At 28.9% G+C, this 242,412-nt stretch overlaps 5 protein-coding genes, 2 long non-coding RNA genes and 2 other non-coding genes across 14 annotated transcripts in view; 4 read left to right on the plus strand and 5 right to left on the minus strand.

The window, feature by feature from the left end:
* Positions 1–13,149, plus strand: part of LOC107440128 (elongation factor 1-beta) — a 28,678-nt gene extending 15,529 nt beyond the window's left edge. The window contains exons 6-7 of the mRNA XM_071179407.1: positions 11,574–11,641; positions 13,035–13,149. Of these exons, the coding sequence (XP_071035508.1) occupies positions 11,574–11,641; positions 13,035–13,121 (155 nt within the window). The 3' untranslated portion in view covers positions 13,122–13,149. The remainder of the gene's footprint in view (positions 1–11,573; positions 11,642–13,034) is intronic.
* Positions 13,150–16,091: 2,942 nt separating this feature from the next.
* Positions 16,092–16,164, minus strand: TRNAA-AGC (transfer RNA alanine (anticodon AGC)). Its single transcript has one exon. It is a non-coding gene; the product is annotated as a tRNA-Ala (tRNA).
* Positions 16,165–20,475: 4,311 nt separating this feature from the next.
* On the minus strand, positions 20,476–28,535 carry LOC107440133 (twist-related protein 2-like; the record flags this gene model as incomplete). The annotated part of the gene is given in 3 exon segments (NM_001323807.1): positions 20,476–21,093; positions 24,825–25,162; positions 28,084–28,535. Coding segments are annotated over 2 exon segments (666 nt in total). The 3' UTR covers positions 20,476–21,093; positions 24,825–24,828.
* Positions 28,536–32,676: 4,141 nt separating this feature from the next.
* Positions 32,677–35,494, minus strand: LOC139426956 (uncharacterized). The gene is made up of 3 exons (XR_011638092.1): positions 35,393–35,494; positions 33,065–33,169; positions 32,677–32,984 (listed from the first exon to the last, which is right to left on the minus strand). It is a non-coding gene; the product is annotated as an uncharacterized lncRNA (long non-coding RNA).
* A 20,675-nt stretch (positions 35,495–56,169) lies between these two features.
* On the minus strand, positions 56,170–62,800 carry LOC107440134 (uncharacterized). Its single transcript, XR_001583602.3, has 3 exons — positions 62,663–62,800; positions 57,620–57,923; positions 56,170–56,520 (listed from the first exon to the last, which is right to left on the minus strand). It is a non-coding gene; the product is annotated as an uncharacterized lncRNA (long non-coding RNA).
* Positions 62,801–67,635: 4,835 nt separating this feature from the next.
* LOC107449331 (probable inactive tRNA-specific adenosine deaminase-like protein 3) lies at positions 67,636–90,464 on the minus strand. 3 transcript variants are annotated; one of them, XM_043040477.1, is made up of 9 exons: positions 90,351–90,464; positions 80,437–80,520; positions 79,868–79,922; positions 79,712–79,782; positions 75,189–75,408; positions 74,666–74,765; positions 71,166–71,322; positions 68,820–68,970; positions 67,636–67,870 (listed from the first exon to the last, which is right to left on the minus strand). In XM_043040477.1, exons 3-9 carry the CDS (start codon positions 79,915–79,917, stop codon positions 67,702–67,704), a joined length of 918 nt encoding a protein of 305 aa, XP_042896411.1. In that variant the 5' UTR covers positions 79,918–79,922; positions 80,437–80,520; positions 90,351–90,464; the 3' UTR covers positions 67,636–67,701. The 3 variants fall into 3 exon arrangements, with proteins under 3 accessions (XP_042896411.1, XP_042896409.1, XP_042896412.1); XM_043040475.2 differs by lacking the exon at positions 90,351–90,464 and adding an exon at positions 83,225–83,479; XM_043040478.2 differs by lacking the exons at positions 67,636–67,870; positions 90,351–90,464 and adding an exon at positions 83,225–83,485 and having other exon boundaries at positions 68,851–68,990.
* An 11,591-nt stretch (positions 90,465–102,055) lies between these two features.
* LOC107453771 (SPARC-related modular calcium-binding protein 1) lies at positions 102,056–224,052 on the plus strand. 4 transcript variants are annotated; one of them, XM_043040473.2, is made up of 13 exons: positions 102,056–102,646; positions 166,185–166,353; positions 177,520–177,726; positions 189,812–189,862; positions 191,256–191,348; positions 193,630–193,878; positions 197,981–198,061; positions 200,669–200,797; positions 202,195–202,437; positions 213,308–213,401; positions 215,008–215,077; positions 217,865–218,042; positions 220,506–224,052. In XM_043040473.2, the coding sequence occupies exons 1-13, from the start codon at positions 102,566–102,568 to the stop codon at positions 220,580–220,582; spliced, it is 1,722 nt and encodes a 573-aa protein (XP_042896407.1). In that variant the 5' UTR covers positions 102,056–102,565; the 3' UTR covers positions 220,583–224,052. The 4 variants fall into 4 exon arrangements, with proteins under 4 accessions (XP_042896407.1, XP_042896408.1, XP_071035529.1 ...); XM_043040474.2 differs by having other exon boundaries at positions 198,014–198,061; XM_071179428.1 differs by lacking the exon at positions 189,812–189,862 and having other exon boundaries at positions 102,171–102,646.
* Positions 224,053–230,953: 6,901 nt separating this feature from the next.
* TRNAM-CAU (transfer RNA methionine (anticodon CAU)) lies at positions 230,954–231,025 on the plus strand. The gene has a single exon. It is a non-coding gene; the product is annotated as a tRNA-Met (tRNA).
* A 770-nt stretch (positions 231,026–231,795) lies between these two features.
* Positions 231,796–236,003, plus strand: LOC107442428 (ubiquitin-protein ligase E3C). Its single transcript, XM_016070726.3, has one exon. It carries the CDS (start codon positions 232,174–232,176, stop codon positions 235,381–235,383), a length of 3,210 nt encoding a protein of 1,069 aa, XP_015926212.1. The 5' UTR covers positions 231,796–232,173; the 3' UTR covers positions 235,384–236,003.
* The last annotated feature ends 6,409 nt before the right edge of the window (positions 236,004–242,412 follow it).

Raw genomic sequence — 242,412 nt, forward strand, 5'->3', positions numbered from 1 at the left:
CCCCCTTTTTTTCTTTCTTTCTTTCTTTTTTTCTGCTCATACGTAATTAACATCTAAAATGAAGTTTGTTCTTGAACTAGGTCACTTATATGCTTATATTTTATTATCGTAAATATTCTTCATATATAAATTTTTAAACATTTAAAAGTGTAATTTCTACAAATAGATATATGTTTGAATGCTTTTATAGTTTTAAAAACATTTCGTAGATAACAGAATATATCGACTTTAACAATCGAATTTTAATATTTTTCCTCAATAAATAACGTGTGTCCTCAATAAATAACATCCATGACTATACCGACCGTTTTTTCTAAAAAACTTTTTTTAGTTTTCCAAATGATAAACTCAAGCATATTGATAATTGATACAGCCAGCCGTGGTGCGACTCAAGGGATAAAGCGTTCGCCTCCCAATGTGGTGAAGTAGGTTCGAATCCTAGCAGTGGCTGTTTGATATGAAGTCTGCTCTCGGCATACCTCGCCTCACACCAGTGCTGACGTAAAGTTTTCTTAGTGATAGACGGATCATTGCTTAGAATCGCCTTACCTTCGGGTTAACCGTGGCATGTTTTCATGGTTTTCCTCTTCGTTTAACATAAATGCGGGTAAATTCTGTCAAAAAGTCCCCCACAAAGGCTATTTTGTCCCTATGCTTGATCCAAAAGTTCCTTTGTCTTCTGGGCTAGATTCAAATTACAAGGCTACGGATTTAAGCATTATACTTGTAGATTCAGAATTAATTCAGCTGTTTACCACCAGTTATAAAGTACAAAATAAAATTGATATAGCTAATGAACAAACGATTGAATGGAATGAGAGAACAAGACAGGAAGCGAGTCAATTTATTAGCCAATATATGAATGGTTGAGTAAGAGAGTTAGTGCATTAAAAAATATTTGTAAATGGTTGTATCGAAAACTCGTCTAATCAATTAAAGTGCGAAGCAGCTTGTAAGAAAATAAGTTTTTAATCAAATAATTTGTAGTACAACAGAAGACAAAAAATTTTTAAAATAATAATAATTCTCAAAAAATATTATATTTTTAATTTTTAGAACAATTTTGAACAATTTATTTCGGTTAACGAAAGAACATAATATTTCATTTCTATAATACTTATTTCTATAATACTTAATTCTATATAATTCAGAAACTAAACACTCAATTTTTTGATATTATACACACAAAATTGTTATATCTGCCAACTTACTGTTAAATATGATGTTTAAGCTTTTTATTGAATTGTTATCATTGAAGCATAAAACAAAATCCTAAGTTTACTTCGATAGAAAAACACAGCAACTCCCATAAGAAGCGGAGCATGCATTTTGCCTCCTCGTGTAAATCCTCCTTATGTAAAGAGTAAGAGGGAGAAGCAATCGATATCATTCCGTCACCAAAAAAACTTTTTAGTTATCATTCGATTACTAAAAAATTTTGTGATCAATGCGGGCAGCGATGTGGTGTGCGGAAAGGAAGACCACAGGGTTTACAGACCCAAGCATTAGAACTCAAAGCGACACTAAAACTCTAACCGCATTACAACTATTTTCATTGTAAATAAAAACTTCTTAGCAGAAAAATGTTGGACTCATGGAAAATATTTCATGATAACATGATTTTCAAATAAATTTAACAATGGAGTTTTAGGGAATTAGAACACAAAGTGAAAATACCGCAATATAATATAAAACATTTTTATGTTCCATTCATTGAAAAATAAAATAAAATCTAAGAAATTTTGATGGGAAAAATTTTCTTTGCTATTTTATACTTTCCTTAATTTACATAAAAAAAATTAGTATAAACAATAGGTTACCACTTAATTACTTGAGTCATCAAGTCGAGGAATTAACCGCTAACATCCATGCACCTCTGCGCGCTACTGCTATAATATATCAAACATAAAATTCCCAAACCAATAAGCACATAAATCAGTTAACTCATGAAAAAATTAATTTGTTACTTACATTTGTCCAAAGAACAATTAGACATGTTGCCATCCATGCTAGATAACAATGAGCCATTTTCCTTCACTCGAAGTCAATTGAACCGTTTGTGAAACAAGAAACTTATAACTCGCAGATTTGATACCAAAACATTTGAACACTTTATAGATAACTTCTATATATACAGATAAACTTTTTAAAGTTTCACTATGAAATTTCCAGTTAAATCCAATAAGCGAGATGAAAAGAGGAACTAAACTGTTTCATACTTTCAAATAATTAAAGCTAATTTACAAAAATTTTAAACAAAGCAAATAACTCTGCCTGAAGTTAGAGTAAGCATATTTTGACCATTAGATTCAACGAACTTATCACACAGACCAACTTCTTCTTTCTAATTCTTTACAAAACTGTTCACCAAGGATATTGCAAACGATTCTTGCTTTTTTAGCAAGGCATATATGCCCATCCATGCATTCATGTGCTACTGAAAGATGCTTTTGTTAATTTTTGAAAAGATCTTGTGGACGATGGGTAGTTGATTTTGTTTTGAGTGGATAAATTTTTATTACATCTCTCGTGGTTCTTTTTTTTTCTCTCATTGGACAGAAACTTTGCCGAAATGGCGCGTAGCAACATTTGGTGAAAACAAGCTCCTTAATGTACTTCTTAATTGTCACTTTGTGATACAATTAGAGTAATTGAGCTGTGAAATTGGATTTCACTTTTACAAGATAAATTAATTTATTTGTATAGAATTCTTGAATTAAAGAGTTAAAAGCAAAAGTTATGGCAAGAATGGATATTGAATTTCCTGGGGTTGAAAGTTGATAGTTCATCGGAAATTTTGAGCTAAAATTGATAATTCATATCGATTTTTCTTAAAATCTTTTCTAAAAAGAAAAGAAAATATTTTAATTAATTAATTAAAAAAAATATGGAAATGCTAATTTTTTCCTAAATTTCTTCGAATGCTAATTTTGTCATATAATTTGTTTGGTAAGCACTCGACGAGTGAGAATTTGATTGTAGCACTGCATCTATGCACGTAGAGTGAGCCTTAATTTTAATTTAATAGAAATACATTGTAACTATTTTTTTTCTGTACAAAAGTTGACTCTGATTTACATATGTCAATGATTTGATTGATCTTTTTGAGTAAAATTTAGACTACTGTAACAGTTTAATGAATTAGCAAGGCACAAACTTAAATAGAGTGTGAAATTAAAATCTTTCAAATAAAAGGTGTTAGGCCCCATAAAATTTGGAGCTCCATCTACCCATGCAATAATCAGGCCCTGGCATTCGCACCTAATGCGGTTGCCATATTAAAAAGAAACATATGAAATTATTCCGAAACTATTCAAGTTTTACTTACATACATTACAGGTGTTCTATGTGTGAACCCTTGGTCACACGGCATACATCAATGCGATAGTCCAGTTCCTGCCCGGAGGGAATTATTTTACGAGAGTGCTTCACACTCTTTTATCCTAAAATTCATATAGTACTCCAAGTTTTTTTTATATTGATATTTTTGCAGTTTCTTTTAATTAAATTGAAGGCTGCGCCCTCTGTTTTTTTAGCAATCCTCGGAGCTTTACAATTTAATCACTCCAAATAAATTAGAAATTTAAGCAAAGTTAGACGCATTGTTCATCATCAGATGTTATAACTATAAATACTTATTATAATAAGAATAATACTCCTGCTAATAGTTTTCCTTTAATGGAATGGCGTACAAAAAAAAAAACTTTTGCTTTGACATAAAATAACTCAAAAAGTAATGACCACACCAATAACATCTTCATATCTGATTAATTTTTTTATAATTTCTCCTCCACTGCGCAGAAGCTCAAGTTGTTTCCTGCCTCATTTTTTGTTTATATTATTTATATATATTGTTTATTTATATTACTTAATTACGATAGTGAGAATCTAGTGATAATTTTCTAAAATAAAAGTAAAAGTGGCACTAGGTTTTTTTTCAAATATACAGAGATAATCAGAAGTACTTCCATAAGTTTAGCATTCTTCTTTATATTATTTACGCAGTGTTTCATTCGTAGAAAATTTTTATGCATTTGAAAATTAAAGTAAGTTTCTTCAGTATAAGAAGAAGATAAAAGAATTGCAAAATTGGTTGCTTGAAACAATACTTATGCATTCTTTTTTCGTTTTTATCAACAACAACAACAAAAAGTAAATAACACTAAAATTCATTCGTGTTGAAGTAAAATGAGAGAAAATGAATTTTCATAAAAATGCCGAATGGCCAAGTAAAATTTGCAAAATAGCTAAAATCTTTAGGCTGTCATAGTTACTTCCCGCGACCCTGTGCTAATTATATAGAGGATAAGAACAAAATTTAAAAAAAACTGAAATTATTTTTAAAAAAATATCATTAAAGTGTCCACCAAATGACGCCCTCAAATGCAGCTATTAATAATAATTAGAAAACGAAGGGAAGAAATGATTATTCTCGAAATAGAAAATCGTATACATTATATCTAGGTTACGCAGAATTTTCTAACCCGCCTCATACTCGCATCTTTATCAATTTTAGCGACACCTATATATAATTACAAGGACAAAATAAATAAAAAATTTGAAAATAATTTTATAAATATTTCTTAGCATATGTATATGTTTTTAGAAATTTTGACTCTTAACCTTTGATTTATAATTTATATTAATATCAAAGCTCTCCTTTGAACCAAAAAGTTATAAAAAAATAATTACAATTTTGCAACCGTCTTTGAACAGTCGGCCCAATTTTGGGTTTACTCAACTCCGTAGCCTTGAAATTTTGAACAGAATGCAGAAGACAAGGGAACTCTTGGTATTGGGGGGAAATTTGCCTTCGTGGAAGACTTTTTGATGGAACTAACCCGAATTTGCGCTTCATGGAGAGGAAAACCTCCCATGGTTAACCTGACGGCAAGGGGACTCTAGCACATTTACCACTGTTCATATTTTTAAGTCAGCACTGTGGTTGGTGCGAGCTGGGTGCGGAATTCGTATCGACCAGCCATCGATGGGATTCGAATCCGTTTCACCTCATTTGAAGGCGAGTGGTCTATTCCCTTAAACACTACGGCTCAGTTGTTAATAATAATTAGAAAACAAAGGAAAGCAATGCTTATAACCGAAGTAGAAAATAGTATTCATTAAATGTAGGATATACAGAATTTTGTTACCCGCATCATATCATAATTTATATCATTGATGATAGTTACGCCTGTGCAAACTATATAGACTAAAAAAAAATAAAAAATTTTGAAAATATTTTATAAATATTCTTTCAGCATAAGTATATGTTTTTAGAAATTTTGACACCTATCCTTTGACTTGATATTAATAACAAAGTTCTTTTTTGAACCGAAAAATTATAAAAAAAATCATTGAAATGTCCGCCAAATGACCCCCTGAAAAGCAGCTATTAATAATAATTAGAAAACAGAGAGAATTCTAAGAGACCGCCTGTAACCAAAATAGACAATAGTATACTTCAAATCTAAGCTACACAGAATTTTCTTTAACACACCTCATATCATATTTGCATCGTTATGAATTTTAGCGACATCTGTGTTCCCTATATAGAGGTCAATGACAAAGTAAAATTTTTTTTAAAAATGTTATATAAATATTTTTTTTGCATGTGCATATGTTTTTAGAAATTTTGGCACCTATCTTTTGACTTGATATTAATATCAAAGCCCTATTTTGAAATTGCTGCAATATCTCGAAATAATGAAATAAGTTGAGTTAAATCTACTTATTTTTTCTGATTTGAAATTGATCTTGTAATAAAAAGTAGCTAAGTAAATGGTAACATCTCATAACACTTATAACAACAGTAAATGTATTTCAATACTTTTATATGATTTGAAAGATTCCTTTTGAATCCAAGAAAGTTTTCATTTTGATTCCAAGAAAGTTTTCATTGTCTATAATTTTTTTTATAAAAATTTGTTTTCACATATCAGTTCTTAAGAGATGAAATGCACCTCTCAGTGAAAAATTTAAGACAAACATTTTTGTTTCAGAGAATTTGAATTTGAATAAGAACAAAATGCGTTAATAAATTTTTTGGTATACCTTAGTTTAAACGAAGTTTAGAACTGTTTCGACAGTAAAAATATGAGAAATATTTTTTGCAACAGAACAAACTAGTTTCTTGTCATATATTTCGTTGATAACAATTAAATTATGGTCTAACAAAACTGGTTTTTCTAAATTTTTTACAATAAAGTCTGAAATTGTGTCGACTAAACAGTAAGTGCTTTAAAATTAAATTTAAAATATTTAGCTCATTAAAGAATGTTTAAAATTTCTTTTAAATTTTGCAAATCAAGTTGCTAAGGGAACTTTATTATCATTTCCAAAAAATTAAGGATATTTCATTCTTTCGAGAGGCCCCGAATTCAAGCGCCCTCCTGGGTCCCCCATCTGTCAGTCCGACCCTACCGTGACCTCCAACCCTGGCAAACGCATTCGGTGTGTGAATTCTCTTTTAAACATCTTTATGAATAAACACCAACTCCATCGATGTGCATTCACTTAACCGTGACTTTGAGACAGCGCTTTGTTAGCATGTTTATAGAAAGCTTTTAGCTATGACTTCAGTTACATTTTTAGTTGTCGTTTACTTTCAAATTTATTTTTGCATCACTTTTAATACTTATTCCTACCTTGCCATTAGAAATAAAATCAATAAATAAACGTCTCAAACTTACGACATCTCTGTGCTATTGCTTATACAGATTTCAGCAATAATCAAACTTTAAGGTAAGTTATTTCATGGTCTAATGGTGATTACCGTAAAATAATGCACTTGAAGTAAAGAAAATTATTCTTGAAAAAATGTCTCAAAATTAAGACTTGAAAATAAATGGGTAAAATAATTGTGTCAGCGCAGACACCTTTTTAGTGAAATGAACATGTCAGCGAAGTGATCGTGCCGAAGATGTGATATTGTAAGATTTATTGAAGTAGTGATCGTATCGAAATGAGCTGTCAGCGAAGTGACCATCGGCATGTATTTCATACCAGACGCTAATAATAAGCATGTGCCAATGTCTTTGACTTATGAATCGATAACCGTATGAAGCTAAGTACAGGGAGCGATAAGGGTTAAAATTCATTGTAAGAATTTCGGGCTACTACATCCGATTTATTTTTACGCATGAGCTTGAAAAAGAGCACGATAAAATTTTGTTACGCTAATGGTGTTTACAATTGGCGATCCTAATGGGCTACAGGTGGTGTAGAAAGTTGTTGTTGTAGTTCATTTACGTCGCACTAGAGCTGCACAATGGGCTATTGGCGACGGTCTGGGAAACATCACTGAGGATGATCCGAAGACATGCCATCACAATTTTGATCCTCTGCAGAGGGGATGGCACCCCCGCTTCGGTGGCCCGACGACCTGCAAGCGAAGTCGAGCACTTTACGGTAGAACAGTTTAACGAGGACCAATACCGCACACCCTCGGTCCCTACGCTGACTGATCCAAGTGGTCAACCACCCGCAGACTGACCGCAGCCAGTGATGCTTGACTTCGGTGATCTGCTGGGAACCGTGTCTTGACGATCAGTCCACTGCGGGACACGGGTGGTGTAGAGCAGAACTCTCTATCCATGGCAACATTTCGCATTCTTTCACTATTAGCGTGGAGAGAGTCATCGGTGAAGTAAGTACGTTAGTTTCTGTCTTGATATTCAAATAGATTAAAAACTTTTAAGTTAGGAAACTATATGGAACTGAAAACTACATTGAACATAGTACTAAAAGAAAACGTAGTGGAAATTTAAAAAAAATCTATTTTTGACAGTTGAATACCAAAAATATGAAGAAAGGGGAAAATATCGTGGTACATTAGAAACTGAGAAGAGGAGCAGAGGGAAGGGGGTCAAGACATGGAACCTGTCTTCTCCCCAGATAGCGTATTCGAGGGTTGAAATCTCGATTATAACGCGTTTTTTCAATTTAACTTTCAACTCCGCACGCATAATACAATACTACATGCCAAGAATATTACAATGTAGCACAAAATTCTCCACTGGGTGTCTACTCGCCGTCAATCTTAACATCCACCATGATCCACGTCGTTGCGATATCGACATACATTTGACGACCATACAAAATCCAGGGAAGTTATACTGGAAATCCACCATACGTCTGATAGATGACTACCAAATTATCTAATCGTAGATATCTAATAGACAAAGAGGCGCATGCACATTTTGAAACATCTGTGATCTACCACATTAGACTTAGCGAATGAATATCCTGATTAGAATATCCTAGAATAAGCAGCATCCTAGAATATCAAGCTTACTATGGTATCCTTGAATATCATGCGTGTTCACACATCACCTCCTAAACAACATAAGCAGCGGGGTACACCAGAAGTTTTCTACATTTCTTTCGGTTTCTGGAAGCTTGTTATTGTTCACATTCAGCTACCCATACATTAGGAGTTTAGCTAAAGTACAATATCTTTTTCCTAAATTCACTTTACGGACGAATTCTGCGTTCATCAATGGTTATGAAATATAATTTATTGGCAATCAAAATGGGCTACAGGTGGCATAGAGAAGAACTCTCTCCCTATCGCAGCACTTCGCATACTTTCACCATTAGCATGTGGAGAGTCATAGAAGAAGGAAGTACGTTAGTTTCTGTCTTGATTTTTAAATAGATAAAAATCTTATAAGTCAGAAAACTATATGGAACTGAAAACCACATTAAGCATAGTTCTAAAAGAAAGCGTCATAGAAATTTTGAAACGTATTTTTTAAGAATTAAATACGAAAAATGTTAAGAAAAGGAAAAATATCGAAGCACATTCCTATACAACTGAAAAGAGGAGGAGAGGGAAGGAAGAAGCGTCAAAGACATGGAACTGATCTTCTTCCCAGATGAGGAATTTGAGCTTAAATTAAATGCATATAAATAGTTCCTAAATAAAAATCCAGAATATCATCAGTGTTATTTTCCCTTCGACGTCCTTTGAGGGCTCGTTTCCTCCCCGTCCTTTCAGGGTCATTCCCACAGCATATGGTCCCGCAGTGGACTGACCGTAAAGACAGGGCTCCCAGTAGAACACCGAAGAGAAGCATCACTGGCTGCGGTCAGTAAGCGGGTGGGTGACCACTTTGATCAGTCTTCGTAGGGACGGAGGGTGAGTCGTATCGGCCCTCGTTAAACTGTTCTACTGTAAAGTGATCGACTTAGTGAAGGTTGTCGAGATACCAAAGCAGGGAAGCCATCCCCTCTGCAGAGGATCATCCTCAAGGATGTTTCCCAGACCGTAGCCAATAGACCATTGAGCAACTCTTGTGAGACGTAAATAAAGTATCTACCTACCCACAACATATGAAGAGAAAAAAATCGTGCATGCGATTGCAGAGATGCGTGCAAGAGCTTGTTTGGTGATTTCGCGGGTAAATATATTTCACCACTCTGGTTCTCATTCACCCTTTTACTTTAAAGTTCATGTCGATAACTTCTCATGTTGACTTTACTGTGAAACAGTTTAACGAGGATTAATGCTACACACCCTTGATCCCATTGCAGTTTGATCAAAGTGGTTGACACCGACGATCACCCGCTTGCAATTTTTCTCATGCGGAAGAATTGCGTTCAGCGAGAATGACTCTTAAAATATTCCAATGGAATTTTAATGAAATTTAATGACAAAAATATGGCATCACAATATTTTCTTTGGTTCTGCTTTGAAAAATACTTGGCAAACAATGATATAAGACGGCATTCCCAAAAGAGCAGAAAATCAGGGTCATGAATCGTGGTTGCCGGGAGAAAAGTGTTGCACCAAGCAGACTCCTCAATTCTGCTTTTAACATGTAAAGTCTATGGCGGGCNCAGCTCAATATAATTAGCAGTTCTAGCTCCGATTATTAAAACTAAGTTACTTTAATTAATTCCATTAATTCCACACACATTAATAAAAATTTATATTCTTCTTGGTGTTTTAATTTGAAACGAATTAATTGTAAGATATAAGTAATCCCCATTATCTTGTAAACACCTATTTACATACAAATAAATAGTTAGAATGTCTATTCTGGATATTTCACAACGAAACTAAGAATGGGTTTAAAAATAAAAGACCGCGTACCCAGAATCACTTTTCGAAACTAATGCTTATATTGTTCAGTTTTGCTAAGGAAGGATGGGATAGTTTAACTGACCCTCTATCATATATCACTGTCACTGTACCAATTCACTCCTCCCTCAAAGCGACGCCCCCAAAGGGTGACTATTACAACTCTGATTTTGCCAATTCCGGTTTTTTATCTGGGTATCGCGTCCTCTTAAATGTGCTACTAAATTAGTGCAAGCATTATTTTAAGTTATGAAATAAATTTAAAAAAATCTTTTCTCTGAATAAACTGCCTTTTCCCCCCTTCGGATTTCTGACCAACAAAATATAAGGAACAACATTTTCCTGGCATTCAAGAATAATTTATAAGAATTCTACAGCTTTTTCTACCTCTGCTTTCACTTTTGGTTCATCAATATGATCTTCAGCTTCTTCCTCTTCATCTAATATTCCTTTGACATTATCTATGATTTTCGCATCTGCCAGTGTTCCGCATGTTGCCAGGCAGTTGTCCACTTGTAAAAAATCTTCAAAAATAATGTTATTATTATATCCAGATTTTATTGCATTCCCTTTTGGCAAGTCTGGCACTGCATTTTAAGTGTCAAAGGTTTCTTCTTTATTGGTGCATTCAACCTCTTGTTCATCATATTCACAGCTATTCTTAAAATCTACTTTTTAAAACCATTTTGGATAGTTTTTAGAGACAAATTTCTCCAGCCAAAACAGTAATTCTGATAGCATCTATTATGCATTTGGAAGCTTTTTTTATCTATGGCATCTACAAGTCAACTCCTCACTTGCCAGAATCATTGTATTCCTTTCTAGTTAAGAAAGTGCGGGGATGATGATTGAAATTACAAGAAACACCCCCCAACCTATTCGTCCCTACTTCCTGTGGGAACCTACTTCCCGAAATTCGTCCCCTACGTCCTACTTCCCGAAATTCATATGTCTACTAGTTCTACTGATAAAGTTGTGACATATTCGAAATTAGCCTTATTTGAAATCGTTAAATTAATTTTATGATTTTCATTAAAACTATTTTTTAAAATTAAATTGTAATAATGGTAGGTAGCCAAACAATATTTTGGGGGGATTTGCTCCTTCCTATTGTTAACATTTAATTTGTAAGAATTTGTAATCTTTGAACTTATAGATTAAAATAATTCTAATCTTGCTATATGGTTGGAAAAATTTGGTTCGTTTTTAATACACACTACCTCAAGATATAAAAGTATAATGAAATTGTTATTTTTTTAATCTTCATGTATATTTAGGGATAAGATGGGTTCCGATTTCCAGTTTAAAAAACTCTTCCTTTGTATTTCAAGGTGGTTTTTTGTTTAAACTGTAAGATTGAGTGGGGACTTGATTTTTATGTACGTTGCATTTCCTCAGGCTCACAAATTCATCCAAGTGTTTTTTTAGAATTTATTCTAACTTTTTCTTTATTTTCATATTGTATTACAGCTCTAATTATTTTTTGCAGCTAAACTTGTACCCCTTGCTTATGGTATCAAGAAATTGCAAATTGTCTGTGTTGTAGAGGATGATAAGGTTAGTAATTTTTCATTTTTATTATTTGGATTATTTCTTCATAAATAATAAAATAAGATAAAAAATTACAACCATATATAGGCAAACCTAAAAAAAAATATTTTCAAATTATATCATTGATTTTTTTAAAAAGAAAATAAAATGATCAAAATCAAGCTGAACCAGAACTGTACGGCATAGTGTGCTGAATATCAGTTTCCATCAAAGTTGCCTTATATTTAGAGGCGTTAATTTTTATGTAAATCGGTTATGCTGTGTTTTAAAACTGGAAGTAAGGTAAAGCACAGAATTTTGCTAGTTCGCTGACTTCCACAAATTAAAATTTATATTCCAATAATACTTTTGAAGAGTTCTGCAAATTTAAAATTTTATATTTAAAACTTCCACAAAATTCTGTTAATGAGAAGTATTTTTCTCCCCTTTACCATTATCCTTTTTTTTCTCCTAAGTTCTCATTTAAGCCCTTGAGTTTTTTTTTTTTTTTTGTATGGATTAGTAAGAAATTGTAAAAAAGGAACAAAAACAAATGTGTATAATTGATACAATTGAAAGTCTTCTATGTGGAATCGTCGAAGTTTCGACGAGTCAGGAAAATATATTTTGTCAGATAATTTTTTCTTTTTGCCTTAAGGAGTCTGTAACAGAGTTAAGCATATACATTAAAAAATAAGCCTCGAAAATTTATAAGATTTTTTAATAAAAATATCTAATTTAATGCACTTGGAAATCAAAAGTTATCAAAGCACAAATGATGTACTTGGAAATCAAAAGTTTTTAAAGCACAAATTATGTACTTGGAAATCAAAAGTTATCAAAGCACAAATTATGTACTTGGAAATCAAAAGTTATCAAAGCAGAAAAGTTATAAAGTCTGAAAAATTATCAAAGCACTTGGAAGGAAAAAAGGGGGTTGTAAAATGATGACAAGTAGAAGGCAGCATCAAGTGCAAAATCATTCATTTCTGTGATAAAATAAATAGTCAAAGTTAAGTATTACTTTTTCCCCAAAGTAAGTACTTATAGTCATTGTTATGCTCACTAATGTTAAAAACTGTTTAGAATGAAAATTTGATAATGTTGGTGTTTGGTTTTCAAATTACTAATATGTCTAGGCAATGTAAAGTGACAAGAAGGTAGTGGTATGATGGTTGGGGGAAGGCTGGTCAAAAATATTTGGGGGGAAGCAGCATATTTTAAGTAAACGTACTATTCTTGACTTCTCGTAAAATGTACATATTGTTTAAAAATGAAAAAAAAAAAAAAAAATAATCTTTCTCGCGTATGCTGTTATCTAGTTGACATCAAATTTCAATTTTGAAGCTTTTCTCACTATGTAATTTCCAAAGTGCATTGAAATATGGAAACTCTTTTCATTATTTTTTTTCTTTTACAGGTCAGCATAGATTGGCTTCAAGAGGAAATTCAAAACTTTGAAGATTTTGTTCAATCTGTTGATGTTGCAGCTTTCCAAAAGATTTAGGATAACAATAAATTTTTCTAGTGCATTATTTGTTGTTGTTATTTTGAAGATGCATGCTCTATTAATAATCTTACTGTTTTATTCAAGGGGGTGTCTTTGTACCTTGAATGCCAGAAGGGATATTTAATATTTTAATTTGCTTATCAGACTATTTTTAAATATCTTGTATGATAAAACAGTTAACCCATTTACAACTAACAAAATGTAATGTTCTGCTTAGTACAGTGTTATAATGGTATTCTATTGTACTCCTTTAGCTTATGCATTTTCACTTTTTACACATGGGAATAAAAATACAACACACATTGTAAATTAAAAATTGAGGGTGTTTGAGTACAAAATTATCGTATCGAATAATGTGAGAAATCTTGTTCTGAATTGCTACATATTTTTAACATATTATATATTTTAATCAGAATTTTATCATTTCTTAGAGTATAAAAATACAGATACTGGTGAGCATAAGTAAAATATTGTGGAGGATAATGCACAGTGCCATACAGTGAAGAGAATCTTCCAGTTTTTAAAGTTTTTAAGAACTTTAGAAATGAATTTTAGAACTTTAAATGTCTTAGGTCATGTGAATTTTCATACTAAAAATTTTAAAGCTTTGAGAGGTTTAAGGGACTGTCAGTAAATTATGAATAAGAGTATTTTGCTACACTGTAGGAAAATATCGTTGTAAATTCTAAAAAAATCTGATTTGAATTTCTTAAAAAATAAGAAGTTGCTAGCAATTTTCTGAGTAATTGATCTTTGTAAATTTTGAAAGAGCTCTGAATGGTAAGGGGATTTCCACAACTTTTATTTTGTACCATAAGGCAAAATTTAATAAATGAGGAAAGAAAACTTACTTTTACAAAAGTACAAAAACTTCTTAGAAAATTGTTTGAAACTTATTAAATTTTCAAGGTATACAAATCTTTTTTCCTTAGTTATTGAACATTCACTACAAAATTAATATAGTTTTTTTTTACAAAAGTGCTCATATCTCCATAAGTTAAGTCAGGTTTGTGGAATTATGTGCTGCTATTCCGTGTGACAACCAAAGGACTAGGCTAATTGACTACATTCAATGATAAAAGGCTGGTAAATTCTGAAGAAAATTTTATATTTAATTGGGATACGGAGAACAGGTGGTGGATTGATAGTTAAATTAGACTCTGTACAATTGAAGAAAAATTATCATTCTATTATCTAGTTTAGATTTCACTTTACAGAGATAAACTGGAGATTCACTAATATCACTTTTCATTCAGTTTTATAGGAGTTGAATCTTGTATTAGAAACCCTTCATGTCAAATCCTCTCATCTAAGTAAGGAATTGTGAAGTTTCTAATGCTGGAAAAAAATTTTGAAACGTTGATATTAATGGTTGGCCTGCTTAAGATAAAGCAGTGGGGAAGTTATATTGTGCAAATAAAGTGTTTCATTTGAAAATTCGTGGTTTTTTAATTGTGCACGGATTAGTATAATTTAGCAGCAAATTAAAATATAGTGCAATCCAGCTAAGACTCTTCAATCACCGATGAATTATAGCTTAGATGAAATGTGATTATTTCAATAATAGTATCTATCCTATCAGTCTTACAAGAAAAAAAAAACTTTTGGACCCATCCAAATTTTAGGACCTGTATTTGTAACTTCAAGAACAACTTAAATTTAAACAATCTCATCTATTATATGCAGAGGATTTAGTTATTTGGTCATCAGGTATTCATAAGAGAAATAACGTCTTTATTAAGAGATTAAATAAAGCTCTAAAGAAACTTTCAGTATGGTGTGATGGAAATTAACATAGAAAAAACATGTCAGACATTTACATTGAATCATCAAGACTCTTGGAGCGCCTGCACACTCCAGCGAATGATATACGTATCGTGCTGCTGCCTGCTTAAAATTAAAACATATATATTTACATGCCTACATTTTGAACCTATATTCTATTGCATGATGCCTACCTAGTGTACTCCCATTAATTTAGGTCTAGAACCAGTAATTTATTAAATGAGTGAAAATGACGTATAATTGAACCTTTTCCATGAAAGAACTGAAAAAATACGTATTTCTAGAGATAAATGAAATTTTATAAAATGAATTAAAATAGTTATAAACTAATTAGACTTTGAATTCGTGCTACAATATTCAAATCATTTAGGTGAAAAAATCTGTTGGTCACGTAAGAAAATACGATTTAATAAAACGGTTTAACCATCGCTCCTGATTAAAAAATTTGAGTTCCTCGAAAAGGGATTATTTTAGTGCATATTTCAATATATCTGAAAAGTTCGTTTCCAAGTGTTTCAAATTGCTCTGATTTATTGCAGGACGAAATTTTCGTTAGTTAAGACCGTGTGCTGTGAAATAACTTAATGGTTTACTAGATGGCAGCACTAGAGATTTTATGGTTCATGTTATAATAAGTACTAAAAGTTTATTTTCGACAAAGAAATAAATATAGACTTTTAAACTTGAAACAATTAAAAAAGTATTCCCATTATTTAAATCATTGGGATATTTTGGGGTGCTTTTATCGAAAAGAATAATTTCGCATGTAGGAATCAAGTCTAAAGACAAAACCATACCTTTAAAATTTACTACAGCTTTAAACGATACAAAAATAACTCAATTTTTTCGAATTAATCAAGATGATTAGAAAATATTGAATTTATATTCTATTTTATTGCAAAATAATTTTCCGATTATTAATAATATATTAATAAAAATAATTATATTCTAAGTAACGTAAATATTTATATATAGAAAATCTTTTTCTTTCATTTACAACAAGCGATTTAGTAAATTTACAAGTTTTTACTTATAAATTATATAAAATTTACATCAATCAGGTAACCTATAAATATTAAGAAAAAGTTTGTTACAAGTATATAGTTATATATTAGTTATAAGTATATTTTAGAGATGTTAGTTCACTCTAATTTTGGGATAAGCAGCAGTTTATAAAAAATATGGAGGCGCCGGGTATCGATCCCGGTACCTCTCGCATGCTAAGCGAGCGCTCTACCATCTGAGCTACGCCCCCTTCGAACACAGATGATTATTATAAAATCATATACAAACATCATAGTAATAAGTGTATCGATATTTTGGCCTAATTATGGTGGTTAAGATTTTGGACTATTCTTAAAAAGTCAACATACTTTCACAGTCTCCTTCCAAAGCACTCTGTCACTTTTGAAAGAAAGAAAGTGTTATGTATTTAAGCAACAGTATTCAAAAAACTTTTTTTCTCAATGTTTAAATTTTTTTACAAATATTAAAAGAAAAAACAAATATTTGTATTTTTTTACTATTAAATTCTAAAAGGAATGCTTTGTAATTTCCATTCTTCCCATTTCGGGAAAGAGTGAGAATATAAGTGACTTAAATAAATCCCCCCTTCTAACAAACCCGCTTTCAAAATCACAAAATGAAAAAAATAAAGAAATAAATAGAAGAGTAACAACATGATTAATTTGTCCCAGTAATTTAAAATACTAATTTAACTAAATTTAATTTTATTTTACTACCCCGAAAAAAACCTGTAAATTTGATAAAAGTAGTGTAAATCCATTTTTTTTTCTAATCACACACCTTTACTAGTTTTAATTTTAAGTTAAAACAAGTCGTTAGTTTTTTTTTTTTTTTTTTTTTTTTTTTTTTTTTTTTTTTTTTTTTTTTTTTTTTTTTNTTTAAATGATGTTATTTTATTTTTGCTAACTAAATAGGAGTTTCTCAAAAGTAATATTTAGTAAGAAATTAAATTGTTTTTATAACCAAAATTCTTAACAGCATAAAATTAAAAAAAAAAAAAACGATTTCAAAAAATTAAAAAAAAATTTCAGTGATAAGAAAAGTTAAAACAAATAAATAAATTTTTAAATAAAAAAAATCATCAATTCCTATTAAAAAAATACTAAACATTTTTTAATTTAAAAAATTGAAGATTTCGCACAAAAATAAATGATTTCTTAATGTTTGTATATTTAAAATAAATAAATAAGAAAGAGTGCATTTTTCAGTATTAAGATATGTGAATTAAATCGTCATCCGCTTTGATCGATGTTTTAATCATTCGGCCATGCATTCAAATTCTTCATATGCATTCAAATTCTTCAATTCTTCTTCTATTTTAATTTTAATAATAAATTAACTAAGACTCTAAGGGGCCTTCTTGACTTAGGGGCCGCAGTTACGGCAACCCTGTTTACCCTATATTTTAGATCAGTGGTCCCCATGCTTTTTCGGCTATGTAACCCTATGGCTAAGTTGAAATTTTATTAATTATGTTGAAAATATTTAATAAATTAATAAAAAATGAACTTTTTTCATTGTATCGTCTTATCAATACTATAATGCCAGACAGTTAAAAAAATTATTAAAATGAAAGAACCAAAGAGCCGTGCTGGCTTAGGGGATAGAGAGCTTGTCCCCTAATGAGATGAGCCCGGTTCGAATCTCAGCGATGGCTGAGCGATTCGAATTCCGCACCCGGCTCGCACCGACCATGGCGCTATCGTTAAATATCCTCAGTGCAGTGGCCACCACCCCAAGCTCTTGGGCGCATTCTTGGGCAAATTCTAAATCCCCCCCCCAAACTATTCGTTTTATTTAGTGTAAAAATTTCCCCCCCCCCAAGCTTTAAGTGGGCGCATCGTACGCCCACCTTCCCCCCTGGTGGGGGCCCCTGCCTCAGTGGTAGACGGATCATGGGTAAGCTAACCGTAGAAGGTTTTCGTGGTTTTTCCTCGCCATGCACCGCAAATGCGTGTTAGTTCCATCAAAAAGTCCTCCACTGAGACAAATTTTCTCCCAATACTTGTTCCGGGAGTTTCCTTGTCTTCTGGATTAGGTTTAAAATTATAAGGCTATGGAGTTGAACATTGGTAATCGCAAGCCCAAATTTGGGTCGGCTGTTCAATGACGGTTATAAAATAAATGAACAAAAAATTAAATCTGTTTTATTTATATTTTTATGTCAAAATATTTTATAGGTCTGGAGCGGCATATAGTTTTCTCATTTGATTTTAGTGTATGTATGAACTAAATGTACATTATCCAAAACGTGGTTTTCATTGAAATAAAGACGAAAAGGAACAAAAATGAACGTAGAGAAGGGCTATAAGAGAGACACTTTTCTTCATAGTCAAATTTGGCTATTTTCATTCAATGCAAACTACTGATGCAATTTTTCATAAATGTGTTCTTTTCATTATTCATTCAATATATTGATATTAGAAATTTTTAATTTTGTTTTTCTTTCTTCACAAACATTTTATTTAAATAATTTCCTAAAAAATAACGAAAATATTAAATAAATAATGAGTAATTAATCGGATATAAATTTAATTACAGGCTTCGAAAATTGGTAAAAAAAAAAGAAGTCTTAGTTTCCTCTCAATACGAATTTTGCAGACGCGATGTATCTTTGTTATTTGTTTTTCTTTAAATACATATATACTTGCCGAATTTCACAAATACTGTTAAATTTTTTTTTCTGAAACAATAAACCTACGTTTTAATACAAAACAAATGAATAAAATTAAAAAGAATAAAAATCAACAAACTTCTCACTGAGTTTTTATTATTTCGAAAATACAAATTTTTTTTCAGAAACATATCACAATTCAATTGCACTCTAGATCTTTGATAATGACTTAGTATATCATTTTGGCACTTTAAACACTGTAATCTTAACAAGGTAATCATTCTGATTGTATAAAATAATTTAAACGTTTACTAATTTCAAGACAAAGTACACAATGTTGAAGGAGTTCACTCTTTGAACATACAATATGTTCTGTAATCACTTTACCTTTAATACATATTTTTTAAATAATTGTTGAAAAAAAAAATGGTGCACATTTCTGGTCGCAAATTAATATTCAATCGTTGAAGGAAAATTTTTTTATCGGAGTCTATCGAATCACTGTGATGATGAACATCAACACCAGTTTGGTTGCTAGGTGAAAAACCACGGCTTTTTCCTAATTCAGATGTTTTTAATCCTGATTTCCTCTATAATTTTTCGTTAGATTTCGATTACGCTTTTGCTTGATTAAACATTAATTTGCGACCTCCAATTCGATTTGTATATTATTTTTTTTTAAATTAATATTTTACAAAGATTATTAAAATATTAAAGGCAATATTTGCGGGATACTCAGTTTTTATTTGTAGAAATTAAATTATACAATTATGCGTAGAAGCATTTTCAACATACAAGTAATGAAAAGCAAAAATAAATACATGCTAGTCTACAATAAATAATGATCCATGTTTCTAAATGATTAAATAAATTTCATCAATTAATAAAAAAAAAATTCTTTTGCTGGCTTTTTAGTTTCTACTGTACTACGCTGGGTGAATTGAGTTGATTGAGAAATATTGATATTTTTTTTAACCATTATGGTAACGATATTTTAAAATAAACTCTCACGATATTTTATATTTACCATGTCTTTTGATAAATATCGAATATACGAAAACAATCAACAGCAATAAATTTCGAATATGATTATATATTGAGAATAATCGATATCGATAATTAAATACGTAATTCGCTTATTGCCAAGTTCATTAATTATCATATACGATAATATAACGAGCAACCTTATTTACTATAATTATCAAATACGATATTATTTAAGTTTTGATAAATTTTATTTGTGTAACGAGAATCTTGACCTAGTTAAAAAAAGTACAAATTATTTAAATTGAAAAATACCGCGATATATATCGGGAAATATCGGTTTTAAAATTGCGATATCGTCGAGCGCTGAAAGAAGTACAATATTCAAAGAATTTTTCACAATCACAAAATGAATCGAAGAATTTATTACAAATGCACGCTATTCTAGTAACTATTATAAGGATCAAGCTCATAGCGTGTTTAAATTACTATATACAAATAATTATGTTTTCTTTAGTTCAAAATGAAAATCAAGTTCTTTTACTAATTTATAAACTATCAAGTGTTCTTTCTACAACATTTCCAGGTTAGTACAAAGTGCACATTCCTGCGAAATTCATAATAATAAGATTAAATAGATTTGGCATTTATTACATTATTAAGTACATAAGGCACAAGGAGAATTAAAAAAAAAAAAAAAAGAAAAATATCTATATACGAACGAAAATTAATCAATCAATTAATATTGAGAAAAAAGAATAATTTCTCTTTGTCATATTGTTTTTTTATAAAAGAAATTTATAGGATAATCATAATTAAGTATACATTCAATAATCATATAAAAATGTAAATCATAATTAATTATATATTGCTTAAACCATGACTAATATGAACTTGTCAAGTTTGAAGTCTATTTATTTTTTAAAATACATTTTTGAATTCAGCCTTTTTTAAAAACATATTTTTCAAATGCCTAAAAATTTTTGCAAATGTAATTAGTTTTGTTTATATATTTTCTGCAGATATTTTTTTCTCCAAATACTTATTAAAATATACTTGAATATATCTTGTTAAATTTTACCATAAATAGTCTACAATGTGATGAAGGTAATCTAAAAATTAAATATGAAAATGTATAAGTTTAACTATATGATTTTTCAGTTTAGATATAAACACTATTTATTATAAATATTTGAGAAGAAAAAAAATTAAACAGTTTTTTAAAGATAATAAGTTTAACATTAAATTGAAGTTAACCATAAGCTAAACATAATAATTTTACATTGTCATAAAAAATCCATACAAATAATAATTTAATATTCAATAATGTCATATGATTAATAATACAATTTTAAAAAATGTCAATATGCAATTATTTTAATTATTTCATCTGGATTAAATAAAAGTACAATTTCATAAAATTCTGAGTTCATCTAAAATGGCAAAGAGAAGCTTTTTCAACGCCTAGAACAAAATATCTCTTTCAAGTTGTCATTAAAACGATGTCTGTACAAAATAATGGAATTTTACAAGGCAGGATTTTTAGAATTCTATGTTTACCTGAAAGAAAAAAAATTAGTTCATTAAACAAAAATTGATCAGTACACAATAAATTTTTACAATAATACAAATAAGAGTAACTCTAAGTTGTCATAAGTATACAATAATACAAATAAAAAATATTAACCATTTAATAAGTTTCAAAAGTGATATTAAATTATATGTCTGTACAAAAAAATGGAATTTTACAAGGTAAATTTTTTTTTTAAATCTATGCTTTCTGAATTTTCTTTGTTAATTAAACAGAATTTGATAAATAAAAAACAAAAGGTTTTATATTATGCAAAAAAGAAATGTTAACCACATGATAAGCAATATGTATAAATGTTAAACACAGTGTATCAAGTTTGGCAAAAATTATTCTATTTAATAAACGCTCTTTGAACAGCCGACCCAATTTTGAGCGTACGATTACTAATGTTCAACTGCGTAAACTTGTAATTTTGAGCCCAATACAGAAGACAAGGGAACTCCTGGATCAAGTATTGGGAGGCATTCGCTTTCGTGGAGAACTTTTAACGGAACTAACCCGCATTTGCATGACATAGAAAGGAAAACCACGAAAACACTTCATTGTTAGCCTGGCGGCCAGGAAATCAATCCATAATCTGTCTACTACTGAAAATATTTTACGTCAGCACTGTGGTCGGTGCGAGCTGGCTGGGAATTCGTATCAATCAGCTATCGCTGGGATTCGAACCTGGTTCCCCTCATTTGAAGACTAACTCTCTATTCTCTGAACTCCCAATGGCTCGGTAACACTCATTCAAAAAAAAAAGTATTATAAACCACTAAAAATGCAAGACTATAATATAAATATAAACGTCCATAGTTTTTCATTTGCTAATTTAATAAAATACAATTTAAATAAAAACTACTCTTTCTAAAAATCATTACAATTTTATTTCAACATTTTTTAAGATTTTACTGTACAACTTCGACGGAGAAATTACGCATACACTTATAATGTGAGACACGTAAGACGAAACGTTGAAGCACTTCACTGAATAAGCTTTATGAGAATGAAGCGTTTCACTGAATAGGAAGACATTTACAAAAATAACATTTTTTGAAAGCTGCTACCGTGGCCGTAATGAGTTTAGAGAGCACTTCATTCATTATCTCTCTCTCACCCTGGGAGAGAACGATCTTCTCAAGCCATGGGGGGTGGTGGCGAGTGGATGATGATCGTCCTTGACTGATATAGGAAACCAGGGCAAAGAGTTCAATGTCATCAAGGGATGCACGTAATAAATGGAGAGTTGTTGATCTATCGTTCGTTGATTAGCTTTACTTTAGTACGGTCCACTAGCATCGTTAAATTTTAATGATCAGCTCATTAGCTGTCGCCTTGAATAAATATCTGAGATACAATTAACTATTAATTTTAATATCGTTTAAATCTATTAAATTCAATGATTGGTTATTAGCTGTCGCTTCGTGCAAATTATTCCATACAATTTTAATTTTTTATTGCTTGTAATATCGTATAAATCTATTAAATTCAATGATTGGTTATTAGCTGTCGCTTCGTGCAAATTATTCAATACAATTCTTTATTGCTTGTAATATCGTATAAATCTATTAAATTCAATGATTGGTTATTAGCTGTCGCTTCATACAAATTATTCAATACGATTCTTTATTGTTTGCAATATCGAATAAATCTATTGCATTCAATGATTGGTTATTAACTGTCGCTTCGTAAAAATTATTCAATACAATTCTTTATTGCTTCAAATATCGAATAAATCTATTAAATTCAATGATTGGTTATTAGCTGTCACTTCGTACAAATTATTCAATACAATTCTTTATTGCTTGCAATATCGAATAAATCTATTACATTCAATAATTGGTCATTAGATTAGCTGTCGCTTCGTGCAAATTATTCAATACAATTCTTTATTGCTTGAAATATCGAATAAATCTATTAAATTCAATGATTGGTTATTAGCTGTCGCTTCGTACAAATTATTCAATACAATTCTTTATTGCTTGAAATATCGTATAAATCTATTAAATTCAATGATTGGTTATTAGCTGTCGCTTCGTTCAAATTATTCAATACAATTCTTTATGGCTTGCAATATCGAATAAATCTATTACATTCAATGATTGGTTATTAGCTGTCGCTTCGTGCAAATTATTCAGTACAATTCTTTATTGCTTTTAATACTGAATAAATCTATCAAATTCAATGATTAGTTTTGCATAAATCTATTAAATTCAATGATTGATTACTAGTTGTAATCTTGTATAAATCTATTAAATTCAATGATTAGCTGTTACTTCGCATAAATTATTAGATACGATAAATTATTGCTTGTAATGTCGTATAAATCTATTAAATTCAGTGATTAGTTATTAGCTGTAATCTTGTATAATTCTATTAAATTCAATGATTAGCTGTCATTTCGAATAAATTATTAGATACGATTAATTATTACTTGTAATGCCGTATAAATCTATTAAATTCAGTGATTAGTTATTAGCCGTAATCTCGTATAAACATTCAATGATTAGTTATTAGCTGTAATCTTGCATAAATCTATCTAATTCAGTGATAAACTATTGGCTGTAATATCTTATAACTATAATTCCCCACAATCTCTCGTTATTACCCATAATCTCTCATAAATCGATTGGATTCATTGATTGATTATTACCGTAATCTATAGCACTTAGCTATAATCTCCTATTAGTTTATTAGATTCAATGATTAGATCTTAGCTGCAATATCTTATAAATCCAAGGAAATTAAAATTTGCACGTAATGAATTACCATGTTATCACTGTTCTTTTTTGAGAGATAGTAAATCAAGCTATTGGATCCTAGATAAAATTCATGAACATCCGTAACAAAATTACTCAATATAGACTTTCTCATTTCATTATGATTAAGTGTTATAACGAATACCACATATATATATATTACAAATATATGCATTGCATCTAGAAAACTTTCATTACACATATAATTTGGAGAAGTTAAGTCATTAAATCAAATTTATAGGAAATATAAGTTTATCATGAAATCAAATAAATATTATAAACGTAATTTTAAATAATACCCATGCTCAATATAAATCGTATTAGTTACATTTTTTGCTTAAAGTAAATTAGAAAAATTAAAGGATTTAGTGTGCTTTGAGATCAGGAAGATTTTCTTTTGAGTTGACATAGCATTTAAAGTTCTCGAAAGCTTATTTCAGTTATACTCGAGTTAATGCAAAATGATATCTTTTTTAATTTTAAATAAGCAGGAGTCTCAATATTTTTGTAAAAATTTAACTTTTTTTCCTAAAAAAACTGAATAATGTAGGGTGAAAAATTTTTTTTAACGTGAATTTGTCCAGATAATTTTTAAAATCTACCTCATTCGATAAAATTAATTATCTAAAATGATTAAATTATTTTTATTTAATTTCGAAAAAGCGGAAAAAACTATTACGCTACTTTTACTTCCATACTATCCTGGCTGCAAAAACCTTATAACTTTCTAGACTCCTTTATACATGTGTCAATTTATACTTTTTTTGCAACGTGTGATCATTATGATTTATTATTATTACTAAGAGAAAAAAAAACTAAATACATATCGATTTATGTTAAATTTGCATTGAATATTTTAAGTGCATCAAACGCATGATTTTAAGGATTTCTACTAATAGAAGTCACTTAACATAAGACATAAGGCAGAAATAAATTGTTACAAAAAAGTAACTTACTTTTTTAGGAGGGGTGTCTTTGAGATGCCCATGCATTTTGCATCCTTCTGAAAAGGAATTCTCGGGACAGGAGTTCATGGGTCAGGTAGGTAGATGAAGTCCATGACTCAGGCACATCTCCGCTCATCAGTTCCAAACCATGGCTGAGGACATGATTGAGAAACTGAATATAGTCCATGGCAAACCTCAGAGTCTGAATCTTTGAAAGTTTGTCTGAAGGCAATGAAGGAACTTTACGGCGGAGATCAGAAAAAAAGGAATTCAACTGCTGCGTCCTCTGCCTCTCTCTGTTATTAGCCTGGGCTCTCTGAACCTGTGGATCTCCTGATGAGCTGCTGCTGTAATAAAACAAATTTTAAAGTATATATTCGTGTAAAAAATTAAAACAAATTTTGAAGTATATATTTGTGTAAAAAATTACGTATGTTACTGACAATACAGTTGGGTATTGAATCAATAAATCGAATTCTAATTATCAAAATGATTCGAACAATTCTTTTGACACTGATTTGAATCAGTAAGTTTGTTATGACTAGTTCATTGATTCGAATAAACTACGTAGATTCGTTTTTGCATTGGTTGAATCAGTGATTAAGAAACGTTCGACTAAATAAAATTCGTTGGCGAATTTTACACTGAACTGGCTACTGAACTATGAATCAGCAGATCTCCAGATGAGCTGCTGCTGTAATAAAACGATAACAAACAAATTTTAAGATATATATTCATATAAAAATGCATTGCGATACTGGTAATAGAGTTGGGTATTGAATCAATGAATCGAATTCTAATTATCAAAACGATTCGCTGATTCGAACGATTCTTACAACACTGATTTGAATCAGTAGGTTTAAACTAGTGGCTGAGTTGATTCGAATCAGTTCTCAAGTTTATTATTATTAGTTTGTTGATTCCAAATTAACTATGTAGATTCGTTTTTGCATTGGTTGAATCAGTGATTAATAACAAACGCTAATCTACATAAAATTCGTTGGCGAATTTTGACTGTGATCTGGATTACAAATACGTCAATTTAGTACCTACATCTGCTGGTTTGAATAAATTCATTGGAAAAATCATAAGAATCAGCTAAACGAATCAGTTACTATTGATTTAAATTACTTGAATTATTCGAATTCAATAAACAAATTTTTAGTTTGTAAATAAATAATTTCAGAATTAATTCTGAAACAGATCTATTAAAAATAATTACAGGACTTCTGCTAATCGCCGATAAATAATTTCAGGATTATACAACAATAGATAGATAATTTCAGATTCATTTAAATAATTTCAGATTCATATAAATAATTTCTGGATTTACGCATGATTGTATACTACTATATTATCTTAATTGTTTACATTTAAAACTAATCAAAAGTTACTCTCGCACTGTTTATCCTACATCATAACTGGAATAAACTAAACAATCTTTAATTTAAAACACATTATTTTGATTACGATAGATACAGGTAAATTGAATTAAACTACACTTTACTAGATTTATCTAAAAGTGAGTCAAACCCCCACAAGGAGCAATGGTTTTTTTCCCTCTAAGGTTTTGGTTGGCGGCTGGTTGGTAGCAACGACAATCATAAAATATCTAATAAACTTCACTGGTGAACAATTTTCTTGTCGCATTTATACAAGTATTTAATCTTACTTACAGTTTTGTTCGAAACGCTACAGATATTTTTTCAAAATGAAATTTTTAGTTTAGTTTTTGTCTGAATGCGCAGGTAAAAATAACGTATAAGTTTATATACATATATTTGTACTTATCTGATCCTTTACAAATAACACTTAAGAAAAAATCGCATGTCCTCAACGTATCGCATCATAAAGTAAAATATATTATCACCGTCTTCTTACCGCTCCCTACGTAGCAGAGAAGTGGGGATAATTAGTATTCACTCGTGTAAATTTAAAAAAAAATCCTGGTTAGGAATATATTATTGAATTGCATAACAAACTGTAACTTGCAGAGAGAAAAAGAATGAAAAGAATCTTTGTTTTGTAAGAAATTATCTAAATCTCTAAAACTGGTTTATTTGTTTATTTTTGAAATCAAAAGATACGGTAACATTTTACGATACTGTCAATATCCATACCCATTATCTAAATAGTACAGTCATTATTTTATTTGTTTGGATTAAGCAGTAAATTCATTAGTTTAGTAATATTTACTTTTATGTAAACCGTCTTCGAATTAAACAAAAACTAAATTAAATTAAAAAAATCAGAAAAATGTTTTAAATTTAAATATTTGCTTAGCTTCCATAAAACTTAAAATGTATCATGTTAATCTTAAAAACAATCAAACGGTAACTGAATTTAATCTGGATATAAATTAATATATTTGCTAATTCGAGCCGCTTTTGTTTCCTTTCTCCTATATTTCTCTCTTACTTTTTCAAGTATAGAATGTTAATAATCGAATGCTTTCATAGATTGTTAATAAAAAGATGCATTAATATCCAATAAATATTTGGAAATTATGCAAAATAATTGTGCAGTTAAACTAACGTACCAAACTCACGGAGATAAGCAATGATAATAACTATGAATACGACAACTAAAGCACAATACCTTGTTATTAATTAACCATTTTCCAAAACAAACAAACACATGGGATATGTCAGGAGGGAAATATGTAAAAATAAGTTACCATCTCCATGTAAATAAATGTCAATTGGTTATGTTACTAATTATAATGTAATTTATTCTAATTAGTAAATAATCCTAATGCAATAGTTGGAATAAAATGATATAAATTTATAGTCTAGTGTTTTTTACGATAAAGCTATTTCTCTTAACGATATTGTAAACTCATTAAAATAAAAGAGTAAATAAAGCACACAATTAGTTAAGCTTTAAAAATAACACAGATAGCTCACATGAAAAATGGATTGATTTCACAAAACTGATTACAATAATAAAAATCTACACACTTAATGGTTTATTCTCAAGCATCGATTGCTTATAAATTAAAATTTTTTAATCAAAATATTTATAAAATTTCACATAAGTCGTTTAACATTTTATAGCAAGTTTGAGTAATTTGTTCTAATTTCCTTACAAAATTTATCACACTGATTAAAGTCATCATGAAATATTATTCAGATTATTAAAAATTAATTTTAAAATAAAGAGAGAGAAAAAAATTTTTTTTGCGATGAGAAGAACAACAAGAGAGAGAAAAAAATCGTTTTGATAATAAACGAATTAATATCAAACGAGAAAGAAAAAAAAAAGTTACCTTGAATCAGGAGATATTTTTTTCCTGAATCGATCATACGGATGAGGCCTTCTACTTCTAGTTTGATTAATCGCGATGTGAAAAGGATTCGATCTGGGAAATTGATTCAAAAAATCGTTTGGCACTGACATATGATAACCAACAGTCTTACGGTTCTGAAGTGTAAGATCTGAACACGTTTTTTGCACAGTCTGATTCATAACGCGAATACTAAGATCTTGAGGTTGATGCACAAACATGCTGGAATCGAGATTGGGCAATCGATGATGGTGAATGAAGGAATCGCGATTTTCCGGTGATTGCAAATCCTCACCACATGGAAGTATGCCCATGTCACTTTCAAAAGAATCAGAGGATAGCGCGAAATCGTCTCTCGAATCCAGCTCTTTGGAAAGATTATCCAGCTTGACGGGGATAGAGATTTGTGGGAAGAGGAACTGACACTGTTCGCGGTTGTAAATGGACTACAGTATACAGTGGATGGGTAGGATAAGATATCTATGAATGAACGTTGGTTCATACTACGATGGGACGAGGGGGCTTTTGATTGGACGTTGAAGACGAAATCGTGAAAGGAGAGGAGGTTACTACTTCTTTCTTAAAAACAAGTCTGAAGCAAAGCTTACGCATTTAAAATTAACATTAAAAAAAATCAGTAATACGAATGATTAAATGTGTGATATGTTGAACTAAATTTAATCCTTCAGCATTTTTTACCAACATCGCTGAATTATTCTTTTTTAATAACTATCTAACAATCAAATAAAAGACAACTTACTAGCAAACGATCTTGTTATGATAACCTCGTTCAAACGTCGTTTGAATTAAAATAAATTTAAAATTCGATTTTTACAGTGGGTTTTCAGTCTTTTGGAAAATAAAATGTTATACGCAAACACAGTTTTGCTTATTAGTTCATAAGGGTTAGGTGGTTAGTAACAAAATACAAGTAGTTAATGGTTCCTATTTTCATAAAAATTTTATTACGAGTGTGATGAATCAAGCTACATTAAAGAAATAGTTCTTTTTTATAAAAAACATTTATTTGACAAGCACACATAAACTAAACTAAATTTAATTAAAGTACTCGTAATGGGTTAGTAATAGTTTGGCAAAATAAATGGAAGAACCCGTAACGGGCTAGTATGAAACTTAAATTCAAAACAAAACCTATTCTCACCAAAAATCAACAACTCTCCGTTGTTCCATAAATTGTCTCCTAATTTTATTTTTAATTAATCTCGTTATATGCTTTTTTTAATTCATGCTTTTGTTAGCCAGATGTTTACTTTTTTAGATATTATTAAACTTTATACGAGTATGCACAAAAAATTCAGAGATCAAAATATTAGTTTATTAACTACTTATTTAAATTTTCTATTTTCAAGAATTTTAAATTAAAAAAAAAATTGAAGAAAAAAAAATTCTTAAGATTTGTTATATGAAGTATACTTGTAATTGAATTGTGATAAATTTTTTAAAATTTTTAATTATAACTAGCAGTTTCAAATGAAAGAAGAACTTATTTCTTTTATAAGAAATAAATCAATATAGTATGTAGTGTATAAGATATTCTATCAGACGATTAAGAGTGGAATATTAATTATTTCAATATTTAGTTTTGTCAATTTCTTGTAATAGGCAATTAAAATTTAGATACATATAATTGTTTCACTATTTTTGTTAATTTCTGAAAATATACTATGCAGATAATACTAGACAATTAAAATTCAGATACATTTAGATGTTTCAATGCAATTATTTTTTCCACTAAAAGAAAATATACTATGAAGGAAACACTAGAAAAATATTAAAAGTTTCAACATTTAGCTTTGTCGATTCAGAAAATATATTATTGGGATAGTACTAGGCAGTACTAACATTCAGAGTCTCTGGAGTCATGGACTTGGTTTAGCTCCGCTAACCGTGTGGGCCAGCAACAACAGTACTAACATTTATGCATATTTAATTGTTCTGATATTTAGTTTTCTCTACTTCAGAAAATAGACTATGGAAATAATTCTGACAGTTAAAATCTAAAAGTACTGAGTTGTTTCAATATTTAACTTTATACATTTCTAAAAATATACTATGAGAATTATAGTAGGCAATTACAATTCAAAAAAAATCAAAATAAATGCTTCTTATTCATTACTAAAATTTACTTTTTAAATTAAGTATCTGAAAATAATTTGAAAGAATTTTTTTCTTTAAAATGCTGAAAGGTTCAAAACTGTATTACAGATTTCTTAAAGTTCAAGAAGGAAAAAAAAATTAAAAACAAAATAATCAGTTACCTGTTAAAGCATTTTAAATTAAAAGAAAATTTCTTACCTGCTGGACTCGGAACGCTTCCTTTTTCTCGGTCGGATATATTTTTTCTCTCCGGTCTCTTTGAACTTTTCCTGGGATTCTGGATTCGTCTTAACGTAATTATCAGTTTCAGACTCTCTGGGTAGAATCAATGGATTCGTCTTAGCATAATTAACCGTCTCAGACACTCTGGGAAGATTAAATGGATTCGTTTTAAGGTAGTTATCCGTCTCAGACTCTCTGGGAAGATTCAGTGGATTCGTCCTAACGTAATTATCCATCTCAGATGCTCTGGGAAGATTAAATTGATTCGTTTTAACGTAATTATCCGTCTCAAACGCTCTGGGAAGATTAAATTGATTCGTCTTAACGTAATTCTCCGTCTTAGAAGAGCTGGGGAGATTAAATACTAAGTTCCAGTCAATTTCCGAAGTCATTGCTTGATAAATAAAATAACAACAGAAGATAACAAGTACGTTTACTAGTACGTTACTGTTGTACTTTGCTACAAGTATAACTTTTGCAACTACAAATGAAAAGTAGCTAAGTTTTCTTTACTATTCATATTTCTTTCAAGTCTATTCAAAAAAGTATGGACCAATAAGAAGTCAATTCTTGGTTACCTGGACCACCTTTGAATAAAAGATTGCATACCCTTTAACCCCACCCCCAAAATAGAGTATCTACCCCTTGGTTCCTAGTTCCGGTTTCTTATCAGTAACGTATGAACTTTTTTAGGTCTGAGTTTAAAACATTAAATTTTGTTTTTTTCTAAATAAAAGTTTATTTTTAAAAAAATTATAATAAATATAAATTTTTAAAAAGTTTAAAATAAATTGGTGATAATATTTTAATTGCATTATAATCAGATAATTGGGAGAAACTTGGATTAAGAGACAAGACAATAAAAACTAAAGAAACATTGAAGAATAAATTTTTAAAAGCAGTATTGATAGTAAAAAAAAGCTTTTCTGAAAAAGTAANAAATCTAGAACCAATATTCTTGTTCCTCAACAGATAACCATTTTTTTCCTTATTCAAGACCATTTTTTTTTTTTTTTTTTGAAGAAGAAGAAGAAAATATGAGATACGATTAAAATATTAATTTTTTCCATTGTCAGACTATTAACCTTGTTTTTTAATAAAAAAATTAGTAATTAAATCTCATGTTTAAATTTATTAATGTCTTAGAATTATCTTATTTAATTTTGACCTTAAAATTTCAAATGAAAAATAATTCGAACTCAGACTAAGTGTTAAAGTAAACTTTACAAAAAAACAATGGATAATGAGAATATTTGACCGTGTTTAAACTAATTACTGTTCAGTGTTTACTCCTAATTGTTTGGAATCTAATATATAATGTCAATAAACAATTATAATATTTAAAACCGTAATAGTATCTAGAAGTTAAGTTTTGTTATATAAATTACAAAAATTCCAAACAATGCTATTTACAATTAAGTTGTTTATTTCCTTTTCTTTTATTTCCTGATCAAACCAAACATTTAGCGTTTATTTTTGCTATCATAAAGTAAAAGAAAAAAGGCTATTGATTATAATCTTCAAAACAAGTAAAATCGTAGCAAAAACGGAAAACTCAATTTTTTTCCTATCTATCATTTTCCATACTTTTTTTACAGCTTTTTTTTAAATTTTAGTATTTTCTTTGTTTTCCTTTACAGCTTTAGTAATTTCTAATGCAGATCAGAAAACAAACTTCAAAATCTAGCACAAATTCCAGCTTCAAAACCTAGCAGGATCAAGTAAATCCGTGTAACACTGTCCATCGAGAAACTGCTAACATTGTTTCAAATACTGTCCAGAAAGAGCTGGAAGGATTGAGATTCGAACCTAAAAGATTGCATGCAAAAAATCAGCGCAGAAAAATCAGCGATTCCATTATCAGCGCCGAAAACCCAAATCTCTTATCAACATCATAATGTTTTATGCTCAATAATACTAGTTGCAAAATGCAGCGTTTTAAATTTTGTGGAAAAATTTCTGCAAGAACTAAAGTGCTGTTCGAAATTCACAATAAACAATGATTTCAATTTTTTGTTCTTATTTATTCATTTATTTATTTATTTATTATTATTATTACAATTATTTTTTTTTATGAAAGCTATCAAACATGCTATTGAAGACTTGCAACTAATTGAAAATGAATGAAGATAATGCATATGTAGCGTAAATCTAAGGATAAAACTAAAACATATACTTTAACATTAAAATTTTTTATCATTATTTAAAAAAATTTTTTAAAATTTTATTTAGCTATTAAAGAATGTACATTTTACTGCCTATGCTTGTAACTTTGCCGAGATTGACCATTTTTTACCTTATCAGTTAGGTACGCAGGAAATTGTTCAGAAGTAAAAACAAAAACATATGGTTTTGATCAAGAAAATGCAACAATCCTGACTCTTCTGCAAATTTCTATGGAAAGGTAAGACCATGCTTGAAAAGCATCACATATACCGATTATCAATGGATGCATCGACATGACAATCCATCACTGTTAATTGAATCCGGTTTCATTCACATTCGGTTTGCAATAGGGGTTGATAAATTGGCTCTTCCCGGATCTGAAATCACAAAGAGTAAAAAGTGAGACACAATAAGCCTGTTAGAAAGTTAGTATAGTTAATCTGGGAGTCAGTTATACCTGTTCAACAGTTGTCCATTAAATCGAGGGATGAGTTGCATCGAAATCCTAATCTTGTTTGAGCATTAAATAATAATGGAAATATTATAAAACATTAAAATAATCCTAGAAAAAGATAGGAAAAAAATAAAGCAAAAATTTAAAAATATGACAGCATTTGAAGATATGAATTTTTGAAAATTATTTCCTATTATAGTTTCAAGAAATAGAGCAAACAGATTGATGAAAAATTAACATAAATATCATTTTCAGTGGTTTAAGAAAATAAGGAAACAAGAACCCACTAATAAATGGTACTTTAAGACGAAGGACATACATCATATCAGGAAGAAGAAAAAAAAACGCTAATCTTTTAAACTTGCGAAGAGTTGTAAGTTCTTCCTTGCCACTTCTGAAGTTTGAAGGTAAATATCAAGCAAATTTAAGACGTACTTATTTTCTAACACCATCTTTTTTAAATAGCTATTTAAAAGCCCAAGGGACCTTACTTTTAATATATATACATAATTTTTAATTGCGTAAATATAATCTGACACTAAATATTAGCACTTTAAAATTATCTTAAAACAAATCAAGGAAATTAAAATGTAAAAAACATTAAACCAACCTTTTAATAGAACAATACCAATCATTTAGGTTTGTATTATTATCATTGGCTTTAGAACTCAAATTATTATTTTGCATAAATATAACAGTAGAGAATCACATTTAAAAATAAATCAGTTTGCATTTTCACTTTTGAGAATGGACAATTGTTTAAATCATTGATAAAATGATTAGTTTTTAAATTCTTTAAAAAAATAGATTGCATATAACATTAGTATTCAAAACTACAATTTATAGTTAAAAATTTATAAAGAGATTTCAAAAAATGATCATAGAATCATTCTTGAAAAGCAAAAAAAATATTTTATAGACTCTAAATATTTATTTTTAAATGAAAGGCATATCTTAAACTACATTGGTTTATAAATTATTCCATAACAACAGATTTTAAAATACGCAAATTTTGTAAGTTGATTTTAACGGAATTCGTTAAAAATATGAGAATTTTAAATTTAATATCACATTTCTATTATGAATAAACAACCTTAGTGACAATAACCATAAAAATTATGAAATATCTCAATTTTCAATTGATTAGATTTAATATGCAATTTTTTTACGAGTTAAAATAAATAGATAAAAATAGTAAAATAAGTATACAGATTATTATTTTTGAACCGTTTTTAATCCTTTTTTTGTTTTGTAATAAGACAAAATAAACGGATTAAAAACGATAAAATCTGTCACTTTCCAACATATTCATTGACTTTTTTCTAATCCTGCGAACACCAAATTATAAATAAATAAAGAAAAATTGACAAAAACTAAACAATATGTTGTTAGTTGCGTAATTTATGAAAATTTTAATTAGCAATCGTAACTTTAATTCCTATAAAAAAAATTTACGGAAATCGACTGTTTTTTTCTAAAGAAAATTAGTATCTAATTGAATTAGTTAGTCTCAATCCTTTAGCTCATTCTTGAGACTTTAACAACTTCTGTCAAAGACTAGATATCGTTGGAAAAAAAATTTAAATAAATAAATTTAAACAAAATCGTTTTCAGTATGAAATTTATTAAGGAAAACATATTGTTTTCCTTTATAAATTTCATACTGAAAGAATTTCACAGCTAAAGAAGGGGAAATTTTTAAATAGTATGCGTAATTTCAATTCTTAAATAAAATTTTACGGAAATCGACTGTTTTTTTCTAAAGAAAATTAGTATCTAATTGAATAAGTTAGTCTCAATCCTTTAGTTAATTTTTGATACTTTAACAACTTCCGTCAAGGACTAGATATCGTTGGAAAAAAATTAAATAAATAAATTTTAAAACAAAATCATTTTCAGTATGAAATTTATTAAAGAAAACATATTGTTTTCCTTTATAAATTTCATACTGAAAGAATTTCATACTAAAGAAGGGGAAAATTTTAAATAGTAAGCGTAACTTCAATTCTTATAAAATTTTTACGGAAATCGACTGTTTTTTTCTAAGGAAAATTAGTATCTAATTGAATAATTTTTTCTCAATCCTTTAGTTAATTTTTGATACTTTAACAACTTCTGTCAAAGACTAGATATCGTTGGAACAAAAATAATAAATAAATAAAATTTAAAAAAATCATTTTCAGTATGAAATTTGTAAAAGAAAAAATTAACTTTTTTTCTATTTACTATTTAAGTTCTGTCGAGTTATTGTTTCCCTGAACATCGAAGGAGCCATCATACTACTGCGCACATCACCTCTGCGCATCCGATTTCAAACACATGTTAACTTACCTCCCTTATGATTCTTGTGTCACTCTCGCTCCCTTTCTGAGCGGCTCACTTATAACTCAGCATGAAACTGCTCACCAGAACTTTTGAAGTTGCCTCCACGTATGATAAGGTAACCACGCATTCAACACCTAGATCCGGCTCTGTTGTTCGCATGATTGACACTTATTGGATAATTATAGCAACAGAGGGATAAGGGATAGATAAATTGACTTCGAACCCCTTCTTTAGGATAGAATCTAAAAAGGGGTTTCATTTGATATTTGGTATCAAAAACAGATGTGGACAGGTTGTTGTGACATGCTGTCTATAGATAAAGCAAGAATGAAACTGTTTTTTCCCGAAATTGGCCCATCCAAAATAATATTAGTGAAATAAAACAAATAAATAAAATTAATAATTTAAAATAAAACCAACGATTATAAGAAATTAAATGTATTAAATTAATGATAATAATAATTATTACCAATATTTAAATTTTTCATAGACTTCGCTTAGCACTTGAGGTTTTAATTTTTTTTTCCTTTTACTTGTGAAGCAAAATTTGTTTGAATTAATAATTAATTAATTTTGATTTAATTAATTAATTAATAAATTAAATAAATAATTAATTTTTAAGTTATTGTGTGCAGTTATTCAGCGTTTCATTAAGTTGAGTTAATTTTTTTTAACTACGGAATCCTATTTGATTGAATTTCTTCTGACGGAACACTTTTAAAGTTGTTTTTCGAAAGCTCCGTCGTAATATGAAATGATGCTTTTTTTTGCGAATAATATTGCAAATGTTATTTATGCTGTTTTTACAACTGCTGTGAATTTTCAACTGTTACTCTTGACTGTTAGGTTACATTCAGCCTATCTAGCGCTGTAGGCGCTTATTTTGAAAATGGCGCAAAACGTCAATATGGAGAAAAGCCACAGTTTTGTGAAAATGAAAAACTTTTGTGGTCTAATTTTTAAATATTTAAAAACTTACTCCAATGCTGCATTGCCTGGGCTCTTAAAAATTTGCAAAAATTGAGAATAAAGCACTGATTTAGATAATTTTCATTCAGATGGAGAAATGTCGCCAAATTGGCGATTTTTAAAAAAGTTTAACAATTTTTAAAATATTTAAGTTATTTGTCTGTTCTAATGCCCAGATAATTCTTCACGGCAAGATTATCTATATAGTTTAAAATCATTGCATTGCTTCAAGTGTCAGGCATTTAAACTATGGATTTTTTATTTTCCTTGGTGACAGAGATTCGAAAAACAGCGTTAAATAAAATTCATTAGCAGGTGTAAGTAAGCTAACCAAGAGAAAAAAAACTGCAAACTAATTTTAAAACTTTTAATGTAAAAAATGAAAATTTTTCATTGTTTCATTAATTTCAGTCTTAAAATTACTTTTTATGTTAGGTAGTTGAAATAGCAAGCCTGAAGCTGTTTTTAGTCCAATCAATTTTTTTTTCGTTGGGCTACGGATAAATTAAATTGTATAAACTAAATTGAATTATGGTTTTAGAAAAAGAACTATAAAAACTGTGTGAATAGTTATCTGAGATAAATAATTCTTTATTCCGGAATTCGGTTATTTTATTTTGAATTTAAAAGTTCGATGAGAAATACTGATGCAATCATTTGTAAATGTTATCCTTTTAGAGATATATTCAGTATATTTTTATTAAAAGAAAAAAAAAATTTTTTTTGCTATTTCTTTTTTTGTTGGCATTTTACTTGAATAATCTCAAAGAAATAATTATATTGAATAAATAATCGGTTATTGCTTGGAATCTAATTTATTTCTAGTTTCAAAAATCATTACTGAATAAAGAAGGAAAATCCTAATCACAAGGCCTTCCACGGAACCCTAGGGTTCCAGGGAACACCTTTTGGGAACCACTGCTGTAATTAAATCTAAATTATCAACAAAAAAAAACTGTTCATAATTTTAAATTTAATTGCTTTAAAGAAGGGGAAAGTAAAGTTTTATTTTCCATCTTCTCTTTCTTTCGTATAATTCTTCCTTTCTTTTCTTTTCTTTACTTTTCCCCACTTACTTTTGGGAAATCCTAAAGAAAAAAGGAGGTAGAGATATTGTAGATAAAATTTCTGACTCGTTTAATACGTAATTATATATATTATAAGCGTTTAAACACAAAAATATGTTAGTCGCAATCATCTTTTTATTTTTTTTACTAATATTAAATAAAATTCTTTACGCATTTAGAAAAACAAATCAATAAAAAAACTAATTTCAATATTTTTATAAGAGGATTAAAGTTATTTTAAAACATTTTGAGAGGAATAGTTAGTTTCTTCTTCAAAATGTAAATTTTTTTTTCATGCAAGCAAGGAAATTTTCCTGAGATCAATAGTAAGATTCGTGATAAAGGATATATAGCAGGAAAAAAAATGTATCTTTTCCATTAACATAACTGTAAGTTGGACAACAGAAATTTATAATGTAAAAATAAAGTTACGTTCAAATTAATATAAGGAGAAAGTATGCTATGGTTACACCAAAAATTAAAATAACACTTCTTCGAAAATCGTCAGATTTAATTTTTTTCTTAATTGCAGTAATTTCGTTGAATTTATCGAAATTTTTCAAAAAATATACTATTAAGTGAAAAAAAAATTAAAGGTGACATAATGATCACTGCTGTTTTCTATAAATAATTAAAATGTTTTTATATTGATGAACTGTTATTGCAAAGACCAATATATATCTATCAAAATTGTAAGTAAGATAAATATTTTAAAAACTAAATATCAACTGAAATTTTGTTTCCCTTTTCCTTATACTAAAATTCTTCATATACTAAATATTTGCCAGAAAATAATTCTCAAAATAATTTTTGTTCAGAATCACCTATTAATGTATATACGTATATTTGTTTCCAGGAAAGATCAAAAGATGCCGCTTTCGAAGAAGATCCATTTTAAGAATTACAACTTCCGGCTTGTGAACGGAATACCTTGTAATAATTCATCTGTTGAATAAGCTACAAAGACAAATTATAATCAAACCCCGACTTAGTATCTGTATACACTTAGAATCTTATAAGTAGAATTACTACCATGGATATTTATCAATAATATTATTTATTTATCAAAGTATTTTCATTCTCAATTAGCTGGGTCAGTGAACTTTTTTTAGACCCCTTGGCCTCTGGTCAAGATGCTAGGAAAAAAAAAAGCAAATTTAGGAAGTACCTTTAATAAAAAAGCAGTTTTTATGAAAAGTAGAATTTTTTTTCTCATTGCATTATCATTAACTTTCTATCAAAGAGGCTAATATTTTTTTTAATGCTAGAAGAGCATGCTTACCATATATAAATATACTTCTTACGATTTATATATTTTTTTTATCATATCTCTAGTGTTGTCTTATAAATGACTGTGTAAGGGCGTATTCCAGCTCAAATATCCAATTAAATTTAATCAACTAATATTAAAACTATGATCTTTAAAACATTCATAACAGCAATCATTGGTAGTCTTTTCCATCTCTTTGACAATTTCACACGTTTAAACTGTCATTTAAGATGTCAAAGTGCTCGACTCGACTAAGTCAAAAAGTCAGGAAATACGATATGTGCTTCTTTTACCCCGCCTTTTTACGTCATCAGCTGATAGAATTCAGACGATTTCGACAACCTTAAATTTAATATTTTAATTCTTTGTCGTCGTTTTGTCGTATTTGTTTTGTCGATATGAAATGGTATTAAAGAAAGAATATTTTTCATAATTGTGAGCTTATACTCATTTCACCTACCATATTATGCAAATTTATTGGGATAAATAGAAAAATTCGATCTGCTTCAACCATGACTTTATATACACGATGGAATAAATACATTTTGTCTCATATTAGTAGCAATGAACTCTCGAAGACGTTTCTGCATCCATAGATTAGTGCATATAGATTTGGGCAAAACGAATCACTCCATAGATTAGTGTACATAGATTTGGGAAAAGCGAATCCCCAAAGTGACTCCACAGATTTTAATTCCATAGATTAGTGTATATAGATTTGGGCAAAACGAATCACCACAGAGATTCCATAGATTTTAACTCCATAGATTAGTGTACATAGATTTGGGCAAAACGAATTACCAAAGTGACTCCATAGATTTTAATTCCATAGATTAGTGTACATAAGTAGATTTAGGCAAAACGAATAATTAAAGTGGTTAGCAGAATCAGTTCACTTTCATAATTCGAACCAATTACTGATTTGCATCATTTATTGATACAAATCACTCTTAATGATTCGAATCCGAGCATAAGTATTATAATTATTCCTTTCTGCTGAGGGCTCGATTCAAGACTATTTTAATTTTGACCTGAATATTTTCTTCGAATGAATTCGATATTTATGTATTGCGGCTATTACATTCTTTAACTTTATACTAACTACACTTTATTTAAAAAATTATTATTCGAGAATTTTGCTTATCTCCAGCTTAGTTTTTATTTACTAAAAAAATTTGGATACATTTTACTTGATTAATTTCTGCTTTTTCCCTTTTTCTTAATAATTTAAGGGTCAAGCTATAATTAACTACGGATATTTAATTATTAACTTATAAAATATAATTATCAAATTTAATTCCGAAACATCTTTCATTTCGTATTAGCTGCGCTAAAAAGCATAAACTATAGACCCTAGTTCGATCTGATAGTATTTGCTAATAACATAACTTAAGACACATTTTTTATCATACAGAAGATAAATAATAATTAGTTTAGCATTTAATTTAAACAGAAAAGTGAGAAGTTGAATTTATTTTCATTCAAACACTCAACTATTTTACATATGAGTTAATTTCTTCAAAACTAGTATTAAAAAAAATCTTTTCTATGTGAAAACATTAAAAATATATTTTAATAACAATTTAATACTTAAATATATTTTAATAACTTAAAGGAACAATTATATAAGTGTATCATATCAAATATATTAAGGGACTTAAAATGGGTGGGGGGGAACTATTATTACTGATTTTTTTTCTTCTTTTTTTGTGAGGTGGTATTGAAACTATTATTAATTACAAAGTGGGCGTTGATTGGGGTGGGAGCCTATGTGTTAGACATTTGAATGGGAGTGATAGTTTCTTATTGTTCCTCTGAGATTTTACAACTCAATATAGCGATGAGTGGATTTAGAAGTTTGTTTGATGTAAAGTTGTCAACATATAAATACGATTGGTCCCTTATAGGCCACTGTAAACACTCAGTTTTTATTTCCGTCACCTAAGGTGATGACGATGACAGATACAGTCGTAAAAAGGGTCGTAAATTCGGGGTTTGTATATGGTGTAGGGGTTTGTCTCCGAAAATTCCCACAGTTGGGAAATTTTTTAAGGGAAGTAAAATGGGGATTTAATGATAATGGTAGTGAGCATAATACTAAACACTCCAATGGACACTGTATAACATTCACCTATTTGTGCATGAAGAATGTCATTAATGTTCATAACCAATGTTCTGATTTTGTTGGTTGTTTCGAATAATATATCAAACATAGTTGAATAGTGCAGAGAGCTTGAAGTGGCTTTTATAGACAAATAGGCTTAATTTCTGCATGGAATTTAGCTTTAAAAAGAAATAATTATTTTTGACATTTTAAAATTTTGGATTGGATATTGATGAAGGGGGATATGGTTAAATTATGAGGGAGATAATGTGGTCACATGGAAGACTTCTGTAACTTATCAAAATTGTGTTTCCCTTTCATATGTAGATGCATAACAGCTCATAATATGTTAAAAAGACAAGATTTTTATCATGGAAAAGTAATTTTTAATTTACCATTTTACACTATTTTTACTCATCGTTTTTAGAGGTAAAAAAGATAAAAAATTTTAGTAAAATTATCGTTCTAGGTAGTATTGGCATTCCTAGCAAAATAATCATAATTCTAGTAATGAAAACCAAAATATACGTTATTTCAAGCATTCATTTTGTGATTTTTCCATTCATATGATACAGTTCACCAGAAATTCTGGATTTCAAAATTATAGATCTTAATACCACACACTTAGTAAAAAATATAAAATTGAGAAGAAAAATTTAACCGAATAAATGATTTTTACACCAGGCTCTGAGGTATCATGATAAAATTACCGAATTTCATCACACATTATAAAATCATATTTTATCGTTAATTTTACCAAAATCTTTATCATAGTGTTTCTGTACCGAGCTTTTTGTTGTTCCCATAGAACCAGAAATACGATAGATTTTACCATATTCCAATATTTTTGTCCATACTTTTTTTTTCAGTGTACGATATAATATGTTACGAATATATTTGTTCTTTACATATTTTTAAAATCACTTTTGATTGGCCTTTTTAAATGCACCAATTACGAGATTAATTGAACAAATGGCTCCATTTGGGCTGTTTCTGACAAGCCAATATTTTCAGAGTTTCCATGGGTATAATAGTGGTAGTAAATTTATGTAAGTAGCAACTTCTTTTTGTAAGGTACCACTTTAAAGTTTAGAGTAGGGCTCAGCTCTTATACAGACACATTTTCTTTGCAAAATAACAAATAGTTTTGATCAATAATGTATTAAATGATCGATGTTTGACTCATTTTCATTACTACTATTTACCTTTTCCGAAACAGCTAATTCACATGGAAAATTTTGCTCATATATATATTAGCAAGTTTGATCTTAGACAGTACATTCTAAAAGAAGCTACATACTTTAGCTCTTAGTTGCTTAAAAAGTAGTGGTTGTCAACTTTTAAAAACATTTAGTGTCCCGCAGTGGACTGATCGTTAAGACACTGGTTCCTAGCAGATCACCGAAGTCAAGCATCACTAGCTGCAGTCAGTGTGCGGGTGGATGACCACTTGGATTAGTCTGCGTAGGCACCGAGAGTGTGAGGTATTGGTCCTCGTTAAACTATTCTACCGTAAAGTGCTCGACTTCGCATGCAGGTCGTCGGGATACCGAAGCGGGGGTGCCATGTACTGCATAGGATCAGAATTGTGATGGCATATCTTTGGATCATTCTCAGGGGGATGTTTCCCAGACCCTCGCCAATAGCCCATTGTGCACCTCTAGCGCGGTGCGACGTAAATGAACTACTACAACAACAAAAACATTTAGTTTTGCATTTCTATTGGTTTGCAACAATTGTTGAATTAGTATTGCCAGACACTGCGGCGACAGGGGTCAAAAGCTTCTAATAACAGTGTGAACTTTGATAAACACTTAGTGATTGATGCGGAAGCTGTAGGTTTTTACAATATTTAAAATGTTGTGCAATAACAATCAAGACGAGCAGTCAAGTTTGTTCGATTTTGCCATCGCTTGAAAACTCCGCCGCACAACTGAGATCTTACAAGTTTGTTTAAATCCCTTATTATGTCGTGGCGGTCAAAATCATTCTAAAGAAAATTTATAAAATAAAAATGTGCAGCGCAATTTTTGCCACTAATCAAGGAAAATCTCTTGCTGAAATGGGAGAAGTAGGAATTTTGTTGGCAAATTTATTTCACCAATGTGTTCTCAGATCTATAATGGTTAATCTATTATGGTTAATCGTCAGAAGCATTCAAGACATGCTCGATCTTGGTCAGGTCTGGAGATCTGGCTGGTTACTCATTCTTCTCTATATCCTTGGCTTCAAGCCTTGAAGTTCAAGGTATTCTAAAATAAACCTAGTCGTTTCTGGAAGCATGTTGTCATTCATACAAATGAACTGGGAACTATCATTATTTCATAACTATCTTACAGGGGACCTAAAGACTGCAGCCCTATTTGAATTATTTGAAAGAAAAAAAAAAAAGCTTCTTTCTAAATTTTCGACTTGAGTTTAAGATATATTTCCTCAAAATTAATTAGTATTTAATTTAAATATTATTTAATTTTAATTTTAATTGTTTGAGATCATCACTACACGTATAGGAATTAATCAAAACAGGTTATATAGATATCGATTAATACTAAACGCAATTAAATTATGATGTTTAAGTTTTCAGACTTAATTTCTTTCTGAACTAAAAATTAAATTGTATTCGCAGAATTTTTTTCTGAGCTCCAAAAGTGAAGACGTACTGTTTAGAGACATAATTATTTGTTTATTAATAAATCATTTTTAAACACTTCAAGCTAAAGTTCGAGTGAACCACTTTGCATTGCGAGAAAAAATAGAAATGAATTAATTGCAATTTATTCAGATAACCCAATGACGCCAAAAATAAAAACTTTTCGGAATATTACGAAAAGGCATCTAAAGTTTTGTTTTCAGTTTGTTTTTCAAAGACCAGCTCCAATTCATTTATTTTATTTTATTCTTTCTCCTTTTTACGGCTGCTTTCGTTTCCTTTAGAAGACCACCAAAGCTGAAAATTTAGGATTGCTTTTGTATATAGAAGGAAAGGAGAGAGCAAGCCAAAGTGCAGATCCATAAATTATGCCGAAACAAAAACATTCACAAATCCTGTCTTTTTCCCAATTTCTTAGGATTTTGGCCGACTTCTGGATCCCAGTACGTCATCACAACATTTTCAGTTCACCTCCCTTGGCTTTTTTATTGGCATATTATGCTCTCTTAACATATACACAGACAGAATAATAAAAATGGCGAGTTCTTTCTGGGGGTCAAAGAGAAATATTTTGAGAGCCAATAGGGATGTAATATTCTCAATGTTTTGTATTCTTTTTCTTCTGGAGTCATAGCCAAACCTGGTCCTATATTGAATATAAATTGATAATAGCCGTATGGTCAATTTAAATCGATAAGATGACCTTAAAATGTTCATATTTTAGGTTTGTTCGATTGAGCGATTCATTTATATCATAAACATATACGATATAAAATTTAACTGATTGGGAAATGTTTTGATTTGCGCTGGGTGACATAGATTGTGAAAAATCAATATTTGATAACAAACGATATTTCAACATGTAATTTCACGATATATCGTGAATGTAATGATTTACTATTAATATCGAATATATAATATTTATTGATAATGATAATATCGCAATTATTATTAAAAAACGATACACATGTCACATCTCTAATAATGTTAAGAGCTATATCTATAACGATAGCTATTGAATACGAAAATATAGCAATCGTTATCCACAAACAATAAGTATCGAATAAATATTTTACATATAATAATCGAATAAATATTTTACATATAATAATCGAACAAATATTTTACATATACATAATATTTTACAATAATTTTTACATATTTACTGTTTGTAGAATATAAAAAGTAAATGGCTTTATCTATTAAAATTGACTGCTAATAATAAGCATTTAATACTTCTAGTAGTAATAAATTTTAATTTACTCGCATAACAAAAAAGACGCGATGCATTTTAAAGTTGCGATTTTAATTTTAAATAAAATTGACTGTCGGAAATTCAACGAATTTAAAATTTCTCTATAAAATAATATTGTGAAATTATAATGTTTCTTAAATTTGTTTACTTTTCAATTGATTATTTTTCTGTGGAATTGAAATTAAGTTTTTGGCTGAATCTTTTATGTATGTATGTTCGTATTTATCCGTATTTCCGAGCTGTTTATCTGTTTTTTTCTTGATACTTAAAATAATAAAAATACAGAAGGGGAGAGATAAACTTTCACATAATTGTTAATAAATATATTTTGAGCTATTGTACCTTTTCTTAAATTCTTTCTTCCACATTATTGTTAATAAATATATTTTGAGCGGTTGTACCTTTTCTTTTAAGTTCCAAAATTGCTTTACAATTCATATTAAAATTGCTTTGCAATTTTATACCTAGATACCACTTTTCTTACTATCTTAAACTTTGCCAGCATTCTTCGCCAGCAGTCGAATTCCACTGTGGCTGTTAGAAAAAGGGGACAGCTTAACCCCCTGGTCAGTACATCCGGTCACTTAAACGAAGATAAATGTTTCAGGGGTAAGTTAATCAGGAAGTACTGTGATAGGGGTGGTTAACAAGGTAAAAACTCTCTTAAAAAGTGGATTAGTATGTTTATTTAAACTCCCGTCTCCAAGGACATTCTAGCACTGTTGAAGTTGCATAAAAAAAATAACTTATTATTATTTTTTCAATAAATTAGAATACACCCCTAAATTCGACACTTCATACTACTTGCTTTGCACTTCTTAATCTCGCTTTGACATCAATCCAGAGTTTGTATATTTCCTACCATTTTTCCGACGGAAAATCCACGTCTTCATTCTTGTTTCTCCTTACATATAGGTGATACTTTATTATACTGAACTTAGAACTGCTAATTACAAAGAAGCGTACAGCCTTGCATTCTAACAAGGAATATTTTTTATTTTTTATTTCTTTTTTTCTTATTTTTGTCTTTGGAAGATAAGAAATCTATATATTATGACATTGGAAAGATTTAGATCCGAAAGATGGATCTAAAAGGTGTTCTTCGGAACCCTAGAATTCCATGGGAGGGTCACAAGTGGTTCCAAGAAATATGATTAACTAGCTATGATTTTCAGAACCTTTGATTGAATTTTCATCTAATTAATTTTCCATTATTTCTCAATTATTTCCACTATTTTTATAAAACTATTTTATTAAAATGCTTGTATAGAAAAATTACAAACCCTAAAAACAAATTAGTGATTGAATGATGAAATCGATATCATCATTAATTATAGCAAGACAGTCTAGGGTGGGCCAGGGCCTTAAAGAAACTAGGTTTTTCCAGTCAGTTGTGCAATAACAATCANTTATTTTCGCTCTTTTTGTATTTATTCCAACGAAACTATTTGACATTAAACAGAATTTTAAGACTACAATTGATGAAACGATGCGCTTAGAAAATTTTATCCTTCATTTGTTCAGCAACTATTTTCAAAATAACAAATGAAATTTCAGTAAATATTTTCAGAATAATTAATAATCTTTCGTTGATCTTTACATTTACATTTGCTAATAAAATTTATTCATTGAGTTTCGGAGGTTCCGCCAAAATCAGGTCGATCATTTTAGGATTCCATAGTCAATAGTTTCTGATTTAAATAACATTTAGATCATATGGATCTCATCTAAATGTTATTCCATAGCCAATAGTCTCTGATTTAAATAACATTTAGATCAGATGGATCTGATCTAATTGTTATTCCATAGCCAATAGTTTCTGATTTAAATAACATTTAGATCAGGTGGATCTGATCTAAAAATAAAAGTTTACAACAAACACTCATTAGAGTTCAATAATAGAATATAATAACCTTGGAAAGTGTTTGTAACAGTATCCTTTTTAACAAAATTTACATTTTTGAAATTGTCCAAACGATTCTCTTTAATTTTCGTTTGTTTGTAGATTTCTATCGATTTCTTGTAGATCGCTTTTTATTAATAATTATTTTTGTGCAATACAAACTAAATTTTAATTTTGAAATCTATTTTTAATCAGACAGACTTTTACACTTCCTCTTGCCAATTACAACAACTTAGCACTAGAGTTTTCTTTTTCCCGACTAATGCATTTTTAGGGTTAGCATCAGCGAAATGTGGAGGGGGGGGGAGTGTTCCATTTCGGTGTTCTTCATCCTGCCAATCCATAGAGGATGTTGATGGCTGATCTGTTCAAACAAAATGTCAGTTGTTCTACTATTAGGTGTTTTCTTTAACCCTCGCCGCGTCACGCAAAAGATCCCGCTGGGACACCCCCTCCTCACACCTTTTACTGTTTGTTTGCTCAGGAGCAGCTTAAACGACAACAGAACTGAAAAAGCACCTCGCCATTCCAAAGTAAAAGAGTTGCCTTAGCCATTTTTTCATCTTATATTTATCCTCGTGGAAGTCAATTTTGATTAGGGGGATCATTCGTTATGAAACAGGGGTAAAAATAAAATGAAAAAAAGAAGAAAAAAAAACGCGGAAAGCAGAACAAACAAATTTTTTAAAACATTGTATTTAGTGAGGTAGGGGAGGAACGGAAAATTAGAGATGATTAAATTAAAACGTTCCTGTTTGAGATTAACAGCCAGAGCATATTTGTACAGAGCAAAGTTATTATTATTATTATTATTTTGGATAACTATATGCATGCGTGAAAAAATTGTGCATAACAATTTATGTAATGTTTTTTTATATATATATTATAATAACATTTATATTATAATAACAAATTATAATAACATTTTCGAAAAAAAAAGTTATAATTTTTTCCTCAGTACAATAAAAGTTGTGTATTCAATATATATTAAATTCCCCAGGGCCCTGCTTATTTTAATTCTCATTAAAAAAAGTTGCTTTTCTGCCATATTTCCTAAGATTTTACGAAAAAAATATTCTTAGCCCGAGTTGTGATTAAATTAATAAATGAAAAAAAGTGAGTCTTATTAAATAATGTGAGTATTGTTAAAAAAAAGTGGGTATTATTAAACAATGTGAGTATTATTTAAAAAAAGTGAATATTATTAAATAATTATTAATGAAGTATTATTAAATACTCGCTTTTTTGGGACACTTGACATTCTTACTTCAATGACCACAGCATTGAAATAAGGACAAAACGGCGGACAGTGGATCATTTTTAATTTGATATCGTATTATGAAATGTTTTTGAGATTATCTTCTTAAATAACGATTTATGTATCTAGCCTTCCCATTCAGAATAATTTACTTTTGTATTAAAACATATTTCTCTGTGAAAACAAAAATAGTTATAGTTTCTACTACTACATTCTTAATCATTCGCTTTCATTTGCATTGGAGTAGATTCTTGCATTCGAAATTTTGATCATATTTCCGACTAGCTAGAGTACTTAAATTTCAATTAGACGCCTGATGACAGTGCAAGTTACAATTTTTTCTGTAAAATTACAAGTAAAATTTATATTGATTACATATATATATATACATATTAGGATTATTATACGTATATTAGGATTTTCTAGGGAGACATGATAGAATAATTCTTCTTTTTTCCAGCCCGAAATGATGAAAAACGTAAAGCGTAAACTTTCGTATTAAATTTCTAACAGCCTTAAAAAGGACATTCAAAACTTCATACAAATGACGTCAAAAGCGTGACAAAAAATAGAGTTTTTCTATCTTTCTTCCACTGGAAAATCTTACTCCTTAAAACGTTTATTTTAATTTCCATCGCTAGTGTTCGAATCAATTTAGTTATATAAAATAAAAAATCATTTTCAGTCTTAGTTTATAAATAAACAGTATTCGGTAATTTCATATAAACGTTGTGTTATAAGCCTTCACATTTTGTATGAGTCTTTCAGAGACGTGTCTTAAGAAGTTCGAACCCCATAGCAATAATCGTGTCACATTAATGTCAAATCTGTCTCGGTTGTAGAAATTTGTCACGGTTAGTAATCCTTTCAACCGTCCTGTTTCAAGTCCCACCCGCAGAGTGGGAAACGGAATTCAGCATCTTCAGCCTTCTTACAAACAGACAATTAGATTGACAGTTCATTTTAAAGAAAATGCTGTTTGGAAGTTTTCATTGTTTTTATTCTTCTTATATTGATTTATAACAAGTTTAAAAACGAAATAGGGTCCCTTTGTAAATGAACATTCGCTATTAAAACTCATGCGAAATAAATTTCTTTAAATCAACTGTCTCTTTTTAACTCAGTTTATTTTTTAAAATCATCCAATCCAGAATAATTTATTTTAAATAGCATTCCGATAAAGAAAGAAAGATGTTCTAAAAATAATTCTGATTGGGTGGAGAAGATTAATAAGTAATGTTTAAAACTTCAAATACTGTCGAAAACTAATTGATTATCAACAATATTTTAAATTATGCCTGGTAGTAAATGAAAGAAATTTTCTATTGTCATTTTACAAAGGAGTTTTTAACACAACTCGTAATCCATTGTATCTTTCTTTATTTCATTTTCTAGAATGCACTATTTCTCATATTTTCTCATACTAATATTCATCATGGGCTTAATTATAATCATAAATTCCAGCACAGATTTCCATTTTTATCAGTGAACACTTACTTCTCGTAAGCCTAATCGAATCATGATGATGAATTCCTGCATCTACGAGGCGACAATACGAACGTCTTTTCAAGTAGAATATCATTTATTTTTAGTTCTAAATTTTGTGACAGGAACGATATAATTTCAATCGTTATTTTGAGACGGAAAATAATACCGAACTAATTAAGTATATTTCGAGTACTAAGTAAAGAATGTATTTACCAAAGTTTTTGTAAATGCATTTTGTAAATAAAATAAATAACAAATATCGATTTATAAAAGGCAATTTCTAGATCGTCTGTCGAATAAATGCAAAAAAATTTGTTTTAATTCGCGAGCGCAACGACCTATAGGGAGCGTTGTTATTTGAGACGAGCTGGCAGAACAACAGCAACAGGATCATCAGTTGGACTGGAGATGTCGTCAGTGTATCATTGTAAGGTTCCTTCTTTATTGTGGCTTATTAAATTTAAAAAAGAAAACTTTTTTGATATTATTTCTTATGCAAGCGAAAACAAAATGGAATTTCTTTTTTTTTAGAGAAGGAACATCCAAAGCGTATCGGAAAAATATTTGTAAATAAACTGAAAAAAAAAATGTATCTTCTTATTAGAGTTAAAATCCAATACCAGAGAAATCTCTTTACAAAATTTAATGATCTAATATGAAAGGCTTATTTAAACTTCACATTCTATACTTTTCTGAATCATATTACTTCAGACATTAAAATATGTAAGAAGTATACAGAAACCCATAATGTTATATCCTTTAATTTTGCAAAAGTTTTCGACAGCAATTTTTATCAAAAAATTTATAAGTTTTAATAAAGAATTCTTATTTATAAACTAAAAAACGTAAAATAAAGAATGCTTGCGATAAACAAAAACGATTTTAAAAACTCCTTATATTGAAATTAAAAAACTTCCATATTGTTTTTTATTTATTTTTTGTATTCTTAATCGGATTTAGAAAACCATTTTGTAGAGAACTTTCATCAAATTAGAAAAAAAATATTTCCAACCAAATTTTTTTATTATAAAAATCATAACACTTACCTGCTTTATAAATCCAGAGAATTGAAATGTTCTTCACTTGAAAATTTTATTTTTAAGTAATGAATACATAGATTATCCCTTCATTACTTTAAGATGATATACCACACAATAAAATTTGTAATTGTAAGATCTCCATATGAATTTCAATATGTAACTTTAAAACAGAATAGCTGATTTTCCAGTTGAAGTTAATCATTCAAAATTATAAAATACCAAGAAAACGATAAAATTTATTAATAATCAACATAAATCATACTATTTCAAGTAATTAGGATGATTCTATTTTGTTGTTTTCGAATTATATAGATACAGAAATATGTACTATTCTATGAATGTACTACTCTATGAATGTACTACTGTATGAATGTAATGAATATACTACTCTATGGTCTGCATGTTCTGAAATCGCATTTATTCATTGGAATGAAGTAAGCAATGTTAACTTCACTTTAATTTATAATGAATTTAAGAAAAAAAAATGTATTTTACCATCATACACACTCCTGTAACAGTATGCGATCACGAAATCAGAAGTTATCGGTTGCAAGTTTGTTGTTAATAGAAAGGAAAAAAAAATTTTGAAAAATTGTTCTTTGAATGTTGGGGGCGTTCTGTTTTAGAGCGATTTACCTATATTCTGCTGTTAAAAATGTCGTCCTACTCTATCAGTGATTCTGACAGAACTAAATGAAAACTTAAAAAATAGTAGCCTGAAAATATCCTCCCCGCTAGAGGGCGTATTCAAGTGTTGCGATCGTGAATTTTCAATAGATGCAAGATAATTGCAAATTAAATTCATAAATATACGTAAAATTCACAGTATGAACAAATGGTGAACTATTCAAAAATATAACTATTAAATTGTTAATTTTAAAAGGTTTTTAGTAAAATTCACAGCAAAAAAAATTAATCTTTTTTTTTTTTTTTTTTTNTTTTTTTTTTTTTTTTTTTTAACTTATTGTTACCAAATCGTCACCAAAAAGTTATCGTTAAAAATTTTTACAAATATCATTAAAAATTTTACAAATATCGTTACAATTGTTAAAAATATCGTCACCAAAATGCTTATAAATATTGCGCTATTAAATAAATTAAAAATATTATTTCAGAATGTCAGTAGCAAATTGTTTTAATATAAAATATACATATGAGTTTTTCTTTTCTAAGTGAATATTTTCTTCATCTACGAACTAAAAAAAAAAAAAATTATTAACGTAATTTTAAGACAAACATCCGCTTACACGCGCAATCTTACATTATGGGACTAAATTATATGCACTCGTAATTTTGAAACGTCTTCCAGATCTGAAAACGAAGGGTTGAAAAAAAAATCAACAGGAACTAAGGGAAAATACCGAAGAGCATAAAAAGTTCTTGAGAGTTCCTCTGAGAGCTCATCAACTGTCTTATTAGTGAAAATTATAGCTTTCCTCCCGTTATTAACATGAAATTTAATCTTAGGTGCCGGACGCCAGAGTTCACGACCTTTCTCTTTCAGTGTCCGGATTGAACGTGTAAAATACAACTGATTTTTAATATATATATATATATATATATATTAAATCATCGATTATTATTAAAGTANCGGATAAAAGATCACAATGAAAAACTGGGATTGAATTTAAAGTGATCGAATATTTATTAGAATATCATTAAATATTACTCTAAAAATAAATTAATAGAACAGGGTTAATTTAAAATGTTCGGAAAGGAAACTTCTCACTTTATATGAACAACTAACTGATTACGAATCTAAAGAAATTAAAGAACTACTAAGAAATTTCTAAATTGCAGTAATTATTTATACCTATCGTATAATGATATAATATTTTTATGTGCCTTTTCAATCAGCGGTATTTTTTTAAAAAAAAACAAAAAACAATTGTTTTAAAATAAAACACATCATCATTTTTATTAATTATTATTATTATTATTTTATTAATTTTTACTTAGTACAACATTAAGCCACTGATAAGCAACTGTTAATTGATACATGATGTATGGGAGTACCATAAGGAGTTAAAAGAGCAAGCTTTTCTTCAGCCTCAGAATCAGTACGTACTATAAAAGGTGCGTTCACGTACTAATACTAAATGTAATACAAGAGTACAGAATTGAGATCACGTCAGTGTGAACTTGGGCCGTTGGAATCAGAAATGCTCTTTTCATGTAATACCGTAATTAGTGAAGAGAGAATAGCACGATCACGTATCGTATACTTGATCTTAGTACTGAAGGGATTAAGTATTTACATAAAGTCCCTTTCCGAAAACTTCAATGTATATTTTTTTCTTTGAATATTTAAAGAAAAAATTTCCGATAACATTTCGATAATACTTAGTTACATTAAGTAAGGGCTCAACGAGCAGAATCGAATCAGTCGTTAAATTCATATAATATTTAAAGTGAGATACACATCACATAATAATTTTGTTTTGTCAGCTTTGCATTGCAAATAAATTTTTTTTAAATTTTATCACTATTATTTATTTATTTACATTTTTTAAGGAAATTTTTCCAGGAAAGTATTTTTTTCCCCTATCGTTTTAGCGTTATATACACATTTTAAGATTCTTATTATTTTCTGATTGAAAGAAGATACCAACCCTTACGCGAGTCATCAAAACATAGAATATAAAAAAAAAAGCAGAGTGCAAGAACGCAAAACGATGTAATTTATTATTGAATTAAGTAGTATAAATTGCGATTAGAGCAATTGGTAATAACTGAAGTGTGATTTGTGCTTCTAGAAAATTCGGTGAGATCTTTGCGGGTGAGTACAGAGTATGCGTATGCCTTTCGAAATGGTAGGAAGATATGATCATGTGAGGTGTCGCTGCAATTAAAGGGGTACTTAAAAACTAAGGAATATGCGTATTATGACCTTCAACATTTATTGTCTGTTAAATACCTATTTAAAAAGTGTGTTGAAGTTGATTTTTTTGAACGACACATATTTTAAGGACTTTTATTACTGTTTTCTTGTCTAAACACAATAAGTGAATAGTATTGCATTTCATATTATTTTTAAAAAGTGTGTGTTCAATTAAATTAAACAAATAGAAAGCAAGAATTTTTTAAAATAGTTTGGCAATATCTCATGTAATTTTTTTTTTTATATATAACTAAATATTATATGTTTTTTTTTATTTTTTTTTTTTTTAAAGGTGAAACATGATTTGAATTCTTTTTTAAATTGGCATTTATGATTTATTGTGGTTAAATGAAAATAAAACAAATATCGTTTTTAAAATCTAAATTTGAAAAATTTTTGAAGTTTTAACTTCTGATGCGCGATTACTAATTTTGAAATATTATTCTTTCCCAAAATAATAATTGGAAAAAAAAAAAAAAAAACTGTGTATTGTTTTGCTTTGTGAATTTCTTAACAATATTTTCTCCCTGTTTTAATTTTTGCACTTTGAAAATGCAATTCTGCTGCTGCCATCTATCAGCCGGGCTTGGAGTTGAAAATCAAGCTGAGTGGTCGACGGAACATTAATATGCAGAGAGGGGTTCAACAGCTCCAGGCATATATTTGATCACTAAGGACACTGAAATTTTAAATTTATAACTAATATTTGCATTACGAAATTAAATATTTGGTTCAAGTTTTCAAACAATTTTAATAATAAAGCTTTAAAAATCATTAAAATGAAAATATTCCCAACATTTAAGAAAATATTTCGTTGTAAATAAATACAGTTCTAAAGAAGAATTACCTCATATATTTACGCATAAAAATGAGTTCAAAATATGGATTACAGTATTTTTTTAAAAAAAAATCAGATTGGCTTTCTTTCATCTTCTAGGCATTCTATTCTATATTTCATTTAAGTCCTTGAACAGCCGACCCAATTTAGTGTTTACGATTACAAATGTTCAACTCCGTAGCCTTGCAATTTTGAAAACGATCCGGAGGACAAGGGAACTCCTGGATCAAGTATTGGGAGAAATTTAACTTCGTGGAAGACTTTTTTATGGAACTAACCCACTTTTGCGTTACAAGAAGAGGAAAACTGCGAAAACCTCCCACTGTTAGCCTGACTGCAAGGGGACTCTAACCCATGATCGGTTTACCATTGAGGACATTTTATGTCAGCACAAGGATTGGAACCTGATTCACCTCATTGGGAGGCGAGCGCTCTATCCCCTAATCCATCACGGCTCACTATTCTTATAAGGGGCATGTATTCAAAGGAAATTCCACACACTCTGAAATTTGGGGGGGGGGGTCACAGATTTTTATATAGGAAGATAACTATACGCTCTATATAACTCCGAAATTAAAATACAAAATAATTTAATTATTATTTTCCCTTTGAATCTCAAATGTTAGTTTTTTTTTAAAGCATATTCCATTAGTGATGAAATAAAACGCAATTCATGGTATAAAGAGAAATTTTCAGTCAAAATTTTTCAAACAAGAAGTAAGCATATTACATTATACAATTAATCTGATTAAGAATATTTTGACAAATTTAATTTTTTTTTAAATAAATAACCTAATTCAAACAAAGTTTTAGAATATATATGTATTAAAAAAAAAAACAAAAAACATTGAGCTTTAAAATTTTCCGACAATCATTCAATTCAATTTAATATTTACATTGAAAGAAGTAAAAATAATGTCTGATTTACAAAATAGTTATAACAGAATTCAATCCCTTAAAAAAAAAAAANAAAAAAAAAAAAAAAAAAAAAAAAAAAAAAAAAAAACTGAACGCAAATTGAGCAAAATACATGAAATTTTAAATGTATGAAGTGTAAAAGGTCAAATTACTATTTTTATTTTATTTACTTAAAAAAAATTAATGATTACAAATTTCTGAAAATACAGTGTTTTTTTTATATATTATAATTTCAAATTTTTTATGATAATTCTAAGATAAGGTGCATTTATAAATTTTGCAGAGGGCGCACCTAAGTCTATATACGCTACTGCATAGTAGCATATTATTTAAATTAAGTTTTTTTTTTTTTCTTTTCGTAGGAAATACTCGCAATAAATATCAACTTTATTTTAAATAAACTATAAATTATTAAATACGTATGAAAATTAGAACAAATGTCTCTTGAGTGCTGCAACATGAGGCTGGTGGAATGATTGTGACTTTAAAAAGTATTCTCGAAGGTCACGGAATTATACAGGATATTATCTGGCAGACGTTTTATGGCAATGAAAAATTTGGGATATTTATAATCTTCGGAATCAACAAATGCGCTTTCAAGAATTTTCTCTGGAATTTATAGATTTCCTTTATAAAAGAGGAAAGAGAATTGTAAAAATAAATAATAAAAAATATATTTTTTAAAAAGTAACTAATGCTATGTTAAACTTGATTTCGATTATAATACAGAGATATGTTACCAGAGGATTTAGATATATGTTCTGGGCAATCGATGTTCAGATAGAGGAGATAGATAATATAACCTAGATAGATGTTCTGGGCGGTCGATGTTCAGATAGAGGACATAGACAATACAATTTTGATACATGTTCTGGGCAATCGATGTTCAGATAGAGGAGATAGACAATACATTTTTGATATATGTTCTGGGCAATCGATGTTCAGATAGAGGAGATAGACAATATATTCTAGATAGATATTTCTGGGCGGTAGATGTTCAGATAGAGGACATAGACAGTACAATTTTGATACATGTTGTAAAATGTTCAATACAATCACTGATCTCGAGGTTCTGAAACCGTTTATGTTCCAAGTCTATTTATTTGTGTTCTTTACATTAAGAAAAAATAAAACAAAAACACTTATGAAAACTTCAAATTTATTTATAATTGTTTGAAAAATAATGAATTGTATCACAATTATAGCAATTTAAAATAAATATTTTCCCTATGTTTATAGAAAGAAATTTACAAATAATTTACATCTTTAAAGCAGTGTTAATTACATTGTGCTATAACAAAGCACCAAATAAATATAAATATTACTATATTGAATTAAAATAAATAAGGTGGTAATCTTTTAAAAATAAAATTAATACATGTACTATAATTTCAAAGGGTTTTGTTCAATGCTTACAAGAAATGGAAATGGAAGAATATACATATACACAATTTAAACAATGACAAAGAAACTTTCTTGGCTAGTTGAAGTTCCTGTAAAGAGTAAAAAAGTAATTATTAGTAATAAGTACTAAGTAAATACAATAGTATACATAAATCTATAATACTCTAAATGCAATTTTATTCCATTCTAATTTACTAGTTTCATATACGAGGTTCAATTGATATTAATTACTCACATCTAAAATAATTTGCAAACCAAAAATCATCTCGAAGTGTAATATTTTATTAGAAAATATGATTTTAAATGTTAAAAAGATAACAATTTTGCACATTTTGGTCTGTACGTTCAGATGAAATTCTTCATGATCTCCAGATTTTTTGCCAACTCCAGTAAACTGTAATTAGTCAAGAAATTGACGCGGTATGTAAAAATTGACTACACGTGGTTTAAATTATAGTTTAATACTATAAATACAAGTTTCTCGTTTGTTACGTATTAACTAAAAGGTACGTTATAGTCTCACAGTGGACAGATTGTAAAGACACGGTTCTCAGCAGAACACCGAAGTCAAGCATCACTGACTGAGGTCATTGAGCTTGTGGGTGACCACTTTGATCAGTCTAAGTAGGTGCCGAAGATGCGCGGTATCGGTCTTTGTAAAACTGTTCTACCGTAATGTTGCACCTCGACTTCGCACGCAAGTCGTCTGATTTTCAAAGCGGGGGAGCCATCCACTATGCTGATGATCAAAGTTGTGATGTCATGTCTTCAGATCATCCTCAGGGGTGCTTCTCAGACCGTCGCCAAAAGCGCGTTGTTCATTTGTAGAGCTACGTAAATAAAGTGCTACTACTATTCAAATATTATACACGAGAATTGATGATTTGGGCCTTTCTGCCCCTTGCTATTAAATCCATACATAAATTTTTTTTTAAATTTAATTATTTTTAAAATTTCTCAGCAGGGGAGTTAAGTGGCTTATGTATGCCGTAAACTTAGGTCAAATATCTGATTAAAGCAAATCGAAAGCAAAAACTAAGCAAATAGAAATCTATTTAAGCTGCTTACGTAGTATTTTAATCGACGTAAAGACATTCTCCAGAGTTTAGAGTAATATCTAAGACCATCATCATAGTAAAGATATGGAGCTTAATAAAATAAAAGAAGTTTTAAATTTTATGCTCTTACCTTTTTAACCTCTGTAGTAAGCTTGTTCTAGTTCATCATGAAGCTTAGGGTCATAGGGGCCAACTCCATGAGGACCATGGTATAAACCATGGGGGCGGTGTACAGTGTATTTCTGAACTGGATAGTGATCCAACACGGCAGGATGATGGACGCTCTGTACGGATAATACTGGATGATATTTTACAGGATAGTGAGATACAGAGACTGGATGCAGTTCTAAGTCGGATTCCGTTAAAACCACTGATTTGTGGTGGGGTGCTTCATAGATAGAAGCACAGGCTAATGTAGCCATAGACAGTAACACCTTAAATGAAACACATGTTTTAGTTGATAGCAAAAGAGAAAAAAGTGAGGTATCACCAATAAGAGCATAAGTGTGTTACTCTATATTACAACGTAATCAATTTTCATCAGTATTAAAGATATTTTTCACGTTCAGAAAAATAAGAATAATTTACTTACTGGTTGATATACGTATGAAAAATATTAATGAAACATAACATAATTTTTTTTTAAAAATTGAAATTAAATGAAAAATAAAATTCAAGACAAAAAATATGCTAGTAAGTCATTTTAAAAATAAATTAACTCTAAGAACTATTTTAATAACTTGCAATTTTAAAAAAATGCAAATTATTACAAAATTTGGTTGTTGACAAAAACTATGTCAACTTATGGATCTTTTTCTTGTTTTTTTTTGTTTTTTTTGGCAAATTCCATTTCACCTCCATTACTAAATTAAAATTTAAAGTATGTAAAAAGTGAGTGAGCTCAGACAAATTTAGAGTAAGCCATAAAGCTTGAAGGGAAAAAAAAACTCAATTTAAAATATCAAAATGCAAACAAATTAATGGAAGAGAACTTAACCGTGGCGTAATACTAAATTATCTTCTTATAATTTATTTTTATTTCGATATTTTGAAAATTTCTTTACAGTATTTGAAACTTCATGCATTAGTCTATGTTTGTCTGAACTCACTTTTTTAAATTTATAAATTAGTTATTATAAGTTTATTAATATATGATTAATTTATTTTATGATCATTTATTTTAAATTAGTAATAAATTAGTTCAGGTGAGACAGTATTTGCGATGAAAAGTTATGTGATAGAGCGTCCTCTTAAGTATTTTCATCTCTAAATTGCGTCGAAATCATGTAGAACACACAAAATTTGATAAAAGTTTTTAATGCAAGACATGATTTTGATGCAAACGTAACTCACTACAGAAAATGTTTATTGCTCAGGGGCAAAAAATAGGCTTGTCAGTATCGTATACCTAAAAAAAGACAAAAGATGCACGAGAAAAAGATGTAGAAGTGCGGAAATGTTGAATCGAATTGTCGAAAATTAAATTAAATATCACCTTTATTTATGAATAGAAACATTTATGTAAATAATAGTTTTTTTTAAAAAGTAGAAAAAATAAATAAAATGTATAAACTTATCGCAAAATACTGAGGCAATTAAGTCCCATTTAATTACAAATAAATAAAATTTAATTTTATTCCTTCTTTAATAATTTTATTTCAATTATAAATGACTTTTGCGTAAATAAGAAAAAAATTAAATTAAATATTTTAAGTAAGTTATTAATTCAAGAAAAAACAATTTAAATACGGATTGCAAGTACAATCGAATAACTAAGTAGTACAAGGATACATGTTAAAAGATAATTTGAAATCTCTCAAATTTTGGAGTTTTAGAACAAGTTATGGTCCACTATAAGAAATATAACATTAATATACTTTTCCAAATCTCAAAATAAGTCAATTTTTACCAGAAGTTTTTTGCAAATAGTTCCCTGATGTGAAGAATCACCGACTATTTGGGAATAGCTTTGCGATTTGAAGAATCTCCTTTTCTTAGGAACAGCTCCCGGATGCTCTCGGAAAAATTAGAACGAAGCATTCCGATTTAGCAACAAAATGTTGAAAGCAACAAAATGTCGCTTTCTAACACTTCACTATTGAGTTTCTTAATCAATAGCGACTTGTAATTGGTTAACGTTTTTCTTCAAAATATTTTGACTGTCAAAAGATAATTTATTTCTTGAAAAAATTTATTAATCTTTTCACAACTTAAGTCATAGATGTTAGCAAACAATCCGCATTCTCTAAAACCTTTTATTTAATTCGCTGCTCACTTTGCAAGTCTAAAAATTTTAAACCTTCCCTGCGATAATAATAATAATAATATACAAATGAATAAAATAATTTTCCCCATTTCGAATCTTTTAATATTTTGGTTAAGATACTTTCTTATAACCAGGCCTTTATATTATTGAAAATCACAGTTTTTTTAGAATATATAGGAAACAAAAATTTCCTGAATATTATATTAAAAAAAAAGTGTATAATAAATGATATCGCTTATGAATGTAATTAAGTCGACTTACAATCCATTGCATACATTTTAGTACAGTCAAATACTAAGTAAAACATGTTCCAAAATTATATCAGAAATGTATAAGTTATATTTTAACGATATGGTATTCGAGGTTATTATATTTTGATAATATCTCTTTGAGTTATTGAATAAGGGAGAAATGACATAATTAATACATATAAATTTAAACCTTAGTTAAACCTAAGTTTTAAATAATTTTTGGATCAAAATGTATCTATATGTATATTTCAAGAAAAAAAAAATGAAATTGCTTATAATTTCATTAATGCAAACCAGTTTTCACAATATATCTTGTAATTTTTTTTCCTTTATATCTTTTTAACCGTTAATAACTTTCTGTAATATTTTGTAAGAGTTTTCAAGCATAGGATTCATTCAAAATACTGCATAGCATTTTTTATTATTTATATGAAATTAATTTTTTTTCATTCTTAATTAATTATATGAGTTTGCTTATTAATTATGTGAAATATGTTTCCAGCATTAAAATCAGTTACTCTTCCTAACATTTATCAAAACATTTCGAGTTTAAATACGATAAAGTTAAACATTCATAACAGAGTTCGAAAAAACCCGGGTTCTTAAGAAAAAAATCTAGCCTCTGTGGAGTTTTTTTCATGAAAAAACCCAACTTTGCCCAGAAAGAAAATTTTTTTTTTCTTCGGGTTTTTTCATCAAACGTAGGACTTGATTTATCATAAGGCCTGAGAAGTTCGGGTTTAAGGCACCAAATATCTGGAGCGCCGAAATGGTTAAATAGTTTTTTTATATTTTTATGTGTGTTTTTCCATAAGAATTGTCTATTAGAATTATGAGTTGCTAAAATTTGAAATAAATACAAGCATAAACTAACTCTTCTGCTAAAATTGATTTTTATGGTTATAAAACTATACTAGTTGTGAATAGTTATATAATCAAATAGTTTTGTATTCATGGTTTTTTGACTATACCAGTTGTTAATGGTTCCAAAACCGTAAAGGTAAAAAAAATGTTCATAACCGTAAACTTTACTGTTATTTGGATGGACAGACTGGTATTTTACCGTAGTTTAAGAATGAAAATTTTAACAGTGCAGTAGATGGAAGCATGTTCAGACTATAATAGAATTTCTTAAAATAAATATATATATATATTAATAATCATATTTATAGTAAATATATATATTGTCTTATAAATATATATATTATTATTTTATAAATATAAAGCATTATTCTTTTAAAATACTCCTTACAGACAATTTCTTTTAAATGAAAAATTTATTTTCTTTGTCTAAAAATATCATATCCGTTTTGAAATATTGGATATATACAGTATATGTCTATTAATGTATTTCAACAAACCCTGAAGGGCTTCCCAAAGGTGCAGAAAATTGTAACAGCCTAATAATTCATAAGGCTTTGCACAGCTTTTTTTTTTTTTGCTGCAATAACTTTTACAAAATATTTTTAGCAAGTAAAGTCTGTATTTTGTTAAACTTTCTCTTAAGAAAAACAATTTATTTGATTTAAAAAAATTCTTAAATTAAGGAGCTTATGTGTTAAAATGATAGCAATAAAAGTATATTGAAATAGTAATATTTTACAATTATAATTTGAAAAGTGAAAAAATTTTTTTCGCAATAAATTTTTTTTTAGCATTTTATTTAATTAACTAGACCAAAAATTTCCTTAGGGCAGTCTGAATTTTTTCTGAACCTTGTTTGCGCAATCCGCCATATTCTGCATCTCAGGAATTTACCATCCAGATAAATTATGAGTAATAAGTAGAATGTGTATGCATATTGCACACATTTTTTTTTTATAGATAAGTAATGTATTTAGCAAAATTTTCAATCTTGTACTTTTTCTTACGTATTTAGTTAATTTATATTAAATCATATTATTATTAATATAAATTAACTATTAATCATATTAATGATTAATTTAAAGTCAGATTAGTGAAGTTTTACTTCATATAATGTTGCATAAAAAGACATTAACTTGATAATTTCAAAGAACAATTTAGTGTGATAACTGAAAAAAAGAAAAGAAAAAAGAAACCCGAACTTGGTGAATATTAAGATGGTTTTTTTTAAGTGGGCCTAATCTGAAAAAACCCGACTGGGTTTTTCTGGGCTACCTCCATTTTTGCGAACCCTGATTTATAATAATTATAAAACTATTTATAATTTTAATACGATAAGAAAAGAAATACACATTTATTTTATTAATGTGATTAGAAATATTTCAGTTTAAGATAAATAAGATAAAAAGTGAACACAGATAATAAGATAAAAAGTTTGAATAAAATAAAGTAAACACCCTTAGTATTTAGAAACAATTATAGTTTTAATAAGATAAGAATGAAAATTTACATGCATTAGAAGCATTTATAGTTAAATTAGATAAAATTTAAAAAAAAAAAAAATTAAATAGAATTATTTATAATTTTAATAAGATAATCAATGTACATCATGTAACTAAAAGCGTTTGCATTTTATTAAGATAAAAATGAACACTTATAATTATACCGAACATTTATTATCTGATTATGTTGAACCGGGTTCGAACAATAATAATAATTAACTTAAACCAAGCTTTTAGAGTATATAACTTGTTTAAAACCAATAAATGCACTATGAAAATTTTAAACTTACCAAAACTTTCATTATTTAGAGAGGAGCAATAACTGATGAAGAAAACTCAGCTTCTGAATATTTAATTAGAACACTTCACCCCTATATACCCGATCAAATCTTTAGCCTAGGGGTTGGCCACGCCTTCTTGCTGACCTGTTCCACGCAATAACCTTAATCAAAAAAGGATGGACAACTTTGTGAAGAGTGGGAAAAAGTGATTTGCAAGTAAATGAATTCTTAAATCGAGAGCAAATGTCGATATCAGAAGTCTTTTTTAAAATAAGTGAGATAAATTTTGTAATGAGATGCATTGAAAAGAAATTTCTTCAACTGGATTAAGTAAGTAAAAGTGAAGGTTACGAAGGTAATAGGGAACTAGGTTAAAGTTTTATAAGAGTTTAAGAAAGTGATTAAATATAGTTTGAATTCTTTTTTTTTAGATGTTGCCGTCTATTTTTAAAATCCAAAAACAGAACTGTTTTTTTTTTCTTCTTTGAAATTTTAATTTCACTCTTTACTTTTAATAAATTTATGTCTTTTTACCACATTGATTTTGAAAAACCTTTAAATTAGTTTAAAATGTGAATATCTATGAATCATAGAAAACTAAATGATTAAAATGGATTAAGTACAAACTTAAATACTATATTATTCAGTTATATCAAAATAAAACCATTTGTTTAATTTAATGAGAAATTGAACAATCAAGAGCTTGGTTTTATTTTATAGTAAATTTGGATCACAATTCATCATGTATTTCAACACAAAGGAGCGTCTAAATTTGACATGACAAATTATCATTATTTAATGCAAATGGAACGTTTATAAAACCATAAATCTAATTAACAAGGAAAGACTAAAAATTTAAAGGGTATTAATCACTTTGTATTACGATTACAAAGAAGCATATTTTTTTTTGAGGGTGGAATTGGAATTTTTTTTACAATTTTCTTTCTTTTTGCTGTATTCGGCTTTTAAAATAATTTCTATGCGTGACCCATTTTCATTATAATTAAATCAAAAACTGTTCTGCCACCATTTCCATCAGTGTGTTTATAATCAGCTCAAGGATAATTCATATAAAACTAAAGAGCCGTGCTGGCTCTGGGGATAGAGCAGTGGTTACCAACTGGCGGGCAGCGGGCCGCATTCGGCCCTTGAAGCGTTTTTCAGTGGACCGCAAACTAAAATATATTAGTTGTCATTTTTTTTGGACAATTTTAGTAAAAAATCTACATGGGTTGGAAATACGTTTCTTTCGTTAAAAAAAACCCCCTAATTTCTTCGTTTCTGTGAAATTTATTGTACCAACGGTGCAAAAAAATTTATTTTTCAGGTTTTACACCCAAGAAAATATTTATTCTAATACAAAAATAATTGTGTGTGTTGCTCTTTTTTATTTCGTTTTTTTCTTGTATTTTGTGAATATAATTTAGCATGTGCGTATCAGAAATTTTCTCGAAGAAATTCTCCGATTTAACTTTTTGAAACCACTAATTTTGGACGAAATTATTTACATTTGTAAGTTTTAAAACGCATAAAAGAGGTAATGAATATGATGTTTTGATAAATGAATATCAGGTAATTAATATCAGGTTTTGATAAAGTTGCGGCCCGCTATTTGACTAGTGTTTTTAATTGCGGCCCGGCCTCATGTAAGTTGGAAAAGCCTGAGTTAGAGCGTTCGTCTTTCAATGAGGTGAACCGGGTTCAAATCCTAGCGATGGTCGGTCGATACGAATTCCGCACTCGGCTTCCAACGACCACACTGCTGACGTAAAATATCCTCAGTGGTGGAAGGCTCATGTGTTAGAGTCTCCTTTTAAGTCTGGAATTCCCTTGTCTTCTGAATTGAGTACAGAATTACAAGGCTACGGAGTTGATCATTGGTAGTAGTAAACTCAAAATTTGGTCGGCTGGTCAACGACGGTTATAGTTTAAATAAAATAAAACTAGATAGACTAAAATAAAATAAAACTAGAAAATTTGAAATGCTATAAGCTTTGAATACATTATTAAAGAGGTGGCAGACAAGCCTCCCCCCCCTTCTATTTTTGCTTTTGATCTGCATTAGCGTATATGCTTGATACTGAAACTTATACCATAGAGCAGCGGTTCGCGAATTATTATGGATACAGAACTTTAACTGATCAAGCATCCTTTGATGGAGCACCAAATATATAAATAAAATTTAATAACAGCTGTAAACATACTAACCGAAGAAAGACTACCAATTATTTCGATAATATTTAAGAAATATTAATATTCTTTAAAAAATATTAATATTATTAATATTTTTTTTTCAATAATCGTTTTATTCATAAGACTCTGGAAAATAATAGGAGTTACGTCAAACAGTTGAATTCGCAGACCTGGAGTAGGTTGTACCTAGTCTAGTTCTAAATTTGTTTTTGGGGGTCAAAATGAATAAAATTATAGTTTTCGAAAAAGAACTTTCATAAACGCTGAGAATGGTTATCAAAGAAACATTACTCTTGAATTTGGTCATTTTACTTTGAATGGAAAAGTTCGACGAGAAATACTAATAAAATTTTTCTTATAAATTATGCTATTTGTTTTTTTTTTTACTGGCATTTTACAAAATAGTTAAAAATAATTTTACAAAAAGAACCAAAATGTCAAATAAATTATAGTTTGATGTTTAGATATACATAGAATTACAGGTTTCAAAAATTATTACTGATTTAAAAAAATTAAACTCTCGGAACCTTGGTGATCTTTCCACAGAACCTAGAGTTCCGCAGAGCACTATTCGTTAGAGTATATTCAAATGTTCTATGGTAAAATATTTTTAAAACTTCGATATTTTTATTCAAACAATTTTGTTCAGCTTTAAGGTTTTTCAAACACTGTATTAATTTAAATTTCAGGATATTTTGTATGCACAGATTAAATTTTTTTTTCTTACTTATTATATATTAACAAGTGGTTTTAATTGTTTAAGACACGTAAATTAGTATCACCCATTTCTCGTAACGCTCTTTGTTGTGATTTATTGGTAATCCTGAATGTTAATAAACCAAAGTTAAATCTATAATGTGGAGTTTATTTCAAACTTAACAATTAATTTGGAGCGAATAAGTTAGTAATGAGTTAAAACATTGGCGTACATAATCTTAGGTGCGCTCCTATCTTAAACTTGAAATAAAAAAAATTAGAGTTATAATATGAAACATGAACACTATGGCGAAGAGACATACGAGACTTATTAATTTTATTTAAATTTAAGATAATGAAAATTATAATAGCGATGAAAAGGGGAAATTTTGAAAAGGTACTGAATTTAAACATTGTATACAATAATCATAGAACGTAACTCACTATCTTACAATAATATTCAAAGTTTAGTTAAGGATTATTATTATTTATTAAGCGAATTTAAAAGAAAACTTATAAAAAACATTTTTATTAGTGTCATTTTTGGGGGGTATGCCGGCTCAAACATCGTGAGTCCGCCCTCCCCTACGCAGCAGGGGCGCTGTTTACGCCATTTAGATTAAACATTGTAAGTAACAGAGCCTTCACGAGAGAAAAACAAAATAAAATTTAAAAAAATGCAGGGTGTTTAAAATTTTACAGTCCCAAAACATTGCGCAATTATTTTTATATAGTATGATTACACTTTTATCCGTTAGAGCGAACTCTCATGCTGTTTACGAGGTTGACAAATGCTGCGGAGCAATAGATTTAAGGCTGTTTTCTCCTCCCGCAAGATTTCTGGGAGAGGACTGAGAACTGCAATAGCTCTGTCAAAAACATTCCACACATGCTGGATCGGGTTATGGTTTGGATATCTAACTGCCCTTGCCATTCTCTGAATATCTTAGGTTTCAAGGTATCCAGTTTTTTATTGTTGCGAATAGTCATCCAGAAAGATGAACTAGGGACCGCCAGCGCATCTGAAAAATTATAATCCTTAGCTCCATTCTATTTATATCTCAGAGAAGTCAGGATGCGGTATAGATAAGCTCGCCAGAACTGGTGCAGGCAACATCAATCCTGGACACAGGCTTAGCGGGGCAATTATTAACAAGTACTGATTCAGTCTGTACAGTGATTCTTGACATGTACAGACAACCAAGAACACGGCACCATCTCTTCACCAACATGGAAGAGGGCCATTCGGGAAATCAATGAGTTATGGCTTGAGAAGAAGACATGGTGAACGATTTCACAGATCTGTGAGTCTTTCGCAGAAGCATCCTGACTTCTCTGATATCTATGCAATGTTGTTCAAAAGCGCAGTCGGTCTTAAGTTCAAATTTTTTTTTTCTGTTTTTGTTATATGATCAAAATGCCTAGATATAAATAGTAAAAATATCTTATTTGGTTCCACTATTGAGATGCTAAAAAATAATTATAAATATCTGTAATTAACAATTTTAAAACTTTCTTTCCTAGTGAATAAGTTTCTAAGGCACTGAGCTGCACTTAATATTCTTATGCATTATTGAGAGTTATTTACTTAAAGGAATTATAATAAACATATATTACAATGCAATTAATTTTAGAAATGTAGTAAGGACAAAATTTAAACTAGTCAACCCTACAAAAGAAATATAAATTTTCTTCTCCCCATTTGGCAATGTTGTTATCGTCAACCATTAAGGCAGAGGGGGTACGATTGTTCTTGCTTTCCAGTGGAGCCATCTGTGGCCAAGAATTTTATGGCTTCTGCCACACCCATTTATAGGGCGGACCCATTCATACATCTACAGATCGTAATTTTTATATGAACCAGAGAACAACCAAACTCCAATTCAGTAACCACTGAGGTATTGATTTGTTATGGGAACATGGAGGACTTTGTGATCTGACATATTTAACACACACCAGTCACCATTTACTACGTGGGGAGTCTTCGGCTGGCTGGATTCGAACTCCCTTTCTAAGCACTCTGCCCACCAGAATATCCCGGCCTCCCATTTGGCAATGAAAAAAATAATATGCACATTTTCAGACACAGCATAAAAACATTTATAAATATTTATTAAAAAATATACATTCTAAAAACATTAAAAATCACAGAATTTTTTTTATGTTGCATTCAGAGTATTTTGAGGTAGGATAACTTTAAAAACTTCATAATGATGATTGAGTCCATTTTGTAAATGTAATTTCCAGTGACTACCCAATGCTCCACAGGAAGTTTCAGTAGCATAAAACACTCTATGAATTCTTGAATGAACTAATGCCATTGCACACCTATTGAAATATAAAATGGATGAATGTTTCTTTTTACAATCAATATTCAAAGTGTTTTTTGAAATTTTTTTCATCAAGGAAAATATTAAAAAAAGTCACAATTTAAGTGCCTAAGAGTTAAATCTCTTTGAGGAATGATTAATACGGCCAGCTTAAATTTAGTCAACACACTATTATTACTTTTCCTGCACTAACTTCAAAATTTTTTTAATATCAATTCTAGCAAAAGAATGTAAAGAGCAAAACTGAGTTTCCAGAATATCAAGAACTGAGCTTTGTAATTTATTTTAAAAACACTTTTACAAACACAGAAAAACAATAAGAAACAATTGAAACATGTATTGTTAATGCAGTGCTTTGCATATGCTAAGTTCAAAGCAGTTATAAGTTTTTTTGGTTGTTCAAGCAATTCAAAATATTAAAAAAAGGTTCTAAAAAAATTATGATTAACAAAATACATTTGAACTATAAAATTCCTAATATATATATACAAGAAAGAAAAGAAAGTATTTAACTGTGCACTTATTCGCAGAATCAAAAAAAAATTATTTAGAAAATACTTAGGTGGCCTGAGAGCTGGAAAGTTTGAAATACACTGAACAGGATTTAACTATCATGAATAACTGTTGCAAACTTACAGCAGTAATAACTTTAACGTACTATGAAAAAAAAAAACAAAAAACATTATTTTACAAGATGAGAAGGTCTCCAAAAAACAGTCCTAAATAAATAAGATTGATTGTTTGAAACTCAGCTATGGAAATATTAATATATATATATTGAATACTATATACTTAATGAAAAACTGGTTTTTAGTAAATAATGACACTACAGAATTTTCTACATAAATTTGAAAAAAGTGTATTAAAAAGAAATATTTCTCAAGAATATTAAGAAAGAAGTACATCTTAGGTTTTGCAATTTGAAGCAGAAAAAAAAAGTTCCTTACATAATGCATGGCTCTCTTGAAACATAAAGGTCATATTTTGTGCATAAATACGGAAGGGATGATTTAACATCTTTAGATTTTAAGAGGGTTAGTTCAGCAATTTTTTTCTCTTCATCAGCTTTATCATAAGTTAAAGAAAGAACATGCTCACCTACAAAAAGAAAAGAAAATCTGCAATACAAATAAATACAGTACTTTAATTTACACAAAAAAAAGAAGAATTTTTTTATAAATTAATAACGATTGACAATATTACTACAGTGAGATGTTTATTGTAAATGAATGAAATATAATTACTTAATATCTGATATGAAGCACTTTAAGAATTCCAAAGCTAGTGTTCAAATCAAGTACAATATATTTCTGAATAACAGGGGATAAATTTTAAAATTAGGTTTGTGCATTTTGTTCAAAAGATTATAATAAAAATCAAAATCCATATGTAAGCTGAAATGAAAAAAAAAGCTAAATTTTTGCATCTATATTTGCTATTTAGATAACATATTTTTCTTTTTCTATAAGATTACATACAAAACAAAAAAGAGTAAATAAAAAAAAATATTATGTATTATTTACAGTATTATTTCAGTGTATAAATTGAACTTCTTTGATGAGTAGGCAGATTCTTACTTAGCCTTCTTCGTTTAAAAAAAAAAAAAATAATAATAATAAAATAAAGAAAGAAAAAATTAATTTACGTAGAAGATGACCTCTTTAGCAAAAGTATGAAAAACTCTTAATTTTTTTAAACAAAATACATGATAATGCAAATTTGCAATTCGTCATGTAGCCACAGAAATAAAATAAGCAATGCAAGGAATTCTTTAAATAAAACTTTGAAATGATGAGGGAAACAATTTTTCTAATTATCATAAGCCATAAAGACACAGCACAAATTAAAATTTATTTCACAACTGAGAATTTATTTTTAAATTAGAAAAAAAAAATTCCTTTTTTCTTGTATTTTGGAAAGTAATAATTTTAATACTATGCTTTCCACCTCATTATCATCACATTATAATTAAAACATATATTATTCAGTAAATTTTTACTCCTGGTCTGAATGATATTGCTATTATGCAATAACTGAGTAATGCATTTTTATTTTGTTTAGTTTTTCTTTTAAAGGTGATTTCCAATTACCTACTTTTAGGTACCTTCACCAAAAATTATTGTTTATCAAAAAATGTTATAAATATTAAAAGCAGAACCCTAATACCCTTATTGATATCAAGAGCTAAATATTCTCTCCTATTTAAAGTGAGAATGACAATGACAGACATATAGATAACCCCTTTACAACAGCAAGATTGTAATCCTTTACCCCTTTTTTTAATAAAAAAAAAATATTAATTCATTTATGAGTTAAGTTTATAGCAGGGGTAAAACATTCAAGAACTTCATATGTTTCTTACTTTTATTCCTGTTTCCTTCTCTTGAGGCAGAATAATTGATTCTCCTTCTAAATGGACATAGATTTTTCTCTTTAGTGTGTGAAGTTAATAGAAGTGATCAGCATAATTTTTTTTTTTTTTTTTTAAAAAGTCCGAAATTTGAAACAAAGCAGAAAAAGGAACCAAACTTAATTTCTTTCTATATTTCAAGATCACAAGGAATGCTGCAACTGTTTAAGGTGCTTTGATTTAAAGCAGAAAAACTACAGCAAAAGACAGTAATTTGTTTTATGTTATTCGAAACTGCAGATTTCTCATTTGCTTTCTTGAAAAACATTAAGGTAAACATTATATAAAATGAATGTAAAATTTTGAAAATTAACTGAGACTGTACTAACTTAACTCTTATAAGTAACTACTAATATTTTCTTTCTTCCTTTTTCAAGTAGTATTATAGAAAAGTTTTTTTTAAAAAATTTATTTCACTTTATGCTTTTTTTTTAAATCTCAGGTTTTGTTGAGACTTTAAAATAAAATTTGTGCCGAATTTTTTCTTAATATTTTCTCATCTTTATAATTTTGTTTGAGGACAGATGTATTTATATTGCATCTAACTGGAGAGAAAAGGTAATATAAATGTTATCAACACAATTATTGATACTAATGATTTAAGTAATCAATAAAATATTGCATAGATAATCAGCAATAACAAACACTGTGAAAAGTTACAGAACACGAGCACAATTGTTAACACTGGCCCAAGGGAGGATCAAAGACAAAATCTTTATATTAACAGCAGGATTCTTCAGCCAGCTGAATTTAAGGGCTGTGCTTACAACTGGTGGATGTACATGTAAAATAACACTTATGTCGGAATGGAGTTTTAACATAAAAAGTAGGCAAAAAATACTGAGTAACAGTAGAAGTAAAGTTGGAAGGAAAAAAAACTTACTGTTTATGTTCCAAGATTCAACTCCACCTTGTCCTTTTGCAACTAATTCAATAGCAACCATTACTGCGTGTTGAAGAGGGTGTTGATGTCTACAATCGTGTGAAACAGCTACAACATTTGAATTAACAGGATCAACAATTACACATCCAACATTTTCCTAAAAAAGCAAACATTTGTTTCATTATTATTGCAGACCAAATTTTAGGTTAGACATTTATTTTAGTTAAAATAAAGTTGTGTAATTTTGTAAACACTAGTTGGCACCATCGAGCCAAAACTTTTAAATTCCAAAGCCACAATAGAATGGAAGAGACTAGTTTAATATTACATATACATGTCACTTTGACAAGAATTTTAATTGAATTAAAGATACAATAATTGAACACTAAATCTCTACAGCTTGGAAAAACATTAACATCCAGTGGAATAATTAAAATAATTGAAAGATTATTTTAAAATGACATCAGACTCTTCAGCCACATAACCTTCCAAAAGATAGAAAAATATGAATCTTCTGTTAAATTTTTAGAACTATATAAATAAATTATTAGTATAAAGCTGGAAATTGAAATATTTAACTTAATTGATTTAATAACTTAAGAACTAATTTGAATTAAAAAAAAGCAAGTTGGGATACTTTTTATCATCTGGATTAAGAGTTAAATTTAAAAACTTATTTAAAATTTAAGCATAGTGAGATGCAATACTCATCATGAAACGTAAGAATATGCAACTTTGAAAAATAATAATCTTCTTGTCAATAGTTTTTGCTTAACTGAACTACACATTGCAAAAAGAGAAAAAAAATCTTCAACTTGAGAAATTAAAAAACTATGATAAAAGAGATATTAGAAGTTTTTTCAACTATCAAATAATAATAAAAAAAAATGAATGAAAAGAAATAAATACATACAATTTAATGTTTGTTAAAAAAAAAATTTGTTGAAAAAGTTGTTACATTTTGTTTCCTGCTTAAAAAAAAAAAAAAAGATCAATTATTACTTAATTTGAAAAATTGAGATCTAACAGCCAATAAGGTTACAATAATGAGTTTCCTTAAACTAACTTTTTTATTTTATTTGAAGAATAAGGATATCATTAACGTATTGTATGAATCGCAAATATTAATTTAGTATTTACCTTTGATTGTACATTTTTAATAAGTTCTGGAATTTATACTAAATGCTGGAATTCATTTTCAAAGATTTAGGATAATGGGTGAAAACAAACAAAAAAAATCTTACAAGGTAAAAAACAAAAAATTTATAAGTATAAATATAAATAGCAATAATAAACTTAAAAAAAAAAAAGCAAAAATAATATAGTGAAGGAGCTTAGAGGAAGATTCCAAGTGACATTTGAATTTTAAAAACAAATCGTTGCCAGTTGTGCATATGAATAAAACTAAATTTTTTCTCCTTCTTGCTCATTAAATAGGATGGTTTCTAATAAGAAAATGAGTTTGTTAAATAGATTCTTATTATTGGTATATTTTCTAGATACAGTAGAACTCTGATTTAACATCAACTACAAATAATGATTTTCCGCTTTTAACTTTTTTAGCGTGGTGTCCTAACATTTTCTATGTCAATAATGTAAAAAAAAAAAAAACAGTACTTAGAGTGTCCTCTATTTCCCTACGTTTCAAGCCATCTTTAACCCAACTATTAGTTAATAATTTAAAAATAAACATGCTAGAAGCTTTAATCTTAATATCGTCTGCCTGGAAAAGTTTCTAAAGACTGTATTGTTTGTAAATGAAATGTTGGTTTCAAAAAAAGTAGTTTTACACTAGTTCCGTTTAAGAAGAATACTGATAGGGACTTTATGGAGTATTTACAATGTAATAATAATCTGATGACTTGTGAGTCAGAGGCAATTTCAATAACTGAATCTTCAGATCCTTCATCATCATTTAATGAAGCAGTAGTTATGCTGCAGAGACTGAAAACTTTCTTCAAAGAACAGGATGAACAAAAGATAGAAGTAAATGTCTTGGAATTGTTAAAAAAATCATTACATATTTTAAGATATAAAAATGGTAAACAAACAAAAATGACAGATATTTTTCTCATTAAAAATAAGGTAAGTTTTTCTTCATTACTAAATATTTCCCATGTAAGTTTCAGATTGGATTTAGGTATTTAAAAAAATATAATTAAATTTGCAAGCATTTAAATTTTAGCTTTCAAGGGAATTTTTATGTGCCCATTATACAAAGGAAGATAAAAAAATAAAGTATCTGCAAGTTCATATATTTTTATTACTGAATAATTTTTTGCATTACAAAAACAGTTAACAACTTAACATTTTTATTTATTTTAACTACTTAACATCTTTATTTATTCCCAACCAAATAAATACATATTTATATAGCTACATGCATATTAACATTAAGAACATTAGTGGAAGATTAATATAAATAGTTATACATAAAAATGAAATTTAAGAACTGCATTCATATAAAGTAATTATTATCATATTAAGTAATATTAATAATTTTGCTTCCGTAATTATTCACCACGAAATTCACCTTTAACTTTTTGTGTCAAATTTGGGCTACAACATTTTACTTTTAACAAACGAAATCACATTAAGAGATTCCTAACTGTCACTGCAATTGTTTATTTTCATTGTAAAGCTATTGTCGAGTTGTAAAAAAGACTGGCTGACTGTTTGCTCATCTACTAACGATGGGGTCGAAATCTTTGGGTTAAAGTGGTAGTTTTCTTTTTCTTTTCATGAACAGCAAGCATACAACTAGACTTTGACCGTCTTCTACCTTGCATAAATTATGAATACATCATCATTATTTTATCCCCCTGCAAACATTGTTTTTAATATCACGATAAATATTAAAAAGTATCTGCAAAATAGGAGAATCGCATCGAATGTATCCGCACATGGCGTGCGCCTGTGTTATCTAACTATGCCAATATAGCATGGTCCCCTTATTTGCATTTCAATGTATATTATTCCAAAATTTTATCTGTTCTTACTTTATCTGTTTTCCTCATTTATTTATTTAGTCTCAGCATTTTAACCTTGATGTTGAATCTATTTACTAATATCATTTTAGCATTTTTTCACATAATTTTAATATATAATAATCTTTAACATTTATGAGGCAACGAACTAAATTAATTTTAGGGTGTTATAAATGGCAATTCATAACTTTAATGGTAATTCATAATTAACCATAACATAAATTATGTAATTGTAAAGTTAGATGTTTTTCTCAAGTTTGTCTTTTCTATATTAAGTTTTTGGACCAATAAATGACTACCTAGGTAGTCCTGTAACCACTAAATTTTCACTACTGCTGACAGTCCGAATCATCATAAAGGATGAATTCTAAATTGTCACCAAAAACCCTTTAGTGTAGCTCCAGTGTAATGTTAACAGCCAAACCAAATCCTTAACTTATTAAAATATCACTTAGACTCACCTTCCTCTTAGCTCTTCAATTGATTAAAATTTACATGTTTGGAAAATCATACATCACCATTCTTCCCTACTCTAAGACACATCTCCATATACATCTGTATATTAGATCTTTCTTCACTAGAGAATAATTGATCCTTCAATGCTCTTTCAATACTAAATCAGGGATAAAAAAAAAGAATAAAATACATTTTTCTACAGAGAAAAAAAATAAATATAGCAAATATACAACAAAATACTTGCAAATTCATTTAAAAGGACAGCCAAACATTTGATAATTAACAAAAATAGTAAAAGGGTTATACATAAATAATAAAACTAATTGTGTATTTAACAAAATTGAGAAATGAATATAATAAAAATAATAATAGACTTAAAATGTTTCTTTCTTTATTAAAAGAAAAATGCATTTTCTTTTAGTTATTACAATTAAATTAAACTTCTATAATAAACAAAAATTTTTAAAGTAAAAATTGTTTTATGACAAAAAGATGACTAAATTAATTTAAAATAGACAAGCAATGTAAGAAAATCAAACAATTTTTGAAATTTGATTTACTGAAACCATCTAATACTCACTATTTATTTTCTCTAAACTGTACAGGCCAGAATTTTACTGCTTCTTTAAATTGACTATAGGTCCAAGCTGGTGTTTTAGGTATATCACGTACAATCACTGTATCTGATAAACCATTCGTGTTTACGTGGGACTCTCCGAGAACATATTTAAGAGAAAAAGACAGAACACCTTCAACAGGCTCATTTGGTAGCAATGGTCGAATAATAATTTCAAATATATCTAAAAAATATGAATAAATAGAGAATATTTTATTATATATGACGCTTAATAAATTTTAATATAAATCAGTGAGCTGTGGTGACTCAGGGAACAGAGTGCTCGCTTTCCAATGAAGTGAACTGGGTTCGAATCCCAGCGATGGTTGCTCAATATGAATTCCGCACCCAGCTTGCATCAACCATAGTGCTGATGTAAAAATAGTGGTAGATGGATCATGGGTACAAGTGTATAATTCAAAGATGAGCTCTCAATTAAAACAATAACAAAAATGTATTTTGGTACATTTGGCTTACACCTGCCTTCATTGAATTCTTAAATCAATCTATTACATTTACATTATAAGACGACATCTACTGGCTTTGAATTACATTCTCATTATAAGGCGCCATCTAGTGATTAATAATTTTATCAGATTCTACAAGAGTCCCTTTGCGGTCAGGCTAACCATGGGAGATTTTCATGGTTTACCACTACATGCAAAGCAAATGCAGGTAAGTTTTATCAAAAAGTTCTTCACGAAGACAAAATTTCTCCTAATACTTGATCCAGAAGTTCCCTTGTTTTCTGGATTAGGTTCGAAATTACAAGGCTACGGAGTAGAACATTTGTAGTCGTAAACCCAAAATTAAGTAGGCTGTTCACCGCTGGTTATAAAATATAAATCAGTATAATAAATTAAAACTAAAAGCGGGCAATGCTTATTTTTAAATAAATAAAAGTAATATTTGAATTTCAATATGCTGAATAAAATAAAAGTTTGATATTTATGACATAAAATATATTGTTTTAAACATAAAATTTTTTACACAATTATACATGAAATTTTACAGCAGCATAATAAAATACATTTTTAATCAAATAACAATATTAGAATGCATAAATGCTCTGATCAATAATAAACATCATATTTAGTAACATAAAATAAAATTTTTATAGTGATTAAATGGAAAATCTGAAATTAAATACAGCTGTATATAACAAATCAGAGTTACCTCATAAAAAAATTAATTAAAAAAAAATTAATACTATTTCCATTGATTATCATAACTTTTATTTCAATTTTTTTAAAATTATAACTTGATTCTGTATGAGCTGCATCACCTAATTGCTTATACTTTAATATTACATTGAGAATTCCTAAAAAATGTTTTCTTAAACACGTAAAATATAAGTTTTTTGTTGCTATACCTTAAAGCATATTTTAATGATACATAAGTACTTCAGTTTTATCTATTTATTTTTAACTAGAAAATAAATGGTAAAATGCTTATAGACTACCAATTTAACAACATGATTGAATCTTTTGATATTCTTTGGTTCAAAGCTACAATAAAATTTTTAATTTTAAAAAGAAAATCTATAGCTAGATTTCATGCCAGTAAGGCGACATGGTGACCATTGTCACCAAATGTTCTACAAATGTCGCTAAAATCATAAACAAGGACGACAAATTTGTCGCATTGAGTTTGTTGCATTTAAAACAAAATCTGTTGTACTAATTTTATAGTATTTAAGCGTGGTATTGGTTGGAATAACTGAAAGTGTCTGGTACAAAAATTTTTAAATTTCAATGTCAAAATTTCAACTTTAAATGTTATGCTGTGCTTTGCATTCATGTACTGACAATAGAAATTGTTTATAAATGAAATAATATTTTTTGCTCTTTTAGAATTGACTTCATTTAAAATATATTTTGTTAGTTTTTACTTTCCTCATCTATTTATTTATCTGGTCTCAGCATTTTAATCTCTATGTTGAGTCTATTTATTCATATTATTTTACCCTTTTCCACTTAATTTTAACAAATCCTAATATTTAATCATTATATAGATAATGAACCTAATTAGTTTTAGGATCTTATAGAAGGCAATAAATAATTTTTGATGTATACCATAAAACAGTGTTTTCATTACAGAAAAAAAGGGGAGAGAATTTCTCACCCTTTCTCAAAAACAGGGTAAAATTTCTAAAAATTAAAAAAAAAAAAAACTTTACGCGTATTTTTTATTAAAAAAAAGATTATATTTAATCAAATATTTAAATTATACTTTTTAAGAAATTGTGATTATAATCAAAATTTTTACAGGCATTGAGATTTTTAATGTTGTGTTTATAATGAATTAAATTTGTGTGCTGAAATGCCAATGGTGATAAAATTATTTTTTTATGTCCAACAAATATTGATAAATAATAGTGCATGGAGGTGTTATATTTCTAATTTTTCTTGGGCCTAGTTCAGGAAATATCAGGCTTTGACAAGGTACTGTTTGATATGCCTTTTGATTAGTTTAATTTATTATAAGATGTTTTAAATTACACTGGTGGACAAAACTAAGAGATGGAAGATATTTTCCTAAATATCTAAAAAATACTGAATATAAATAAATGAAATTTGGTATGGATATAGCTTATTCATGATAATAAAGNAAAATATCTTTTTTTTCAGTATTTTTAAATTTATTTCTGTAATACTGTAAGCTTCCGGAGAAACTCAGAGGCTCCTATGTTATATAATATTTCTCAACATATTTTGTTCTTTGACAATTTCTGAATCAAGAACATCCAGTTCTGTTGCAGCAGTTTTCGCCAATTTAGATTTTCTTAATTTCAAATCATCTATCTCTTCTTTTATTCGTTTTCTAGAAATTTCAGCTTTTTTTATTCTTTTACTTTTTTTTGGTTTTTAATGCATGTCTCCATCTTGTTCTAGATCCTTTTACAGCATCTAGCATTTTTTCATTAATGTCTATGTTTTTTATTCTATTTATAAATGAAACATAATCATACTTACGCCTTTGTGAAATAATAGAGTCTTCATTGAGGTTTTCAACCAATAAGCTTTTATTGATTGAAAACCCCCTTCGACTGTTGTGTTACCATGAGAGAGGATAAGAACAATTTTTATAACTTCCCACAAATTTTCACATTTTTTTTCTCCATGAAAGTATTTCGAAAAAAATTATCTAATCTCTTTTGCTGTGGATTAAACTCTAAGAAACTCTTTTGCTCTTCTTTTTTTTTGGCAGCATCACAAAACAGTAAAAATTCCTTTTTTGATTTTTCAGCTGTTGTTTCAGCTACTATTCTGTAAACCAGTTATTCACACAAAGAGCAATAATAATAGCAACCCTATCAAAAATTCCTTATCATTGGATAAACAGGAGGAAAATTGCTAACAGCACAGGTTCTACCAGGGAAAGAGGAATGTTATTATGAGGAAATTACATACCTTGAATTACAGAATTTTTCCTTGAAACTTTATTTTTGCCTGTCAGTCTTTGAATGAACTATAGTTTTTTTTTATCTTCCTAACTTTATGAATATGTAAGAAAAATCCTGACTTTTGCAGGTTTTCCTGACTGTATAGGAACCCTGATGCTACAATAAATTTTTTTATTTTCAAAACAAAATCTATAGCTAGAGTTCATGCCAGTAAGGCAACATGGTGACCATTGTCACCAAATGTTCTACAAATGTCGCTAAAATCATAAACGAGGACGACAAATTTGTCGCATATGTTTCGAATTTACAAAATAGTAATCGCATTGAGTTTGATGCATTTAAAACAAAATCTGTTGCACTAATTTTATTGTATTTAAGCGTGGTATTGGATCGGAATAACTGAAAGTGTCTGGTACAAAAATTTTTAAATTTCAATGTTAAACTTTCAACTTTAAATGTTGTGCTGTGCTTTGTATTCATGTACTGATAATTGACAATTCAAGAATTGTTGACAATTGTAGAATTGTTTATAAATAAAATAATATTTTTTGCTCTTTTAGAATTGGCTTCATTTAAAATTTTACAATTTTTAATATATTTCGTAGGTTTTTCTTTCTTTGTTTTCTTCATTTATTTACTTGTCTGGTCTTGACATTTTAATCTCTATGTTGAGTATATTTATTCATATTAGTTTACCCTTTTCCATTTAATTTTAACAAATCCTAATATTTAATCATTATATAGATAATGATCCCAATTAGTTTTAGGATCCTATAGATGGCAATAAATAATTTTTGATGTATACCATAAAATGTATGATCTAATTGTGAAGTTTGATTTTTTCCCCCAAGTTAGTTTACCATATATTAAGTTTGGACCAATAAATTTTCATTGCTGGTGAGAACTCTATCTTTAACTAAATTTGAAATGAATAATAAGCAAATCTCCAAATAAACGATTGACAAGTTTGATTAAAACTTTCAATATATAGATAGATTAGAAATGTAATTAAAAGCACTTATTTAATGTAGAGAAATGTACTGTAAAGTCTAAAACTATTTAAAAATATACAAACATATACCTTTTTCATCAGTCCATTTGACTCTCTTTAAATGGGATTTTTCTTCCAAAGGAAAAGCATCACTCAACTCTCTGTAGGGGGAAAAATATACAAAAGTTAAAATTTACTTTAAAAAAAATTATGATATTTTATGATAACAAAATTAATATCACTTACTTTACAAGGCGGGACGTTTCTTTTTTTGATATAATTTTTCCAATAAACATTTTTTCTGGAAAGAAAAATAACATTTAGACAACATGCTAATTATTATAGTTTTACATCATTTTTAAAACAGCATTTGTAACAGCAGACGTGCCAACCTAGCAAAATTAACATTCAGGAGTTTTACTAACAAGAATTCAGGAGATTTCAGGAGGGGTAAAAAAAGGTGCATGGTATGCAACATTTGGCACTTCTAAGGAATTTTAAGTAAAAAATTTATTAAATATAAGAATGCAAGAAATTTTACACACTAATAGAGCAATAATTGTTTAAAAATATTAAATGGAAATAAAATAATTAAACACAGATTTAGCAACACAAAACTATATTAGGTAGATACTCTTTAAATAAATACCATTTCCTTAATAAAACATTATTCAAAAACCCGACACTGTAATAAAAATACACAAAAANTGAATTGAAAATTCCACATTTTATCAATTAGTTACAAGAATTTACGTGATAAAATTTCATGAATAACTTATTCAATTAAAATTTAAAACAAAACAAAGAAAATTCACCTGTTATAACTGTTTCAATGTATTTCTCTTCTATTACAGGAACTATAGTAAGAGTATCTCCTATGTCTTGACGTTTTTTTGCACCTATGGAAAAATATTTATGTTAATCAAACTTCACCATGGAAACATTAAAAACATGGTTGGAAAGACAAGACATCTTATTCTTAAGGGCTATTTATACATTTATGTAAACATTTTAAGGTTTACAATTTGCTTAATTTTGCTAACAAGAGGGAAAAACTCAAATTTCTTGTTCATATCCACTTTAGGGGACTATACCTATTACCCATATTACCTATTACCCATATACCTATTACCCATAATATGTTCCAAAAATGTATAAGTACCAAATAGCATTATTCAGCAAAAAAAATCTCATGCAAATAGCAAAGCTAATTAAATTAGAAAAAATAATTAACTAAAAATAAATAAATATCATATATCCCAGTGTATAAGTTCACTTTTAAAACCCTCAACATTTTATGAAAAACAGAGAACCAAGTTATACATTAGTATAAAGTCGGACATTCATTGATGATGAAATATCTATGCATTATAAACACAGAGATTAAATAAGATGACTCTGTAACCTATATCACTTTCAAAAACTATTTATAGTATGTTATATAAATACTTTGCATTTTCTCACATGATATTTTTTTTGATATGCAAAGGCTTCTTTTTAGAAACAATATTTTAAATCACATTCAGAAAAAAAAATGGGAATAAGAAAAGTTAATTTATTCAAAAGTATTTTAAAAATTGTGACTTTGTCAAAAAATGAAAATTTTTAAAACATACCTGAAGTTATAAATTTAAAGATTCCAAATCATGAATGTTCTTAAATCACTTGATAATGTAAAATTTTGTAGATTTATGAATTCCTTTTTAATTTAAAAAATTTTTATTTCTAAATTTTTTCACAGACGACTTACACGAAAAATATATACTACTTTTATAAATATAAGTAATTTATGATTACGTAATCAAAAATATAGGGTCGATACACAGTAAGGATATACAGTAAATTAATCTTACATATTCATAAGCTAGGGCAAAGTTCACCATTACACATCTAGATGTGTATTTCACACAATGGATTTGAGTGCTACCCCTAAAAAATTTAACTCGCTGTGAAAAATACGATAAATTTTTTTAAAAATTTGCTAGTTTTTTTTCTCCAACTGTTGAATAAAGACAATCCCACAAAAGTTTTGCCAGTGAGGATAGAGAGTGTGACAAGGTCTTCCTTCATGTATTCTGAATTTAGGAAATAAATTGCTATTGCTCTATTTCTGTCTATAACAGCAGAACAGCTGCTTTTAAAAGAGATTTTGCAACTCGGAATAAAATTTAAGAAGTCAGGTTTGTAGCAATTGGATGACCTTTCTAGATTGTTTTGTGAAGAATGCCTTTTTTATGCCACCAAAGATGTCAATTGTGACATAAATTTTAAATATACTGCGAAATGGTCGAAACAAATAAAAAAAATTCACGAGAAATTTAAATTCCATATATTTTTATAATAAATTTTGTTTAGGAACATAAGCCTGTTTAACCTGTAAATAGTGTAAAAAAATTGATAGCTAAATGAAATATTTTTTGGTCAAATATTCGGGAAACATTTCTAGTATATTTACTTTATACAATTTATGTGTTAGTTGTAATATAATCATGCTGCAAAGTGGCAATACACAGTTTGAAAACATAATCTCTGTTTTAAAGTTAGCTTCTCAATTTTAAAAATTCACACTCTAAAATTTTTTAGAAGTGTGAAATTATTTCCTAAACATTTTTCTCTTGATAAGGCTGAATAGGGATTTTTCCATTTGAATATATAATTTTACAACTTGAAAATATGCTTACATATATTATATACATAATTTACTTATAACATACATAATTTACTTATAACATACATAATTACATATTCATCAAGACACTCGTGCATAAGGAGATGCTCCCGTATCATAATCTGCCACATTAACTACAATCGCCAAATTTATTTTAAACTAAGAAAATGTTGATATATTATCTATGTTAAGTATCGTAATATGTCCTGCGAACTTTAATCACAAAGGAGCTAAATAGATTTCAAACATGCAAATTAAAAATAAAAAAAAATATGTAGATGTCTGCCAAGAAGTGGCTATGACTTATACCTTTGGAGTTAGTCCCTTTCTGTGATGTTTTTTTTTAGTTTCTCACAGGCCGTTGCCCAGAAGTTACCAAGACTTGGCGAATATTTTACAATAGATCACGATATGGAATTCTTCCCCCTATGAGTTTGTCCGTTTTTCTAATGTTTTTTGTAAAAAATTTCTCATGGGTCACTACCCAGAAATTGCCAATTATTCTGTCTTAGATCACAATACAGAAATCTTTCCATGCATAATACTAAAATATACAAAAAAAAGCAATAAATTGTTTTTGTTCTACACAAATATTACACAATTATGTTTAACAATATTACTTGAATTTTTTTTATCAACTAAACAACCACATGCACTCGCTTAGTTAGAGTACTAATACATTTTACATGGTACTAGGAGGCATTTTTTTTTCTTTTTTATTCTATCAGGCATAAAATATTATAACAATACTTTAATAATAACTGAATAAAAATGAAATATTTTCAAATGATGCAACTTAATAGAGAAGCGATTATGATAGTTAATTTATACACACGTTCTAGAGAAAGATATTCTGAATTTTAAAAATTAATATTCAATCTCAGGCAGCATGCATTATATATAATTAAGCCCACACAACAAAAGTGATTGATTACCATTTCCATGTCCTTCGATAACTTTACGCTTCTTATTTTCAGTAATTTTTATAGACTTTACAATGCTTGACATCTTATTGATTATAATTAATTCTTTACTTTTTAAAAAGATGGAATATTGACAACCACTATTTATTTGTTGGCAGTGTCTATTACACCGACTATCGGTAAGATAGCCTCAGAGCTATCGCGCCGACGTTGACAACAGCGCCACTTTACAGAAACTAATTCATCGGTACAATAGCTATAAGTTATGCTTTTCTACCTGTGTATGTGANTAATAATTATTTAAATTAAGAATAATGTAAAATTTAAATTATTTTTAATTAAATTGTTTGCAAATTTTTTTTAATGAAAATATTAAATATAGTTTGAGAAAAATATTATTTTAATATAAGAAAATAACAAATATTTCAGCTTTATTTTATTTAATTTTTGTTTATCATATCTAAGTAAAGGAAAAAAATATTTAATTAATTAATTTGTTATTAAATTAATTTTATTGTTTATTAAAAAAAAATTTTATGCCATCAAAAATTGCGGAAACAAAGTTTTGTTATAAAATTTTGTATCAATTTTTTTCCTATTTTGTGTTAATAACAAATGTCACATTTTGTCCAAGAACCAGGAACCATCGATATAGTATACCATAATATAACACCTTCACTAAAATCGAAGCAAGATACTACTTAAATGCGTTACAAAACTGGTAATATTATCAATAAATATTATGAAATTAAAATTAAACGAAACGCAATGTAAAAATTTCTAAATTACAGTTCAGAAATGATGTCACAATACGTTTGACCTTTTTCTTCCCTTCTGTCACAAATGTCACACTTCCCTTACTTGTCACTTGTACTTATACTTACTTATACTTTTTTATACTTACTTTCTTGTCCCTTTCCCGCTAATGTAGTACATAAACATACATTTGCACACATCAGAAACAAAACTCTACTTTATAAATTATTTTCCATTTTTAAAAAAAATTTAACTAAGTATTTTATTGAAGTTTGTGAGTATAATAGTAATAATTGTCAAATGTGTGCCTTTACTTGTTTGAAAACTTTTTTAATTTGCTGATTTTAAACACTTTAATTTTCAGTAAACTTTGGGATGTGACACTTATCATTTATGAACTGCCTATTATTTACGCATTCAGTTCATCGAGATACATTAAAATACGCAAAAAATAAACATAAAGATTTTAAAGCGAAAACTATGATGTTTCGTGACTCATGACTGCTACATGATGGTTCATATTATTTGGTAACAGCCTTTTAAGTACAAATATCCATCTTACTGTAAAAATCAATTTTTACTGTTAAATTTTATATCGTAATTTTTACAGGAATATTTATTTAATTACAATCATTCGGCCATTTGACAGTAGATATTACTGCAAAAATTGTGGTAAATCAGATTTTTGTTCAGTGAAATGTAATAGAAAAAAAGTTCTGGCACTCAGGGTGCATGTTGCTTTTTTACTTGAATGTTATCTGGAATTTTTTATAGTGTATAAAGCTGTAGAGTGTAAAAATTTTTTACAGTATATTTACACTGTATACAATGCGCTACGCACTGCGCACTGTATACAATAAGTCAATGCGCTACAATTAACGAAACTACTGCAGTCTCTACTTTTTTTCGTTGTTTGTAGTGAATGAAATGCGCTACTATTTAAAAAAAAGTAGTGTAGTTGAGTAAAACGAGACAAAAAACGACTATCAGTTACTGAAAACTATTTTTAACAAAGGTTTAGTAAAGAAAGAAGGTTCAAACATAACTATTTTTAGTAATTCTTGGTGTATATTATATTCTCGAGGAAATTAAAGATTGAGTTTTAGAGACTTAAAAAAAAATCGCAAATGTTTTTTTATTTTTTAGCACTTCTTGAATTTATTACCAGTCAAGAAAAACAGAATATGACATAAAAAGTCAATATTGAAAAAAAAAAAAATTCGCAAAAAAGGTTTAGAAAAATAAATAGGCTTACATAAACAAGGATTAGATATTTCTTAATAATTTCCCATGGTAAAATAAACATATTATTTTTCTGAACAATTTTTACGAATTTTTAATATCTTTAATTTTTTAAAATTTTGAGTATGAGTGTAAATTCAATATCTTCAGCAAAATCCACCTTTTTTAAGTAGTTAAATCGTGACTACATTTCGAAATTAGTTTGCAGGCACTATATTTTGAAATAAATAGTAGTAGTTGCAGTTAACTACATTTGCAATAAAGTAGTTGAAGTTAACTGCAAAAATAATGAATAAATTCACGCGACACAAGAAACTTCAAGTTTCCAAAAGTAGAGGAAGTGGCAAACCTACGAATTAATGCTATGATTGGTTTGTGGAAAAATTATTTAATGCTAGAAAAAAAAAGCAGTATGTCATCACAATTTTTTTAACTTGAAAAAAGAAAAATATATAAAGCAATGCTATTTTATTTACTGAAATTGTTTTGAAAAAGAAATTCGTATTAATTTTTAATATTCATTGTATTCGTAAAGGAATACATATACACATAAAAGCCAAATTTTATTATGGAACATGTCACGTAACCGCATCAGTTTGTCCTGCCCTAACACTATAAAAAAACGTGACAGTCATTATTTAGTGCCTTAGTTTTTANTGTTATCTGTACATTTTTTTTAATGAATTCTTCCACCATGTGTATTTCAATTCCAGTGGAGCCTTATCAAATTTTTTAAATTTCTTTGAAGCATTTTGTAAAGTTTACGCTTCTCTCTTCCAGAAGATCGTCCTTTTTTCTTTTTCAAATTCATGAATGGCTATTTGTTATTCTTCATATTAAGAAAATCAAGATGCTACAAAAATTGTAGCTGCCTTGACTACGATAAACAAAGCTAAATTATTTTTGAAAAAAAAAATCGGAGAGTCACGTGGACAGATACGCTCTATGATTGGTTAAAAATTTGATCGGTAAGATAGCAAAATGAATTTTACTGCGCCGATAATCGGTGCAATAGACACTCCGTTATTTGTTTACAACTTTTCTAGATACAACGCTTTTGGCTTTCTATTTCTGTTCAGCTCGATGTATAAGTTTTGGCTCATTAATGATATTAATATGCCAAAAAATTTTGAAACTTAATAGAAAAACGTGGCTCCATCTATTGAATCAAAGAAAGGACAATATTTTAAATTATCAATGAAGCATTTTTTTTATATACATAGTTGGAGTTTGAACAAGCTATAATAAATATTATGAATAAATATAATAAATATAAGTAGAATAAATATTATGAATTATCAGTTACATTTTTAATCTTTTATTTCAATTTTATGTATTTTGAATTTTATTTTTGTATTTGCAATAATGAGTTTCAGATAGTTTAATTCGTAAAATTGTAATTATATGACAGAGAAATAAATTGAATTTAACATATTTTTCCCTTATTTTTAACAATAATTATCTGAAAATATTGAATAAAAATATTTGCCCTAAAATTAAACATGTTATAATAAAAAGTAACTAAACGAAGATAACTAAGTTATTTCAAAGTAGGGAGTTTAAATTTATGATAATTATTTTAAAAATTTCTTGAGTATTAATTAATTTACAATGCTATAAATTTAGTTAGTAATAGTTAGTACCTCGTAATTAATAAATAATGTTAAGAAATATAAAACAAAAATATGATTGTTTAAATTAAGAATAACGTAAAATTATTATTTCTAATTAAAATATTAAACATAGTTGGAGAAAAATAATATTTTAATATAAGAAAATAACAAATATTTCTGCTTTATTTTGACATTTAATTTTTGTTTACACTATCTGAGTAAAGGAAAAATATTTTTAATGAATTAATTTGTTATTAAATTAATTTTACTGTTTATTAAAAAAAAGTGCTATGCCACGAAAAATTGCGGAAGCAAAATTTTTTTATAAAATTTTGTATCAATTATTTTTTTTCTTTTTTGCGTTAATAACAAATGTCACATTTTGTCCAAGAACCAGGAATCATCTATATTAGTATACCAAAATATAACACCATCACTAAATAGAAACAAGATACTACCTAAATGCCTTACAAAACTGGTAATATTGTCAATAAATATTATGAAATTGAAATTAAACGAAACACAATGTGAAAATTTCTTAAGTTACAGTTCAGAAATGATGTCACAATATGTTTGACCTTTTTCTTCCCTTTTGTCACAAATGTCACACTTCCCTTACTTGTCACTTACTTACTTTCTTATCCCTTTCCCGCTAATGTAAGTATATAAACATATATTTGCACATCAGAAACAAAACTCTACGTTATAAATTATCTTCCATTTTTAAAAAAAAAATCTAACTATTTTATTTAAGTTTGTAAGTATAACAGTAATAATTGTCAAATGTACATTTATTTGTTTGAAAAAAATTTTAATTTGCTGATTTTAAACGATTTAATTTTCAGTAAAATTTGGGATGTGACACTTATCACTTATGAACGGCTACTAATTTACGCTTTCAGTTCATCGAGATATATTAAAAAGCGCAAAAAAGAAACATAAGGATTTTAAAGCGAAAAATATGATGTTTCGTGATGCATGGCTACTACATGATGGTTCATATTATTTGGTAACAGCCTTTTAAGTACAAATATCGTTTTTTTCTCGGTAAATCTTTAATTTAATGTAGTCCATGCAAAAAATTGCGAATAAAATTATGATAAAAAGTACGGCACCCGGAGTGCAGCATCCGTAAAATCCATCTTACCGTAAAAATCAATTTTTACCGTAAAATTTTATATCGTAATTTTTGCAGGAAAATTTATTTCACTGCAATCATTCAGTAATCTTATAGCAGATATTATTGCAAAAATTACGCTACATCAGGTTTTTGTTCCGTAAAATGTAATACTAAAAAAGTTCTGGCACTCAGGGTGCTTGTTACTTTTTTACCGAAATGTTATCCGGAATTATTTATAGTGTATAAAGCTGTACAGTGTAAAATTTTTTTACAGGATATTTACACTGCATACACAGTGATCTGAGTCAATGCGCTACAGTCAACAAACTACTGCAGTCTCTACTTTATTCGTTGTTTGTAGTGAATGAAATGCGCTACTATTTGAAAAAAGTATTCTAGTGAGTAAAATGATTCAAAAAACGACTATTGGTTCTTGAAAACTATTTTCAAAGAAGGTTTAGTAAAGAAAGAAGGTTCAAACATAACTAATTTAACAATTCTGATTTGTGCAAATCTTACAGAACATATTTTGTTCTGTAATTCTCAGTGTACTTTATTTCTTCGAGGAAATTAAAGAGTGAGTTTTAGAGACTTAAAAAAATCGCAAATGTTTTTTTTTATTTTTTAGCACTTCTTGAATTTATTACCAGTCAAGAACAACAGAATATGACATAAAAAGTGAATATTGAAAAAAAAAAAAACGTAAAAAAAAGGTTTAGAAAAATAAATAGGCTTACATAAACAAGGATTAGATATTTCTTAATAATTTCCCATGGTAAAATAAACATATTATTTTTCTGAACAATTTTTACGAATTTTTAATATCTTTAATTTTTTAAAATTTTGAGTATGAGTGTAAATTCAATATCTTCAGCAAAATCCACCTTTTTTAAGTAGTTAAATCGTGACTACATTTCGAAATTAGTTTGCAGGCACTATATTTTGAAATAAATAGTAGTAGTTGCAGTTAACTACATTTGCAATAAAGTAGTTGAAGTTAACTGCAAAAATAATGAATAAATTCACGCGACACAAGAAACTTCAAGTTTCCAAAAGTAGAGGAAGTGGCAAACCTACGAATTAATGCTATGATTGGTTTGTGGAAAAATTATTTAATGCTAGAAAAAAAAAGCAGTATGTCATCACAATTTTTTTAACTTGAAAAAAGAAAAATATATAAAGCAATGCTATTTTATTTACTGAAATTGTTTTGAAAAAGAAATTCGTATTAATTTTTAATATTCATTGTATTCGTAAAGGAATACATATACACATAAAAGCCAAATTTTATTATGGAACATGTCACGTAACCGCATCAGTTTGTCCTGCCCTAACACTATAAAAAAACGTGACAGTCATTATTTAGTGCCTTAGTTTTTATGAATAACAAATTTGAATTATGCAATAAATCTAACGACCCAACACTTAAGTTAAATGATTCATATTTTTACATACGATTTTGTTTTATCAAATGTTCAGTTTTTCACGACTTTGGTTGTTATTCCTGTTGAGATTATAACCTGAGCAATGAGTTCTTTTGGTAAATTAACAGCTTTGTCAACACTTTATGCTTATTTTGGGATTCCAATTCAGAGACTAGTGACACCATAAATTCTAACATCTTGTTTCATTTGAGCAGCTTTATGAAAATAAGAAATTAAGAATCCCACGTTTAGTTCGAAATATATAAAATGTAACAATTCGTCAACTGATCCCTGCACTACAAAATATTTAGAATATATTGATAAGTGATGAAATTCGAAAATATTAACATTTTAACACGTTCTAAATAGTTGTTGAAGTGGTCATCATTCTTTAAGAAGATGCTATACGATGAGAGAAATTTTTCATCGTAAATTCTCTTTAACCTCCGTAAGTAATTTAAGTAAGCAAGAAGTACAAAAAAAAGAGTTTAGGCAAACCTAGAGTAAGCCATAAAGTTTCAATACTGAAGAGAAATTTATAAGATATCAAACTGATTACAAAATATGAGAGAATAACTTGGGATTACGCAATGAAGAAGTTCTCTTCAAATAATTCGTCTGCAGTTTGAAATTTCGAATTTTTTTTTCAGTAATGGAAACTTTATCGCCTTCCTCACTTTTTGTATACTTTAAATTTTTAACTAGTTATGGAGGTGAAGCAGAATTTGCTATGAAAAGTTTCTCTGGCTGTATAGCGTCCTTTAGTAATGTCTTTAGTAATGTCGAGGTGAGTTGGTCATCCAATACAGTAAAGAAAAGGAAGTTCAGCATAGAAAATAGCACATTTCACACAGTTTACCATGTAAAACTTACGATTGAACAGTAAAAAATTAATTTTATCATTGAAAATAAGTGAAGAGTATCGAATTAGCAAAATTTTATGCACATATTTAATCCATCACTATCAAAAAAAAAAATGTTACCTCATTTTCAGCAAAGGTTTTTGAAGTTTGTGCATGTTTCATGGAGTCACTGTATGCACCTAATATATCTTATCCGATAATTTGTTGTCGTTGTTGTGGCAATGTATTCTTCTCTGGAACCAACAACAAACTGATATTTATCAAACTCTAAGTCTGTAGAATCAAATAAGAATTGGGTGTAGAGCACAATTAAGTAGGTTGTAGGCCTCTATCGGATAATATGTGAGGTTTGTAGAATCAAAATGTAATATGAAGGATATGCATACGGTTTTAAAAAAAATTTGGTTCTAATATTGTTATCGAAAAGCAGGAAATTTCTTTTCAATGGCTTTCATCCTAAAATTAAAAGAACGAAACTAAATATTTTGCAAACTTTGGTGGTGAATAAGAATTTACTAAAATACGTCCTATTTTCGTACTTTTTCTAACATTTTTTAAGAACCCTACGATCCCTGATTTGTCTATACTACATACTAGTACATATACTAGTACATATTAATGAAAAGTGGTTATGTCTCTTGAAGTAGAAGGCGAGATGGCCATTGGATTTAAAGCGTTTTCATTCCGCTATTTTATTCCTTTGCTTTTTATTTAGGGACCAATATAGGATTATTATGTGCCTTAAAGTCCTATTAGGTTGGGGAAAAAAATATAACCAACGTATTGAAAACAACAAAATAGTTGATTCATGAAAAGTATTTTACCGCAAAATAAAATGAAGAACATTGAAGCTTTTTTAATCTCTACTAATAAATTTTATTATCTAATAAATTTTATTAATTTTACTATATCACCATAGATCTATCACCTATACGCGACTTAAAAATTAATTAAATTATTACTTAATTTGACGAAAACATACAAATTTTAATTATTTTTTTGAAAAAAAAAATATTCACTTAATCACCAAATTTTTATTTTAACTACATGCAAATTAGTTTCGATGTTTTTGGTACAGTTTTCTTCATTAGTGGTTCATCAGAGCTTGGTTACGCATTTTTTTCTTCACGCTTAAATTAAACTAAATTAGGAGGTCCCTAAAGTGAGCATTTTTTTATTCAGTTTTGACAAGGATCCTAAAAATATCTATTGAGATTGATGATTATGGAACTGATATCGAACCATTAGACTTATTAACCATTAGACTCCACAATACAATCGAATTTCGGAAAGTATTGAAAGGAAACTAAGTCAGCGTACAGTACGTCAAAAGAAAAAAGGAGGAAAAAAAATGGACCATTCTGAATTGCTTTTTTGGTCTAATGATTGGATCTTCACGTTTTAAGACTCAAACTTAATGGTTTGAGGGAGTGACCTCAAATATGGTTGTTAATTAGAGCAGATTATGTTTTAAGTTACGAAATCAGACACAAAAACGCAAGTAGGGGAAAAATGAGCGCTACACCTCAATCTTAGGGTTAATGACCTCTCTTAGAATTAGTGCTATGGGATAAGGGCAAAATACAAATTGTGATCGAAAATGTTTGAATAGTTCCTGAGAAATCGAATTTTAAATATCGACTTCTTTAAAATTTGATTTCTTAGGAACTATTCGACCAATTTCGCCCGAATTTTATATTTTGCCATGCAAATTTACGCAATTTGAAAGGGTGTAAAAATTTGCACACAAATTCAAAATATTTTTGTCTACTATTAAATAAAAAAATGAAAAATTATAAAAATAAAAAACAATAAAATAAAAAATAGTAAATATTTCCTAATTTTCTTTTGCATGAAATTATCTTTGGATAAACAAATTTTATAAGTGTGAGCAATTTTTTTAAATTCGCTTAAAAAGTTCTTGAAATATGCCGAAATAAAGAAAAAGCAAAATTAACATTACGGAGTTCAAACTTTGGATCGCTCTCCTGATTATACTATGGGGACCATATTTCCCGGATTGCGGCTACCATCGGTCATGGGCTACCCTTTTTGGGAGTCAGAAATCCAAATCCGAATCCGCCAAAAAAAGATATGTTTATTCAGAAAAAGTTCGTTTATGAGTCTGTTTTCGTAGCTTAAAATATTGTCTCCCCTAATTAATCAGCATTTTTGAGATCATCCTCTCGAACCATTCAGATTGAGTTCTAGAACATGAAGATCCGATCATTAGATTAAAAGTTATTCAGGGTGGTTCGCTTATTTTGTGGCGCATTGTACATTTATCTAAAGAAATTCTGTTAATAAAATCTTGATTCAACTTCGGAATGCTATTCAGAAAATTTTTAACTTTTCAAAAATTCTTACGTTTTGAACAACTTCCCCTAAAAAAGGAGATGTTTTTAAAAAAAAGAAAAAAAAAAAGAAGTACGAAAATGAGTACAGCGCGAAGAACTTAAGTACAAAATTTGAATTGAATTGTTTGCAAAGATTACGATATATTTCCTTTCCTTTTTTTGTCGAAAATTATGCTTTGAGATTTTAGCATTTAAATATTAGTTTGCGAATTAGTTAACGCACAAATAGTTATACAGGTTTGAGAATATTAAATTGACATTTTTTAATCACACATAGTGCTTTAACAATAAATAAATAAATAAATAAATAAATCCAGAAATTTATGAAGAAAATAAAAAATAGTATTTTTTTTTTTACTTTTTAAAAAGTAAACATAAATATTTTTCTTTAAATTTAAAAATATTGAAAAGCATAATCGTTTCCTAAAATTATAATTCATAAAGTCGGATATCTAAAGTATTTTGTTTTTTTCCTGTTCATTATTAAAGTTTCTCTTTCAATATGAAAATTTCAATGATTTTTTGTGTATTAACGCTCTATTTAACTCTTAAATCGGGAGTCTTCGGCTAATACGTATTACCATATTTATTACAAAGTATCTCCAAGAAATATTTATTTGATACTTCTTCACAAAGTAATTCTCAACTTTTATTCCCTTCAACTTTTCAGTTGAGTGATGGAATAGAATTTTATAGAATTGTGAATGAAATTCCAATGAAAAATAAAATCAAATTTAAATCAAAGTGTCGTAACTTCAACGAGTTTCAGACTCAAAATCTAATCATATACCTGACGAAACATCTCAAGGAATATTGAGAACATTCTAAGAACGATATTTGAAAATACATTAACGACTCACAAAAATTCTTTTCTAACTAAAGTTGATCCGAATGTGCCATTGAAGAAAACATTTCAAAAGAAGAATGAAAGAAGGAATCGTTTTTAGATACTGCATAGGAGAAAATGCCAATAATTCGCATGGGTATTTCTGAAAATTCCGTTGGGAAGAAAAAAGTGTATTATAGTTATTGCAAATAAATGAATGAAATTTTAAAAAATGTGGTTCATAATTAAAATAATGAAGTCTACTTTTAAGAGCATTGTACAAAATATGATAAGTTTAAAAAAAATTTTTTTTAAATAGATTTTTTTTCCTTCTTTGCATTGCTTTAGATCAGGGGTTTCCAACTTACATGAGACCGGGGGCCGCAATTAAAAACACCAGTCGAATGGCGGTCCGCAACTTTATTAAAATTTTTTATAGGACTCTTTTATGTTTGAAGGAACATTAAATATTACTGTCTGATTTCTATCAAGTTGTACAAAACAAAAATATTGAATTACAAATTAAAATAAGAAGTAGAGATATTTACCTGAGAAATAAACTTTTTTGCACCGTTGTTATGTTAAATTTCACAGAAACAAAGAAATTAGTTTTTTTTTTTTTTTACGAAAGAAAAGTATTTTAAACCCATACAGATTTTTCATGAAAATTGTCAGCAAAAAATGACAACTAATATATTTTAGCTCGCGGGCCACAAAAAAGACTTCGAGGGCCAGATGTGGCCCGCGGGCCGCCAGTTGGTAACCACTGCTTTAGATAGATGAGGGGGTGAATTTTCGATTATGAAGTTTATTATGAAGTTATGCGGCCTCTGTCTTTTGTTTTAGGTTTGACACGAAATTAGATTGTACAAAAAATTATTGCATTTTATAAAAAAAAATTAAAATTCTTTTTTTTAAAGTTTCGTGTTGGTTAGTTTAGGTCGGAAAAAGTGTTCGAAATTTTGATAGATCATCTATTCAATTAGGCAAGAAAATGGAAATTTAAATTCTACTTGTAGCGGTTAGAAAGCGATTGAAATTTGTATTATCATTTCGTACAAGGCTTCACTTAAAATTTGGAACTCAAAGTAGGAGAATGGTTCGAAGTTTAAATGACGACAAATTAAGCTTTTAGTGATTGGGAAAGGAATGAAGAATGAAACTTTATCTTGTATTATTATCAGCCATGAAACTCCAGATAAGATTTGAATACGAAGAAAAAGGTGAGATGAATTCTGTATGTAATGATCAAGAAACTATTCAAATTCACAATGTCGTCAGGTTTTGAACTGAAGTCAAGATATTAGTGCTGCAGCTAGTCGGAAAGTGGTCAAAATTTTGATTGCAATATTTTATCCACACAAGCACGATATCAAGTTCAAAAACGGTAATTAAGTGATTATTTCTTTCTACAAAATATTGAGATATTTATATTTTCGTCAAGTTAAATGATAGTTTAATTCGTTATTTCCATTATAAGTCCCCCTGTAATCAAAATGAACATGCTTTAAATTGAATTTTTATTTTAAAACACTCACAAAAAAAGGAAAACATAAAAATGTAACAAGTAATTCTGTTCTTTTCTTCTGTAAATTATTTCAAATACTATTATTAATATTAAAATAATTTTATGCTTATCTTATATGCTGCAAAATGAAATATCTTAACAAATCTTATAATTTCATTACAAAGAATTTTTAGAATTATTTTTATGTTTAGGTGTTTGAATGAATGTCTTTTATAAATAAATATTTAACTGATGGCATGAGCTTAAATAATTTGGTTTGCACTGTGAAAATTATGCATTGTTTATTGCATTATATATGTATTATAAGTGTTTATTGTATTATATTTATTTTATTATTCTATTATAAATGGATAAAATTTAGAAAAAGAAAAACAATCCTTAATTTTAATTTTAAGCTTTTAGTTTAAACTTTTAACCAAGCGATCATCTCATATTTTATAAAAGAGATCAAATAAAATTACGTTAGACGTTAAAAAAATACATTTTGAGGTCAAGTTGTAAATAAAAATTAATTTTTTGTCAGCTGACAGACTTTTACAGACAAACAAATTTGTGTGAGTAAAAATCTCTTCGAAATGCATGTAAGCTTAATTTCGTAGTTTCAGAATAAACCCATGCAGTGTACGAGTGTAGTGTTAAATATTTATAGGTATTTTAATACACGAATTTACTCATTGGATATTTTTTTTGTTGTGCATATAAATTTTAAAATTTTACCTTATTCATAAAATTATTATTTCTGAATAACCATATACTATTATATTTTTTCAGTGATGCTAAAGACAAAATGTCAATGACAATTGAAAACTTGGTGTTTTTGAAGAATCTATTATTATTATTATTACATACACTTACTATTTAGATTTTTTTTATTTCATTATTATGATTATTATGAGTCATTATAGTTGCATCTCCCTTTAAAGAAGTTTATGTTACACCGAATGTTTTCTTAGTAAACAGTTTAATAGGGCGAAAAAGTTTTTAAAAGTTTTATGAACGACCCAGGTTTCTCGTAAATGATTAGGCGCATTTAGGCGTAATTTTCAATGCACTTTGGAGTAGTAGATAAAAAGATACTCCCTAATTTGTGATTTTAGCACCTTAAAGGTGTTTATTTAGACAATTCCCTTGATGTTTGTTATTTGTTATTTACTAATTACCTGAGGTTCGAACTTCCGAAAAATAGTAGGTAGATTCACGGAAACATGCTTCATTCAGGGAAAAAAATTCTGAATTTGTTTGTCAGCGCAGGAAGGGTTTATTTTTCTTTCGTTGTATTCTGCTAATGACTAGAAAAATTCTACAAACATGCTTTTTTTTACCTCCATACATAATAAAATAATTAAAAATAGATCTAAATTAGCTATTATATTTTGAAATACTCACAACCGGTGTAATACTGTTATACTTGTTTGGAAAATTACTATTTGCTTGAAGCACTGTGTGATCGGGAGAACTTTCTATAGGTTTATTCAACACTTTTAAACTACTGGTTGGTAATAATTAAAGTAGATGTCTTAAAAGCTTAATAAAGTAGATGTCTTAAAAGCAGCATGTACTAAACTCAACCTGATTTACAGTAGATACCGCACTCTGGTCAAATGTATCTTGACAACTCATCATAGCAGTCCAAGACTATGATGCATGACAAGCATCATAGTCTTGGTTTTTTTTTCATGGTGTGGCCTGACTTCGCGGGGTTGGAAATATGAAATCTGAGATTCATATCTGAGTAATGCTTCTCTTCCAACTTTATGGCAATATTTCGATCCATTTCTCTTCCTATCTTCTCCATTCACCCATAGAGCCTTGCGCAGGCATGGTGTTTTGACGAAATAGGTGTCCAAAAACTGGACTGTCCTTCTCAGAGCCCAGATATAAATCCCCCCAAGAAAAGAAAAAAACACCTTTGGGGCGAATTAGAACGCAGATTACGTAGCCAGCAGCCAGCCAAATCGATTGTTTTCATTGACACCCTGTACTTAAGCTATAATGGACGTCTTAAAGTCAATTCCCTATTAAAAAAAAAAAAAAAAAAACTGGCTGAAAGTCTTCCCAGACGTCGATTGTCATCGATGTAAATGGGGGACGTACGACCAACATCATATTAATCTATTCCGAGACTCTCCGAGTCAGTATCACAGGGTCCCCGGATACTTTGTCCAGATGTGTAGTTTGAGCCAGGGCTGTAGAAACCTGAGTCAATATACACATCTGGCTCTTTTCAACAATACACACCATGGCCTTTTTTCTTAGCTCTGTTTTATAGCAAGGATATTTGATTTTAGAAACAATAGAAATAGTTTCGTCTTTCGCCTCCAGGAACCGAAACGGCGCTGTTAGGCCATTTTCTAGGAGTAAAACAGGTTATAGAAAATTAACATATCAGACGGTATAATTAATATTAAAATGCATAAAAAAGTTAACTTTCTCAATTTGCCATGTCAATTGCTATTAAGTCAAGTCTGTATAGTTAAAAAATCAAATTACCAAAGTCTGAATCAGGTTCTTCAACGTTTTGCTACCACGGGACATAACAATAAACTCGATAAATCCCGTAGGCCACGTATGCTAGATAATAAAGTTTAAAAAAGGAAGAAAAAAAATGGTAGTAAGAGGAGGATAACATTTAATGTAATTCTTGAGCCTGGTGAAGTTAGCTGTTTTTGAAACTATACTCATAACGTGTTTAGAATTTGAAAGAAGACCTTGTAGACAATATATTTTTTTCTTTTTTTTTTAGAATTACGTTCTCCTAAAATAATTAGGTTGAAAAATATTTTTTTTAAATTTTCATTAATTCTATACCTGTTTATATTTTATTTCTTATCAGTAAATTGTAAGTTTTATTTAAAGCTCGTTTTTTCTTTAATTGCTATTCTTTAAATTTCAAAAACGCCTTTTGTTAATACCAAATATTAAAAACCTTTGCAATTTTTTTATATTTTTATTAATTAACTAATTGTTTACGATAACCCACAATTAGATTTTCGGGGCTTAGTAAAAAACTGAACTTAACCATTTTTAATAGAAGGAAGAAAATTCAAATCGAGTTGTATTATATTAAAAAAGAAATATATGTATTTTGTTAGCTACCACCAGACCCAGATCACCCGTATTATATATTCTAAAAATCCTTGAAAAATAAGGAGAAAAAAAGTAAATAGCGTATACAAGTTTCAGAAGATTATCGAAACCAATTTTATTGCTTGACGAAACTTTATAGGTGCTTCTAAGAACGCCTTTCAACTTATCTCTATACGGGAATGCTGGAATATTTTCTCCGACATGTTCTCAAGATAAATTTTGACATGTCTACTTTTTTTGGAAATAGTTTATGTTAAGTAGTGACCAAGAAGTAAAACCTATGTATAACACTTATTTTCGATTCGAATACGATAGTATCTTGGGTAAAATAGTTGTTTTAAGAAAATTGAAGTTACATTTCACTTCATCCCAAACGAAATATAGATATAGAGTTAGAATGTTTCTTAAATAACGATTTCTAACATGGATACTTCTTATGTAAAAATTAATATCTATCTATGATATTTATCTTTTTTCGAATACGACAGATTCTCATGTTAACTAATATTTCGAAAGAAATTGAAGTATTTCATTTTATTGCTAATGAAATGTATGAATATCCCTTCATAACATGGTTACAATAGAGAATAGGATTGTTAGGATATGCTGTCAACATTAATTTTGACATATCTACTTTTTTTTTCTCCTTTGGAAACAATTTATGCTAAATAGTAACTAAAAAGTAAAACCTAGATAGGAATACGACAGTTTCTTGTGTAGAATAGTTATTTGAAAAAAGCTAGAAGTACTATTTAAATTAATTCCTGAAGAAATATAAATTTAGAAAAATAATAAGAGTGCTGGAATGTTTCCTGCTATATTTTCTAAATAATGATTTGTAATGAGATGCTTCTTGTGTAAAAATTAAAATCTATCTATGATATTTATTTTTTATTTAATACGATAGCTTCTCATATTAACTAGTATTTCTAAAATATTTGGAATATTTAGCTTTATCATTAATGAAATATATAAATACCACTTTATAACATGGCTACTATAGGGAATGTTAGGATATTTTCTCTGACATAGACTCAACATCAAATTTTAAAAGTGTACTTTTTTTGGAAAAAGTGTATGTTAAATGGAAACTAAAAAATAAAACCTATGTATAAAATTTATTTTTGCTTCGGATAAGATAGTTTCTAGCGTAAAATAGTTATTTTAAAAGTATTATTTAAATTCCTTCCTAATGAAATATAGATATAGAAAAAGAGCGAGAATGTTACAATGCTTCCTGCTATATTTTTTAAATAATGATTTGCAACATGGATACTTCTTATGTAAAAATTAAAATTTATCTATGACGTTTATTTTTTTATTAAATACTATACATATTAATTAGTATTCCTAAAAAATTTGGAATATTTAACTTTAATTTTTATTTAATACATTAATATCACTTTGTAACAGGGTTACTAGAGAGGGAATAGGAATATTTGGATATTTTCTTCCACACATTCTCAAAATCAATTTGCAACGCGTGTAGAGTGCAGGGAAAACTCCTGAAGGCACATAAACGGTTTAGCTGTGTGAATGAAGGTTGGGGATGCGTGAATGAATGCGTGTTTAAGCTTAAATAGAAGGTTTAGCACCTTCAACAATGCCCTGGACATTCATTTGGCTAATAAATCCAGGTGATATGGGAGGGGAAACACCTGTTGTACTTATGGTCAGCTTTGGATAGAGGTGAAAAAGGATGGCTTACCCTTCTTTTGACTCTTGACAAATAGGAGGGTTGAGGGGAACATTTAGGAATTGCGTTTTGTACATTTTGAGAAGTAGAGCTGAAATAATTTTGTCACAAATATTCGGTCAGCATTTTAAACAGCAACATTCTTTTAAATTAACGAAAATAATGTAGAGTTTTAATCCTTCCTGGCATTTTTCTTTCCCCATGTGACTTTTTATTATTATTATTATTATATAAATAAAATAAAGTATAGTTGGGTGAGAAAAATAGAGTGTTGAGCATTTTGTGGTCTCACATATGGGAGGGATGGAGCTTTTTCATTAAATTGAAAAGAATTTATCAATATTTGTCATTATTAAGGAAAAAATGAATGTTGGTTCAAAAATAACAAAAAATAACTAAATGAATAAATATATAACTGAAATAGAGATCGATATGTGTATATATAGTAGATATATATATATAGTAGATATATATATATATGTAAATGAATGATATTAATTTTATTTAAAGAAAGTTCAAACGCTATAAGATTTAATTGGGTTCATTAGATTGTGTTCTAATGCATATTTTAGTGTATCTCACTTTTTCTTCAACTATGTTAAAAAAAAATAGAGGTTCAGTTCGGGAAACCAATGGCTAAGTAGGCGAGTTTTTAAAATAATATTCCTTACGTGAATTAATTCGACAATTTTATAAGATTTTATTCCGACTTAAAAATATAATTTAATCCTTTTTTATTTTATTAATATTTTTATTTTAAGAATTTATATAAACCCCCAATACAGTTTCCGTTGCAAAATTATTTTTCTGTCACTGTACTACATTAAAAATTTAAGCAATCCAAGCAAGGAAACCTTCCATTTCTTTTGTTGCTATACTCAGCTATATTTCATTTAAAATAAGTGTTTGAAAAATATATAAGAATAAAAGAAGCTTATGGGTGATAACATGCAGAATATTTGATATTTTTTTTATTAAAGAAAAATCATCCAAATAGTTCTTAAAATATAAGAATAAAAGAAATAATCTGATTTTTGAGTTTTCATTTTTTTTGAACTAAAATCTTAATTTTATTCAAATGTTTGATTGAATTATTAGAATTTGCATTGTTTAAGACAATGTAATAATTTTCGTAAGTTATAATTGAACATTTTTCCAACATTATTAATTTGAATATCAGTTTAGATAAAAAATTATCTCTTAGGAAATTAGTTTTGCAAATGAGTGCAACCATTTTTAATTCCCTTAAACAATTTTTAATTTGTTACAATTTGTAACAATTTCGAATTTGTTAAAAAATACTAGTCCTAATATTTGATATTTCCCGTATTTTGAGAGTCAAAAGTGGCATAAAAAGAGTTATGTTAATTCAAAAAGGAATTTTTTCGTTTGGATTTTTAACTTAATTTATGAGTAGACTTACTAGCATATTTAAAGAATATCCTTCGAACTACTAAGGTTGCCTTTTAATATCTTAAAATCCGATCATTAGATAAAAAGTTAGTTAGGTTAAACTCTTTTCTTTTTTCATTTGGTTCACACATACAAGTATATTTTTAGTTGATTCGAATACTCATTATATAAATTCATGTATATTTATTATGGTCATAACCATATACTATTACGGTTGAATCCATTACATTTGTAATAATCATTTTCGGTTTCAAACGAGGAAACTTAAAATAATTAGAAAGTACAACATTAATTTTGAACCTATATTGAGTAGTTTATAGTGCAATATAACACTACAATTTACAACACGATGATGTATATATAGTTCGAAGTAGCTTTACTTATTTCTCATAAACAGTAACAGTACTATTATTATTTCACGGCTCAAAAAGTTGATAAATAAATTTATGTAATACTGTTTAAATATAAATGAAGAACACACAAAATCATTGGAGTTTAAAAATAAAGAGCGGGGGTAAGCTTTTTGTCGTTTACGATGACAGAATCTTAGAAATCCTAAGAAAATCTTAATTTTGATGAAAATTTAATTAAAATAGCTAATAATTTTGCTATTGCCTCTAACATTTCTAGGAATAGTCACCTGACATTTCATATACATAAAAAAGAACATACGTTAAGTTTATTCTAGATCCTTGATATTTCAATTTGTTCATAAATCACGCCGAATAATTTTTCTTTGCTCTACAAACATAGAAGCGTTCCGGAGGATGATATTTAAATGACATCCTTTAATAACACCCCTTGCTGAAGGGCTGTCTCACTTAACAAAATTGATCGCTCAGTGCTTCAGGCCTTCATCCGCTGCATGTCAATTAATTGATGCTAAAAAAAACGAAAACAAATCTGTCTTAAATTGTTATTCAATACGGAGACAAATGCATGCTCGAAGAATTGAAAGGTGGCACGTAAGACGGAAGCAGCCGTTGTGTGGCTATCGTCTGCTGCAAACTGAAGTGCGCATGCCCATATTGGTCCAGTCAATCCCTTCATTCAACGGCGGGTAGTGGCAACTTGTTCGGTATATCGTGGAACAGTTGATAGCGATTTCGCTCCACATTTGACAGCATTATTGGCGGTGCGTTTAACGTAAACAGTTGATTATTTGACAGCTCTTTTGCAAAAGGATAATGTTACAGTTATAGAATCATTATTATACGTTAATTATTAATTGAGAGATTATTTTAAAAGCTTGACAAATATGTAAATACAATAAATTTCGTTTATTTATATATCGTTTTCAAAATAAGAAAATGAATCAGACTGAAGTGTTAAAAGTATTTCAAGAGTGATATTTGAAATACGAAAAAAAATTTATAAAGGATATATACATTATATTTAAAGATATATTATACAAGAGGATCATAGACAATGAATATGGAATTCAAAATGTTGGAATTATCGTTTGCTTCCTTTTTTCTGCTATGTCTTCTCAACTCTGCCCATTCATTTGTAAGTAAATTTTGTGACTAGAATTAAATGTTAAATGCTTGTTAAAATAAGGGTTAATTGTTCTAAAGTTTTAAAAAACATTATTTATTAATTGAGAGAATTAATATATTTAGAACTTGATATTATGTAAGTATAATATATTTAATTTATTTATTCATCGTTTTCAAAATAACAATATGACTGAATCAGACTGAAATGTTATAAGAGTTTTGAAATTGATATTTGAAGCACCAAAAAAATTATAAAAATATTTGCATTATATTTAAAGCTGTATTATGTTAGAAGATTATTCATAAATGAGTATGGAATTGTAAATTTGGGAATAAGAGTTTTTTTTCCCCCTGTGCTAAGATTTTCAATTCTACTCATTCATATGTAAGTGGAACTTGAAATCAAGTTTAGAAGAAAAATTTATTAACTTGAAACTAAAAGTTCATTTTATAATAAGATTTGCGTCAAAAGTATTAAATTTTATTAATTTTTTTATTAAGTACATTACTTGCATTTCGCTGGTCTATATTCAATCATTAACAATTTTTAAATTTTATGTAATTCATTTAGTGATTAACTTTTAAATCTTTAGCTATAATATATTTAGAAATAAATAAATTAATGTTTGTGAAGCATAACACATTTTACTTAAAAATTTAAAGACATTTTAGAGAAATGTTAATCAAAATTGTTCTTTGTATTTAATTATTTAAATAATTAGCCGTTTAAAAAATATTTTACACACAACCTATACTTAAGCAAATATCAATTAATTTTAAAAAGCCTTATGCCTAGAGAATTCTATCTATTTTTTAATTCTTATTTCAATTGCAGGTAATGTTTGACACTTATTGTACTCTCATTGTTTAATCAACAAAAATGTTGTGGGGATTACTTTAGTTACGCGTAGGGTAATAAGTGACTTCATTAATTGTTGGGAAAGGACATGTAAACTAGTGGCTATTTTATTTCATTATTTTTTTTTTATTTTTCTTATAACCTATTTGAAAATTATTCAACTGTCAACAAAATGAGCAATAACAAACTAATTAATAATCAATTGTAATTAAAAGTAGCAATCATTGTAATTGCGTAAAGTTAATTCTTTCAAAATAGCTGAACAAACAACAAGAAGAGATAAATTATTATGTCCGGTCAAATAAGTTTATCAGTGTCACAATTAAAAAAATAATTTTTATTTTTTATTTTTTTTATCAGACCAGTATTTTTTTACATAATTAGAGGAAACTTATCTATAAAATGGTGCACATTGTTCAAAGAAAAAAAATGGATATCTTGAATAATTTTTGGATGATCGGATTTTAGTGTACTAGGGCGCAATCTTAAGTGTTCGATTGCCTAACTTTAAATATGCTAACTGATTAGTGTAGACGATATTTTAAGTTTCGAAATCAGACACCAAAACATATTTTCTCTGAATTAACACACCTATTTTTTCGACACGTACGGATTTTGGTCCCTAAAAATACAGGGAGATAGTAGCAATCTGTTTGACACAATAGTTTAGAATAAATAATAGTTTAGAATAAATAATAGCTTAGAATAAATAATAATTTAGAATAAATAATAGTTTAGAATAATTTAAAAATATGATCACAATAGTTTAGACAGGAGAGCAGTCGAAAGTTTGATCCCCTTAATGTTAATTTCACTTTTTAAATTTTTGAATACAGCTGGAGAACCCATTAAGCAAATCGAAAAAAATATTTCGCACAATTATAAAATTCATTTATTTAAGGATGAAAAATAATTTTTAACAATTAGTTATTATTTAATTTTTAAATAGTCTAAACAATTTTGATTTGTAAGGCAAAATCGTTTTCGCATAATTTTAAAGTTTGTAATTTTAAATGACAAAATATAAAATAAATTTGAATAAAATCAATCGAATAGTTTCTGAGTATGTCGATTTTAAAAAATTGTATATTTGAAGTTTGATTTCTGAGTAAAATTTTTTATCAATTCGCTTAAAAATTTCTTGAGACACAGGGAAGAGTAGTCCCAAACTTTTGACTGCTCTTCTTCTTGACCTATTTGGACCATATTTTCCGGATAGAGGCTGCATGCCGTATTTTGAGGATAAAGAATTCTAATCCATTAAAAAAAAAAAATACGCTTCTGATACCAAAACGTATTAACCGGGTTCGAATCACAGTCGATACGAATTCCGCATCCGGCTAGCACCGACCACAGTGCTGACGTGAAATATCTTCAGTGGTAGACGGATCATGGGTTAGAGTCCCCTTGCCGTCAGGCTAACCGTGGGAGGTTCTCGTGGTCTTGCTCTGCATGTAATGCAAACGCGGGTTAGCTGCTTAAAAAAGTCCTCCATGAAGGCAAATTTCTCCCAATACTCAATCCAGGAGTTCATTTGACTGCTGAATTGGGTTCAAAATTACATGGCTACGGAGTTGAACATTAGTAGTCGTAAACCCATAAGATTGCGTCAGCTGTTCAACGACGGTTATAATATAAAATAAAATAAACATACCTAAGCCGCGAATGGCTCAGGGGATAGGGCGTTCGCTTTCCAATGCGGCGAGCCGGGTTCGAACCCCAGTCGATACGAATTCCGCATCCGGCTTGTGCCGACCATAGTGCTGACGTGAAATATCCTCAGTGGTAGACGGATCATGGGTTAGAGTCCCCTTGCCGTTAGGCTAACCATGGGAGGTTCTCGTGGTCTTCCTCTCCATGTAACGCAAATGAGGGTTGGTTCCATCAAAAAGTCCTCCACGAAGACAAAATTTCTCCCAAAGCTCGATCCAGGACTTCCCTTGTCTTCTGGATTGCATTAAAAAATAGAAGGATACGGAGTTGAATATGGGTCATAAACCCATAAAATTGGGTCGGATGTTTAACGATGGTTATAAAAAGAAGTTTAAAAAAAAAAAAAAGTGCTTCTGGTAAGTGCTATAANAAAAAAAAAAAAAAAAAAAAACATGCCTATTTTTCGACACATTCAGTTTTCGATTCCTCAAAATATAGGGAGATTACATCTATCTGGAGAATATTATTACAATAGTTTAGGCAATAGTTAGAACGTTTTTACGTCTGAGTTTGCATCTTGAAATATCGACTGCATTAGTTAATTAGCATATTTAAGGTTAGGCTTTCGAACCATTAAGGTTAAGTCCAAATGCGTGAAATAACGATCATTTGATAAAAAGATCATTTCTTTTATATTAGGGAATCATTTACAAATCCGTTACATGATTAAACAAGACTGACATTAGATTTAATACGTGCGTTTTTTTTTAGTTATCATTTGTTTCATGATAACTAGATTATATTTTGAATTCCTTTTTTTAAAATGAAATTGTTTCAGATTGAATATTACAGTCATTATGTAAAAGTGTTAATTTTAAATATCACAATAGACAATGATATTGTATGAAAGTCATTTTGGTACATAACAAATTATTTTTAATACTTTTTTTTAAAATTGAAACGAAAAAAAAAAGAAAGAATTTAAATGATAAGAATGCAAATTTCAATTTATTTGATGTGAAATATAATTAAAAATTAAGTTTCTTATGATCGAATTTTAAATTCGATTACAAACCTTGCAACTTTTCTGAAATGGATTTTCTAAATTTCATGTAAGAAATATAATTATGTCACCATATCTATTATTTATTCTTCAAATGTTCTATAATATTTACGAAATTATCAGTATTTCAAAAATACTAATCATAACTAAACATATTTGTACAATAAATTCTGTAAAAATAATTTAACCAGTATTCTTGTAAAAGTATGCAATCTGTTAAGAAATATACAAACAATTTTTATTAGATTTTTATTCGAAATCAGTAAGTTTAAAGTGTGTAATTGGTTATGAAATATCCAAGGGTTCAATATTTTATCATTTTTTCTTCAGTATGTGTTTTAATTCATTGTAATACATAAGACACACTTTATTTTTAAAACACGCTCCACGTTATTTAACTCCAGTTCCTTGATTCTCTCTTTTCCCTTGCCTCTTTTTTAAAATAGATATTTGTGCGACTATAATTGTCTGAATTACGTGAAAATAATTATGTATGGTGGATAAACATTTAACTATTATGTTTTGCTTTATTAACAGAGTAAGGGTTTAAAAAAACTTTTTCACTGTAAAATTACGGTTTTTATAGTCTATGTTATTATGTAATATGTACTAAATTTTAAAAAAGTTAACTTAAACATTTCGAAAATAGTAAAGAAGCTTTTAAATTAAAAATCAAGGGATATTTCTAGGATCTCGCAAAGTTGCGCATAAGAGCACAGTCGTTTCTGAGAATTATTTTTCCGCATTTTAACCGTTTTCAAAGTTTTGATTCAAAATTCTTTTCTTATCAGCTTGATGTGTAAAATAGGATTCCAATTCTTGTTATCAAACACTTTCAGGGGTTATTCTTTTTTTAGTGATTAACTCATTCACACGTGATCAGAACTAATCGTTTAAATTATCGTTTGCTATTTTGAGACTGTTATTCTCTGTCCACACTATTTTTAAAATGTAAACTAACTTCATACTTTTGTTTATATGGGCTGACATGTGTGGTATTGATATGTAGATATGTTTATTTAAAAATAATTAGTACTCTGACTTTTAAACGAATTAATAAAAGAAAAAAAATGTATGTACTCCAATAATGAATTCGATTTTTTTAATAGTGCTAACTGCTATAAAATTCTAACTGTTAGATGCTAATTGTTATAAGAAGGAATTGGACCACGTCGAACCACAATATCTTAGATATTCGTTGCAATCTCAATGCGGTGTCAAATTTATCCATGCTATTGTGCAAATTAATCCTTGCTAAATTTGATTACATATTATTTTGATTCAACATAATATTAAGGTATCTTAAAGTTTCTATATATTTGCACGATAAAAGATTCAAAACCAAATCTAATATTTTTGAAATTGTTGAATTAAACATTAAAATAAACTATTTTTTGGAAATTAAGCAGTTTTATAGAAATGATTTGTAAGCTACGTGAAGTTTGGGGTTGATACATAACTGTAAAATGTTTCTTTCAGAAATGGTAAAATTAAAGTTAATTTTTTAAAAATAGTCTGCCCATCCGATTTACCATAAAGCTTATGGTTATTGACATTTCTTTACCTTTACAGTTTTGAAACTGTTTACCACTGGCACGGTTAAAAAACCGCGAATACAAAATTATATGATTTTGTAACCATTTACAACTAGCATAATATCTAAACCATGAAAATGAAGCTTATAGGGACATAGGAGCTCTGTGGGTGTTATGCGTGAATGATAGTTTCGTATTCTAACAGTCCAGGGCCACCAATCGAAGAGTGCAGGACACAGGAAACTCTTCATGTATTAAAAGAGTGGAAGAAATATTGTAGTATTAACACTGTGATTCGATCTCTGTTCGGCCAGTTATGAGATTGACCAATTAGCCCTCTCAGTTGCATTATTTATCCAACTGCATGGAACAAAATTTTATAATGTGGGCATAGTTGGAGCAGATCGAATCCTGGTTGTTTAACCGTATTAAAAGGGGGGGGGGAAACAATTAATAAAAGTTTTTTCTTACACTTAACAGTTTTAATACCATCTTTCTTATGGTTATTTAACTGTTATGGATGAATATGCTAAAATAACAATTAAAGAAATTGCTATTTAGCAATTCTTACCGAGAAATTTCTAACAGTGCAGTAAGCTTAGAAATTTATGTAGTTTTCAGAATTCACCAAATCTAATTATTTGTTTTATATTTAGAAGTTCATACTGTAAACTGAATAATAATATCGTTCCTGTCAGTAATTCTGAATAATAATATCGTTTTTTAAAGCAATGTTTTTAAAGCAATGTTTTTAAATATTTAGCAACTGAAATTTGTCTGACACGAAGAACTTTTCTCAAATATTTCATAAAAAATAAATATTTTTCTTAAAATACGTAATCTTCAATACTTCCTATTTTTTCTTCGAAACATAAATTTATCATTTGAGCTCATTTTTAAGATTATCAAATTAACATCGATAAAAAATAATGTGAAATATGTTTTCATATTTTTTTTATGTAAGTGTGGCAAGAAATGCTGTATTATGACATAAATATTAACACTTATAATCTTAGTGTGTATCTTTATAGGAGTTCAATATAATATGCTAAATATTACAATATTTATTTTTATTCTGTGTTTATTTTTGTTCAAAATAAATAGTGTTTAAAAATATTATGATTAACTGTTACGAAAATTATTTGAACATAGATATTCATTTAGTTCGATTTCTACAACTACTCAAAAACAAATAATTTCAAACATAAAACGAACTTATGAATAAGAAACAAATTGTTCGACTAACAGATCGTTACAAATTCGCATTAATTGTAAGATTAGTTACTTAAATGACGATTTTCAGAATAATAATAATAATAATAATAATAATCTTAACTTTTAGAGTTGCAATCACGTTTTTCTTCATAATTAAGCAAAAAACAAGTACTGCATGATGTGTACTGGATGTTACATTCGGAAACTAAATCTTTACACTCATTAACAATATATCTTTGATCGATGTGAACAACTAAAAATAACCTCCAACTTTCATACTTAATAATTTTTTTTAATAAAGAATAGCTGTTCTAGATTGAACACGAGAGTTCAGATACTTGCCTATTAAAGCTAACATCGCTGTTCAAAATATGAAGACTTATGACTCAAAAGTTTCCGAATAGTGGCAATAATCTTTTTTAAAATCTCACTTCAATGGGTATACCTGTCGATTTAGCCGTAGATAAGTTTTAGTATATTGCTCCTTTTTTGTTTCAACTGCTGACCGCTCTCTCATTTTTCTTCCAAAAAAAAAATCGATGTAGTTAGTGGGCGATTTTGATCTCTTATAAGATATAACTCTTGGCTGTGTACACTTTTGGGATCTCATTTCCAGCCTATGTTTCAACATCTGCGGAGCACGTGTGTCACGATACCGGAAATTAGCCTTTCTCGGGGTGCGAGAAAGGGGTGTTCTATGGAGAAGTTGGATGAAGTTGATCTTTTGGCCCCGGAAACATGATTTTGAACTTCTCGTCCACTGGTGATGGGATTTAGCACCGTTCCATCATTTTATAGACAGTAGAGGTGTGAAGAAACAGAAATGCTCAAAGCGTGAAAAGGACTTCACTGATTGAATTTTTCTATTTCAATTTTTTTTATATACATTGTCCTTGAATATTTTTGTTATTATTAAAGTTTTTTTTCCCCCTATCGATATTCAGAAAGCTCATCGGGCATTATTAGAAAAAACCCATAAATTTAATTTAACTGTAAGCGAATATCGAGCAAGTATATACCGAGCGCTATTATAAATGAGCGTTTTTTAAATCATATTTTGCAAATGACTTGGATATTATAAACCATTTTCGGTTAGCATTAACCGAAATAATAACCGGGAAGAGAAGAGCAGCGATGTTTCAGGGAATAAAGCGTACGCCTTCCAATGCGGCAAACCGGGTTCGAATCCCAGTCGATACGAATTCCGCATCCGACTTGCACCGACCACAGTGCTGACATAAAATATCCTCAGTGGTAGATGGATCATGGGTTAGAGACCCCTTGCTGTCGGGTTAACCGTGGGAGGTTCTCGTAGTCTTCTTCTCCATGTAACGCAATTGCGGGCTAGCTCCATCAAAAAGTCCTCCACGAAGGCAAATTTGTCCCAACACTCGATCCAGGAGTTCCATTGTCTTCTGGATTGGGTTGAACGTTAGTAGTCATAAACCCATTAAATTGGGTTGGCTGTTCAATGACGGTTGTAAAATATAAAATAAAATAAAATAACCGGGAAGGGAAGTGTGGGTCTTGCCCGATATTTTCTTCACTCTTACTTTTTTACTCTTATTTCACTCTTGTTTATAATTTGAGGGCCATTCCTATTGATAAGAGCCCGTTATTTCCTACACTTTTCGTTTAAATTATAGAAAATGGAATATAACATGCATCTTTCACATTGACTAAATCACTATATGAATGTCGATACTTTCAGGCGAAAGTCGACATTCAGCACATTTCAGATGTTTCAGAATAATATTATAATAATAGAATTTAAGATAAAAATTTTATAACAATGTATCTTCTGACAATAATGCCTAGAAACATTTGTTAATTCATCCCTGCGATGTTAATAACCAGGAAATTTTCGTGCATATTATATTATGACGATGCGGTTAGATTACTTTACATATTATATACTGGTTGTTTTGATACTTATATTGATTACATTTCGTGTTATATCGAAATGAATAGACGAATACCCCTTGGTGTTTATGACTAGGAAATTAGTTACTTTCAATTAATTAATCATCAGTAGATGGAAATTTGGGTTGTTGTCTTTAGATTATTGCAAACTTATTTCTAAACTTTACATTCTTAAAAGAAATTCGATTTATTTATATTTTACTATAGTAAAAGAGAGAGAAAAAAATACACCAGGGACAAACCGCTGTACATCATAATATATTAAAAATACTGTTTCACGGTGATGAAAATGAATTTCTGACTGTATACACATTATGTTTTACGTTTAACGTATTTTTAAACAATCTGTCATGTTCTTATAAATTTATCCCTGGCAAAAAATATAAAATATTTTAAAAAAAAAAAGCTGAAACATATTTTAGTGATTTTAAACATAACTTCAGACTTGTATCCGTTATTAACTGGGATATGAGCTTAGGATTTAAAAAAGATAAATAAGGGACAGACCTTCAAAAATGAACAATGAAAACTTCCGAAATCATTCTTTTAATGAGCTTTATCTAAATAACGAATGACTTCAAGTGCTTTTTTGCATAAAGTGAATGAGACTAAGATAAAAAGGAATCTTATATGTTCAGTTACACAGATCATTATTTTCTTTCAAAAATACATTCGTTAAAAAAATCTGCTGGCATTTCTTTAGACTTTAAAGAAAGGCCGAGGTTGTCAACATTCAAGGCATTAAATAACAGTATAAACAATTTGTTTGTTTAAAATTTTACTATACATGTAAAATTTTTTACTATATATGTAAAAAATTTTATTATATATGTAAAATTTTGTAGGCACTAACAATAATAGTTATGCAATATTATAATTATTATAAGTAATTAAAACAGCTGGAAATCTCATATAAAAATAGATCTAAATTTTATCAAATCAATTTGTTTAAAAATATAATTTAAGAATTATTACGTTAAGAAATATTATTACATGTATTACCTGGTTACTATTAAATATATTAAATTTGTAAAATTTTTGAAACTAAATCTTCAGGTTTAAATACATGATTGTAGATTACTCTTACTTTAATAGCTCATAACAATAGACTTTTTCAGATAAAAATGATTTTATTAACCAATTTTTAATAATTCATCATAAAATATATTTTACACACATTTGTCCTGAAACGTTTCATTATAAAATAACTTTCTATTAGTTTCTATACAAAATAAATGAATAAACAAACAAATAAATAAAAAAATTCCAATAGTCATTATGAAAAATTGATTACTTATCTTTTTGACAAAAATATATAGGCATATATATTTATATGTTAGAAGCGAGGAAAATTACAACAGAAGTTATCTTTAATTTAAATTATTATTCAATTTCAATTATTAATTAAAATTATTTTAATTAGTATAATATTATTTTATATTTATAACATTAATTTATATTATTTAATTATTATAAAAATCAATTTCATTTTAACTTATTAATTTATGTTAGTCAATGCAATTATGCAATTTGTACTATTCAGTTAATATTAGAAAGCTGAGTTCTACCAAGGAATGAAAAAGGGAAGGGCGCTTTCTCACATAGAAGGGCACTTGAAGTTTTTAAAGGGCATTCACTTACCTCCGTTGAAATTCATTAAAATGTGTAATATTATGTAACTGAATTTTATCCACAATTTTTTAAAACTACATTCTTATACTATTTTGATGTGTATATTTTAAAAAATAATTCTCATTTCACTCATTATCGAAATAACAGAAAATTTTGAATCTTCCAAAAAATAATTAAAGGCAAGAAAAAGAAAAAAAAACTGGAAAAAAAAGGATTATTTAATAAATAACTTGGAAGTCTTTTTTTTTATACTTTAAACTGAAAATCATGATAAAATATATGATATTAAAGGTTCTTTTTTAAATAAAAGGTATTTATTAAAAGAATTTAAAATTGCAGAAAAATTCATTATTGTACCTCCCCCCCCCCAGAAAAATAGAAATTTATAAAAATTTAACCAGTTGAGAATAATCCTGATAAAGTAAATATTTGTAATAGTAACCAGAACTAATTAATTAACTTATTAAATTAAATTAAATTAATTGTTCTGCAATTTCTTAATTTAATTAATTTAATTGAATTAAATTTTCTAGATTGTAATTATTATCTAAATGATGAATTATTTCTCTAAAAACGGAATATGTAAGCTAAAAATAATAAGTACACATAATTTATCTAGATTTACGAGTACATATTTATATTTATTTGTGAAAATAGGACATAATTCATTTAAAAATAAAACATTATAATAGGTTAAATAGATTTTAATATTTTGTATGAAGTAAAATAAGAAAACAATATTTTTTTAAAAGTGTGAATATGAAGGGAGATTTTCATATTTTTTTTCTGTACTACATAAAATCTTATGTGTTTACATTTAAACTAATATTTATTGCTAAGCAATTGTACTGGTAATTTTTAGATTTTAGTTTCTTCCTGTTCTTTTCAGTACTTCGGAAAAAATGTACTTTTTCTTAAAGAAATCCCAACTCTGGTTAATATTCTGATCCAACAGTGCAATATATTCGAAAAATTTGATCTTCGAAATATTAAATATTAAAGAAAAAATTGATGTTACTGCATCTCGGGTCGAATATCGTGCAAATTTTAACTATATAACTAGACAATATAAGCAAAATCTTATCAAAATGAAGGGGTGAGTTTAAGAATTAAAGTTATAATTATTAATTAATTATTATAAACTAATTTTCCTTAAAACAGATGGTTAGGAAAACAACCTTTTTTGTGAAAAATTTTATACGCTTTGTTTTTATCTGTAATATTAGTGTTTTTAAGTTACTAAGTGCATATTTTTCAAAAAGAGCAAAGAGGGTGCATTTTCTACTTTACAATATATTTAAAATTATATAAATTATTTATGAATTGTTTGAAATCAGTGCTTTAAATAGTTTAATATGAAGACAAGATAAGTACTTAATTTTAAAATCAGTATTCTTCTTTAAAATAGTTATTTCTTAATTGTCAGATTTTAAGAGAAAATTATTGGTGTGGTGGTAAGCTAAGAGAATCACTAATTTCCAATCCATAACATTTATGCCCGTGATTTAAGAAAAAAAGTTGTTTTTGTATCAAATTTCATTTTAGATTTTTTACACAAATTTATTCAGTAATTAAGAAATGTTTTATGTTGATATTATCTATTGAAAAAATTTCAAAAATGCTGGAAATAAAGTTTTTATAAATTAATTATGAAAATCAAATAAAGTTAAAGGCTTTTTTAAGAAGATAAAGTAGAAAAAAGTCCACTTATTTATTTACAACTGAATAAAATACTTCTCATATTCATGATGAAAAAATTATTTTAATTTTCATTTGAAATCCTTTTTTCAATAACTACTCTAATTAATTAATACTCTAAAAGTAATTAAAAATTGGAAGTTATTATGGTAATTAAAATTCTAATCGCGAAAGAAGTTAATTTCTTTATTAAAAACTTTGTGAACATTTTTTTTTAAAAATTAATATTCTACAATGCGACATTTCGATTTCTTTCTATTTCGATTCTTTATATCCAGGATTACACTTCGAATAATTTATTTGAAAGCTAAACTTTAAACCTTAAAAAAGTACTATTATATACTTGCTAAAAAAAATTTCTGACATAAGATTAAAGTATATGAGAAAATGTTCTGTTTAAAACAAGCGATGTTCAAAATATGTGTTTAAGTTGTTTTATCTTCTTTCATTTGCGCATTGAGAGAGATGTTTACGATTAAGTAAGCGTTCCCCTCCCACAAAAATAAAGTATTATTGAAAATATTGATAACTTTAAAGCTACTTTTTCAAATTTACTTTGATTTTCTGACATTACTTAAGTAATTAATTGAGAAATTTTTCAAACAAAAAATTTAAAGTGAAAAGAAAAGTTGATTTATCAATCAATTTTGAAAACAATATTTTAGCTGCTTCATAGATTATTTTTAGTAGTGTATTAAAGGTTAAAGGCATATCGAACCATCGTTAATTGATGACGGGTTTGGGGCGATAAAGTGATAGGATACGTTTATCCTAAAACGAGCTTTAAACTTTATACTTAGCGTTGTTTCTTAATACGTACTTCTCAGGTTCCCAGATTTCCCCCTAGATAACAGCACAGTACATAACATTATGGGCTTCTTGAAAATTGTGGTATTCTTCATTTCAAACGTATTCAGGAAAATGTCTTTTATCATTATATTGCCCAGAGCCCTTTAATTATAATTTTGCTACATATTTTAAGATAACTCTCCAAAATTAGTTTGACTATATACAGGGTAGCAAATTAGTATTCAAGAACAAATAAAAAAGTTGTCGAAGTAAAACGAATTACCATTAAGGAAGGAGAGATCAAAAAGCATGAAGACGAGATTGCTTGCTTGATGAAGCTGCTGTTTCCCTTCTGTGATCAACAGTGTTTGATGTTTTCCGTCCAGTAATCCTCACTAGTAATTCGAAAAATTTCAAAAATGTTTTTTTTCCCCTTGCGTAAATGTTCATGAGCTTTTCACTTCCTTTTTGATAAATATTCTAAAGGTGATCATAACAGAGCACCGCAGTACAATGTTTTTTAATAATATATATTTTAATTCATAACTGGCGTTGAACAGCGGACCGAGTGCAGAGTTTTCGACTATTAATGCTCAACTCTATAGGTTTTTAATTTTGAACCCAATTCAGAATACAAGGGATCAAGTATTGGGACAAACTATCCTTTGTTAAGGCCTTTTTGATAGAACTTACGCGCATTTGAATTACACGGCGAGGAAAATCACGGAAATCTCACACGGTTACCCAGATGGCAAGAGGATTTTAACCCATGAGTCTTTCTACCACTGAGAATATTTTACGTCATCAATATGGTCGGTGCGATCCTGGAGCAGAATTCGAATCGGCCAGTCGACTCTGGAATCGAACCTGCGTCACCTGATTGGGAGGCGGACGTTCTATCCCCTAAGCCACCATGATTCTAATAATAGATATTTTACTTTATAACAGTCGTTGAACAGCTGACCCAATTTTTAAGTTTACAACTAATAATGTTCAACTCTGTAGCCTTGTAATTTTGAACCCAATCTGGAAGACAAGAGAATTTCTGAATCAGTTATTGGCAGAAATTTGCCTTCGAGGAGGGCTTTTTTGATGGAAGAAACCCACATTTGTGTCCCATGGAGAGTAAAATCACGAAAACCTCCCACGGTTAGTATGACGGTAAGGGGCCTCTAACCTATAATCCGTCTACCACTGAGGATATTTTACGTCAGCACTGTGGTCGGTGCGAGCCGAGAGCGGAAATCGTATCGGTCAGCCATCTTTGGGATTCAAACCTGGTAAGGGGATTATTACAGAATATCTTTTATTATATATTTTACTTTCACTTGTTGTATTTTTTTAAAAATTTTCAATAACCCCCACCATGCCTTTTTTTCTAAATAGATTTGTAATGCTTTTTTTTTTAAATATTTAAAATACTTTTAGCGCAGGTTAATCAATTGATAATTACTACTAATATTATATTATTCTTCGTGCGAACATTGATCGTGTTAATAGGAATTTCTAAATTAAATTTGGAAAAAAAAATGAAGAAAAATTAAAATCGATATCCTTTTTGTTCTCGGGAATGAAAATCGAAGAAATTGGTTAATTGAAAAACAACATCATTCCTGGAGCGATAAATCATCATTTTAGTCATAGGGCGATAAGAGGATAGAAACCTATAAAGAATAAAAGAAAAAAAAAGAAACTATTTTTTCGCTAATAGCTTTTCATTTTAATGTATGCACTGAGCCCACTCGATCAACTTCTTCAAGAATAATAACACTAACAGCGTGGGTTGTCTCTCTCTTTCATCCTTGACATTGAATGTCTTCAAAGTAATACAACGTTTGCTGATTCCATTCAAGAAGAGGTCGTTTCTTTCTTTCTTTTTTTGTTAAAAAAAAGAAAGAAACGAGTAAAAGTCGATTAAATTTCATTCAAGTTCAATATTCGAGGTTTTTAATGAATGAGTTTATACTATAGGTATTGGCTGCCGATTGTTTAATGAGAACAGTTTTCTTTTCTTCTCTCTTCTGGGTAATTGAATGTTTTAGACGGAAAACTCACACTTTTTATTTTGAAATTGTGTAATATACTTCCTTTAATCTGAAAATAAAATCTTTAATTAAAAAATATATAAGCAAGTATATAGATCTTTCAATATATATAGCAAAATTAGAGAGAAATATATAAAGTTGAATTCTACGAGGCACTGAGACTTCGAAATGGTAAATAATTTAAGGATTCTCGTTAATAATAATAATTGTAATAATTTTCTTTCAATAATGTATTCTTAGTTTTTTTTAAAAAGAAACTATTGATTTGAATAGTCACTATATCATTAAATTTTTTGCCCCATAAATTATAAAGGCATACCTAAAATTTTTCGTTTCCAGGGTCTTGTTTCGATTCTAATGCTGTAAATGTCACAAAAAAGGCGTTAATGCAATCTAAACAAAATTACTGTTTCAATATAATTCATATGATTAATTGTAGTTTTACAAAAGTTCAGCTGTGATAGTATCTTGACGGTGCGGTGATGCTCGACTTGAGGGATATAGCGCATGCAAAATAAGTCTGAATCAGATACTGCTTAATGCCAACTTTGATCACTATCTTCATTAAAATCATAATGATTATGTGGTTGAATTACATTGCTTTGGGGCTATAACCATAGAGGAGGACTATAATAGAGAGCGCATCACAATAATTTTTGTCCTCATAATGAAACCTCGTGACTGTAGGGCGAATCAAGAGAGAGATTTTCAACCTTTCGTTTCTCCTTGAAATCAACAGAAGAAAATCATAGTTGGAATTTCAATGCAAAAAATCTTAAGATATGGTAGTTTATTGTGCTGCAGTTGGTTGAAAAAAGAAAAATTTGCTGAAGGGCTTATACATTTTACTGATAAGTTAATTTATCACTTTTCGGAAGATCAGATCGTCAAATCTTTCTTAATTGCAATAACACCTGAAAAAAATGGAGATCAAATTGAGACTATCATGTCGAGTTAAAATGAAATCAAAAAATTAAAAAGAAGGACGAAAAACTTTACGAAAAACTTTAAAAAAAGTTTTTTACGAAAAAACTTTAATTTTTAATTTTAGACATACTTAAGGACACGTGTTTTGCTAGTGTAAATTATGGAAAGCATTTTAAAACTTTAAATCATTTTACGATACATTTTTACATTTTTTTTTTTTTTAAACAGCAAATTAAAATTTTCTTAACTTTGAAAAAGTGCAATCAATTTTGTTTAAATTTATACTTATTAAAGAATTAGAATTCTTAAATAATTTTTAATCCGATAAAGTCTTTTCTAAAAATAAAAAAAATTATTCACAATTTTACTGTTTTGCTAACTGTTAAGCTTTTGAAACTTTTAAGTTTCTCTCATTGCCTGTATAAGTGCAAAACACGAATTTATCAGAAATGAAGAATCATCTCAACTGTCACAGGATGTCCTTCTTTCTTCACCAAAATCGCCTAATGAGTAGAGAGCACATGACTGTGGAATGATAAGGGAAAGGAATGAGAGAGATGGGAAGATGGAAGAAACAGGAAAATATAATAGCGGGTTTGCTCTATTTGCATTACAGCTCTATGCTAAGTAAGACTTTCCGATTCAAGTAACATAAATACTGGTATATTTGCTTTAAGAAGTTCTATACGGAGGTGAGTTTGTCTTGATATATGAGTTTCTTGTTTTCTTAGTGCAGAACAACAAGTGACAATTCAAATGTTACGCAAACATGCTTGTTGATCTTCGCCTAATCAGTAAAATAAGCGAATGGCAACTCTCAACGGAAGATTTTTCTTATTCTTTTTCTTCATATAATTTGTTGCCAAAATTTAATTATTTTTACAATCTACGAGGGATTTTTTTCCCGAGAAAGGCAATTGAGTGTCGTTCACAAAGATTGTCCATACATCTTCCATCCCCATTGAGAGCAAAAATAATCAAATCATAATTTCTCTTATGTGCTACTCTATTGAGCAATCAATAGATTATATCAACTTTCATTCGTTCATTCATTTTAATCAGAAATTAACAACGGTTGACATAACATTTGGCTAGATATATGACAAAATATCTTTCTTCTTTGAACTCGTTTTATGTTAGTTCTGAACTGTCTGTTGCTTTATAAAAAAATGCTATTAATATAATCCCTTATTCACTACTTATAAACGTTTCTGAATTTTAGCATTATGGTAAAACAAATTTACATAAAATAAGAATTTGCCAGAGTATGCGATGAATAAAAGGAGAAGCATCTCCTTTCGGAACAAAGATCAATGGATCTTCGAATTTGAGGGAAGGTACTTGAAAGACTAATGATCTTTTTAGTTAATTAAACATCGAATCTACTTCTCAAGGGTCGATAATATCATTAGAACTTACAACAACTTAGTAAGGGACATTTGACATTAAACACTAAAATAGTTTGAGGGTTCCATACGCACTTCAGGTATAGAAGAGAGTGGGGTGAAACCGGTTAGTGGGGTAAGACCGATTACCTTGATTTTGGCGAAATTAATTCTGCTTTCTAGAAGACAAACTCTGAATTGCACTTTAGGCTATTCTTATTTATTGGGTCCCGCAGTGGACTGATCATTAAGACACGGTTCCCAGCAGATCACCGAAGTCAAGCATCACTGGCTGCGGTCAGTGTGCGGGTGGGTGACCACTTGGATCAGCCTGCGTAGGGACCGAGGGCGTGCGGTATTGGTCCTCGTTAAACTGTTCTACCGTAAAGTGCTCGACTTCGCGTGCAGGTCGTCGGGCTACCGAAGCGGGGGTGCCATCCCCTCTGCAGAGGATCAAAATTGTGATGGCATGTCTTCGGATTATCCTCAGGGATGTTTCCCAGACCGTCGCCAATAGCCCATTGTGCAGCTCTAGTGCGACGTAAATGAACTACAACTACAACAACAACAACAACTCTTATTTATTGGTCATTACAGTTATAAAGTAATTTTCAGTCCAGCTTATAATAAGTTTATTAAAGATTCATTTCCTAAAAAAACAATAAGGGCCCGATAAGTGACACTGTTATGTTTTGTTTATATAATCTCCGCTCGCTGTGTAAAACCGGGCATTGCCCAGTTGCGGGGCTATGCGGGGCTCATGAAAGCTGCAGTGCAGCGGAGAAAGAAGATAGCTACATGAGAGGCTGAACAAAGTTTTTGCTTGCCCCAGGATCAGGTTTATTTCGGGCCCCATCCTCAAGGAACAAAAAGCTTTAGTTTTATATTTGGTAATATTAGCAATATCTGATTAACAATAACTATTTAGCAATATCTTGTAATGCAATTTGGAATACTTGACTTGAAACTTTCACAATGGTGCCGTATTTCTCCCGATGCTCAAGCGTTATCTTCCCTTGCATAAAATAAATTAAAAAATAATTATCTTTTTAAAAGAATATTCTATTTTATAAATTTTTAATGAGGAAATCTGCTTCATAGTCGAGACTTATATTTATTACAGGAAAAACTTTCGAAGTTCTAATGCAAGATGCATTGCTTAGGTTTAGTTTACGAAATGCGCGTTTTCTGAATGTTCTCAAAATACGTGTCCGGTTTTGAGAGTGTTTTGTGTGTCCCGGAAGGTCAGAGTTCAACTCTGTTTTACTAGGAAATTCAGTGATGATAAAACTACTTCTAATTATCGCAATCTTAATATGAACTTAATGAATCCTATTTCCGAGAAAATAGAAGATTGAACAGTAATTTGTAAACAAAACTGAACTTCACGTGTTTAAAAGAGTTCATTACATTTCATTTCACATTTAATTGTTAATTATAAATAGTTAGTTTTAATTGTTTATAGTTTTTTTTCTATATCTTGCTTACTGATATTTAATTGCTTTTAAATATGCTAAGAAAAGATTGCCTTCTCCTTATTGCTTAATCTTTTGTCGAGATATTTAAATTATGAAATAGCCTCTCCCTGCCAAAATAAGCAGGATTTTGTGCTTCTAACAAAACAAAGATAGAAACTAAGTGAGAGCTCAAATGAACGGTACTTTCATCAATGCTGTTTTTGAGCCTAATACGAGTTTTAACATGCAATGTATGAAACTCAAAACTCTAAAATATACACTGAAGAACCAAAAAAACTGGTACAGGCATGAGTATGCAAATAAGGAGCCAATCAAAGTCCAGCGCGGCGATCGGCAACGCGTATATAAGACATCGAGTGTCTAGCACAGTTCTTAGATCGGTTACTGCTGCTACAATGCCAGGTTATACAGATTTAAGTGAGTTTGAACGTGGTGTTATAGTCGGCGCACGGGAGACATAGCATCTCCGAGATAGCAATGAAATTTGGATTTTCACGTACGACCATTTCACGAGCATACCGTGAGTATTGGAAATCCACCAAAATCCCCAGACCTGAACATTATTGAACATATTTGGTATGCCTTGCAACGTGATGTTCAGAAGATATCCCCACCCCCTCTTACTCCCACTGGTTTATGGATAGCCCTGCAGGATTCATGGTGTCAATTATCTCCAGCACTACTTCACACGTTGATCGATTCCATGCCACGTAGTGTTGCGGCACTTCTGCGTGCTCACGATATTAGGCACACGATATTAGGCAGGTATACCAGTTTTTTTGGCTCTTCAGTGTATATAAGATTGAAACTCACTGAGATTTAAGAAACATTATTTTCGATAACATGTTTTCTAATACCAATATAATTATAATAATTTATATTATCATTACATTGGCATTGGAAAATATACATTATATTAATAAATATTTTAATAATAATTTATTGAAATTTAATTGAGCTCGAGCCTGAAAACTTCCTTAAGTTCCCCAGCCTTTATCACCTCCACTCTTCAGCTCTTTCAATCACTTATTTACATAATTATTGTGAATCTTATATTGATTCACTTATTTAGGACTTAATTTGGAATGGGCGATCGTCGAGTGAGAGAGATACCTGTATGATTTGGTGTCTCAATAGGTATCATCCTGACCACGCACTGTGAATGCAGGTGTTTCCTCCAAGGCCACTCACAGTCTCTAAAGATGATGTCCGGTGATGAAAAATAAGTCGCACCAGGTAGCATGGCTTGAAAACACTCTTATGAATAACACAAAAATGCCGAATTCAGAGGATCAGCATCAAAAAAACTCCCGTGACCGATCAACTCATTTCTTCAATCTCACCTACACTCGATTTGATTCATTCTGCACCTTTCAGAATCTCACACTGTGGAAAATATATACATAAAAAGTAAAGAAAAGAAGGAATTCTCGCTGTGATGAAAGTAGGGGGGAAGGGGATTTTTATTTTCAAGTTGTATTGGAGGAAGGCGCACCCACTGGAAAAAAGCTATGAATAGGCTGAGAATTGTAGTGAGGGGGATGCTAAAGAATGGCTTAGTTATTAAACGAAACGGCAATTCCACACGCTTTTTTTCTTCTTTTTAAACCCCCCCCCCACCACTCTCAGACTGAAGATAGCCACCTACTTACTAAGTCAGAATGCTTCGTTTTTGGCAGACAGACTTGCGCCAGTATTGAGAATTTTTCGGAGGTTGCATATAGTAGTCTAAAAACTAGTCATTCCATTATAAATTTTGCGCATTTCTTATCTTCCATCTTACTTTGAATCATGGTTGAAACTAGTCCTACAATTAGTAGCCAGTGGCCGGTAGACTCTTACAACTTATTAGCCACTTTTTTATAAACACAATGAGTCGGTGACCGATATCGATAGGTCTTTTTCATTAATAATCATTTTTGCAAACGTTTTTTTCTTAGAATGCGTCTTTTTCTTAGAATTTCTTTTTTTTCTTCCTTTGCTTAGAATAAATTACGTGTAAAAAAATCATTTTAGAAATAATCGACGGTTATAAAAAGTAAATTCGACAATGAAAATAATATAAATATGTGACAAAATGTAGTTAAACATATTGAGTTTAAAGAACTTAATTTAAAAATATTTGGGGAGGCGAAACATATTTAATGCATGCATTACAACTTTGAACTATGTGAATTGTTAAAGAACTCCCTTTCAGCTTGAATCTTTCCATCACAAATTGATGAATTCTGAAGGATTGAAATTTTGAATGGGTCCCCATTCAAAATATTTTATTCAAAATATATATATTCAAAATATTGGATGTTTTATTTTTTACTTTTTCACCATTATTACTTTTTATTGCTTCATATTCATTTATTTTGTTTAGGTTAAAATGCGGAAAGTTTTTGGTGCTTTTATAAACCTTAATTTAATTCTTTTCTTCATATCTCATTCCATTCGTGGATATATAACGAACTGTCATCTAAGTTTCCAGTAGTTTTTTTTAAAATTATTATTAATAATGTTTCAACAGTGTAAATAATAAAAGTGAATGATGGAACAAACTGTAGGAATAGAAAAATTGAAATTCATTTTATTTTTTTGTGATTTTTCAGCAGTATATATTAAATTGTTACAATATATGATAACTAAGAAATAAAACAATAGATAAACTAATAATATAAAAAACATTCAATTTTACTCTACTAAAATGTATTAAAAAAGATTTTCCTAGATTATGTGCTATTCAGATTTATTTTGCACATTTACATTATATTAATTTAGCACTCACAATAATTTAACGGTATAGTTCCGCATTTCTTAACTCCCTGTGGAATGACATATATTTATCAGTTCACTTAACTCCCATGCCTTTGAAGGACATCGTTATCAAGATCTAATAAGTAAACTTTCATTTATAGTCCACTTTCTTTGAAGTGTTTACGATTTTTTTCACAGATAAAAATTTACGTTTAATGAAGATTTAGTAATTTTATGTTAAATCTTATAATATCAGGATTTTTTACATTTGCCTAGCCTTGAAAGTTTTATGCACTATGGTTATAAAATAATGACCGTAATTTAAATTTTTAGTCAGAAAAGCTTTTAGATTTCACTTAAAAATGTAATTATTTAAAATTTTAAACTGAAAGACGATTCTAAGAAACGCTTTTCATTGTTTACCTACAATCGACTTTGTTATGATGCTTTCAATATATTCAATAACGGTTTGTTTAAATTTTTTGCCCTCTCCTTCATTTACATATTAGTTCGAAATTACTTAAGTATATTCTTATTTCAGTCCATTTTTCAAAAGAATTCAAGATTTGTATAGATATTAACAGCAATGAGTAAGGAATACTTTTGTATTCAGCAACTTTTAATATTTAATTCTTAAGTAAAAGCAGGCGTCTAATGAATCAAGCGCTTGCTTCACATTGAAGCGATACGAGTCCTGATTCGCTGCTCACGGTTTTCTAGAACGACATAAGTAATATCCCCTGAGCTCAGGATATAGAGTGTTCGCCTTCCAATGAAGTGAACCGGGTTCAAATCCCAGTCGATACGAACTCCGCATCCGGCTTGCATCGACTACAGTGCCGTCGTGAAATATCCTCAGTGGTAGACGGATCATGGGTTAAAGTCGCCTTGCCGTCAGGTTCTCGTGGTCTTCCTCTCCATGTTAACACAAATGCTACATCAAAAAGTCCTCCACGAAGGCAAATTTCTCCCAATACTCGATCCAGGAGTTCCCTTGTCTTCTGGATTAGGTTAAAAATTACAAGGCTACGAAGTTGAACATTAGTAGTCGTAAACCCATATAATTGGGTCGGCTGCTCAACGACTGTTATAAAATAAAATAANATTTTTAGGGGAGTTAATATATATATATATAAAAGTAATATCCCCAGCAACAGGATTAAAATTTCTTTGAATTTTGCAATCCGTGTTAGTTTTTGTGTTTTTTCTCTATTTGTAACACTGTGAAACTTCTGCCTTTCTAACTCAAAAAAAGAAAGAAAAAAAGGAAAACGAATTTTAGAGAGGGAAGCTTGTGATACTTCTTTTACGGACCTGAGTCGTAAATGTTTCTTCCACACTTCTACTTGAACTAGTTCAACCTCATGTAGCCAAAATCACCGACTGAGCTCCAGACAATTAGCGAAAAAAATTCGTTAGTCAGATAGATAGAAATTCGGGTTGTTTTCAGGGATAAAAACTTCTACAAAAACAAATCTGTCTCATTTTTCGACCAAAGAGTTCCTTGGTCTGCTTTATATTAGTTTGCAATCTACGACAAACTATAAATCTACGGCGCTGAACTTTAAAAGAGTCACACATTATTTTTATAGATATGGACCGATTCTTCAATACGAATAATTAAAAATAAAACAAACATTTATTTCATTCTCTTTTTATAAAAGCAGTCAAAACTCAACTGGAAGTGCAGTCACAAGTTTCCTCTTTTATTGAAATTTTACTTTTCTTATTTTATCACTGATAACTTAGCTTGACATGCATCTCCAAAACCTTACAATTTTATAATTTTAAAACAACACAATAACTCAAGGATTTCGTGAGTCAAAAATAGACTAAATCGTTTTTAAAAACTTCAATACTTAAACTAACCACTCATCATACAGAACCGTTGTTCGGTTAGCCCAACTAAAATGAAATTTTAGCCCTTGATCGATTTATGTCAGCTCTGCGTGAAAACGAAAAGCAAACCAAGAGCTTGGGTCTTTTGTGTCAAAAGCTAGGAGTTTATACTCTCACTTATCACGCTTTTTTTTCTTTATTTTTTTTTAAATGGTAGAATAATTAAGAATAGTACCTATACATTTAAAGAGAATGGTAAAAATTATTCTTTGACATTAAGATAAAAAAAGGGAGATTTTATTCATGCGGTAAACGAATGAAAACTGAGGTTTACATATTTAAAACATAGTGAAAACTCATGTAAACACCATATAGATTGAGTTTTATTTTAAAAACAATGAATACGTAAAGTTTTCTATTGAGTTTCAACTAAGCATTATTAGAAAAATAAACTAAATAAAAATTTAGTTTCCATGAATTTGATTAAACGTCCTTGAATCTCACTAGATATCAGAAAATGTTTTTTTTTTATGGTTAGATCGTGTTATGAAATAATCTAATATTTTATATCATAAAATAATTACTGTTTTACTAGCCGCCGATGGAGACCTGCTTCGTCACCTTTCAAGATTATCTTGTTCAACATACAAACTTTAATGATAAGCAAGCTGAATGCACAACACAACTGCATTTAAATATTCTAATTCTGTAACCCCACCTCTAATGCTTACACCTTAATTAGTTTTAAGCAATATATTAACCAAATGTTTTCACCGTATAGCTAGGTGTTGCTCTCGTCGAAGTATTTCAATTTTAACTATTTTCAAACGATGACAAAGTATTTTAGGTATTAAATTTAAGTAAAAATTTAAAATCTCGAGAGCTGTACTACTTCCTCGCTCACCTCTCGAGCCATAACTTCAGTATTTAGTATAAGTTATTGCTCGAAAAGAAAAGCTTCGTCACCAATAATTGATATGACAGCATGAGGCATCGTTTATGTTTAAAATTTCAACATCCATTTTAGAAAGAATCAAAAATAAATCTAAATAATTACTTTAATTAAGTTATTCGTTCTATAAAAATACAAAATTATTAAAAAAATACTAAACGTGCAACTAATTATTCAACACTACTTAAATTATTATTTAAGACAACAAAATGAATCAAAATAAATACTTAACGTATAAACTAACTATTCAATACTACTCAAATTATTACTTAAGACAACCTAACCAAATGAAAAATAATTGTAGTGTTATCCATAGAAAAATACCCGAGTTTATGGTGCCATATAAGAGAAATGTATATATAGATCAGTGATTCTCAACCACTGTGCCGCGGCACTTTTGTGTGCCGACAAATTCTTAAAATGTGTCACCAAATATTAGAAATGATACAATAAAAATTATAATGCTTTTTTTTATTACAAGTAAAGTTTAAACTAAAGAAAAGTGTATAGATATATAATATTATATATATAATTTTTATAATTTTTTCAAGCTTTAACCGCGTGAACATCTCTTTGTGGGCGATTGTCTTGTCTCTGACAATCTTAAAATAAGAAGGAAGTGCTTAAATTGTCTTTGACACACAATTTTAAAAAATGTTGAAATTAGTAGGAAATTTAATGACTATTAAAATTATTAATTAACAAAGGCTAAAACAAGCTAAATACTAACTTCCGAGCGAAAATAAAAGCTAATCATTAAAGCTATGCAATAATAGTTATAAAAACAAATTAACAAAGGATAACTAGAAAAAAAAAATAAATAAGCTAACAATTAATAATTATCAAACAACTAACTAACAAGAAATCACAAAAAAATGATAATTAATGTAAAAAAACTAACAGTTAATAACTATGGAACACTTGCTAACGATTAATAACTAGCAAAAAAAAAAACTGTAGCTAACTAATAAAACATTAGTCGAAAGAAATAATTAATCCCTTAATAAATGTGCGCTTGTAGTACATATTATTTTATTTCACATTCAAAATTATTATCACTAACTATTTAACACAGAGTATTATAGGTAAGTAAACAACTTTTAAACTAATTTTTTTCATTGTGTGCCGTCAAATTTCGAAATCTTTAAAAGTGTGCCGCCACAAAAAAAAGGTTGAGAATCACTGATATAGATTATAATGAAATCATTTGTATAAGCTATTTGTTAAGTAATTATTTTTTCTTGTCCCCGTAATCTAAAAAACAAGGTAAAAACGAGTTGATTTCGATCTGGTGACGCTATAAATAAAGAATGAAAGGAATTTAGTTTTTTTTCATTTTAAAAAGTTTTCATAACTAATAAACTGTCGACCTCTCGGTATAAGTTTTTAACCTCATCTAGTAGAAGGGTAGGTGCCACCCAGACGAGACAGATGAGACAAATTTTGTCGAAATGGGTGCCGGATCAAGACGTGATGTGGAAGAGAATGACTACAGAAAAGAGATTGGAACTCGGTTTTTTATAGAGTTAAAGAGCGAGAAGAAGGAAAAAAGAAGCTAATTGTAACGGGATTTAAAAGCGTGCAAATAATTAATGAGCTGAGGATATGTGAAATGATCATATCAGTGTTACATTAAGATTTTAATAATACCAAACAAGTGTGATGAACTGTGAGATTAAAAGAAATAAAAAATAAGCTTTGTTTATTGTAGTTCGTAAAATAAATTAGTTGCTTGCGTTTATTCTAATAGTTTAGCACTGAAATGGTACACAAGAAAATAATTGTAGAGGTCGAGGCATTTTGACTTCTTATTTTTATCTTGATTATAATTTTCATTAAATTTGTTATTTATTTATTTATTGTTTATTTAATCTTTTTATAAAGTTGTTCTACCGTCAAGGGATACAACAATTTTTAAAGGAAAATATGCCAATTTTTATAACTATTATGAGTTGGTTAAGTTCTGTCTAATCTTTGCTTCCTCAGTGCTGATTTTGAAAATGGCACGAAATGAATGAAGAAATGCCATAGTTTTCTTTAGAAAATGAAAATAGTTTTGAATTTCATGTTGATATTATGGGAAGCCTCAACAAAGCAGTGATGGAGTAACTTTTACTCCATCATTGCATAGTTTAGGCTCATAGCCAAAATTGAGAAATACACTGGAGAAATTTTTTTTCCTTATGTTGCATGAGATTATTTCAACAGATCTTGGTAATTTTCAAGTCACTGATTTCAAATCTGCAATCGATTTTTCTTTCTAAGCTACAGTTTTTTTAAATGACCTTTTCCATTTTTTTTATTGGTAGAAATGTACAAGTTTAAAAATTTTATATATAACAGTGTTCGCATAAATGTTGCGACACATTTTTAGGGGAGTTAAGGCATAGCATCAGGATTAAAATGGTATAAAAGCCCCGAACCGGGAAGTCGTCATACGCAGCTAAAGATGCTTCTCTATTAAGAAGTGTTCCTTCGTTTGCTTTTGAATAGGTCAATAGCACAGCGCCTCTAACCGTGTATGACGGTTTTTCAAGCGGGGGTTCCTATGTAGTTTTAATTTTGAGAATGTACTCTTTAACTCCACTAAAAGTTTGTAGCAATATTTATGCTACACCCTGTTAAGTATAACGTTTCTAAACTTGTACATTTCGACAAAAAATAGTCTAATTATAATTTTTAAAAAATCTTTAGCTTTAGGAGCAAAACTAGTTTCTGAATTGAAATCCCCAAACCGAATTAGTCACAATCAAGTATTTGTATAAATGCATCAGAAAATTGGTTCCCTAGTGTAATTTATTGAATTTAATATTTTTTATCCAGGTTAAAAAATCTAGACAAATAGAAGATTTTATTATTAAATTAATTGAACAATGATGGCTCAGTGGTTTAGGGGTCTGAGCTATCATTATGAAGTACTAAGCTTCGCTTTTCGGCTAGCAGCCATCCCAGCTTCAGTTCGATGGGTACTAGCTTGTCAGGGAAGTAAAGGTGGCCCGTGCATAAGGTAGATCATACCATCACAATTATGCCATTGTATGTTGAGCCTTAACTTCTATGAACCTCTGGCTCATAGCAAGTTTAATAGTTCTTTTAAAATATTTTAAATATGTGTCTGTTTTACAGAAGCCTAGTGCAGTCTTCTCAGCAAAATAGATACGATTAAAAATTAAGGTTTTGAATATCAAGTTTAAGAAACTCACTAAATCTGAATTTCTTCATTTTTCTTCGTAAAGATGAACTTTACTTCAAGAAATTTTCAAGTGTATAGGTTGAATCATAATGTCGTTTATATTTTCTGCAACATTTATATGAGGCTAAGTTGAACTTTATTATCATATTTATTAACTCGATATTACGATATTACTCTTAAGTAATCGATGTTACGATAAATTGAGAATGTGTGCCCTCATTTTTCCATTAAAAAATATGTTAAAGCTTTCATAGTTTGTTTAATTTACAGAACATCGCTGTAGAATAAAGAATCTAAATGTATCTTAACATATTTTATGTAATTAAAGTTAAAAATTTTAAATTTTTAAAAATCAGAATTATGCGATTTAAAATTTCGCTAAAACACGCAACTGTAGATTTTGTTGAGTTGTAATTTAAATAAAAATATAACTTTTTCCTTTATCTGTTCTTCGTCTCTCTCCAAACTTTAATAAAGGATTCATTTTTATTTTGGGGCCGTTTTTAAGATGCAGATATAGTACATTTAATACTTCTCAAACATTTTCAATGATTTGTTCTTTTTTCTGACAATATTAATGTGAATAATAATAAATTGCGTAAATCATTTAATTAACTAAATTACGCAATTTTTAATTTCTGAAATGACTTACTGGGAAAAAATTTAAGTATCTAATATGATATGAGAAATATTTCTAAAACCTTATAAGATTTATTATGCATGCTATTAAATAAATGTATAAGGATTTTTAATAATTAAATGAACGACAGTAGAAAAATTGCCAGCTATGAATAGCCAGCTTGAAAATTGTTAGCTATAGATTCAATTAAATTTATTTATTAGTATTTGAGTATGAAGTATTTTAAAGTGAACTCTACTGTTAAAGATTTTAAAAAATCAAAAAATTTAATTAAGATAAAAGTGATTTAAGCTAAAAAAAATCAATAAATAATAAAAATATGTCTAATTATAAAAGATGTTAAAATGTTTCGTTAGAACATTTGATCTTTAAAAATTAAATGAATCTTACCCGTTTTAAAGCTCCAGTTTTCTTTTGAAGTAGAGTTAATTTTGGTTCGTTCTAGATAAGTTATTAAAAAAAGATAATTCGTAAATTAGTTATCTCTTATTTTTTATACATCTTTCACAGTTCTTACAAAGCTAAAAATATCTTTATTTCCTTTATCACAATTTCTTCAAAATATTTTGAAATGAAAAAAGTTAACCTTTTCCTTTTATATTATACTGTCTCAATAAATTTATGCATATTTAAGAAAAAACTTAACGAGTAAAAAAGACTTTAAAATAGTAAAGTTATTCATAGAAATATTCATGAGTTCTTTGGAACGAATTGATGTACAAAGTATTCACGACAACGAAATGAAAAACAGTTTTACCTAAAATTCTATAATCATGTTAATATCAAGTATTTTGCTTTCACTGGCAAAAATAATTGATGCAAAATTTTCTAATTAATTGTTGTATTTTCTCTCTGTTGCTTTAGTGAAATAATTAATAGCTGTCCAAACAAAAATTACTTGTCCAAATCACAATTTTCAATGATTTCATACAATTCGTGTACGAATATATTATAATGGCTTTGTATCGTTGTCGTGAGTAATTTGTACATCAACTCGTTCCTGAGAACTCATGACTATTTCCATAAATTATTTCTCTATTTTTTTAAAAAATTTTTAAAAAGTAAAATGCTTGGGAATCATAGTTTAAAAGGAAAAAATTGCTAAGGAATTCGAAACATAAAAGAAGAGGAAACTGAGAACTAAAAATCTCAAAGCAAACAATGTGTTACAGGCTTTATGCTTCGAATAGAATAAAGAGCATATCGAAACAAGCATCTGAGTGATTTTTCAACACTCTCCTCCTCCTCGTTTTTCTTTTCTTAAGTGTCCAGAGATTTTTCATTTCAAGAGAGCCAATCTACTCCCCTCCCCTTTTGTACTCTTGACATGAACCACGATTCTGCTTCACTGCAGGTGCCTTGCCCATCTTCACTGCTTGCTCATTTTCCTGCCAAACTCACAGATGTTTTAATCGATCTTATATGAGGAAAGGAAAAGGTTGATTAATTCTCTCAAAACTTCCATAGAAGTTTTCGTGCTTCACTTTCAAACGATTTTATTTGACGTTTTTATATTTTTGGCTTAATATTTTAGTGATTTATGATTGTCAATTTTAAAATATTTCCTAGAATGATTTTTGCGATAGTCAATAATTATTTTGAAATATTTTAATCATAAATTCATTTGTTTTATCGTTATATATGTACATTTTTTTTGTTGAGTTTTTCCGTTTACGAGAAATGATTGAAACGATTAAGAACGTGATTTCTTGACACTGTTTAAATGAATTTTAAAATTAAAAACTTGTTTTCTGCGAATGTTAATGTTATACTTTTGATGTAGCCATTCTTGATGTAGCCATAGTTATCTTAATAACTATAGTATTGAACTATTAAATCGTTATGTTTGCTACTTTTTGCACTATAATCAGAAGTAAACAAGTATCAGACATCTGGTATGATATCTTGATATCTTTGTTCTAACATCTAAATTTTTAAAACTTGTAACTTTTTTTTTTTTTGAAATTTGAAAATTTTAGTGTTTGCAAACTTAAGATATATTTTTTTTCTTTCGTCAATTTATTAATTGAAAAGTTCTTATTTCCCTTATTATTCATGAATTTTTATAAATAACGTAAAATTATGCCGATTAAGTAAACAGTTATCACATAATTTTTAAATGTACCCCCCTCAAAAAAATCGCTTTTGCGAATAGTGTGCTCATGGTAGGCGTGGGAACATGTAATGATAAACTACACTTTTCTTTAAAGGAGATACTTTTGGTTCAAACCGTTTTTATTATAATTTCGCAAAGGGAGCATACTAATAACTAAAGGCACCATAGGGAAAAAAAATCAATTTCTTTAATAGAACGCTAGAAAAAAAAAAAAAACTCTAAACGTTCTCCTAAGCAATTCTAAAATGTGGCTTATCATTAAAGCCACCGAAGCCTTTTATATGTAAACAGAGTTTATGAATTTCTGATTTGATATATCATTACCCAACTTATCGAATGTTATTACAATTAAGTAATATTATAGCAAGTTTATTTCCGAATTAATACAGTTTAATACAATTCAGTATTAAACTTTATTAATAAAAAATTCCCGTATTTATTACTATTCTCTTTTGTGTTTGAATTTTGGATAGTTCAAATTTTTTTACTTTCTCCTCAGACTTCGAATAGTATCATACATTTTTAAGGCAGGAAAACTTCGATGGGTTTAAAAAAAGGTATATCGACAGGAAAATCGTGTTTGGTAAAGGTTTCGTTTTACAAAACCTTTTTCAATTGCCCCAGTGACAGAGTTCCCTCTTTCTTTGTCAAGCCAAGCCATGTCTTGGGGGTGTCCTACAGGAGCGTTGACGTTGTGCAATGAATACCTTCATCAGTGAATAGCTTTGTCGGAGCTTATTCAAGGAATCAAGGTGCATACAGCTACAGGGCGAGTGAGACTGCTAAGGAAGAAGGAAAAAAGAAAAAAGAAACATCGTCCACCTGAGAATTCCAGTGGGGTGGAACTGCCGTTTTGTCGAGATTTTTTCCCTTCCACCTTCTCCTCTGCACCCGTGCCATTGTGGGTGGGCTGAAGAAGCAAATCATAAGCCCCATCGGGCGGATATTAACCTTTCACGCCTAAACACCCCTCCCTGTGCACTTTGGGATTCTCTCACGATGGGATACACCTTTGAGGGATTTAACAGCATACTTTCCACTATTCATTCCCATTTCCAAATTTGCATCGCTTCCTTCACATTCTTCTCTTACACATCTCATAAGATGCTAATGCTGCTTACGATATAAAAATTAATGATAAAAAACTTATTTGAAAAACTAAGCATTGTACTTTCAATGCTAGGCACTGCTAGAAAATTTGGAGCAAGTTGTAACATAATATCAGCAATTTTAATACGGTGGAAAGGGAATTATATTATCGTATTTTTTTTAAGAGGATGCTACACTGTGGTAGAAACTTTCCATGGTAAATTTTGTTTTACCTCTGTTGGTATTTTTCAATTTAAAATTTTGGGAAAAGTGAGTTCAAGTAAGCCTAGAGTAAACAATGAAGTCTCAAATGCTGAGAAATTGTTTTCAAAATCACGAAATGCAAACAAATTATGGTAAGATTACTTTTTAGCCGCGTAGTTCTGCTATAATTTGTTTGAATTTTGATATTTTTTTTAATAGAAAAAATAGCATTTGAAACTTTACTGTTTATTCTAGGTTTACCTGAACTCAGTTTTTTCTCTATTTTGAATTTTAAACTACAAACGTAGGTAGAATAGATTTTGCCACGAAGCGTTTCTCCAGTGGTATAGCGTCTTGATTACTCGATAGTATTCAATTTGGTTGGAATCCTTGTTCAATTTATCTCCCTACCGAGGCTGCAACAAACTTGCATGATATTATTGTTCAAAGTGTGGACATTTCAATTCGCTTTTCCAGGAATGTACAGCTTGCATGTCTTATAATTTATAAAATCATTTGTTGGCAATCTGGACTCTCTCAAAAAATTGATATTAATTTGCACCTCAATAATTGTACTTTGAATCATGATACTGAGCAAATTTTATGTTACTTTGCGGCAACTATTCAATTTCCTCGAATAATATCCATAATTTATAGGAAACATTATGCATATTTTAAATTGTTGACTCTGATTTGTGCAGTGCACTGAAATAATAATAATAATAAAAAAAAAACTATAATTATATAATTCGTTTATCCAAAGATAATGCTATGGAAGAAATAAATGTTAGTAAATATTTATAATTTAATATTATATTATTTAATGATAGTCGAAAAAGTTTTGAATTTTAAGGTTCATGTTCTATAAAATTTTTATGTCATTTAAAAGTATGTAACATGACAAAATACAAAATCGGCTGAAAAGTTCTTGAGAAATCAAATTTTAAAATTTAGTATACATAAATTTTGATTTCTTAGGAACTATTCGATAGATTTCGACCGATAAATGTGTGCAAAATTTTTTCAATCCGCTTAAGAAGTTCTCGAAATATGGCAAAATGCGGCAAAAAATTCAATTAGAATTATGGGGTCCAAACTTTGGATCGCTCTCCTGACCAAACTCTGGGGACACTTTTTCTCAGATTGCTGCTACCCCCTATCTTTTGGGTGTCAGAAATCAGTATCCGTTGAAAAAAAGGCATGTTTATTCAGAGAAAGTACGTTTTTGTGTCTAATTTCGTAACTTAAAATATCCTTTGTGCCAATTAATTAGCATATTTGATGTCACTCCCTCGAACCATTAAGCTTCAGTCCTAGAACGTGAAGATCCTTAGAAGGTCATAAGATCAAAAATTATTCAGGTGGTTCTTTTTTTTTTTGGTGCATAGTACATTGATAAAAATAATGGTGCTTATTGAAATAAAATAATGCGCAAATTCATTGCAAGCTCGATTACTCAGAATTATTATATTATCCTGCTAAGTAACCCTTCTTACACTTAATTACGTGGTACTATGTTTTAACTTTATGTCAAGGTAAGATCGCTTTAAATTTGTGTGACATTATAGTTTAAAATGATATCATGCTATCATAATGATTAAAATTTGAGCCGAATTTCCTGAAAATGTAGTAATTATTAAAGTCCCTATGCGTCACAGAATGCGCTACTTCCATTTGAAGATCATAAAACAGTTTACAGTTGAGCAATCATGTTACTTAACAATTAAATTTAACATTAAAATTGCAATCGTAAAATTGCATGAAACAATTGGTACTGTATACTAGAATTTTCCTGAAACTGTCATTTTATCTACGAGTTCCTGTTTTTTATTACTTTAGGTATTAGAATAGAATTCAAGGTCAATGAATTTTAAAAACTTCTGAAAATTGTTCCTTATTTGTATACATTTTATGTTACGAGGGGCTATTGTTGGGGATGGGGATAAATAAAACATTCCATTTTACAATTCTATTGATCCATAAAACTAGCAACTCATCCATCTTTTCTAATTTCCCACCTGTTTATTGCTCTTAAATCAAACACACATTTCACTCGCTGCCTTCCTCATCGAAGCATTTACTGAATAGAGGTACCTCGCTAGGGGGTGTGTCAATGAAATTGTGAAATTTACTCTATAATTACCTCAAAATAAATTTTCTGCTAATAGATTTTCTTAAAGTTAATCATGAAATAAAAAATACAAATCATTATCAGCAAAACCACATGAATAATCCTTTTATAACTAAAGGCTATTAAGAAAAAGTGAGAAGCTGTTATCTTATTAAGTTTAACTGTTAAAAGTAATAAGCTATTTTGCGGTTTGAGTTAAATGCTATAGCTGAAAAAGAACAACAATAGTAAAACCACAAGTAATTGCTAATGAATTTGTCGGTAAAAGTTTTCATTAACTGCAGTCGGCACCTGGAAATATAGATTTTTGAATTTATTAATTTTTTTCGTTTTTAGTCTGAAATGATAAAATTCTTTACTCCACTTAGAGCTACTTTTAACAAATAAAGTTATTTTGCTCGTCCTCATTCGAGTATCTTGTTTTCTTTGCTGAAATTCGTCATTTTTATTTTTATTTAGAAGTTAATTTTGAAAATTAAATGTTTTCCAATTTTTTATTATTTTTGTTGTTGCTATTATATTAATTGACACATATTTATGTATTTAGGTAGAATGTTTTTTAAAGTACGAGTAATGCATGCCTGTTATAATGCTAATGCATGTCTGTTATTATGCCTCTTATAAATGATAACTTTATACGTAAACGAATATCATGTAGTTTGGTGTTAAAATATTAATCTCGGGCCATATATCTAACAGATATTTATTTGGTTGCCATTTTAGTCCGATTAAACTATTTATAGGTTTATACACAAAAACAACAGTTAAAATAGGAAATTCCAGAAAAAAATTGACAAGTTTGATGCCTTTATTAGCTTATCATAATCGTTTAATTGTTGCTCTTAAAATGCATTTTAACTTTACAGTATTTTTTCCGACGTAAAATTTGCTTTCGAATCCTCCACTTAGGACTGTAAGGAGACAAAATGTAATCATTGAATTTAAAAATAAATAAATAAGTAAAACTAAGAATAAATAAATAAATAAAATAAAATAAAATAAAATAAAATAAAATTTAAAAATTAATGAAAAAAGTAAGCTTTATTTATTTTATTTTATTTTTGAGGAAACACAATTTATGATATTTGGTATTCTTAATATGCAAGTTAAGAAATAAATATTAACTACTTATCGAAATTATTATAAACCGCTCTTGCTCAGTTACAATTTAAAGAAGAGGTGAACGCGGAATTTGTATTTCGATGTACAATGTTATATTTCTTACATTGCACGCAAAAAAAAAAAAAATTATAATAATTATTACCTTACTCAAAATTCTTCGTTAAAAAAATCATTTATCTTAATCTGTATAGAATTACCCATTTTACAGTTCTTTCAAGTTAAGTACAAAATTTCCGTAATGAAATTCCAACAATTGTTTCAAAATATCAAGCCGAGTCGTAACTAGTGATTTTTATTAAACGATATTTAAGAGAAAATGACAGCTGGGGTTAATATTAATTTAACTACAATACCTTATTCGCAAATTTAACTTGCGAGATCTCATCAACTTAAATGACATCACATATCTACCTCATATACCGCATCTAATTCATGAAGCTTATAAATCATTTCGAACTTAGGTAATATGTATGAACTATTGTGCATATTTGAAACAGCATCACCGCCACCGCAATCTGATTCATTAAAACCGTAAATCCTTTATCTCCTTGTTCCACATCCGCATTACTAAATTTTGCGGGATCTCTTATCAAATCCGTTTTATATACATATCTGCGGTTCATATTGTTGACTTACCACAGATTTATCTCTAACAAAACCTGTTTGTGGTTGGTTCTGAGACTGACTCCGTTGTTTATGTGATTCGGGTATAATACATACACACTAAGGGAGATAATGTAGGCATTGGACAATTTTTAAACATGTACCGAAAAAGGTTACTAATTATTATTTTGAACATATCGAGTACTAATTTTTTTCTTATTAAACTTTAAATGTTTATCTCGAATATATCGAGGACAAATTTTTTTCTTATTAAACTTTAAATGTTTATCTTGAGTATATCGAGTACTAATTTTTTTCTTATTAAACTTTAAATGTTTATCCTGAATATATCGAGTACTAATTTCTTTCTTATTAAACTTTACATGTTATCTTGAATATATCGAGCACTAATTTTTTTCTTATTAAACTTGAAATGTTTATCTTGAATATATCGAGTACTAATTTTTTTCTTATTAAACTTTAAACGTTTATCTTCATTTTAAATGATAAAAAAGCTAATTTGAGTGTATAATTTTCAAAAATTTTACTTTGGGGGAAAAAGAATCGTTTTTGTGTCCAAATCAACCCTACGTCATGGAGCAATTGAGGTCATGTTATTATTTAATTTATTATTAATTAAAAAAAAGAATATAAAATTGATTCATTTTACACTGAAAATACTTTTTGAGTAAATAATCTTAATGTTTACTTGAATTAGTGGTAAATCTCAATTAATATGCAAGAGCCTCACTTGTTTTAACAAGTAATATTTTGAGTATTTAAAATAGTAAAATGCATTTGTACGTTTTACTATTTGATTTCATAAAGTTGGCTTGATTTTAATCATTTCGGATTATAAACAATTTTTAAAAAAATTAATGAGAACTGATAATCGTGTGATAAAAGTTTTAAGCAATTTTCAACTAAGTTTAGCGAATTTTCCAATCTTAACTGTTTTTATACTACCACTTCAAATATTTTAGAATTGCACGACTTTTCTGGTTAATGTAAATATAATTTTTTATTTAGTAACCAAACTGTATTTCAAATATGTCAAAACAAAAAGAAAGAAGGACAGAAAAAAGAAAAAAGTGGATACTTTAGGAGTATATTATTACTTTTATTTTGTAGAAAAAAATATTATTTTATCAATTAAGTCAAATTTGTTTTTTATTTCATAAAGTAATTTGACAAATCAAAATTAAATGCCAGTTGAGAGTCAGATATATTCATATTTTATGACTGCTAAAAAATGATAAAATTCTATAGAGAGGCAATTAAAGCTTGGAGCTAAAAAAAAAAAAAACTTTAAAATATATTAAAGCATTGAGAAAGAGTGCGATATATTTTTGTTGACATTTACAAATTTTTTAATTCAAAATCAAAACTTATCAATTAGCTATACCGTAAGTTGTCAGTACATTAAACATCTTTATAGTTAATCTAAATCATCTGCAATAATTATCTAAAAAAAAATTAATTGATTAATCTTACCTATAGTAATAATTTTAATTAAGGATGAAAATATTTATCAATTTATAATAATTGGGCAACAATTCCAATTTTATTTTACCCACATTTAATTAATGAGGTTTTGTATTATATTTTTGTTTCGTCGAAGAACGAAGTCATAAAGACATTTAAGAGATAAAGCAATTTGGCATTTTATAGGAAATTTTTTAATTACTTACATCTTCAGTTGAAATTATAAATATCAATTCCAATTAGTTAATTTATTTCTAGGGAGTTAACAAAAAAACCCTATTTATTTCGATGTTATTTGCATAATCACTTAAGCAGATAGGACACTGGGAAGCAATACTAAGAAGGTGGTAGAAGTGACAAGGGAGGATGCTGTAGTGAAAATGGTAACGAGATCTTCAGTTAGCACTACGCCCTGAAAATGATACCAGCAAAGCGATTTATTTGTTTAACGGGTGGCACTCCCCCCCCCCTTTTAACCGCTTTTCTTTTTGCACGTGTTTCGCCATATAGCAGGAAAAACTCAGAAATTTAAACAGAAGTTTTGAACTGTGGGAGGACTTTTCAATAGTTAGAAAGAATTAAAAACTTGCAGATTTGTTGACCACTTTTTCAGGGGCACCATGTTACGTGGGCCAACGTTGCCTCCACGGTAAGGACCAATAGTACAGAGAAGGAAAGAACATCCGTGCGTTGCCCGGGATTCGAATCCAGAACCTTTCTGATGCAAGACCAATTCCCTGACCCTTACTCAGGCCGGTCGGCAACACATTGAGTATTGTCTTATGTGGGGAAAAAATGGACTAAGTTAATGTTTAACTTGATCTTGTTACTTTATTACTTGATAAATTGTGCGATATTGATTGCAGATTGAGTGTAGATTATTTTTTAATGAATAAAATCTCATTACTCGTGAAGTTATTTTCTAAGGGAATGTCCAAATAACAGATTCTTAGATAATTTAAGAATGAATAGATTAAACATTGATCAAAGCATTAGTCAAATTTATAAGCCAATTACAAAGTTGGGGTTGAAAATTTAATTCAAAATTCATTCCTAAATTAGCAAGGTTAGAAATCGATTTATTGGGCGATGATATCGATTATTAAACGAGAAATCTGTGAATGTCTTATATCTCACAAAGGAAGGAAAGGATATGAAATTTCTCAAAAAGTGATATGATTGCACTTCAGACTTCCCTTTAGAAATATGCATACTGTAGAACTATAATAGGTTGCAACTTTCCGTCTCTTTTCACTTTTGATTTTTGTTTTTTATAGTTTATATTATTTAATATAGTTTGAAATTTGAACGAGTATTCAGAACTTAAAGAATACATTTTAGTGAGCTTGAAAAATGTATGGTATTTATGAAGAAAACAAAATTACATGCATCGCCAATATTAAAAACGTCACATGTGGATTTTATTTCATTTTATTTAATGTATTTGAACAAAACTATACTTTTTTGGTTGAAGAGGTAGAAATTTGTTTCGTTATACTTATAACGCGGTTTATAATGGAATATTTTTTTTTAATGTTGCGGCTTAATATATGTAGTTTAATGCAATGCAATATGTTTAATTGGAGCAAAAATCCGTAATTAGATAAATTAATAATAAATAAAATTAATAAATAAGGTAAGTAATAAATAAGATAAATAATAAATGAGGTAAATTAAAAAAAATAATTTTTTATGATTTGAAAAGTATTTTCTGCTTACTTGCTAAAATCTGCCGTTATATATATTTGTAAAGAGATGATCAGACTATTGTAAATAAAGAAAGTATTATAGTTAAGTTTTTCCCAATAACTTTTATTTGATAACCCGGATATTTCTACCCCTGTAACCTAGTCAAGTCTCTTAAGTAAAATAGGCCATAAAATACATAGATAAACTTATACAGGGTGTTCTGTAATCACCACTCTTAAAACGCCACAGAATCCTTTTCAGAACTAAAACTAAATTTGCGTATACACTAGGGATCACAAATTAACATTTAAATAAGTAAAACAAACTATCGAACTCTAAAAAATTACTATTATGGAAGGTGAGACTTAAATGTTAAAACCCTTTTCAATACCGTAGAAAATAGAACGAAAATGAAAGGCATTCATTAGAAACACTTCCAAATTTCATAACGCAATGTAAGCTTCTTTTTTTTTTGCATTTACAGCCCTGCCTTCCTCAGTAGTGATTTTACTTATTCCGATAACGTATTGATTGTTCTTCGTTAAATATTACTTAACCTATTGTGTAATCTTTTTGACCTTTCCCTAATGTGTAATTTTTTTTAACTTCTTCTAATATATTACGAAACATATTGGGTATGTTGCTTAAGCAAAATTTAGTTTGTAAACATTCATATTTTACAAACTTATAAAATATTTTTTTTAAAAGTTTCTTCTTGTTAGTAATATTTTTAGAAAACTGAAATTATTTAACCTAATAAAAGGGAAAAAAAAGTAAAAATTGCTTGTAAATAGGCACTGAATTCAAAATAGGAATAAAATGCGTAATATGCATAAAATAGCTATTCAAAATAACAAATTAAAAAGCAAGGTAGACGTTTTTTTATGTAAGAAGCTATTTATCTTTAATTTCAAAGATGTTTAATAGTGAACAGTAGATTTTAAAGAAACCGGAAAATTTTAATTTTTTAAAAAAAAAGGTGATCGAACTGTTTTTAAAATAAAATACCTCGTTATTGAAATCGCTCCGTCGTGAATCATGTCATTATAATCACCACCCTTGCAAGAGTGACAGTTAACTAAAATAAATGAAGTAATTAAAATGCAAAGTGCAAATTCAAAATTCACCGGAATAAACTATTAAAGAAAATCAGAAGATTTCAAATCTTGAGTTAGTATGAAAAAGAAAGAATGAAAGGAACATTCCTGTTAGTGGTCTTAAAATACTGAAAGATATTAAAACAACACGACTCTTAACTACTTATGAACTTTTATGATCAGCCTTGAAATTGAAGGTCCGTCACTTAAGTGTGAACACCACTGTGTATTTCTACATAATTTGATAGTAAAATTTTAAATTTTTTTCTTGTCTCGTACTAGAGATGTTTCTTTGGCATTGGCAAGCACAGAACGACATTTTCCTTTTCTAACTTTAAATGGCGCTTTCTCAAAACACATGAAGACGCGTTAACTTTTTCAATTTTCAAAATAGAAAAAAATATCAAGGTGTAATAAAGCTTGCGATTTTTAAAAAAAAGTCCCTTAAAGATTCAAAATTGTAAATCCATATCATGTTTTGAATATTATACAAATATAAGAAAAATTTAAAACATTTTTAAGAATTTTCAGACAATGCAAAAAAAGTCTTAGCAATTCATAAAAAGTAAAATGAGATTTTTTTTTAAAGAGAGAATAAGAGAATGCAGAAAATTATCATTAATCAGTAAAAGAATATATAGACGGGATATAAAAATTAATACTGCCACAACCATGCAGCTAAAAAATTATGCGCAAATCTATATAACAATAAACAGAGTAAATCTATTAATTATTGATATTTTTAGTTCGAATTTCGAAAAAAAACGTACGTAACATGTCCTTTTAATTTGTGAATTTATAATGAAAAACATAAACTTATTCTTTAGTTTAAGTTAGACATGTTAGAAAAGTACAGATACTATAGAATTATAATATGGACATCTCGCAAGACAAACTTCATATTTAATAATTGAAAATGTGAACTGTAATTCTAATTGGGTAATTAGATTTTAATGCTGATACTGTAATCACCATTTTAAATTAAATAAGTACTATATAAGATTTAGATAAATAATTGTAGCATTCTTCTGTTTCACCCGTGTTTATGATCAATGAAATGGAGCGTTGGAGTAAATTTTATGTAGAAATTCAAATTTTTTGCTTTGAACACCTGATAACAAATCAACGTTCTTGCAATGTTCAGTCAAAAAATTTTTAGCTTTAGTTTCTAAATTCAAATTTTTTCCATATTAAAATAAAGCATATTTGTTTCATTATAAAAAGTAATTGTGCTAAATACTATTCTTCTTCATCAGCACTACATCCTAGTACTGGGCAAAGCTCTCTCAATTTGCTGCCCAGTCACGTCATAGAATGGGAAAATCATTTTTTTTTTATATCTGGGTTTAGTTTTTAGGGTTTCCGGTTGAGTTTCGGGTTTAGTTTTTCTGGGTTTAGCTTTTTAAATACTATTATTTGTAATAATTATTTTACATGATGATTTACGTTTCTATTGTGAAACGTGTGTGCAACGTTGAAGTATTTCTTTCATGGTAAATACATTTAATTACATTGTGAAATAATTATTCCTTCATGAGTTCAAAATAAATTCAGTTGGTCATGAATAAAACATCTTTCATTGTAGTTTTATAGGAAAAATTGCATAAAATTCGAAATAAAACTAGCCAGGATTTTTTGATGATCCGATATTTCAATATCACTATCCAATACATGATCGTAAGTTGACAGTTGTGAAAAATGTTTCAAACATTCTTTATACTATTTATTTATTCCGTAAATTTACCAGCATGGGACAATTATTTTTATTCTTTAATCAACTCAAGGTATTCGTCGCAATGTTCTGAAAGTTTCTTTAACATTTATTCATAAATCGTAAGTGGAGCTATTTATTTTCTTTCCCTAGAACACATAAGCTTAGTTGTTTAATATCTCTAGTTACTCTTTACCCTAATTTCATGGATTGTTAGCATTTTAAGGAAGAAATAATTAGTTAAGATTAATTGGAAAATGTAAAATTTGTTTATTTAAAAAGAAAAAAAAAAGCGATTTTTGTTTTTGGTTAAAAACATTTATTTCAACATGGCGTCTTTTTGAGGGGTGTGAAGTGTCAGGGTGTTTTTCACAGAATAAGTGAAAAAAGAATTCCATGTTGAGGGCAATTCTGTTTAGTGTATAACTTAAGCTATTTCTTTATTCGATTCCTCTTTCTTGGCGTGTTTTTGAAAACCATTTGATTGATGTCAAATAAATAAATGTTTTTTTTCTGCATATTCAGTATACTCCGTAAAAAATATTCCACACTCTTTTCATTATTGGTTAAAATAATAGATTCAAGACAAAGAATCTTTTGAAAAAATCACCACTTGGCCCCTGCCGTGTAATTTTTTTTTACCAAGTGTTGAATGAGGAAATTTTTTTTTCTTTTTTCTTTTTCTTTTTCGTCAAATGCATCAAAGGAAATGCTCAAAAGATAATCATTGCGTGTTTCCCTAACTGGAAGAAATATATATATATAAATAAATTTATTTATTGCTTCATATATTTCTAAAGTTAGATTGCTTATGTAGTACCCATCTTAAAAAGAACAGTCATAAATAATCGTTCACATAGCTGAGGTTTTATATGAAAAATTTCTCCCGCATCTTTCCAATAAAGCTTTATCGATGGCCTCAGAATAGGGCTTTTGAAAAATAAAAAGGAGGGGGGATATTAAAGCATTCGTTTTCCCTGTCATTCATGTTGAGGTGATTGATTTTCGGACAAGTTTTTTGGGGAGAAAAAAGAAGTTTTATTTATTTATTTTTCATTGATTGCTGTTTGTTTTTTGGTGCTTTAGTGAGATATTAAAGAATTGGAGATAAATGGGATGCAAGCTACTTTCTAACAATGCTCACTGCTCATTTCTATAATACGGATGGAAAATTTGACTTGTGGAACTGGAATAATATTTAAATTCTCTTAATAAGTGCCATAATATCATATCATTTAAACTTGATTGAACATAGATTCAATTTGAACAGAAACACGGTTCATTAGAACATTTTATTCAGGTTGCTGAAAAGTTGCACTTTATTATATGATTCAAAGTACCAATATTATAGGGTTCAACGATGAACCGCTTTTTTTCTGAGATTGTTGTCAGCTGAACCTCAAGTCACATTTTTTAACTATCGTATACAATAGATCATAGATGCATTGAAGTCTTTGAAAAAGGTATTCATAATGATTTAAAAATGTATATTTAAAAATGTATATTTAAATCAAATTTTAAAAATACGGTATCGCTAAAATTTGATTTCTCAAGAACTATTCGACTGATTTCGCTCAAATGTTGTATTTTGCCATGTGAAATTACAATCCTTAAAATTATGTAAGAAATTTTATACCTAACTATTCAAAATATTTTCGACCATTATTAAATAAAATAACACATATTTAAGAAAAGGTATATTTTTTCAATAAGTATCTTTGAATAAAAATTTTTTATAATTGTGATCAAAAATTTTTCAATTCGATTTAAAAGTTCTCGAGATATGGCGAAATACGCTAAAAATAAAATTAACCTTTAGGGATTCAAACTTTGAACCACTTTCCTCACCAAACAATGAGGACTATATTTTAAACAAATTTTATAATTGTGATCAAAAAGTTTTCAATTTGATTAAAAAGTCCTCGAGATATGACAAAATACGCTAAAAATAAAATTAACATTAAGGGGTTAAACTTTGGACCGCTTTCCTCACCAAACAATGAGGACCATATTTCCCAGATTGCGACTACCCCTATAACATTTAACCAATCAGAAAATTTCATTTCGTTTTTCACTCATCCCGCTTGGATGGTTCGTCGTAGAATGTTCTAATGTCGACAGTGACCTACCTCGAGCTTTGAATTGCCTATGTGCCAAATTGCATCGCTTTCGGTTGGATGGTTTAGGAGTCTATAAAGGACACACACACATATCCACAGACAGACAGACATTCATTTATATATATATAGATTGTGTCATAAAAAATAGGTTTATAAATTGAGATAATACAGCTCAAACTAGCACACTAATTAGGTAGGAACAAATGTATACTATTTTATGGTTAAAACTGGGAACACAATAGCCTTATTGACTATATAAATTATGTAATAATACTGCAATTCTCTTAAGAACTTCATCATTCATCAGTGCTAATTATAATATCACTACCTAATACATCATAGAATTTTTAATTTTTGAAATAATGCCCTTAAATTGCATTTTAATAGCACTTTTATCTTTCCCTATAAATTATTTTATAAATTAAGATAACATAGTTCAAACTGACACGATGTTAAGTTCGCCGCAAATATAAACTGTTTTATGGTTTCAACAGTGCAATGTAGAACACGGTAGAGTTATTGGCTCTTTAAGTTATATAATAATACTGCAATTCGCTTAAAAATTTCGTCATTCATCAGTGCTAATAATATTGTCACTGCATACTGTATCATAGAAATTTTCGTTTTTAAAATAATGTTCTTAAATTGTATTTTAATGGTACTTTTATCCTTCCCTATAAATAATAATTTTATGTTTCACATCTGACCTTACTTATGAGTTCAAACAAGAAGGTTGAACTTTGTGGGTACTTTTCTCCGACGGTTTCACTGACACTTTATTTCCACCCCTGTGATCTCTGACACATACCACATTCTCCGACTGAGAAAATGCCTTTATTTATTGTGCAACACGCAGATTACTCTCCCTGTCAGATTCCTGGAATTTTCTGGAAAAAAAACTTCTTTCTCGCCTGCTTTGAAACTTTTTATGCTTTTTTTTTCGGATTTCGAAAAAGAGCAAGTCCTTTGTAATTAGTTGATCATCTTGAAAGGCTGAACTTCAAAAGCAGAAAGATTTTTTTGGGAAGTTTTATGCTTCCCTGATTTTAGTGATACCCTGATTTTGTTTCAATTTCTGTAGCACACTAAAATTTAAAAAAAATACGGTGATCTTAATATAAATCTTTAATATAAATATTATGTACAAGTTAAAAAATTAAACGTCATAAACAATATTAGTTAACAATATTAGTTTCGAAGTTTTTTTTAAATTTTTCTCTTAATTTTTTATTTTAACTGTTATAAAAAGAGGCATTTCTTAAAATTGGTTGGCTATTTATATTGTAATCGAACCTGAATGTAAAAGAAGTTTAGAAAACTTTTAAACGTTATAATCTATTATAATGATAATCATGATTATAAACTCGCTGACCGTTTAACGTTCTTTAAAAAAGAACAAAGTTAGCCGAGCTAACTTTTTATTTCAAAATTCAATATGGTGCTTAAATGTAAGCTTATTATGAAGTATGCATAAAATTATTAAATGAACAAGAGAATAATTTTGATGTTTGTGACAAAATTTTAACCAATAACTTTGTGGACACGTGAAATTCATTTCCAGTTTTAAGCCTGAAAATTTTATTTATAATTGTTAAAACATTGTGCATTTTATTATAAAAGAATAAATCTTGCAGATAAGTAAAACTCGTAAAGGTTTTAGTTCCGTACAATTTATTTTAAATAAATAATTCCAAGAAACTGAAGCTGTAAGATATGATTTAATTAAAAACTTCATTTCTTTCAAAAATATTCAAGTGCGAAATAACAGTCGACATGTTTCAAGATTGTGGACATTTCTTAAACAATGAGTGTCTATTTCTGAACTATGTCGATTTTTATCTCCGATTTGTATATTTTTGAAGCGAATAAAGTTTTTAATTATGTAAACAATTTGCTTATTTATAGTTGTAGAAAGCTATAATATTAAATTGCAAAAGAATAAATATTTTAATCGTTAAGAGTTACAACTTTCAAATGAAACTAACTTAATTGATATTTCTACGGTTAATTTGTTTTATTTAAAATTACATCTTAAAGTTTAATTTATTCAAAATTTTATTAAAACAAGTGAGAAATAAACTTTGAAACATTAAGTTCCCGCAATGTCTTCACGGGCCAAACTTGATTAGTAGTGTTCGAAGTGTCTGCAATATAGTAAAACAAGTATGTATCAAAAAACCTCATCGCCAGACAAGGGTGTTATTTATGATGTGAATATAACCACAAAATCACATCAATTTTATTATCACTCTCCTAGACATGCTCTCCAAAGATATTTGATCCGGGCGGCAAGGGAAGCGCAAGCTCAAAGCGTGGAAGATAAAAATCATATTTCCTGTTCGCGGGTCGGCAACTTCGGCGTCTGATTGGCTGACCAACAAATTGTACGAAAAGAAGAAAAAATGGGTGGAGAAATTTTTAAACCAAGCCACAAAATTTAATCGCTCACAAAGATTTTCTTTTTATAAAGATTTTTTCAACAGTTTCTCTTTTTCCTAACAATATTAACATGAATAATAAATTTTGTAAATAATTTAATTAACTAAATTAGGTTATTTTTAATTTCTGAAAAAACTCAACTGAGAAAAAATTGAAACACCAACACCTTGAAAAAAAAGTATGGTAAAATTTACTAGATGATGGTTAAATTTACCGTACCCTTTATGGAAACAGTGGAACTTTATGGAAACAGTGTTACCGGAGCGCTTTGGTAACTGTTTTTGTTAAATTAACCACAAAATATAGTATTATAATATGTGATCAAATTTAGTAAATGTGGCAACATTTGCTAATTTTATCATGATTTCTTAGAGCATGACAGAAAAACAATTTATTTGGTTAAATTTACTTTTCAGTTTTGTACTTTTTTCTAGATGTGTGGTAATAAGCACTGTAATTTTGAAAGCCAGAATTTACGGTAAACCCTGGGGTCAGTCTTGTTTTTTTCTGAGAGGTACCTATTTTGTGAAAATTTAGACATAATTTGTGAAAATAAAAATTTATATTAAAAAATCAACACAAAAATATGGTAAAAATATGAACTTATCGTTTCTTACGGGATAAAAAAATAAAATTTTAATAAAAAGTATTTTGTGAAACTACCGTTTTTCTTAAAGTTGAATTTGTGAAGGTACCGCTAAACGGTAGTAAATTTGGCCTGGACAGACCCCTGAAACCGTTACAATATGAGCGGAAGAAGTATGAATGGTTTAAATGCAATAGATTTTGGTTTTATTATCAGAATTATGAGTTTTTTTTACCAGAAATATCAGACAACGGTAATTTTATCAGAATTTTTTTCTTCGTGCACCCAAGCGTCCCTGGAATAATTTTATTTGAGAACTAACTCCACTTCATGTTTTAATATTTTCAGTGATTCGTAACTTTTCAGCTGCTTTCAGAGACATGTTGGGAAAAATATGTTTATATACAAATGAAATTTTCTTATACACAATTTAGATTTCTTGAAAGCGTCTGTTGGAATTACGTAAACAGTGTTCGTTGTTTTAAGAGATCAAAAAAGATTTTTCCCACAAAAATGTCTTTAGTTTGCTTTAGAATGAAACAAGTCTTTTCTTTATGTTAAGATTCGGCTTTTGTGTGAATTCAAACGAAAGAAATGCTCTTTTAAGATAGACAAAACAACTTTTTTGAGAGTTGGGACATGTTGCATTTCTTGTTTTTAAATGTTTATCAACAGTCCTGGAGTTTCTCAGATTTTTTAAATGCCAAATTCCTATTTATTGATTCATGATATTCGAAGCTATGTGTATGCATTATAATTGGAACCCCAAACCAATCAATTTTGAATAGCAGTGATTTGAGTTACAAAAGTAACTTATCTATATGAAATGAAGTTCATTGATTTTCGATTTGTGTAATTTTTCGTTCAGTAGTCAATGTATTTTTTTTATTTAAAATATTTCCAGAAAATTAATTTCTGAGTATTTTACATTCATTGAATTTTTTATTATTTTGGTACAGGAATTTAATAAGAATATTTTGTGATGAAAATTGTTTTCAATAACAAGAGAATAATTGAATTATAAATCAAAATAACAATTTCATTGAATTATAAATCAAAATAATAAAAATAAATTTCAGACCTAGTTTCTTTCTTATTTTCTAAAACAAAACTAAATAAATAAAATAAAGAAGTAACTGGAACTCTCACCCAATTTCTTAGAGCTGGGGCCGACAACATTCCATGGATAGGGGGGGGGGCTATTTTGTCTGAAGGGGACACAAGTTGTGGTTGCGTGCCACATTCATTTCTCATAGATTAGATTTAGTATAACAGAATGAAAATCAGGTCATGCTATTTATAAAAAATTACATTTAGTTATTTCTGTTTTTATCTTTTGATGATACTTTTACTGATAAATATTCTACAACTTAATTTTTTTAGTAATTATATTTCTTTATCATTTAAAAACTTAATTTGGTTCAAAATTATAAAGATGGCAATGAAAGTCGACATGTTTCGAGCGCTCAATAATAGGTTCCCATTCTCAAGATTCATTAGACGTGAGTGAGTAAACAAAAGTTATTTGGAACAGAAAATGTCAGGAATGGTTCTGTTAATGTTTCTAGTTTAACATAAATGAAACTCCTCTTGATAAAACAAAACCATTTATAAATCAAACTTAACAAAATATACGACCAGTGTGTTTATTTATCAACAGCTGTCGAACAACTGAAAGAGGAAGGAAATAGCAAATTGACGTCACCAATTTATAAGAGAAAAGTCACTTCAATTCACTTCATACAAAAGATGTACAATATAGCATCGCCGCTACATAAAGTTAATAGCGGAAGCCGGAAAATTAATGTGGAAAACAAAACTTGAAAAACCGCAGTGGCAAAGAGAGAGACATTTTACGCGTTATGTGGGTGGTGAGGAACTCACGTTCGCTAACAAGGTTACCTTATTAAAAACACGAATCAGTCGTTGAGGTTCTTACAAGATGGTGTGAATGCTTATTTGTGAGCTTAGAACTAACTTATATTTGGTTTTATCATGTAATTTCATTTCCAGAATGCATTATTACTTTTCTTTGTAATATTTTTTGCGAACTCATGAAACGGTATTTATATCTAATACCACTTGGAGGTTTTTTTCGAAGATCTTTAGTCAAGGAAAGAAAGAAAGCCCCTGTTTCATTCAGTAAGACTTCAAACTATAAGCACTTCTTCCTGAAAAAGTTAACTGGACGTTAAAACAAACCAATTTTTTAAACATTACAAAAGTTCTAAAACATTTTTGAAAAGTCCCTAGCTTGAAATTTTTTACAGGTAAAAAATCATTATAAACCAATGAATTATTCTCAATTCTTACACGGGGAATTTTTTTGTTGTTGTTTAATTACCGTTACTGTATAGTAATGACATTTTGGGAAAAAAAAAAAAAAAACTTTCATCTGGTTAAAAACCAAATTATACGGTATTTAAACTCTTTATTTGGTAATTTTTCCGTTCATATTATAGTTTTCATTATATTTAGTAAAAAATTCAAATCAATTAAATTTAACTGAATAAATGGTTTTTACGCCATGATTTAAGGTATCATGATTAAATTACTAAGTTTTAATACATTTACCAAATTTTATCACATATTATAAAAACATATTTTATTGTTAATATGACCAAAATCATTAGTAAAGCGCCTCAGTAAAAACTGCCGAGCTTTTTGGTTAACAGAAACATGGTAAATTTTACCATATTCTAGTAATTTTGACCCTACTTTTTTTCTCAATATGTAAGCCCGAAAAATGGAATAGTGGTGACGTAATTTTCAAGAATTAAAAAATTAGAACTCTCATTTTTAAGAAACGGTGGTTATTCTTCTTTACATTTTGCCCCATTATCACAATCAGCATAGATGGCGCTGGCTAGAGATGGACAAAATTCAACCTTACAGTTATGAATAATAGTTACGAACTCTTAACAATTGTAAATATAGCATGTCCGTAATAAATTTTGATTCTCGCTCAATCATATTCACAGTTATTTATGCAATCTTAAAAGAAGAAAAAAAGATTGATAATAAAATTGGTTTTTTATACTACCAAAGTAACATTGCTTGATTGTTAAGCATAAAATATGCACGATAAAATTATATTTTTATTAATTTCATGTACGATATTTCGAAATACATACAGTATTTTCTCTATTTTCTCTGGAATAATACTTAGGGGCCGGGATAGCCCGGTTGGTAATGCACTGGGCGCATGTCAAAGAGTTCGTGGGTTCGATCCCAGGCCGGCGAAGACTCCCCATGTAGTAAATGGTGACTGATGCACGTTAAATCTGTCGAGTCACAAAGTACTCCATGTTCCCATACCAAATCAATACCTCTGGGAGTACTGATCCAGGGGTTTCCTTGTCTTCTGGATTCGTTCAAAATTACAAGGCTACGGAGTTGAACATTAGTAGTCGTAAACCCAAAATTGGGTCGGCTGTTTAACGACGGATTAAAAATATAAAATAATATTTAGTTTCAAATTTCAATTGTTTTCACAGTTTAGACTTTAAATTTTAATATTTATTTCAGTAAAATTCATTTCCAATAACAATAAAAACTGTTATATCCGCATTTAAATTTTTATGAATTGACACTTTATTAGCGATGATTAATGTCAGTAAAATCTTAAAAATCCTATCAGTCAATCCTGAAAATAAATAAACATTCATTTATGACAGTGTTTCACCAATATCTTTTCACCAATATATCTTTTTTACCTTTTCCACCAATATATTGGATTAAACATCAAAACTAAATTCATCAAAAAACCAACCGAATTAGGCAAGATCAAGTATTTGCATAAACGCAATAAATAATTTGTTGCGCAGTGTAACTTATTGATTGTACATTAAATAACTCTTACTAATATAAATGTAAATAGAAATTCTACAGTTAAGTTTTTTTTAAAACAATTTTAATTATTTTATTTCAACCCGAATGCTGCTGCAGGAAATGGTGTTAAGAGTTTGACATTTAACTTAATGTTTTCTTTTACTCCCATTCTACTTAGAAAGCATTTCTAGATTCTTAGGTGAAACTTAGAGCTATTTACAATTCTCTTACAGTCTGTCATTGTCACACAAATCCTTTTTTCTTTCGAATTCTAAGAACTGTTCTGCAGAGGCTTTTCACTGCACTCGACGAGTTTATATCCTGAAGTTTCATTCTTTCGAAATTATGTATTTTCCTACGTGGTTTCCCATGACTTAAATTCTCATTTCTTTTTCCGCCAGAAACGTAAAAATAAGCTGTTTATAAGTGTTATCACCTTCCAGCACTTTCACTTTTTATTGATTTATTTTTATTTTTAGAAAACCTTAAAGAATAATTCAAATTATCATGAAAAGTTTACAGTTTCTGGGAATGAATAGTTAATTAGTTAAAATGAAAAAGTGTTGCATGCTTGAAGAGAAATATACAATTAAAAGAGAAACATGAAATATATTTGTGTTTTTGGTAGCTGCATTAATGATTTATTTATCCATGCCAGAAAATAATGTGACTTACGATATCTTTGAGGATAATGACTTTTTTTTTCATATCGGCCACTTGTGATTTGATAGTTGTTTTATACATTTTACCATTCTAAATATCAAGCGTAATCACAGTTTTACGTATAAAATGTTAGTTACGTTCCTTTATCCACTTTACTGAATTTTGCAGCTGCATTAATGATCTATAATCCATACCAGAAAATAATGTTAGTTATGGTATCTTTAAGGATAATGACTTTCTTTCATGTCTGCTACTTGTGATTTGATAGTTGTTTTATACATTTTACCCTTCTTAATATCCTGCGTAATCACAGTTTTACGTATAAAATGCTAGTTACGTTCCTTTATCCATTTTACTGAATTTTGTAGCTGCATTAATGATCTATAATCCATACCAGAAAATAATGTTAGTTACGATATCTTTAAGGATAATGATTTTTTTTCTTCATATGATTTGATAGTTGTTTTATACCTATACGCATTTAGAATATCAAGTGTTGTTATTCCATACAAGTTACTTTTAAAGTGATAGTTATGTTCTGTTATACAATTTAGAGAATTTAGTAGCTGCATTAAAGATCTATTTCCCGAATTAATGTTATTTACGATATCTTTAATGATAATATTTTTTTTTCATATCGGCTAATTGTGATTTGATAGTTGTTTTATACATTTTACCATTCCAAATATCAACCGAAATCCCAGTTAAGTTAGTTATAGAAAGTAAGTTATGTTCTGTTATCCGATTTTCTTAACTTATACTTTAAACTTCTTGTTTGTACGTTTTACTGCCTAAGGATAACACGTGATTAACTAATTTACGGGGCAGAAAAGCAAGCCAGTCATAGAAAAATGATTTCAGTGTTAACGAGTTTTGAAAAATGGTTTCACAATTTATAAGTGAAAAAAAACCATTCAAATGATAATTTTTTTTAATTAAAAAAATGCAGTTTTGGGGTTTTTGTGATATATTAACTTCTGATTTGATCAATGAATTTTTAATAATGATATTAAATTTCTCTCGCAATTCATCATATTATCTATCACTAAGATGAGGAGAAATAAAAAAGATAAATTACCAAACAAATGAGTTTGAAGGCAGTTCGTTTTATAACTAATGAAGTTAATTAAGCAAAATATGAAGAACTATTTGAGAAAATGATTCAGAAACAATTTTCTTTCTTTTTCAAAAGTGGTATATGCGTATTCATGGTGTAATGTTTGTTTTAACCGTTTCCTTTGCCTATTTTTTTTTTTAAAGAATTGATATATTTAAATTTCATTTCATTTTTAAACATAAGAAACAAAAATAAAACATTAATATATAGGTTTAATTCCTCCCGGATCCAGTCTGGGACCACTGATATTATACCTTGGGGTAATGTATTATTGTAGAATTCAAAAGTTCTACATGTTTTTGTTAAGCTTTAATATATTAAATCTCTTTTTGGGACTCAGTTATTTTAGATATTTAGTTTAATTAAATTTATTTCGCAATTAACTTTTTTTTTACTCAAATGTATTTAATTGTATTTTTTTTATGTACAGTAAAAGCTACAAGTAAATAATTTTTCTTTATAAATAAATTTGATACTTTCGGCTTGAACCAAAACTTACTTCACAATGGCAAATTTCATCTTTTGTTTTAGTAATTTTTCACTTTGCGATACATTAATTTTTGATATTAGTTAATTTTGCTTGCTTTTATTTAACTTTACTCATTGCACTTACGATACATTATTCAAACGAGTGGACATAGTTAGGAATCTCCATGAATGAATGATAAGCATTGGTAAGAGCAATGCCACTAAATTCATTTGTTAATCAATTAGGAACTAGATTTCGTTAAAAAGAGAAAACTTATATCGTCATTTTTCAAGTAGTTTGTTTAAGTCTTCTTTTTTATTGATTAGTTTTGTCTCTAATATATAGATAGCGCCACTATCTCCCGTACATCGAAGTCCTTTAAAATTTGATGAAGAATTTCGAACTGCTTATGAATCATTTTAGCTTAAAGGGCATTTCATGAAGTTTCAGGAAGTAATGAAAACGTTCTTTGTACATCTTACTATATGAAGACTAATATTATAAATAAAAATGCTGTGTTGATTGCTTCTAAATAAAACAAAAGGTTTTAGTTATTCTATGAATCATTGTAAATTGGAAGGACACGGTAGGGTCAATTTAGTAAAAAGTTAACTCACTCTTATCATTTGTCAGAAATGCTTTCATTTCGCAAGAAAAAGTGAACAGGGTCATTTCCTTTCAGCGGAAGTGTGTTGTTTATCATTTATTGACCATTTCCACCAGCATTGCATTCACTGCCATGATTGAACTTAATGTTTTTATTTTTAATAAGCTGTATAATTTTTTCATGTTTTTAACAATGTTGATAATATCGGTACTTTGAACCATAAATGTATGGAGAGAATTTTCTCAAACCTTAAAGTGTTAAATTGAACAATACATCCGTTCCGTTAGAACAAATGTGTCGTACTTAGTATAGTATAAAGCTTAAATTGTACTTTAATATGGTTTAAATCATCTGTGCAACAATTTTAAACGATGTTATGGTTAAACAAGCTCAAAAATTTTTAACAGTGAAGAAATATTTTAGTGTCATTTGTGAAATAATGATTTGCGCAATTTTAAACAATTTCTAAATGAGAATATATTACTAAATTTTATTCTACCAATTTTTGTAATTGAATAATTATAGTGCATAATTAATTGTAATAAAATGTTTAATAAATTCTTTTGATAGTTTCATGAACTTTTACTCAGATATTTTTCTTTTACGAAAAAAAAAGTTATAAGTATTTATTTTCTTAATATTGGCATTGATTTTGTTCTACAAGATATTTAATTTTGACAGAAATGTGCTTGTTCAAACAACAGAATCTTATAAATTTTAAAAACGCGAATAAGTTAAAGTTAGGTGAAAACAGTAATTCAATAAGAAATAATGACGAAGCACAGCCATACAAGAAATTGTCTAGAATTTTATTAATTTTAAGCGTATGAATGGAAAATAGCAATGAAAGTAAAATGAGAGGAAAACAGAATTAAAAAATTGAATATATATATATTCCTTAATTAATTTTAGTTTCGAAGTTATAAAATAATAAATATAAAAATTAAGACAAAAAAATTATTAAAAACAATTGTCTTATGAGAGATATAGCGCGAACCTAAGTTATAAGAATTTCTTTTAAGATACATAAAAGAGCAATAATAAAATAAATATTCAAATATAAATCAAATGTTAATTTAAAATACTGGATATTAAAATATTGTTCTAAAATACTGAGTTATGCAAGAGCTTTTGTAATTTATTAATTAAAATATTCCAACTGTATTCAAATACACAGACACATAAATGAAAATGAGAATGCATTCAATTCTAATTATTATAGATAGATAAATGAAACTACATTCAAAGCTAATAACTATATTTATGTAAATAAGACTACATTCAAATCTTAGGATTATCGGTAAATAAATGAGATTGCATTCAAAATTATTTAATAAATGCTGAAATAGAAGACTATATTAAAAAATACAAACATATTGATAAATGAAACTATATAAAACTAATAAAGTGAATTTATAAAAGAGCTCAAGACATTCCTTCACCTAAGGCAAACTTCACTTGTTTCATTCATTCCATTACAAATTGGCATCAAATTTTATTTTGGTAGAATAAACTGAGAAACAATTATCACTTTCAAAATTAAAATTGCGTAAGTCGTTAGCTTTTATTTCCGACTCAAAGGCCGAATTTCTCATTTAACGAGCCAAAGAAAGAATTTCATCTTTTCCACTCGTTGAATGATAAGAAAAGAAGAATTCGGTTGGAATCCTCGGAAAAGCTGATACAGTTTAATTAAGGAACCATTTTGCCAGTCGTTGTAGAATATCCTGCCATCATTAAGAGGAAATTTTTGCTTTAACCTTCCGACGTTTTAACTGAGTGCTAACCTTCCCTTTATGAAAGGAGGCGGAGTGCTATAGTAATTTCCATTTTTACTCGTTATCACCGAGAAGGGAGGACTGAAATTCCTTTGGAGAAAACAATCAGGGTGGTGTAAGTGATATCAGATAACAGTCGGTAAAACGGTCCTCTTCAACAAAACTCTTTATGGTATTTTCAATGTCGCTAGCTCTTCCTTTTCTTTCGCACTCTCCCCCCTTTTTTTTCTTCTTTCATTTCTTTTGGGGAATTAAAATGATTTTTTCATTACCGAAAATACAAGGAAAAAGATCAAAAGAGATATTTAGGTGGCTCATCGTCACCAAGGTTGAAATAATTGGTTACTAATTAGACGAGATTGTTCTGAAGAATTTATTCTGCGGGATATCTGCTTTAAAATGAGTTTTGGAAGAAAATTCTAAAATTAAAGTCTCAGATAACTTTTTTTTAAATTAAAAAAAAAGTTGTTTCATTGGTATAATTTTTTATGCAATTATCGTTTTGATTTATGCATTTTTGCAGATGCTGTACTGAAAAATATTCTATCAAAAACGAATCAAATTACGGAAAAATCAAATTACGGTATAAAATACCGTCACTTTGGGTGTATCATCCTTAAAATCCATTTCACTGTAAAATTCTTTTTTACCATAATCTTTTACAGTATATCAGATCATTTGATCCGCAACATGTTCAAGTAGAAATGAACTTTATGGTAACAAGTACAGATATCCTGAGTTCCAGTAGTTTTTACCGTGATTTTATCAGTTTTTTACAGTGTGTGTCAGTTTTTTCCCCTCCTTTCTCTTAAAAAGGATTGCAATCTCATTTTTCACTTTGTCGTCCGTTGAATCATCAATCCCTTGCAGTAGTTTCTATAGAGCACCATCACAGATTCACCCTATATTTTGGGCTTAGCATTCTGCTTCTTAAATTGAAATCTTTGTTTCCGGAAGGCACTAAAACTCCAAAGACGAGGTAAAAGGAGATGCTCATTGCAAGGACATGGTGGGGGCTTGGTGGACATGAGTATATAAGAACAATCATTGCGTCTAAAAATGCATAGACAAAGTGGTGATCATGTGTAAAAATTGACAAATGTTGGTTTCTAGATGATATAATATTATGAAAATGAACGAATTCTTTTATCTTTAAAAAAAATTGGCAACCACACATTTTTCGATTAACCTTGTACCATTTTCACGATATCCGGAAAGAAAGTCCCTTAAAGTATTTTCTTTCCCTTGATTTCGAATAATTAAATAATTAATTATTGATTGTGAAAAAGTACTCTTATTCTTGATAAATATTTATGGATTTATTAAAAAAATATAACTGCCTTAAATATGCACAATAAGTGAAATTGATACAAAAATTGCGTCATTATACAAATCTATCCAAAACTCATTAAACGATTTCGAAATTACTCTCATTAATTTGAAAGATTTATACCAACAAATTGAGATTAACAACCCAAAAAATCGCCAATTCGAGATTGGAATAATAACTGAAACTTATTGGTTTTAAATATTAAATTCGTAACTAAATTTGTGTAAAAAAGTTTGTTCATATATCAAATAAATTTGATCGTACTGATGAGTACAAGAATATGATAATATTTCTTTCTGTGTGAATGCTTAGAAAAGGGAAAATTTCAAACATAATTTTAAATTTGTTTCAGATAAATCGAAAGCTAACTATGATATGATATTCAATAACAACTATGATATTCAATTTTCAATAACAACTATGATATTCAATAACATTTCTACGGTAATTGATCTTCTATTATACACCCATTAGTACCCTTTTAAAAACGTCTTTTGAATTTTATTGACGGCAAATCAAGCGTTCCCTTGATTTAATATCTTTTATTCAAAGTTATTTTTCCTCCATGTCGAGAAAAAATTTATGAACTTGCTTACTAATTATTTAATTAAGTAATTTGTATTCAGCAAGTACATTAGTAATCACATTTGTAAATGCATACTAATTTTCATAGTAATGTATATTATTTTAATTACGGTAGTTTTTTCATACTTTTCATTACTTCCTAAAATTTTGCGACTTATTTTTTATTTTTTTCAAATGAGTATCAGGAATGGTTTTCAGTTACTTTTCTAGCTGATTTCATGATATTTAAAATTAAACACATAGAATATAATTAAAAAAGTTAGGATTTGGGAAATAATGGATTTAAAAACTTGCTTACTCTTCACAGCTAGCAAGGACCATACATCGAGAAAAAAAAGTTAGGTCTAAACTACCAGAATATGGTAAATTTGCCGCGTTTCTGGCTGTATGGGAACACCAAAAAGTTCGGTAATTTTTACCGAAGTTCTTTGGTAATGATTTTGGTAAAATGAACATGAATAAAATATGGTTTAGTGCAATGTGATGAACTTTGGTAAATATGGTAAATTTTAGTAATTATTTCATGAAATTCTGGAGCTTGGCATAAAAACCATTTTGGAAAGTTAAATTTACTTTTCAGGTTCGTATTTTTTGCTTAATGTGTGGTAATAAGAACTATAATTTTGAAAAACAGAATTCCCGGAAAATATTTACCATATGATCGAAAGAATTTTCAAATGAATGGTTTAAATACCGTATATTTCAGTTTTATTAATCAAAAGTATGTTGTTTTTTTGCACAGAAAATGTAATTTTTCTTGAGCTGACATAAAATATCCCAAGAAGCTGTCAGAGCATGGACTAAAATTTCCTTTCCGTCGGGCTAACTTTGAAGGTTTGCGTGATTTTCCTCCATACGTAACGCAGACGGGTTCATCCTAACTTCACCTAAAAGTTCCCTTGTCTTTTCGGTTGGGTTCAAAAAGAGTTAAAATTGATACCCGATTGTAGGATCATGATCGGTCTATTTGACGTCTGTGACGAAATAAAATAATAGGTAACCTATAGGTAACCTAATAAACCTTTATGTGTTTTCTATCAAATTTTGGTACAGTGTAATTTCTTAAAAAGTCTGATGCATTCGAATATTAAAGAATCTACGCATACCATTATCAGTAGAAGCTTGATTCCATGGTCACGTGTGACAGATTTTCTAATACGTTTTCTTTCAAAATAGTACTATTTTAATGCAGTTGTTATTTTTAGGAAATAATGTCGAATGTTTTCACTAAAACTCTTAAAATACATTATTTATAATAATTTAAATAAGATTCACGTGTGAGATGGAGTTAAAACAGCACAAGAATCTTTTTTTAAAGAAATAATTTTATTCATCATGTTTTCTTTCATTAAATATAAACAATTAAAATAGATGAAAATTTTTTCAAATTAATTAATTTTGTTTGATTATTCGAGAAAAAAAAATTTCATCGATTACCATAGTTTGTAAATGAGCATCTGTATTCACGCTTTAAAATTAACAAATTGCATTTTTACGTTCTATATATACGCGACCGAAAGACATTGTTTCAAATTTTCATACAAAAATAATTGTGAGCGAAATAGGGATTATTTCGCTATCTATTGATTATTTCCTCAATAATCCTAGTTTCAGAAAAAAAGAATGTGAAGTCAGATTCAAAATCAACACGAGTGCTTTTAACCAAGAAAAGAACTGCAATCCTTGCATTATTTATTTGCTTACATTAAAGATAGTCTAAAAAGATAAGCACTTCTCCTTTTTCCGCCAAGAAAACAATTATTATTTTCCACCATGGTTATTAAACGATAAATTAAGTTTCATCTTAATAAACTTGTCACTATAGTGGATAATCTCCCTTTTTAATGTTCACGCCGCGCCATTGGAATTATTTTATAAGCGTAAAGTTTTCTTAATTTATTCTTTATCAAAAATGAGGTGCTGTTTGAATTGCGAAAGGCTCATTTCTTTTTTTATTCTTTAAAGCTATTCTTAATTTATTCTTTGTTTAATTAGGTGTGACACTAATGTTACATATTAAATCGTTCATATGAAAAATTTAGACACCGTAACGCGAAGTCATTTAAAAAAAAAAAATTCTTTATGTGCTTCTTCTTTTTCATTTTTCATCCTTTTGTGATATGAAAACTTAATTAATTTCAAGGAATTTCCTTTTATTTTGTTCATTTCATTGTAAAGAAATATTTAATTAAGTATGATTGACATAGTTTTTATTAAAAAAAAACTGCTAATAGTTATACATTATGCGAATAAGTAATAAATATCTAAGACTAAAATAATAAGGAAAATAATATTACTAAGACTAACTCAGTCGCAAAATCTTATGGATAATAAATTAATAATTTAAAACAGTTAACAAAAACTGCATTTTAAAAAAGCTTATGAAATGCATATGCCTGAAAATCAATAATTGCATGCACTCCAATGGAGGAAATTTAATTCATTTTGTCAGAGAAAAATAACATACTTTTATTAATAAATTTAACAAATTGTAAATACTTATATCTAGAATAATATAATTTATCTCTTTAAAAGTAATAATAATAAGTCTATCTTTGTTATAAAAATCTTATGAATAATAAATTAATAGTTTGAAGTAGTTATTAAAACTCGTGTTTAATAAAGTTTGCAAACGGTGTAAGAAATGCATATGTCTGAAAATCAATCATTGCATGTACTCCAATGGAGGAAATTAAATTTATTTTATCAGAGAAAAATAGCTTATTTTTATTAATATATTTAACAAATTGAAAATATTTATTTCTACAATGATATAGATCATCTCTTTAATAGTAATAATAATAAGCCGATCTTTGTCACAAAAATCTTATGAATAATAAATTAATAATTTGAAACAGTTAATGAAACCCGTGTTTTGATAAAGCTCGCAAACTGGGTAAAAATTGCATATACCTTAAAATCAGGAACTAAATGCACTGTAATGGAGGAAATTCAATTCATTTTGTCAGAGAATAATAATACATTTTTATTAATAAATTTAACATAAATTGAAAATATTTATTTCTATAGTTTCTTTTTACCGGGGACGCTCAGGCCTAAGACTATGGTAAAATTTTCTAGCAACAAAAAACACACATAAAACAATGTTTTTTTTTTTTTCTTTTTCTTTTTTTTTGCATTTTGCAATGCAGCATTTTTAAATTATCCTTATTTTTTCAGAGTGTTGAATCTGAATTCAATATAATTGAAAATGTCATCGTAAGTAGATAGATAATTTTTAAAAAAAATATAATCAAAAAGCAAGGTTTATTTGGAAAATAAATCTTAACTAAATGATTAAAAGAAGAAGAAGCTCTAAAAAAGCTCTAAAAATTTTATAATTTTCTATAATTATACTTTTTGTATTGAGGTATAATAATCGTGCTTGTTGTAATAAGGAATTATTTAATTAAAAGTTGAAATAAAATGGTACACTTCATATTTTTATTTGTTTTTTAAACTTATCACAAGATTACTAAGACTATTCTTTTTTGATACATTACATGTATTAATGTAGGAGATAAACAACTAAAAATAAATTCAGATCAATCCTCGAGTATTAATTAATTTTAAAAAAAGTACCTATTTACGATCAAATGAATATTTAATTATATTAAATTTTGCCTTAACGTTATTAGTTGTATTAATTGAACCGGTCACTATATTCATTTAATTATGACAGTGGTACTTTTCCCGGTGTTTTTCTTTCCTCTTTTTGTGCTTTTCTTTTTTAGTGATTTTTTCCGTGCCTTTTCTCCAGGGCCTTTTTCCACAGCCCCCCCCCTTAATTTGCGGGGTGTTTTTACTGCTACTAGCATATTAACTACATTTTAAAATAAAAATTAAAGTTTCAATAAAAAAAAATTACGTTCTTACAACAGAGTTGTTTAAATTACTAAGGCATATTTGAACATTTTTACGCAACTGCTGATAATGATAGCTTCTTTTTTTTTATCAATGTAGACGATGTTATTACATTTGTAAAAATATGTGCTGATTCGAATTTTCCTCAAACACGATTTTCGCACATGGTTTTTCCATTTTTCTCTTTCTTAATTTAAATATAGAAAACAAGTTCTGTTTAAAAATTTAGTATTTGACCACGAATAAAACGTTCGATAAAAATATTTATTGAAAAATATGTACGTATTTAAAATTTAAATGATAAAAGCAAATTTTGTGAAGTCCCACAGAAAAATTTCGCTGATTTTATCCGAACAAAAAGGAAACATTTTTGCTTACAAACGGCAAAATCGAAGTTTAAAATCAAAGTTTTTAAGCTAATGCTCCGTAATGACCACCCATAATGTATCGATATTTTTAGAATCGTTGTCAAAAATTTGGTTAAAAAATATACGCACATTGGTAGCACCACAATTCAATATTTTCAGTGAGAAATAAATAAAAACGCTCTCGAAATCTGTCGAATCACAAATGAAAGAAGCGGGATTAAAAATATTAAAATCTATATGATCAGCTGAAGAAACAGGTTTAATTACCCGAGGAAGAGTTTAAAGAAGACCATCCGAAATATTTCCAATTTTCATCAGGCAATCAAATTGGCTTTGACGTTTTACATCCCGCTCTTTTCACTAGTTATTTAACAAATTTTGATGATGCTTCTATTTCTTTTTCGCTTAAATATTGATTTGTGACTTCCAATCTTTATGCACACTTGACTTAATTTTATCTTCTTTTTTTGAAGAGCAATTTGAAAATTATCATATATTACTGGAGGTTATTACTGAACGCGCTGTATATCTAAAGAATCGGAGAAATTCCGGCGACTAAGCTGTGGGAACTAACTGATTTTTAATTTATTACTTTTTTAAAGTGTAGAATAACTTTACTGTTCATGTTTTTCGCTTCTGCATCTAGGGTCAGGACCTATAGTTCAAGAAACTCCAACTTATATGATATGAATTAATGTATTAAAAAAAACTTACTGGAATTAAGTTCAAATACCTCTAAAAAAAGAATTAAATAAATGTGTTTACGACACTGTTTTCGATCCTGGCATTTTTAGTATTTCATATGTTTTTTGTTTGTCAATGCCATTATTTGTTTGACATTTGAAATGGAGACGGAATCATATCGTTTTTTATGCTCTCCACAGCTAATGCGTTTCGTTCTTTCAACTTATGAATTGCTTCGGTTGAGAGAGCTTATCTGAAAATAAGTCATGTTTACCAACTAACATCAAGAGCAGCATCTTTCTAGAGTTTCACCAAAACATATCATTGCTTCATCCCAAATGGGTACAAATATCCGGCCTGCCGGACAAACCAAATCTTGGAGAGTTCGGATTACTTTTAGAGACGCCAGACTTCTTACTTTATTCAAAGAAGATCGGATTTCTGAGAGGATGGCACGGAAGCACGATTCTGAGCTTTTTTTTATTTTTATTTTCGCTTTCTGCTCCATCCACCCCCTTCGTTTTGGAATGAAAAGGGATTTCCATGATGTTCTTTTAAGTGAGGAAAGATCGATAGTTGGGAATCTTTCCAGTCCGAAAAAGAGTCAAAAGAGACTCTTGTGTATCATTACTAAAATCTAGTCTTCATTCAAAGACAGTCTGGGAATAAAAGAGTTGTATTTTCTCTTATTCATTCTCTGATATAGTATAGACTATCATCATTTTATTCTCATTTGTGCTATATGAATTGACACTTTGCCGTCAAATGGAAAAACATGCAACATTTTAAGATGTTTTGTCAATTGAAAAAGTCTTTTGCAATTATACTAGCTAATTGCAAGCATTATTGTTCTTTTTTCTGCACTGGTAGATAACTGTTTAATTAAGATTATAAGACTAGTAATATATCATAGCAACTGATAGCTAATATTGATAAGTACATCACCATCTTGCTTGTTAAGTCAAACCAAACACGTGAGGCTCTCATTCTCTCTTATGGAAAAGTTAAAGAACTTCCACTTAAGTTAGAGGTAATATTAAGTTATTTTAGAAGAAAGCAGTTTTCATCCCCTTGAGTCCATTTAACCTAGCCCTTTCGTAAAAATTAATCACAATTGGACAATCTCCGACCATTCTCTTCTTACTTCGCGATTGTGCAATATGAATCTAGTTAATCTGAAAAATTGAAGCGAACAGAATACAAAATGGTTTAAAAATTTTCTCTCTATATAGAGAGATTTTGCAATGGAATAAGACCGATCTTCTCATTTAATGACGTATCAAAATTAACTGTTGACAAAGTCCAAATCAAATTGTAAATGTTTTGCTTTAACCTTGTTCTAAATTTAAACTAAGGCTGGTTCTAAGGCGTGCTAACTCCTAACGCGTGCACAAACAAGCACAGTTTGCCACGTAACAGACTGGCTAAACCTCCTTTCTGGCTTCGAAGATCAACAAAAATTAAAAGAAACATTCACATAGAAGTTAAGTGGAAAGAAGAAGTTAACCGGACGTAAAAGAGTGAGACTGCAAAATCTCTCTACTTAGAAGGATTTTGCAACCGTCTACGTCAGTTCGAACTCTTCCATCCGCGTTAAAACATCACTACGACGCAATCTCCAATCGGGCAGTAAAGTACTTTGCGCCTGCCTGGAGTAAGTTCAAGGAAGAAGTTAAGCGGACCAAGAAAGAAGGGTGTAAAATAACTCTATAAATTCGTCGGGAGCAGTGGGAAAATTAAGCCTTTCTGCGAATTCTTTTGTNGTCCACTAATCTTCAGATTTCCTGCTATGTTTTAAAAAACTTTATTTGTGGAAACCTTTAGCGTGGCGGACAGCTGGCCGCCTTTGCGGCTAGTATTAAAATAAAAATAAAATTTTTTTGAGTGCTCCTCACACTATTGTATTGATATATTTTGCTTTGGATAGATTTATAAAATATTAGAAAGCACTCCTTTTTGTTGATATAATCGTGTGAATTGATGAAGAGATTATATAATTTTTTTCCCTGATTTTTATTATTTTTTTTAAATAATTTTATTTTTCTCTTTTTTTATTATTCTGTAATTTTTTCCATGCTTCTCAACTTTTTGAAAGAATAAATAAAATAAAAATTTAGTCGATATGAATTTGCTCAGATTTTGCTGTTGCTGTATGCTTAACTTTTTAAAATTGTGTGCTAACTCTAAAGAGCAGTAATTTAAAAAGTTAAATTTAAAGGAAAGATTTAAGATCTTGAGGATATTTTATACAATTTAGCTTTTTAAACTATTGTGTGTTGTGCTTTATTACAGTTTCCATTGGCATCTGAAGGTACCTCATCAGACTGTGATATAGACTGTGATTCTGAAATTGTTCCGGTGTGCGGCACTGACGGTCGGACGTACGACTCCCGGTGTGAAATCGAGAAAGCCAAATGCCAGGGACATCCCGTGGAATTTAGTCGCCGTGGGAGATGCAGCGGTAAGAACAATTCTTCTTGAAATTTTATCGATTGAAACACACATTATTAATACACCACCGTCCAAACCTTGAAACTTATTTTAATCTTGATCACTGATAAATATAGAACACGAAATTTAGTACATTTACTACGTTTTTATAAACCCGCTTGAGATTGGAATTTTGTAAATGAAATTTTGACTAGTTGGAGCACACACATTCAAATTGGTACTGTGCTGAAGACAATGTAAGTATCGTTTCCTGGCCTCTACGATTAAATTTTATCGCCATATTATAAGCAAAATGAAATTATTCTCAATCCAAATGGACCGTTTTTCAACAGGTTAAAGTGTTCAAAACTGAACTGGAGCTACATGCTGGAACTTCAATGCAAGTTTCAATCGTTTCCTAACCACTGAAAGCGCATTTTATTTTATCTCCAATTAAAATTTCGACCATTTTCCGACTCATAGAGTTTTTATTTTATAACCGTCGTTGAACAGCCGACCCAATTTCGTGGGTTTACGACTACTTACGTTCAACTCCGTAGCCTTGTAATTTTGAACCAATCCAGAAGACAAGGAAACTCCTGGATCAGTACCCCCAGAGGTATTGATTTGTTGTGGGAACATGGAGGACTTTGAGACTCGGCAGATTTAACGTGCATCAGTCACCATTTACTACACGGGGAGTCTTCGGCCGGCGAGGATCGAGCCCACGACCTCTTGGATATGGGCCCAGCGCCCTACTGACCCGACTCATAGAGTGCCCAAATTACAACTGGAGTTCTGTTTCTGATGTCAATTCAGGTTTAACAAAATTTTTTCCTGAGTGACACGAGCAAAATATATCGCCAATTGAAATACCAACCCCTTTTCATCATAAACAAATTAACAAACCTAAAACTAAGAAGAAGAAATTAATAAAATAAAACGAATTTTTTAAAAATAAAATAAGCTTTTAAGGAAAACTGAAAAGGAAAAAAATAATGTTCTTTGTGTCAGATCTAAAACGAAAACAAAGGACGCATCACTTTCGTAACGAACTTCCACCACCATCCTCGTTTACCTACGTCTTTCGACATGACGCATCTTTCTTTTTTCGTTTTTTGATTGACAAAAATGAAATACTTTTTAGCCAGGGATATAGGCTAATTATTTTATAAATTCTATATCTTAGATCCATGTTTATTCTATGATGGATAAATTTACACAGATATGAAAATATGCAAAAATGTAAAGGTAATTTCATTTATGTCTTGAAGATGGCAGAGAAGAAAACTTTCGATGGGCAATCGAGTGAAGTTAGTCTTGGCATTTTGTTATAACTTTTTGTCTTTTTATATGAATTTTGTGTAGCAATGCAGGAGAAAAGTGGATAGCATATTACGAAAATAATATCAAAGCATATTCGCTCTTTTTGAAAGGATCTTAGATATGTTTTTCTCAAAAGTGAAATTTATTCTCTCCATCTAACTGTTCCTAAGTACTGTTTCCAGATAGACACTTTAAAAAATTTCGACTTTTTCTCTAGATAACAGTACATTGCACAGAAATATTTTGCTGAATCACGTTTTTTTCCTTCGTTTTCACTTTCCTTTCTTTCCCTTTTTTTTTTTTTTTTTTTTTTTTNTTTTTTTTTTTTTTTTTTTTTTTTTTTTTTTTTTTTTTTTTTTTAATACTAAAAAATTGAACAATTTTAAAACGTGACTTACCATTATATTGCCCAAATCCCTTCAAAAGTATACCAACGCGCATTATGAATTTTATATGATAGCACATTTAGTTTTTTACTATGCCTAAGCTGCAATTTTAGTCAAATTGAAGCAATGTCTATATAAATTGTGTAATACAGTGCGAACTATCCGAAATATTTCGCTTATAAACTACTAAAATATTCAATACCAAACGTAAATAATATTTAGTTCCAACTACAAATTTAAATAAGACGGAAAAATATACTTAATTATGCATACTCAAAATTGCCTAGAAGTTTGGGTGTTGTATAAAACAGGATAAAATGAATGCAGTAAAAAAAAAAATATTGACAGTAAAACACGGGAATATAGATTGGAAAAATTAATTTAAAATTTAGCAATAATTTCACTAAACCTTTTACTCGTATTTGGAATATTACCAAAACAAGTGTAAATTAATTTCAACTCAAAAGAGTATGCTCTATTTTATTGCGAAAAGTTTCATTATAAATTTAAATAATGAGAAGAAAATTGAAGTAAAATAATTGATCCTTATTTGAAGTTGATTGTTTTTAGCATTTCAAAATGAAAAATGTTTATATTGGAAATTTCACTACTAATTTGCAATCAATCATACATTGCATTGTTTATGGCATATTTAATCCATTTTTCTCTCCCCTTTAATTAATATTTTCAATATCAGTAAAAGTTTTGTGTATGCAACTCGATAAAAAAATTAATTAGTTATTGGGAAGAATTCCTGGATTTTCTACTTCGGTGTTTTGAATTTTATGTTTTCTTTTTCTAGTTTTATATTTTGAAATCAGCAGATGCTATTCATTTTTTTATTGATTCGAAAATTAATTTATTTTATAGTTTGTTTTAAATTGACCGATATGGGAAATTTTAAAAATGCATAGCTATTTAAAAGAAATATGTCATCAGTACTTAAAATTAACTTGGGAATTTCAATCCAAATACTTATACATAAACATAATTTTGAATTTTGAAGTATAGTTTTCATTTTTTTAATAATTCTGAATGTTATTCCTATTGACACGCGTTTGGTTTTATTCAATTCAGTGTGATTATGCATGTATGAAACTATACACTGTCTGTGTAAATAGCAATGTCATATGCATCAATGGATACTAGTCAGGTTCTGTATTTTTTGTTTATGTAACCATGATAATTTCTAATTAACGCAGAGGCATCATATTTTCTACAGTCGTTAGAAAGGAATCAATTATGTTTAAAAAAAATAATTGTTATTTCAGATGCAGAGGCTTCATGTTTTCTACGGCCTTTAGAGAGGAATCAATTATTTTAAGAAAAAGAATTATTTCAGACACAGAGGCTTCATATTTTTTACACAGCCATTAGAAAAGAATCAATTATTTTAAGGAAAATAACTGTTATTTCAGACGCAAAGGCTTCAGATTTTTTACAGCCGTTACATAGGAATAAATTATTTTAAGAAATATAATTGTTATTTCAGAAGCTTCATATTTTCTACATCGGTTAGAAAAAAATCAAAGAAACTTATTACTAAAATCTCTGTATACTTGAATTAATTCTCTAGGAAAACTAAAACAGTTAACTAAAAACTTTAGGTGCTCAATCTTAGTAAGTAATTAGTATATACGCCTCGCTCATTGTCCAAATCTCGCACTTGAAGACGTGTGGGCGAAATTGAACTTATAAGTGTCGTCACGTTCTTTTTTTCCTTCTTAATCTATCGTCGAACAACCGACATTCCATATTTTTAGTTTTAAGCATTAGTGTTGCTTGGGCGTCTGTCGGTATGCTAGGTGTCACCTGTCTTCAGATCATCTCTAACACCAAGAAATTTTTAGGTGTAATTGACCTTAGATTAGTATTTATAAATATAAATATATTTTCCTCAAACAATGTATTTAAAATTCAGAGTAAATTGGTGTATGGCCTTGTAAAGGTCAGGTCGCGCTGCGTCACTGTGACGCCTAACAAATATGCGTCTAGACACTCTTACTTGACATTCGTTTAAAAATTTAAAATACTTGAAAAAAAATCACGTTTTCACTAGTTTAATTAATATTCATATTATCACGAACATTTAAGGAATAAAAATATGATTAATTAAGAAAATATTGGATCGGTTAGAAAAAAGAGCATAAGCTGGTTTGGAAATTTGGGTGAGAAATGCTTCTCATTTAAAAACTTTACTTTTACATTATTTATTTATTTGAAAAATTTATAGAATGCGTTTTGATGAGCCCAGATTTTGACATAGTCCACCAAATTTCTGATATAATCTAATTTAAAATTTTGATTTGAAACTGCCTTCAAAGTCTACTAATTTCAAAGTAATATAATTTATCACAAGTAAATAAATACTTTTATTAAAAAAAATTTGATTTTTTTAAATCTTTCTTAATTATATCATTTAATAATTTTACTAGGAGATATTATTTTATGCATATACACTGCTGAAGAACAAAGATGTATGAGTGTTTTTGAAAAATTAAATTTTTGATGCTATTTTTCAGTAAAACGTATAAAAAAGTTTGTTTCTTAATTCTACTTAAACTGCTTAAATTAGTACACACACTGGCCAATGATTTAGAAATCTGTGAAATTTCCTATTAAATTGTTGCTAGCGATGAAGTGTAGAAACTCTTTTTATGAAGTGAATAAAACTTCATCAGGATGATGGTTTAATCAGAATCCTGGTACCATCAGTTAGGTAGTGAAGCTGTTTTCATGATAAACGCATTATAATTGGAAAAACGACAAATCTCTCTTCACTTGAAAAAGGACTTATTATTGGCTCCCGATTAGCAGGAGTCACGATTGTTAAGACCGTAGAGCTCATTGGATTCTTAAAAGCAGCCGTGTCAAAGGTTCTGAAAAATTGGAACTGAATCAACATAACTTGTCTAGAGGACGTAACTGTAGTTCGAACACAATTAACCAAGACCATGATCGGTCTTGTCTTAGACGAATTGCAGGACAGAGAGAAGGGTCTACTGTGCTACAGCTAACAAAAACTTGCAACCAAGGTTATTCCCAATTGATTTAGTCACAAACCATTCGCAGGAAATTGCAGAGGAGGAAAATACGTTTTCAGATGCCTATGACAAAACCTCTTATTTCTGACCGAAATGTCAGTATTGTTTTTCAGAGGTACGGAAGAAACGTCAGAGGACACCCGAGAACTAGAGACGAATGGATGAAACACGCTACACTTTGTTCTGCATGGATGGAAGACATAAGACGTGTAAGTTTCGCTTAAATCCCACAAAACCATAAGCCCATCTTGCCCTGTTAATAAGGGTGTGGTGGAAGTATCATGATGGGGAGCATGTTCTGGTAGTATGGAAATGGTGCCACAGTGTTTCCTGAGGGTAAACGAAAAGCCATGTAATACCTAACAACCAATACTTGACAAATCAATTACATCCTGCATCAATTAGGTTTTTTCTCCGAAGTTGACGGATTTTCAAAATTGGTTTACTGATTATAAATTTGACTTTCATCATCTTTTATAAACACCGCAAAAACCGGATCTTAACTCAAAAAATAATTTTGAGATATATAATATAATAGATTTAATTATTTATTATAGAAAATAATTTTGGAAAGGCCCTTCCGGCAGCAATCTCCTCCTTCATCTAGTTTACAAGATCTTAAAGCTTACGTAGCTAATACATGGTATACTCTGGGCATAAAAATATACCCCAGAAGCCCCTAGAGTCGATGCCCTCTCAAATACAAGTTGTAATGCGTGCAAAAGCATGTCCAATAAAACGTTAACTTAAGGTTTATAATTCATTGGCCAGTGTGTGTAAGTTTACATTCTTTACACTCGCTTTGTTATTTTTTTAAAAAATATCTATACTTCTGTTTTCTACATCTCCTGAACCCTCATTTTCATTTTCATAATTTCTTTTCAGGTTTAAATATTTTAAAGTGTCTCTATTTTTAAAGTTTCATAACTTAAATCTTTGTGAGCCTAAAAAAGAATTGTGGTTGTTATTAATTCTTAATGATGCAAACAAATAATCGAAAAAATGTACATTTAAACTATTTTGTTTAAACAAATCATTAAAGTTAAGATGTTTTAACATTTAACATCATCAATACATTCCCGAAAAAATTTCTGATCAATAAAAGATTCGTTATAAATCACCTATTAAAACGTTAAAAGTTATACAAAGTCTTGCAATTGCATTAATAATTTTTTTGTTCTTATTCTTTTTATCTATGATATGGCATAATGAAGTCATGCTTAAAATCCCCTATTTGTTTCAAACAAAGCTAAACATACACTTTTCCTTTAAATTCCATTTAAAACTAATCCCGCTTTTCGGCGCCATCTGCTTCTTCTTCCTCATTGTGTTGCAGTAAATTTCGGTTTGTACTTCCCAAGTATTTTCCCTAATTTTCCCTTCATTCAAACGAGGTAAATTTCCAGGAGAGAGTTAAAAGCGAGGAAAATCCGACGATGACATAGACTGGAGCTGCATGAATAATGCATGATGGGGGGGCTCTTTAAAGACTTTCTCCTAGACTATCTTCTCTATAAAGTCAATACATTTAGCCGTTTCTTCGAGACTAATTTACATTCACTTACTGGGAGAGTCCAGGCATGAGCCATTAGTCAAAGCCTGGAACAGTGGTGGAACATAAAGGAAAAGGGACAACACGTTTCAGAAAACTTTTATAAAGAGCCAAATCTTCAGTTTTTGTGTATGAATGAAGTACTTTTAGCGCTTAACAACATGTTCAAACAAGACAGATTTTCTGGGAAAAGGGGGATAAAAAACGTGCTCGTCGAATTTTTTTAATGGAAAAATGTCTTAATATTTAAATATATATCATTCATTTATACACCGCTCTTTATCTTCTTTCCTCTCCTCTCTTCGAGTGTGTGTGTTTCCATACTACGCTCAGATTTTATTTTATTCACTAGAGATTAATATTTTAAATCCGAAAATTTAAATTATTATTTTAGAACTTTTAATTTTAAATTGCATTCAATTCAAGTTAAACTGCAATTTTCTTAGTATATCAGCACATTATTTTTAAAAGAGCACATTAAGACATTTTACCAAATAGTATATTACCTTTACGATGTATCGAAAGATTGTGAAATATCGATATTTTAAAACATCACATTAATGATATTTTGAAAAATGTTTTTCTTATCTATTGTAAATATATTACCTTTACGATGTATCGAAAGATTGTGAAATATCGATATTTTTAAACATCACATTAATGATATTTTGAAAAATATTTTTCTTATCTATCGTAAATATATTACCTTTACGATGTATCGAAAGATTGTGAAATATCGATATTTTTGAACATCACATTAATGATATTTTCAAAAATATTTTTCTTATCTATAGTAAATATATTACCTTTACGATATATAGAAAGATTGTGAAATATCGAAATTTTTAAACATCACATTAATGGTATTTTGAAAAATATTTTCATTATCTACCGTGATTAACAACAATTATCAAAAACACAATAATTATCGATAATGATAACATCGCGATTATTATCGAGAGTGATAAATATTGTAAACAATAATATCGAAAGTATTATAGGTAATGAAGACTACTTGAAACAATAATATCGCGAACAATATTAACAACGATAGATATCTAATACGATTATATTACGCGTACCATCAGTAGGGATGCTTATCACATACGATACAAACCTGATTGTCGTTAAATTTCATTTTTGTTATGAAACATTGACCATCGTAAAAATAATGCGAATTAGTGAAATTCGGAAAATATCGCAATATATCGTAAGCACTAATATTTTCTGACGATACTTCGCAATAATAAAGTACCAAGACGTGGTGGCTCGGGTGATACAGTGCACTCTCTCTTAATGAGGTGACCCGGGTTTGAATATGAATTTCGGTATGAATTATGGTAATGACATATATGGTAAAAAAAATTAAAAAACAACTTAATTCTGGTTAATAAATATACCGTATTTAAATTATTCATTTGGTAATTTTTCCGCACCGGCTTTACGGGAACTCCGGTTTTGAAAATTACAGCTCTTACTACCACATATTTAGTAAAAAATACAAAACTGCGAAGTAAATTTAACTGAATAAATGGTTTTTATACCACGCTCTAAGATATCATGATTAAATTACCAAATCTTACCATATTTACCGTAGATCCAAAAACACGGTAAATTTGACCATATTCTGGAAGTTTTGACCATACTTTTTTTCGTAGTGTAGAGCAAAGGATACAGCTTTTCATTGTATTAATCTAAGCCCTTAAATAGTAAAAAAAATTATTGAATTAAAATAAATGTTCAATGAATTTTTATTAATGTCAATGATATATAAACTTATAAAAATGATATATATCATTACGTATATATATCATGATATATAATGATACATATCATTACGATATATAACATATATCAATGATATATATCTTAATTAGGTTTTCGTGAAACCGAAAGAGCTTGTGAAATGTAAAGCTTTCCTTAGTTTTTTCTCTCATATTTATTTTAGCATTGTGTAAAATTACTTTTTTTCCCCTCAGAATTATATAAAAACTTACACGTAGTTTCAACCTGGAGACACATATATTTTTAACTCTCTTATCAAGTGTTGAAGAAACAACTAAGATAATTTTCTTTTTTACCTAATTATTACAAAGTATACTGTCGATGAACTCTTTAATGGCATTTTTATCTATAAAACAAGACAAAGCTTTTAAGTTTGATCATTCTTCATTTTTTTCTAGTAGGAGTGCATCCTACTGTTGTTTTTTACACTAGTTTCTCTTCAGGTTGTTCAATACGCATTCTAGGATTTTTCGTTCCTAGTGCGATGTAAGGCATTTTAATTATTTCTGACTTACATGACAGAGTTGTTTTCGATTTTAAATAAAGGTTAGACCTATAAATAAATGTAGTTGCCTTTTCTAAATACAGAATCATCTTTAATATACATGGTTTTAGATTCCTAATTAAAAATGAAGTAAAAAAAAGGATAAGGAATAGAAAATCTATGTTTAAGTGAAGAAAAACAATTATCAAAATCAGACAATTCATTATCGAAATTAATCACGGGAAAGTTGGAATGTAAACCTTAAAAACTTCATCAATTGTTTTCAGGACACAGAAATGTTATCTCACGGTCAATCAATCAATCTTTGGACATCCTGTTTCTCCCGATAATAGAACTGATGCTGATGTTTTAAAACTAGGGTTCGCAGCGATTTACTTCGTTAATGAGGCATCATATTTTGAAGAATATCATACTTTTAGAATAACAATTATCAAAATCTGACAAATCATTATCGAAATTGATCATGGGAAAGTTGGAATTTAAACTTTAAAAACTTCGTCAACTGTTTTTAGGACACAGAAATGTTTTCTCAGTCAATCAATCAATCTTTGGACATCCTGTTTTTCCCGATAATAGAACTGATGCGGGCGTTTTAAAGTTAGGGTTCACTGTGATTTACTTAGTTAACGAAATATCATAATTTGATAACACTTCATTTCTTTGCGGCACCTAATGTATAGATAAGTAGTTTATTTTTATAAGGATTCTAAAAGTGTATACAATGAGCGGTGGTTGCCGAACATCCTGTACAGAAGGGAAATTATGAAAAAAATAACGTACAGTTTTTTTTCTTCTAGGAAAACGATAGTTTTAATAACTAAAAAATAAATATTATTGCCATTAAACATCTTTCTTTTTTTCAGTCATCGCTTTAAATATACTGGATTGATAATTCTAAATAGTGGATTGATAACTCTAAAAATTCGCGATAAAAATCTCGAATTTGTTCCAAGCCTTCTAATTTTTCCTAATTATAGTATGAAAAACAAGATTCAGTTATACAAATTCTTTTTTAAATATTCTTTTCAAATATTCTTCTTAAAAGTCAATTTTTGGTCAATCAGGTTTATAAGTATGAAATTTAAATAAAATCTTTCAATTAATAATACGAGGATAATCACATAATATGATTAGGACTGAATTCAATCTCTAAGAACGATTTTAATAACTATTTATTTGAATTCCCTAGAATTCGCGACCATTTTATTCTTAACGGTTAATCGTTAAGAGCTGTTATTTTTTTAAAGTGTTGAAAATGTTTCGTACAAAAACAATTTAACGCTTTCGTATGTTGAAATTATCCAATATGCATGCGAAAGGAAAAGTCAAAAATTGCATAAGTAAAACAATTTTTCAAAACGCTTATGATTCCGGTTTAATAGTTTTTTATTAATATTGTTGATATGAAATACGAGCCGCGTCTGTTTTTTCCCTTTAAAAATAAATAAATGAATAAATGAATATGTAATTTTACATTCCTATATTTCATTTTGTTTTTCTAAGACAAAGCAAAATGGCGTCTTTCAAACATTTGGATATAATGACGTTTTCTTTGAAATGATTGAAGTAAAATTGTCTTCGTGTCTTTTATAAAACAGGACGAAACTATTAATCATATTCTGAGTTTTGATAAATGAGTAAGTTATGCAAAATATGTATGTATATAAGTATTTCAAAATCTATGAATTTGTTTTAGATTTTTATTGAAATGATAATTATATCTATATTTTAATCTAAATATTTTCGTACAAAATATCCCTAGTTTTATAAAAATAAATCTTGTCATTTGTATTCTTGAATATTTTTGCTTGTGTGATGTTTTTCTTGCAGAAAAACTTGTTTACTTAAACATGATATTACGTTTTATTAGTTTGATATTTATACTTATAATTCTTCATATTTAATAAAAAAATATTGTTACGATATTATGTTAATTACATTTATTTTTAATTACCAATAAGTTTGCTAATAAATTTATGGAACTTTAAAAACCACTGCCTGCAGTGATGTCTGACATAAGCTTTGCCTTTTAAGAAAATGGAGATTATTATATAAAGCAATTATTTTTTCACCAAATTTTCACACAATAAGAGGACCAATGTTCGAATCCCAGCGATGACTGGTTGATTTGAATTCTGCACCCGGTTGGCACCAACCACGAGACTGACATAAAATATCCTCAGTGATAGACAGATCATGGATCCCCTTGCCGTTGGGCTAACCTCATGAGATTTTCGTGATTTTTTTCACTCCATGTAACGCAAATACCGGTTAGTTCCATCAGAAAGTTCCCCACGACGGCAAATTTCTCTCAATACTTGATCCAAGAGTTCCCCTGTCCTCTGGATTGGGTTTAAAATTACAAGGCTACGGAGTTGAACATTAATAGTCGAACACTCAAAATCGGGTCGGCTTTTCAATGACGGTTATAAAATAAAATAAAATGAAACAATTTCATGTTTTCAATGTTTGTGGATAATAGTTCATAGCCTTGCAACAATCTATAAAGTATTTTAATTTTAACAGTTACTGAATAAAAACATTTTTACTTAGAATATCACTTGTTAAATACGAGTTTTTTTTTATTTTTTCTGCTCAGAGAAGGCAAGATGCGAAGCCCAAAGAGCAATAGCTTTAGAACAAGGCACAGGAAAAGGTCTTTTCGTGCCAGAATGCAAGGATGATGGTACTTATGCGGAAGTGCAATGTCATGTATCTACTGGGTACTGTTGGTGCGTTGATGAATCTGGAAAACCCATCAGAGGATCATCGATTCAAAATGCTCGACCCAACTGTGCCCAAAAAGGTAAGCTATAGAGCCACTGTTCTAGATTTCTAGCAATTTAGTTATCGCCTTTAATTTGACCTTTTAACAATTAACTTTTAGAGCCATTCTAGACTTTTATGTGACTATCTTGTTAAAGTTTGTTTCCTCTACCCTGTTGTTCAACTGCCTTTTTTCATTGTTATATTTATTAACTTTCTAATGCTTCTCTGTATTCCCCTCTGTGTTTCGACACTAAAGAAGGTTTTTTATTATAGAACCAAAACTACAGCCTGTTAGTGACAAAATTTGAACTCTTCTCACGTTATTTAGCTTTAGCTTCATTCACATACAGCTCAAAGTTAACTATTTATTCACTTGGAAACCTAACATTACCATTTATTTCCATATAAAATGTCGCTCTTTCCGTAACTTAGTAATTTTTTCCACGTTAATTTGAGATGGCTTAGGGAGGTAATGGAGGTTTCTCTTCTTCTTGAGATAATCAGGACTCGAATCTAGGCTGATAGATTTGCTTACTGCTTCTGAATTGCATTGATCTCAGTGATAACGCAGAATACCTGCTGTGATAGACATAACATAGGCTGCGTTAGTATACCATTGGCCTGACCTATTGTCCTGAAGTATTGATAAAAAATTTCTTAAAAAGAGATATCTATTATTACCAGCTTAAAGCTTGCGATTGTATATTTGTAGTAGTGTCACAAACACGCTTTAAGGCTGTCTTGTTGATTTTATCAGTTTGAACACGATTTACACGAGATCGTAAATGTGTTAGTATAAGTTAAGTAAAGCAGTTCCGGAACTGGAAGATGTTGGCCGACGAGGTGATGAAGGTTAAGGCTTCACAATTTTAAGACCAAGGGGATGGCTATGTGGTTGGTATTGTACACCGGTTTTTTCCCCTTTCCAGACAATCTGATGTTCATTAATCCTTCAGATTGCATGAGCAGCCCTGGCCAGCTCACCCATAAGTGCTTACAATCTAAAAAAAAAAAAAAATTTAATAAATAAATAGGAAATTTCAGTTACAAACAATACGATAAATTTGTCTAATATTGACTGTTTATATTTTTTTAACCAGATGCTAAAACGTGCCCAATCTTAATTCGGTCCTCATTTAAAACAAACTAACACTTTGAGAAAAATCGATTCATGGTTTAACCCCAATGTCAGTATTCTGAATAATATTATCTTGCTAATTTGCTGCAATGAAGCGTGAACCTTGTCTCAGTTTAGGTTGAATTATATTATCGCGTAATCACGTTAAAAAAAAAAAAAAAAGAACTAATTTACAGCATAATAGGGCACTATATTAAAGTTGCTGCAAATTTAAACGATATTTTGGTTCAACCCGCTTCAAAATGTTCAACTGTCTCATTAACATGCTTTCTAATGGAATAATATTTGAAGGAAAAATAATTAAACGATATATAAAAAATTCTCCTACGTGAGTTCAAACAATATATAATTTATTTAATTTAGTTTAGCAACTTGCTAGATAATAGTTTTTAATAATAAGACCTTGATTCACAACAAAATCATATTTTCATTTTTAAGCATGGCAAATGCCATTATAAAAGTTGTCTTTATAAATTTGTTATTTATGTTTTGTTGAGCCTTCAAAGTTACTCTTTGGAAAATGTTTTAAGGCAAGCAAACAGTTCCCGTTAAACTAATATTTGGCGAAACTGGAAAGGGTTGAATTTTAATTTTGTAAGATATAGCTTTTCGTTCCACGTTTGTTCTGTTGACTTGCTTTGTTCTGTATGCTCAAGTTTGCTATTCAGCTTAAATGAATAGATAGCAGTTTCACTTTCTAAAATTTATTCAGATCGAAAAGTGCTCTTTCAAAACACTCGACTGCTTTTAAAAACTGTTCTGGGAAAGTTGTTTCTTCAATATCAGGATTGTGCAAGGACATACGGAGAAGTTATAAGTTAAAGAAATCAAAACTAAAGTAAATTAGAACAATGTATTCAACCTTTTAGTGTTCTAAAGTGAATGAAACTATAGCATAAATGCTTTATTTGCGACTAACTTTGACGAGTTATAAGGAAAGAAAGAAAAAACAGACTTTCACCATTAAAACTGAGGAAAACCTAGCAGCTTTACTTTTCTCAAGGATTATTCCGTCTCTGTCAGAAAGTTTCATTACTTTTGAAAAATGGTTGAGATTCTTCTTTTTTAAAGAATGGGGCGTAACGAATGGAGGGTAGAGCATAATAAAAGGACAAGTCACATGCCCTGCAAAAAGCTTTAAAAGTTTTAACCAAGGTGGGAGACTACATTAAAAGCTCGTTTGGAAACCTTTGTTGTATAAAAGAATATGTCTCCAAATGGAACACGATTCTAAAGAAAACACTTTAATGGTACATCTGACAGAACATAATACATTTATCAAATAACAACTTCTCCTGTCTCGTTGGTGTGTGTTATTAATGATGTTCCAACTCGAGTATGTCGTCAGAGTTTTTATTTTCTAATAAAAAAGTGTTATTAATTGTTATTTCACAGCAGCTTTATTACTATTGACACATTAATTTTATTAATTTTTTTTATTTCATTGAAAGTATTACATTGTATTTAAATTAATTGGAAATAAAGCTTAAAAGTTCTAATTTAAAAAGATAAGTAGAAAAGTAGAAAAGTGTGTAATATATGCAAGAGAAAAAAAATTGAAACTTTTTTTTTAAACTGAGTTTTAAATTTATTTATGATTTAATTTTTTATTTCATTTCTTAACCAAACCTAACTCAAATCAAAAATACGTTCAATATCAAAAAATGTTATAATTTGGAATTTACCTGAACAACACTACCTGCATCGATAATGTTTAAATGAAATAATTTCTCGATGTGGTTTTTAATTATGGGGTATTACGTAAGCAATAATTCAAATATTACGTAAGAACCTAAAGAGGGGATTGTGTTTTGCTTATTTTTGCTGAAAAGGGGGAAGAAGGTGTATGAGAATGCTTAAGTGAAACCTTAAGATCACCTTATTTTCAAGTCATTTTTTTTTCAATCAAAAGGGGAAAAATGTAACTTTATTTATTATTCGGAGAAAAGTTACATTCAGGAAAATTTGAAATAAAAATCAAGTTTACGGAAGGAAAAATCAGAAAGTCTTCTATAAGATTAAAATGTCAAGATTTCTAATCATAGAAGAAAAGCACAAATGATTCCTAAAGAATATTCAACACAAAATTTTATAAAATGAATTGAAGGAATAAAATTTATTTTATTCAAAGTTACATCCTTTATTTAAATTCAGTCCTAAAATTAGATTATCACAGCTGATGTCAAACTTAAGAGGAGACAAGGCAAGGAGTAAAGCAAGAGGCAAGGAGGGGTTTTGCAACTTGATGTCGGAGGGGAAAGGAGAGTTTCAAAATTGCCAAAAAAAATATTTGAACGGCTACTATAACAATAATTCTAAAAAGAATTAGGTAAAGTGCAAGATTTATAATTAAATAAGTAACTACTGTTGCAAAGAATAAAGATTCATATAAAGCCCATTTCCTTTACTAGGAATTGAAATTTTTTTCAATCATAGTCAAGGTAAGTCAGCATTCAAATAGTATATTTAATTCTAATGATCAAAGAGGCTCTGTCCCTTTCTCGCTTCGCTATGTATCCTACGCTATGTTACGTTTGCTTGTATGCTATTTGCCTGTAAGCATGTGTCTTTTCAGTAGTTTAGGACTAACTTTAAAGAACCTCGTCAATACGTGTAAATAAGATTACAATGTGTCTGCTGCTATAGGGAAACATGGTGCCTTAAGTATATGCATGTAAAATGTTATTATTCTGTACTTTCCATGTCTATTTTAACAGAAAAATAGCCTTATAGCGCCATTTCAACCCTGGTGGTGAAAAAAACTAATTTAAATTTTTCAAAGCCCGCAAAAATAACTTATTCGATTATCATTGTTAACGACAATGCTTGCAATATGATCGTAGTCAGTACATATTGTTATCTATAATGATCATGAGATTATTGTATTTGGCGCTCAACAGTCGATCCACGTAGTATTTGAGGTAACTGCAAAACTCCACACCGAAACCTAGGAATTTTGAACTGGATCGTGTAGACAAGGGAACATCAGGACAAAGTATTGAGACAAACTTGCTTTCGTACAGGCTTCTTGTGGGAAACTAATTCACATTAATGTTTAATGGAGAGGAAAACATTCCACGATTAAACTTATTGAAACAAAACTCTAAGCCATGAACAGTCTACCACTGATAACGAGGTATCTCTTTTGTTAGCTCTGTGGCTGATGCGAACCGGAAGTAACATACGATTTGACCGGGATTACCTTCTTGGGAGTCCCAATAAGAGTGCTTTTACCCACCTGCCATTACGACTCTGAAACACGAAATTTCAAATTTTATCGTGAGTGTTCTTTTTAAAATATTGTTATCGCAATACTTTTAAACTATCGATATTTAACGATGTATAGATATATCGCCGAGCCCTTACCTCCACCATAACCACGCTTCACATTCAAATTAGATGCTAGCACAAAAATTAAATCCAGATGCAACAAATTGTAGTTTTTATTGGAGTGATAATTCCCCCCACACCTAACTCATTTCAAGAGGAAAAAGAAGAAGAAAAAAAAAATGAAAAGAAGATTAATTGGATTCTAACCTTGAATCATTTCGTGGTTGACAAGAGATGTGAATTCATGATGTATGGGTTATGTCGCAAATAAGGTCTAAAGATGATAAATCTTCATTTGTATATCTTTCACTAACCTTTCATTTCCGTCAAATGATGAATTGGGATTGTGTTGTGACATAATCACATGGAATGGATGTCGTCATTTCGAGTTCTCTGATTGTGGAATTTCGGGAGTAATCTTGATCTTGACAAGTCTCCAGTGGTTCGAACATGTTGCAAGTTTATTTATGACCTCTTATTAAGGTATAATTTACAGAGATAAATAAACTGCAATGGACGCTCTTCTGCCTACATCTTGTAGACATGTTTCTATAAACAGCGTTTAGTTAATTGAGTGATAAATGTACTGCTTGGAATATTCAGTGTTTATTTTGTGTCATTTGAAAATGCAGTACTTGTAGAATAGATATATTAAATAGTTCAATTCAATATATTAACTAAAATAATTTCAATCTTGCATCTTAATCTCTTAGTAGTTTAGGAATAGTTTAGGTTCTTAATGTCTTAGTAGTGTAGGAATTACAGGTTTGGGCAAAATTATGGAAACACTTCTATACTAACTTTATGTAAGCAATCTTTCTTATGTTGTCAAATGTTTTGAAAGATTTATGTGGTATAACTGTCAGCACAATTTAAAAAATCATGCTGTAAACCTTTTGAAATGTTATCTGTATTCATGTAGAATTCAAATCAAACGAAATGAGTCAAGGAAGTTAATAACTTCTTTCCAGCTTTAATACCAGCATTTTTTTTACTGTGCTGTTACTTACAAGTTCAATTTAATTAACTAAGATTAACTGCTAATATCTTTTTTTCTTACTAGTCAAAAAATTAAGCAGCTATCTTGGTGCTGTATTTCCGTATGCAACACAGTTGACGGTTTTTTTTACCATAATTCATAGCTAGTATCTACTACTTTAACAAAAGTTTTACATATTATAATTCGGAATTGTGTTTAAAAAGCATTTCTGTAGGCAGTGCACGTTTGCTGATATCTCAAAATTCATAATAAATGTTCAACAAATAATGCGAAACTGTATGTTGTGGAAATTGACGCTTTATGCAAAAATGTGATTTGTTTACTTGGAAGTAGTACAAACTTAAGAATTGTTCAGTTTTATTGTGTTTAACAAGCAATTCTGTAGGCAGTGGAAGGTTGGCTGAAATCTCAAAGTTCATAATAAATGTCCAACAAATAATGTGAAACTGTAGGTTGTGGAAATTGAAGCATCATGCTAAATGTGATTTGTTTTACTTGGAAGTAGTAGAAACTTAAGAATTGTTCAGTTCTACAAATTTCTTCGAAATACACTTGTACCATAACGTTATCACGTTTTCAACGTTGTTGCAATGAGTTAGTGTGATATTAAAATTTTTTAAAGATATTAAGGTATTTATTATATTGCACACAAATGGCTTTCTTGAACAATTTGAAAATTTGGCTTATCATTATATAGCCCCAAACCCGTCATACAGCGCCGATATGAAGTGTTAAAGCCGATCATATAAGTTTTCAGTGTTAAGATTGAGTGTGTGCAAATCCAGGTCGATTACCTTCTTAGTTACCAAAATTTCATCTTAAAGGTATCTCAAACGGAAGACACAAAATTGTGCAATGTTAAAATCAATTTACTTTTCGAATGGAATGGGATAAAACTTTTGTTCTCCGTAGAAGATCCCTTCGTCCACCTTGTTTCAAAAATCAACTGTAGAAACATGATCGTTGGTTCGCTACACTTGAATTTAACAGAATAGATTTAAATGAACCTATTAAATGTAAAACACCTCTGATAATATCAGGAATTTCGTCACTGTTAGAAGAGCCCACACAAATTGAAATTAGCGATGCATCTGCCCGTCTTCCTGTTTACGAATGCAGCGAGTTAATGAATAAGCAATCAATTAGTCACTTCACAACATCAATCGATCATTCATGAAGTTTCTAGAGAAAATACCGAAGGAGTGCCGTACGCCCTTTGAGTGATATCACCCATCAAAATTCAATTTGCGAGATATGAGATAGTGAAAAGAAATCAATTTCAATTCTCTCCAGTATGTGGGACACGTAGAGCGTTCCTGATTGGGCTTCAGTTGTCTTAAAGACGCATTATTTAAAGTTTTAAATTAACAGAAAATGATTGTTTGTTTTTTAAAAAGTAAGATATATGCACGAAATGCTAAAACATATAAGAAATTCAAGGCGATTTAACGCGACTGTAAGAAAAGGTGTATTGTTTGCGAAATAAACACATTTTTCAGATATTTTTAAACTATTGCAATGAATCGGGGAGAGAAACTTGTTTTTATCATTTAAGTTTGCTTGAGAAAATTAATTAATATTATTAGATTATGATTAGAAATAAGTCATAAACTATTCGTATGTACTTACAGTGGGCAAAAAAAAAAAAAAAAAAAAAAAAAAAAAAAAAAANCAAAATGATCAGAAAAAAAAAAAAAAGGAACAACCTGAATAACTTTTACACTAATGATCGGATCTTCACATGACAGCGCACAATTTTAATGGTTAGCCTCAATTACCTAATATATGCTAATTAATTAGCGCAGATGATTTTTTCAGTTACGAAATCAGACACAAAAACGTACTTTCTCCTTGGATTTCTGACCTTCAAAATATGGGGGTTAGCTATAAGCTAGAAAATATTATTCCAATATTAGTTTGGTTAGTAATCCAAATTAGGTGGAAAAAGTTTTGGTTTATTTAGAGAAAGTACGTTTTTGTTTTTTCTGGTTATGCAATTTTCGTCTGCACTCATTAATTAGCTCATTTGAGCTTCTTAAATAATTAAGATTGATTCCTAGTACGTGAAGATCCGATTGTTATATCAAAAGTTATTTAGGGTGTTCTGTTTTTTTTATTTATTATTATTTATTTATTTGTGCACTGTATATTAATGCTCGACTTAAAACAAATATCCTTATGTTGAATAGATCCTCAGTAAAAAAAGTTTTACCTTTATTTAAAACGTTGAACACCAATATGGTGAAATTAGCTGAAACCTTAACCATGTTTCCTTTTAAGTTTAATTTTAGCATTGCGTAATTAAGTTTAAGATGTGAAATATGATAGGATTCAACTTAAAGCTGTAATTAGTTTGCAGCAAATAATTTATGATTTATCATAATATTTACATAGTAATATTAATATTTACATAGCAATGTTAATATTTTCAAAATAATTACTTAAGTCAAAAGAGCACACAGTACCAAATATTATAGACATAACTACTTAAACAGTTTTCGTTTTCTAATCAGTTTGGAGTTTTATAATCTTTTTAACGAAAATAGTTCAAAGTGTGATAGTTTTGTTTGATAAAATTCGAAAACTACTGATTGAAATCAACGTATTCAGATCAATGTCGAAATAAATAAAGAATATTATATTCAAATCAAGTAATTTAAATCTACGGATTATAATATTTGATATATTTCGTACCAATTTATTATAACTAATAATTTAAGAATGCAAACTCTTTGAATATGGAAAAGAATATAAAATTTTATAAAAGTAAATTCTTGAATATTTTATTATTACTTTCTTTTTCGACAAAAGTTTCTTTATGCGTTTTTAATTATAGTCCAATATATATATACTCCTGATGATCTAAGAAATGGGTGGAAGAGAAGATTTTGCGTCTGATTCACAAAATGTTAAGACATTATTTAATTGATAATATTGTAATTGATAATATTTAATCGAAATATCAAGGGGCAGAATATGCAACAAATAAAATATTGTGGAGCCTAGTATGTGGTAAACAAGCTTTTCTTTTTCAATACCGACCTGGAGAATGACCTTTCGTCATACAGTGCAGATTTGTTGGCCACTCTTTCAGGGGCACCAGATTAGGTGGGGGCCAACGTTACTCCCACAGTAAGGACAGATAGTACAGAGACGGAAAGAACATCCAAGCCTTGCCCGGGATTCGAACCCAGAACCATTCTGTTGCAAGGACAGTTTCCTGACACCTACACAGGCCGGTCGGTGTAGCAAGCAAGCTATCGCAGGATAAAATATTCTGTGTTCAAGACATAAAAAAGAGTGTATGTTCTTGGAAAAGAAATGTATTAATTGTATCAATTCATATAGTTTGAGAGATTTCCCTTGAAAAATTAACGGATAATACGCAAGACTGATATTCCACCCACGAAAAATCCAGAATAGGTTATATTCAATTTCTAAAAGATTATAGAAGAGGACTAATTTAAATGCCACTAACACTGCAAAAGAGTCCGTTATTTCTATTTGTTTTATATTGCCATCTCATCTCCGTGCGATTTTGTCAAGTTTTGAACCATCTGAAAATTGTTACTAAAATTAAAAATAAATAATGCTTAATAAAACAATGGGGACGAAATATCGTGGAACTCAATTGTAACAGACAACTTATCGTGAGATAGAATCAGTAGCATATAAAATATCGTGGTATAGAATTCTATAGTCCAAATACTAGCAATGTTTAAAAATGTATTTATAGCATCATTTGCGAGATATTTTTTTTTTATAAGAAGTTCGTGAATATATCACTAAACAGAAAATTCATCCTATGTAATAAAACAATGGGGGCGAAATATCGTGGTACTCAATTGTAACAGACAAGTTATCGTGAGACAGAATCAGTAGCATATAAAATATCGTGGTATAGAAATTTATAGTCAAAATACTAGCAGTGTTTAAAAATTTATTTATGGCATCATTCGCGACATATTTTTTTCTATAAGAAGTCCGTGAATATATCACTAAACAGAAAATTCATCCTATGTAATAAGACAATGGGGACGAAATATCGTGGTATTCAATAGTAACAGACGAGTTATTGTGAGACAGAATCAGTAACATATAAAAATGTATTTATAGCATCATTCGCGAGATATTTTTTTCTATAAAAAGTCCGTTAATATATCGCTAAACAGAAAATCCATGTTACGAATGATTGGGAAATTGCTATATTTTAAGATGAAAGAAAAACTATTTTAAATGTTTCTGACACAGTAGAAGTAACCCCGTTCTTACTATTTTTTATGTATATATCTCGCCTCTCCGTGGCGTGGGTTGAAGCTATGAACAATCCGTAACTTCCCAAGAGGTAAAGGTAAACAATGTTTGATGACCAGAGCAACCCATATAGAGTCTATGACACTACTCTTTCAACAGTTTTAATGGCCAATAAAATTAATGCTTGACACTGAGGTTAATAGACAACAGCTTGTCAACTCAAACCTACGCTTTCGTGTCTTTGTTCTTAAATGCGCTGATAAATCAAGATTGTGTTGGAGAGGCGTCGCGCTTTTATTGACTGGGAAGGAAGATCACTGCTGTATTAAAAAGATCGCCCTTACGATTTCTTCTTATGTGCTGTGATTCAAAATTTATAATTGCATTCTGACCTCTCGCTGAGACATTTTGAGTAACGTGAACTGGAAGTGATTCATTTTCTCTAAACTTCTTTTTTTATTTATTTATTCGGAAGTAAAAATATATTGCGAAAGTTGATTGCGGATAAGTATTTTTAACTGGATTTTTTTATTTTATCCGAGGAGAAGTATAAGATTTTCACTCTCTTAGGGTAGTGCAGTCACAAATAAAGAGAAATTTCGTATCCAAAATAAGATGTTGTTAATCATTTGAATTGAATAAATTAATCAAAATGATCAGAATTGAAATTAGGTATCAGCAACCATACAAATAATTTTGGAGATTACAAAAAGGCGTAATTTAAATAGATAGCTGTAATAATTATCTCTCTTTGTGCCGCAATACTAATAATATGATTTGAAATTTTAAATTACAAAAATTAAAAATTAATAATAAATTAAGTTGCATATCATAATCTCTACAATAACGTTTAATAAACTTCTGCATACGCAACTGAGTAATTTCATAAGGATATTGGTCACGTCAGTGTTAACGTCAGATGGCAGCTCTCACCATTCAAATTTTAAAAGAAAGGTAAGTGGAGGGCATCGAAAACTGTGTGTAATTGGTTAAGTAGTTCACATGAGAACATTTTATGTGAATAGTTTAAGAAAAATGCATCTAGAACAAAATCCTTTTCTCAGACAACCACATGTTACGAGTAGGATTTAGTAGTAGTAATTGATTCATCAAAGGGAATAATTGATTCCTTGCAGATCATGGTGTTTTTTTGCTCTAGGTCATGTTAACTTTTATACCAATAGTCCATAACTGTTTATCCTAAAAAGTATTCGCCATAAATAGAAAACATTCGACGATAAATGCCCTCACTTAGCTCACCTTCTGCAAATAAAAATCAGTCCTTGGCGCATTCTTCACCCATCTTGGCATCACTTTACATTCGCTCTAAATGCTCTCGAGCTAAATGGTTATTCGGTCATACACAATCTATTACCTAATTTCCAATCTAGAACTTAAATTCTTAGAAATTTTTCAACTAATTTCGTTCAAATTTTGTATTTTGCCATAGAAAATAAAAAATTTTTAAATTGATGTAAAATTTGTATTTCTTCCAATTCAAAGTTTTTCCGACTATTATTAAATAAAATAATAATAAATAATTATTAATAGTTAATATTTGTCTGAAATCATCATTAGAAAAACGAAATTAGAGGTTCTCAAGATGTGACGAAGTACGAAAGAAATAAAATTAACATTGAGGGATCCAAACTTTGTATTGCTCTCTTGTCCAAACTATTCCGACCCTATTTCCCAGATTGAGGCTACCTCCTATATTTTGGGTGTCAGAAATCATAATGAGTCGGAAAAAAAAGCTACATTTATTCAGAGAAAGTATGTATTCGTCTCTGAATTCGTAATTTGAAACAACGTCTGCTCTAATTCGCATATTTGAGGACACCTACTCGAATCTTTAAGGTTGAGACTTAAAACATGAAGATCCCATCATTGGGATAAAAAGTTATTCGGGGAGGTCCGCTTTTTATTCTGTTATAATTATCTATCGATATTTTTCAAAAGAGATTTTCATTTCATTTGTTTTAATTTGTGATATAACGTGTATGTGTTACTTCCTCTTATGAGAAGTATAAGAAGTAATAAATTTATTTTTACGAATTTATTTTTATTTTCGCTTAACGAATTTATTTTGATTTTCATTGATGGAATGGATCATTACGACAGCCGCTTTTGCCCGAAGCGTTTATTCTCTATATAAAAATGTTAATTTCTTCATATCCAATTTGTAATGAGTTAAAATGCAACTTTCCCATATAAAGTGCAATGATGTTCTTAAATAGAGTTTGAATTACTTTTTATGTTGGCAAATTGTTTATGGATATTTTATTTCTTTGAGTAGTTTTCTATTTTAATATTTCCAAATGATTAAGTTGCGGTCAGATATAAAATACTAAATTAACTTTTAACTATCTATTTCCTTATTGTTCATGTTCGTATTAACAGGTAGAAGGACAAATAGGAGGCGTTCTTCCCGGGGAAGAAAAATAAAGAGAGGTGAATGTTATGCTTATTATTATTTTATTTTGTTTATTTATTATTTAATAGTTTTATATGATTTCATTAGTTCACTTTTATGTTTATGATTTGGTGCTTTTAACTTTATTCATTGATTTTTAATAACTAGAGATAAGTGCATATAATAAATAAAGTCACGAACAAAGGAAATTCAAAAGTTGATTCAAAAGTTAATGTCCTATATCTTGAGGGGTTACTTTGGGCCAATACAAAATAAAAGTTGTTAAATTTTGCACTCATCAAACAAATGGGTATTTTTGGGATTTTTTTTAAGAGTGGACTGACATCCTAAGATAATGAATAAGAATAATTTAAGGCTACTGAGATGACTGATGAAAGTGTTAGAATGAAAAGTTTAGTGTTCAAAAGTCATAAAAACAAAAATAAAGTTTTTCTCTTGCTTTTCAAATCTAAAAAATGTTTTTATTTTGTTTTCTTATGTTTAAGTAAATGAAACAAATTTTTCTTTGCTAATTCGCTGTGTCATTTCATTAGTAGATTCTTGTGCAAGGTCTTACAGCAGTCTTATATGTGCATTGAGTAAGTTAATGGTCCAGAGGAGGGCCGAGGGTGGTTATACTTTGATAAAAAAATTTTTTTAATAAATAAAAGAGTTAGAAAATAAAAGAAAGAGGAATTTCTTTTAACTAATTATGCAGTTTACTGCCTTATATTTTGTTAATTGGTTAAAACTAAATTTGAGCATTAAATGTCCATTTATTATATTTTTAGTAAGCGAATATGTATGTGAAAATGCGAAAAAGTGGCTTTAAGTAGTTGACAGGTGCAGGAAAACGGTTAGGGTTAAAAACAACAAGTCGAGGAGAAAATTCATGTAAAAGGGCATGGGTTTTACTCCTAGAGTTGATTTTAGCTCAAACTTTTTCAGAAATTAGGTAATTACTTCTACCATCTGCCTTATATTTTAGTCAGATACACACATGCCCTACTGTTGTCTTCGAACATCATTAAACATAAATTCTAGTTTGTCGTCAATACATGGCTAGTGCAGTTCCAGTTCTATGTTAACAATCAATTCAAAACATTAAGCTGTAACTTGCTCCTACCTGAAATTTTGCAGAAATTAGTAAGTCAGTGCGTAGAACTGATTAAATCTAAATTTCCTTAAAATCAAAAACGTTAAATGATAATTGGTATGGCAGAGCTAGAAGCCTTGCTCTTATCTAACAATGAACATCTTATTATTTGTATGAAAAGTAATAAATCATACAAATTTGTATATTAATATTCACAATCTGTATTATAGGCATCGTGTAGTAAATTAACTTTTATTTATTGAAATATTTTGTGTTGCGTTTTATAATTTTATTTTTTTAAAAGTAAAATTGAAAAATGTATGACCTTCTTTCAGGTTGTGCTAATACTGACAGAGCCAGTTTCAATGCCAATCTTATTGATATTTTTCAATCTGAATTTGATCGTGTTCCACATACGACGACACCTGGTAAGTAAATTTTATAATTAGAATGCACATAACTCACGATTTACTTTAAACACTTCACAAAGACCTTTCTCTTCAACGTAAATGTTTATGGACGAATCAAACAAACTTAAAACTATTGAGCATTCCTACTACAGTCCGTTGTGGTTAAATCAAGGAGGTTAAGCCTCCGCAATTTCGTGACTTACGTCATATTATTGGGGCAATGTGATTAGCACTATGGCACAGACCACATTTACTTCCTCGACAAACTGGTTCAAATCGATCTGTAGATTGCGTTGGCTGCAAGCCGCCACTGAGGATCGAACCCCAGTTCTTCAGAATGACAGTTCAGTACCTTAACCACTGAGCCATCACGGCTCATTAAGATGTTAAGAAGGTATCAAATTTAATAATACGAGAAGGACATAAAACTGCTTTGAATAATGATCTGGTGAAGTGAATGAGTGATATTAGTCTCAAAATTTGAAAGAGAAAGAATTTAGTGTTAATGCCATCTATAGAGATGTTGTAATTATAACATAAGTACAGTGATAAATATCTGTACTTCAAGCTAAAAACAAGTACCTGATCATTATTTTCTAGCTATTTAGACTTAATGAGTGTACGCTGATCTTAGTTTTAAGAACTGTTACATACACAAAAAGGATACATTTGCATAAATGATACATTTTATTTATATACATTAAATTGAGGAACTCATATGGCAACTGCAATGTCCATAATTGATGGTGGTTTTATTTACAATTTTTAAAAACCATTAATAATTTCATCGCTGAAAACTAATTTTTTATCACATGCAAAGTTAGAACGATTCATGCATTTCATTAGTACGTGCTTCAAGTAAAAAATTAAGAGCGACAAGCAAGAACGACTGCGATAATATACATAGATTTATTATGCCACAACCAATAAGTCATTTATGCCTGGTTAATTAAACTTTGTTTGAGAAAATTCTTACATTGCTGTTCAAATGTATCGCAAAAATGCATTGTACTTCATAGTAGACCACAGACTAAAAAGCCTCGTGCACAACCTTTGTCTAATTTCTAAATCTCATATTACTTCTTCGATGTCAAATTCTGACCTCATTTATCCATCTGACTTACCATATAACAACAATATTCATTTCTCCATCTCACACATTAGATGGCAGCACCGAATTTCTATTCATAGAATCACTAAAATTAGATCATTTTTGAGAAGAGGATGTAGTCTAAAAATATGTACACCAGTTTCAGATCTACTCCATTTCGTTCATCAGCTATTCTAAATACATGATATGCTTGGAAATAAGGGATTTTGTTTCACTATTAATAACCCCAGATTTAAAAGTATAGCCGATGCCGTTCCCTTAACCTTTGAGTACCACAACTAACAGAAACTATAGATTCGACAGTTTTACATCATCGTAGACATTTGACCTAATGGAATAAATTCTCTTAGAAATATAACTTGAATCTTGAATTGAATCTACTTCTTAACTGATTGGTATGGCTGAGTAGAATCAAGTAAATCAATTCCACGTAGTAAAACTAATGGAATAGAAAAACAAATCAATATCAACTGATTCCATTTAAATGAATTATAATCTATGTGACTGCCGGTGGCAGCTCGAAGTCTGCACAGTTCCAGATAGACGGGTACCAGCTCATGTCGTGTTCACGAAATTGGATTGCCTAAACCCAACGCCCAATCTCCTGAGCTCAAATCTCCTGAATGATCTCTCCGCGATGGCTCAGGAGATTGGGCGTTCGCCTCATCTGGGAAAATTTCGTAACTATGTAACTTGAATGAGGGTTAGTTCCATCAAGAAGTTCTTTATGAAAGCTAGTTTGTCCCAATGCTGGATCCAGGAGTGCGCTTGTCTTCAGGGTTGGGTTTAAAATTGAAATGCTATGAAGGTGAACATTGATAGTCGTCAACTTAATTGGGTCCGCTCTTAACACCGTTTTAAAATAAAATAAAATAAAATAAAATAAAATAAAATCTTTACTAATATAGTTGCCTGAATGAACACGTATACGTTGCCAAAATCTAGTCGTGACCCGATAAAAAACGGAAACAATTTACACCAGTTAGAAATATGAAGTCGGGAACACTTCCAAAAGTTTAATGCTAAGGATAAAGTTTTCCCATGCTATTTACAGATTATATTTCGAAGAAACAATTTTCGAAATAAAGCACGTCATGAAATTCGTTTTATTTTCACTATGTCTTAGTTTTGAAAACAAAGTCTCACGCTTTTTTTTCTTTCTTTTTCTTCTTCCTCTCTATTACTTAGCTCCTATTGAAAACGATCCGCTTCGTGATACGTATGAAAAGCAAGTAATCCAGTGGAAGTTTGATCAGTTAGATGGAAACAATGATTCTTTTTTAAAGAAAAAAGAACTACGTGATCTGCGGCGGATGGCAAAAAGAATCGTGAAGCCCAAGATGTGTGCCAAAACCTTCGCCAAGTTTTGTGATTTAGATCAGGATAAAAAAATTTCAAGATCTGAATGGTCCGTTTGCGTGGGCGTCGATATAAACAGTAAGTTTCAGATACCTCATTTGCATATTTAACCTCTTTTAAATTAATTGTGAGTTTGTTTAAGAAACATTTGTTTTACGAAACACAGCTTAAATCAAATATGTAAAAAAAAAAAGCATTTTTACTTATAAGCTGTTGCAAAGTATTTATATTTTGTAACAGCTAAAATAATTTATAACAGCATCTCAAATTAATTTAGTTCATTAAAAAATCTTAAATTTTCCAAATAAATCCAGCCTTGAAGTTTAAAAACCATATTTTTTCAGTTTTATATAAAATGCTTAAAAACATTTCTTTTTAACTAATTTAATAACATTACTTTAAGCATTTTTTGTTAAAATTCTAGTTTAGAATAAAAAAATTTCATTTATTTTCAGATAAACATAAATTTTTATCGAATCAAGTCACTAATTTCCCTTTAAAAGTAATTATTATTAAATAGAAACTGATTACTTCAGATTGCTACACGAAATTTTAACCAAATATTTTTATATCATTGTTTTTTCGACTTCACTTTGAATAATCAATGCACTATTTTATTTTGATTTACTTTTTTTTTAAAATTTTATCTCCAAAGCAATTTTATTCTTTTACCGTCAATTTGTATTTCCTTTTCATTAGACAAATCTGAAATTTTTTGCACTAAGATAATTAAAAGTTTCAAAAAATGTATTATCGCCTGTATGCAATAAAATTTTCAAAAGTACTTACATTGTTTTGGAAAGAAACTCATTGCAACTTTTCTTAATAAAAACATACAAATGATTTCAAAGAAATTACTAGATTATATTATAATGTTTCAAAAAGAAAGAAGAATAAATCACACATAACTTTATGAGTTGATACGATTAAAATAATCATGATAATTTCGTATTAAATAAGTTAGGGAAGTTAGTTAAAACCTATATTTATCGAACGTTAGATATGATTTCTGAGAAATGCCACATTTATCCCTCTTTATTAAATGTTATGCTAATTGCATTAAATTTTTTAAATGTGTTTCGCAAATCTATTTGAGATTAGTAAACGTAGAAATAAACGAAAAAAAAATCATAAATCCTTAAGGCTATTAAATTATAATGTTTTAAAAAGAAAGAAGAGTAAATTACACACACCTTTGTTAGTTGATACAATTAAAATAATCATAATAATTTCGTATTGAATAAGTTGGAGAAATTAAAGCGTATATTTGAAAAATAATATCCAAACCAATAAAAATCCAGGCATCTTATAAGAGAATTATCATTATTTGATTTAGTTTTTTCTATAATAATAAATAAACTGCGTTTTTAAATTTTACTCTACAGTTAAAACAAATTACAATAGATGCAGAATATGATACAATAGATGTAGAATAGATGCTACTATGAGATTTAGAAGTCTGGGTAACCGAGAAACAATCTTAAGCATATTTATGCTAAAATGTATAACAAGTTGATAATTTTGATGATGTAATTTAAATTTCCATAATACGCTGTTAGAAATTTCTCGGAAAAAATGGTTAAGGACAATTTATTTAATTGTTATTTTACTACATCCAAACAAAACAGCCAAATAACCATAAATAAGATGGTATTAAAATGGTTTATTTTGAGAAAAACCGTTTATTAACTGCTTTTAACTAATATGTTAAGCAACCAGAATTTTATTGCACTAACTAGGGCCTTCTAATGAAACCACTTAGTTTCTTACAGCTGGGTACATATTATTGCCCAAAAGGCTAATCTGTCAGTCTCATGACCGACAGAACCAGCGTTGACACCACAATATTTCCTCCATTCCCTTAAACACGTGAAGAGTTTTTATTGTCCTGTAGTCTCCAATTTGTGGAACTGGACTATTAAAATACGATACTCTCAATAAGGCATAGATGACAGATAGACCCATCTCTTACAATAGGTGAAACAGACCAGATAAATTAACTAAACTACATTCCACGGTTCATTTAATAAAACACAACTCAACCACAACCTAACTCCGATGCCCATACATAGCCTAACGAAAAGCTCAGTTAAATTTCTTTTTTACGGTTTTGAAACCATGCATGATAGTTGTAAATGGTTAAAAAACCGTATAATTTTGTTTTCATGGTTTCTAGCTGTAAAGTAAATATTGTTCTTAACAGCGAACTTTAAGGTTAATTGAATGAACAGATTGCTACCGTTTTTTTTTTTTAATTTTAAAATGAAAATTCTATCAGTGTATACTAGTTATGAAACTCTTAAAATATTTTGAAATAAAAATTTTAATATCCTTGTTTTATTTAGTTGTTTTACATTTGAATTAAAACAAACAAATTGCTGGCAGGCTTGTTTTAATGGCTAAAAATAGTACTTAATTTAAATAATACTTAACATAAAAATCTTTTCTTGCCATGGTTGAAAATTTTACAATTTGAAGCTTGAATAACACTCTTAATTTTACACATTATATCGGTAGGAAATATTTGCATTGTTGAATAAATTCTAATTTTCTCTCGTCTGTTGTTAAAACTTTAGTAATGGCTTTTAACTTTAAATATTAATTTGTTTTAAGGCATGTTTTCTCTTTCTTTTATTTTAAAGCCGTCTGCTTAATCATATTTATATTATGGATCGATTTTATTTAATTTCTGTAGCATTATTTCGAGTTGCACAAAAATAAATAAAAATCAAGCTATTTGAATCCGATATCCTTTAAAATCTCCAGCTCCCGGAGAAATCAAAATGCATCCAGAATATTGACTTAAAAATTAACTCATGAAAAAATATTAGTATCCATCTTATTTTACTTTAAATTCATACTAAAAAATTTAAATGCCTTTCTACTATGTCTTATTATTGCAATGTATTTAAAATTGAATATTCTTAAAGCTTTACTTTTCATTCATATGTTATGCCAAAATTTATATTTTATGTGCAATTTTATTATTGTTGTATGTTGTTATGTGATATATGTTTTGTGTTGTCTTTATGTACTTGTTCCGTGTTGTCCTTATATGTATGTCTCTAGTTCTGTGATGTTTGTGATTGCTGTGCTTGTTTTGTGCTGTTTTGTTTGTTATGTTGTTTACGTCTTTTGTGTTTGAATGAATGAGGAAATAAATGTGCTGCTTGGATGCATCTTAAAGACCACCGAGGATAAAAATTTAAAATAGAAGACTAAAATATAATTAAAATATTTTTTAATATATATTAGCTATAATATAATTAAAGGGTGAAATAAATGGTCTTTCATTTAATGAATGATAAAACACCGTTAATAAATTACATAAAATAATAATACCTACTCCAGATCGGCAATTTTTAATCAAAATTCTTATCCAAGCATAATGTACATATAATTTTAATACAATGTATTATTAATAGATAATATTTCTTTACCAATTCTATTAATAAAGCTAACTGGGTCAATTATGCGAAATTTTGCTTAAAATATTTCGTAAAATCATTAAAATGAAAACCGTAATTTAAATTTCGCATATTCTTTTATTAATTTCAATTAATTTATGATAGGTAATAATTAATTTCTTATTCTTCAGATTTATTAAGCAACTTATCATTACTTTAATTTTTTCCCAACATACAATTTGAACTTATATTAAAAAATAATAATTCAAATCTCGTTTAAAATAATATATTATACAGTAAGTTGCCTAAATTCTAAAACGTTTCAAACATTGCTAAATTAAACCTAATGAATACTAACTACAACTTGAAGATCTTTCAAACAGATTTTCATGGCTTTAATCCTGCCTTCCGTACCAGTGATATGTCATATTTCGATTGCGTAAACATTATTATTACTTGATCTTCAGTTGCTTGACTCTCATTTTGACAAAGAACCTAAAAATATGTAATAAGGGTGGTCATTAGGTAACACCCCGTTCATACATACAAATATGCTCCTAAAAACCGATTTCTATAAAGATACATATTAAAGGCGGTCATTAAGTAACACACATTACGAGCATAAAAACACCCTCTCAGAAATCGAATGTAGTGTATAAGGTCAGAATGAGTGTAATTGTGACGTCCAAACCCAACCGGCCTGGCCGGGACAAAGTGCAATATTATTGGACCATTGCGTCCAATAGAATGGTATTTACTTATTTGACAAGTAGTTTCTTTCCGATTGTTTATGTCTCTGAACTCAGATGAACAGGTGAATGCGGTGGCAGGATTCCTGGATGATTCCCCCAAATGTGAGTACTGATTCTTTAAAAGAATATTTTACATAAAATTTATGCTATTGTGTAGTATGTTAAAATGTATCAGAAAATTCAAAATCTCAATATTTCATAAACTTTAAAATATCGGAGCATATTGCGCCTTAATAGGGCTGTAAAAATTGCTGCAACCATGATAAAATGACAAAATGTACCATATTATCGTGAATATTTGTTAATACCGTGATATGGGGCCTGGTTGCACCGTATTATTGTACAAAATTTCTTAGTATAGTACTCAATGCTATGATTTATTTGGAATGGCACCGTTAACAAGTTAGCACCTTGGTGGGAAGGTTACACCAGATTGCATGGTATTATTGTTCTAAGTACCGATATTAGTGATGAGCTCGGGTCGTTTTTATAGGTCCGGGGCGGACCGAACCTGAAAAATTTTAATCCGTTTCAGCCCCAGCCCGAGATATACGTCGGATAAAAGCCAAATTTTGCGGTCTCGTCTCTTAACCTTTGATGTCTGAACAAAAGATTCCTGTTTCTGTTTAATTTAAACCATTTAACAGGGAATAATTTGCTCTTACAGGGCAGATTTTATCTTCCATTTAAATAAGTGTCTCAGCGAAATTATTTATCTATATGATTCTTATTTATTTGAGTACTTATTATTTCTAGATCTTAGCTAATTCTCATTTAACCTGACATTTTTTTTAATATTTCCGTTCAATTTGAACCATTTAACAAAGAATAACTTGCTCTACAGAGGCACTTTTTATTTCCAATTTAAATAATTTTCTTATTGAAACTATTTTTCTATATGATTTTTATTTATTTCTCAGTACTTATTAGTTCTAGATCTTCTCTAATTTTGATTTAACACAACGTTTTTACAATTACTTCCAGATTCTTACCTACAATTACTCTAGAGTTAATTGTTGTTATTTATTCTTACTTGTTACTGGTAAAGTTTACGTAACTTATTCTCTTTTTTTCAGTGTAATATATTATCCTTACTTTTCTCTCTAACACAGAACTTATTTAATTATTTCACTTTAGAATTAATTTAAATATTGTGGCATTTAATTTATTATACTTCTAAGTTTTTAAAAATTAAAAAGAAAAATTTCAGTTTAATAACGAAAATATACTGCAAATGGAGCATGAAATTTTGCAGCATTGAGTTATTTAAATATGTTTCTTAGAAAATTGAATCTATTTAACAACGTATCATTGTAAATGTAACTCAGAATTTCCAAACGAAGTAAAATGAAACAATGCTACATCATCAAATTCAATTCGAAAAAAGTTATTCCCCTATTATTAAAACCCAGCTTCAAAAATGAATCTCGTTTTAAAAAGTATTAAAAAAAAGCTTTCGCTGAGGAACTCATTTTTGTTCTATTTCCACATTTAATCCCGTTATTTAACATACTGTTCCCTTTTTTTTTTAACTTCGAATGCGTGACTTAATTTTAAATTTCTTTTCTCGTTTCAATTACACGCAATGTCCTCCTCAAACTTCGCAGAAACTTAATTTCCATCTCTGGAGATACTTTTTCGATTACTTTGTAAAAGTAAATTGAAGGGATTTCAAAATTAATTTTTCCTGATGTGTGACTATTATTTTTTTGTTATTTTAAACAGTTTCGAGATTTATTGAAAAATTAATCTTATTTAGTATTTTAAAGATGTTATTTTATATGAACATTAGTTGAAAATTGCTTTTGAAAAAAAAAAAAAGAATTTCTTGATAGTTGGCAAATGACGAAAACTAATCATTACATTTTAAAAGGAGTTGAACCCATTATGCTGATCAATTGAATCTCAATCTGTATCAAAGGATTTTAATTTCAGCAATTCAGAGTTGTTTTGTAGTTAAAAATTGCTTTTGCAAAATTAACAATTTATTAATGACGAAACGACGAATGACGAAAACTAATCATTACATTTTAAAACGAGTTGAACCCGTTATGCTGATCAATTGAGTCTCAATCTGTATCAAATGATTTTAATTTAAGCAATTCAGAGTTGTTTTGTAGTTAAAAATTGCTTTTGCAAAATTAACAATTTATAAATGACGAAACGCGAATGACGAAAACTAATCATTACATTTTAAAAGGAGTTGAACCTGTTATGCTGATCAATTGAGTCTCAATCTGGATTAAATTATTTCAGTTTAAGCGATTCAGAATTGTTTTATATGAACATTAGTTAAAAATTGCTTTTGCAAAGTTAGCAATTTCTACATAGTTGGTAAATGACGAAAAATAATCATTACATTGTAACAGGGGTTGAACTGGTTACGCTCATCAATTAAGTCACAATCTGGATTAAATGATTTCAATTTAAGAAATTCACAGTTATTTTATATGAACATTAGTTAAAAACTGCTTTGTCAAAATTAACAATTTCTTGATAATTTACAAATGGCGAAAAAAAAATCATTGCTTTTTACCAGGAGTTGAACCAGTATGCTGATCAATTCAGTCACTATCTGGATCATATAATTTCAATCTAAGCAATTGTAACTAATTTAACTTTTACATCTAACTATTTTTAAAGCTAATTTATCTTTTGCTTGCACACAATTTGAAGAAGGTTGAAATATAAATATGTCGATCTATTTAGTGGATGAAGAAGCAACAGAACCTTTGCCAGTCAAGTCAGACGAATGGGATAGAGAACAGCCAATGCCCCGTCTTCGACATGATGGTCACCCCTCCATTAAAGAGGACATTGATGAAGAGACCAAAGAGGGTAACAAAGCATAGTATTATACTATCTCAAAGCATGGTTGAAGGGATTGATTAATGTTATATCATAGAATCGCATTATTCAGTCCCTTCAGCTAACATTAATGCAAATAAACATATTTTACGTCACATACATAATATTTATTAAATTTTTCTTATTTACTTATCGAATTTCTTGCATTGGTTACTTTTTGTACTTTAGAAAAGACAGTATTACTTAAATACTCTATAACAAAGTGCTCCCACACCTTTTTATCCCTGCGAACCATCAACGTTTGATAATTTTACCGCGTCCTGCTGAGAGGAACGCAGGGACGTTGATTGTTTACTTTTTAGAGTGTTTTGATTTAATAATTTCAATTCAATTGAAAATAAAATACCATTATAGTTTGTCTACGATAAGAACTCCTCCCGCCACAAAGTTTGAGGCAGTCTGCTGCTATGGAAACAAGAATAGCACATTTCAGGGAGGGTAGCTTCCCTTCACTCTAGGGCAAACAGAATAGACGAAAGAAAAATATTCCCTTTCTCTCTCGCCGACTTGAGCCAAAACCTGCTCTAAACTATGACCCCAAACCCCTACTTGAAAGAGTCATACCTCGTCACCATAGTCACCTCCACGAGTCCAAACGAATGACTAGGGGAGTTCTTACTTTAGACAACCTATACATATGAGGTATTGGAGCGGCTTTAGGGGACGTCTCTCAGCTCTCGGTTAATCTCTCGCCCATGGAAAGTCGTTCAAACCCGAGGGGATTCTTCGTAGTAAATAAACTGAAATCAAATTAAGAACTAGACAAGATGTTTCTTCAGATCTATAAATTCAACTGTCTGACACGAAACCCTATTTTAAAACACAATCAAATATTATATAATCAAGTAAAATTAAATATTGATAAAATAACATGATGAAAAAATTTCCTTCTTCAATCATTCACTAAATATTTTCAAAATAATTAATAAAATTTAGATCATTACATATTTTCAAAATAACTAACAGTCTTTCGTTAATTAATCTATTCACAATTGCTAATGAAACTTATTTATTAAAACCCGGGATTCCACCAAAAGGAAGTCAACCATTATGGGTTCCACAGCCGAAAAAAATTGGGAACCACTAGGTGTAGAGATATGTATAATCGAGTGTGTGCTTTCACCCATAGCAAAAAGCACGTTCAAATTATTTCCTAATCAAATTTATCTCTTATAACCTAACTAATGTCTCATAATTATTTGTCTTATAATTAATTTTCTTGTAATTAATTTTCTTCTACTTAATTTTCTTATAATCAAACACTCATGCCACGTGCAAGAAACAAATTGACAGTATATTTCTGGGAATCCTCTTATATTACATATTGCTAGCTTTCTTCATTTTAAAATGCAATTTATGTTTTTCAGATACACAAGACTGCAAATCAGTTAGGCGTACTGCGATGGAAAGTCACAGGCAAGATCCTGGTGCAGGTATATATATTCCAGATTGCACACCGGAAGGCTTGTACGTGAGGGCACAGTGTCACAGATCTCCCCCATACTGTTGGTGTGTACATCCAAGAACGGGGAAACCTATCAAAGGCACGGCGACACAGGGATACAAACCTGACTGTGAAGGTTTCCGAGGAGGGGCGAAAAATTTCAAAGGTAAGCATTTATTTTACTTTTAACTCCAAAACAAAATGAAACATTTATAACACAAAATTTCAATTCCTTTTCGCTGCGCCGGGATAGTCTGGTTGGTAGGGGCGCTGGGCCCATGTCCAGGAGTTCGATCCCCGTCGGCAAAAGACTCCCCGTGCAATAAATGCTGACTGTTGCTCGTTAAATCTATCGAAACAAAAAGTCCTCCATGTTGTTCAAATAAAATTTCTTTTCGCTTTGTAATTATTTATAATTTTTAAGCAGTTTTTTTTAAAGCTGATAAACTTGTTTTCTCTAAATTAAATTGCAAGCTTTTAAACTATGGTTATTTATAATTATATAGTTAATTATAGCTATACAGTTTAAATATATTTTGCGAAACGCCCCATGAACTCAAAACATCGAATTAAATATCTAATAAACTGTACCGTAGGACTTCGACCATCCGTAGTAATCGAGATACACTGTGAAAAATTCTGGATCAAACTGTGGTAAAAATTACTGTCACCCTGAGTACAGCTACTTTTTACCATAAAATTTGCTTTTATCGCAAAATTTCACAAAACGAAAAATCTGGTATACCATTATTTTTATAGTAGTAATATTTTTCCGTAAAACCATTGAATCACCTTAATTAAATAAATATTACTGTAAAAATTATAGTATGAAATTTTACGGTAAAAATGGATTTTACGGATGCTGCACTCAGGGTACCAATTCTTTTTACCGTGATTTGATCCGGAATTTTTTTACAGTGTAGGCACCACACCAGATAATTGAAATATTTGCGTAATTGCGGTAAATTTGTATTTCAATCATTTTTTAAAGAACACGAATATAGCTAAATTATGATAAGACATTTTTTATGTTAAGAAAAGGGGAAAAAATGAGTGTACCCTTACAAAACTGACAAAAAAAGAAGGAAAAAAAACCGCATCGGAATTAATTTTGACTAACGGAAGTATTCGAATAAAAGAGGTGTGGATAATTAAAGTCCTTCTGTACATTGAATTTAAAATTCAATCATAAGGGAAAAAATACTAAAAATAAACAACTGGGAAAATGTTTTGATTCACATTGTTCCGGAATTTGAATAATTGTCATCTTTTTCTCATGTATTTAAATCTAAAAAACAACATTCGATCAGAGTTTGGATTGATTATTTTTTTTATTATTTATTTTAATGTTTGAAAAGCTATTGGTCTGAAAAAAATAACTGTTCTGAAATGCTTTTTCCTGTTACAATTAAAATGACAATAATTTTGATTTTTAAGTAATCAATCAGAAATATTAGAATTTTTATGGCAAAAGTTCGTCGTTTAAATCCGTTGATTAGTAAAAATTGGCTCCAAATTAAGCTTTCTTGAATTTTTCCAAAAAAAAAGAAAACGCAAAAGGAAAACATTCTTTTAAACAATTATTATCTTTTTAGAAAAATCTAAATATTTCCGAATGTCAAAAATTGTCATTAATTTTTAAGTTTAAGTTAAAACCGAATAAAATATATTTTTTAAAGCCTTTAATATTCACTATTTACCATGGAAAAGCAAACAAACCCTAGAGTGCGTCTTGCTGCCCTCCGTAGACGTCCTAACAGAACATGACTATTTCTTTTTATCCCCAGTTCTTCCTCTTTAACCCCTCCCTTCTCGCTCCCGTGAAAATGACGGGGTGAGGTTTTGCCCTCTATTTCTCGCTCCCGTGATATTTCCGGGCTGGAGTGTTCAGTAGTAACATGCAATAAGAACAAAACTAATTCATTCCTTTTGTCTGGAAAACATTTTATTTCTCATTTTACACACCAGATNTCTTATTCTTTAACCCCTTCCTTCTCGCTCCCGTGAAAATGACGGGGTGAGGTTTCGCCCTCTATTTCTCACTCCCGTGATATTTCCGGGTTGGAGTGTTCAGTAGTAACGTGCCAATAAGAACAAAACTAATTAATTTCTTTTGTCTGGAAAACATTTTATTTCTCATTTTACACACCAGATGGCAGTACCAGGATATTTTTAAGGTAATTGTAAATAGTTCTCCAGAAGAGATGAAAACAATAAGAGATGTAAGAAGGAAACATGGAATTACTGTCCAGATTGAGACGTTGGCCTGTGTATTTCATGCTTTGAAATTTATCAGAAATGAAAAAATTACTAATCTTTATTTATATTATACGTAAGTTCAATAAAAATCTTTTTTAATGTTTAAAACACATATTTTTTAAATTTTCCTTGCTTGCTGGAAAGCCAACATTAATTAAAAGTAACCCTGAATGTTGCCTATTTCTAAAAATTAAATATTTTAAAATTTTAAGGTAAAAACAAATCAAAAATTAAAAAGGAATATATGTATTGTTCATACACATATTTCTATATAATTTTCAAGGACAAAAAAAAATAAATAAGCACTTTTATGACCGTTTTCTTGAAAATTGACCGATTGTTAAGGGGTTAACGCATTACTTCATTGAATTCTGCTCGATGGGTCTTAAGAGCATGTAAACATCTTAATTTCAGATAACAAATTAGTACTTCGACTTATAGTGCACCAAAAGCTGAACAACTGCCGCCACTTGCAAAAACATTTCTCGCCTTCGAAAACAAATAGTTATATTAAAATCTAAGTGTGAAAAGATGGTGTAAATAAATAAATAAAACAAATAGATTTCAATACAAGTGAATCTCCTACCGGAAGTTGAAACAACCTCTGCAAATACTGCCCCCTACCGTTGAGAACACGAAGCACGGTCGAGAATAAAATCAATTAAAGTGAATTTTTTTCTTAAACTTTCTATGATTGAAGAAAGAACTTGTTTGTCGGTAAAATCTGTAGAAGGCGTAGGTAGCGCTTCCAAAGTAAAACTGAACTTTCAATAAATTTACAAATATCCGATTCTATTAAATTTTATTAGAACTAGAGACTGCTGTCAACTGTTTTACTTGAAACTTCAACCACGTTATTAAAATTAATTCTATGATGTTAAAATGTAGTAGTGTTTTCCATTAAAATCTTGTTGTTATAAATAAATTCGAATATCTTTCTTTGAACGAACTGAAAATCCGCAAAATCACCTATTTAGGATTATGATCTTCGATATCTCATTTTTCTCTTAAACGAGATTCAAAGGAATCACTTACTCATCTTTACTTTTATTGATATTTTGATTTAAAATGTAGTCTCTATTTTACCGAAAAGGAATATTTTTGTTAGATACACTTCAAAATTCCTTACTAATTTTCGTAGCTATGTAAATGATAATTCTGAACGAATATACAAATTAACTTCTGCAAAAATTCTTAATAATATTTTTAATTATTGCCTTTTATTTTTAAGGCATGTATCAACATTTTTAATATTTTTGGCGAAGCAAATTCCTAAACTTGGTTCATTTTTAAGACCACAAAAGGCTCTCATTATATCCTCCTTCCCATTCCCTTTATATGGTTCCCATTAAATGGCAATGTCTTTTATCCTAGAAAAAAGAACCAAATTTTAAAATGAAAAGAATTTTAAATTTATTGTATCAAAAGCTGTAAATCAATCTCGTACAACCAAAAATAAGCATAGATAACTTGAAATTACTTTAGTTTTCAGAAATCTAAATAAATCGATATCCACTGCATAGAAATGTCAAAGTTTAATGGTTTTCCGAACCAAAAAATAAATTTAACTTCCAAGTCCCAGAACATTTTTTATACATTCATGAAATTAACGTGAAGACAAAATTTATTTTTGTGCAACCAAGTACAGCAAATTGCAAAATCAATAAACTAAGAAATGAGTTTGATGCGAAGTTAGTTTAATTCATATTTTAGATGTTTTTAAGCCTATTACTGGATTTTTCGAATCTTGTTCAAATATGTTTCGTAAATTTTATTATTGATAAGCTAGCGAAATAACTTTTTTTAACTACTCTGTAATTCAAAACATATCGAAAATATTAAAAGATTTTAATTCATTGCTGAATTAAATTCACTAGTTGGAAGAATTAGAGATGTAATAATCAATAAGAATCAGAATTGGGGGGATTAATTTTAATTTACATTCCTTGGCATTGGTACTTACTAAAGAATTTCACCACTAGAATACGGTCACTGAACGACAAAAAAGTTTTCAGTCATTGATCGTAGAATTGAAATTATACCCGTAAAGTTATACCAAGACCATAAAAATAAAGTCTACTTGTAAATTTTTTCTTATAAAATATATGATCACTGACTGTAAATTACCGTTGTCTTTAATTAGTTGTAAATTAACGAAATCTTTAATTAGTCTTAAATTAACGTTATCTTTAATTAGTTGTAAATTAACGTTATTTACATGAAAGTTATCTTTATCTTTAATTTTGTCCTTGACGTTGTTTGTCTCTAGCAATATGATCTTCAATTAAGACGAATCATTGAGCATATGGATTGTATTTCTCATAAATGGCGCTCTGCACAGTTTTCTACTAACTAGTTCAAATTGGAATCAACCATAGTACAGCTTACATCATATCTTTTTGTTATTAAATACTTTCAGTTAAACATGTTTTCAATAACTTGTGAAACTCACACAAAAGGAAGATTCGCTGAATTAAGAAATGTTTTTTAATTAAGATTTTTTTTTCTCGATCAATAATGTGTTTACCTGTTTGAATTAAAATCTTAAAAATAATTTTTTTCAAAAAAACAATAAAAAAGAATTAAACACATTGTTTAATATAAATTTTTTAGAGAAAAATTCTAAATATTCTTACCTAAAGAGTGTATAAAATAAAAATTATACAAAAGCTAGCATTATACAAAATCTACATTTAAAATTTCTAAGAATTCTATAATAAAATTTTTTTGTAATGTGTGTTAGCGTAAAGAAATTCTCACAAAATTAACATTCTTCAAAAAATGTATTTAAAATTCATGAAAATTCTGACAAAAAAAATTTTAATAATTCGAAAATAAATTTCTGATAAAGAGTTTTATTTGTCTTAAATATATAATTTATTCAAATAAATTAGGGTTCAAATACTCAAAGCAAAATTAAAAAAATATTTTAGTTTTATTTTCATATTTCCGGTTTCCTCCGTTAGTATGCGTAAAAACTACTATAATTTCTTAAAAATTGAAAGTAAAAATTCTAAAGGGTTTTGAAAAGCTAATGAATTAATGTTTAAATATGGATAAGAATAATAAAATCGAAAATTTTTCTTCGACATCGCCGCGTTTTACACAGTCAGATATCTTAATAATGTTTTATTTACTTACTTTTTTAAAAATTCGAATCAAATAATCATTTTGTCTAAGTACAAAAACAAGATGATAATATAAGAATTATGCGTTAAGGTTTCTCTGTTTTCCTTATTATCAAGTGACATTTTTATTTCCCATTTATATTAGTTAATCGCTAATAACATTTGCTGTGATTATAAAATAAATAAATAAATAATAATTAAATAAATTTATCTGATTTTCATTCTTTATTTAAAATCTTAAATTATTTAAATTACAAATCAAATTTATTCTGGGTCCCTTGTCAATTTAGCTTTTAGTAAACGTTATCCTAAATGAATCCAAGACATTGGCGAGTCATTAGCATCTTTTTTCTGCGCTCACATTCTTCCTCTCCACCTATCTCAAGCATTTATGCATCAGAGCATTACTTTCAAACATATTCATATATCTTTGGATAATATGTATAAACTGGTTTTTGTTATTAAGAGAGGATAGCGGCTTTTCGGGACATCTAAAAAAGGGGACTGTCCGGCGCCTTTCGTCAACCGATGGATGCCCCCCACTGCTTTAAATATACTCCATGCAACATTATTTTTTAATATCTTCATAGACTTCTTAATTCTTAGAAACAAAACAAAAATATGAAATGAGGGGATTGAAAGTTGGGTTTATGATTGCATGACAAGCCTGTTAGACAGTGGCGCCTAAAGGGGCAGGCGATGTCCGTGATGATGGAATTTCGATCGCTGTTTAGCTTCCATGTCTTCTTGCTTTAAGGAATTAAAAATAAATGACTCTTTATTATTATTTTTTTTCTTCAAATGTGCCTGTTAGCTCCTTACAAAAACATTTATGGAATTTCGTTTTCTTGTTATTATTCTTTATGGTTTTAAGCTAGAGCCATAACTTGGCAATTTTTTAGCTTTGCTATTTTCCAACATTCGCGCTTAATTGATGGGGAAAAAATTGAAAAATAAAATTTGCTCAAATTATTTTCAAAAATTTTATCTTACTGGAAGTGTTATTTTACTGGGATAGTATGGTTGAACAGTAAATAGTGTTGATGTAATAAATTTAACTGTGTTAAATGCTATATTTAAAGTTATTTCAGGGAGGGGGGTGTCTAGTATAGTATTTTTTTTTAAACACATTGACATTACTTGAGTTTAGTGTCATAACTAAACTAGTTGTTTTTTATTATTAGCTTTACTGACTATATAGATGTTAACATGTTTTAAATTAAAGTGCGTTGGTGACCAATGTTTTTTTTTTTTTTTTTTTTTTTTTTTTTTTTTTTTTTNTTTTTTTTTTTTTTTTTTTTTTTTTTTTTTTTTTTTTTTTTTTTGTCATTATTAAAGTTCAAAAATTAGTTTGTCATATTTATCATTAATAGATATCACTTCATACCATCATTGTCAATAGTTTTGCTATTGGGTAATACATACTCTATTCTCAGATGAATTTCTTAATTAACGTGTTGTTTTATAATAATTATATTCAGCAAAAACAGAGTATAAAAATTATAATGAATTTAAAAAGATACTAAACACTTTTATTTACTTTAGCATTATTTATTGTTCATTCCCAAAACTCATAAAAAGATGACAAATATACCGAATAAACCAATAAGAGACCCACAAGTTCCTGGAGTAAAAAAATTGTGAGTCATTAAATTGTAAAACTAATTACCATGATTAATTTCTTATTTTTTAAATCATTGAATTTAAATTTAGGGGGAAAATTTTTCAGTTAAACAATTACTAAAAATTTTATTGAAGATTAAATTTAAACTAGTGTATTTAAATAAGTATTTATATATTTTAAAAAAGTTCATAAATGTAAGAATTTATTCTGATCGGAAATACCAAGAGTTATTTATATGAATGATACAGTCTAATTATGTTTAATGTAAATTGAAGAGCTTATTAAGAGACAATGACAAGTAACATTTGCAAGATTTTTAAGATTTCTTGGCAATTTAAATGTATTTGTTTTAACACATTTTTGAGAGAATTATTGATTAAAAAAAAATTTAAAAAACACTATGTCGATGACCAGAAAAATTTTCGATGAAAGTTCAAAGTTAGTTTAATGTACGATTTTTGCATTAAAAAAAAGACTGAAAAGAAATACATAATATAAATAAAAAAACTAATGAAATAAAATAAATAATTATTATAAGTTATTTTTGGCGGGGAATTATCTCACCTGTGTTTAAACGAATTTTAAGACTGTGTGCACAAATTTGCTTAAAAATTTTTAAAAATATGCAAATAATATTTGCTTAAAAATATGCAAATAATATTTGCTTAAAAATATGCAAATAATAAAATTAACAAAAAGCGTTCCAAACTTACGATCACCGACTTCTCTACTGCTAAACTATCGGGACCACATTTTCCAGATTACGGCTACCTTACGGTTACGGCTAATTTGATGGACAAGAATACAAAAATGCCGAAAAAGAAGTATCTTTATGTAGACTACTTTATGTAACTTTATGTTTTGCAGCTTAATAATAGTCAGTGCTAAGAATAAACACTTTGACGCTAAGAATAAACACGAGAATATATCAGAATAAACACTTTGAACCATTAAGATTTGCAACTACTTTGTGAAAATCAATATTAACTAATTATTTGACATAGACTCGTTTATATACATAAAATTAAAAAAAAAGTCCGTGTATAGTTGTGATTTTCACTATTTATTTCATTTATTTGTAGTGTGTATTTGTTTAAGAAAAAGTATAATTTCGGAATATAATATTAAGATAATACAACAAAGTCAACGGTTTTTTATATTGTAACATAATTATTTCGCCAAGTTCTGAAATACAAATAAATTCAATGAAAAATCTTTGAATAATAGCATATAGTCTACCGTTCGAAAATAGCTGCAAATACTGTAGGTGAAAGATATAACATTTGTTGGGACAGAAATAAATATAAACAAAAATAATAATGATTGTAATTGCTTTACCGATGGAACTGTTTAACTCTTCTGTCTGGAAAATGACGCCACTCTAACATTGCTTGGAAAAAAATAGTTAGAAAACAAATTAAAGAAGTAGTTTGTAAGTCTGAAATTGAGAGAAAATTATATGCATATTGTCTACCGTCCGAAAATGGCTACAAATATTGCAGGCGAAAGATATAACATTTGTTGGAACAGAATTAAATATAAACAAGAATAATATTGATTGTAATTGCTTTACCGATGGAACTGCTTAACTCTTCTGTCTGGATAATGGCACCACTCTAGCATTGCTTGAAAAAAATAGTTAGAAAACAAATTAAAGAAATAGCTTGTAAATCCGAAATTGAGAGAAAATTATATGCATATTGTCTACCGTTAGAAAATAGCTACAAATATTGCAGGCGAAAGATATAACATTTGTTGGGACAGAAATAAATATAAACAAAAATAATAATGATTGTCATTGCTTTACCGATGGAACTGCTTAACTTTTCTGTCTGGATAATGACGCCACTCTAGCATTGCTTGAAAAAAAATAGTTAGAAAACAAATGAAAGAAATAGCTTGTAAATCCGAAATTGAGAGAAAATTATATTCATAATTTATAACTCTGATTGAGAAATAAATTTAAATATAAAGCGCACGCTGATATAATTATGGGGTAATGAAAATTAATAGCTTTTAATTGTATTTAAAAATGAATACCTCTGATGGCAAGGGATGATAAATTAATTTTTGAAATGCAATATTTATAGTTATATTTAGAGCCATGACCTTGATGACAGTTTACTAATTACTGCCGCTTAGCATAAAGAATTAAGTCATAAATTTCATTAAATGCAGCGGAAAAACCTGTCGCAAAATTTGAAACAGTAGATAACACAGGGTATTACAATCTTTTTGTTCTGTTTGATCTTTAAGTTTGAAAAGATTAACATTCTCGTTCCTTTTCACATTTTTGTTATGGGCATGTCTATATATAATAAAAAAAATTAAAAATAAATGATAAAAAACGGTAATTTGTCTCGCTTGTTTTGACTAGCTTTTTCATCTACAGATTTATGAACTTGACCTTGGTTATTATTTATATTGACATTTTCCGAATAGACTATAACCAATTATGTATAGAATATTAGCCACTGTAAAAAATTCTAGATCAAATTACGATATGAAGTACTTTGGGAACCCCATCCGTAAAATCCATTTTTAGAGTAAAATATTATACCGTAATTTTCACAGTAATATTTATTTAAAGTGATTCAGTGATTTTATGGAAATTATTACCGTAAAAATTACGGCATAAAAATTTTTTTGTTCTGTGGCATGTTCCGGCAAAAATGGATTTTGCGATAAAAAGTACAGACACCCTGAGTGCCGGTTTGTTTTCACGAACTTCGTTAGGGTATACGTTTAAATTACAAAATACACATTTCCTAAAAGTATGCATACTTCCATAATTATTAATAAGTGTATTTCATATGATTTCATCAATGTTAGTTATTAAAGTTTAATAAATTGATGGACATACAAATACTTTTAAAGCTTTTTTTTTAGTTCACAAAGAGTGTTATTTAGAACCTAAATTAAAATTAGTTTACCAATGAAATTAAAAACTGCAGATAGTACTAATGACAGCAGCTCATAGTTTTATAAAAAGAGTTACTTTTCACATGCTATCTATAATGAAATTAACGTATATAATGTAAGAAGTATTATTAGAATATATTTTGATAAAAGCCATCTACAGCGACATTATTATTTTCTTTTGCACATTGTTTTTAACAGAAAATTTTAATATTGTTATTATCACATTATTTTACAATTGACTTTTATTCCACTATCTGTATTAAAGTGTTTTTTCTCCTGAAAAATACACTTTCATAGATATATATAATAACTTATACTAGCTTTTACAAATTGTTTAAAAAAATATATCAGTTGATTAGAAGAACCTATGAAATACCCTGCATTAAATAAAATTCTCTACCCTACATGAAATAAAATCGTAATAACATTTGAAATGTGTTAATTATTAAATAAAATGCATAAATCCATAGAATAAATTTAAAAAATGTATAGAAAAATATGTAAAAACATCGTAGGGGAGAAAATTTTTTGTTGCATTTATATGAATGCTCGATGGGATTTCAAATCTAAAATTAGTAATAGTCCAAAAGTTAAAATTTTTTAAATGTCATTTATAGTTTAATTTTTCTCGAAATGTACAAGCTTAAAAACGTTATACATAACAGGGGGTAACGTAATTGTTGCAATAGTTTTCAACGGAAGTTAGAGCACATCATCAAGATTAAAATGGCATGGGAACCCATGTCCAGAAATGTCGTCGTAGGCCGCTAGGGACGCTTTCCTATTATCCTATTAAGAAATGTTTCTTCGTGTGCTTCTAACAGGTCATAATAGGTAACCGCCCATAGCGTAAGGAGAAAAAAAAAGAAGAAAAAAAAAAGAAATTTTTTATTTTTTTTATATTTTATAAACTGTTGTTTGTTATTTTTTAACTTATCATTCCCCCCCCCCCTTTTTTTTTTCTTCTCATATGTCTATAATTTTTCTTTGTTTTATTCNACTTGCAAGATACACACAAAATATTTTAAAATCTAGACAAATTTTTAATTGACCTAGTGCAACTCCGTACATATATACATTTCGTTTTTATCATTTTGTTTTAGGATGCCCAGTTCATAAGAAACAAGAATTTCTGGACGAACTGGTTCAATCTTTTATAAAAGAAATGCAAGAGGATGCTGCTAACAAGTCACTGAGGTAGGATTGTGTTTTGTTTCTTATATCCATTTATTACAAAGTATTTATTGTGTTGGAACTTTAAAAAAAAAAATATTTCTATACTCACATATCGAAATGAAAGAGATATTTCAATTAAAGAGAAGGACAGATAACTAAAAAATTTCTACAACCTCAAAAATACGTTCGGCGTTGAACCATATTATCAGTATATATAACCCATACGTAATATTAAATTGTACCATAGCATCAAATCAAGTTTAAAATGGCCTAATTTGCTTTAGTATGTGGTTCAATTTATCACCATATTAAAGTTTCACTGAAATTTTACAATTGTAGAATACATAAGGCTTCAAAATTTGTGGTGGTTTAATAGTGCATTCCAGCTAGAACTTGTCGGAAAAATACTACACTATTAAAATTTTCCTTCTAATATTATATAATAAAATAACCGGCAGCAGTCTGTCCATCCAATTAACCATAAAGTTTATGGTCAAGAACATTTTCTACCTTAAAACCGTTTACAACTAGTATGGTTAAAAAACCCTGAATACAAAATTAGATGGTTTTTAACCGTTTACAACTAGCATGGTTTCAAAACCCTAAAAAAGAAGTAAAACAGGACATTGGAGATAGTTTAGCAGCTTTATAGTGCTGTTATCTATACGTGAATGAGAATATCGTATTCTAACAGCCTAGGGTCACAAATTGGGGAGTGCAAGGAATGGAGGAAATATTGTGGTGTCAACGCTGGTATTTGAGCCACGTTCTAGTGGTCATGAGATTCACAGATTAATCCACTCGGCTATAATACGCACCCATTAGCAGGGAGCTAAGTGACTTCATTAAGTGTCTAGTTAGTGCGATAAAATTCTGGTTGTTTAACTGTATTAGGTGAAGACAGTTAATAAACATTTTTCAAACAATTAACCGTTTGAATACCGTTTTTTTTTTCATGGTTGACTGTTTTGTTTGAATACGGTAAAATAGCAATTAAATAAATTGTTATTTAACCATTTTGTTCTGAGAAATTTCTTACAGTGTTTAATAGTGCATTCCAGCTAGAATTCGTAGGGAAAAGTACTATTCCTCACATGATTCAAAGGGAAATTCTTTCTAAAATGTAGAGAATCTATCATTATATATTATAATTATAAAAGAAAAGGGCGCATCGTTGTGAAATTTTGTTTTAAAAACAACATATTTTTAATATATTTTGTTTCTATAATTTAACAAAACAAATCTAAGTTACAAAATTTAACAGTTGAAAAAGTACACCATTGCACAGATTTTTTTTTAAAAATTGCCTTTATATTTTAAGATTAATTATAAACATTGACTTTTTGATAACTCTTTGCTCAATAAACTGTCACTATATGCCCAATAATAATAGTAATAAAACGTTCTACATTCCAAAATATTTAACCTCTGAAATACGTAATGTTTACTCTATTTTATGAAACAGAAATTTAACCTTTAAATTTAATTCATATAAATAATTTTATTAAGTTTTCAGTGATATAAATGTCTTAAGGTTTTTAATTTCTCGTCAAATCATTTGTAATTTTTTTTTAATGAAATTATATCCTTAAGCCTAAAACTTCTTTGTTTGTTTCATTTTTTTCAGTATTGATACACCCACTCCTGAAAAAGGTGCAAGATGGAAGTTTGCTTCCATCGATGTAAACAACAACTCGGTAAGAAACAAAATTGTATTTTTTCCAATGAATAATTATAAAAATTTTCAAGGCACCCTTTAAAGCATATTACTGCAACACGTTTCTCAAAGAATGAGCTTTCCTTCATCAGGCAGTTAAAAATTATGATAATGATAATTATGATTAAAATTATGATTATGATAATAAGCTGAATGGTATGAGAATGAATGAGAGAAAAGTTGAATCAACACAGGAGTGATAAAAGGACAAAGAAACTATAAGGATAGGGGAGAGAGGAAGCAAAGGGGGGGGGGTCGGAAAAAAAATCAGCACTTTTCCTTACAATATTGTCGTTGTTTATAAAAATGGCCAAGTTGTCAAAACAATCAAACTCAGATTAACAAGTGACATTAAAAACAATCTTCGCTGCATGTTATATTTCTTGATGTCATTTTTAACTACCTGATGAGAAAGAACTCCTTTTTATTTTATTTAAATATGGTGTTATAATAAATATCCATGTGCTTCGCATCAGTTTTTTATACGCCAATGTATTTTATCTCCTCATATTTGTTATTTTAGCATTAATCTACTCGTATTCGAAATGGTTTATTTATTATTAATGGTTTATTAGATTAACACATTTACCATTAAATAAGCGACACCATTAAATAAACGGTTAATGAAATTATAAATAATTTCACTCACCTTGTACTTTTAAATAAACAATGCACTTCATTTATTTAAAATTAAAGATATGTAAGAGCATATTAGAAGGATAAAAAATATATTTATTTTCATACATTATAAAATTAGTTAAATTGAATAAATAATACTCGGTAAAAACACTATTTAAATTTATAATTCCTAACAAATAAAACAATTAAGTATTAAAAAGTTCTTAATTGCCTAATTTTTTAAAAACTTAAATATTTATATAAAATATTAGATAAAATTAAAATTACACTGATTAAAGTGATACTTAACTTCAAAATCCATTAATATAATAGAAATAGAAATTGATTGTCTTTTCATTTCTAGATACTTTTATAGCGCTGTACTGTTGTTATTCAAAGAATTATTCTTTAATTCTAAATTTTTAGGAAATGTCCAGTTTGCGTGAAGGTGGAATTTATCTGAACTGTGTACAAGCACTTCATTTATTTCTAACTAATTAACTCTTATCTTTAGAACATTAAAAGTATTAAAACTCTTATCTTTAGAACATTAATTCTTAGGTGGCTAACATTTTATACATTACTCTCATTTTAACCCTTTGAGGCATATGGGAAACCGGTGTCCCTTTTATATATTCTTTTCTGGCGCTCTAATTACATGCAAAATTATGTTTGGGTATTTTTTAATTATAAAGAACAATCTAAAAAATCTGTTAGATTATAAAATTTTAGATTTGTACTAAAACATAAAATGCAAAAAAATAATTAAAAAAATAAAGAAATTATTATTTTTTATTTATATTTAAAATTTTATCGATAATTTATTTTGTAAATCAAAGAAGTTTAAGTGATGAGTAACTGTTTATCTTAGATTTAGAAAAGTGTAAATTTTAGACATTATTGTTTGGAAGTGAGCAGTGTTTGGAAGATTTTACCATTAACCCAGAAAAAAGACGCCGGTGTTTCATGCTATATTTCCTAACCATAAATGACTAAAATGATAAATATAATATTTTTCATTTATTTCGACTTAAATTATTGAACAAAATGAACGAAGTATGAAAAATATGTTTAATAAAAAGTCTGCATCAAAGAGACGGAAAAAAAATCAGAGAAAAAAGCTTTAAATTTTAAATATCGTCAAATAGATATGTTTATTAAATTAGATAGGGGAACAGGTAATTTTTTATCAATTAACAAAATCGGATCACGTCGATGACATCGAGAACATGTTCAGTGTAAAATAATCCTGGTAGAGTTTTAGGGATATACAGATGCTTCGAATTCAATAATCAATTAACAATTTTTTCAAAACTGAGCAACTTCGTACGATTATTGGAAATGCATACTTGCAAGATGCACACAAAATATTTTAAAATCTAGACAAATTATTAATTGACCTAGTGCAACTCCGTACGATTATTGGAAATACATACTTGCAAGATACACACAAAATATTTTAAAATCTAGAAAAAATTATTAATTGACCTAGTGCAACTCCGTACGATTATTGGAAATACATACTTGCAAGATACGCTCAAAATATTTTAAAATCTAAACAAATTATTAATTGACCTAGTGCAACTCCGTACGATTATTGGAAATACATACTTGCAAGATACGCACAAAATATTTTAAAATCTAGACAAATTATTAATTGACCTAGTGCAACTCTGTACGATTATTGGAAATGCATACTTGCAAGATACGCACAAAATATTTTTAAATCTAGACAAATTATTAATTGACCTAGTGCAACTCCGTACGATTATTGGAAATACATACTTGCAAGATACACACAAAATATTTTAAAATATAGACAAATTATTAATTGACCTAGTGCAACTCCGTACGATTATTGGAAATGCACACTTGCAAGATACACACAAAATATTTTAAAACCTAGACAAATTATTAATTGACCTAGTGCAACTTCGTACGATTATTGGAAATGCACACTTGCAAGATACACACAAAATATTTTAAAATCTAGACAAATTTTTAATTGACCTAGTGCAACTCCGTACGATTATTGGAAATACATACTTGCGAGATACACACAAAATATTTTAAAATCTAGACACATTATTAATGAACTAAGTTCTTGTGTTTGAAGAAGAAGAATTTTTTTGACCTGATCTGTCATTAGGTGCTGGACAAGAGAGAGTGGAAAATTTTCAAGAAAGAGTGGCGGTCATTCCAGAAGGACAGCAAACAGAAGAAGCGCCTCAGGAAATGCTGGAGAAATCTTCCTCGTTTCTGCGACGAGAATGACAACCAGAAAATAACCATGGATGAATGGCTTGCCTGCACCAGCATTACCAGAGGTAATATTATAGCCTCTCTTATTATTAGATTAATAATAATGGAGGATTATTATATTAAAGGAATTTCACTTCAAATAGAACCTTTGATGACTAATGATTTAAAATTGTAAACATCATTCGAACATTAGACTGTAGTAATCATGCTTTACTACGGTACGAACATTTGACTGTAGTAACTAAGCTTTACTACAGTCATTCATTATAATCATTTTTCTTTATTATTTTTATACAATAACTAAACAAAATTATCATCAGAATCAGATTACTAACTAAGCGCTTAGCTTTCAGAAGTCGTTTGTTTATGTAGACTGCTGTGAGGCTTTTCGGTTGAAAAAGTTAACTAACCAGTTTATATGTAGAGGTGATATGTTTTATCCCACAAATAATCTGGGTTTTGGTTATAACATCACTATTGCTGCAGTCGATCACGATAATGTGCGTCAGACTTTGATAATTCTTTTTGTTTCTCTCACTGATATATGAATTTGTTACCTCTTAATGTCTATTTATTTTTAACAAGGATTTAAAAAATATGCTTGAAACAGGGACTATGAAATGCACTACATATCATAACAAAAGGTTAGTTCAAAGTCATGCTGACCAAAATTCAGATTGAGGATTTAAATAAAATTAAAGCATTACAGAAATAAATTAAAATGTTGGCTTATTTTAACGCAGACAAATTTTATGTTGTTTCAGTAAATGTTGGAAATGACGTTCCTTTTTCCGGATACCAAAGCCTGCTAGTGAAGAAAGGATTAACTTCATGCTAACATATGAAGCTAAACAACGTGAAAAAAACTCAAATGTGGAATTTTTTACACTTTTTTTTTCACGTTCTTTAGTTTATTCAGTTTATAGTAGTTTAGTTTACTCGTTTTACCAGACCTTGGAAGACTTTGCGAAGCTTTGCCGTATTGATATTAGAAATGCAAATAGTTATCGTGATCTTCATTTTCATCTCAGCAGTTTCCTTTTTATTTGTTTGCTTTTAGTCTGAAAGGTTGAAATTTAGTTTCAACTTCCCTTAATATTTCAACCTCTAAAATGAAGGGCATACAGATTATTTTCTTGTAAGCTACAGATCGATTTGACCAATTGAGTCAGCTACAAACTTCAATGACGTGAAAGAATGATTTTCAGAGCACAATAACATTCCAAAATAAACATTCGTTGTTTGTTTCTATCAAAACAATTAGTTGTCTCTTTGAACATCAAACGCATCACTAATGAAGTTTCTGAGCATGAGATCATCGACCGATGAATGAAATACAGTGAAATCAGAGTGCCGTCTACCTTGAGGAAATCTGATTCAATGCGTTTGATAGCTATCTGCCATACTATTTATTAAGAGGAAATCGAAATTCAATGCATTTGATTGCTATCTGCATAAATATTTCTCAGGAACAAATCGATATTCAATGCGTTTGATTATAATCTGCCCTTACCATTTACCATGACGAAATCAAAATTCAATGCGTTTGATTGCTATCTGCCTTACCATCTGCCAATCGAAATCGAAATTCAGCAAGTTTCATTTCTATCTACCTTACCATCTACAAGGAGGAAATTGAAATTCAATGCGTTTTCAATAAATGTTAAGCTTAGATGAGCAAAACTTAAAACTCACCTTTTGTAGTTAAATAATATTTTATTATCAAGACTCTATTCATTTTTTCGTTTTCATCATAACATAAACCTGTCTCATTTATACACTATCTACCAATAAGTATTTGGACACCTATGCAAATGACTATATGTCGGCGGAGGTGGAATTATGATCTGGTGGTGTTTCTCCTGGTATGAATTGGGACCCTTGGTCCCCATTCATGGTAAGCTCAACGCCGATGCCTACTACACTATTTTGGATGACAATGTGCTTCCTACGTTGTGGCAGTTTCACGGGGTGGACCCCTGTTATTTCCAGGACAACAGTGCCAGCTGTCACGTTGCGAGGGTCACCAAGGCTTGGTATGGTGCCAATGCGGTCAATCGAATGGACTGACCTGCCCAGAGCTCAGACCTGAACCCTATCGAGAACCTCTGGGACGAGTTGAATCGCCGAATTAAGGGGTGTACTACCCGTCCAAAATTGGTGAAGGAACTTACATGTCTTCTCCAAGCCGAGTGGAAGAAAATACCACTAGCCGTCACTCAAGGACTTGTGGAAAGTATGCACCGGAGGGTTCACGCTGTAATTGCATCACGTGGAGGCTCTACCAACTATTGATTATGAATAAAGTTTTTTTTTCAATCACACGTGTCCAAATACTTATTGGTTGATAGTGTATGCATGTATAAGAATATTCCTCATAATTAAGTTTGCCAAATTTATAAATTGTTTATAAGAGAAAAAGCTTTTTTCTTTAGATAGTTTATAAAATAATATGTATATATATGTATATATTTAAATGCTTTGGATTGTTAAGTTATTTATCACTAAAATTTCCTACTTTCTTGCAGATTACAAAGGAGCTACTCCTAGGCACCCCCCAAGAAAAGGCAAAAATCCTTTTAGCACAATACTGAAAAGTGATTAGCGAATTAAAAAGTTTGTTTCCTGCTAAAACTATGTTTTTTCGGACACAAATACCATGGATATACGTCAGATTTATACATAATAAGTCATTTTATCGCCCAGTGTGTAAATTCAGTGTTTCTTTGTTTACTTTTTGCGTCTTATTTAATAACTAGAAATGTTATTTATTTTCCATAAAGAGTCCTTCACCAAAGTTCTCATTTGCACTTGTGTGTTTCAAATAAATAAAATTTGTTCTGGTCAGAAAGTGGACAAACTTTTGAAACTTTCTGTAAAATGGTCAAGAGATCTGTGGATTTTGCAGAAGAGGAAATCATATTGTCAAGCAATTTCCTTTTAATTCGAACTGGATATATTAAACTACAAATTAGTCTAAAAGCCTCGAAAATAATAGACTTAAAGATATGAAGAATATTTCCTAAAAACGTGGAACGAATTTCATAATTGTATAAACCACCGTTAAGGAAATTTTCATGAGGAGTTGAAAAACTAAAGACGGTTAAAAATTTGATCTTAATCTTCGTCTGAGAAAGTTGAGTGAAAAACTTTATCAAAATAGTCTAGCAAATAAATATTAAAATTATAGAATGGAAGATTAAATATGCAAGTCGTCTACAAACTTGATTATCTACAGATTGTCTACAGATTTTATTAGTGAAATATCTACTTGTTGGCTAAATGGAAATATACTAGCAAAAATTGTGCTAATCCAACTTTATAATACGGAAAAAAATGTAAATGACGTGCAACTCTTATAAGAAAAATAAGTACCTAGAAAAACATAAATGCTTTAGTGTGCTAAAGTACTATGTACTTTAGTGTTATGAGGTTAAAGTATTCTATACTTAAAACCCATACCATAAACAAAAGATGTACTTTGAACAAAACTGCATATAGATAAACTCTATATAGACATTAGTTTTTCTTCGTGCATCGCCATATGTTATGTATACGATATTTGTGTATATTAGTAATAGATTGTGAATTATGGAAATGAAGTTGCAATATCATGAGCAAGAATTATAGATACTAATAATTAAGCTGATAATTAATTCTGTTTTAATTATTAGTATCATAGAACTATTGTATCATATCACTTCATCTGGTTGCTCCTAGTCTGCAAAATAGCAGCCAGGATGTAATGCTAGTTGTTCTGAATAATTTCTAGTAGCATTATTAAGAAATGAAATATTAAAAAGAAAAAAATCTAATGTATTATATGTTAAGCACAAATAATTCTGTGGATTTATTTGTTTCATAATTTAATTTAAAATGCATAATAGTTGCTTTAATAAATGTGCCAACGTTATCGTAAGTGTTAACATTGTAGTGTTAGACCAATCAGAATTTGGAAATTCTAACACGTGTATAATGTATTGCCATTATATCTTCCAATACTGTATTTCTGTTTTTAATATCAGAAATTTTTGTAACGAAATTAATGTTAATTGGCCCAAATAAACTTTAAAAGCTCTTGTGAAATTGTCGTGCGAATCTTAAAAGTTTAATTTGAAACTTTTTGACTTGGATAGATGTTATATATAACACATTTGCATTTCTTTTTCTCAGAATTAAACAAATTTTCTTTTCAAATTTAGATTTGCACTATAAAAAATTCCGAATCAAATTACGGTAAAAAGTACTGACACTCAGGCTGCTGGATCGTAAAACCCATTTTTAAAAGAACATGTTACCAAAAATTCTGATATACCGTAATTTTTACAGTAATAATTAACGGTAATCTTACATCTTACGGTAATATCTTACTGTAAAATGGATTTTACGGATGATGCACCCAAAGTGCTGGTACTTTATACCGTAATTTGATCCAAAATTTTTTTGCAGTGTGCCATATCGCGAAATCATCAACCTTTTAACTATGAATTTCATCCATATTATAAAATTAAATTTTTTATAATTTGAATTTTTATTACGGCGAATTCACTCTAAATTCTAAAATTAAAATACTTAAAATTAAATGAATTGAAATTGACTACAGATTGTCTCCAGTTTATTTTGTATGGAGATGAGCAGTTTTTGGACTCTTTAATTAAAAAACTGATTTATTGATGCAATTAAAGTGACTTGAAATATTTTATATTAATCATTTTAACTTAAATCATGACTATTTAATTAACATCGCAATATATTTTTTATATGATCTCTATGACACAATTTAAACTAAATTTTGCATCATGCTTAAATAACATAAATGTCAATGTTTTTTAAGTAAGTAAAATTAAATTCTTTTCAAGTTTCAAAATTTATTCATGTTTGAATTTTTATCATTATTTGTTTTTTAGCATTCATTAATAAAGGTTTATTACGAACTTAATAACATACTTTTCAATTAAAACTACTAAAAGCGATGATGATAATTAGACAGTAATGGAATATACATATATCACAGGTTATTATTATTTTAAAAAAAAATCAAAATCGTGTGTGGTTATCAAACTTTGCAAATTTCAAAAAAAAATTATAATTTTACTTTTTTGACAAGAAATTCATGAACAATGATTTATAAATTCTTTGTTGTATCGGTATATTTCTACGTTTTCTTATCGAAGCATGATCGTTACAGTAAAAAAAATTATGAAATTGGGACATTATTTTTTGAACGAATAATGGCGACGGTAGACACAGATGAAGAGAGCAAGATGCAACATACATATTAGTGTGCTCTACTTTCCTCCATCTCTACATAGCGCCACCTTTTTTTTTCATGCTGGAACTATCGTTCTTACTTTTATTTTCATTTAAAAATTTAAACAGTGAGATTTTGAACAATCATTTAATCCCTGTTCCTGAACGAATATCTTATAACACCATTATGCAAAATCTTATTCAATTTTCTCATAGAGTACGTTCGAGAATTATTTTATAGTCTGTTTGCATGTTAGAGAAAACTTTTTCCCACATCACTGTCCTACCCTTAATAGTACTTAAATACAAGTAAATCAAATTAACTTTACTGCGGAGTGACATTTGGAGCACCTTCGTGTAAGTGTAAGTGATACACATATTAATTTGTTACAAATCTTAAAGATAAAGTAAATAAAATTCATTAATCATTAACTGTTGTATTTTCAAATAGTGTTAATCTTTTTTTGAATTAACACAGAATCAATTTTAATATTACATTTCTTTCACAAAAAAAAACTTTTTTTTAAAATTACTTTTTGATATTTCATTTCACTTATTAGAAATTTATTAAAAAAATATTGGATTAAAGAGATTTTATAAATCTTTAGATATAGAACCAAATGGTAATCTTTGATTTAGTTGTTTTTTCCCCCGACAAACTTGTTATTTGATGTAAGCATGAAACTATATAACTATTATAACTGCATATTGTATATCTAAATATATGTTTATAAATGCCAAACTGATCTCTTGTTTGTCTTATCATGTGTTTGATTTTTTTAGTGCCATGATAAATATATAATAAAATTAAATTTCTTTATTTTATCTCACTGGCCTTTTCAATCACAAAACTTAAATAGATTACTGACACTGCATTAATGCACCCCTTTAAATTCCATTTAATTAATGAACCAAACAAGGAATTCAAATAACTATCTAAAACACTCTTAAAATAATAATAAATAACCCATCCCACACTAAATAACTTTTATTTGATGATTTTGATCTGATTTTCACATACACTATAAGTTAGAATCAAAGGACATGTCGTAAATATGCCTTTAATACTGAAAACAGAACTTAAAATAGGGAGAGTAATTAAAAAATTGAAAAAACATTACTCTCTCTATTTTAAGTTCTGCTTTTAGTATTAAAGGTGCATTTACGACTTGTCCTTTGATCGATTATAACTTATAGTGTATGTGAAAATCAAATCAAAATCATTAAATCAAAAGTTATTGTGGAGGAATTTTTTGTAGAACATTTGCATTACATGTCGAGAAAAACCTCATACTGTTAGCCTGATAGCAAGGAGACTCTAACCCAGAGCCGTTTTTATGTTTATAGGGGCCCTGGGCCTATCATTATCTAGGGGCCCTTTATGAGTAAATTTAGAAAAAAAAATTTTTTTTGAAAAATTTAAAATTTTTTATTTATTTTAAGAGTAAAAAACATATAAATTAATTATAAAAACTTATATACATTATTTTTTATCGAAAATTTAAGGTAACAGTACTTTTGGCGCTTTTTGAGAGGCGAATCTTCGATCACATCAACAAAATCAAATTCCTGTAAGACATACATTTTGCTTTGCAGATCAAAATCTGTTAGACTTAGAAACATCAAATTATGAAGGTGTGTAGAAAATATGCAAGGAGTTAGAAAAAATACAAGAAAATACAGTTTGATTATTAGTTTTTTTTTTATATAATCGCCGTTGAAAGACTGACTCAATTTTGAGTCAATGTTTAACTACGTAGCCTTAAAATTTTAAAACCAATCCAGAAAGCAAGGAAACTCCTGGTAAGGAATCAGTACCCAGAGGCATTGAATTGTTAAGAAAACTTGGAGGAATTTATGACCCCGACAGATTTAACATGCACCAGTCACTATTTTATACTTGGGTATTATTCGGCCGGCTCAATTCGAACTCCCATTCTCACGAGCACGAGTCCATAGCCCTACCATCAACCAAGCTATCGTGGTCAAATTATTAGTTTATTTTGTAACAGTCATTGAGCAGGCCACCCGATTTCGAGTTTACTACTACTAATGTTTAAGTCCGTAGCCTTGTAATTTTGAACCCAATCCAGCAGACAAGAGAACTCCAGGATCAAGTAGTGGAAGAAATTTTTGATGGAACTAGCCCGCATTTGAGTTATATGGACATCAACTCCACGAAGTTCTCCCACGGTTAGTCTGATACCAAGGGAACTCTAATCCATGATCCACCGACCACTGAGAATATTTCACGTCAGCACTGTGATCGGTAAAAGCCGGGTGTGGAATTCATATCGATCAGTCATCACTGGGATTCGAACTCGGTGTACCTCATTCGGAGGAGAATGCTCTATCCCTTGAGTCCAACTTTATTGAGTAATAACTCTGCGACAGGTACCAATTTTCCAATTTTTGGATTGGTACCAATTTTACTGATTTGCTTAAATTTAATGATCTTCAAAATGTAAATGGTAATTCAATCATAATTTTTGTAGAAAAAAAAGGTAATAAACCGTTTTTCCTCTTAACCTGCAATGAATGCAGAAGCAACAACGAGGGTTAGTGAGCAAAATGAACAGATAGCGGAGCCTTCCAATTTTTTAAATAATTGTAAAGTTATTAGTTATTAACATGCGTACTTAAAAAAATAAGAAAAGCATTTTTCGGTATTAAGAAATAATAATTAAAAACTGTCATCAGCTGGAATAGAACCCATGATCTCACAGTTTTGTGTTAAATTTCATAATCATCAGCCCCAAATATACACACCTGCCTTGCGGATATTTTTTTATTTTTTTTTAAAATTTAATAAATTAAGTCATTTGGATACTTGACATTCTTGAAAAATGCTTTCCAAATTACCATTTTTAACGTTTATAACAAGTATCTTCAGTTCATTTAGAAGTAAACCATAATTCGGCTTATCTTATTCATTTTCAACTTATGTATATGCACCAAAAATAAATTCAAAACTAGATATAACACAAGAACTGCAAATTTAACTCTCGTATATAAAACCTCATTTAAGATTGAAAATGATAACACGATGAAAAACCTACATTCCTCGAATTAAATATTTTAAAAATAGCCTGTTTTTAGGTTATAATATTCGTAATTACCTTAATAAACTTTAATTGTAATGTCGGGGTTCCACCGATGGAAGACATTTAAAACAGGGCTCGAAAAAACTCAGAAATTTTACCCGTCCCCGAGGACGGCTTGTCCAACAATGCACCCGTCCTCCGTTGAAACTAACCCGTCGCTTTTAAATAAATAAAAATATAATTTTCTCCTATTTATTACAAACATTTATATAAATTGCACAATGAATTAGTCGTTACTAGGATTACATTATACAGTAATAAAAGAAATACTAGGTTACTAATAGTAACCTAGTATTTCTTTTATGAAATAATTTAAATGACAAGGGTCAAGTTATCTGGAATGTCAAGTTATCCGAGGGTACTGCGTTTTTTAAATGAATCAAATATGACGTTTGCCAGTTCCACAATCAAGCCAATGATTTACAGAGGTTTCTGAACAGAAATCTGAAAGGGGTTTTCCATTTAGGTAGATGTTCATAATTGTTTTTAAAGCTTCTTGTTTAAGACCAGTACGTATTGTGTTTTTTTGTAAGTTTATTGCTGCAAAGCCCCTTTCAACCGCTGCAGAATAGAATATATTGATGTTTTCTCTGCCTGGGAAGACAGAGAAAACATCAATATATGCGCACTATGTTGCTGTATTGTGGGTCATTTTGCTGCCTTGTAACTTACAAGACTCTTGTAACATAACAAAAATTGAAAATTTATCACGAACATTAACGGGAAAATGGCCGTCCGAGCGGACGTCGGATTCGAGAAATTCGTTGTCCGCGGAGAATTTTTGACCGTCGAGGACGAGCTGTTTTTCGAGCCCTGATTTAATATATCAATGGAACACACTAAAGCTTTATATCAATTAGCAATTAGTTTTAGAATTACAATTATAGAATAATTATTATAAGATTATTGTAGAATGAATATAGAATTAATAATTATTATAGAGTGAAAGGTTTTAAGAGACAAATATTTGTTAATGCTTAATATTTAATCTAAGAAAAAACATAACCCATATTGAAATCTAACGAATAGCCCCTGATAAATTTCGTGACAAAAAAAAAAAAAAAAAATTGAAGCTTGATTGATTTCCGGATTTTAGAAACACCTTCTAGTTTTACTATTCAATCAAATTGGTTTCGATGTCGTTCATCCCACCTGTCTCACTAGTGATTCAGCATATATTGATATCATTTTTGTTTCGTTCTTACTTAATATTAATTTGCTTGCGACAATTATTTTTTTACGTATTAATTGTTTAAATATTAATTGATTTTTGAATTGACAATTTCAATCATCTCTTAGGTATTTAAAACTGCAGCATATCACATGAAAATATTAAGTATATATCATTTTTACAATAAAGTAAAATGAAAAAGAATTCTGATCCTTAGGAACAGATATTAAATAGTCTCATGATCGAATGATGGAGCATAATTACCTTTTAAACAAATCAAATTTTTTTTTTACCTTTTAAACTAAAAATTTGCTTATTTTTATATAACTTATTAATACTCAAATTATTCAAAAGATGATATGACAACGAAGTTTTTTTTTTATTCAGTCATTTATTTACATTTTTTCCACTTCTTTATTTATTTTTATTTCATTAAATTAAATGCACACGGTTAAAATAAAAACAAAGCTGTCAAATTTTTATATATAGTTTCGATTTATAACTTTAAGAAATTGCTTCGACTTTGATTAGGAAATTTAAAAGCCTTATTAATGAAAAAATTGAGAAGCCTTATTAACTTTAAACACATAATAACAACAAAAAGGAGTTAAAAATAGAATGATCAATAAACAATAAAATCGTAAGCTAACTAAATTAATTAATTTCGTGTACGAACTATAATATTACAAATTAAACATATTTCATATTTAGGGGAAACATGGAAAATTTGATCATACAGGAGTTTTAGACAATTTTTTTCTCATGTTGTAACATTTTTTTAGCTGATGATCATTTGATTTCAATGCTTTATTAAACAAAATCATATGTTGTTTCTGTCTATTAGCAGTAAGTAAAATTAAAATTAAATTACATTTGTTATATCAATTTTATCCGGAACAGACCAAATCAAGAGTTTTGGCAAACAGGCCAGTCAAAGAGGGAATTGAATAGTGGCCCGCCATTTAAATAAATAAACAAAACAAAAAAATCTCAATGTATATATAAAAAACTGCTCAAATCTTTCACGTTTTGATTGATTTACCAAAATTGATTTAATAGAAACATTTGCTTACCTCCATGTGAAAGATTTATGTCTTCTTAATATCCTACAAAAAGTTGATATAGAAATTCCTATTTCATTCTCTTACGATTGATTTGAAAAATAACAGAATTAAATCAACTACAATAATTAAATAAAGTAAACAATTATGCTAGTTGAAACATTTAGGATGATTAAAGGAAAGAAAAGCTTTTATAATAAATTAGAAAAAATATCTTCTAAATTTTGTAAGAGAGAAAAATTCGAATTGAACGAGTCCCAATTTAAGGACAGTATGGAAATCTCAAGACAGATTCTAACAAGACCCTCCCCCTATCTACAGCCCTAGAAATGTTTTCTTCTTAGAAATTTATGACCAGAAATCAAACAAAAGGGTGTTTCTGTGGATATCTGATATTTCCGAAGTTAGGAGAAAAGAGCCCCTAGGCAATATCAAGAAGCTAAAAACATATTCTCACAGTGTAAAGTGAGGAGGCTATTTAACAACTCTGTGGGTGGTAGCTACGAAAGTGGGGATATTTTCATCAGTAGAAAAAGCGTTTTATTGCTCTTTTGGTTAGAAAAGTGAAGAATAACAATTATTTTATATTTGTAAACACTTCGATTAGATTTTGAAAAGCATCCGACTATGTAAAAAAGAAAAAAATAATCTTAATAAATCGCTAAATAAAACTTTAAAAAAAGTAAAAGTGGGATCTAGGGGCCCTCTTGAGTTATAAATCATAAATGAGTTAGAATTTTAAAAAAAAAAATTATGCAATAAGATTTCAGACTTTACGGGGCCCCATCAGAACTCGGGGCCCTGGGCCAGGGCCCATCCTTAAAAACGGCTCTGCCTCAAACAAATTAACTCGTATTACAGAAATTATTCCAGTCCTCAATCTCAATGATTCACCTTTTCATCAAATTTTTAAGGAATTTCAATCGTTGACAAACCCTTCAATAGTAAATAAACTAACTCCGAGTCGCTGGTTTATCACTATATTGAGACTTTCGGACAACCCGTTTATGCGAAACCCAGAAGACTCTAACAGTCCGAAAAGTGTTGAATTGAAAGGTATAAAATGTATTTACATCATTTTAAGGAATGTAATTAAAAAAAAAAAAAATGAGCGAATGCAGTCTTTAACTTCATCATAAAACGAATTTTAAGTAAGTCGTATTTTTAAAATTCAGTATTTCACGAACTATTTGACAGATATCGCTCACATTTTGTATTCTCCTTTAGAAAATTGTATACTTTAAAATAGTGTAGGAAATTGTGCTTCTTACAATTCAAAATTATTTTGACTAATCTTAAATGAAATAATGCCCCCCTCCTATTTTCCTCGACGCTACGCCTATGCTTATGAGCTGAATGGGATTGCATAATCTATTAAATTATAAAATAAAAAAAAAAATTACAAATATAGCAAAAATATAGTAATCCAATTTCCGTGAAATAATTTTTTCTTCTTTCTAAAATGGCTATAGCTGGCTCAAGCTTACTGAATTGAGTTTCATGTAGGGATTGGATATATAATATCGAATTTTTTTTTAAAAAAAAATACATAATGAAGAAAATTGCTTTTCTATTTAGATCCACTTTTCGGCCTTTCTTAAAATTGATTAAAAATGATAGCATTCTGCCACCGTTTTTCATTTTTAAAAATATTAAAAAAAAATTAAAAAAATAGCCTTGTCATTGTTTCACAATGTTCTCATTCATTAAATTCTTAAGAGAATCTATAGTTGAATCTCAAGGGAGGCAAGATTTAAATATTTGTCAAGTATTTTTTTTTCCTTCCTTTTTTGATAAATACAAAACATTATTCTTACAAAAAATTTTTATTTAATTTTTTCCAACTCCTTGTGAAATTAATTTATATACATAGAATAATTGTGCCCCCCCCCGTCGACTTTTATTTATTTATTTTGGAATTTCAAGTTTTACTTAATCTGTATATTAATTGTGTTATTAGTTCTAGTTCCAGGTATTAAAAGATAATTAAAAAACATTCCCAAAACTTTTTTGTCGCTGTTATTATTATTGTTGTTTACTTGACAAATGTCTAAATGTTTTTGAAATACATCGGATAAATAAATTTTGATAACTGTTACATTAAATTTTTATTTTCACAATAAGAATTCTAAAGAAAGAGGAAAAAAAAATCTTACCATGATCTGAAATCGAAAGTAAGTTATATTGTAGAAAGCTTTATTTAAGAGGCTTGAAAAAGGTAAAAACTTTTGTTACTAAAATTGAATAATTTAAAAATTAATAATGAAATTGAAAAGAAAAAGAAATTAAAATCTTTTCTACGAAAAAACTTTTTGTGTAAAATCAGTTCTATTCCCTGTGTTATCTTTAGATTTGTATTTATAGACTTTAATTAACATTTGTGTTCTTGTAGCAGAGTGGCGCAGTGGAAGCGTGCTGGGCCCATAACCCAGAGGTCCGTGGATCGAAACCACGCTCTGCTAGAATACTATTTTTAATAAAATTAGACCTTTTTTCCGATGGGAAAATTTAATCCTTCAAATATGATAATAACAAAATGAAAATTGTAAATTTCGAGTCACAAATAAATTTATCAGAATTTTATAATTTATAGTGAGAGACGGATTCATAATAATAATTGCCACATTCAATTAATACTATATTCCTTTAACTTTCCACTCTATTATTAAAAGTTTTATCAGTGTTCTAAATTCACACCTTTTTCAAAAATTATAAAAATGGTTGAAATTTTAGGTTTTGAAACACTTGGGTTAAGTTTTTCGTCATTAAAAAAAGCACAAAAGGAAACTAAAATACTAAATTGTTTAAAATCCGCTAAGATAGGTTTTTTTTAAAAACTTTTCTTTTTTATCTAAATATGATGATTAGGAGCAAAAAAAAAATATATTCATAAAAAATATCATTGCTTTTAAAATTACATTAAAAAAGTTTTAAAATTACATATAAAAGTAAGAGATGATGCTATCATACACAGTAAAAGAAGTGCAGAAAAATAAAAATAAAGACATTCAATTGATAAACTTAATACGTTATAAAGCATAAATATTTCTTGACGAATAAAGCTCAAAGATTTGTTTTAGAAGCACATTTTAATTTTTTTGTAGAGCAGCGTTTTATAAAAGATCTTCTATATCTAAAGTCTAGTTACATTTAGTGCTCAAAAAGATGTTAGATGGCACCACTAACATGAATCTTCGAAGTAGCACAATAATCACAGTTACAGACCCTAAGGAGTATAGAGTAACAGATACTAAAGACTGTTGTTACTTAAAGCTGTTATTAAATATTCAAAATACTGTACAAATTGTCCAATATGAATCGATTAATTTTTTGTGAAGACATTATTTTTCTAAGTAATGGCAACACAATAAATAAATGATATATAATAAAAAAAAATAAACATGACATTTGCTTTTTTATAGGTGCAACAGCTGAGAATTATAAATAATGTTTTGTTTTGATTCACTTCTTTCCAGAACTGTTGAAATTGGTTCTTAAAACAAAATATTCCTCAGTTACATATATAAAAATTAACAAAAAAATATACAAATGACTGTTTGATTTCACTGAAATTGTGATTGTTGTCGCTGTAGTTATATTTTTTGGAGTCATGTATAGTTTTGAAGGAGAATTTCGAAGACGTCCCCAGCAATCTTTAGGAGGCGCTAGCCGAAAGGTAGCTCGCGAAGAGCTACTGCACCTAGCGCAAGCTGAAAGATCACAAAGAGAAGAAAAGCGTAGGCTTATACAATCAGCCACGATAATTCAAGCGTTTGTGCGTGGATCATTGTCCAGGCAACTAGTGAAACGGAAACTCAGAAATGAATTTGATGAAATATCAAAACACGCAGATCAAAACATACTGTTGAACTCAGATTTACTGCATGATCAAGTGGGAAAACTATTGCATTTCTATGATGAACTTCAGGATAGTTCTCGTCTTGTAGCTATCAACCAAACATTTCTAAAGGATGCTTCTAATTTTGCTTGTGTATTTTTTATTCAACCAGAACGTTGGCTTTTTAAATTACAAAAACTCTTATGGTTAAATGTAAAGTATTTAAAAAACTGTGTCAAACCAAATTCAAATATATCTTTATCCTTACGATTTATTGAAGTTTTCACTTCTTCTGAATTGTATGATAATATTAATCAGAATTGCATGACAGCTAGTGGTTTTAATTCACTATCACCTGACTTTAAATCCCATATTTTAGGAAAAATCTGGGATTTCCTGATAAGGAAAGGCTATTATGCTTTATTACGGTTAGTTTTGGATAACAATGTTCCAGATTCATTATTGATATCTGCAAGACCACCTACTCCTCTTGCAAGTTCCTTATTAGACCTTTTCACTAGACCCCTGATCTTAAAAACTGAGAAGAAATCTTATTTCTTTCAAACACTACTTCAAGACATCTTCACTCAAGATCCATCTCCACAGATAACATGTTTTTTACTTCCAGCATTTGCTTGTAAACATGATGTAATTACCATTGATACCATACTGACTGCAATATACCCAGACAATCTTGCTTTCAATTTTCGCGCAACACCTAGTTTGCTTTATACGTTTGTTTATCTTATATCGAAGCAAGCGAGACTGTTAACAGAGTTGCAATGTGCGGAATACTTAACTTGTGTTCAGTTTTTGCTGCAATCTATCTCACAATGGAGAGAAAATGTAACAATTAGTGATTGCAGTTCTGAAGATGGTGAAATGTATGCTGAAAATGATGCTCCCAGTTTTAAACTCTTAACTGAAATCATTAGTATGATCAATGAAATTGACCATGTCAATATGATAATGTCAATATTACAAAATGAAAAAACATTTAATCAATGTGTTGTTTCTATTTGTAGCTTATGCCAATTATTATTAAGTCAGGAACAATTGGCAATACATAACTATCGCCTACTTTACACTCTAGCTTTTAAACCCTCATTCTTTAGAATGTTATGGAGATCTGTAGTTAGTGCTAGTGTACCATCTGTCTTTGGTTCTACTACACCACTGTTACAAATTATTAATCAAGGAATGACTTTTAGCTCTGATGATCAAGAAATGTTCCTTCCACAACTCATTGTGTTTTGTTCTCTTCTGAATCATCTTCTCTCGACCTTGCATGACTTTGAGTTTTACGATCAAAGTAGAGATAATAGTGGAGTTAAAATGATGCCTTTTAATTTAGTCGAACTTGCTTCTATCAGCGCCACCTTGAAAGATGTTTGTATGGGTCTCATTGAGTTGGCTTATCCTGATAAAAAAGCACCTTTTACTAATGATTATGTGAATGCCATGAGAAGTGTTGGATCAAAAAGAATGGACAAAAGTTCGGACAATTTTGAGATCTATCGCTGGAACCAATTATTTAAAGCTGTTGTAACCTTGTTGCGCCAGCTGTATTCCAGAGACTGTCGAAGAAAATTTTGTCCCGATGGAACCTGGATTGCTAAACAATTTCCAGTTTTCATGGACAGAGCTGCAGAAATGTATTTTACCAAAAGAAGAGGGCCAAGTTATGAGCCATTTGTAGGATTACAAAATTTAACTCGAGAACAACTGGAAGAAGAGGGACCACCCCCATCCGCTGTCGAGGCTCGGCAGCTTGCGATTCTTAGAGAATTTCCTTTTGCTATTAGATTTCATGATCGTTTTAAAATATTTCAATCCCTGATCGTGAAAGATAAGCATGATAATCAAGGAGAACTGTTAAATTTTCAAATGGGTCCACTTATTAGAGTTACTATACGTCGTAATTTTATATATGAGGATGCCTCTAGTGCACTGTCTCTTCAAAGTGAACCTAATATCAAAATGAGAATTCTGGTTCAATTAGTAAATGCAGTTGGTTTAGATGAAGTAGGCATTGATGGTGGTGGCTTGTTTCGTGAATTTATGCATGAACTTCTAAAAACTTGTTTTGACCCAAATAGAGGTTTTTTTAAAACTACTCATGATGGTCTACTGTATCCAAATCCAAATGTGCAACGTGTCATGCCTGATTTTGCAAGACATTATTTCTTCATCGGTAGAATGCTGGGAAAGGCAATTTATGAAAATATGTTGGTGGAGCTACCTCTTGCAGCCTTCTTCCTTACAAAGATTTTATCCCGGCATACTTCAGATGTCGACATTCATCACCTGGCATCATTAGATCCCGTAATGTATCGGAATTTATTGTACTTGAAAACTTACGATGGTGATGTATCAGATTTAGGTTTAGATTTTACTGTCATGAATAGTGAATTTGGTGAAAATGAAGTAGTTGAGCTGAAACCTGGTGGTGCTAATATTCCCGTAACCGAAAGTAATCGTATTAACTACATTCATTTAATGGCAGATTTCAAGTTGAATCGTCAGATCAAGGCTCAATGCCAAGCATTTAAAGAAGGATTGGCTAATGTAATTGATATTGAATGGCTTTACATGTTCGACCCCAATGAGCTACAAATCTTGATTTCGGGGGCACAAACACCAATCGATATTGAAGACCTAAAAAACCATACTACTTATGCAGGTGGTTATTCTGATACTCATCCTGTCATCTGTGCCTTCTGGAAGGTTGTAGAAGGTTTTGATGAACGCCAAAAAAGGCAGCTATTAAAATTTGTCACCAGTTGCTCACATGCCCCTCTTTTAGGATTTAAGGAACTTTCACCTCCATTCTGTATTCAAAATGCTGGTAGAGAGGATAGACTGCCCACAGCATCTACTTGTATGAACCTTTTAAAGTTACCTGAGTTTGAGACTGAAGAACTGCTTAAAATAAAATTGGTGTATGCAATAGAATCTGGAGCAGGATTTGAATTAAGTTGATTTATGTTTTTAAATAAAATTTTCGGTGATATTTTGTATTTCCCCCCTTTTTTGTGTAATATAGGCATAAAATTTAATAATATATTTCTTATAATTTCTCCTAATCATACAAGATTGTATTTTGTTCCTGACATATTTACTTTGATATACCAAATTGTGTAATGTACATACATAGTTTTTTGTTTAAATTTTATTATTATAAAATTTAAGATTTTTGCAAGCTTGTATTTTGAGTATATGTCATGAAATGACTGTTAAATTATAAATAAGGCTGTCACAAGACTAGTTTGTTAGAATATGGTTTAGTAATAAGAAATGGTCAATGCTTAACTACAATAAATTTTTTTGAAGAAAACATTTTTAAAGTTGTAAAAAAATCTTGGATTGTTAATTTTACAATAAAATTTTTTTTTATCAAGTTGTATTTTTGGATACGAAAAATTATTTCACATCCTCGTGAGATACTTGTTTTTAAACACTAATGTTCTAAGTTTATACTAATGTTTGTAACACTAATGTTACAAACATTATGTTACACTAATGTTCTAAGATTAAGTTAATAAATTTATGTTATGTATATTATATCTGAAAAACTTTGCAATAAAAAGGTATTTAAGTTTTGTATTGTCAATGTCATTTCACTTAAGACATTACATTGATTTGCAATATTTATGCTAAACATGTACATGACTCTATAATGAAATGTCAAAATGTGTATGTGTGCTAATTTTTTATTAAAAATTTTTTATTTTTTGGATTCTGAAATTCCTTAGTCACCACTATTGATAGCATAAATTAAAAGTTTTCAGATGGTGGCTGTTTTAATCATGGTCAATTGGTTATGGAGTTGAAAAAAAAAAAGATCTAATATTGAGATTTTTAATTTATCTCTATGTGGATCTTGACTTAAACCAAAAAGTTTACTATGTCGTAATTCAATTAAATGATCTATTGAGGTAACTAATTTCTCTTTCAGAGTCTCAGAAATTGACATACCAGACATAGTTGAGGGGAAAAAAGTTATGCTGGGCTGTTTAATCATTAACAGTGTTAAGATCAATGGGAGGATACTAAAATTCTGATATTTTATATGCTTTTTCTTCCTTTTTTTTTTAAATAGTATGTAGAAATGCTATAAAATTTTTCTTTCTAACTGTATTTGATGTAAAATTAAGAGGACCTACTTAAATTCAGTTAAATAGATTCTAGGAATTCAGGATATGGATCCTTGGCAGGTTAGTTCGGTATTTTGTGTCAAATATACTTATACAGTATTACGGCAACAAGAAAAGAAACTGTTCACAAAACTTTCATTTTTCAACCAACTTTAAAGGAAAAAATAAGTATATCGAATTCTACAATAAATTAAACTTTGCAACTGAGATTTTATTGAAAAACCAGTAAGGGTACACAGTTCCACTTGTATACCCTCTCCACTACTCTCATAATCATTATTTGCTTTGTTAAGAAAATTTCATAATTTATTTCACCAAGTTTAGGTTTTCTTTTATGTTTTAGAAAAGTCAAAGCAAGGTTTACTGAAAGTGCCAAGATGTTTTTCATTATTGTAATCACAGTTTTATTTCATTATTGAGTTGGGGAGGAGGTTAAAAAAACATATCTTCCAAAAAATTTAAATCTGTAATTAATCCAATAAGGTGTAATTTAATTTTCTTTTAATGGCTCATATTTTTTTTTGTGGGCTAGCTAACAATGAATGAAAAATATTTTTATACGCTTAAAATATTGTGATTTAACCCCTTAACGATCAGTTAATTTTCAAGAAAACGGTCATAAAAGTGCCTATTTTTTTGGCTTTTGTATTTGATTAGGGCTGCAACTAGTTTAAAATAAACTAACTATCTACAATTACCTTAAAAGCATCCTGGTACTGCCATCAGGTGTGTAAAATGAGAAATATACAATGTTTTCCGGGCCAAAGAAATTAATTAGTTTTATTCTTATTGGCGCGTTACTACTGAACACTCCAGCCCGTCAATATCACGGGAGCGAGAAATAGTGGACGAAATCTCACCCCGACATTTTCACGGGAGCGAGAAGGAAGGGGTTTAAAGGTGCAAAATCATGTGTGATGTTTTTCATAAAAATCTTAATTGTTACTCCAATTCTACAACTAGTTCTTTTCCATCATTACCAAACTCATCCATCAGAGGGATATGACCAAAGAGTAAAAATATTGAACTTGCTTTTAATCATCTCTACTTAATTATCATTAATAAACTTTATTTATAAATACACAGATATATAATAAATTTATTTTAGATGGTGGGTATTTACTCTCTACTATTTTTGGAAACAAGTTAAACATACATTGTTGCTTAGAGTTAGAGAGATACAGCAAGCATTGCTCTTAAAATTTATCACCATCTTTTTCTAAAAATTACATAACATGTAACATTCAGCCTTATCAGAAAGATAGAATGTGTTAGAGGCATGAGATTCTTCTTGATTTATCACTTCTCAGATTTGCAATTTTCCTTTTTCTCACAACTTTCCTCTCTTACTTATTTTTTAGTTTACTATTTTTAATGATGTTGAAAAATAACCAGACTGTGTTAAACATTAAAAAAAATTTTAAAAACTAATCAAATAAAGTTTTAAATCCATGGATTGATAAAGATTGAGGTCAGGTACTGGCAATTTATTTAGAAATCATTTACTGATTTTCTTAGAGTTGTAGTTGTTGCACTTTGATGTTTACAGCAAATGTTTCATATGGTGGAGTAATCTTATTCAATCAAGTGGAATCTTGTTACCAACATTCCACTGTTCCAAGATAATTTCAACATTTCTCAAATGCTATATTTTCTGACCTGTTAATTCGTATGAGGATTGATTTATCAATTCTCTTGTTGAAAGTTTAAATAACTTAGTGTAAGTCATTATAAGCCAATGTTGCAAACACATTAGTCTTCTAAATTTTTGTGAAAAATTTGTAGAAGTTTGAAGTTATTTTGTGCCATAGTTAGTTTAATTGCCATCTATTAAAAACAAAGCCAGCCACTTTTATTAAAAGTAACGTGTTATTAAATTATAATCTATTTATCAAAAGTTAGTTGAGAAGAGGGAACAAAATTCAAAAATGCATCGGAGAATTACCCATGTTGGTATCAATCCCAATAACAGAAACCTCTGAATTGATCTTCAAAACCACACGAAAAATTCTAAGGTTTATATGCAGAGCCTGTGATATTTGTATTTATTAATATTTGCTTGATAGACAAAAATAGATTTGGGACATCTGCCTCCATGGTACCCAGTAATGTCAACTGTCATCATAATGATGTTACTGTCTGGTTCTTGTAATTGTAATTAACTTTTTAAAAAATGTTTGATGTCTTGCCCTGGAGATTGCTTCGTATATTACGTTTTGTGTTTGTTCCTTAAGTGATGTTTCATGTCTACCATTGACTAGTTTATCTATTTCAATTTAAGTGACTGCTTTCCTTTAGATACTTTGACGCTATACATTCCAATAGCAAATAAATTACAAGGTAGTACCATTAAAAAAAAACAGGTTTTAGAATCAAAGCTTTATATTGACCTGCTCCATACAGGCATTAAAAGACTCAGGCTATAGATAAAGAATTCAAAGTATTATGTTAATAAATTCAAGTTGTTTGGGTGCAGGAAGGAGATTGTTGAATAATATCCCTCTTTTAACAAAATTTGTAACACTGCAAGTTTTGTTAAAGAGTGATTAAGATATAAAAAATTAGAAAAGAGAAATTCAGTAATATATTTATATATTCTTTTCTCTAAAATGCAAGCTTTCCGCCTAGGTAAGAATAGTTTTTTTGCATAACGAAATATATTTAAAATGTTTTTTTTTTTCTTTACTAAATGTTCATACATTTGTATTGTACAAATAAACAATGATGTTATGTTTGCAATTAATTAATGTTAAAGCAGGATTGAATCTTGTAACAGAATAATTTATTATATGCAAAAAAGTAAATAATTCACAAGGGGGGAAAAATCATTAATTATTTTTACTTTCAGGAAAGTTTCCTTGATAGAGGCATGTTCTAAAATGTTTTCCATCTATTAAAATTTAATAATTCAAATCAAATAAGAATAAAAATAAAATACTTTGTGGAATCATTTTAAAATTACTTTTTATTCATTAATGCTTATAAGGAGAATTAAGTTATCGGAATAAAAATATAAGATAACTTGTCAAACCTTTTAAAGTATGTATTCCAGATAAATCATGTATTTTTTTTAAGCCTTAACATATATTATTTATTCTGGCAAAAAATGATTTTTTATATACAGTAACATTTCATAAATTTGTAATGTTGACAAGGTAGCATTGTTTTTATATATTGTTTAATTTATATGTTATTATTTAATTTAAATTGCAAAACAAATCTTTGTAAAGGAGGGTTTATCACCTGTTCATAATGAAACAGGATAATAATAAGGATAATTAGGTTAAAAGACAACAGAAGAATAAAGCTTGACTGGCAAAGATATAGTTTTGACTCAAATTAAAAGATTAATTTTTAGTTAGCGTTTTACAATCCATAAGCAAGTTATATTTACTTTTTTAATAAGCTTTATGAAGAATTGTTTCCTGTCAACATATGCAATTAAAGTATTGAGCACAAAATTAGGTACTATTTAAAATTCTAAAGCAATATTTTGAATTAATTTTTAGCATTGTTACTAAATAATCTCTTGGGTAAGTATTTTAGTAACCAAATATTAATTAAGAATTAAAAAAAAAAAAAACAAGTTTGTGATGAAAATTACAATGATAATGATTATATTTACATTTTATACTTATGGAATTAGAAACTTAATCTACAAAACACTACAATTAAAAAATTTAGGAATCTTTTAATCAACATGAAGCAAAACAACAATGATTTTGCAGCAATTATAGTGCAAAACAAGCAAAGGACAGGGTGCTTTGGTGTGCAATTGAAGTTGCTTACACATATTTATTCTTGATAAAGAATATTTGCCTCAGAAGGAAATTATAAAACCCTTGAAAGAAAACCACCAATTTAAATTAAGGAAAGACTGTTTGTAATTTAAAAGAGTGATAGGTTAGTGAATTAAATTTTAATAGATTACATTAATTATCAGCGTGTCCCGAACACAAAGAAATATTTAAAGAGTTTTTGTCTTCAATTCTTACAATTTTGTTACTTCAGATTTGTATTTTAACGATAACATAGATTATAAAATCCAGCAGATACATCAGCTAAATAAAAAATGCAACTGAATTTTCTTTATGGGTTTTTAAAATGATTTTCCATGCCATTGCAATCAGGCAATACACACTCTTTATATGTTCGGAAAAAAAAATACTTATTTAATTATGAACAAATAGTGTAGTGGTATGTGTCTGATTGTGCTCGTATACAAATTGTTTTGGGTACAAAATTTTGTTTTGCAGTTACAATATTTAATACGAAGGTGTATGATGACCAGATGGGTAAAACTGAGAAACCAGATTGATTTATTTTTTTAGAAAGACGAATTTTCCATTGATTTTTGCAATGCTTATGTATATTGAAGATTATTACATTCAAATTGAGCTTCCTAGATTTTTTTTCATAGTAAAGTTCACACTTTTTTCTTCAAAACAAAGCCTCTCTTATTTTTGTAGGATGCTTTTTAGATATTTGGCATTACAATTTAGAAAATTCCATTTTTACTTGTCTTTCTATACACCTTCCACTATATATCGATAATCTATTATAGATATAAACATAAAATTTGTACAAAAATGGGGCGAATATTTCGTTTTTCTTTGTTTCAAATTAATTGCGTGATTTTTCACCATTTTTTAAATAGTATAAAGCATAATTTTAATTCCCTAAGCAAATCGGCCTTGAACAAAGATTTTTTTACCTCAGCACAATTTTGCAATGCAATTTTTTTTATTTCTTAAGTGGCATTATGGAATGTTTACAGTTCTTGAAGAATAAGAGGAAAAAACCTTTTTTAAGTGTTTTTTTTTTATATGCAAAAAATGCCTGAAGCAGTTTTTTTTTTTGAATTGCCAAGATTGATAGGACCGCTGTGATATACCCACAACCATAATATAACCACTGTGTGTATGAGTAGGAGAATTAACAAGCAATTTCAAGCAGCTGGTTGATGAATATAATGGAAATGAACAAAAGTATGTAGATAGATAATTTTCATTTCTGAGTTTTACAGAAAGCTCAGAGAATTAATGTTTCACATCCACTTTTAAACTAAACATGCTTAAAGAAAACAACAAAGGATGAAATGATAGAAATTACAAAAATTTTATTTTAATTCTTATAATAGTAAAAGTTAAAATACAAAATATATGTTTAGAAATACTTATAGTCTTTACACTCTAAAAATATTTTTACATAGTATAATATCATAATATTAATAATTATTTTTAAAATAATCTTTATAAAACAGTATTTAATATAGTTTAAATTTATACATAAGTACAGTATACCTCACCAGTATACCTCACTCAAAACGAATGTTATGTTCGCCATTCAAAATTTTTATTAGGAGGGTTGCTATTTATATTTCTGGCCTTGGCAACAGTAAGTGTGTGGGAAATTAATCTTAGACTATGTCAACCTTCATCTATCAAAAGGTACCTCAAGATAGAATCGAGTTAACATGTCTTATATACTAGTGAATTGATATTTAATATTTATAGTGGTAGTTACGCCACATTACTCCCCTTCCAGAATTTTACCTGTGATAGAATTCGATGAACAATTACCACTAGTTGATTAATGCTGTTTATTTATTAACTTAAATTTTTGCTCATTATATTTTTTTAAATTTTTTTTTTCTTCCAAGCATTTCACTCGTTTTTTTTATAGCTTTTCGCTATTTTCTCCCATCATTTTTTTATAGCTTTACGCTATTATTATTTTTTCTAGCATTTCGCTCATTATTATTTATTAACCGGGAGACTTTATTTACTTCACCGGATTTTTTTTTTTTTTTTTTTTTTTTTTTTTTTTTTTTTTTTTTTTTTTTTTTTTTTTT

The sequence above is a fragment of the Parasteatoda tepidariorum genome, chromosome 1 (assembly GCF_043381705.1).
Source record: "Parasteatoda tepidariorum isolate YZ-2023 chromosome 1, CAS_Ptep_4.0, whole genome shotgun sequence".
NCBI classification, from domain to species: Eukaryota; Metazoa; Arthropoda; class Arachnida; order Araneae; family Theridiidae; genus Parasteatoda; species Parasteatoda tepidariorum.

Coding starts and splice junctions, on each gene's coding strand:
- LOC107449331 (XM_043040475.2), bottom strand. CDS start 83,297: ATGTCAAGCATTGTAAAGTCTATAAAAATTACTGAAAATAAGAAGCGT. Junction 75,409..79,711: donor CAAATGGACTGATGAAAAAG/GTATATGTTTGT, acceptor CATATTTTTTAG/ATATATTTGAAATTATTATT. Junction 71,323..74,665: donor GAGTAGGGAAGAATGGTGAT/GTATGATTTTCC, acceptor TTGCTTTTTTAG/GAAAATGTTGGATGTGTAAT.
- LOC107453771 (XM_043040473.2), top strand. CDS start 102,566: ATGAATATGGAATTCAAAATGTTGGAATTATCGTTTGCTTCCTTTTTT. Junction 191,349..193,629: donor TCCACATACGACGACACCTG/GTAAGTAAATTT, acceptor TCTATTACTTAG/CTCCTATTGAAAACGATCCG. Junction 215,078..217,864: donor TCGATGTAAACAACAACTCG/GTAAGAAACAAA, acceptor ATCTGTCATTAG/GTGCTGGACAAGAGAGAGTG.
- LOC107442428 (XM_016070726.3), top strand. CDS start 232,174: ATGTATAGTTTTGAAGGAGAATTTCGAAGACGTCCCCAGCAATCTTTA.